The 288,358-nt window shown below is 33.3% G+C and overlaps 6 protein-coding genes and 2 long non-coding RNA genes across 11 annotated transcripts; 5 read left to right on the top strand and 3 right to left on the bottom strand.

The window, feature by feature from the left end:
• Positions 1–2,694: 2,694 nt before the first annotated feature.
• Positions 2,695–3,402, bottom strand: LOC113004687. The gene has a single exon (XM_026138816.1). It carries the CDS (start codon positions 3,400–3,402, stop codon positions 2,695–2,697), a length of 708 nt encoding a protein of 235 aa, XP_025994601.1.
• Positions 3,403–22,975: 19,573 nt separating this feature from the next.
• Positions 22,976–25,969, top strand: LOC120358843. Its single transcript, XR_005575717.1, has 4 exons — positions 22,976–23,114; positions 24,004–24,208; positions 25,416–25,600; positions 25,810–25,969. It is a non-coding gene; the product is annotated as an uncharacterized LOC120358843 (long non-coding RNA).
• Positions 25,970–46,236: 20,267 nt separating this feature from the next.
• LOC105198909 lies at positions 46,237–48,893 on the top strand. The gene has a single exon (XM_039454563.1). It carries the CDS (start codon positions 47,273–47,275, stop codon positions 48,323–48,325), a length of 1,053 nt encoding a protein of 350 aa, XP_039310497.1. The 5' UTR covers positions 46,237–47,272; the 3' UTR covers positions 48,326–48,893.
• Positions 48,894–59,453: 10,560 nt separating this feature from the next.
• LOC120358838 lies at positions 59,454–66,288 on the top strand. Of its 3 annotated transcripts, XM_039454404.1 has the most exons (9): positions 59,454–59,735; positions 60,082–60,221; positions 63,548–63,751; positions 63,871–64,044; positions 64,169–64,264; positions 64,473–64,661; positions 64,746–64,996; positions 65,080–65,239; positions 65,349–66,288. In XM_039454404.1, the coding sequence occupies exons 3-9, from the start codon at positions 63,550–63,552 to the stop codon at positions 65,489–65,491; spliced, it is 1,215 nt and encodes a 404-aa protein (XP_039310338.1). In that variant the 5' UTR covers positions 59,454–59,735; positions 60,082–60,221; positions 63,548–63,549; the 3' UTR covers positions 65,492–66,288. The 3 variants fall into 3 exon arrangements, with proteins under 3 accessions (XP_039310338.1, XP_039310337.1, XP_039310336.1); XM_039454402.1 differs by lacking the exons at positions 59,454–59,735; positions 60,082–60,221 and having other exon boundaries at positions 63,372–63,751; XM_039454403.1 differs by lacking the exons at positions 59,454–59,735; positions 60,082–60,221; positions 64,169–64,264 and having other exon boundaries at positions 63,368–63,751.
• A 6,505-nt stretch (positions 66,289–72,793) lies between these two features.
• Positions 72,794–76,056, top strand: LOC120358891. Its single transcript, XR_005575773.1, has 6 exons — positions 72,794–73,492; positions 73,595–73,708; positions 73,825–73,925; positions 75,438–75,588; positions 75,716–75,795; positions 75,881–76,056. It is a non-coding gene; the product is annotated as an uncharacterized LOC120358891 (long non-coding RNA).
• A 94,050-nt stretch (positions 76,057–170,106) lies between these two features.
• On the top strand, positions 170,107–285,993 carry LOC105204331. Of its 2 annotated transcripts, XM_026138813.2 has the most exons (6): positions 170,107–170,397; positions 232,943–233,243; positions 251,573–251,617; positions 275,150–275,448; positions 282,338–282,547; positions 285,122–285,993. In XM_026138813.2, the coding sequence occupies exons 2-6, from the start codon at positions 232,946–232,948 to the stop codon at positions 285,158–285,160; spliced, it is 891 nt and encodes a 296-aa protein (XP_025994598.1). In that variant the 5' UTR covers positions 170,107–170,397; positions 232,943–232,945; the 3' UTR covers positions 285,161–285,993. The 2 variants fall into 2 exon arrangements, with proteins under 2 accessions (XP_025994598.1, XP_039310013.1); XM_039454079.1 differs by lacking the exon at positions 251,573–251,617.
• Positions 214,487–216,483, bottom strand: LOC105203938. The gene is made up of 2 exons (XM_039454435.1): positions 215,596–216,483; positions 214,487–215,488 (listed from the first exon to the last, which is right to left on the bottom strand). The coding sequence occupies exons 1-2, from the start codon at positions 216,481–216,483 to the stop codon at positions 214,487–214,489; spliced, it is 1,890 nt and encodes a 629-aa protein (XP_039310369.1).
• Positions 217,280–218,756, bottom strand: LOC120358783. Its single transcript, XM_039454078.1, has 2 exons — positions 218,285–218,756; positions 217,280–218,171 (listed from the first exon to the last, which is right to left on the bottom strand). The coding sequence occupies exons 1-2, from the start codon at positions 218,529–218,531 to the stop codon at positions 217,315–217,317; spliced, it is 1,104 nt and encodes a 367-aa protein (XP_039310012.1). The 5' UTR covers positions 218,532–218,756; the 3' UTR covers positions 217,280–217,314.
• Positions 285,994–288,358: the final 2,365 nt, after the last annotated feature.

The following is a 288,358-nucleotide window of genomic DNA, read 5'->3' as shown; positions in this document are numbered from 1 at the left end:
TAGAGGGAGGTACAAAAGCAGGAGAAATCATCATTGCCATCCTTTTCATGATTACCAAAGACAATAAGTCTTTTCAAACAGTAAACAATGAAGGATTCAGGAATCTAATGAAAATTACTGTGCCTTTTTATTCTGTACCTGGACGAAAATCGATCACAAAAAAATGAAAGAAAAATATGAATACCTAGCAGTATGTGAGAAACAGAAATTTGAAAACATTGATTACTTTTCGGGAACAACGGATATTTGGACTGACATACTCAACACCAACAGTTATTTAGGAATGACTGTTCATTATGAATTTGACGGAGAATTGAAGTCCACCACGATTGGTGTTACAGAATTGACGGAGCGGCACACCTCTGAAGTTATAGGAAAATGGATGAGAATAATTTTACAGAATTGGCATATTGATGGTCAAAAAATAGTTGTTGTCGTAACTGATAACGGAACAAATATTAAAAAAGTAATTAGAGATATTTTTGGAGATGCCAGACATATTGCGTGTTTTGCTCATTCTATAAACTTAGTCGCTGAAGATACAATGGATTTTCCAGACGCAATCTCATTATGTGCAAAAATTAAAAAAATTGTCACTTATTTCAAACAATCTACTATTGCTGCTGATGCACTGCGGAAGCTCATTCAACTTAAGTTAATACAAAGCATTGCCACAAGATGGAATTCAACCTTTGCGATATTACAACGATTTATTCTACCTTCGAAAGAGATCGGATCGGTTTTGTTAACTATCCCGGATTCACCTGAAATTGACTGCGTCTGAACTGCAATTGGTGAACGAAATTATAGAAGTATTGCAACCACTTGAAAAAGTGGCAAAGGAACTTTGTGGTGAACGATACGTCACGGCTAGCAAAATCATTCCACTAATCAATTGTTTGAAGAATAAAAACCAAATACTTCGTGAAAACTTGAAAACGCAAAAGGCACTTTCTTTAGTTGATCGTCTCCAAAAGTTTATTTTAATCAGGTTTGGACAAATAGAAAACAATTTTATTATGACAGTTTCGATGATATTGGATCCTAGTAATTACATTTTAACCAGCCTATAGCATGTTTATGTGCAATCAACCGTATTGCTAAATGGATGAAAGAATTGGATCAGACGAATGTGTCTAATAATGTAGTTCCTGAAACGAACAAAGAAGTATCCGATAAAACTGATGATCTATGGTCTTTCCACGATGATCTTGTTAATGTTAGGACTACAAATATTTCTCAACAGCACGAAGACGAGATGCCAACTGACTTGAAGCATTACTTAAATCAACCAATGATAGATCGTATAGAAAATCTAATTTGTTATTGGTTGAAGCTCACTTCAGTATACCCAACTCTCAACATTATTGCCAGAAAATATTTGGCAATTGTTGGAATGTCAGTGCCTTCAGAAAGACTATTTTCAAGAGCTGGCAATATTTTAACAGACTCCAGGAATCGACTTTCGCCCAATCATCTACAAGAATAGTTATTTCTGAATTCACTATCTATTAAAGATTGATAATTATAAAAACATGTAATTTTCTATTATAAACATATAAAAGAAACATATGTAAAAACGATGTGAAAGCAATCTATATCTTTTAATAAATATTTTTTATTTCTTTAAAAACTTAATGCTTAATTACATAATTACCTGCTTTATTTATTGGTTAAAGTTTTAAAAATTAAAATCTTAAAACTAATAATAGTTAATTTAAAATAGATAAAACGTTAATAATTAATTAAATATCAATGCATGTTTTAATTATATACAGGGTGATTCAGAATAACCCGTTGTCTTTCAAGGGACGTATTCCTGATCGAATTCTAAGACGATTTTTCCTTTGACCAAAATTTGTCGGACGCTTAGATTTTGAAATATCAGCCGATTAAGTTAGCGTATCACGGGTCGAATACAGATGGTTCGCAGGGGCGGCGCACTCACCGTTACGCGCGGGTGTGTCGTGAGGTGCCTGCTGCGCTCAGCTGATACAACACACAAGTCTTTCTTCCCTCACACACACACACACACACACACACACACACACACACACACACACACACACACACACACACACACACACACACACACACACAAACTCTCTCTCTCTTTCTCTCTCTCTCTCTTTCTCTCTCTCTGTCACATCACAATGCTTTAACTGAAAAATGTAATTAATTTTCTTCTTAATTTTAATGATTTTAATAAGAGAAGTGCCAGGAAATTCTTTGTACAGTCGAAGAATCGAACAAAGAATTGCACAAAATCTACAAAAGTATTTACACCTCAAGTTTTTAGAAACAGTAGTACTTTTTTTGTCACAGAAAGAGAGGGGGGGGAAGAAAGAGAGGGAGAGAGAGAGAGAGAATCAGTATTTATTACGCGCTCTGGGATAAGATCCCCTCAAGCGCAACATCAAAATACATTTTTAAAGATAATCATTATTAATGTTGGAAGTCGCAGAAAAGAAACTGTGATTACTTACAGTAACGCATGTTAAATATGTACATCAAAATTACACTTAAGGTAAAAAAATAATAAAAATAGAATATAAAAATAAAATAAAAATAAAAAATAAAAACAATGATAATAGTAGTAATGATAATAATAGTAATAGTAATAATAGCTGCACAGAGACCAGAGAACGCCACAAGGCCGAGTCAAGAAAAAGAAAGAAAGTGAGAAACGACAAATCAGCGGTTCGCACTGAGCAGAAAATCATAGAGTCCGCTTTTAAAAACATCTAAGGATTTGGCATTTCTAATGTTCAATGGAAAACCGTTCCATAGCTCAATAGAGGCACACCTGAAAGACCTCCTGAATAACTCGGTTCTACATTGTGGCAATGATAACGTATCGCTCGGAGCCCGGGTGTCGCGAGACGTGACGTCGCTACGGTGAACATAACCTTTATGGATTACAGCCGGTTTTTTCGTACGTAGTATACAGAAGGCAAGGCTGCCCACCAAGTAATTACGTCTGGAAAATGCCTTAAGCCATCCGAGTCTCTCAAAGTAGGGAGTAATGTGTTCGTCCCTCCTTGCCTGATAGATGAACCTCACACAGGCGTTCAAGGCTCTTTGCAACCTAAGATTTTGCTCACGCGTGATATCTGTAAGGGCAGCAGAACAGTAATCGAGAATAGGAAAAATCAGCGTCTTTACCAACCTCTCCCTAAGGGAGATAGGCAAAAGACTTTTGCACAGCTTCAATTGGTGTAGCGAAGCGAAAATTTTAGACGTAGTCTTCGTAATCTGATTCTCCCACGATAAGTTGTTTGTGATAGTAAAACCAAGGTAGCCGACCGAGTCCACAAAAGGTATGTTAGTGTTGTTGACTACTATGCTGGGAAGCTCATTTAAAGCCAGGCTGTTCACGTACCTCGCCGTACCCATTACCATTGCGGTAGTTTTGGAAGGATTCAGTAATAGACAATTACTAGTGGCCCAGGCAGTAATGCTCTTGATATCCTCGTTTACTAACAGTATGGTGTCATACAGATTTCGAGCCTCAGTGTGTATGTAGATGAGCAGATCGTCCGCATAAAAACTGTAGTTACAGGCCTTTAAGATTCCCGATGAAGTCCAGGAGATATAGAACAAACAGCAAGGGGCCAAGAACAGAGCCCTGTGGCACCCCAGATGCGATGTCCCTGACGGTAGATTTGCCAAGCGTGATTGGATCTCTCACCGCCTGCTTCCTGAGAAAGAGGTAAGCACAGATCCAGCGCAAGAAGGAACACGAGAAACCCAGCCTCCTCAGCTTCTCAACTAATATGTGATGGCAGACATAATCGAACGCTTTCGTAAAATCAAAGAAAACGCATACGGTGACATTACGCGAGTCCGCCGCTTGACGCACATCATCGAGAAATCTGATCAAGGCAGTCTGGGTGGATGGGCCCTTCAGGTACGCAGACTGATTTGGATCCAAGGTGTCATGCTCCTCCAGATAGACCCTGATTTGGTCTGCCACAACACGTTCCAAGGCTTTGGAAACAGCACACAAAATGGAAATCGGTCTATAATCCTTCATTTCGGAAGGGGACCTGACTTTAGGTATCGGGCAGATGACAGCCGTGCGCCACAGATCAGGATACACTCCAGCTTCAAGGCAGTAATTAAAGATGTGAGTTACCGCTGGTAAAATGCACGGTAGTGCTATCTGCAGCAGTCTCGGTGCCAGCCCATCCTCTCCAACCGCCTCAGACTTAAATGATGTTAAGGCCTTGAGAACCTGGTGGGGCTCTATGTTGTGCCAGTAAAACTTGGAGTCATCGTACGATTCTTCTCCGAGGTAGACAGCATCGCATTCTCGCTGCTCCGACGCCATAGCGTGGCTGGTGTAGAAATTATTAAGGTCCTCCATGGAAAAGAGCAGTCTTCTCTCCATCGCCCTTGACTTGATCAACCCTAGATGTTTGAGCCTCTTCTACATGGCGCCGGACCCCTCCAACGCGCTGAAGGTCGCCTGATAGTAGTTTTCTTTCGCTGTGCGTATCATATTCTGAACCTCGTTTCTCAGTCCCTTGAAGGTGACGTAATCCACCTCTGAACGACTCCCCCTCCATCTCCTCCGACTTTTGTTTCTCTCCGCCATCCTCCCCCTAATCTCCTTCGTGATCCAGGGAGACGGTAGATGCTTCGGGACAATTTCCTTTAAGGGGGCGTGTTTGTTAAAGCACCCCAGAACATAACTATTAAATATGCTGACCTTCATGTTTACATCATCCTCGCGATACAAGGCTTCCCAGTCGTACATGCTGAGCTCATCAAGGAAAGAGTCTTCATTGAAGGAGCGAAAATCTCGCGCTATTATGGTCTTCTTGCAAAAGCGATCCACCTTGATTCCGTACTTGATTTCAATCAGTTGATGCGTCGAGAAGAAGGTGACATCGTGCTGACCCTGCATGATAAGTTTGTCACCGTCGTCAACCACGCATAGGTCGAGCCACGTAGAAGAGGAACGAATGTGATGTGTTGGCTCAAAAGGCACCAGGAACAAGTTAGATGCTTCAACAAAAGACCAAATCTGATCCGAATCGTAAGACCGTGAACATAGATCAGCGTTAAAGTCACCGAAGATGATCGAATGCTTGTATAAGGTAGATAAATCTGTAAAGATGTTCAAGAAATCGGTCAGATACCCACAGTGTGGAGGCCTGTAGACCACGCCAAGGAGGATCTTGGACGCTCCATCCGGAATTACCTCCGCCAGTATGTACTCAGGTCTATGACAGTAGTCATTACCCGAGTGCTGCAGCAGTTTGACGCGCAGATGCTCACGCACATAGAGAGCCACACCCCCACCCTGCTTCCCGAGACGGTCACATCTGAGCAGATAGAAGCCATTCAGTGAGATCATATGATCCGAGATTGCAGGTTTAAGCCAAGTTTCTGAGAGACAAATGATATGATGTCTAGAATTTACAAAGTAAGCTCTAAATTCATCAATATGCGCGAGCAGCCATTGACAATTTACGTGACACACTCGAATGTACTCCGTCTCTTCACAGTCCATAGTCAATGATCTTGATACGGTCGGAGACCCTTTTCCGCAGGATAGGGCAGTTCTTGCAATCCAACGCTGAGTGAGATCGTTCCTCGTGAGGAAGCCATCTCTTACAGTTGCCACACACTGGATTTGTCGCCCTCGAGGCACAATCTCTGGATTCGTGTCCGTCCGCACAATGGCCACAAAGAGGTGGAAACTTGCAATGCTTAGCGAAATGACTGAAAGCCAAGCATCTAAAACACTGCAGAACCTTCACATAATCAGCGATCTTGCAAACAGAGTAATTTACAAAAATGAGCTCATCCTTGAGCAGCTGACCACGGATTCCGGGTGACACTTCTATGATGCAGCTCGTGGATCTGCGATTATCCTTGGGTGGGAAAATATAGATTACCCTAATGTCCGGCGATTCAAAGTTCTTCAAGTTTAAAGAAACGATCTCCTTCTTGAGATCTTCACTCTTCATACCGCAGGGGATACCGTGTACTATTAACCTGGGATTTATTTTAGCTTCCTGCTCTAGCCTGAGACCAGCTCTGTCCAGCACCTGCGACTCCCTCAGTTTAGTCAGATCCACAGAATGGGCCTCGATACGAATACCGTTCTTCCTAACTGATGATATTTTACATACCTTTAGGTCGTACTCGGAAGGCTTAAGAGTTTTTTCCAGGGCGTTTCTAGTTTCGCGGGAGATCGCAAAGCCCGACTCATGGGAGGGAGTAACAATAAAATTTGTCGTCTTAGGAATGTCCAGTACCGGACCACGGGACACATGGATCACCGGTTTCGCGGAACAAGCGGACGCGTAGGTTTTCGCGCTTATATTTGTAGACGTGCTCGGAACGCAGGTAGCTCCATCCACCGAGTCAACCAGATCGATTCGCGTCCGCAAGGAGTCGAAAGCGTCAGTAACTGTCTTATTTATATGGCTTTTAAGATCCTCCGATAGCGGAGGAGCGGACGCTTTGTGTTCTAAAGCATTTAAATAGGCCGATGACAGCTCGAAAAAAGCGTCCCTGCAGACGCGAAAAGCGGACTCGATCTGCCTCCGTCTCTCTAAAGATTCCTTGCTACTTGTTAGTAGAATCTTAGCCACCTCGTCACTGTGTCTGTTTACAGTTTAACGCAGAGCGAGGATTTGAGACGCGCTTACGTTCGTCGAATTCGGGGCGAGAGACACATTCGTGAGAGATATCCTTTTCCTTAGTCCCTTATTTTTGTTTTCATCGCGCGCCGCATCACTATTCTCGTCGGCTCCGGCGAGATCACGCTCCGACATTGTGCACCAGTAGAAAACGCGGCAGCCAATCACAGTCCTCCGCGTTGTCCGTCGACTCGTCTACTATGCCGTCGCAAGTGGAGATTTTCCCGGAAGATCACAGCGAGAAAAATAAAAAATCCTGGACAAGAGTCGCACAAACTCCGCAAGCAGAAAAAACAGAGCAAGCCAATGGCTTTAAAGAAACTCAGAGCTGCAACAAAGACGCCCCGCGGGGCAGAAAACAGCAGAAAGAGTCCAAAAATTGCACGAACGAAATGACACACGACTGTAAGTACTCACGTAGCGCCGCAGAGAGAATGAATGAATGAATGAATAAGCATTTATTCTGTCCTAGGGCAAGCCCTCTAAGGACGCACAGAAGTACAGAAAAACGTAGAGAGTAACAATAATATCACTTACAAACTAAGAACAAACGAAATTGCAGGAGAATACTAAGCTGCAAAGAAGAAGTAGATATAACTGAGATAACTAAACTATATAATAATTCTGTAATAACAAAACAAAACAAATGAAACAACATATCGGTGATAGTAATGTTTGTAGTGAGTGAAGTTGAAGAGCGCTATGTGCCTGGCGGGGGGGGGAGAGATTATAGCACGACCGCGGTTCAATAAATAGCCGAAGAGCGAGCGCTTAAAGGCGCTAGTTGAGGCAGTCTCCCTGACGGCAGGAGGGAGATTGTTCCAAAGAGAGCATGCGGTCGAATGAAAGGAACGTTGATAGGTGGAGGAGAGAGAGAGAGAGAGAGAGAGAGAGAGAGAGAGCGCGTGCTTGCATAAACAAGTTTGGACATGCATTTACTTACGTATTATTCGGTACAGCGATCAATTAGTTGTCTCCACGATGAGACAGACCGAAGTTTCCTTGATCCTCTCGTAAATTATCACTTTAGTATCGTAATGCACAATTCATAATACACATTCACTTGATCGATAAAACTTGAGTGACTAATTAACGAACACTTCGAGTAACGATCACTGCAAATAAGTATTAGTCATTTGGCGTGCGAAAATATGTAGCTCGAAAAAACTCTTGTTTACGCGCGACGAATAGACAACACGTGTTTACTCGACAACAGGAAAGAGTCGACTGATTTTATGGGTTACGTTATGATTGAATATGAATGCGTGATTGGTCGAACAGAAGTTAGAACGCGGTAATTTAAAAGTAAAGTAGTGATTAATATTGTTTTTAATAATAAAATTTATTGAAAAATATTTTTCTATTTATTTTATTAAAATTATTTTTTTATATCAAGAGATTCTACACTGAGAAAAAAAGTTATTGAATTTTAATAAATATTTGTTTGAATACTTGCAATGACATAATTTATTAAATGTAATTAAATATTTCTTTAATACAAGAATCATTAATGTAATTTAACTATCATTTTTTTACTGAATAAATATTTATTTAGATTTAATAAATTGTGTCATTGCAAGTATTCAAATAAATTTTTTTCTCAGTGTAATAATTTGTTAAAACCAAAAGATAGTTCCTCGAAATAAATTATTTGGTTGCCCAGAAAAGGGCAGATTAATTCTCTTCGAAGAGTTTTCTTCATAACAAGTGCTCAAAGTGACCACCGTCCATCGTGACGCAGGCTCTCATGCGTCTTAACAGATTTTCTTGCATCCTTTCCAAAACATCTTCTTCAATATTCCAAATTGCATGAAGGAGTTTGTTGCTTAACTCTTCTACGTTTTCAGGAAGCTTCCTGTAAATGATTTCTTTGCAATGTCCCCATATAAAGAAATCTAATGGATTAAGATCCGGAGATCTAGCGGGCCAGCGTATTGGTTCATAACGACCCATCCATCTGTCAGGAAATTGTTCGTTTAAAAAATTTGTGACCACTCGGGCATTATGTGGTCCGGCATCATCTTCTTGGAATATTATTTTGTTTCTGTCTGCTAATGGCACATCTTCCAAAAAATCGGGAAGATTTTCCGATAAAAATTCGACGTACGGTACGCCATTTAAGATGTTTGGAAGAATTACTGGACCCAATATCGTGATGCCGAAGATTCCGGCCCAAACATTAAATTTCCATCTAACTTGAAAATTCCTGAGTCGAGTAACGTGAGGATTTTCGTCATTCCATGTGTGCATGTTGTAACAATTGAAAATTCCATCTCGAGTGAACAGCGACTCATCGCTGAATATCACTCGAGAAGGAAATTCCGGATCATCCTCTACTCTCCTCAGGAAATTTTCGCAAAATGCTCTTCTTCGAGGATAGTCTTCCTCTCGCAAATCTTGCACGCTAGTATAGTGATAAGCGTGAAGTTTTTCTTTTAATATTCGCTGAACTGTGGAGTAAGACAATCCGTGTTCGCGAGCAATAACCCGAATACTAGTTTCAGATTGCTGTTCAATATTACGAAGAACTGTCTCCACATTTCGCAAATTTCTTGCATTGCGATTTCTGCCACAATCTTTCTTCTGTGGTAACACGCTAGCGGTTTCGTGAAACCGTTGAGCTGTTGCAAGTATAACGCTGCCCGAGGGATGTCTTGGCCTATCCGGATCTCCCCCCACCGCATCTCGCGCGACGTTTCAATTCGCCGCGGAGGCACTGGGGGGGAGGCGCAGGCGCTGACCCCCCGCGAAGATTGTATAAATAGGAAAAATCACGATCGATGCATCACTCAATAACCCTTCGATTATTAGGAGCGTTAAGAAGATCGCTAAGAAGACGATATGGCAGGATACACCGTCGCAGAATACTACGACATGATGATGGTCCTTGGAGAATGTCAGGGGCTACCTTACGTGGCTTCAAGAAGATATGAAGAATTATATCCGGATAGGACAAGACATCCCTTGGGCAGCGTTATACTTGCAACAGCTCAACGGTTTCACGAAACCGCTAGCGTGTTACCACAGAAGAAAGATTGTGCAGAAATCGCAATGCAAGAAATTTGCGAAATGTGGAGACAGTTCTTCGTGATGTTGAACAGCAATCTGAAACTAGTATTCGGGTTATTGCTCGCGAACACGGATTGTCTTACTCCACAGTTCAGCGAATATTAAAAGAAAAACTTCACGCTTATCACTATACTAGCGTGCAAGATTTGCGAGAGGAAGACTATCCTCGAAGAAGAGCATTTTGCGAAAATTTCCTGAGGAGAGTAGAGGATGATCCGAAAGTTCCTTCTCGAGTGATATTCAGCGATGAGTCGCTGTTCACTCGAGATGGAATTTTCAATTGTTACAACATGCACGCATGGAATGACGAAAATCCTCACGTTACTCGACTCAGGAATTTTCAAGTTAGATGGAAATTTAATGTTTGGGCCGGAATCTTCGGCATCACGATATTGGGTCCAGTAATTCTTCCAAACATCTTAAATGGCGTACCGTACGTCGAATTTTTATCGGAAAATCTTCCCGATTTTTTGGAAGATGTGCCATTAGCAGACAGAAACAAAATAATATTCCAAGAAGATGGTGCCGGACCACATAATGCCCGAGTGGTCACAAATTTTTTAAACGAACAATTTCCTGACAGATGGATGGGTCGTTATGAACCAATACGCTGGCCCGCTAGATCTCCGGATCTTAATCCATTAGATTTCTTTATATGGGGACATTGCAAAGAAATCATTTACAGGAAGCTTCCTGAAAACGTAGAAGAGTTAAGCAACAAACTCCTTCAAGCAATTTGGAATATCGAAGAAGATGTTTTGGAAAGGATGCAAGAAAATCTGTTAAGACGCATGAGAGCCTGCGTCACGATGGACGGTGGTCACTTTGAGCACTTGTTATGAAGAAAACTCTTCGAAGAGAATTAATCTGCCCTTTTCTGGGCAACCAAATAATTTATTTCGAGGAACTATCTTTTGGTTTTAACAAATTATTACACTGAGAAAAAAATTTATTTGAATACTTGCAATGACACAATTTATTAAATCTAAATAAATATTTATTCAGTAAAAAAATGATAGTTAAATTACATTAATGATTCTTGTATTAAAGAAATATTTAATTACATTTAATAAATTATGTCATTGGAAGTATTCAAACAAATATTTATTAAAATTCAATAACTTTTTTTCTCAGTGTAGAATCTCTTGATATAAAAAAATAATTTTAATAAAATAAATAGAAAAATATTTTTCAATAAATTTTATTATTAAAAACAATATTAATCACTACTTTACTTTTAAATTACCGTGTTCTGACTTCTGTTCGACCAATCACGCATCCATATTCGATCATAACGTAACCCATAAAATCAGTCGACTCTTTCCTGTTGTCGAGTAAACACGTGTTGTCTGTTCGTCGCGCGTAAACACGAGTTTTTTCGAGCTACATATTTTCGCACGCCAAATGACTAATACTTATTTGCAGTGATCGTTACTCGAAGTGTTCGTTAATTAGTTACTCAAGTTTTATCGATCATGTGAATGTGTATTATGAATTGTGCATTACGATACTAAAGTGATAATTTACGAGAGGATCAAGGAAACTTCGGTCTGTCTCATCGTGGAGACAACTAATTGATCGCTGTACAGAATAATACGTAAGTAAATGCATGTCCAAACTTGTTTATGCAAGCACGCGCTCTCTCTCTCTCTCTCTCTCTCTCTCTTTCTCCCTCTCTTTCTCCCCCCCCCCTCTTTCTGTGACAAAAAAATATTACTGTTTCTAAAAACTTGAGATGTAAATACTTTTGTAGATTTTGTGTAATTCTTTGTTCGATTCTTCGACTGTACAAAGAATTTCCTAGCACTTCTCTTATTAAAATCATTAAAATTAAGAAGAAAATTAATTTCATTTTTCAGTTAAAGTATTGTGATGTGACAGAGAGAGAGAAAGAGAGAGAGAGAGAGAGAGAAAGAGAGAGAGAGAGAGAGAGAAAGAGAGAAAGAGAGAGTGTGTGTGTGTGTGTGTGTGTGTGTTTGAGAGAGAGAGAGAGAGAGGGAAGAAAGACTTGTGAATTGTATCAGCTGAGCACAGCAGGCACCTCACGACACACCGCGCGTAACGGTGAGTGCGCCGCCCCTGCGTACCATCTGTATTCGATCCGTGATACGCTAACTTAATCGGCTGATATTTCAAAATCTAAGCGTCCAATAAATTTTTGGCAAAGGAAAAATCGTCTTAGAATTCGATCAGGAATACGTCCCTTGAAAGACAACGGGTTATTCTGAATCACCCTGTATTTAAATTTTTACGATTTTCTAGATCAATTCTAACAAGATCGATTGATTCCAATTTTTTGGATCTTTGATTCCAATTTTTTTTGCAGAATCGATTTAAGAATCGATTTTTATAAGAGAATCGAACATCCCTACTATCTGGACACACTTCAGAAGGAGTAAAACCCGTAATTTCATAGTTTGAAGATCTATAAGCTAACAAACCCAAAAAAATCCAACGATCCCAATCTTTCTGGTTTTCCGAAACAAATTTTGCTAAGAAATTTAAAAGCGTTTGATGTTGATGCTCCACTTGCCCGTTAGATTGAGGATGAAGCGGAGTAGTTCGAGTTTTTTTTAATTCCTAACAAATGAGATAATTCTTAGAATAACCGAGATTCAAAATTTCTACCTTGATCAGTATGAATTTCTAAAAGAACACCAAATCTAGAAACCACCTGATTCACAAAAATTTCTGCTACTGTATTAGCTTTAATATTTTCAGTCGGAAAAGCTTCCACCGATTTAGAGAAACAATCAGTAACAACCAATAAATATTTGTTATCAGAAGAAGAGGTTGGAAGGGGACCTAGAATATCCATTTCTAAAGGAACGCCAACATTAAAGATTTGCAAAGGAGATTTTCCTTTTCCAAAAGAATCTTCCTTAGCAAAACAAACCTTACAAGTTTTACACCAATGCTCAACATTCTGCTTACAGGTAGCCCAATAAAATCGTTTGTGGATTTTCGCTAAGGTTTTATGTATTCCAAAATAACCACCAACAAGAGAATCATGAGCTTCTTCTAACACTTGTCGAATAAACTTTTTCGGAACAACAGTTTGAAGAATTTCCATTTGTTACGTCCTGCGAAGTAACAATTCTTTTCTTTCGAAATCGATGCAGCCAAGCAACCGAAAATTTCGAAAAGATGATCTATCTTAACCGCGCAGATATGCTAAAGTCGATTCAATACGGCTGGTCCACCCTTGACACGTGCCGATTTTGGCGGATGATTGACCCCATCGACACGAAACACTTGTCGCGCAATTAATAGGTAGCGCGCGGGCAATAATAAGAGACAGTACACCTGCGGATTAAAACCCCATAGAAATCATAGGCAGAATCAAGTATAAAAGGAAGGAGCTCCGGAGCCCGCGAGCACTTACTTACAGTCATTTACAGTCATTTACGAGCACTTGCCGCATCTTTTTTCATTCTGCTCAATCGCTCATTTTTCATTCACGATTCACTAAAGTTCGATCCGTCGCACATTCCGTGGCATTATATGTCCGAGTTTGTGACGTTCGGATTCGTATTTATCGTACTTAAATTCGACGCGGCATTGCGAGAATTAATCAACAAGTTCTTTTCAACCTCCGAACACTCTGAGTGCCAACCGTCGACCAGCCGTCCGCCGTTGTAAGCTGAATCCACTCCGCCAAATCAACCGTTCGCACCTTCACTAATTTCACCCAACAGTAAGTCTTAGCCGTCCATTATTTTTTTTTCTATTTACTCTTCATAAGACTACCTTCTCTCTCTAGTAAGATATTTATTATACTTTTCAAAACACTCATATATCCAATATTATTTCACCACGCTCCTTTCCTCCGTTTATTACTCTCTTTATTTCCCGCAGGATACAATCGAACTCTCTCTCTCTTTCGATTGGGTCCGCGACTCTCTTTATTTCCCGCAGGATACAATCGAGTTCTTTCGATTGAGTCCGCGACTCTCTTTATTTCCCGCAGGATACAATCGAGCTCTTTCGATTGAGTCCGCGACTCTTTTTATTTCCCGCAGGATACAATCGAGCTCTTTCGATTGAGTCCGCGACTCTCTTTATTTCCCGCAGGATACAATCGAGCTCTTTCGATTGAGTCCGCGACTCTCTTTATTTCCCGCAGGATACAATCGAGCTCTTTCGATTGAGTCCGCGACTCTTTTTATTTCCCGCAGGATACAATCGAGCTCTTTCGATTGAGTCCGCGACTCTCTTTATTTCCCGCAGGATACAATCGAATTCTCTCTCTCTTTCGATTGGGTCTGCGACTCTCTTTATTTCCCGCAGGATACAATCGAGCTCTTTCGATTGAGTCCGCGACTCTTTTTATTTCCCGCAGGATACAATCGAGCTCTTTCGATTGAGTCCGCGACTCTCTTTATTTCCCGCAGGATACAATCGAACTCTCTCTCTCTTTCGATTGGTTCCGCGACTCTCTTTATTTCCTGCAGGATACAATCGAGTTCTTTCGATTGAGTCCGCGACTCTCTTTATTTCCTGCAGGATACAATCGAGCTCTTTCGATTTAGTCCGCGACTCTCTTTATTTCCCGCAGGATACAATCGAGCTCTTTCGATTGAGTCCGCGACTCTCTTTATTTCCCGTAGGATACAATCGAGCTCTTTCGATTGGGTCCGCGACTCTCCTTATTCCCTGCTGGACACAATCGAACTCTCGTTCGATTGAATTCGCAACTTTCTTTGCTTCCAGTGGAAACGAAGAATTCCGTTCCTTTTATTAATTCAAACTTTTTCCTTTCTCCTTTCAAGAAGTTACAATATAAATTTTATTTCCCTTTATTAGAAAGAGAGAACGTAGCCTTAATTCTCAAATTCATTTTAGTGCGTAAGCGAGTCCCTGAACATAAATCTCGAAGAGCCATTAAGAACTGTCGGAATCGTCGAAATAAGAAGCTCCAGAAGCTTGGCGCATCGTTATCGCTCTACGAAAAATTACACAATCAGCTAGGAAAAAATCCTGTTTTGCCTAACGCTTAAATTAATTTAAGAACTTCCGGCGAACCGACCGATTCATCTCCACCAGTCTCAAATCCGTCCCCCGAATCATTGTCTCTTTCCCCCTGTCGTTATCCCTCCCCCTCTTACTCCCCTGGATCTCCTGTAGAAACAGATTCTAAACAATCACCAGGGTCACCTTCTTCTACCTTCGATCCCTTTGCAGAGCCCTTAGCATCTCCTCGGGATTCAACCTTTTCTCCTACCGACTTTCCTCCTACATCTTCCCCCGATTTTTTTCATCGTAATCTCGATTCACCTGTTCGAAGACCCCCGGAAGATCCATACTCCCCCGCGTTAGAGTTTCCTCAAGAAAACCCGCATTCCTACTCATTATTTACTCCTGAACAAATAGAGAATATAGTAAACGAAAATTTCGAAACGAATCGAAGAGTAGTCAATGAATTGGAAGAAATCTTCGACTCGCTTCAAACTCTACCTGGATAGCTAAGAATCCCCTGATCGCAATATACACCCACACACGCACATTTATATCTCGTTAAGCACAAATGTAACCAATTAGAATTTAAGTTATAATTACATTTTTTATTAAGATCATAAGATTTTTCTTCTTTTTATTATACATGTTCTCTACTAACAAAAATGTTATTTGCAAATTAATAATTATTATTTTAGTCATCACCTATCATTGTAATCGGTTATTTCTTTTATTATGTTAAAATAAATTGTAATTCTTAATTTCAATCATTTTTCTTTATTTCAATCACCTCTAATTCCCGCTCCGATAAAATTGCACTTAGTCCGATCCCGCGTAAAAGCGATTCAATTCGTTTACGCAAAATAAGGACTACACGAATGCAAGAGTCTGAATGAGAGTCATAGGTCGTCATTCTCGACACCTGACCTACATTCTGACTCACGCATTCGACTCGTCGCACTCGCCCGGAGACATGTGTGCGAGAGATTAGGCCTGTTCCGTCCTTCCTACCTCGCTCGAATTATTTCCCTAAGTCTCTACCTGCCAACCGACCCGAGAGACTTATTTCGAGAATTCTGGACGTAACACATTCGCAAATCCGGAAAAACCCATTTTCTAAATAACACTACATCCTTGATGATTAAAGAGCCAAATAAACTTTTGGAGAGGAATCATCAGAAGCTATTTCCTGACGAGAAGGACGAACCTTTCTTTACCACGATAAATGTTGATAATAGAACTATCCTCCAACTGAGCCTTTTTCCCATTTTCGAACTTTCCTTCTTCAAAAACGATTCTCCTTAGAGAACTATTTTTTACCTCCTTCTCCTTAGATTCTACTTTTTCACAATATTTACAAGGAAACTCAACACAAGGAGATAACTCAACACGTCTAGGTAATGCATCAGCATTACCATGAAATTTTCCTGCTCGATGAACAATTTCAAACTCATATTGTTGTAAATGTTTTAATCAACGTGCCAATTGTCCGTCAAGCTCTTTAAAAGACATTAACCATCGTAAAGAAATATAATTTGTCCTAATTATAAATTTCCGTCCATAAAGGTAACGATGAAAATTTTTTAAGGAATCAACAATACCTAAAAGTTTGCGACGAGTAACACAATAATTTCTTTCCGACTTATTCAATACCCGGCTATAAAAAGCGATTACCCTTTCCTTATCCTCTTGTTTTTGAGATAAAACTGCACCAATGCCACGATTAGAAGCATCAGTATCAAGAATAAATTCCTCTGTTTCAAAAGGAAAAGATAAAATTGGAGGAGACATTAAAAACTTTATAAGTTTTTCAAAAACTGACTGACATTGTTCATTTCAAATAAATTCATTCTGATTTTCAGTTAAAACAAACAAAGGCTTTGCAGTAAGAGAAAAATCCCTAACAAACTTCCTGTAATAAAAACAAAAGCCAAGGAAACTCCGTAACTGCTTCTTGTTACGAGAAATAGGCCATTGTCAAATTGAATCAACCTTCTCAGGATCAGTAGAGATTCCGTTCTCTGAAATAAAATGACCTAAGTACTTAAACTTTTTTCCAAAGAAAGAATACTTTTTCGGATTCCATTTCAAATTTGCTTCCCGAAGACGAAGATAAACTTCTCTAAGATTAACTAACGAACCTTCAAAAGTCTTGCCGAAAACAATCACGTCATCAAGATAAACTAAACAAATCTTGTTGATAATAGACGAAGAACCTTTTCCATCAATCGTTCAAAAGTTGCGGGAGCAATGCATAATCCAAAAGGCATAACAGCAAATTGCCACAACCTTTTTCAAACCGAAAAAACTGTCTTTTCTTTGTCTTGAGATCGTAATTTCACTTGCCAATAACCATTATGTAAGTCTAAAGTCCATAACCAAGAGTTCCCGGGTAAACGATCATCAATTCTAGACATAGGGAAAAAATTTTTTTTAGTAATGGCGTTTAATTTTCTGTAATCAACACAAAACCTGAGAGTTCCGTCTTTTTTTTAATTAAAACAGCAAGAGAAACCCAAGAACTATGAGATTCTTTGATAACTCCTTCACATTTCATATTCTCTAAAATTTTTTCCACCTCGTCACGCAAGTGGAATGGAATTTGTCTAGGAGTTTATTTAGTAGAATTATTCTTTTCTAAGTTAATGGAATGCACAATTTCCTGCAATGACCTTTTCTGCAAATACATCTTGAAATTTGCTCAAAAATTTTGCGAAATGTCTTTTTGGAGAAAAATCTAGCTCAGAAAAATTTCTCTCATAACAATCTAAAAAAAAAAATGGAAATTTAGGATCAGTAATTCGGGCACAAGAAAAATTTTCAAATTCTTGATTCACTTGGTTTTCAAATTCTGACTGACTCTTCCCAAAAGCAGAATCAAAAATTTCCCCATAACTTATTTTAATTAAGAAATCTGCTCTTAAAATGCAATCATCCCCGATTTCTGTTACAAACATTGAAAACTCCAAAGAATGTTTTCCAAAAATAACATTTACTCTAAGCTTGCAATCAACAGAAACCTCGTCTCCAATAGGATACTTCAAATTATAATTTCTAACGAAGATCCGCTGCTTGTTTTTTCTAACAAAACTTTTATTAACAATGTAACGCTGGTACTTTCTCGGTGTCGGTTACGGGAATTCGGTTCAGGATCGGTTGCTCGGATGTGCTCGCCGGATGTCCGGGTTCGTGTCAAAATGATAACGCCGTGGTTTGTTGGTGAAAACGATATAGTGTAAATATATTTTGAGACGTTGGTCTAATACAAAAATAATCATACAGTTCCGATATCGTTATCGGATAATACTGCACTCCTCGAATAGCATTACGGCACTCAATTGCGCGGTCGTCGGCCCGCGTGAAATCAAGAGAACGATCACAATGTATTCGAATAGTATTACGGCACTCCATTGCGCGGTCGTTGGCCCGCGTGAAATCAAGAGAACGGTCACAATGTATTCGCGCGGTACTTAATATCTAAACATTTAGAAGAAACGGTCTCGACGGCCAGGTAAACGACTGACGAGTACTTAATATCTAAACGGAACGGACTTTAGAAATTCCGGAAACGGACGGACAGTGACTAGGCGCTTTGCGCTCGGAGGTAGCAATCGGGGTTGCTCGGTTCGACAACATATATATATATATATATATATATATATATATATATACATAACTCGCGGCGGAACGTGCTATATCAGAACGGACTCGCGGTTATCGAAATGTATGGACTCGGATGAGTCGTGCGATATACGGACGGATTCGGCTTACGCTTTACGCGTATGGTATCCGTATTTAGAGTGGTCGCGCGGCGGTCCACTCTAATGCCGTGCTCGGGGCGTGATCGGCCCGTCCATTTGACCGGTTACGGTCTCGGATGCGACGGCTCGCGGCGCGGTGGACAGTTTTCGCGCTGCGCGAGGGTCGTCGCCGGTGTCGGCCTGGGCGGCCTCATCTCGCGGGGAAAACTCCCCGCGAGGTACGGTAGGCGGACACAGGAACGGTGTCAGCGCGGACAGTCCCCAAGAATCCCCGGGGACACTCGGAACGGTCTGGTCGGAATAGCCGGACGACGAAAATGCCCGTCATCCGGCTGAACGGAACGGACAGCCGTGCGGTGAGAATTCCCGCCGCACGGTGTAACGGATGCGGATTGGACCTGACCGGACGTACGAGAATACCCGTCGTCCGGCTGAACGGTCTGATTGACCGCGCGACGAGAATGCCCGTCGCGCGTCGGAGCGGATCGGAGCGGCCGAGCATACCCGGCCTCGGGGACGACGGTTATACCCGTCGCGGGAAGGCAGCAACGCTGCCCGAACGAGTATGCCTGTTCCCGAGGAGGTGCTCGAGAATCCCCGAGCTAGGAGGCGCCGAGTATGCCCAGCGCTGGAGATGATCCGGGGAGATCGGTTGTTCGGAGGGATCTCTCTTACGTTGCCCACTGCCGGCTTATATATCGTTCCGCGCGGCTGGACGCACCAATCAGCGCGCGCGGACGGGCCGGCTAGAGTGGGAGCGCTTTCGGAACGCGGCGCGTAGCGCGTCGGTCGCGCGCGGTAGCACGCGGTGGTCTTACGTAAGCCGATCGTACGCGCGTGGGTCTTACGTAAGATGCACGTGCTCGGCTGCGGTGCGTCCGACGGTTGGTCGGTCTGGAGTGGCGGCACGGTGGAGGGGCGTATTGTTACAACAATAGATACATCGGAACCTGTATCAATCTTAAAAATACAGGGTTGATCATTAACAAAGCCACTGAAACAAAAATTATTGCTCTGCGCATGATTTAACTTAAAAGAAAACTTTTTCTTTATTTTAATATTTAATTCTTTTGTCGAACTTTGCGAAATTACCCTGCAGAGTTCGGCCATTCCGAGTTTCCCTCCTTCCTAGTTAACGTAAGGGAAGGGCGTTTCGAACGGAAATGTCTCTTAGAACCGCACTGCCAACACTCAATTTCTTTCCGAAAGAATTTTTTCTTTTCCCTAAAATTCCTATTTCTGTTGTTCTCAACAACAAAATCCTTCCTCATGGTCCCTTTCTGAACAAATTTTGATTTCCCTGAAAATTTAGAGAAACTATTTTCTTTAATAACTTTTATAGCCATTGCCCTTTCTACTGCCGAACGTAAAGAAGTTAAGCCCTCTAAAGTAAAGTTGGAATTTTAAAGTTCGCTTTACAAATCCATCCAAAAGCGCAACAACAAATTGAGAACACGCGATTTTGTCTCGAACTTCTGTGGAGCACTCTGGATAAACTAGACGAGCCAATCGTTCAAGGTCCGCCCCTAGAATGGGAATATCTTCCACAAAACCTTGTTTTCTATTTGTAAATTGAGTATAAAACGATTGAGCTAAATGGCTTTCACCAAAACGCAATTCTAATCGCGATTCTAATTCGGAAAATTTCACATTTTCTAAATCAGAAATCTCATCTAAAATTGAACGCGCTTTTTCTCTAAGACAAAGCTAAAACCGCTACTTTAACTGAATCGGTCCAATTATTTACAAGAGCCAGCAAACCGAACCGTGTGAGAAGTTCGCGCAACGGAGAGGACCCGTCATAAATATCCGGCTTTAATTTAAATCCAATATTATTAACAAAAGCCGGGTCGGAATTTAAATCAGTAAACGACTGGCCTTGTGTTAGTTAAAGTCGCTGAATAAGCTCATCTTTCCGCTGTTGAAATCGAACACGTTCCTCCTTCATAGCACGGAGCTCCTCTAACGCTGCACGGAGCAACTCCGCGGTGCCTGTGGTTTCAGTATTTTCCGTCGTCCGCATGACGACATCTCCCGAAGACCGTGCGTTTGGTCGCTTGACGGCATCTTCCGTTCGCTTGACGGCATCACCCGAAGATTGCGTGCATGGACGCTCATCGTCTGAGAGGGATTGTTCAGTCATCGCTGAGGAGCGCGTGCACATATCCTTCCGTGGGCTCTGTGGAATATGTGTAAAAGCAATGGCTCGAAGCTCGTTCGCACGCTGACGAAAAGATAGTTCGTTTCGCTCGTTCTATCCCTGACGAGCCCCCAAAATGTTACATCCCGTAGGGTCAGTCTGCTCTAGCACACTTGCGCTCTCAGTTTACACTCGTACACACGAGAAATAAATAGGCAAGCTTTTAGAAAAACGAAAGGTCTTTTAATTAACGTGACACTTTTTTAAAAGTCCAGGAAAACAACAACATGAATATTGTCACCATTAACAGATGACAACCATCCAAACTCCGCAATATCGGACATAACAATTTTACAATTTTAAAATTTCTCAAACTTTCTATAATGGAGTAATCCAATTTTAATTTTGAATATTATGAAATTTAAATTTAATTCATTAAATGTTTGTTTGAAAAATAAAATTAATAGAACTTACGTTAAATTTTTGCAACTCAGGCTTGGGTTTTCTTGCGGATTTATATTATTTTCATAACGTTAAAGGCACAAAATGACTATATAATTGCTATGTATATTTTGTAGTATTTCCTTAAAAAATTTTATAATTTTATAATTCTAAAACTTGTAAAATAAGTTACAAACTGAGACATTTGTCCCATATGTGATACTAAAGTAAAATAATTTCTAAATATTTACATTTTTATTGAGAAACGTTAACCATTTCAAGACTCATTTTAAGAGATTGCAATATTATTATATATTTAAGGGAAAACTAAAAAAATGATGTAGTACGTAATAATTAAATTATTGTGTGTCATTTCTCGCCTTTGTCATATGCTTAAATAATATTTCACTACGAGAGAACCCAACTTAACAGAATTAGTTTTTTATTTATGTAATTTTGAACGGATCTATTACGCTTATAAGGCATTAATTTTAATTTAATGTATTTAAAAATTAATATAAATTTATCTTACAAATTTGCTATTACATTTCTGTAAGACGTGCCTTTTTTTACTTGTAAATCATATGTGACAGCTTGATACAAAATTATGCTTCTATTTTACCAGGAATATAAAGAAAAGAATTTTGGAGAAAATTATAATTTTGCGGAAAATCAATTTGAAGATCAGGAAGATCAATTTGATGTTCAAGAAAACCATTTTGAAGTTCAGGAAGATGAATTTGAAGTTCTAGAAGATCAATTTGAAGTTATGGAAGACAACTCACAAATTTCTCCACATTTACACTCACCTAAATCATTTTCTTGTCAACAATCATCAAGCATCAATGAGGAACAAAATTTTTGGGAGGAAAAACAAATTCAAAAATATACTCTATGTCCGTGTACAAAAGTAACCCCGGAAGATGTTATGCTTATGTGTTTGACTATAGGATTAAGGCATAATTTAACATGGCAAGCGCAAATTGATATATTGAAAATGATAAATGCCATGTATGGAGAGGACAGAATTCCAAGTAATAAATACATGTATTTGAATTATATAGATCGATTAAAAAATTACTTAGAATATCATATTTTTGTCCTGAATGTGAAAGATATTATGGAAATACGAATAATTTATCGGAATCTGTCGATTGCAACTGTGGGCATACTATCAATGTTTCCTCCTTAAATTATTTTTTATCCATAGATTTAGTATCTCAATTTAGAATCCTTTTTAAAAATACAGTTATAATTGATTCTCTTATGACTTATAGATTTAATCGTTCAAAAATTAATGATACCGTTTTAGAAGACATACATAGTGGAGCTGAATATAAAAAATACTTTGATAATGGTAATGTTTTTTCATATAAATATAATTTTTTGTATCTAGAGGCGCGGTCGCGACTCGCGCCTATGCAGAGCTTAAAGCCAATAAGTTAAAAAAAAAATGTTATGAAAGTCGCAGACCGACCCTCTTTTACGCGAGTCAGCGAGTTCCAAGCATGCGAGATTATTAGATCTCAGTAACGGCTGAACCGATCAAGTTCTGAGTAGTCTCAAACGATAGCTTGGCCCCGACTTGTAAAATAAAAGTGTTTTTATTTTTTCTCTCCGTGCCCTATGAGCGGAGATATAGCAACGCAAAGTCTAAATCTCGACATTTTCATTTAAGAAACGTCATCGTCGTCATCGTCGACCTCAGGAATTTTCCCTTTCACATTTTCGACACAGAGTGGCGCTGGCATACATTAATCAGTCGTATGCGACTTGCGATTGCGATTGCGATGTATGTATTAAGGCCACAACACAGGCTTTTGCATAGCTGCATAACCGTATACATAAAGAAATTGATTGGTCCATTTCCTTATGCATGTGCCAACGGACCAATCAACTTTCTTATGCATATGGTTATGCAGCTATGCAAAAACCTGTGTTGCGGCCTTTACAATAATATCATCATGGCCGCCGTGACAGATTTTCTAACCTGTATCTAGAGCCGCGGTCGCAACTATATATGAGAAGCGAGTTCTCGGTTTTTGTGTAAAAAAAAACGTCGAACAAGATGTCCATCGAAGGTCGAAGGTAAGTTATAATTAATCAATTAGATAAATTGTCAATTATATGTGTTATAACACTTGGTGCTGCATATCAAATTTTCCAAGTGTTAACACATATATGTATGATTGACATTGACATATGATTGACATCGACAAAGTGCACATGTATATGATAGCGACAGAGCTGATTTTAGATTAACGAATTTAATAACACGCATTCGGTCTAATTAGCTTTGTTTGGTTACCATATTCATGTGCATGCTTTGTCAATCATATGTATGTTATAACACTTGAAAAATTTGATGCGCAGCATTCGTAAGAGCATAATACATACGTATGCATTGCTTGAAAAGAATGATAAATGTTTCTTGCTAGCCAGTGGATCGAATAGATACATGATATCTCATTTTCAAAATTAATAAAATACACGTAGATTCATTGATTGATACAACTAATATACGATTATTAAACTGCATGAAATTGCATGAACATTTTAGTATTATTTATTAAATTACCTTGAATTAAAAATTAAATATATTTTTTCTTTTACAATTTTCTTTCTTTCTCGTTATTATCCATATCCATATATTCTGTATTTTACTAATGATGTTATTAGGTGGAAAACAAGGTTACATGGCAGCTTTTCACTAGTCTGGAAACTATGTTTGCTGTAGCGCAGAAGGATTGTTGGGTTTACGTTGGGTTTACGCATTGCTTGAAAAGATTGCTTGAAAGGAATGATGAATGTTTCTTGCTTGCTAATGGATCGAAGGATGGTCACATGGCTTAGTTGGATATATTTATAGGCAAGCTAATTGCTCATTATAACTTTAACTAATTTGGGAAGAATATCTGTGAGTTTTAAAAAATTATGTTTATTTCCGATTATGCTTATTTGTTTATGCTATTTTCAGATATTCAAATTAACAATTGTTAATTTATGGTGATGACGCAGAATCCTCATTATGACATGCACTATTCAATGACACTGAAGCTAGCAGTATACCACTACACAACAGTGATACAAAGTGACATTTTAGGTTTAACAAAGAAAACATCATATAAGATGTTCACAGAATTACAGGCTGCATTCGGAATTAAATTCCTGAAAATAAGTTTGTATGTCGACTTCTAAAAGGGCTCATTTATTTATAATTTGCACACAAGTCAAGATATAAATAAATAATTGTTACATTGAACGGCTTTTTGTCGTATGTCTTGGAAATAAATTTGTTTATAAGTCGGCTTCTGAGAGGGCTTATTTGTTAAAAATTCACTGGTAACTCTCTAACGTCATCCCGAAGGTGTGTGCAAATTTTTAAAAAATAAGCCCTCTTAGAAGTCGAGATATAAATAAATAATTGTTACATTGAACGGCTTTTTGTCGTATGTCTTGGAAATAAATTTGTTTATAAGTCGGCTTCTGAGAGGGCTCATTTGTTAAAAATTCACTGGTAACTCTCTAACGTCATCCCGAAGGTGTATGCGAATTTTAAAAAATGAGCCCTCTTAGAAGTCGAGATATAAGTAAATAATTGTTACATTGAACGGCTTTTTGTCGTATGTCTTGGAAATAAATTTGTTTTTAAGTCGGCTTCTGAGAGGGCTCACTTGTTAAAAATTCACTGGTAACTCTCTAATGTCATCCCGAAGGTGTGTGCAAATTATAAAAAAATGAGCCCTCTCAGAAGCCGACTTATAAACAATTTATTTCCAAGACATACGACAAAAAGCCGTTCAATGTAACAATTATTTATTTATATCTCGACTTCTAAGAGGGCTCATTTTTTTAAAATTTGCACACCCCTTCGGGATGACGTTAGAGAGTTACCAGTGAATTTTTAACAAATGAGCCCTCTCAGAAGCCGACTTATAAACAAATTTATTTCCAAGACATACGACAAAAAGCAGTTCAATTTAACAATTATTTATTTACATCTCGACTTCTAAGAGGGCTAATTTTTTTAAAATTTGCACACACCTTCGAGATGACATTAGAGAGTTACCAGTGAATTTTTAACAAATAAGCTCTCTCAGAAGCCGACTTATAAACAAATTTATTTCCAAGACATACGACAAAAAGCCGTTCAATGTAACAATTATTTATTTATATCTCGACTTCTAAGAGGGCTCATTTTTTTAAAATTTGCATACACCTTCAAGATGACATTAGAAAGTTACCAGTAAATTTTTAACAAGTAAGCCCTCTCAGAAGCCGACTTATAAACATATAATATTACATTATATAATATTATGTTATTAGCTATAAATAATAATTTTATTTGAAGACACATTTCTATGGTGAATGAATTTTCGTTATTTCTAGTGTTAGGAAGTGCAGAAGCAAACTATGATATATACGAGGTTAATTAATCCATTCCCGACTAAGAGTTAGAAATGAGAGACGAAAGTGAAGGCACTTTTGCAGAAAATACAACCAGAATTCATTACTCTTGACTCAACTGAGATACTCGAAGTTGATGTACCTACGTATACAAGGAGAAAGTGGAAGTAAAGATTAAAATTAAAATATATTTTCTAACTTGTAATGAAATTTATTATGTTTGTTAATTGCTTATTATTATTAATATTGTAATATTAGAAATCAGAATTTCTATATAACTTTTGTATATTTAATTTAATAAATACGTGCTGTTATAAAATATATATTTGCATAAACTATCAATATTATTCAAGTGTTGTATAATAATTGTTTTTAGAGACATCGAGAGGTATTATTTACTGTGGATGGAGCTGAGGATTTGATGTTACAAGGATTCTTTTCATTTTACACTGATATGATATTATATATTTATTTTTTATTTAAAATTTACGTATAAAAATGTGAAAATTTTATAATTATTCAATAAAAAAAATTTTTCAATAAAAAGAATTATTTAATAAAAAAAATTTTATAATTATTCAATAAAAAAAATTTTAAACGAAACACATATTATATTAAAAGTATCCGCGTCCTCTTCCTCGTCCTCGCCCTCTCCCATAATAATGCCTACTATAATTGTCACTCATTTGGAAAAGAAATTGGAAAAAATTTCTTCCCTTTGCCCTTCTATTTCTGCCTCCTTTAGTTCCTCTTGGCCTAGCTGTAAATAAAAATTCTATATTAGATAAAAAAAATTTATATTAAATAAAGTCTACATTAGAATTAGAAATAAATACCACGAGGAGCGGCGACGTCGTCACAAGGAGCGGCGACGTCGTCACAAGGAGCGGCGACGTCGTCACAAGGAGCGGCGACGTCGCCACAAGGAGCGGCGGCGTCACCATAAGAAGCGGCGGCGTCACCATAAGAAGTGGCGGCGACGACGGTACGAGGATGAGCGGCGGCGGGACGAGGAGCGGCTGCGACGACGGTACGAGGATGAGCGGCGGCGGGACGAGGAGCGTCGGCAGGACGAGGAGCGGTACCAGAAGTGGCTGCGGCGGCGACACCAGAAGCGGCTGCAGCGGCAGCACCAGAAGCGGCTGCGACGGCGGCACCAGTGGCGTTGACGTTGACGTTGACGTCGGCGGCGGCGTCGGCATCAGCGTTAACGTTAACGTCGGCGACGGCAGCGTCGCCGTAACCATATGAGAACGTCGATAGAGCTTTGCTCTTTCTAAACTGGCTTGGATTCATGGCTTCCATGTCAATCTGAAAATGAGAAAATTTATGATGAAGAATGTCTAGCACCGAAAAGTGAAAATGTGCAGCTTGAGGGATAATCAAGATTAATTATTAATATACTTACATCCTCAAGCTCTTTATAACCAGAATTCATGTTGGATTAAAAGTAATCACTGTACTCGTATATAGTATAAGTAATCACAGGCGAATACGTTCGACAATGACCAAGAAGTTTCGATATCAATATCAAAATGCTTAATATTCTCTTTCAATCTTCTCTCATAGCGATTGGTTGGATTGGTTGAATTTAAAAGTAAGAACCAATAACATTCAACTGCAAATTGCCTCGTGTATCAAGAGGCGCTCGCGTCTGGCGCCTAGTGCGAATAAAGTTTTACACCGTGGGGGGTCGCTGATTTATATCATCGATTGAATCGATTCATATTGTTGATCGTATCGATGTGGTGCATGACAGTTTTTACTAACCTGAATAATCATCAACATCAAAAAGCGTGGTCGCGTTTTGCGCCAAGTGAAAACGAAGCCATCGTCGTATCTCACTTTGCGAGGCAGAGCGACACTTTTTCTATTTTTTGTAAAAACGCATCGAATTGATCAACAAGTGGAAGCGAAGCCATCGTCGTATCTCACTTCGCGAGGCAGAGCGACACTTTTTCTATTTCGTGTAGAAACACGTCGATCGAATTAATCAATATCGAATTCGAAGAACCAATATCGAAGATCAAAGGTGAGTTAACAATCTACATTTAACAATATATATTGTTTGTTTTACTTCTCGTATAATCAAAATACCGTATCGTATATTACATATACTTTTATGAGTGCTGCACATCAAATTTTTCAAGTTTGTTGACAAAGTGCACATGAATATACTAATGAAACAAAGTTAATTAGACCGAATACGCGTTATTTAATCTCTTTACCTTCCTACAATACGTATCCATTTTTCTGAGGGAAAATGTACTTCGCTTTCTCAGATCTGCCTCCAAGTCATTAATGCAATGTACATTTCGAATAAATTGATACTTGAAACAAGTATCAAAAATAATACGTAATGATATGATATTAAACCAGAGAGAACACGCAGCATTGAGGTCTCTAAGATTGGACTTGTAAAACTGAACGTATTACAGGCATTAAAATAATTTTTATATCTTCGTGCAATCATTTGATACTTGTTTCAAATGTCAATTTATTCAAAATATATATTGCATTAATTTAAAATATACATTCCATTAATGACTTGGAGGTAGATCTGAATAAAGCACATTTCTTCTGAGAAAAGTGAAAATATGCAAGAAAATATGTAGGAAAGTAGGAAGACAAAAACATATTTAATAACGCGCATATGGTCTAATTAGCTTTGTTTCGTTATCATATTTATGTGCACTTTGTCAATCATATGTTTGTTATAACACTTGAAAAATTTGATGCGCAGCATTCGTAAGAGCGTAATACATGATTCTCATTTTCAGCATTCAGAATACATTTTATTATTTTTATTATTATTCCATTTACTATTAATGAAATTGTACTTTGATTGTCAACATTAAATTCTATATCAATTTCTTTAACTAGCAATTCTTCCAATTAAGTTTTTAAATACAACTCCTTACAACATTCTGCAGCTGCTACGTATTCCGCTTCTGTGCTTGAGAGTAACTATTATTGGTTGTCTTCGAGAACACCAACTTATTGCTTCTCCATAAAATATTACTTTTTTCCATTATCGCATCTTATTTTATAATCCAATGAGCTTCAACACGTTGCACATATTCTTTTAATATTATCTTTTACTTTAGGTTTCCATTCTAGAAGATATGTCATTGTATTTCCGTTTCAAGTCATCGGTTCTATTGGACATCAAATCTATATAAATTATTTGTAAAAGTCTTTCTGCTCTCGATCTTGATTCTTTGAAACTAATTCTTGCCTGTTTAGTTTTTACTTTTTAAACATACTTCACATCAAGTTTTTAATTTATTCAAGTCATTTGATTTTAAATTTATTTCTTCTGAAAATGACAAAATTTCCTTAATAATTCCATCGCTTGCATATTTAAGCTTCCTATGCCACTGACTAGCTTGATTTTCTAATTCTTCTGTTAAAAATGACTCATGATTATATTCGGATTTCAATTTTATAATGACAATTTTATTATTAGCTTTTTATTAATAGTTACTTCATTATTTGAAAATATAACTTCTTCACCATTTTCTGTTATTGAATTAACTAAAAGTAAGTTGGAACTGACCTTAGGTACAAAACTTCTTTTAATTTACATTTTTCAAATTCAATACTTCCTATTCCACATACTTCCATAGTCTCTTTAGATTTTGCCACATTGATTACCGTTTCATTTTTCTCTAATGTTTCAAAATAATTTTTTTTATTTGTCATATGTGATGAACTTCCTGAATCTACAATTCATGTATCATTTTCATACATTTCACTAGTTAATAATGCAATCTTATTTGCAAATTCATTCTTATTTTCCTTCTTATTTCTAAAATATCAATCTTTATCTTCATGATTATTTTTCTTGCAAATATTACATCTCTATTTCTGTAGAATTCTTCTTTGCAAAATTTTGCCATATATCCGATTTTATTACATTTAAAACAACGTATTTGATTTTTATCTTTTGGTATAAATTTTGACTTACAAAATTTTGCTATATGTTCTTGTTTATTACATAATTTATTATATTTTTTCTGTGTTACCTTATATGCAACTGCTTTTTCCTCTTCTTTAGGACGAAACCTTATTTTTTTTCCTAGTCTTGCAGTTAAATTTTTAAGAGACTTTTCCTCAGATTCTGTAGACTCCCAAGCACGTACAAAATACAACTATTCCTTTGGAAGAGTTGCTAGAATTTTTGAAATTAACATTTATCAATTTTATCCAATGCATTTAACCTGAAAGCAAGATTACAAAAATCCCTGAAAAAGTTATTAATCGTTTTACATTATAATTAGAAAACACATAAAAAGTTATTTAAAAAAAATTATTAAACATTGAAAAAATAAGTATAATCGAACGACAAAGGTTTTGTCGTTCGATTATACTTATTTGCAGATTATTTGCAAATTTGCAGTTTGCTTGTACATTGTATGATATTTAAATGTAAACTTTCTTTTACAGGTACTTGAAGGTGGAGAAAAAAATATTATATATTACGGCTGCTTATTAGCGCTGAACGGCTGCTTATTAGCGCTGTATATATATCGGCTGCTCATAAGCGCTGAACGGCTGCTCATTAGCGCTGTATATATCGGCTGCTCATTAGCGCTGTACATATATCGGCTGCTTACTAGCGCTGACAAATATTAGCTGCTATTAGCGCTTGAATTTTGATATATCGGCTACTATTAGCGCTGAAATTTGATATTTTGGCTGTCATTAGCGCTAAATTTTGATATATTTATTATAGCCATTTATAATATTTATATTTAAAAAATTAAATAATCAATTTAAATAAATAACATGTCTTTAAACGGAAAATTAACTTTGAAGTCTCAAGAGAGAAACATAATAGTTCATGGAGAATGGTTAACTGATAAACATATAAATCATTTCCAACAACTTTTAGCAAGTTGTTCGAATTATAGACCTATCGAAATGTGGCAAATACAATTACCAGATACAATAAAATCTGTGCCAAAAGACAAAAATCATATACAAATATTGTACAGTTCATCAGATATTTTACAACAATTAGATGGACATTGGGTATGTAGTTATTATGACGGAAAAAATATATTTATTTATGATTCCTTAAATAATAAAACATTGCATAAACTACATAAGCTAGTCTTGGAAAGATTATTTCCAACGTATAACTTTAAAAATAATCCTGTACAATTTCCTACTGTGCAACATCAACCAAACAACAATGATTGTGGTGTTTTTGCTATAGCTTTTGCAATGTCATTACTATTTAACATTAAACCCGAAGAAGTACGTTACGAACATACGTTAATGCGTCCACATTTGTTAAAGGTTCTTGAAACAAATGTAATTGAGCATTTCCCTCAAGATCCACAATATGGCGTTTCCCAAAAACTTTCCATAGCAGTATTAAAAGAAAAAGAGGCTGATACCTTTATTAAACGTGAGATTTGTTTATTTGAGAATTCCTCTATGAATCAATTTAATAATACTGAAAATAATTCGTCTAAGAAACAATTTAGTAATATTGAAAATGATTGCGCAGAAAAATGTCATCTAGAGGTTGTAGATAATAATAATTATCGCGATGAAAAACGATACACACAGGATATAAAAAATAATACTATTTTTAATAAAATGTCGGTAAAGACAAGAAATATTAGTTTGGCACTTGCTGAAAGAAACATAATTGAACAAGGTGAGTGGCTTAATGACACACATATGGATCAATTCCATCAACTTGTAGCAAGTTGCTCGAATTATAGACCAGTCGGTACATGGCTAATACAAGCACCAGATAGAATATCAGCTATATCAAAAGATACAAAACATATACAAATATTACACAGTTCAGATGGACATTGGGTATGTAGCTTTTATGATAGAAAAAATATTTTTATTTATGATTCTTTAAATAATGGAACATTGCATCAGCAACATAAGCAATTCTTGGAAAGATTATTTCCAACATATAACTTTGAAAAAAATCCTGTCAAATTTCCTACTGTTCAACGTCAACCAAACGGCAATGATTGTGATGTCTTTGCTATTGCTTTTGCAACTTCATTATTATTTAACATTAATCCTGAAAAAGTTAATTATAAACATAGTTTAATGCGTTCGCATTTAATACGAATACTTGAAACAAATATAATTGAGCATTTTCCTCAAGATCCACAATATGGTGCTTCTCAAAAAGTATTTCCCTTAGCAGTAATAAGAGCAAGAGAAGCTGATGCCCTTGTTAAACGTATGATTTATTTGTCTAAGAAGAATTTCTCTAAGAAAGAATTTAATGATATTGAAAGTAATTGCGCACAAAAACGTCGTCTAGAGGAAAAGGATTTAGATGATTATCGTGCTGAAAAACGGTTTCGATACGTACAGAATGTAGAAAATTTATCTAATAAAGAACTTGATATCAAAAATAATAGCATGAACAAACGTTTAAAGGAACAGGAATTGGATAATTGTTACGCTAAAAAGCGTATTTGGTACGCACAAGATATAGAAAATAATCGAGCTAAGAAGCGACACCAGTACAGACAAGACTTAGCACACAATAAAGCTAAGCAGCGACAGCGATATGAAAATAATAAAGAAAATAGGTGTGTTAAGAAACGACAGCGATATGAAAATAACAAAGAAAATGAATGTGCTAAGAAACGACAGCGATATGAAAATAACAAAGAAAATAATTGTGCTAAGCAACGATGTCGATATGAAGACAACAAAGAAAAAAGTCGCCTTAATAAGCGACTTCGTTATTCTAAACATTCTCAGCATGAACGAGATAGACGAATAAAATATTCTAATCGCAAGTGGTTGTATAATAAACGTTATTACGAGAAAAAGAAGTCAAAATCCATTTTGACCAAAAAAATATTGGTCCAATATTATTAGAAAATATAACAAGTTTTGGTCAAAAAATTATATACAAATGCGTAAACCTGTGATACTAGCAGATATCGTAAAAAAATTAGATATTAAAAATCATATTGAAAAACAGTTGGAAGCTGAAAAAATTGTAACTTAGTGTATGCATATTAGACATAGATACATTCGCGATATGCGTAAAATATTAGCTATACTTACGAAGAAGGCAAAAGTGCATTTGACTCTCGTCGCTAAAGACTGTTCAACAACTGACGATAAATTAAGTGCATTATGTGGTATTTCGAGATATACAGCTACGTCTGAAAATTATTTTTCTGTATACGCTAAATTGTATATGCGACTTGATTCATCGGAAACTTCATCGGAACAAAAGATAATGAACGTGAAGGGACAAGCTACAAATAAACTTACTCCAACGGTAACTTTACCGGAACCCTTGATAATGAACGTGAAGGGTCAAGTTACAAATGTATTACCTTTAAGTCAAGCACAAGCAAAAAGAACATCGGCAGAACATGCATGGTCGTGTAGTACTTTTTGTCAAATTGATTCATGTATAATTGACCGATATCAAAAATTTCTTGAAGAAATGGAACATTGTACTCTAAAGAAAATACCACAATTCTTAAATAAGATTCATCAAAAGTGTACTGTAAACGTTTCGACTGAAAAGTTGGGTCATACACACGCTTGTTACATGAATGCAACTCTTTGCAAAGCAATGTCTCTTCCTATTCAGTTATTGTCACCTCTTTTTCCAAAAGTAAGAAATATTAGACGTTTAATTTATCAAATGACAGGATTCTATAGAAAGGTGATAAATCTTGAGAACGCTTTAACTTCTGCCGATGTAGATGCATTAAATGCAATTATAACTTTGGCGAGAGAACAAGTAAATGTGTACAAACATCATCAGTCTTCAATACATTTGAGTGATGACGATATTAAGTCTAAATATAACGAAGCATTTAAAGCGTTAACTAAACGTCTAATAGATACACCTCGACATATTTTTACTTCATGTGAGAGGCTTTGTTACAAAAGAAGTGTTTCTCAAATTAGCAAGGTTAAAGCACAATTAAATATTCCAGTTTGGAGAGATTTAATGGCGTATTTAAGAAATCAGAATATTGACGCAAAATACATATGTAATTACTGCGAACGAAAATTTCGTGCCTGCGTATTGTATTTTAAATAATCTATATGTGCAAGATGTTCCTAAAGTTATATCCTCTCTTAACACATTTGAAAAAATGCTTGTACAGAGAGCTAAAGCATTTCAAACTGTTGTTAAAATGGGAACTGTTAGGAATAAAAATTTGCCTCTACGACAAATGGTACAGAAAGTAAAAGGTAGAACGTTCCATTTACCATTACCTTTACAAAAAACAATGGACAAAATATGTTTGGAGACTGATCCGATAAATAAAAATTCGGAAATATATATTTTAATCAGAGGTATTCCGACAAAATCCAAAGTTATTTGGGAAGAAATGGTAAATGTTAAAAAAGTATTCGATGCTTTAACGTGGTTAAAACGTTACAATCCTCTGTACAAACATATTATATTGCCAGATACTCACGAAGGATTATGTTCAGAAAAAAATATGGAATTTTTTGAAATAAAAGAGACGGAAGATGGTAATGAATCTCTTTTGGATGGCGATAATATTTTGAATTCAAAAATTGAAACACAAGGAGCAGAAAATAATGTGGAAGCTACTGTTGTAAATAATCAGGATAAAGCAATGTTAACTCAGATTGCTGATAACAATGATGGTTATTACGAGCAGTATACTATTCACCCTTTGCACGAAAAGAAATCACGTGAAAGTGCTGCTGCGTTGTATCAAATGTTAAAAATTGAAGATTCACCCTTGGACAATCGTGAAAAATCTTTAGATCTGTTGTGTTTCCCAGATTTATATCCTTTTGGTGTTAATGGACAATGTGAAACTAGACGGATTAAACTTCATGATCACGAATTTATTAAATGTCGTTTGACATCTAAACACTCTCAATACAGATTAAATCAACAGTACTTATTTTATTTATTAAATAACGCAAATAATCGTCAATTAAGTCGTGGTATTTACCATAAACTCAATGTAACTAATTTGCGAGATCAGTATACGGCTTTACAATATTTAAAAGCAATCCACAAAGAATTATTAGAATCTAATTTGAGCACGATATTCGCCATTCTGAGAAATACGGACCAGTACTGGCGTAGACCAAGAAGTGATTTGAATTGTATGTCGCAACATTACGGACCAGCAACATGGTTTGTAACATTGAGTCCTAGTGAATGGGAGTGGAATGATTTAGGTAAATATATTCGTGCAGTAAATGGATGGTGTAATGATTCGTCTTGTATCAGTAGTCTCGTTGCCAGAGATCCTGTATCAACATCGAGATTTCTCGATAATGCATTTCGGGCGATGCTTGATTTTATTTGTTCCAAAGATCATCCAATCGGAGAAGTAACACATTACTTTTGGCGGCGAGAATATCAAGGCAGAGGCATCCAACACTTTCATCTGTTAATTTGGATAAAAGATGCTCCAATCATTGGTGAATCATCTATCGAAGATGTTGCCAAATTTATTTTACAACATATAAGTTGTAAAATGCCAGATAAAAATATTTCTCCAACATTGCATAAACGAGTTAATACATATCAGTTACACCAACATAACGATTACTGTCTTCGTTCTAAGAAAACGGGGCGTAAAGTTATTCGTGTATGTCGTTTTGGTTTTCCTCGTCTTGTTACGGAAACGTTAATCATCAAAGACGTTGTAAGTTTGATAGCAGGTAGAAAACAATTAAAGCATAGAAGTAGGTTTTATGATCTTCCTCGAACAGATAATGAAGTTAATGTAAATGATTATAATCCTGTTCTTCTTCCTGCGTGGGAAGGAAATATGGATATACAATTTGTTGGTGAAAAATCATCGTTGCTTACTTGGTACGTTACTAAGTATATAAATAAAGCAGGAAAATGTGAATTATCTGAAAATGTTCTTGAGAGTGTAGATCAGAAAAAGAAATCAGTAGGAAGTTGCCTCTGGAACGTTGCTTTACGATTCTTAAATCATAGGGAATGTGGAGCTCTTGAAGCTGCTGATACATTGCTAGGCATTCCTTTATGTGGGACTGATCCAAAAACGACTATTAGATGGCTAGATGTTAATCAAATACGATACAGAAAAGTCAAAAGCTGTAAAGAAGTTGAAGCTCTTGATGGAGAATCAAAAGACATATTTTGTCCATCTATATTAGACAATCATTATCCGCATAGACCGACAGAATTAGAATTTACGTCTTTATATGAATTTGCACAATGGTATGATATTACGAAAATCGAACCACGAGGTAAAAATATTATTATTATTAGGATGGATAATGGTTATTACCTTAAACGACGACAGCGTGCGTATCTTATTAATCATTATAGATATGATGTTAATACTAAGCCGGAAAGTTATTTCTTTGCGTTACTTCTTATGTTTCAACCATGGCGGAAAATAGAAGAGCTTAAACATGGTTGTGATACTTATGCGGAATCATTCCATACTGTAAAATTACATCTCGTTCAGGCATTGCAGTATCACGAAAGAATGGATGAATTGCAAAAAGCATTCGAAACTGCGAAGCAATTAGTTCAAGAACAATTGAACGAAAACCAGCATGTGTCTCAGGATGATCCTGATAACCCGATAGGTGTTCAAAATGTTCAAGCTGGTGAGGCAATGCAAGATTTTAAAGATCTTGGTAATAAAGGTCTCGAAGAGGTCGATATGTCTCAAATGATTTCAAAACTGAATGTGGACCAAAAAAGAGTATTTGATAGAGTCACTAATACTGTATCAAATGAAAAATCTACTAAGTTACTACGATTATACGTTAGTGGAGAAGGAAGTACTGGCAAAAGTTTCTTAATCAAAACGATTAAATGTTGGATAAAACAAAATCTCAACAAGGATACTGCTATAGCGGCACCTACTGGTATAGCAGCGTTTAATGTAGATGGTTTGACAGTACATAGATTGCTTCAATTACCCGTTGAACACGGTCATACTCCTAAGTATAAACAATTAGCTGATCACGTATTGAAAGTTTTACGAGCAGATCTCTAAAGATGTCGTCCTTTTTATAATTGACGAAGTATCAATGATATCTAATTTGACTTTGTTGTATATACATCTACGATTATCTGAAATATTCGATACTACTGATTGTGATGATGGGTGGTTTGGTCAAAAGCATATTCTTTTATTTGGAGATCTGCTTCAATTACCTCCTGTGCACGAAGATCCTGCCTTTGTCACTTTATCGAAGGAAAAATTTCAAAAGTTTCTTGGTTCCTTAAACGCTATTAATTTATGGACTACTTTATTCGAATATGATGAATTAACGATCAATATGCGTCAACAAGGAGATGTATCTTATCGTGAATTACTTTCGAGAATTCAAATTGGTTTATTGACAATATCTGATTGTAACATGCTTAAAAAAAGAAAATTATTTTTTAAAGGTGAATTTTTCGATGCAAGATTAAACGAAATATGTGATTATATTGACAGTTTGCCTTCTGATACCGTTTGTTTATTACCTCGTTGTGATATGTGTGACGTTCTTAACACTGCAATGTTAAGTCGTATTGCTTCAAAAGAAATATTATTAATTGCTGAAGATGAGATTGACTGTATTTCATATATAAAGAAAAGAGTTAAGAAGGTATTGTTGGATAAAGAAGATAATAATAGTAGAACAGCTGGCCTTTCAAAACAAATTTCAATTAAAATTGGAGCATAAGTAATGATAAGACGTAATATCGATGCCAGTTTGGGCTTTGTAAATGGCACAATTGCTAAAGTTATTTCATTTTTACAGGATACATCAACTGATTATATTGAAAAAGTCAAACTTCTTTTACCGTCTGGTTCAGAATATTTTATTGAAAGAGTGAATGTCAAGTTTCAAGTCATGGATAAAGCATTTGTTATTAGAAAACAATTTCCATTATCTTTGAGTTATGGTATCACCATTCATAAAAGTCAAGGTTTAAGTTTACAAAATGCCATTATGGACATAGGTAACTCAGTATTTGATTGCGGTCAGAGTTACGTTGCTTTATCCCGAGTAACGTCTTTAGATGGATTACATTTGATTAATTATGATCCTTCGTCTGTATTAACCAGTGAAGAAGCGATTATCGAATATAATCGTTTAAAGAAGTTACATAAACCAGAAGCACAAATTATTAATGTATCAAAAGAAGAAAGTTATCGTAAAAAAGTTAAAGATGTATCATGGATATTAAGGAAAACAATTATTTCTGTTCAACAATCAGCTCCAGAAGAAGCTCACGATCACCAGAGTTTTGGTAATTGGATTATACATGGTTTCCAAAATACTGACAAAATTTCGTGCTATGCAAATGCTCCATTGCAATGTATATTTCATTTAAATGTTATTAGAAAACAATTGTTTAATTCTGATAATTTAGATGTTTTAAGTATATTAGCGCATCGATATGAAAACGGAATGGACAATTTAAATACCTGTACAATACGAAGAGATTTAGGAGAGTATTTTTTGACTGATACTAAACGAGATGCGTTTGATTTTCTTAACGCTCTTTGTACAAAATATGATATTATAAAAAATTTGGTAGAGCATCAAGTTACTTCTACTAGTCGATGTCAAATATGTAGTTACATAAATGTTAATACTTATAATCAGATGATCCTTTCAATTCCTATTAGCAATGTGAAAAAAAAAGTATTAATCTTAACAATTTACTAAATATTTCATTTTTACGTTTGATTGATTCTGACAAATCGTGTAAACGTTGTGGAGAAAATATGTCAATTAAGAATGAAATAACATGGACCAAACAGATACTTATTATCCGATTAATTATATTTTCACTACAAAACGGTGTATTAGAGAAGGTACCACAAAAATTTAATTTAACTGCTGTTCCGACAAGTAAAATATTAATATCTGGTCAGGAGTATAAAGTTATGAATGCCGTATTTCATCACGGTTCATGTATCCAAAACGGTCACTTTGTAAGTATGTGTAGAGAAGGATCATCTGGTAAATGGTTTGAAAGTGATGATATGCAAGTTACAAAAAAGCAATGGCCTAGGGGTGCTAAAGATATTTATATATTATTTTTAGAAAAAGTTGGTAGTAAATAAATTTTCAAGAGGTTATTAAATACAAAAATGCATATTGCTTAACACTACAAAACGCGTGATATCAGTTCAAAATTACCGTTTCAAAAAAAAGTTAAGAAAAGGCACCAAGTGTGTGTGCGCGCGCCTAAAAATCTTTATTTCTTTCAGCAAAACTCAAGTGGTACTATCTTTGTGTTAATTGAAAAACTTACTATGCCAGCCTATGTCGTAATATCTTGAACTTTAATATACCTTTGTGAACTACAATATTACATTTTATTTCATTTTTTTTCTCACAATTTTGCTAAGTTGAAATCATGTCCTTTATCACAAAAAAATACAAATTGCTTGACACTACAAAACGCGTGATATCAGTATAAAATTACCTTTTCAAAAAAAGGTAAAAAAAAGCGCCTATGTGTGTTGCGCGCAAGTTATCTTTATTTTTCTACAAAATCCAAGTGGTACTATCTTTGTATTTTAAAAGAAAAATTTTTCTATGCTAACCCATGTGGTAATTACCTGTAATTTTAATTTTTCTATGCTAACCCATGTGGTAATTACCCATGTGGTAATTACCTGTAATTTTAATTTTTCTATGCTAACCCATGTGGTAATTACCCATGTGGTAATTACCTTTCATTTTAATTTTTCTATGCTAACCCATGTGGTAATTATCAGTACAAAATTACCTTTTTAAAAAAGGTAAAAAAAGGCGCCTATGTGTGTGTGCGCGCCTAAAAATCTTTATTTTTTTTAACTCAAATGATATGTTTAATATTTTCTACAAAATCTCTTATTCCAACCTAAGTGGTATTTACTTAAAATAAATATCTTATAATTGTGTAATCTAATAAAAATGATTTGAGTTTGTTCAAAAAAATGTATGAAATCTTTAAAGTGCGCCTATTATAAAGTGAGTATACTTTTTCTACATAATCCAAGTAGTAGTATTTGTATTCTACAAAATCTCTTATTTCAACCTAAGTGATATTTACTTAAAATAAATATTTTGAAATTATGTAATCTAATAAAAATGGTATGCGTTTGTTCAAAAAAATGTATGAAATCTTTAAAGTGCGCCTATTATAAAGAGAATATACTTTTTCTACAAAATTCAAGTAGTAGTATTTGTATTTTCATTGAAAAATTTTCCTATTTTAAAAATTCAAGTGATAGCATCTTTAATTCTCATTGAAAAATTTTATTCCAACCCAAGTGGTATTTCCTTCAATAAATAATATCTTATTTAATTCAACCTAAATGCATTTTTCCAAAATATCTTTTAAATAATCAAAGTATACTATCTTTCTATTTCCATTTAAAAATCTTTCACTTTTAACTCAAGTGGTTGTATTTAATTTTAATAAGTTTCAATGGAATATATAACATTTAATTTAAAAGCTTAAAGAGGAAACGGTACAAAATGAGAAAATTTTACTGAAATAAAAAATTTTTAATGTACAAAAACATGGCGCTGCTAGATAGGGCAAACAATGAGAAGAATTGAATAATTTCTATACAAAACCTAATTGCTACTATCTCTGTATTGTCATTGAAAAATTTTCCAATCCAAGTGATATTTAATTAAAAAAAAATATATTAAAATTTTGTAATCTAGTTCTACCTAAATAATTTATATTTTAACACACATGAGAAAATTTTATTGAAATAAAAAATTTTTAATAATCTTAACTTTTTTAATAAAATCCAAGTGCTGGTATCTTAAATTTAACTTATAATGTTACTTAAACGTTAAAGAAACTAAACTTATTTCGCAAATTGCTTTTATATAACGCATATGTTATAAGTGTTACATTTATTGCATTCTTGCTTATGTCTTTTCTACTTTTCCTATCTAGCAGCGCCATGTACATTAAAAATTTTTTATTTCAGTAAAATTTTCTCATTTTGTACCGTTTCCTCTTTAAGCTTTTAAATTAAATGTTATATATTCCATTGAAACTTATTAAAATTAAATACAACCACTTGGGTTAAAAGTGAAAGATTTTTAAATGGAAATACAAAGATAGTATACTTTGATTATTTAAAAGATATTTTGGAAAAATGCATTTAGGTTGAATTAAATAAGATATTATTTATTGAAGGAAATACCACTTGGGTTGGAATAAAATTTTTCAATGAGAATTAAAGATACTATCACTTGAATTTTTAAAATAGGAAAATTGTTCAATGAAAATACAAATACTACTACTTGAATTTTGTAGAAAAAGTATATTCTCTTTATAATAGGCGCACTTTAAAGATTTCATACATTTTTTTTGAACAAACGCATACCATTTTTATTAGATTACATAATTTCAAAATATTTATTTTAAGTAAATATCACTTAGGTTGAAATAAGAGATTTTGTAGAATACAAATACTACTACTTGGATTTTGTAGAAAAAGTATATTCACTTTATAATAGGCGCACTTTAAAGATTTCATACATTTTTTTGAACAAACTCAAATCATTTTTATTAGATTACACAATTACAAGATATTTATTTTAAGTAAATACCACTTAGGTTGGAATAAGAGATTTTGTAGAAAATATTAAACATATCATTTGAGTTAAAAAAAATAAAGATTTTTAGGCGCTTCATTTAACACTGATGGTGTTCCTATGAGTAAATCTTGTGGCAAAACAATATGGCCCATTTATATTACTATTAATTAGGGATGCCGTCAAGATTCGAGACTTCGAGAATCTCGTCTCGTCTTGTCTCGAATTTGAGACGAGATCAAGACAAGACTTTTATATTAAGTTTCAAGACGAGACAAGATTTTGGATTCGTGATTCTCGAAAATTTCGAGTCTCGAAAAATTGTAGATATTGTTTTATTCTTTTGTAAAATATTTTTAAATTGATAGAAATTATGAAAATGATAGAAGGTAATAAAATTTTAATTTCAAAAAATCGAACACTGATAAAAATATATTTAAATATTTTCACAAAATAATTTTTTTAATTTAAAAATCATTTTAGAAAAATTTATAAGTTAGAATGCAATTACTCTAACAAATCAAGATGAAGATTTGAACGGGTTTAAAATTTTCAAATTTTAAATAATAAATGTAATTGTCTTCCTGATACACAGAGATCACGTTAAACTTAATACTTGAAATAATATTATTATAAGTTAAGTAATACACGAATCATATTATTATTTAAACACTTTATTACACCAATTACAAATAGAAAAATGCATATACTAACACTCATATCATATCATATAGTCATTTATTCACCAAATAAGTTTTTAGATATTAAACACGTCGCCCATGAATTTAAACATAGTAAAGATCTTGCCGATTCCTCGCATAATCTATTTCTACGTTTTGTTATAATTAGTCCTGCTGTAGAAAATAATCTTTCCGATGGAACCGACGTTGCGCAAATACACAAAAAGTCTCTTGCTATTTTCGATAAACAAGGGAAGAGATGCGTGTGCTTAGACCACCATTCTAAAATATCCTCATCTTTATTTGCTCTCTTAGAATTTAAATATTCATCAATTTCTTTATGCCAATCGTTATTACTAGAATTATTTTCATATAATGAATTTATATCAATAGTACGTGGATCGGAGTTAAAAGTGACATTGTTCAAATCGGACAATTTATCTTTATTAGAAGATGATTCGAAGTAATTTTCCTTATAAATTTTTTTGAATTTTTCTAACGATTGACAAAGCAACTCTTTCCCCCGATTAGTCAAGTTAAATGTTTCTAACTTATGTCTAGGATCTAACAGCAATATAACACAATAAATCCAATTGGTTTTGTTATAATATTTAATTAATTTATCCCTTGCTGCTTGAAATGCCAAAAGCAAATTTTCATCAGTTTGACATCTGTCTTCTTTGTCGTTTAATAATTGTGTTGTATTTTCTACTTTATCTAGTATTATCTAGTATATTAAATGCTACTACAACTAACGGCAATGTAGCATACTTATCTCCTCCCAAAAGAGTGGAAACTAAATTGAAATTTTTTAAAAATAAGTTAATCTGTTTTGATAAATACCATTCATCGTCGATTAACAGAAAACATCAGATGTTCAAAACATCACTAGTGCTACAAAGTGCATTCAGAGCTGGACGTAATGACAATCCGCATTCGATCATATCAAAAGTTGAATTCTAACGCGTTGCTACATCAATTATTGGCGCTAAATACTTCGTGTTTGTCACAACTACTCTTTAATTTGTTACGAAGTTGTTCAGATCTTTTGAGTTTTATAAAAATGCTTCTTAATTTAAGAATGGGTGTTTTATCGAATTCATAATCTTCCTCATTGTCTTTAGATATTTTATCTTCAGAAGTCTCTTCGATACCTAAATTTTTTAGAAAATCCTGCACAGCCAAATTTATAATATACGCAATACAACGAAAGTCTTGATTTTCACGATCAAAGTTCAATGAATTGTTATCCGTGAGTTTTTCGAATTCTGCAATAAATGTTGTATTTGACGCCGCGTTATCTAACGTTATTCCGGAGATTTTGTGCAAAATGTTTTTATCTTTTAAAGATGTAAAAAAGATTTCCGCGATATCTTTTCCTGTGTGACGACCATTTGAAGCGACGAAATCTAAAGCAACGGAAATCAATTTCCAGTCGTCGTTAATAAAATGTGCAGTTATTCCTCAATAAAATTTTCCTGCAATAGATGTCCAACCATTCAATGTAAACGATATTTTTGATTTGTTTTGCTTCAAGATGTCAATTACAGACTTTTGTATTTCCGTAAAGATTTGCACAACCTTTGCTCGCATCGCGGTACGTTTTGGCATACTAATTTTTGGATTTAAGAAACTAAAAAATTCTTGCGTTTCTTCATCATCGAAGAAATTGAAAGGAAGGTATTTCATTGCCATCCATTTGACAATCTTGCGATCCAAATTTTCATTTGTGACACTTGGCGTTGTCTAGATAAATAAAAATTAAATATTTAATGTTACTAACAAATTTTTCAATTTTGAATTAAAAAATTGGTCTATTTATAAAAATAAAATAACAAATAACCAGATTTCATATTTATATAAAGCAGTTCCATTAATCATTTTTTTTATTTAAATGATAATTAAATTAATTATTAAAAATAGTTCTAAGATTGTACGTATATTATTATATGTTAATAAGGTAAATATCTATTTTTTGGGGAACTGTTATTATAAAAAAATAATACGTAAATTAAAAAATTAAAAATGTAATGTAACAGGCAAAATAAACACAGATAGAAATTCATAGATAGAAAAAATAAAGAAGGATGTTACAAAAAAGGCCTGTTTTTGTATTTTATAAAAATGATATATTAAAAACGAAACTATCAGGCGTAAAGGAAAGTTTTTGTTCGCTTGCACGATGGCCCGTTATGGCGAGGGAAGCTGTCTCAAACACGTTCATGCAAGCACCGTTGCGTCTAATATTTTTGCTAATAAATATAGCATTTTAATAAAATATTCTATATATTTAATATCAAAACATGATGTATTACATTGAGTACTATTAATACGTATAGCATATCGATTCGGCTGGCGAATAATTGAGATGCCACGCGTTTTCCCGATTTAAACGTAATTTTTTGGATATTCCCATCATGTGACGTAATTTTAACTAGCACTATAAGATTTCTTGCCTCAAAAACTATAAGAAATGATGTTCATTTTACTTTTCCCAAGAACAGCAAAAACAGGCCTTTTCGTAACATCTTTCTATCATTAGAAGACTGTACATAATTTATAGTTAGAACTACTATCGCGAAATATAGGGCAATTAATAATGGAATAAGGGAAAATGCTTAAACATATCATGAATATATGTTTGTTTCGAAGATACGCATAAAGATTTGGAAATGTCGCAAGGAAATATTGTTGAAATAAATTTTTACATGATTCCTTTGCAGATGTCTTTTAAGGCCAGTTGTATTTGAGTTCGTCATTTTGATTGTAGCTTTGCACAATTTACACACTCCAACTTTTGTATTGTTCACTATTTTAATATTAAAATTGTTTTCAATTTTTAATGTTGTATTAGTTATTTCGGTGTCACTTTCATCTTCACTGATATTTTCATCGATTATTTTTCTTTTAGTAGCCATTTTCAAACCTTTTTTTAATCTTAACTTTATTAAATATTGATAGCTGACGTTTATGCGTCTGAGGCAGTTTGACACCGTACAAAATGCTAAATCGAGAACACGATCACTACCGCCTGACTATCGTCTCCGACTTGGAGACTCGATGCTAGAAAACAAACGATCGCAAGCGTCACTAAAGATTTGACTGCGCGACTGCGATCGTATTTTTTAATTTTTGATCATCTCCAGCAACAGATGAAAAGTGCTAGTACTGCAGGGTACTTCACCATGGCTCTCAAAAAAGTCACATATCTGCATAATTTTTAAAACATAATCGTATATATTTTTTAATTAAAATTAAATCGTAATCAAATAAATAATTGTAGTAATATTTATGTACATGATTAACGAAAACAATATTGCCAAATTTACTATTAACGTATTACATGTTGAGATTTTCGAGATTTTCTAGACAAGACGAGACAAGACGAGATCTTTGGGTTCGAGATCAAGACGAGACTATACATTTCGAGATTTTTTTCGAGACAAGACGAGATTTCAGAAAATCTCGTCTTGTCTCGTCTTGCGGCATCACTACTATTAATGAATTGCCACCAAAAGAAAGGAGTAAACATGTGTACTTGCCGGATTGTATGTTGGAAAGATCCAAATCAAAATATTTTCTTACAACCTTTTGTACAACAAGCTAACAAGTTGCTCCCTTGAGTTGGCTTTCAATGAAATCACAATGGAAAAAATGTAATAAGTAAAGCAATTCCTTTATGTACTGTTGTAGATTCTGTTACTCGATTTCAGATGTTAAATATGTCTGGTATTAATGCTTACTATGCATGTACATTTTGTTATCAAAAGGCAAATCATACTGTAAAAGAAATTTCCTCCATGTATACCGCAAACACCTAAACGAACAACAGAATCTACTAAAAAGGATATTGAAAAAAACGTATGCAAAACGAAATGAATGTAATGTAAAAAAGAAATATGTAAAAGGCGTGAAAGGACCAACACCATTGTTACAACTGCATTTCTTTGATTTGATTGCTGGCTTTGTGCCAAACTATATGCATTGCATTCTTCTGGGTGTTATTCGATTGCATAAAGAATTGCTTTTCGACAGCAGTCATAAAAAATTCTAGAAAGTAGGAGACAAAGACGAAAAAGCTATGGGGACGGCGCGTGCCACTTTTAGCCGCTAGGGGCGCTAGCGAAATTGGAGACACACCGAGCTGTCACCGATATTAACGAGAAAAGCTGTGTGAATATTTCGTTTATTAAACATGCCGGGAATGTGTGTGGCATACGGTTGCAGAAATAGGGGAGGGCATCGGTTCCCGAGCGACAAGGCAATGAAAAAGCGGTGGATCACCGCTATAAAACGCGACAATTTTTGTCCAAATACAGATTCGCGACTGTGCACAAACCACTTTAGACCTGAAGATTATATTACTACCGGCTTAGAAAGTGGTGAGTTTACAATAAAATTAATAGATATATAATGAAACATATGTTTTTGTTTATTATATTTTAGTGTGATTAGCTTCTTTATTATACAGAGTTGGCGGACAGTGTTACATAACCTGTGCTACATAACCTGTCATATACAATATTATATTTTTTCCGCAGGTGTTACACTGGTGAAAAAAATTTTGAAGAAAGATGCTGTGCCATCCATATTTTCATGGAAAAAAAATTGGACACTTCGCTTCAAGATGTTCGTTCCAGACGACAGAAGCAAAGAGAGCTGAAACTGAATCAGAACAGGCTGATGGTTAGGAGCCCCATTTCCGATTTATGTCTAGTTGCTGATATTGAAGAAAGTGACAAACTTGTGGAACCAGTTCTCCCTCTATCTAATGAAAACAGTAATCATTACATAATTGACATCCCTATCGGTTGTGAAATTGAAGTGAGAAGTACCTCAAACTTATGTTCAGTGGGAAAAACTTAATTTTCGTCACTGTGTTTTCGTTTATTTATTTGTTTGAAAGTTGCCACTTACATTGCGTCTCTTCTACTATATTATCGCGTTACACTATCACGTTAACGACAGTTGCGCGGTCCGAGTATTCTCGCTGAGCGAGAGGGCTACGACGTCATGCGACGATCGCCCTTTGTTATCGGCTCGGGAGCGTATTTCGCCCCGAGTTCGTATTAGAGGTACGACCTTTCGCTTGGTTATCTCGAATAGGCGAGCTCGCGGAAGCACGGCAGGGAGAGCGAAACTTGGTTGCTACCGCGACGTGGTCGGTTTAAAAAAGGTAACGGAGAGCCTTCCAGACCCTTATTTATTAATTCAGGAATCGCCAGGCTATCACCCCACTTGGTTCCGATTTCCGAGATCCTCGCCCGATTGGGCGATTCGGATGCTCGGCTTCCAAGTGCAGCGAATGAAAACGATCGGCCGACGAACGATTGCCGACGGTCCAAGGACTAGTGACGCCGATATTGTCACAGGACAATTATTTACAACCGCCCTGCAATTGTAATACCGGCGCCGCATCGTCTAGACGATGTTTATGGCTGGGTGATAACCGCGTGCGACCCGGAAAGATTCGAACCCGTCCAAGCTTTGCTTCTTTGTTTATTTGTGTCCCTTTTTTGCTGCTTTGTTATGCCGCGTCATCCGACCGTCGCCTATTCGATGTGATGCACGCATTGCATCCGCATGTGTGTGCACGATGTGCATTTCTCGTCGTTACACTTATGTAACGCAAGTGTCAATCAAAGCATCGAAGAAAGAGCATCCTGTCCTAAAGCAAAAGCTAAACTTTCTGAAAATAAAACTTTTACTAAAGCTGCCACTCAAACCTTCTTGAATAATATTTTTACTATAGATACATTTGATAACAAGCCAGACGGTATACTGTACTATACTGGTCTTGAATCTTTAGAGAAATTCAAATTAGTTTTATATAGTTTAGGGCCAGCAGCTTATGAGCTAAAATATCGCTATAATACGGTATCAAATATTAGTGTTGAGGATCAATTATTTATAACTCTCATTAAGTTGAGGAGAGCCATACCTGATTTAGGTTTAGCTTTCATGTTTAATGTCAGCAAAAAGACGATTCAGAATATTGTTATTACATGGATATACTTTATGTATTGTCAGTGGTCTGAAATAGACATATGGCCTAGCAAGGATCTCATAATGTATTATATGCCTTCAGGATTTAAACAGATATCTCCCTCAACTAGGGTTATAGTAGATGGAACAGAATTTCCTATCGTTGCTCCTACAAATCCTACATTTAAGCAAGCAACCTTTAGCACATACAAGAACAAAACCACATTGAAAGTATTAGTTGGTGCAACACCTAGTGGACTTATTTCCTATATTTCGCCAGCTTATGCGGGATCAGTGAGTGATAGAGCGATAGTTAAAAGAAGTGATCTTATTAAGAAGTGTGATCCTGGTGACTCTGTAATGGCTGATCGTGGATTTACCGTCCAAGATTTGTTAGCGCCAAGACAAGTATCAATAAATATTCCAGCTTTTCTAAAGGGCAGGACTCAGTTAACAGGTATGACTCTTCTTAAAGATCGCAAACTTGCCAGCAAAAGAGTCCACATAGAGAGACTCATAGGCTTAACAAAGACATACAAAATTTTGAAAACTGAACTTCCTGTTTGCTATGTAACTTTAGGAAGTGAAATTTTCTATGTGTGCTGTATTCTTTGTAATTTTCGAGAAAACATTGTAAGTGCAGATGCATAAGGTTTAAAGAAGGATATCCATTTGAAAAAGAATTTTGGGTATGTTGCACAGGAATTTTCTGTATAAACTAAATAAAATACAAAATAAATGCAATGCAAACTGTTTTTTTTACTTGTAGCATAGTTACACATGAACATACAATCCAATACTGAAAAGGCCTGTATTAAAATCACTTGTTGCTATACATTTTACAATAAAACAATATAGCTACATCACAGTACATTCTATGAAACTGTATAAAATACAAAACATTTGAGACATAACAAAAGACAACGTAGAATAAAATATAAAATAATACTTTCACAGATTTAATAATAAATAATTATATATAGCATCTCTCTCTGTAGATACAGTATTAAAAACAAAACTAAAATTGCAATTTTCTTCTTTACATATCTGTCGTATCATATTCATTTTTGATTGACTTTATGTAAAAAAGTTATAATTTTAAAAGTAACTAGCATAATCTGTAAAACATGGCTTGATGCCGGTAGATTATAACTTAAAAATAAAATATTGTTTTTAAACATTTTTGTCTCCGCAAAATATATAAGATATTTAGTTGCTTAAGTCAAAACCTGAGTATATACTCTGAGTAATGTCTGTAATAATACTTATCTAAAAGAGCTGGAAGAAAATACTTCTTATAAAACAGATCAAGTTTAAATAACATTTCACTAATAAAAATAGGATTTTGTTCAATTAATATTATCTTTAAATCACAATAGGTATAAACTACCAGGTAACAAACTTTTTTTTCCGCAACTGATAACTGACCTTGAATTTGATACATATATTGATGGTCAGATTTCAAACATAGAGAAAAAAACTCAAACCTTTTTCATCAAAGTACAAATATGGCACAGTAAATGGATTTATCACACTGTTACGTGAGGAGTATGGGCATTTTACTTCAATTAGATCATTTTGTCCCAACAATCTATCTGGTGAAACAGCTAAATATGGGCGTTTCTTTGACACAATTAACCCTGACTCTTCTACCTTAAATTTAATTCCAGTATATTCAATATATTTACTGATGGCAACCTCTTCATTAATGATACCATGATCCATTGCCGCACTGTGTATTTTCTTTGGATTCAGCAGTCTTAAAGCAAGTGATCTCGCAGCCTCTTCCGTTTTAACCATACAGCAATCTTTAAAGTGTCTAGCTGTCATACGAACTTTCCTACGAATAAACCATAGCGGATTATTAGACTGACCACGAGTTTCTATCTCTATTTTTACCACATCTTCATCTGCCACATCAAGAAGGAGCATGGATTGAAGCAGTTTATTTTTAGGATTCACTCATGAATATGTATGATCCAATTCCACGCCATAGGGATTTGCGGGAACAAGAAGGTGCTTGAAAGGCATGCTCGAATTGAATGATGCACACAAATTAAGAAGTCTTTCTTTGCTATATCTCCCCCTGTATTTCGGAGGTCTGGGATCAAACTGAATAGGATTGAAAGAATGGTTCCTTTGCAGGGAAGCAGCTTTCAATGGAGTGCCTTGGTACTTCTTCTTTGGTTTATGGAAAGTTTGTAACTGTTGAGTACATGCCTGTCTCAATATTATATTACCTTCATGTACCATTTGTTCAATTCCAAGAAGCAGCACAATAACGTGTTTGCAGTGAGCTGAGCCTCCTTCTCCTGCAGCACATTCGCAATGACTGGCTTCTATTACAGCTTCATTTGTAATCTTGACATACACGTTGTAGGTCACTTTCTTGTACATCTGGGCATGTACCAGTCCTTTAAAGAAGAAAATGTCATCCCTCTTGCAGCATCTGACATATTCTAAAAACTTATCCTTGTACATAGCCTCACCTATATCATCTTTTTTCTCAAACCTAAGAATAAAAAAATATGGGTAATTAACAACTGTAGAAATACTTTTATTTCATACAACTGCAGAATGCAAGTTACCTGCTTGTATAAAGATTAATATGAAGCTTGGTAATCTTTGGTAAAATTGAATTAGCATTTATATCCTTAAATTGTTCGTCCGGAGGAAGAAACTGGGAAAGGACTGGATCTAAATTGACTTCGACATTAAAATTGTTATTGTTTACATATGCTGTCAACCTGGAGGGTAGAAATAAAAATTAATGACAGTTTGCACAGTAACATTATTCTAACCTCAAACCTTTATGCCTTACAAACAGTTTATTAAGGTTCTTAGTTGAAGACTGTAAATATATATCTTTATATCGAGATAATGTTTCTTTTTGACCATCTTTCATTAAAATAATAATAACTTGACAAACGAAACGTTATACTTACCTTTCTATAAGTTCAGTTTTTTTTCCTCTCAAAGGTGCTCCCCTCTTCCTCAATTCTTCCTTCAATTCTGCAATTTTCATTTTAGAAAAATCCATTCTTAATTTTTGTATCAATTTGCACAATCACTATTCTCCAAACCTCTCAACTCATTAAGCGTAAACGTTATGACATGTCCCCAATTTCGGTGCTGCCCTCTGCGCTGAGCTTGTCATGTCGCCGTCCCTATAAAACACATTATTTCTGCCATTGATGAACGTTTTACTAATGTATGTGCTTTGACATCTATTACTAGATCCGTACGGTCTCTTTCACAAATTAGCATTTGAAAAGCGTTTGAATGGAGATCTTGGTTAATTTTTTATTATGTGCCATGTTTGAAAGGTTTTTCTAGAAAACAAATATTTGAAGCATTTTGCAATGTTATCAAAAGCGACAAATATTCTTTTACAAAAATCTATAGTAAGAGAGGATGTCGTTCAGCGCACAAGTCATTTTTAAATTACATTTTTTTATTTAACAAATACTTTGGTGTAACATCAATGGTGTTGAATGTGCATCTTCTAATTCACATTGCTCAAAGTGTTTTAAATTGGGGTCCTCTTTGGACCCATAATGCTTTTGTGTACGAAGAAAAAAACCGTTACTTGCTGCAGTTGTTGCACAGTCCAAATCAAATTGTAAAGCAAATAGTACGCAAGTTTGTGATATATAGTCATTTACCTATTTTGTACAATGAATATCAACCAAGTCAGTAATCCCGTTTTGTGAAAATGTTTTATAGAAAAAGTTGCAGCATTATATTAGACGCGAAGGAGTAATTCTTTTAGGTAAAAAAAATATATGTACATTTTCACCAGAGGAATATGTTTGCGTAAACAAATACAATCTTGATTTAGAACATTGTTTGTCGTTTAAAAGAATATACAATGATATAAGATACCGCAGATTACGTAGCTAATAAGAAACATAATGATTCATTCATCTTAACATATAATGAAATGATTGTCGTCATAAAAAAGATTATAAACGTTTCTCATACAAAAGTACTACTTCTAGTACAAGAGGTTGTGATGCAAAAAGAACTTTTATTATCAGACCAAGATTTTAAATATACTTATGTTCAACGATTCCTGGGTTATTGAAAATATTTCTTTATTCAACCTTTTGAAATAGAAACTCAGTGTGTATTTATAGATCTTGTAAGCGATAAATATTTGCGCAAAATGCCATTTGGTTGTTACGGTGATTAGCGCAACTGTAATTAATGAAAATAAGTAATAAACTGTAATTAATGAAAATAAGTAAACAAATACAAATTTCGTTGATTTTTAAATCATTTGTAGCAGTAATAATCCTCTGTAGTATTACTTAACAGTTATAAATGTAAAATAGTGCAGTTATACACATAGATATAAGATAGCATAAAATATTTGAGCTGATTAGGCCCATGTAACGTATTATATTTTTATAAACTCTATTTATGGAAATATTGAAATAAAGTAAAAATAAAATATTTATTTTAATCACTAACAAAAATAAAATTTTTTATACTAAACATTTGTAAATAAACAAAAAGAAAGTTTTTCAACTCTGACATTATATAGAGCTAGTCAGGAGTTAAGATGAGATAAAAATAAAAATAATAAAAAACGTTTTCACAACATTTGGCATTCTACATAAAAAATATAGATATAATAAGTAAATGCTCCTCTTGGAGCTTTAATTCCTTCAGCAATTCGATCAGATTCATGAGCAACAGCTATTTGACGGGACGATCGTTTGTTGTTATTTGTATTAAGATAGATCTTGTACACCGTGGTAACGTTATTTAAAAAATCTGAGAAAAATTTTCACCAGTGAAAATATACATTTCTCTAACTTCTTTCTTTTGTTAAAATTACTTACAATATTTATATACAATATTTTATATCTATGTTTTTCAAATGCTTTCTAGATAAGCATAAACAAGAGTTGCTGAAGAATTTTTTTATACTTGTAAAAGTATTACAAATTAATTTATGAAGATTCCAGACCAAAAACACGTATTAACTAAAGGATGTAACGGTACGACTTTTCTCGCGGTCGCGGATTAGCTCGCCGGTGCCAGGGTCGAGAAAAGAAGGAACTCCGATTTGAAAAGAAATTAACAAAATATTTATTTTAAATCAATATTTCCTCACACTCCGTGATACAAAAAAAAAATAAATATTTATTAAGAAGAGAGGAAGTTAACACCTTCGGAACTCGTGTTCCCCGGAACGTTTGTTCACACGCGGAAAGAACTTAAAACTAATTATAACGTACACGCATAGAGAACACGTAGAAAACTAAAACTAAATTATAGCGCTCTCCGTGTCGATTGAAATCTTAAATCTAAATACGAAACGCGGATCTTACAAACTAACGCTCGGAAAATATTACAAGAAACGCGGACTTAATACTAACGCAACTTATTAACTAACGCTCGCCTGAGGAAGGAGTCAAGATACGCTCGCTTTGCTAGGAGGGCGCTTGTTCGGACGGAACGCTCGGGACGGAGGATATCCAAGGAAAATCCGGCGAGGAAGTTGTAACTCCGAGTAAACGCGTCGTCGCCGACCAAGTGAAATTATTCTAAATTTGCTCTGAAAATAAAACGAAAATTAAGAATCGAAATTACAGGACAGGTAACAGGTAAAGAAACGGGTAATCGAGTACGCCCGGTATCAGGAAGCCGAGAGCACCCGGCGCAGGAATGCGGTACGGAATAACCGAGTACGCCCGGTATCAGGGGAGCCGTAAACAGCCTGTGTCAGGAAGCCGAGAACGCCCGGCACAGGAGTGCGGATAACTGAGAACGCCCGGTGTCAGGAAGGCGGATAACCAAGAACACCCGGTGTCAAGGGCTTTCAGGAAATCGAGTACACCCGGTATAAGGAAGCCGAGAACACCCAGCCAAGGAGCTCCGAGTACTCTCGGAGTGTCGGTACCGGTGATTTGGAACCGACTGGTTGCTCCTTCCTGGTGTGGCTCCGTATTTATACCCTCCAGCCGCCACGCAGTCGGAACCACGTGTTTACCCCACTTTTCGGCGTGCATTTACGCGCACGTGCCCGCGCGATGCTATGCGTAACGTCACGCGACCGGGCGCAAGAACGAGCGAGATGGAGAACGGAACCGACGTCACGTGGCCGCGCGTGCGAGTGAGCGAGACGGAGAGTACTGACGTCACGTGATCGGGTGTGCGAGTAAAAGAGACGGAACGATATGTTATAATCCGGCGTGCGAGCGAAAAAGAGATATAATTTACCTGCGTAACGATGCTATCGTTACAAGGATTATATAAATTTATTATATATTATCTCTGACGATACGCCTTGTAATATGCGTATTGTTTAGGATTAAGAAAAAACAAATAGTTTATACTTACTTTACAGTGTGCACAACTTATATGGAATTAGCAGAGTACCAAGTTGTACGAAATCTTGGCCTCTGGTATTTCTCAGTCACGAGCACAGTTGACAGAGCGATTTCCTTGAACTGGGACGAATCATGAACGAAGTAGCTGATCACGCACCCATTTGCAGTTTCGACCAGGCAAGTGACAGCGATGAAAATTAATCGTTATCTTAAACAGGGCACATATTACGGAATTTTTCGGAATGAATTCTGATCAGAATTATTTCGATTTTCCCTAGGAAACACAATAAAAATTTAGGGATTAATTGAATAATATTGATCGGAAATTATTCCAATCAATTTCATAATACGTACCTAGGTTTGCTGTATTCGAGCTTAGCGATACTTCTCTGATTGGAAACCGAAATAAAAGATGATGTCTATTACACCACACTACGCTGACCACCGTCAAGAATCTGTAGCATCGCGACCGATTACGCAAGTCGATTAACACAAACACATGAATACGCGGATCAATTCACATTGTTATTTTACTCAGAGTGTGCTTGTATATTTCAAAATAACATTACCAATTTTTTTAACGTGTACTTTACGTGTAATAAAGAATAAAAAAATGGTAATTATTGTAAATTGAATAATACAAAACACAAAACAGAAAAAATAATAATAAAGTTTTAAAACGTTGTTAATATGGTATATCTTTAGGATATCAAGATATATACTAAAACCTTCAATTTAATTAACATTAATTTAATCTGAACGTAATTTTTAACTAGTTTATTTTTTGTTCACGAAACTTTTGACATAACTGAATTAATTTTATAAATAAATAACTTTTTAACTTAATGTAGTTAAAAAATTATATTAACTTACCCTGCATTTTATACATGTTTACGCATAATGTATATTATTATTACTTTATGCATAAAAGTACAATCCTGATTTTAATATTTCAAAATGCATTTTGCGCAACAAATTATTGTAAAATACATTCTGCGCTCCGTGCAGCAAATTATTGTAAAATGCATTCTGCGCAACGCGCAACAAATTATTTTAAAATGCATTCTTTGCTTTGCGCAGTAAATTATTGTAAAATGCATTTTGCGCCCCGCGGAGCAAATTATTGTAAAATGCATTCAGCGCTCCGCGCAGCAAATTATTGTAAAATGCATTCTGCACTCCGCGCAGTAAATTGTTGGAAAATGCATTCTGCGCTACGTGCGGTGAAATATTATGAAACGTTTTGCTCATTGCGCAATAATATATATATATATATATATATATATATATTAATTAATAGATTTGTGTTTGTAAAATTAACATCTTTACATTATATTTGTTACATTTTACTTATTATGACAAATTATGATCTAAAGCTGAAAATATTTTATTTTTGTGTTTTTTTTGGATTTTATCGTGTATTCACTATTCTATTTTATTTGTTTAAAATATTTTTCATTTTTTTCTTGGAAATATTACTTTTTATTTTTTCTGCACGATTGTTGTATCTAGTGCAAGAATATGTTTTTACAGTAATCAAATATTTCAAAGCTTGCATTTGATGATTATAACACTCGTGACTAGTATCCAAACCATCTAGCGTGATTTTATTTATTGCTTGAACACATGCAGCTACAATATTTTCAACAACGTGATTGGATGCCTAATGATTTTGCTACGTATAATTAAATGTTTTTAACTATGTTTTTGTTATATTTGTCAAGATAGTAGTTGGCCTTACTAATTTTTTTACTGTTGGAGCATCTTCATCATTATCTGAATATTCAATATACTTTTTATTTGCTGTCGCATCATCCATGGAAGTATTCATCATATCGTTTCAACAATTCTCAAATTTTGTTTTTGCCAAACTTTGTCGTGCAAAACCAGCAAAATATGCAATAGCATTTTCATCATAACCGCTCAGTAGAGTTATATTTTCTATATTTTCAATATTTTCAAAATCTGCATATTCTTCCAAAAGTTGCGCATCTTCCAAATATAAATCATCTTCAAAATCAGCATATTCTAATGTAGAAGTACTTGTATTCATGACTTTTTCTACCTCTTTCATGAATTGACTTGGTTGAGTAATAAGTGCCTCACTTTCTGAGCATTCGACATTACCTTTGTCGCTTGTTTGTATATATCCTGTTGAAAGTGTATGTCTCATGGATAATCGTACCATTCTTGCTGTTGGATTTGGATAATGCTTTCCACGTTATCTAAGTTTAGAAAATAAGTGCTCCAATAAATCCTCGTTGCACAATCCTGTTGCAAGTTCAAATCCTTGAAATTGATTTATAAGTTTTTCATAAGTTGTAAGAATAGTTCGTACAGTTAAAACAAGGCCTCTAAAACATGGCATTTGAGTTATATTATTTGCTGATTTGGACCATCTTGAGCACCATTCAATAAAATCTGTTAACAGAACAATTAAATCGGGATTCTTGGAGGACAATGGTCGTTTTCCGCCAAATCTAATTTTAATACTATAACTATTACATGCATCAATAATATTATTCATGCGTTCTGCAAAATCGGCAGTTGCTTCCCATGTTTCAGTGTGTAACATTTTTTCATTATCAGCTGTTTTTACGACATATCCAACAGTATGATTTAATAGCTGAAAAGCTAAACTAACCTTCATTGCCTCGAAATTATTTGGACGAATGTGCGCTTCTGTGATGTGAGATAACAAACTTGAGCCACCTGTTGTGGCATTGTCGATAGACCATGTCATTTCAATATTTGAATATGATGCAATTATTTTTTCATCACAATACAGATTTGTATGTCTCCTTAAGAAACTTGTCAATCTTTTTATCAAATGTTGAAAATCAAATGAGGCATAATATGTTTTACCATTATGTATAAAATATGGTTTGTTTGTATTTATATCCAGTTGAGCGTAAGCACTTTGACTGCTAGTACCTTGGTGACACTTTAGAAGTTGCACGTCAGCTTCTGCTTTGTTTAGTCTACCTAAACATTCTTTTACTAATATCACTATTTCCTCTGTTTTCATACATTTTCCTGGTAGAAAGTATACTAAAGGCTGACGCCATGGATGATGCGCATTCAAACTGTCTAAACAGAATACAAAAACACATTTACTTCTCTCTGATTTTTTTCCTAAAGATCCAAGATCAACAAGAGCTTCTATTTGATCTAATTTCTGCGAATATTCTTCATAACTTTTTATAGACATTTTGTCCCATTTTAAAGCACACACTCTTTCTTCTAATGGAAGCTGAGAAAGCTTGTCTTTTAATTTTTGAAATATGAAGTCACAAAATTCTGGTATTATATCATGTTCTTCCAGCCACCTTCGAATTGTTCGCTTTCCCGGTAAATTACAACCTGTTTTTCTTAAACGACAGAATGCAGAAGGCGAATAGTAATATAGTTGCCTTGTAAGATTTTTTTTCTCTTGCCTGTATGATGTACGTGGCAAATGTAACTGCAAAATCACGGTTTTTGCAATGGGATGTAGATCTTGTTCATTTATTAATTTTTTTACAAATTTTTTATTTTGCTTTGGTGTTTTTGGTATTCTATATGTTCGAGCTGTACGTAATTGATATTTTAAAAATTTTATATGATTTTGTAATCGACTTATCTTTCTTTGTAAAGACTTAATAATGTTTGCATTTTTTTACATTTTTATGATCGTTATTTTGTTCTTGTTTGTTGTTTTATTTCTTATTTTCTTTATTTTCTGAATTTTTGTTCTGCATACATGATTTAAGATATGTCCATTTGTTATTATCGTCTTCCTCTGAGCTATTACAATCATTCAGCTATAATTTATATGTTTTTAATGGAGGCTCTTGTAATTGCTCTTGTATGGAAATATTCTCGGAAATGGATGTAAGTGCAGATGTAATGTTTGTTTTATTATTTTTAGATTGTGACTTCTTCGTAATATTTTCAGCTCGATACGGCTCTGTTTTATTTAAATTTTTTCTTTTTCTATTGTATGTTTTAAAATTGTTTTGAGCGACATTGAATTCAAGTGGGACTGGCATTGAACTTTGAGAAACATTCTGTACATAATTATGCACAATAGCCGTTGAAGTTTCTTTATGAATATCTGGCTCAAGGTGTAGCCATTCGCTAATATCTTCGTCTGAGTTGTCAAAATTCAGTTTTGATGTATAAGTTTTTAGTAGAGGCTCTTATAATTTGAATGGAAATGTTCTCGGAAATGCAAATGCAACGACTATTTCATCATTTTCAAATTTTGATTGCCTCCTAATATTATCAGCTTCATACGCCTCTGTTTCATTTTTTGTTCTTTTCTGTTACCTTTTTTGGAATTGTTTTGTACATTTAAATCAAATGGAACTGGCACTGCATCCTTTTTTAATCGCTTTATTTTACTGTTCGGATTAAATGAGTCTGCAATAAAATGTTCTTTGCACAATCCGGAACGTCGAAGAGAAAGACGAGACTATTTTTTCAGATTTGTATTTCTTACAATAAAGTAATAAAATGGAAACATTGAGAATTACAGTTAGACAATTGTATATGAAACTTGGCCCCACCTCAAAATAGATTTATCATACGTTAATCTTTAGCCCTGTATGAAAGAACAATTTTCTACAAGTTTTAACCTACTATCCTTACTATTGCGATAGTGACAAATAAAAACATAATTATTCAATTATATTTTTTCCTATTTTTCTGATTTATAAAAAAATTATGAAAAAATATCAGTTATGTATGTTTCAGATATTAAGATACATATTAGAAATTTTTAAAGATTTTTAAGATGCAATTTCAAATATTAAAAAATTTAAGAAGTTTAAAATTGTTAATTTTTAAGTGAAATTATTAAGTGACTAACTTCATATTTTTTTTTTTGTATCTTTCCAACTTTATTTACCTAAAATTTTTTCAGATTTTTTAAGAATAGGCGTTAATGTTAAAATATTGAAAATATGATTTTTTCAAGTTTTTACGCAGAAAGTTAATGTGATTATTTAATCCACGTAGTTTCTAATATATTTTATATTATTGTATTTATTGTTTACAATAATGAAATTTTGTGTATCTACTAATTTGAGTTTTTTTTATGTAAAGAAAAAGTAATACAATTATATACAAATTTAGAAAAAAACAATGAAAACTAATTTTACTATCTTATTGTGTTGAAATTGTATTTGTCTTGTTTTAGAAAAAATAATAAATATACAAATAATATTATATATAATCTTTATTAACTTTTTATACATTATAGCAATAATATTAAGATAATGTAAAATAACTAATATAAATTAAATAATAATATGTTTAATCTTTATCATCATTAATCACAAGATTTACATTTTCGACACAAAATGTTCTATTTAATATTTCTGCAAGTCTTATAACTTTTGAGAGTTATTGATTATGAAAGATGACTGTGGCTTTATTCTGATATGCATTTTGCTAGTACTGAAAATCTATAATTTACGTTTATATTTTATAGACTTTTAGTACAGGCATTGTATTTCGGAACACGGGCTGAATTTACTCCTTCATAGTCGCGCATGCGCAAGAAAAACCGGCCCTTGATCATCACTGGTCTCATAGAAAAGTTCTATGACTGGTCTCGCCAGTATCGTCTCATCGAGAAATCGGCAACCGCCTTTGTGCTTGTGACTTAATCGTGTTCTAAATTTCGTTCTACGTTTTTTTGATAGCAATTTTCCATTTATTGTTATAAAACAGTAAGTACATTTTATTAAAATTGTGTGTAAAAAATATATACATAAATATGACGGCGTTGATTAACCTATTATGTTGGGCACTTTGCATAATAGGTTAAAGGTTAAGTTCCAAGACGTTCTTTCCGAGGAAAATTTTACTCGAAATACATGTAACGTATACTCTATATCGTATATCGAGTTAAATTTTTCCTCGTAGAAGATGTTTTGGAATGTAGCCTAAGTCTATGTTATTGCCTTAGAACATATATACTTAATTGTTCTAAGGTTAAATTGCTTCAATTCACTGTCGTCCCAACTGCTGCCTCCACTTGTCGCTTTTAAAATATTGTTTATCGATTTTTTTCAGGCGAACATTTCAGCATTTTACAATCTAGGCTGCTCGTGAATTCCGGATCTCTCTACGTGCAACTTCTTCGGATCTTAATTGAAGAGAATTACATGGATTGAAATAGATTTTCATGGCTAAGAAGATCAACACTTGACGCAGTTAAGTATAATACAAATATAATTCAAAAATAATTAAAAATAATAAAATACTTAAATAATTAAAATTAATTAAATAATTAAAAATAATTAAATAATTAAAAATGCCTAAAGTAAATACAAATAAGAAATATTATAAACGTGCAAAAAAGATAACTGATGCATCTATTAATATCGTAGAAGCAATTCAAGATTTACCTTCATTCACTTATATTAGTCCACCTTCAGTTTCGAGTACTAGTGATGCATCATGTAGTGAAAGAGATAAACTTGTAAACACAATTGATTTAAATACAAAATTTGATAATAAGTTATCAGTAACAGGAGACATTCATACTGATACTTACGAATTAATAAATAATGAAGTATTTGATAATGAAAATAATAATGTAGATGATATTAATAGTTGTTGCATTAATGATGATAATCGCAATTTTTTAAATAATGTTTCTAAGGATGATAATGAAATTACATCACAATTGCAAGGATGGGCTATTAGAAATAGAATAACTCATGTTGCGTTAAACGAATTGATGGTATATATAAAGCCTAAATATCCTGAACTTCCTCGAGATGCTCGTACTTTATTAGGCACATTGAGAAAAATAAATACAGATAATGTCGAACCGGGCTACTATTATCATTTTGGAATAAATTATTGCGTGGAAAAACTTGCATCTCAGTATTCTCAAAATTTACAGATAATTGAAATTATTATAAATATCGACGGTTTACCTTTGTCTAAAAGTTCAGGGAGTCAAGTCTATCCTATTTTATGCAGTTTAGTTAATAATTACAGCAATGTAGGCATTATTGGAATTTATCACGGATATGAAAAACCTGCAGATGCTAATAAATTTTTATACTCTTTTGTAAAAGAAGCTCAAGATTTAATTACTCATGGTATAAGAATTAATGGAATAATCTATCCGTTTAAAATTAAAGCTTTTATTTGTGATGTACCAGCTCAATCTTTTATAAAATATACAAAAGGTCATTCCGGTTATTATTCATGTACAAAATGTGAAGCTAAAGGAGAATATCATTTTAATAGAGTGTGCTTTCCGTACTTAGAAATTTCTAATATAAGAACAGATGAAAAATTCAGATCAAAATCGCAGCCAGATCATCATACGGGTACATCAATATTAGAATTGCTTCCAAATACAGATATGGTATATGATTTCCCATCAGATCCAATGCACTTACTATTCTTGGGTGAAGTAAAAAAATTAGTCGTTTCTTCATGGTGTCATAAAAAACCTGCTAAATTATCATCGCAACAACTATTAATAATATCTACTCTATTAGAAAAGCAAAAATATAATATACCATGTGATTTTAATAGAAAATCAAGATCGTTATCAGAAAGTAAAAGGTGGAAAGCCACGGAATTTAGAACATTTTTATTATATACGGGACCGGTTGTATTAAAATCTGTATTAAATCGTGATAAATATTTAAATTTTGTAACTTTACATGCAGCTGCCACCATTTTATCCAATCCAAAGCACATTGAACTATATTTAGAATATGCAAAATTATTATTACGATACTACATTGAAACATTTATTAGTCTGTACGGTAAAGAAAATGCATCGCATAATACACATCATTTATTACATCTTGTGAAAAAATTCGGAACATTGCAACAATTCAGTGCTTTCCCATTTGAGAATTATATGCAATCTATATTAAAAATGGTTCGCAAAAGTGATAAGCCTTTAGAGCAAATTGTTTGTCGGATAAGTGGACAAAATAATTATATTAATCTAATTTAAACACAAAACAATGTAATAAACCTCAACTTTTAAATCCGCATTCTAATGGTCCGCTTATAAATTGTCGTAATTGTAATCAATTTAGTAAAGTTGTGTTTGACAAATTTTTATTAACAACTAAAGAACCTGATAATTGTTGTTGTTTGTTGGATGGAAGTATTATAATTATCTCAAATTTTGCTTCTAATGACGAGAATAATATTATAATTGGAAATAAGTATAAGACACTTAAAGATTTTTATATCAATCCATGCAAATCTTCAAAACTCGATATTTATAAAGTCTGTGATCTTGGCAATTTACAGATTTGGAATTTGGACCAAGTCGCCCATAAATGTATTAGATTAAAATATAAAAATAAATACGTTATTTTTCCTTTATTACATGCACAATTATAGAAAACAAAGCATTTATTGCTAATAATTACAAATTTATATCGAGAATATCATATGAAATTTGTTCAGTTTATTTCACAATCTTCACAAAAATTATTATTAAAGTAAGACAAGAAAAAGAATTTTTGTTTTATTAGTATTAATAACATTTTTTAATTTTACTTTGTTTTAATATTTTTAATATAATCTATGTTTATCGTCATCCAGTCTATATTTTTATTAATTTAATCAAAATTGTGTGATTACCTATTTAGATCTTCTTTCATTCACTGTATTAGAAGGAAATGTAATTCATGTTACTAGGTCGATTTGCTACAGTATTTGTTTCATATAAATTACTTAAGTAATATTACAATATCTCTATTACAGACTAATATATATACATTATATTTACACATAATATAGGCAGCTACATTTAGCAATCATTTACTTTGCCTTATAGACTAATAATTCTTTGTTTTTTTTGCTACACATCATATCTATAATGACTAACATGGTATATTATAAATATATTCTAAAAGTGCATTTATTTTAAGTTTAAATGTTTTTTTATGACTGTATTTGTACTTAACTTTTTTTACTTTTTTTATACATATTTTATATACATAATTTATATTTATATACATATTTTGATTATATACATTATATATATATATATATATATATATATATATATATATTTATTATATACATTATATACATTATATACATTATATACATATTTTGATAAATTTATAGTTTAAAAGTAATTAACGAATACATATTGTATGATAATTACATGTAAAATTGTACGTAAAATATTCAAGTCATTTGAAAAAAATGCTATTTCAAATAATACAGACGATTATTTTGGTTAATTGTTTGCACAATTTGTTCTAACTTTTAATATTGATTTTTTGTTAAGGATATTACTTAGTGATTTATATAACATAATTTCATGACTTGGAGAACATAATTTTATAAATAATAAGTGATTAAACATAAAAAATAATCTTTAATAATATTTACAATATGTGCTAACTTTAATACATTAATATAATGACTAAAATGAGAAAAGATGCTAATCCTAATATTAAAAATGTTCGTCACGTGTTCGTTACGTGTACAATTAGTCACTGTCTAAAAGAAAATTGTGCTCTTGTTTTTTTTCCAGAAATGGCCAAACCGACGTGGACAATTATTAAATTTACAGCAGATAACACTGTTGAAGCAGTACCATCAACTTGGATAGAACATAGCAAATGTTATTGGCCTCCATTTAAATATGAACAAATTATCGCTGCAATTAGAAAAAACGTGGAACGAAATACATGTTGGCCATCTTATGATATCATTACGTTTCGGAACAGCACATATGGTCAGTAACATTTTACTTAAAAAAAATTATTTAAATTAATATTATTTTTCTAGGAGTGAATTTATATACGTATACTATTGCTATTATTCGCTGGAATATAAGCATTTACATAATTTTAGATGACTATAATGTGGCAAGACAAAAAACAAAAAAGGCTGAATGTACATCCGATTTAAACTCAGAAGTTGAGGATACAAAAAGAAAATGGACAAGAAATCCGTTGTTTGTGAGTGACACCTGCAGTGATAGCGATCAGGAAAACAACGCTCCGACAAAACAGAAACACGTTAAAGGTTTGTTTTATAAATAAAAATTACTCTCTACAATTATTATATAAATATTAAAGTTTATTGTATAATGTTAAAATGTATTTTACAAAGAATATATACAAATTTATATTTTAAATTATTTCTTCAGAGAACAAAGTGGTGAAAAAAAAAATTAGGACTGCAGACTCTAGTGAAGAGTCTGACGAGTCTGAAAGCACTCTTTCAAAACCTCCGCAAATAACAGGTACATTAATAAAATAAAATAATTATTAATCAAGTAAAACAATAAAATAATTCAATTTCTATTTATTAAAATAAATATATACAAAATTTTGATTTTTATTGAAATAAAATATTGAGCAACTGTATACTTTAATTGTAATAAGTAATGTAAAAGATAGAACCACATATTTTTGTAACGTAAAGTTGTAGATATAATATTGTTTTTTTAGAATCTATTAATATTAAGAAGAGTTTAAACGTAAGCACGAATGGAGTAACCGGACAAAATTTAATTACCAAAGTTAGCGAACAAACACCAAGTACATCAACGTGTAATTTACTAAATAGCAATTATGATGTATGCGACACACAGATAAATTTGAATAATGTTTTCCCCGCAACCACTCCAGATGATGGCTGTATGTATTATTTTTAAGAATTAAAAATTATCATTGTTAGATAGAAAGATGAATATTTTAAGAATTAATATTCTTTTTTTACAGGTAATGCAAACTATTTCAAAGAAATTATTCGCCAGCAAGGCTACTTTCGAACTCAGTTGTGGCAGATAGTAGACGATTTGAGAGAAATGAAAAATGTCATAACCGGTTTAAATCTGCGGCAAGATCAGGATAACAACCAACAGCAGGATATAAGATCTATTTATTCTTCTTTTGATCTACCGTTAAAAACTGTAGAAAATATTGAGACCGTGGAGCAATTTTTAAGAACTGAAGAGAACTTTAAACGCTCGGTAAAATACATATATATGTTCTGTATAAATTTTGCAAAATTAGAATTAAATATTGTATTGTAATGTACGAGTTTTTGTTACAGACTACCGAAACATGTAAAATAGGAGGCACCTCTCCTTACAATTTTATCAAACGAAGTTTGTGCCGATTGATTACTAATGAACTTGCACAACAATATAGTTGGTTAGGTACTAAACTCAAAAAAAAATTTTGTAATCTTCGAATTACGAAAATGTTATTAGGTAAATGTATTTATAAAAATATATTACATTTTAATATGATATTTTTATAGTAATAAATATATGTATATTTGTATCAATTTATACATGTATAAAATTTCTTTTGTTACAGCTGCAGGTGCTGAATATTCTAATTCGACGTACAGTGAAATAGAACTAGAGAAGGCCATACAGAAATGGTTAAAAAGGGCTAAAGAACGATATGACGCTGAAAGAAAAAAACTTGAAGCACATGAAAATCGCCGATTGTTGTAGACATTGTAACATTTCTTACAATTTCTAGAACCATAGAAAATCTGCTGGAGTTAATACAAGGGGAATCAAAATTCTTTCAGAAGTGATAGCGGATAACGTACAATTGCAGTGAAACTACTTTCACTTTATAGATATTAATATAAATATAAGTGATTTCTAAACACCACTTATAGTTTCAATCCAAAGTTATCCAAAGTTATAAGTCCACTTATAGTTTCATTCAATTACGAAATAACGTAAGAAGACTGATTTGCTCTTATTTTTGTTACTTATATAACTTATACATACATACATATATTTATACATGCGCGCGTGTGTAAGGTAAGGTTGCCGAAATTGCACCACTTTTGAAATAACTAAATTATAATAAATATATATTTTTAAGTTCTATTTGTTAAGTTTTATTAAGTTGAATTTTTAGGCGATGTGGTGTGATTCAGGAGCCGGTGCGGCAACCTTCCCCTATATGTATGTATTTATAAATTTCTACAACTAGTTATGCTACGATGCATAGAAAAATATTAAACTCGTTAAGAAAGTGCAAAGATTTTATTCTGATATTTTATAAATAGTAAAGATAAAAAGATTAAAAGGTTGTGAACGTTGTTTATTTTGTAAAAGATCGCACTGCGCATATCTTAATGTTACGTTCGTTTTTATTTTTTATTTCGCATATGTATAATCAAATAACGAAATATAATTTCTGCAGTTAAACCATGTGCAAACTCAATTGAGTGAAAGACTGTCCATTATTACATTAAAAATTTGTGTGTACAGTTATATGTACATGCATATGTATATGCATATATATATATATAATATATAATGTTTTATAAATGTTTAATAAATGTTTTAAAAATGTTTTATAATAAATATATGAATTAATCTTGTATTTCAGACTTATTATTACTTCTAAACTTTTCCTTTATATATAGTTTTAACATTTATTTCAGCAATAATTACGAATAGTAGGGTACTGAAAATTATGTCCAGTTTAGGTCCTTTTTAGGTCAATTTAGGTCCATTTTAGATCCTTTTTTGGATGTCCAGTGGACATCCGAGGCAGTAGAAAACGGACGTCCATAAGACGGCCATAGGACGTCCGTCGAACTTTATTCGGTTACCTAAAGGACGTCCCAATGTCCGAAGTCAGACGTCCATTGGACGTCCAATGGACGTCCACGTGCTATCTGGGATGTAACAGACATGAGTACTAGACTTGGCTTACTTGACAAAAGGATATAGGTAAAGAATCATGCACTTAACGTTCATAGTCATTTGGCTGCACGCTAATGACGCACTTCCCGATTAATGCCGAGATCGAATGTCCTATGGACGTTTAAAAATGGACCATTAATGGACGTCCAAAATTGGACATACGATGGACGCCCATTTCATGTCCATGGACGTGCGGACGTAAAATGGACCGGAAACGGACGTCCATAGGACGTCCTGTGCTATCTGGGAATAAATTACTGCAGAGACATGTCAACAATATCCGATAGTACGATTGCCATTATCGCGACATATTTATAGTAGGACTTATAAATGTTATATTGATTACATTTGAAATTGTATAAGATATTTTATAGAGAAACGTTATTATTGCGAATGTGCAAATGGTAATCGTACTACTCGGATGTTGTTCATACGTTTCTGCAGTAATTCATTATTTCTCATGGTCAAAATCTCTCAAAAATTATAAGACCTGCAGAAATATTAAGTAGAATATTTTGTGTTGAACATGTAAATCTTGTGATTAATAATGATGGCGATGAAGATTAAACATATTATTATTTAATTCATATTAGTTAGTTTAAATTATCCTAATATTTTTGCTATAATGTATAAAAAGTTAATAAAGATAATGTATAAAATTAATGGTATATTATTTTTAAACATTTTTATATAATTTTTATATTCTTTATATTTTTAATATTTTTAGTCTTTTCTTCTTATGAACGTAATGTTTTTATAAAATGTATTAATTTTTTAAGAAATACAACAGCCTGTTATTCGACATAATTTTGATAGATTGCAACCTTCATCAATGTGCAAATTACAATATTTTTCTATCTGGTCATATTTGTGAAAATTATTTCGAATAACGTACAACTGTTGTTTCGTAAATAATTAATACATTTTTATTATTACGCGATCATAAGAAAAACAAGATCTAAGAATACTACAAATAAATAAATATCAAAAACGTGTGAATAAATAAAAGATAAAAAAGATTTAAGAAATATTACAAAATAGAAACATTTTCAAATATAAAACAAAAAATAAAATATATTAATTAAAACAGGTTAGATTTGTTTATGTATGCTGTATAACTGTGATGTAATTAGAGATTCTTTTTAGTTTTTGTGTAACATAAGGTTCTAATTCAGATCAATCTCCGGCTGTTTCTAAATAAAATTTTCTTGTAAGATGGAACTGTGTTTCTTATTCTTGTAATATTCTATACGTCGAGTTTCAAAGAATTGTGTAAATTTATTCCTATTGTCAGAAATTAATATTTTAAATATATGTGAAATCGTGTATTTGCGTAAAATACAAAAGGTTCTTTTTAATCGAAGAGATCAATTTGAGCTAAAATTAATAACAGACTTTTTTGTATTTTTATATGACAAACAACTAAGAAATGTAAGAAAAATCGACGTCAGACATTACTCGGGGTTTACTTCTTAGAATATAGTTTTACGCAAATTATTTATTAATAAAAATTGAAAGTCTATATATTTACACTATTTTTTATACAAATAATTGTAACCAAGTCAAAATTTTTTATGCTAATAAAAATTAAAACGACAAGCGACAACATACCGCAATACTTCGACGTTTGCACAGAGCGTAATGACGCCAACTTTCCACCTGATCGTATCATATTTTCTATCGATCGTGCGTCTAGCGAAAAGAATGCATAATCACAGCTTACATAATTAGTAAACTATTCTTTAGGTTTAGTGATATTATTCAAACTACTTATTTATTAATACTATTTAATGATCGTACACAACTGTGCAATATTTGTAACAATAGAACACTTAGCCCGCGTAAAGTATTTTATTATTTATACATTTATCTTTATTTTCATATGAACAGAATTAGATAACTTTTTCTTTGTTTATTACGTAAGGAATAAAATTAATATTTCTTTTATTAACTTTTCATATATAAACAATAACAATACGGAAAGGAATGTTGAGACCCGATATTTATAATTGATTTTTGAAAATTGTCAAGGATTTTTATATGTAACACTGTCTTAGGAGTTTTATATTTAAGACTGTCTTAAAATGTGATGAATTAATCATAACACGACCGTATTAGCATCTTAAAAAGACATTATTCATAAATACGAGCTAAATACTAGAAATATGTGAGTGAGGAACGCGCGCGCCGTTCCTGAGCGCCATATAACTAAAAACGCTTATTTGTTAACTTTAATCAGCTGTCGCGCAAAAATTATGTCTTTCGCAATTTTACTAAAGGAAAAAGTTGTTTCTTTTAACATAAAGTATCATGTACTCCGAAGGTGCGAATTTTGGAGCACTCTCTATATACCCTAGTAGCAATTTGCTCAAGTTCTTGTAAAAATTCTGTAACGTACATTCTTACAAGAAACAGCACGTATCTATTGCAAAAATTGCAGCATTCTGTTTATAGATTGCAGTTAGGAGTAGAATAATCTGCTTTAATGAAGTTAGATTTCTGCAATAAATATCTACAAACAATTCATTTGCATGTTAGGCTATTTCGTGCGAAGCAAATTAGTCAACTCTTAGAAATTTTAAAAATTTTGCACATTTTGTAATTTTATGCCAAAGAATTTTTTTAATTGGAAAATCGAGATATAAACAATTAAAAATTTGCCTACTATTTTGGGTAAAAATTTATAACTTTATTGCTGATAGCGGTAGCTTAATTCTTTTTAATTTTCACGGAAAATTTTCTACTTTAAGAAAAAAATATAAATATTGCAAAGTCTTTTTTTAGTGTTTATTTAACAATAAACATTTTAACAATTTTGTAAACAATTGGGGAGAGAATTAAAAAATCTGGCAAAATTGTTTTTATATACTTTAAATTTTTCTACAATTTTTCAGGATTTTTCTGATCGGTTCCTGATTGTTTGAAAAAATTGTTAAAAAATGTATTATAAAATAAACACTGAAAAAAACTTTTGCAATATTGATTTTGCAATATTTTTCTTGTAAACTATAACATTTTCCGTGAAAAATAAAAAAAAAAGAATTGAGCTAACATTATTTGCAATAAAATTATAAATTTTTAAACAAAATAATAGTCAAATTTTTAATTGTTTATATTTCAATTAATTTTGTAATTAAAAAAAATCTTTTGGTACAAAATTACAAAATGAGAGATGATTAATTGGCTTCACGCAGAATAGCTAATGTACATTACACGAATCTTGCTGACAGACTGTCAACAGGACTATATTGAGAATAATCTTTTAACACATTTAATTTAACTTTGCTACATATAACCATACACACATTCTGCTCTGCAGAAAGTGTTACTAGGGTATATTTATATATGTATGTATACAGGGTGTCTCAAAAAGGTTGGGACCTAAATATCTCGGGAAATATAAGTTTTACAGAAAAATGTTTTTAGACAAAAGTTGCATGGTTTCGAGGGGGACATAAGGATGGTGTCATTAACCGTGAATAGTTGCTTGAAGGTCACTCGAAGGACACCTTTAATTTTTTTAATGGAACTGTTAACTTTTTATTACACATTCTTGTAGCTTATCTCGAGACCTTTCTAAGTTACTTTCCGAGTTGTAAGGCTTGAAAGCTACGGTGTACTGTAACTTTCAAGCGTCACAACTTCGAAAGTACTTAACAAAAATAAACTTTTTTGTAGTGTTTTGGAAAAGTCTCAAAATAAACTACAAGAATGTGTAATAAAAAGTTGGCAATCCCATTAAAAAATTAAAGGTGTTTTTCACATGATCTTCAAGCAACTATTCAAGGTCAAATTAATAACACCATCTTATGTCCCCCTCGAAACCATGCAACTTTTGTCTGAAACATATTTCTGTAAAACTTATATTTCCCGAGATATTTAGGTGTCCCGACCTTTTTAGGACATCCTGTATACATAAACTTACCACTATTACGTATCGATATATTATGCCTAGCATCTGTCAATAGTGGAAATCTATATATATGTTTGTCATGAGGCACACGTCCATTTACACAATCTTTATACATGCACCTTTTATAAAAGTTTTTAGACATGCATGTATTGTTCAAATCATTGTTATTTGCTATTGTTTAACTTAGTTTTCTCAAATTGCTAATTATACTATAAATCTAATATTCACTGTGCAAAATTTATGATTAATAGATATAAATAAATACAAATATTGATAATACGGATCTTGCAAATTTACTATATCTACGTGAACATGAGATATGCTAAGATGCATATATTTGCAATTGCAACTGATTTGTTTTGAACGTCTTCAAAACAAAGTTTCTTTCGCAGCCGCGAGTCTTGCCGGTCGCTACTTTCCCCCACTCCCCACTTTCAATTGTCATTTTTAACACGTGTATTGCCACACTTGGTTATTCTAACTCGCCACTCAAGCAGCGTCGAACAGAAATTGACAGCGGTGCTTAAAAATGTAAGTAAAAACATGCTTTGTCTTTTTATAACATCTTGAACAAATGCATATTAAAAAGCGTATTTGTTTGAGATATGTAAATACTTGCATGCGTTCCGCTGAATTACGGATTCGGATCGATTTTTTCCCAAACAAAACACCGAATATAACGTCAAAATGATATGAAAGTGAATCGTAATTGTTTGAAAAGTGATTTTCAATGATTATTTTGCAGTCACTTTGACATTATTTTGACGTCGTAATGACTCTCTGTTAGTTCGATTATCTGAATTTATCTTAACGCAAATAATCCAAATGTTTAAATGTATGCATCAAATACATAAAGCATATATTGTCCTTGTAGTTTATTAGACGTTAAACAAGGATAAATAATACTCTATGAATTTGAGGCGTACATTCGAACTTGTGGAATATTCGCATTAAGGTAGGTCCAGATTATCAAGCTAAGAGATTGATCCTGTAACCTCTTTATGGTGTCGTTATGATTTATGATATTGTTGCGCAGGTTTTCAAAAAATGTCAAATTCAAATTAATCAACATTATTGTTTAAAATTATAATACAGGTCTGAACATAAGAAAGAAGAGAGAAAGAAAAAGAAGGAGATGGAGAGGATGGACGTCGACAAAGACGTAGAAGAAAGTTTAAACAAAGCCGCATTGTTGGCCGATGATGAGAAAGAGTAGAAGGAGGAGGAGGAGGAGGAGAAGGAGAAGGAGGAGGAAAAGGAACAAAAAGAAGAGAAGAACAAAGAGAAGAGATAAAAATTTGAAAGAAAGGAACAAAGTGTAAGATTTTATTAATTTTTTAAATGCATGTTGTATTTTATTTAACTACTTTTTTACGATTTATATATAATATTATTATTAATTTTTTTTTTAGATTTGGAAAAAAAAGAGGAAAATTTGTTCGAGGCGAAAGAGGCGGAAGACGTGAAAGAGGTGGTTGGAGAGGAAGGAACAGAGACTGGAAACGCAAATAGAAATGGTGTAGAGAAGGGCAAGAGTGGAGAAATTTCCGTCACGGGCTGTCGAAAACATTCAATTTTTAATTTTAATATTATATCCACTTTATTTTTGATTAAGTAATACAATTTTAATAAATAATACAATCAAATAAAATATACATAATTATTTACTTCTTAATACATTTCCTTAAATAGAAAAACATTTTCTTATATATAACTAGTCCCGTTGTGGATGCAACACGCCGACACACGATTTATCGGTAACAAAATAGATGTGCTACATCTTAATTAGCACAGACACGCATAACGTCAGATGATTTATCGACGGGAAAATGGGTGTTAGCAAAGACGACAACCCACATCCACATTCACGAGGCACAGCGAGTCGTAAATGGATGTGACTTGTAGTTCATATTCCGGCCTAAATGGATGTGCGTCACTAATGTACGGGAGTTTCAAAGCGTTACAGGAAAAAGCCCGCCGTGATACCTCTTAGGTTCCTCTCTGACTATGTTAATTACCCTTTGTATCAGAGAGAAACCTGAGAGAGGCCATGCCGTCGATTCTCGTGTGACGCTTTCTCTAGGTCGTACAGTGGCGCCAATAGATCCACATTTTTAGTCGGCGGAACTATATGGCTGGATCCACCTTTTTTCCCCGCTCGATTGGTATATGTCCGTAATAGATCCACCTTTTCTTTACCGATCGATTGGTGCATGTCCGTGCTAGATCTGTGCTATGGGCAGAAGTGAGAGATACGTTAGTAAGGCAAAGACGGACAATCAAACTCTGTCCGCCCTCTGTTTAGACCATCAGTTAGAGAGAGAAAGCATCGCGGTGGGGTAAGCCGACTTTTACCTCAAAAACTAGGCGAAAATTGTTGGTAGCAGCGAAATCCCCTATGGCTACCTAATTTCATTTCTGCAGATTGGTAACATTGCGTAAGTAGTAATCTGTCAGATTGCGAGAAACCTTTTTAACATATGCATGCGCGTATGTGAGGCATTACCAATAAAATTTGCTTTATTTTCTCTTGTAAATTGCAATAAAGCAATAATGAGTGTATTATTGATAATAGATCATTTGACATGTTTGTATTTTTCTAATCTAAATCTGTTGTTTATATTTTTCTCTTTCGAAATAGAAAAATATAAATAGAATAGAACTATACTCGTTATTGCTTGATTGCAATTTGCAAGGGAAGGTAATGCAAATTTTATTAGTAGTGCCTCAAAATACTACTGCGCGCGCACAAGTAGTGCTTAGTAGTATTTTTCTACAAGGGTGCTTTTTAGTTTTGCAACGTGCCTAGATGTTCTTTGCAGAGTCAATGTCATCATCATCGTATCCCTGAAGAATGAAATATCAGACAAGTAACAAATGTTCTTTGGAAAAATAGAAAATAACTTACAATTAGATATGCACACTGTAATTGAAGATGTTGATTCTTTCATACGATTAATTTTTTGTTCCAGCTTTAGAATTAGAGATGGAATTCTTTCAGAAACATCAAGGATCGATTCAAAGGAGACGATTTATTTGACAGGACGTTAAAAATAAATATTAATATACAAATTATTAACTGCAGTGTAAGTCATGCAATCATCATTATTAATTTCTTCATTTTTTTTCAATAAGTTTGGCTAATTCATATAAAATTGATAATAAATCTAAATCTTTATTGTTTTCTTCTATGTCATTCTAGATTTTAATAAATTTATCTGCAATATTATCTCTTTTCTTCAATCTCGCCCAGAATTTGGAGTGCTTCAAAAAACTGTGGATGTTTTTTTGATGTTCACTAAGGTAAACTGTAAACAATATTAAATTTTAAACAAAGTATAAATATTGTAAAAGAACGTACCTATTTTTGCATTGAAAAATTCATATATATTTAAAAATTCAACAATTGTCGAATGTTTCTTTAGATTTTCTTTCAATTCCCGATTATGTCTTTCAGAAGTATTATTTGTTCTGTTAATCTCTTTAAAAACGAATGGGGCTTAAACCAATTAAGCTATGTAGCTTCATAATAATTAAAAAATGCTTTTAAATTATAACAATCACCAAAAATAATGTTCGCAATTATTTGATAATCTTCTATTTCTTTTTTTAATTCTACTAGAAGTACAGGCTTCTCGTGCCCATCGTGTTCTCTATTTAAAATGTACACCCAAGGACTTTGATTCTGTCCATGGGGAAATGTTCCAAACTGAAAAGTTACCACTTTCTACATACTCGCAGTTCATGATTAATGAAACAACTAAAGTTTATTAGTCGTTACGTTAATCATGAACTGTAGGCCTATTCTCTAACTTCATAACGACAATTCGGTATCGTTACAGCGTCGTTGCGCACATATTATACATTGTAAAAAAGCTGCGCAATGACACCTAACGATATTCCTAGCTGTCGTTAAGAGTTACAGAATATGCCTACTGTAAGTATGTAGAAAGAAGTGACTTCTCAGTTTGGAAAATTTTCCCATGGACAGAATCAGTCTTTGGGTGTATGTGCCATTTTTGTATGTCAGACGAGCTTTGCACTGCACATCTTTTCGATAACTACATTCGTAATATCTATAAGAAAATCTTTCATAATTAAATGCATCAAATCCAATGTGCTCTTGCACTGATTATGTAAACAAAAAAAATATTTTTTTAAATCTGCCTGCTCATATCGTATCTCCATAGGATCTATGATAATGGAAATTATATCTTTCGTATTGCAATTTTGGCTGCTAAATTCTTGCAGTGTTGTATTTCAATTGTTTTTTAGTTACAATGGCGTAGGTGGCATGCAATTGTTTTCCAGTAGTCGTGTCACGCTGTATCGGTTGTATATTTTTCGATATGCCAAAGAAGAGGAAATACAACACTGCAAGAATTCAGCAGCTAATTGCAGAACGAAGGATATAATTTATACATCCTATTGAGATACGATGTCAACAGATAGATTAAAAAAAAAGTATTTTTATTGTTTATATAATCAATGCAAGAGCACATTGGATTGTATTTGATGCATTTAATTATGAAGGATTTTCTTATAGATATTACGAATGTAGTTATCGAAAAGATGTGCAGTGCAAAGCTTGTCTGACAAACAAAAATGGCACATACATTTTAAATAAAAAACACAATGGGCACGAGAAGCTTGTACTAATAAAATTAAAAAAAGAAATAGAAGCTTCTCAACCATTTGGAACAAGTAGAATGATAAAAAAAAGAATAATATCAAAGTAAGAAGTGATAAAATAGAGAATTTAGAAATTACTTTTACGAAGACGATAATGCGTAATTTGTACATTTTTTCACGTAGGCACGATCATCTGCTGGATCGTACAACGACTGACAATGTAGAAAAATGTATAGAACGTCACAAAAAGAAAAATCTTGGGCCCAACAATTTGAACGAGCTGCATTTATGATTACAGAAAAATAACTGGAAACAGTTATTAAAAATGGATGCAGTAGGTTCCTTTAATATTGAATCTGGCCTAAAAAATAACAAGGCAGAAACTCTTATTTTTATAGACGTTACTACAGCAAATACAATTAAATCATTAAACGTCAATAAAGATTTAACAATTTTCGTAGATGGTACTTTTGATACACTACCAAAGCCAAAAAATAAAAATTGTCAATTATGGACAATTTTAATTAGACATGATAATAGAGTAAGCATAACAATTAATTAATTACTTCTTTTAAATGCAAAATGCACTCTGTTTTCTATGTAAATACATTTCTTTCAAATTTCAGACATTTTTAATTGTGTATGCAGTAATGGAAGGACGGACTACTGAAAATTATATTAATGTACTAAGAAAAGTGGTAAATAATATAAGTATAAAACCAAAAATAGCAATTTGTGATTTTGAAAAAGCAGAAAAAAGGCACTGCAAACACTGTTTCCGCAGGCAAGAATTATTGGATGTTTCTTCCATTATAGTCAAGTAAATTAAATACATGATAAATATGAAATACACGTAAATTTCTCTCATGTTGGTTTCTTGTTACAGGCGTTAATGAAAAATGCTGACAAACGTGGCATACTCAAAAATAAAGAATTGGGTTTGGGTGTAACCAAATTATTAATATCTTTGGCTCTTTTACCTAAAATTTTAATTAAAGAAGGTTATCAAATAATTGCGAACGTTATTTTTGGCGACTGTTATAATTTAAAAGCACTTTTTAATTATTATGAAGCTATATGGCTTAATGGGTTTAAACCCGATTCGTTTTGTGGTTTTAAAGAGATGAACAGAACAAATAATACTTCTGAAAGACATAATCGGGAATTGAAGGAAAATCTAAAGAAACATTCGACGATTGTTGAATTTTTACATATATATGAATTTTTCATTGCAAAACTAGGTACGTTCTTTTACAATATTTATACTTTGTTTAAAATTCAATATTGTTTACAGTTTACCTTAGTGAACATAAAAAAAACAGCAGTTTTTTGAAGTACTCCAAATTCTGGGCGAGATTAAAGAAAAGATATGATATTACAAATGAATTAACTAAAATCTGGAATGACATAGAAAAAAACAATGAAGATTTAGATTTATTATCAATTTTATATGAATTATCCAAACTTATTGGAAAAAAATGAAGAAAGTAATAATGATGATTGCATGACTTACTTATACTGCAGTTAATAATTTGTATATTAATATTTATTTTCAACGTCCTGTCAAATGAATCGTCTCCGTTGAATTGATCCTTGATTTTTTTGAAAGAATTCCATCTCTAATTCTGAAGCTGGAACAAAAAAATTAATCGTATGAAAGAATCAACATCTTCAATTACAGTGTGCACATTTAAATTATTTTCTATTTTTCCAAAGAATATTACCTACTTATCTGATATTTCATTTTTCAGGGTGACGATGATGATAACATTGACTCTGCAAAGAACATCTAGGCACATTGCAAAACTAAAAACCACTCTTGTGAAAAATACTACTGAGCACAACTTGTGTGCGCGCAGTAGTATTTTGAGGCACTACTAATAAAATTTGCATTATCTTCTCTTGCAAATGGCTATAAAGCAATAGCGAATATAGTTCTATTTATATTTTCCTAATTTGAAAGAGAAAAATATAAACAACAGTTTTAGGTTAGGAAGCTACAAACATGTCAAATGATCTATTATCAATAATACACTCATTATTGCTTTATTGCAATTTACAAGAGAAAATAATGCAAATTTTATTGATAATGTCTCACATACACGCACGCATATGTTAAAAATGTTTCTCGCAATCTGACAGACTACTACTTACGCAATGTTACCAATCTGCAGAAATGAAATTAGGTAGCCGTAGGGGATTTTGTTGCTACCAACAATTCTGGCCTAGTTTTTGAGAAAAATGTCGGCTTACCCGCAGTGGCAAACACGGAACGAGCGGCGATGTTATCTCTACGGATACCCTCCTTTCCACTCTCCTCTTGCCCATCTCGTTTTTCGCGCTACACCAGATAAGAACCTGAGAGCGGCCATGCCGGCTTTTTTCTTATAACGCTAAAATTCCTGGCGCACTAACGACGCACATCCATTCTGGTCGAAATATGAACTAAAACTTCATCCATTTTGTGATTCTGTCGATAAAAATGGTTTAAGTCTGTGCTAAAATCATGTAGTGCGGGTGCCCCCACCATATGATTTTAGCACACACTTGAATCATTTTTATCGACAGAGTCGCAAAATGGATGTAATTTTAGTTCATATTCCGATCAGAATGAATGTGCGTCGTTAGTGCGCCGGGAATTTTAGCGTTACAAGAAAAAGGCCGGCGTAGCCGCTTTCAGGTTCCTCTCTGGCTACACTCTGGCCATAAAATGCTGAAAGAGGATTTTGAACAATTTTTGAGCAGGGACGTAAAGAGGCCAGAAAGCGCCCACTTTTTACAAATGTTTCATATTTTTTTATAATAGTGTATACGCGCATGTCTGATTTAAAAATGACAATACGCGCGTGTTTAATATTCTATAAAAAATAATATTAATGTAATAAAGATTAATATGGATACCTGATGAGAGTATTATTTTCTCTCTGATATGGTACATCTTTCATATATATGCTGTATTATAACTCCGCGATAATTTTTTTCCATATTAATACATATTATGATTGTTATATATATATATATACACATACATATATAAATTTATATTTATATATATCTATATATATAATGTTATTTAATAATTGGAATAGCAAACAAATTTTTTCAGTAATATATTTCTATCATATATATACTCATGTAAAGCATAATAAGTTGAACAAAAATTTTATTGTTCAATTTTATTGTAAAACAAAAAGCTAATGCATTAAAATCAAAAGTATTTCTCTCTTTCTCTCTCTCTCTCTCCTCTCTCTGTTGAAATTATAGGAGTACAATATCTTTACTGTAGGAGATACGAATATAGGATTGGATAGGTCAGGTTTTACAACATAATGCAAGTGTTTGGGTTGAGAAATATAATTATTACTGGTGATGTTGTGACTACCAATTAAGTGTGACTGTAAAATTAATTTAACTTTTTCTTGCAAAACCGGACATTAGTTTTATTTAAAATTTATGGACAAACTTTTTATTTGCTATGTTTTTATTGTTACAAACAAAAGTTTATTTATATTATACGGATGATTGTAACATAAAAATTTTTATATTGTCTCTAATATTTGAAAATGAAATTCTCATTTAAGGAAAAAGGCTGTTGCTAAAAGAATTATTTATATTAAAAAAAAAATATTATTTAGAACGTAGTATGCATTTTCAACAAATGTTTCAAAGAATGCAAAATAAAAATTAAGTTTTACTAAAGTGTTTAATTTTTATACTTCATTTGTTGCTGTTAATAAACATGACGTAAAGATCGCAATGTTGTAGTAATCGCAATAATACTTTTGTTAATCAATATAAATAATTAGTTAATAAATATAAATTATTATAAATAATTTTATTAACAATGGCCTTTCTCATTAAACAAATTTTATTTTTTGTAAAATATAGAAATAATATAGAAATTTTTAGATTAAAATTGTCCATATAATATAAATAAGTTTTTGTTTATAACAATAAAAATATAGCAAATAAAATATTTGTCCACAAATTTTAAATGAGACTAATGCCCGGTTTCGCAAATAAAAAAGTAGTAAATTAATTTTATGCTTAATTACTAGTCGCGACATTATTAATAATAATTATTTGCCAAGCCAGTCACTTGTATTTGTTGTTATAAAACCTGGCTTATATCCAATTCTATACATTCGTATGTTTCATAGTTAAAGATCCTGTACTTCTATAATTTCAGCAGAGAAAGAAAGAGAGAGAGAGAGAAAATAAGAAACTTTTGATTTTAATGCATTAGCTTTTTGTTTTACAATAAAATGTGTACATTGTAGAAATTGTTATAAATAAAACAATTATTGTAATAAAATTAATTTTTTTTTTTTTTTCATAGATGGAGAAAATCTTCCAAAGACTTCTCTTGGCCCGTACCAAGAGAGAGCATTGGATTCAACTGAGACTGAAAAACAGTTAGATCTATTAGAAATCTGTCTTATCCTTATCTTGGTTGCCTATCAACTAAAAACCTTACATCTTATCTGCACACCTGAAAGAAGACACTTCAACGACCTAAAAGCATAACTTTGAATTATAAAATAAAAATATGTATACATTATAACAATAAAAAAAATATATTTTTAAAATAATATTACTGAATGATATATTTAATTAAATTTTATATTTATGATATATTTCTGAATGATACATTTAATCAAGTGTAATCTTTTAACGCGTATCTGAGAATTGAAAATTCTTTAATAGATTGATATATGAATGTATATGTGTGCGCATTTTCATTAGCATTGTAACGACCTGACTTTTTCCGCGCACGGGGCGGCGTGAGTTCGGCGGACTAGGACGCGGATTGAGGTCGCCAAGAAAACTAGACAGTCTGTTGGGTGGGAAGAAATCAGCGAATTTATTTCGCGTAACGTGTTGTACAATATAATAGCGTGGCGTTTTAGCCACGACGCGCGGACGGACGGATGGCGGTGACGCTCGGACGGACGTAACACAACTTAGAAATTACGCGCGGACGGACGAACGGTATTTACACGCGAGATTCGTAACGGTCGGCTTTTAACGCGGTATTGTACACGGTGTCTATTTACAAGTTTCGTGGGATTTCCGAGCCGAGATTCTCGGAACTCGGAATCCTTGGTGACGCGCGGGTACCGTGGCCTTGCCGAAGGCCGCGGCCGTAGACGACGCGCGCGCGGTACAGCTGTACTCGGTCCCGATCGCGGCGCGCTGCGGTTAATACCGCGATGTTCGGCAGTGGTGATCGACTCACGTCAAGAGCTCTTGGTAGAAGCGCGGAACTCCACACCACAGTCGATACCGAGACGGGACGGCGGATCGGGAAGTGCCGTCTACCAGGATTCCTAGTGGAGCCCAAGATGGACTTGAGCCCGTGAACCGGCGGTCTAGGAAGGCGGATGGCTCGTGTCAAGATCGCTTGACTGAAGCTAAGGCGCTTAACTCCGTGTGAGTACTCGGGATAGGCTTTCTTCTGCGGACGGGAGGTCGGACGGAGAAGAAGAGAGCCTCGACTCTAGGAGCGGCGGTGCTTATATACCCGAATCTCAAGGGCAGGGACGGTGCGGGGGTACGGAACGGTACGGAAATCGGTGGGGGTCTCCCCGCCGCTCGAGATCGGTCCAGCGGCCGCCACTTCGGTCGAGCGCGTGCGCGCGGGGATCTGTCACGGAGATCTCACGTGCGGATGCGTCAACGCGCGCTACGCCGCTATTTATGTGTCTTATTGGCGCTACGCGCCGTGTTTTCGCTGTCCGGCGGTTGTTCGGCCGGACAGCCCGGAACAGTGGACGGTCCGAGGAGGGAGCGGAAAGGCGGTTTGTTACAGCATAATAAAAAGATCACAATCACAGCTGAAATAATTACATAAATCTTGAACTAGCAGATCTTATCTCGAGGAAATGTGATATATAATTTCCTATAAATAACTGAAAAAATCAGTTATATTTTTTTTATGTCTCTTCTTTTTTTGTATATTTTGAGACATCATATATTATTTTGAGTAAAGTGATCAAAATCACTTGTATTATATACATATTATACGGTATTCGTTGTTCCTCGTCCTATATAACTGTTGAATACCACATACACATATACTTTTATTTAAATTATACTTTCATAACCGCATAAATTTTTTTGTCCAAAAAATTGTTAGATAAAATGCAATTACAACAAAAATTGAGGTAAAATATTAAATAAAATTTTTTTTTAATTTGTGCTATATATGGCACATGATGCGGTAAAGGAATAATATTTTATTATCATTATATGCATCTCGTATTATATTATTGTTAGTAAAAAAATATACATGATTTTACAATTTCTTATGATCTTATTAGAACCCTTTATTTATTTTTTTCGTGATAAGATAACTGCTAGTTAATGATTTATGTAATTATTTTAACTGTGATTGCGATCTTCTAAGAAATAGAACAATTCATGCATTTTTTCCTCATTGTAAAGTAAAACATAATTTGTAAATATTTTTCGTAATGAATGTAATATCATGATATCATGCATAAGTATAGTAAATATTTTTTATACATTTAATGACGATTGCAAGATGCATAAAATTATGAAGAAAATATCAAATAAAAAATTTGAATATTTTTTTTCTATATGTTTACTACGTTGTACGTTATTTTATTTATTTTTCTTATTCTTTAAATTGTTTATGTTTTATATTCTGCTTTTTTTATTACAATGTACTTTATTATTATTTTTTTAGTTTCAGTTTTTGTTTTATATAATTTTTATTGTCTTTTATCTTTTTCTTTATTAATATTAATTAATGTTTTACTGGTTTAAAAATTTACTTTTAACTTTTTTGTGACAAGGTTTATTACTTGTTTTTGCAGCACGATTATTATATCTCGTACGAGAATATAATTTTATAGTAATCGTGTATTTTAAAGCTTGTATCCGATGATTATAACATTTTTGATTTTTATCTAGCCACTCTGGATGTATTTTATTTGTTGCGTATATACATTCAATCACAATCTTTTCAAGAATCTGTGTAGATTCCCAGTAATGTTGCCAGGTACGATTAAATGCCATTAACGGTATTTTCATTATATTCGTAAACACAGTTGTCGGACGTACTAATTTCGTCACTGTTGGAGCATCTTCATCTTCATTTGGATATTCTCGATATTTTATATATTTCTCATTTGCTGTTGATACATTCATTGGAGGTTTCATCATATCATCGCGACAATGCTCACAATTGCTTTTTGCAATACTTCGTCGCGCTATAAATCCAGCAAAAAATGCGATAGCATTTTTGTCATAACTGCTTTCAAGTGGATTTATACTTTCGTTTACTTCGATATTACATTCTTTAAGAAGAATATTCACATCTTCAGTAGGCAATTTGCTTTCGGGTTCATCATATTCTACATCAATATTGCTCGTATTTACCGCATTAATATTCATTGAATTTTTAATTCTTTTCACGAGTTGACTTAGTTGATTTATAAGAGTTTCAGTTTCTGGACATTGAACATTGCCTTTATCACTGGCCTGAATGTATCCCGTGGAAAGTATATGGTATGTCTGATAGATAATCGGATCATTCTTGCCATTAGGATTAAATCCTCCACGTTGTCTTCATTTTAAAAATAAATGTTCTACTGAGTCTTGATTACATAAGCCTGTCGCAAGCTCAAATCCTATTTAATTGAAAGATTTTCATAAAGTGCAAGAATAGCTTTTATAGTTAGGACTAAGCTTTTAAAGCAAGGCATTTGACTTATATGTTCTGCTGACTTTGACCATTTTGAACACCATTGTACAAAATCTATTAGTAGATGTTTAATATCTGGATTTTTAGTGGATAATGGTCGTTTGCCGCCAAATGAAACATTAAAACTATTAGAAATGCACTCATCAACAACTTTATTTAAGCGCTCTGCAAAATTTGTTGTTTTTTGCCACGTTATTGTATTTAATTCTTTTTCCTGGCCGGCTGTTTTTATCGCGGCAGAAAAAGTATTGCTGAATGGTTGAAATGATTTTTTTACATTTAAAAATTATTCGGACAAATGTGTGCTTCTGTTATATGTGATAATAAGTTAGAACCTCCTTTTGTGGCATTATCGATAGACCAAGTCATTCCAAAATCCTCATACGACGCAATAACTTTGCCATCGCAATACAAATTTGTGTGTGTTCTGAGGAAACTTCCTAATCTTTTTATTAGATGCGGAAAGTCAAACGATGCGTTATATTTTTTTTTCATTATAAAGAAAAAATGGATTTTCTGAGTTAATATCAAGTTGAGTATAAGCACTTTGATTACACGTGCCTTGATCACATGTAACAAGTTGTACGTCAGCACGTTTCGCTCAATTTGTCTAGACATTCTTTTAATAACATGCGACGTACTTTTCCTGCACTCGCCAGGCACAGGAGAGTACGCCCAATAAAAAGAGAAAGGGCGGCGGTAAACGAAAATTTCTCAAACCTAATTAGTAATTGGGCGCCAGGCGCGATCTCTCTCACCACTTCACGAAAAGCGGTAAACACGTGATACGGCAAGACGAATATCGCTGCTCGCGGCTTGCTCCGCAAATGGCAGAGGGGCGTAGTTCTCAAGTGTAGCGGAAAAGGGGAGGGAAACGCAATCACAACGCCTTGGGTAATTTTAACAATAACAGGTAATATTTTTTTAGAATAATCAGAGACACGGTGAATGAGTACAGGGAAATTTACAAACGTTACGCAGTTACAAGCGATAGTAGATACTCTTAGAATAATTTGGAGGATAGAAAATCAACGGGAAAGACGGATTAATGCGAATTAACGGAGACGCACTCTCGCTACTCGGAAACGTCCCAAAGAAAATCGAGAGATCACCAAATCGCAGAACTCATCAGGACGGGACGAATTGCAAAATACGCGGCACGATAATTACTACGACATAACAACACGCGGCACGATAATGATCATTACGTGAGCTCGCACGGCACGTATAATACTCTCCTATAATACTAAACGTATAATACTAAATCCGCACAGGCGTTACGTCCCCGACGGCAGTACTCACTCGCGACTAATAATCCCGATAATTACCCCGCGGAACTCCGATCGCCGGTGGTTTTCGCGGCAACTTCACGGCGCTGCGAATCTCGCGGAGACCGAACGGTATCGCGTCTCGCCGAGATCAAACCGCGCGAATTCCACGCACCGAGCGATCCCGCTATTACAAAAACTCTCCACGACGGGTTCGGTCGGAGTACAATCCTGCTCCGAAATCACACCGGTGCGGTACGATACGGTACGATAATCCTTAATACTACAGCTCGATACGAGACGACAATTCACAATTACGCGACACAAAACAATACGCGATTTTACTTAAAACTAGACGATACGCGCGACTGTCGGTGTCCGCATCCCGAGAGGGACTTAACGATTCCTGAGCTGCGGTCGATCTCTCTCGAAGTGTCGTCACTCCGACTCAGTTAATTACTCGCGGGATGCTCCGCTTTCATAAGTGCAGTATACGGTATGATTACGGGAAATGCACGGAGATCGACTCTCACTCAAGGACTTAACTTACGATTACCGGAGCGGCGGCTTACAATAGGAAAATCGGTAGGCGGTAGTCCTCGGCTCCTGGGCTGTACCTCTCGTCGCTGTGGCACACACGATAGTGATGAGCCGATCCGCGCTTTCCGGCTCGTCGGGCTCCGCCGAATTTTCTTGTAACGTCACAACGTCCCTCTTCGCCGATTTTCGCCGATGATTGGTCCGCGTTCCCCCGCGCATTCTTCTCGCTCCTGGCGGTATTCTTTCTTGAGCGGTCGGTAGTGCGTCCTTCTCCCTTGCTCCGGTACTCGCGATTTTGCCCTCTCGCTTTCCCTCGTTGCTCCGCACCGTTGTCACGTGATGCGGGGATTGCCGCTCGTCTCCTCCGCGGTAGGCGGGGCGGATGGGAGCTCCGGAATCTTTCTCGAAGTCGACGCTCCAAGTTCCCATTCCGTTCCCTTCTGCGGTCGTCGGGCTGGCCAGGCCTTCAACGGCGCTTCCTCGGGATAGCGGCTCAGTGGCCTGCAGTCCGCTGGCTTTGTTTGGAGGCTCCTTCAGTGAGATTCTCTACAATAAAGGAACGGCGTTAACACATGAGGCGTTCGAGAAGATAAGCGGTAGTAATAATTAGGCGGAACCGCGACTTAGCTTTTCGGCGCGGGGTCGGCGGCGGTGGGACTTTCTTCGTTCCTTCGGCTTCCTCGTCGGCGCCTCCGTTTGGATCCTCTTTGAGCACACACAACTAACAGTGCCGTCCGCTCTGGTCTTGCTGGTTCCGCTACGTCCTAGCGCTCTTAATAAAGTCCATTTTACGTTGCACAAACAAAATACACGGATAATTAGAATTACAGAGTAAGACGCGGCAATAAAATGGGGCATTCGCGTCCCCTTCTCCCTCTCGGGGGGGAGAGAGAGGCGCAGCCCATGGTACTCTCCACGGCCTTATCGCTCTCCGGGACGGCGCTGCGGAGCGTTACGTCACAAACATTATTATTTCCTCTGCTTTCATGCATTTTTTTGGGAGTAAATATGCTAAAGGCTGTCGCTAAGTATTTCGCGCATTTAAGCTATCTAGACAAAAAACAAATACGCACTTGGATCTTTCTAATGTTCTTTCCAAAGATTCAAGATCGACAAGGCCTTCTATTTCATCCAATTTCAACGAATACTCTTCGTAAGGTTTTATGGCCATTTTATTCCATTTTAAAGCACACACTCTTTCCTCCATTGGAAAATGAGATCTTTTCTTTCAATTTTTGAAATATAGAATCACAAAATCCTGGTCGTACATTATATTCTTCCAGTCATCTTTTAATAGTTCGCTATCTAGGAAAATTACAGCCTGCTTTTCTTAGGCGACAGAAAACAGCAGCTGAATAATAGTATAATTGCTTTGCCGAATTTTTTCAGTATATTTTGCTTTTGGTGTATGCAGTTGCAAATGTATCATGGCTTTTGCAACAGGATAAAAATTTTGTTCATCTATCAAGGTTCTTAACAACTTTTTTTTGTTTTTTATTTTTTAATATTTTACGTATTCGTACAGTACAACGTGAATGAATGTGTGTGCGTGCGTGCGTACGCGCGCACGGGCGGGCGGGCAGAAGGGCGTGCGTGCATATATATATATATATATATATAAGTAGATGTGATATATATATATATATATATATAAGTAGATGTTATAGGCCGATTCCGGACCACTCTGTGTTAGTGCGTATACGTGTACGTATACGTGTATATGTGTGTGAGTGAGGAACGTTACAAGGGTCAGGTATATTCGCCGTCTTTCTCCCTCTCTCTTTCCCTCTCTCTCTTTCCAATGACGGTTTTTCCCGAATCATTGTTATTTGCTAAACTAATTTTTAATAAAATTGATATGAATTTTTATTATGTTTATATTAGGTTGATATTAACCGAATATAAATTTAATATAAATTTTATATCAATTTTATTAAAATTAGTTTAACAATTATTTGGGAATAAAACGTATCCCTCTCTTTCTCCCTCTCTCTCTTTCCCATATAGTTTAGGTTTTTCTTGTATTAAAATATTTATTTAACAAACATTTAGAAAAATGTATCTCTCTCTCTCTCTCTATTGTTGATCTCTCTTTTACATATTGTGTAAATTTTTGTATTAAAAATTCGTTTCAGCATTTTAGGAAGAAAAAACGTTTTTTCCTCTTTCATTGTCAAGAAATACGAGGTGTGTTCAAAAAGTAACGGGAATTTTTAAATTTCGCGGGTTTGGAGAGTCCGACAGTCAAATTTTTTTTTTGTTTATATTGGTATACATGCCCCTGAAGTATGCTGAAATGTTGAGCTGTATTCATTGTTTACTTTGTCTGTGGCAGCCGCTAAGGTTACACGTATTTTTATGAGCTCGGCGATTTTCGTTTCTGAAAAAAAATGGATCAAAGAATTTGTATCAAATTTTGCGTAAAAAATAACATAAAGTGTAACAAAGTGTGTGAAATGTTAACAAAGGCCTATGGTGAGTCTGTTATGAGTAAAACAAGAGTTTACGAGTGGTATAATCGTTTTCAAGATGGCCGTTTTCAAGAAGACGTTGAAGATGATGAACGCCAAAGACGCCCCAGCACATCAAGAATCGATGAAAACGTCGAAAAAGTAAAAGAAATGGTTATGAACAATCGCCGAATCACAATCAGAGAAGTCGCTGATGATGTTGGCATATCAATTGGCTCATGCCATGACATTTTTTCGAATGTTTTGGGTATGAAACGCGTGGCAGCAAAATTTGTTCCAAAGTTGTTGAATTTTGAACAAAAACAGCGGCGAATGGAAGTTGCTCAGGAGTCATTAAATGAAGTCAACGACGATGCACATTTACTGAAACATGTTATAACAGGTGACGAAACATGGGTTTACGGATATGACGTCGAAACTAAGGCTCAATCGTCCCAGTGGAGACATTCTGGCTCGCCAAGACCGAAAAAGGCTCGACAAGTGCGGTCGAACGTGAAGGTTATGCTCACTGTTCTTCGATTTTAATGGCATAGTGCATCATGAATTCTTGCCACGAGGTCAAACGATCAATAAGGAGTACTACCTACAAGTTCAACGCCGTTTACGTGAAGCGATCCAAAAAAAATGCCCGAATTTATGGAAAAACAATTCATGGCTTTTGCACCACGATAATGCACCTGCTCACACTTCATTGCTTGTTCGTGAATTTTTGGCCAAAAACAATACTATAATGATGCCCCAGCCTCCATATTCGCCAGACATGGCTCCGTGTGACTTTTTCCTATTTCCAAAAATAAAGAGAACCTTAAAGGGCCGTCGTTTTACAAGCATAGATGACATTAAAAGCGCATCGCTGAAAGAGCTAAAGGCTATCCCAAAGATCGAGTTTGAGAAGTGTTTCGGGGATTGGAAAAAGCGTTGGCATAAGTGCATAATATCTAATGGTGACTATTTTGAAGGCGACAACATTAATGTAGACGAATAAATAAATATTTTTTTCAAAAAACGAAAATTCCCGGTATTTTTTGAACACACCTCGTATTTTATGACTCATCATTTAAAACCCGTATATTTGTCGCCGACTTTGTAGACGACGAATCTTTACCTGGGGTAATGTTTTCGCACCCTCCCGTTGCGGCTATTGTTTGCTCGCTTGCATTTTTTTTTAATATATACACTAAACAGGAAAAGTGGACAGGGCAAATCATTTTTAGATTTAATATATGTTTCAATTAATGGCACCCACGTTGCAGACAAATCTTTACGGGTCCGTACGGGGTAATGTTTTTACGCGTACCCCCAGCTGCGGATAATTTACTATGAATACTACCAATAGTACAATTTTTACTACGAATAATACTATTTCCATACGCTATACATGCATATTCTCTCGCTCACTTTTAGCCGCACGCGATGCGGCTATTGTTTGCTTGCTCGCATTTTTTATATATATATTAAACAGGAAAAGCGGACAAGGGAAATCATTTTTAGATTTACCATAAAATATGTATTAAAATTTAACATTTTTATTTTTTTAAATTACAAATTCTACGAAATATATTTAATTTTTTTATTTTGTAAAATGATCCCCTGAGTTAGCTCCATCACTCCTAGTCGTTTTTCAAGAATTTAGAGAGATGTCCCTCGTCTCCATCGTTTTTCTATTTATTCTGTAACATAAAAATAGGAAAAAATTTCATATCAGAACGTGATATACATATAAAAATTGCAATTGAAAAATAATATTACTTACTGGTGATGTTACTTTTCCACCTCGAGTTTCGGGAACATTCCTCTCGCTTCTTTCGCGTTGCCTAAGGATCCCCATCGCAAGTCGAACAATCTGCATTATCGTCTCTCTATTGAGGAGGGGGAGGATATCTTCCAGAATATTAATTATGGAAGATCTAAGCACATTTTGCCTAATTGCTCTTAGTTCATCTTCACCCAGGTCAGAATCACTTCTCTCATCGCGCACTTCAGGTTCGCTTTCCACGTCAGGAATTGCATGCTCACTCATTTTTGTGATTTTTGGCTTTTATATTTGTAAACTCAAACTGCTTCGAGAGCTATAAGAATAAGACTAACTGGTGACAGAACGGTTGTGTCCAAGCTCGAAAATATAGCGAAAAAATTGTGTGCGATTTTGACATAAAAACGGAAATTTATGGCAAGACAAATAATCAGGTATTCATCTCCGAAAGAAATGAGACTGTTGACCGCTGCTAATGGGTAGAACGTGTTAAAAAAAAAATGGGTCAAATATATTTGATATTTGCGTACGCTTTCGCTTCCGCCTCGTAACGTTTGTACTTTATTTATTATGGGAAGGTGGATAATGGAAATGATATTAGACATTATTTTAAAAAACTTTTTGCGTTTATTAAACGTGTAATTTATTTTGTAATTAAAAAAAATATTTTATTAAAAAAATATTTAATTTAAAAAAAATTCCCCCCTTAATCCCACTGCTCCTTCTTCTCCTCCTCATATGGCTGCTCCCCAAACAAGATGTTTAAATCCCAGTAATCGCCGATATCTATGCGATCCCAATTTTGTTCATTTAGCTTGCGGTCGATGCGACGGTGATGGCGTAAATACTGAACATTTACGTTATCAGTATATCCAATTGATTAGATATTGTCGAAATTCTAAAAAACAGAAAAAAATTATTTTAACATTAAAAAATGGTATATCTACATATACAATAATTGTAAATCAAAAATAAAGATATTACTAACGTCTGTTTCCTCCTCGTAGATGTCAAAATACCCCAGCGAATACGCAGAGTATGTGGGAGTATCCTCCCGGTCTGTGGCGTTCCGTTGAAATTCATAGATGCTGCTGGCGCGATCCAGTTCTGTCCAACTGGTGATTCTACCATCGATATGTCGCTTGCAGTAATACCGCGACTTTGTTTGCAATTTTTTGCGGTGCATATCGCACCACACACCTTTATCTGTTAGGCATGTAGCCATGCCTAACTCACGTTTTAGCACCATTAGTGTAAATGACGAGCACATATTGAAGAGATCGTTGGAGAGATGTTGCGATCGCTCTGCAGACTGTTTTAAAACTGATCGAAGGTGTGCTCGAGCTCGAAAATGTAAAAGAATAACTGTACTTGACTTTCTCCCACAAAAATATAGAATTTTCACGACTGGACAAAAAATTCATCTTCGGAGACCCCTTGCTGCAAAGGGTTATGCGTGAAAAATGTAAATGAAAAGGCAGAGATTCTCGCGTTTTTTTGTCGTTGCCCAACAGACAAAACGTAATTTAGATATACGTTTATCTTTTTAAACTACAGGGAAGGGAAAAAGAAATAAAATCTTTAACATTTATTTTACTTTTTTATTTTTCAAAATCTTGCAATTCTTTTTGGCGTTGTGACCACCAATTATACATTTTGTATACATTTTGTAATGCACAATTCTTGTTATTACGATGTTTTTTACATTGCGTAGTATTAGTAGCATCTAATTTATTCAAAGATTCCATGTCTTCGTAATCAGCATCCATTGTCTCGATGATTACATTATCTTCAGCATCAGCATCGAGCAAATCCTTCAATCATTCTATTTTTTCAAATCTTTTGACGTATACGAGATCTTTGCAGCCGTCGCCACCGCTGTCACCATTGTCATCGTTGTCGTCGTCGTCGTTGTCGTCGTTGTCGTCGTCGTCGTTGTCGTCGTCGTCGTTGTCATCGTTCTTTATCGTGCCATATACAGCTTGTGTAATCAACTGTTTCGCTGACTTGTACGGAACTGTCCCATCTTCCCATCTTAAGCCATGGTGACACGCAGTCAGCCAGCAACAGCAGGATCTTTCGGATTTCATCAGCCAATTCCATGGTCTTTGATTCTTAAACATGTAGTGATAAAGAACTCTTCCTTCTCTAAGAGCGGCAAACTCTTTGAGTTTGACGATGAAACCGCTTAATCCTCCAAGGGAAAAACCTTGCAGGTCCACGAACATTGGCACAATCATGTCAAAACGAAGACTGCTTCTCATCGCAAAACGTTTCAATCTTTATATGCCTCCGTATTTTACATGATTTTGCGCACAACGTTGGTCAATGAACAGTATTCGATTAAACGATCATGCAAGATCAAACAAAAGGCAGTGGTGTTTGCTGGTACGTTCTCCATAGTGTCGAATTCCAATCTCACATCCACGGTTGCGCTCTTGATCGATTCGTTTTGCCGACAACAATCGATAATTATGAAAAGGCCATTTTGTCGAAACATCGTAACAGTTTGATTAGGCTCGAGATAATCGTATCTGTAATAAGTTTTACAGAAACGTGCGTACGCGTCATAGAGAATAGCCGATTTGTTTCTATCAAAATCCAGATTCATATTTTCATAGGGGTAACATTCAGAGTTCAGATAGAGTTTAACGTTGTTTAACTTGTAATAGTCAAATCGACTAGCATTCTCGGACATGTTATTTTTCCGACCAGTCTGCAAAGCGGAGATGACATATCGCGGTTTCTCGAGCTGAGTAGCGGTCTTGATGGCCTACGAATGCTTTGTTGTGAGCTGCAATAGTAGAAACTCATACAGATGCCATGAGCGAAAAGCCATGCTCAGGTATTTCCCACTTTCTAGTGCACGTAGCATCGACAATTTATTTTTCTCACTCAACGACACATGCGGCATTCGACACTGTACTTTGAGCAATTCGATTTCCGGCTGCCGCGCTGGATCGCCAATTAGACAATTGTTGTCATTGCGTGATCGTATTAAAATCAACTCGTGACGAGCGTTAATCACAACACGTCTATAATCTTCGCAAAATCCTAATAGCATGTTGAGCGGTACACAAAAATTAAAATATCCATTTGGAGGATTTCATGGATCCCAGCCGGCATTTCTCGCAATTACGCTTCTGTCGGATGACATAGTAACATAGTTCTTGAGCGTGCTGGTTATTCCAACGTTTCTGTTGCGATCAATCTCTACGCCATTGAGCTCATATCGAATCTCATCGAACATGAACGCGATGCAATTATTTCCTAACACCACATTGGATCTCTCAGCGGATTCTTTTATTTTAAGTTTTCCCTCAATGTAAAGAAAACTTTTGTACGGCAACGTGAATAAATCCTGCTGCTGTATAGGTATCCTTATTTCATCGCTATATCCAAACGCAGTGTTGGCGTATGGATTGTACAAGTGAGTCTCAATCTTGACGATACTTGACGAATCTCGTCGAAGATTGGCTCATCTCCGATATTGAGAATGTCATTCATTTTACACGTTTCGTACTGCAAATCCCAAAGATTGTAAAAATGCAATGTTCGACGCGTTGAGCTTTCTCTTCTTATGAATGCAATCGGATGATTAAAATTTGCTACCAAATATTAACTTTGTAAATACTGTGTTATCTGTGACTGTGCCGTTCAAAACAAGCATCTCATACGCTGCACGTATACACACGTTTTATTGCCGTAGCCGTCGTATGTGTAATCTGACGGTGATTTCTTCTTCTCGAAAGTCTAGCAGTCGTCCGTATTGGTCGACAATGCGTATCGTCAAGTCCGAAATGCTCTGCACGGTGATTGGCAGATAAATGATCTGTAACGGCGTTTCCGACAATTTATAACCGGGTGGTACCTTAGGCGAAAATTCATGTATCGTATGAACACGCTTGTCGTTGCTATACGCGCTCGAGGTCACATTGCATTCTATACGAATAACGTTTACGTTGAGAATATTAATCGGTACGTCCGACTTGTGCCATTTTTGCGGTTGTAATATACGATTTGAAGAAAATCCCAGCAGCGATCCAATGTTGTTAGGTTTGCTAAAATTTATTCTATAGACGCATTTTATCTCGCTCTTCATCGTATTGTTCGCGCGAAGTACTATCGGGAAGTCTTCATTCTCATCGTTACTATCGATGTCATGTTTTTTAGCATTATCATCATGAATCGCATATTGCAAACGTTTTCGTGGAATTGTGCGTCTCAAAAACTTATTTATGGCTTGCAGTTTATACGATTCCTCGGGAATCGTAATTTCCACATTGTTTTCATCAAAATAAAATTTATTATATAAGCAGTCACATTCGCTATCGTGTTGTAAGTTTCAAAGTTCATTAGACCGAGCTCGTAATCATCGTCACTCAAATCTATGGCTAGAAAGTAGGTTGTAGCGAGAACGCTGCTCTTCCCGGTTAGCGTCAGTATCAACGACATGATTGAAAAACTGTCCGATGAATACTGAGTTAAATATCGCACTACCAGGCTTTAAATTCGCGCGCATAGACCGTTTGGAGAAACTGTAGACACAGTTGCCCATAATTGCTTTGATGGTAACGTTGATAAGGTATGTGATTGTACTGTATTTTTGTCATACTGTCTCCAAAATATCTTACAAGTTCTTTAGGTGGTCGAAGATTACCAAAGCTATCGAAATATACCACGTGATTGTCTCTCTTTGCGTACGCTACCCAATGAGTGCCAGGGCCCACCACATCGTCCAGATTTATGATACCGCTCTCGTTTTGACGTATACCGCTTATCGGCAATGCGTTACGCATAAAAACACCTCTGAAATGCGGAATGCGCATACGTTCCGCCAGTTGTTCCAATTGTACGTTTGTTGTTACACATGATGGTATTTTTAACGCTTCTTCGACATTTTTTTTTTTTTCTTTGTTGATACACCCTGTCCACGTTTGTACGGCTAAGATACAATCCCTGTCCTTGTTTGTAAGGAGCCAAATACAACCCACGACCCTGTTCCATCGCGCGATTGTGACGCCGTAGCTCATCGAGCTGACGTTGCACAGCTTTTTTATCGTTTACCGCTGTCGCTACGGTGGCCGCTCCACCGATGAGGGATCCGAGCATGCCCAACATCGGTAGAATTGATAATATACCACCGCGTTTTGCCACTTGAAGTATTCGTTTTTTTATCGTCGTCTTCTTCTTTCTCGTCTTTGTTTTCAAATCCATACCCATTTTTGTTTTGGTCCTCGTAGCTGCCCAAACGGCAGCAGCAGCTCTTTCTCCAAGAGTCGAGTCTCTCGCGTATTGCGTTTCCGCGCAGACACTGCGAGTATATTATCAGCCGCGTGTCTATCGGCGAGATCTATGCTTTGCAAATAAGCTGTCGTGCTCGCGACACGCTGCATCCAATAGATTTATACCTCGATCGCTCCTGGCCAATCGTTTCTTTAAATGCGTGCCTGGGCCGCAAAACTTATATCCGGGGATGTGCAATTCAAAAGGAAATGCATTTATCGCACTGTTTAACACGCCGCAGCGCCTACGTTGAAATTCACTACAATTCTTTCTCAGCGGTGCCGGTCCATCAACATGCGTTTGATGATGCTGCAAATTATAGTGTTCTAGACACCGACGATATTGTTGAACCTCTCAATCAGCTTTTATATGGTGTGTCCCACACGTGGTCGATGCAATTGTTAAATTTTTGCAACAAGACAATTTTCGTTATGTACTGTAACTGCTCGTTGGTTAAACTGTATATATCACACTCATCCGACACAAGAAGAAACATTTTGTGTACTGAACTATTTTGCTCTACGCGCCTCTATAAATAAGGGGCAATTTCGGTACCATTTTTTATTTTTGTCGTTGTAGAGGGGTGAAAATGCGGTTCGTGCAACAGTCGCAGGCGATTAAAGTGATAAATTTTGACGACAAAATACAATTAATGTCTGAAAAAAAGATGCGCAAGCATGGAAACATGCTGCCGATTTCTATACGCAGTATTATCTGCGGTCCGTCAAATTGTGGCAAGACAAACTTGCTGATAAGTTTGCAGGAAAGTCCACACGGTGTGCGCTTTGAAAATGTGTACGTGTACTCGAAATCGCTGTAACAGCGGAAATATCAATACTTGGAGAATTTATTGACGCCAATAAATGAAATTGGCTATTTTACAACAATAGCGACGAATGAGGCGCTTCCAAATTCTATTTTTATTTTTGATGACGTGGCATACGACAAGCAAGATACGATAAAAGAGTACTTTGCAATGGGTCGTCACGCGGACGTTGACTGCTTCTATCTCTGTCAGACGTATGCTAGAATACCGAAACATCTCAACGCGAATCTGCTAATCTTATTTAAACAGGATGGTACCAACCTCAAACATGTATATAACGATCATGTAACACCGACATGTCGTACGAGAAATTTTGTGAATTGTGTCGTACTTGTTGGCAACAAAAGTATGGATTCCTAGTAATAGACAAGGACAATGCGCTTACTAATGGGCGATACAGAAGAGGATTTAACGAATTTGCGGTACCGTAACGTGGTTAATCGCTATTGATACGTCAACGTGAACGTTAACATGGCTGAAAACAAAGATATACGCAAACGTGAGAAGATTGCGAAGGCGATTAAAAAAACGATCGAGTCGATCCGCAAGAAACATCGCGCTTTGAAGACTGGCAAGATTGAGGAAGATATAGCGATCAAAAGTCATTTTAAACCAATCATTGAGTCAGTGCAAAAGATCGTTGACAACTCTAGTTGGCACGCGATAAAAGACGAACCGCTTGATGATGACGATGATGTTGACATTGAAACGCCATTTACCCAGAAGGATGCGATACAGCGTAATATGAAGAGAAAATAAAAAGACATTTTAGTGGATCACGCGTTAAGTCAATCATCCAAATTGATGCGGCATACGTTAAACGACGCGATGGATTCGCCGACAATACCGCGACGATCGGAGCTGTAAACTCAACGAACAAGGCTCCCGAGAACATTTTCGAAACCACCGACGATTCATTTGGAACGTCCGTTCAACAACAGATGCAAACGTTGGAAGATAGAAAAGCGTTGGCGCAGCATTTGGGTTCGCTGGGTCAAAAGTACATCGAAGATTTCCTCAGCGGGGACGGAAAAGAAAAAATTATAGGCACTGTGTATGCCGTTCGTCTCAACAGGGATGGAATGATGCCTGGTAATAAAAAGTTCGACGTCGACAGTAGTGATAACATATTTATCGATGGCGTGCGATATGCGGGTACACCCAATTTTTACGAATTGATTTTTAAGAGACTCTCCATTGATTTTATCTATACAGAAGATGATTTGCAAAAGTACAAAAGCATATTGTTGGCTACTAACATACATAGACGCAATTACGACACACAGAGTCGACTACGTAGCAACAGAGGATACAAGTACAGATATGTGATCGCACCATTGATGTTGATCGAATCTACACCAAAGAGAAAGAATAAATCCAGAAAGGGATTACCCAGTGCTATGATATTAAACGATAACGCAATTGATTACGTTCATTGGGACGATCCTAACGAATTAGTAGATCGCCTACAAATGCTCGATGCTTCGCGTCAGGCCGGTAATAATGCACATGACAACGAGATACTGTTTATCATCAAAGAACTTCGCGAGGCTGGTCTCATTATAAATTAACTCACGTATCGTCGACACGAACCAGTCGAGCGATATTATTCACATTAGAAAAATGTCAATCAACAAATTTAAACAATTCGAACGGAGAAGCGATGATTCGTCTAAACGTTGGAACAGTATAATAAGAAATTACGTGCGCGATAACGCTTTGTGTCGCGTTGCTACGGACTTTGACGCGAGATTGCACAAGATTCGTCGTCTAGCGCTGCCCGAGACTGATACCGACGCCGCCAACAAACTATTCGTGGAGCAGCACATTAAAACCTTGACGAATCATCAGAAAGAGTCAGACGAGAGACAGATTTTATGTGAGAAGGACGTGCAAGCATTGTGGACTGCGGTAAACGAACTTCAACGTATAAAGCTGAGTCAGAAACAACAACAGCAACGAAAGAGGATAAACGCCAATAAACGTCGAAAATACAGTTACGAACGTCTAGCAAATAATTTCGAACGGTTCCTAAATAAAAATCAAACGGTTGAAGAATGGTTGTCTGATAACTATCGATCGGCTCAGGATTGCTATCAAAAAACTCAAGAACGGGTGAAGGATGGTTATCGAGCGGCCGTAGATCGGACGAAAAATAGTTACGAAAAAGTATCTCATTGGCAGAAACCAGAAGAAAAAGAAAGGTTATTGAAGGATGACAGAAAAAAATAATAAATAATAAAAACTACAAAGAACGACAATACAAACTACAAAGAACGATAATACAAACGATAGCGTTTGACAACGTTAACGATAAAAAAACGTACAAGAACATTAAATATAACGTAAATTAAACGTTAACAACATGAACAAAAAGTTAAAGAACGTTAAATATAACGTAAACAAAACGCTAAAACATGAACAAAACGCCAAAGAACGTACATGAATGTTAAATATAACGTGAACGAAACGTCAAAGAACGACAGTTGGGTGTGAAATATGATGTCATCAGATGGGCGTAAAAAACAACAAAATGTTAGTGCCGAGAGGCGACGACTGGTGGAGGAACTGCATGCCTCTGCAAAAAGAAATTTTCCGCGAAGACGTGTTATAATTCGGGGATACGATATATGTAGCAAATTGATGTGGTCGAGATGCGTCCGTACTCGAGCTCTAACAGAGGCTATCACTATATACTCACCGTCATCGATGCGTTGAGCAAGTTTGCATGGGTCATACCGCTTAAAGCCAAGGGTGGAAGAGAGACGGCTGAAGCTATCGCCAGGATAAATTGAGAGAACGGAAGATGTCCGAAAACCTTACAGACGGATATGGGCAAGGAGTTTTACAACGCTGATGTGTAGAAACTCTTGAAGAAACATGACATCAACCATTATTCCACGTATTCAGTGTTGAAAGCATGCATTGTTGAACGGTTTAACCGGACTTTGAAGAACGACATGTGGAAACAATTTACGCTCAATGGAAACTATAAATGGATCGACTTGTTACCACGTCTCGTGTCAAACTATAATGCGCGAAAGCATCAAACAATCGGTATGCGGTCCATCGATGTTACTCCCGCTGTTGCTGAAAAGTTGTTGGACACGGTGTATAGCCACGTTAAGATTGCGGGTCCTGCAAAATTCAAAGTAGGCTATTCGGTACGCGTTAGCAAGTACAAGACAGTCTTTGAGAAAGGATATACGCCCAATTGGACAACCGAGGTGTATAAAATTGCCAAAGTACAAATAACTAATCCTGTGACTTATCTACTAGAAGATTACAAGGGAAAATCTGTTGCCGAAAGATTCTACGAGTATGAGTTGCATCGTGCCACTCATCCTAACGTGTATCTCGTTGAAAAAGTGTTGCGCAACAGGGAGGATAAGGTTTATGTCAAACGGCTTGGATTTGACAATTCACACAATTCATGGATACACAAGGATAGAGTGTTGTAAAATAAATTATACGCCACATTATTATTATACCCATGTTTATTACAATATAAAAAACATATTATGTATTGACATTTTGAAATATAAAAAGTATAAAAAAAATACAAAAATGTGTTGTTAATTTATGAAATACATGTATTACAATGGTATTTTATAATGCCCCCATGGGAGTGTGTCGGTAGAATTAGGCACAATGTATCTCTTATCATCGTAAGGACTTAGAGCGACTTTTGTCTCGGATACAGTATATACTTTGTGCAATTTCGATCTTATACACGATTGGCGACGAATCATTTCAATCTTGTTAAATAGACATTGCGTATAATCATCGAACGTTATTGTTCGCGCTACGACGTTGCTTTTGACACCTTTGACTTTTTTCGTGTCTTTTTTACCGTCGACGCGCAACGCGTACATTTTTGCTCTAAATCCGGCGAATTCAGTCATAATCGCACCGTTATTCTCGTTCTTCATTAACCCTGGTACTTTTTTATTTGCGAGAGGTATACCATATGCATTTTTAGATGGGTAATCGCTTGTATTAAATTTATTGATATTGCGTTTCATTATGCTGTATATATCATCGCATTCTACGTAATATACAGGGTGTTTCAGACCACCCGTACACCCCTTTTCTCTTCGCAGGATTAGGACCAATCAAAAATATGTTCAGACGAAAGTTGTAGGGTTTCAAAAGATCTATTCAATGATCTTATCAGTTTGACCTTGGATGGCATCGCCAAGGTCAGATCGAAATCACATTAAGTTTTTTAAATGAAACACCCTATATTTGATTCCAGAATCTAATAGCTGGTGTCAAGACCTTTCCAAAACACTACAAGAAAGTTTATTTTCGTTGACTACTTTCCGAGTTGTGCGGCTTGAAAGTTACACTACCGCCAACACCATGTAAATAACAATATAAAATCACGCGTTACGCAGAAAGCCGTGCAGCCGACACAAAGAAAGTAAACACGCGAGCCGGGCCAACAAAAACAGATCATGAAAAATCGTGAAAGTTAGCTGTCGCGACCGTAGATAGTCACATACATATGTATGTCATAATATTATGTAATTACATTATTTCTTTAACGGTAGCACACGAGCAATAACGAGCGCGGCTTTCTGCGTAACGATGTCTAACTCGTGATTTTATACATATTGTTATTTGCATAGGATGTAGTAGAGATGTATTCACCACAACGCTATTGTAACTCAACTCAACACGAGTGACAATAACTCTCTCAAACTTGTCACCTACGTCTTCAATAACCGTCATATCAGTATCAATCGCGCAACAAAAATCCGACCCTCTTTATTAGTCTAAGTTTATTTAGCCATGTCCTATTCCAATGAAGAAGCATATGATATGCTGCTAATTTTAGGTGAGTGTCGAGGTACATTCATTGCAGCGGAAAGATTGTGGCGGGAACGTTATCCTGATCGGACTCCTCACTCGCGAAATGTTTTTTCACGTTTGGCTAAACGAATCAAAATTAAAGGTGTCGTTCAGCCTCAACATAACAAAGGTACACAAATTCGTCGTCCGATTATGGATGAAAGAACAGTGGAAATTCTTGCATCGACAGAATTGAACCCTTATGATTCTTTAAGACGAGAACAAGATTCTGGTGTTAGTAAAATCAGTGTTTGGCGCATTCTAAAAAATAACAAATTTCACCCTTACAGAATGTCTGTTCATCAAGCGTTGAATTATAACGATATTAGACAGAGACTTGTATTTTGCAACTTTATAAGACAGCAACCACTTGATTTCCACTTGAAAATTTTATTTTCTGACGAATGTACACTTAAAAGTGATGGATCTGTTAATACTTGGAACTCTCGTTATTGGGCACAAAATAATCCTCACTGGTTGAGAGAAGTAGATCATCAAACCATTTGGAAAGTCAATGTTTGGTGTGGAAGTATTGGAAGTCAAATCATAGGTCCTGTTTTCTTTGACGAAAATCTAAACGGTGATAGATATTCCGCCTTGATAATGACAGATCTTCCTGTCTTACTAGAAAATATTCCTCTGCAATTGCGCCTGAACATGTGGTTCCAACAAGATGCATGTCCGTCTCATACATCGAGAGTTGCTCGTGCGGCATTAAATACTATGTTCCCCGACAAGTGGATAGGCAAATACGGTCCAATCAATTATCCACCCCGATCACCAGATCTCACCGTCCTTGATTATTATTTCTGGGGAAGGATAAAAAACTTGGTCTATCATGAACGTCCGACTACGAGGGATAATATGATTCGTAGAATAAGTGAAGCAATTCGATCCTTACGTGCCGAGGAAATTCTTCGAGCAACCAATGATTTTCAAAATAGAGTTGATGCTTGCATCGCAGAGAATGGTGCTCACTTTGAACATTTAGTCGCTTAACAAAACATACACTCATTCATTCCCGAACGTGAGAGGCAAGGGGACTCACGTGAATCAAGCACCCCAAACGTGAGAGGCAAGGGGACTCACGTGAATCAAGCACCCCAAACGTGAGAGGCAAGGGGACTCACGTGAATCAAGCACCCCAATGGGATGAAATTCTTGTCACGTCCACGTCGTTCATTCTGGATAATGCTAAGCACGGGAAAATGCATACAGTCAATCTGGACATGATTGATCATCAAACATAATCAATCCAGTTAATAAACAAAAGCAGAGTACATAAAACTTTGACTCCCCTTTTCCTCCCCCATACACATACGCATGCACGTATGCACACACCCACACACAAGATTAAATCCGACTAAGTAACCACCACATGGTACATCTTGAGTAATGCTGATGCTGGCGGTAGTGTAACTTTCAAGCCGCACAACTCGGAAAGTAGTCAACGAAAATAAACATTCTTATAGTGTTTTGGAAAGGTCTTGACACCAGCTATTAGATTCTGGAATCAAAAATAGGGTGTTCCATTTAAAAAACTTAATGTGATTTCGATCTGACCTTGGCGACGCCATCCAAGGTCAAACTGATAAGATCATTGAATAGATCTTTTGAAACCCTACAACTTTCGTCTGAACATATTTTTGATTGGTCCTAATCCTGCAAAGAGAAAAGAGGTGTACGGGTGGTCTGAAACACCCTGTATAAGACTATCTGTGTCGATGTACATAACCTTACATTTCTTACGATACAGTGGTAACATGTACTCGTGACGAAATTCATACAAGCAGACTTTTGATACGTCAAGTATACACATACTCATATCGGCTTGTTGAACTTTATCTCGAGTTTACTCATTTCGAAGGCAACCAAGTTTTCTGCAAAGACACTGCGGCTGTGAAAATTTAGTTTTGAAATCATTGCTTCCGCACCAAATCTACCATCCCATTTTGTCAATAATTTTACATCGACGTGATTGCGTACGTTCTCCATGGTTTTGCCGAATACTGCGTTATTCATTAGTTTATATAAATTTTTTTCAAAATTATTTTTTGCATGAGTTCTAAATTTAGTGTTTAATTCTATATAATCGCGAAGCCATGGAGACTGCGCAAATTGTAGCGCGCGGTGAATTTTTGTTAGGCGAAGACCGTGACGAGTACATTGCTGCAAGTTTCGATAATGAATTTCATATCGCTTTTTATCATATAGTGTTGCGAGAAGCTTGTCTTGTCGCTTGCCGGGTGGTTTATTGCGTGTAGGGCAGAACGGTAAATCGGCGTGCGCATCGTGGAGATTTTGTGGATATTCCAAGTCGACCTCTAGAATATAACCCGTGGGCGAATCTGATGAGATCGCGTTCACGTCAAAATTCTCAACACTGTTAGAAATTTTTGTAGGAATTTTCAGGTACGTGTGACTAAAGCTTTATGCAGTTACCGTTTACCAGTTACCAAATTTACTATACAAAATTGAAAATTTTATAAATAACAACTGCCTAAAGCTTCAGTCACACGTACCTGAAATTTTTGTTACACTTTAGTAATTTTCAGTAACAATGACTAAATTCAACTTCAGACATACATTACTAAATTTTTTAGTTTAGGTATTTTCAGTATCTGTAACTGAAAATTTCAATGGGTAAAAAAATTTATATCGGTCTATTAATTTTAATATATATGTAGTTTATAATGATATATCTTATATTCTATATTACACGGGCTGAAAAGTTCCGGGATTTTTCAGTAGGTGGCGCCACTAGAAAATGAACATGATTTATTTTGAGAAGTTCATCTGTCTAGTTTATGTGTGAAGTTTCATGACATTTCGTTTATTCGTTTACAAGCTACAGTTGTTTAAGTGTCGCTACCTTCGCCTTCGTAAAAAAAATGAAAAAACAGGAATATCGCATATTGATCAAACATTGTTTTTTGATGGGAAAAACTCCTGAACAATCAGTGAAATGGTTGAAGAAATGTTATTCCGCATCTGCTCCTTCGAGAACAACAGTTTATCGATGGTTTAGTGAATTTAAAATGGATCGTACAAGCACCGAAGACGCACCTCTGGAAGACCAAAAGAGGCTACGAATCCGGAAATCGTAAAGGAAGTGCATCGAATCGTTTTGAATGATCGTAAAGTAAAGTTGCGCGAGTTAGCTGAGGCCGTTGGCATCTCAAAAGAACGGGTGGGATACATTTTGCATGATGTTTTGAATATGAAAAAGCGCGATGGGTGCCGCATTTGCTGACCGTCGACCAAAACCAGCAACGCGTTGATGATTCAACGGCCAGTTTGTCGTTGCTGCAGCGTAATCGAGCGGATTTTTTTCGACGTTTTGTGACGATGGATGAAACGTGGATCCATTTCATTCTATTATCATACGCCTGTGTCCAAGGCAGTCTGCAGAGAGGCTGAAGAGCCACGAAAGCCGACCAAAGCGGCCAAAAGACCAACGCTCGGCCGGGAAGGTTTTAGCCTCTGTTTTTCTGGGATGCCCATGGCATAATTTTCATCGATTACCTGCAGAAAGAAAGAACAGTATTTTACTTTGAATATGTATATCTAATGTATGTATACTTTTGTATGAATTCCAAGGTTTTTGTTAGTTCTTGCGGATAGGCATAGCCAGAAATGTAATAATATAAAAATGTTATTAATATTGCTTGAAGAATGTTTGAAACGTTTATAATAATTTTTTGTTCAATTACAACATCGTACTTGACATTTGGGTCGTACAGCGATAATCCTATAAATGAGGTAATACGTATTCACATTAATAAGAAACATAGAAGTTAAAAGAATTAAACACTTTTGCTATATAAAAAATTGTTTTTCTCTTTTTCAGTTTTGCAATTCTTAGTACATACATTACTTAAAATTAATCTGAAAACAGAATAAAATAAAACCGTCAAAATGTTTTTGGATTTTTAATTTTTTGAGAAAACACATTTACTTTAAAACTCTTATAATAGAGAAATTGAAATAGTCCATATTATAAATAATAATTTTAAAATGGTCAGCGATACTGATACGTTATATTGGTAACAACATAACCGTAATTTCTTAGCAAGTAATAAATTGATGCTGACCTGCTGCCATTTACTCGATGTTTGAATTAAAATTCACATGAGTGCAACTCAAAGGGCATAATGTTGTCTCACGATTTCTTGTCTCAAGTTTATAGAAAAAACAAAAATGTCAAAGGAGATGCGGCAAATACGAAATAAGTTGCTGCACAATTGTTGGCAAAAAATAACAGCAATCTTATTGCATTTGGTTAGCTGGGAATTATATGTAGTATTCAGCTTCAACTAATAAAATAAAATATTTTGTCGAAGTACACCTTTTAGGTTAGAATCTTCTACGGTGACTAAAAGTTAATTATAAAAAAGACCTATTATACATTTGGTATTAGTTTATATTAATTCAATATTAGATAAAAGTTCAGATCAAATTTACTGGACATATAATTACCCAGGTAACAAAATGCTCTCACGTGTTGAGTCCATGCGCGAGAAATTACTGATCGAGTGCTTTTATTCTAGCTATTAAAGGTTACATAAAATATTGTGTTCTTTCTTTGGACGCAGTAAAATTCTGAATAATGACACTTGTTTCTGCACACTGCTGCACACTGTATCATTCACTGCCACTTCTGGCCAAGTTACTTCTCTGCTGTGAGATTGCAAAGATTGCAAAGAAATATGTCTTCCTGCCAATCACTGAGTTGTACGCGAGAAAAAAGCTGCGCAGAGTACACTGCGCAACTGCATCCAGTCACGATATCTTAAACTTCTATTACTATTTAGTAATTTTAAGAAACCATTTGTAACTCTGAGATGGAGTATCGGAATTTTAAGAGAAATTTAGTAAATTTGCATTAAATGTTACTAAATTTTATTTTTAGCATCCCAATTTTGGAAAATTAAGTTACTTTAGTAACTTAAATTTGATGGAATTTTACGAACATTTCTAACAGTGATCGTCTTCAACCCATCGAAATTCGCCGTAAAGCAGCGATTAGCACATCGCGAAGCCGTACAAATTGTTTACATCAAAGTACATTAAATATGACGATGATTTCAATGGATCGTCTAGAAAAGTGAGAGTATTTTATACGTATAAAACAAGTAAGTAAGAATAAGGTCCCAATGATTACATGGAGTCCGTGGAAGCCTGTTGCAATAAAGAAAGTTGATCCATAGATTAAGTCTGCTACGGTAAAAGGAGATTCAATGTATTCGATTAATTGAAGTAAGGTAAAGTAAATTCCTAGAAGAATAGTTAAAAGTAAACTTTTGTTTCTTTCAGAAAATACGACTGCATGTACTTATTATTGGCCTGCGCGTATCTGCCAGAACATCGGCTAAGACCGCCACGTATTCCACGTTCGATAAACATTACCATATCAATGTCGGTGAGCAATTCAAATTTGATACGCGTATATTTTAACATTGCATCCCACGTGTAACCGGGCATTGTGTAATAATGCGCTGGATCGAGTCCGTAACTAGTAATGCAACTATCGCGAAAGTTCTCTAAAATATCTGCCAAGACAATAACAAGACATCAGTCTTCAAATATAAATCACTATATTCGCCCAGGGTTTCGATAGAGAACCGCTGCCACACGTTGACAGCGTGAGCATAGTCTTTCTCAGACACGGTATCGCCGGTTAAAGAACTGAAAAATAAATCGCACGGTGGCAAACGTGGCTCATCCAATTTTTTAAAACTGTCGAAGTACTCGTACAGGAAGACACTTTTTCGCGTCAGTAAATCAAAATTTTTGGTAGATAAATTACAATATTCGCGTTGCGTTATACGTAGTTTATCCTTGCTGAGAAACGATGCCAATTTATCGAGATTAGTACTTAGAAATTTAAAAGAATCAATAAATCTTAATTTTATGAATGTGTTTTCTTATCCTTGGTGCTTTTAACATGTTTAGTAAATGAAATATATTTTTCTTTTGTTATAGGCAATAAATTGATATTGCCTTTAAATGCATTAGATGTTTTCTCAATTATAAAATAGGCATCATAACCAGTTAAATTGTGAAAAACTATGGGGATGTAACGCGTATCTTTATAATTTAAATTGAATGAGCTGGACCTCGGTAACGACCGGTAAGGTGGCAATGATCGCGTACCTGCTTTTCATCCGGCGTGAACGGTTTGTCGCATATGTGGCAACACGTTGCGCTATTATGTTTTGCCCAGTCGTCTTGCGTGAGTTTCATCGATGTATTAGTTAATAAAATACTATGTACATTGCGCGCTAAGTCTTGAAGTTGCTCGACGAACCACGCGATGCAATCTTTATCGCGACTAAATCGATAATACGACAACGTGTTGTCGTATGAGCAGTGTACACTAGGTTCCACCGATGCCTTAACACATGAACTTGTACGCGTGTCAAGGCATATCGATATAGTAAATTCGGCGTGTTCCGACTTAAAATTTTTTTACATTTCATGCCTGTCATCTGACGATTATACTCAATTAAATTATTAACAACAATTTACTTCTTTTTGGTTTTAGTTAAATTTTTCTTACATTAAAGTATATAATCAATTTTTAAGTCGAAATTAAATGTACTTGGTTTACTTTAAGAAAATTAATAAATATTGATAATAATATAAATGTTATATTAAATTTTAAAATATATATATATATATATATATATATTTTATATGATTTTTTAATGCAATTTAAATGTTATTTAATTTACCTAATACTCTGTAGATGCTTGAATTTTTCAATCGATAGATTTTTCTATAAATTCAAAATAAAAACATTAAACTATTTTTCAATTTTTATGGTTCCATGACATAAGGTTTTCAATTCATAAATATGAAATTAGACTTGGACCTTAATAATATTACTCTTAGACATTAATAAAAATATTTTTTACATTTATTTTTGATGCAAATTTCGATTATAAAGAATGAAAATAACATTTAAACATTTTTTTCTCCCTGATTTCGTTGATGGACCACCTTAACAAAATTACATGTGAAACTCTGTTCCTACAAAAAATATTTTTTCAGATTTTTGTCAAAAAGTAGTCCACAATGAAATAAATTAAAATAATAACATTTTTTGTTAATTTTTATCGCAAAATGAGCGGGTAAATTATTTCTGTCAGCTCTTTAACGTTTTATTTGTCTACAAAATTTATAGAAATATTTTGCTGATCACAAGTTGAAAGTTAGTGTTAGCTAAATTTTTTTTCAATTTTTATAATTCCATAACATTTATATTATTGTCAATATTTATTAATTTTCTTAAAGTAAACTAATTACATTTAATTTCGACTTAAAAATTAATTATATACTTTAATGTAAGAAAAATTTAACTAAAACCAAAAAGAGGTAAATTGTTGTTAATAATTTAATTGAGTATAATCGTCAGATGACAGGCATGAAATGTAAAAAAATCTTGAGTCGGAACACGCCGAATTTACTATATCGATATGCCTTGACACGCGTAGAAGTTCATGTGTTAAGGCATCGGTGGAACCTAGTGTACATAATATCCTACGCTAAATACCTGATGATGTTGATAGTAATATGACGTGACTTTCTTCTCGGGTTCCGTCTTTTGTAGCACACATTCAAGATCGGCGTAAACGATAAAGGGTGCTCCTTGCTGCATGGGTTGTCAAATTTGAGCCATTTGTCTTTCTCGCTCGGCAGTCGGATGGCACAGTCGTTTATTTTTCTGCAATCCACTATGTGTGATTGCAATTTTTTGTTGGAATTAAAATAGTTCAGACATCTGTAAAATAAAGAAAATAATTTAAATATGTTTTAAATTTTTTGCATACTTTTTTATTAATCATATACTTACCGATCGCAAAAATATTTTTTATTACCATGTTTGTTGAGTTGTGAGCTAACGAGGCGGGACAGATTCTTGATCCATACGAAGTGGCCCACGTCATTATCTTTTTGTACGTACAACAAATTTACGTGCTTGTCCATCTTCTTAACAGTAAGTCTATAATTGGAAGAATCAAAATATCATATGGTTTCCTCTCGATGCAATATATGTTGATCGATACGTTGTTTAAGCATTCAAATTTTTTAATTTGCTTCAGCGTCATTGGAAACTCAATGCCTTCGAGATTTAACACTGTTTTATAATGCGGATACGAAGATATTCGATCCACACAATGTTTGGCTGGATACAGAGCGGCAACCACTAACCATGCAAAACACGTATTGTCCATAGATTTCAAATTGACCACTGCTGTCTTCAATATATTTTTGCGTGGTAACTCAATTTCACATCCTGCGTGCATGGGATTAAGTTTATAATTGTTCACAGTTAGATTCTGGATTCGCATGAGAGCCCATCCGCTTTCGCGTTCCTGGAACTTATCAAGCATCGCCAACGTGACATCGATGACGCGCTGCTCGTACCACTCACGCACATTCGATGTTTAGTAAAGTTCATTGTTTTTTGTTGCGATATTTTTATTATCGCGTTCACCATGAGTGTTCACAAACTCACCGTTGAACACAGTACTCACTTTTACATTATCATGTTTCTGGATAGTGTCTCGCACATGCTCAATAACCATATTACTGGCGTCCTCCAAGAATTGTCGCGGCTCGATATAGTCCATATTAATCATCGCGCCGGTCAAAATGCGGCTCTTGAACGCGGCGTTAATCTCACGCCATTCGAGCGCTTTCTTATCACCGGCACTAGTGCTCGCGTATCCACCACCACCACGTGTATAAAACGTTTCTCTAACTGAGTCTTTGCACCAGAGAGTCGCGTGATTCTCGCAACTAGAAATTGTTTATGCCCAATAGCGAGTCCAGGACGCTTGGCACTACAGCGTTCTTTGAGGCACTCGTCACATCGTTGCAGCCACACAAAAAACTCCACCAAAGTCGCAATCTGCGAGCATTGCTTGAGCAGTTCACGTTCCACTTGCTCAATGTTTTCCATTTTTCAGTTTTTTATTGGGTGGGCATACACATTGGGCACATGTTGCACGGAATGTTTATAAACGTTGGTTTTTGGCAGCATTCGTAATACTTGCTAGAGAGCTCAATATAAGGCCCAGTTTGATGGAGTCGAATGACTTGCGCTAATCCAAGTCCGGGATCACCTTCCATCATGCATAAAGTACATGTTACTTGAGTGTAATCTTCATGGGGAGTAAGCATATAATAAACTGATATCTTGCAAACTTTCGTAGTCATATGCAGAACATTGAGTTGCATAGCAGATGGCACATCTCTATCCATGCAATCCTCAAGGTGCTCACTATGATCACTGTTTTATCCGTTATCAGGTCGGAGAACGTCTCGTCTTCTTCTTCTTCGTCCAAAATGTCTTCAAAATTCACTTCTTTGATCGTTTCGTTATCATTGTCTACGTGATTTTCGGGATCTATGTTCCCGATATTCTCGAAAAATACGTCTTCGTCGATATTTGCATGATTTTCCATTTCTTTTATTTAAAATTTGCGATTAAAATAGCACATTCTGTTACACGCAAAAATGTTACATACAGTTGTACTCTTAAAAGTTTTTATTTTTGACACGAACGATGCGTTCGCTACAAGAGGCGATTTAAGACTAACTATTGTAGACCAAAAGTGATCTTCTCTTTAACATTATAGATGATTTTTTTTTAAATGACACTCAGTTTGCAAGAACGTTTGTGTGAAATATATTGATTAGTTGTGGTTTTTTTACAAAAAAAGAAACTCGTAATGACCGATGCAGCGGTCTTTTATCTGGGTCAAATACGAAACTGTTGTTCGAAAAGATCAAACGGAAAGGTTTTCCGGTGTATTTATGAAGGTCTTAGATGAGATATTGCTTGTAAGGAGAACTAACAAAGTATTATACGAGTTCAAAATTACCCGTATAAGTGCCGCAACATGTTTAAGCGGCAACGATTAAATTCCTGCGAAAAGAAGGGATGTTTTACCCCTCTTAAAATTCCATAAAACCTTATTTCTGAAAACGTTAAAATTTGCGATCAGTCGTACATTAGTTGCTCGTATGAACGGATCCAGCATCGGAGTATCAGTCACTGAAATAACGAAAAAGAATATAAAAGATGGCAAATTACTACGTTCTGATCCAGGCCGAAACGTGTGAAAAAAAATCGTAAGTATCTATACATACTTTTAAATAAATATTTTTATATTTTTTCTTATTTTCTACAACTCACTTGTAACTCTGGTACTTTTCTGGGCGGTTACGGGATTGCGTTCATGATCAGTTGCTCGGATGTGCTCGCCGGATGTGCGGGTTTGTGTAAATAATCACACCGAGGTTTGGTTGTGATAACGTAACAATTGATTTATTAGATGTAGTGGAAATACACAAGTAATAATAAGGCACCGGAGTGCCCGGTCAAACAATAATCGGCCCCGCGGACAAAATATAATTCGCGGCGTAACTTAATATTTAAACCAAAAAAGAAACGGACTGGTATTATGCGCTATGCGCTCGGAGGTAATAATCAAAGTCGCTTGGTTGAACCATAATAATTGGACCCGTGCAAAATAAAAGAACGGACAAAATATAATTCGCAACGTAACTTAATATTTAAACAATAGAACGAGTTCGTATAACTAACGAAAACGGACGGACGTTCATGTTTTAATTTATATATACGATGGATTCGGATTACCGCAATGCTGCGGTCGGACGCGTATAAGTTTGACGCAAAAGAGAAAGAAAGTTGTAGAACAAATAACGTGAGACTTAAAAAATAATCACAGTCAAGTTGCGTGGTAACGCATTACGCAGTCGATATGAGGCCTCAATGGTTGCATTTCATTAAATGTGCAACCAATTTACTTTTAAACTCTGTCAATGATGCCGACCCACGAATGTCAGTAGGAATATTGTTCCAGAACAAAATTGCTGTGCAACAGAACAACTGTATAGAAGTCTGTACGACATATTGGTAGAGCTAAAACATCACCGCGAGTTCTGCGTGTGGAGATTTCACTTTTGAGTTTAAAATTGAAAATTTCTACCTTTGCATCAATGTCGTTTTAGATACAAGGAATTCCAGTTCAAGATTTCAAGCTCGTGAGGGAATACATCCTCGTTGAAAGAGTTAAAGTCTCTGACTCTCTTGGTTCCGCCAGAATGCCGAATAATTTTAACATTATAATTAATCTAGATGAGGTCGTGTGCTGAGAGAAAAAAAGCATCCTTCTGTTGGAAAGAAACAAGCTTCTCCTCGTCGTCGATGATACACAAGTCCAACGAGGTGGAGGACGTCTTGGTGTGATAGGTGGGACCGTATGGCACCCGATATAAACCACAAATGTAATAAATGACTTGATCTGCTCAGAGTCAAAGGAGTTGGAACCCAGATCCGCATTGAATTCCTCGAACATTATAGTGTGCTTGTAGGAAGCTGAGAGATTGAGGAAAACCTTGAAAACCTGGGGAAAAAACCGCAATGAGGGGGTCTGTAGACCATCGCAATCAGAAGTTTAAAAGACTTGGTGAAAACCTCAACCATGAGATACTCAGGTCGGCCGCAATACTGTTCTTCCGACTGATACAGAACTCGAGTTTGAAGGAGGTTTGATGCATATATGCAACGCCTCCCCCCCTGCCTATCCTGTCTCTCCTCAAGAGGCAGTATCCCTGTAGTAAAACAATCCGATCCAAAATACATGATTTAAGCCAAGTCTCAAAGAGACATATGACGTGATCCGATTTCTCGAAAAACAGGCAGAATTCATCGAGGTGCGCCATGAGCGACTGACTATTCGCATGGCACATTCGCAGATCTTCTACACTAGTCATTACTATAAATTCAGGTCTGACAGTTCATACTTTATATTTTTGACGCGGTCGGAGACTCTCCTCCGCAAGATAAGGCAGTTCCTACTATCAAGTGCAAAGTGAGATCGCTCCTCATTGGTGAGCCATCGCTTACAGTTGCCGCAAACCGGACCCCCCCCCCTCATAGCACAATCCCTGGATTCATACTCCTCCGCACAATAACCGCAAAAAGGCCAAAACTTGCAGTGTTTGGCAAAGTTACCAAAAGCCATGCATCTGTAGCACTGCAGTACTTTTACCATACGTAATCTGCGATTCTACAAACTGAATAATTTACAAATATAAGCTCGTCCTTAAGCAATTGGGCAGGCGATACCTCAATGATACAACTGGTAAACCTACGGTGTTCCCTCGGCGGAAAAATATAAATCACTCTGATGTCCGGAGATTCTAAATTTTTCAGATTTAGTGAGTTGATCTCCTCTTCAATTTCTTCACTCTTTAGACCACAGGGAACTCCTGCACTATAAGCCTGGGGTTGATCTTCAATTCCTGCTCCAACCTGAGGCCGACTCTATCCAGGACATTCGACTTTTTTAATTTGGCCAAATCCACTGACTAAGCCTCGATTCGTATGCCGTTCTTTTTTACCGATGAGATTCGGCGTATTTTCAAATCGTACTCGGAGGGCCTGAGAGTCCTCTCCAGAGCATCTCTTGTTTCACGAGAAGTAACGAAGCCGACCGATTCATCCTTGGGTGTCACAATTAAATTAGTAGTTTTAGGAATGTCCAAAACTGGACCGCGAGATACGCGAATCACCCGCCGGATGCATAAGTTTTCGCATTGATGGGGTCTTACACACGGCGAGACTGAATATTGTGATGTCACCAAATTGTCGATAATAAGCTGCAATTTAGAATCTTTAACAATATTCACCAAATATTCTGCTTATTGTGTAAAACTTTTGATATTATACCTATGTGCCATCATTTTGTTGACATATTGCTATCATAGTGACATATACAAATGCAAGCTCATGACGAGCCTACAGTCTGCTGTCAACATGATATGTTATTATTAATAAACGTTTGCTCTTAACATTTCATTAACTGATGTTGTGTTTTTGCTCTCCTGTTGCTGACTCAGTTTTACGTTAAATTCTGTAGCCAGGAAATTGCCTGCAAATTCACAACAATACGTGCAATGCATTAATTTGCCCGATGTGCTGAATCTAGCTTGGTTATCTGGGTTATTACCTTTACGTTAATGTATTCTGTTTTAATAAATCTGTCTAAGTTCCGATCTTATTTTTTCAATCGGTCTTAACACTGTATTATCGGTGCAGAAATCCCGATCGATTAAGATTACTTTTTTTTAAACCGGTTTTAATCGCACATTATTATAATTCCGTGTTCTACCTAGGTATTAGATATGTCTATTAGGCTTATTTATTAGACATCTTGTAGACACGTCTATTAGACCTGTATATTAGAAGTCTAAAAGATAACACTTTTACGTCTATTTAAATCTATAGACTTACTTACCTTAGACAATAAAATAGACATCTAATAGACGTTTATCCAATCTCGCGTTTCTGCTTGGATGAATATTAGGTACCCTAAGGTTCCGTTCATTATTATTATGACTTGAATCTTTCAGTTCTGCAAAAAGATCTGTTCATAGTGAACGGAACGTTCTTGAACGACACTTTAATGTCTGTCGTATTTTTAATTTTTCAAGTTGAGTCTCTTAGGGGTTTTAAATTTTGGCGTTCTCTTTGGTTTCAGAAACTTGTATCGATAAATTTATAAGTACATTTTAAATTCGTACATCATTCAAAATATTTCTATGAATCACCGCTTTATCCTTTTCTCAAAGAGAATCAAAATCAATCTCTGCAGCACATTCGCAACATGTTATTCCCTTGACGTTATACAACTTACAAGGAAACAGTCACAGGGAAACACTTACAGGGTGTCCGACGTCGATTTGATTCTCCTTGAAATATGTTGTTAAACATGAAATTTTAAGAGACCTGTATTTTTTATATTTGCGGAATTCATGTTTAGAGAGTAAAACACTGTTTGAAAAAAAGAAACAATATTTTTCTTTCAAGGCAAATATCATCGAACGTAGAAGAGACAGAAAAAAAATTTTTTAACCAAAGTTGTAAGGGTTAAAGAGTACTTTAAAGTAGAGAAAAAATTTTTTTTGTTTTGTTTAACAAAATACCTCCACCACCTAAAATTTTTAATACTGGCGCGTTTATTAGAAAAAAAGAGAAAGGCCTGGCAGAGCCATCTAGCCGATAACGTACTTCTGAACTGGTTACATTGGTAACATCGGTAATTATAGAGAATACATATTTATAAAATCAAATTCTAATATAAAGGAGCAGCCGAAAGAGTCTAAGCGCATGTGATATCTTCAAACATATCCGTCAATTATAGTTTGGGAGTACAAAACAGCAGTAATATAATATTACATTATAAAATATACCTTAAAAATGGGAATATAATACATTGACAAGAAATTCGAAGTAGGAGAAATCATGAGAAATAAACTTAGAGACGCTGGATTTCGAGCTTATGTGATTACAGCCAACTAATCATAAGCAGTATAAAACGTTTATACAAAGTAACATTATACAGTATTATACAAATACCGTCATTACATTAGCATGCCGCTGTACAAAGATGTAATTACAAATATCACTCTTGATCAATTAAGAGATCAGTTCAGGTTCCTTTACTGGAGAGGATACGCTAAATTCTAATGTAATCAATAAACATGAATTATATTTAGAATAAAATTAAAAATGAACAGTGCAATGATTATAAACATATTGTTAGTTAGAACGGTCTTAATACATAAAATTTCCTTGAGACAGCTAGGAAAAAGAAATTACATTTGCAAATCTGAAAAAATATGAATAAACTTAGTCAAAGCGGGGAATAAAAGTAGTATATAAAATAAAGAGGTTTCTAATAATAATAAAGGAAAATCATACAGTTATTAGATAGTTAAGTCGAGGTCGGAGTCCAAGGATCATAGATATTACAGGGGAAAGAAGTTGGTTAAGCGGACGTGAACGACATCACGCTATATCCTGATCGGAATGGCATCAATAAAAGCAGCTAACGCAGAAATGATGTCCGAAACCATAGTATGTAAAAATTGTTCCACGCAAAATGGACTCACTAAGCATGTAGAGTAAGGAAAAGTTTTTTCCTTTGGTCATTAAGCAATTCACATTGCCAAAAAATGATTCGGACACTGAATGTTTCCACATTCGCACAGCGGTGAATCAACGACGCTATGTGTGAAAAGACATTCCGCCAATATAGTATGAACCGATCGTAATCTATTGATTGATACAACATTTAAATTTAAAATTGTTAAACCATTGTTTGCGATTTCTCACTGAAAAACGCTCAAAGAAATACGAGCTCTTTGGCCCTTTAACCCTCGGTTCTCGGATCAATCAAATAGGCTGCGATATAGTTTGTTCCTCCAAGACATACTTATTATAATTTGGAGGGGGGGAAGAAGAAGATTGGAATCGCTTCCCGTCGAAACAGCCTTCTTCGTCGGACGATCCGCTTGCTCATTACCTGCAATGTTCGAATGGGCCGGGACCCAAATTAGAGAGATGTCCTTACCTACATGTTTTAATTCTTCCAGGTTAGCAATTTCCTAAATTTGTTTAAATTTTGAAAATTTTTGATTTTTTTTAATCTTTCTTGAATTTCTTACTTTATTTCCTAGTGTAAAAGATTCTTCGAGAAAAATCAACTAAAATAATCGAAAGGTTTCGCCCTTTAAAATGAGCCCTGGCAAATCATTTTATAATTTCTTTGTTTGTTTACGAAGTTCAAATATCAACTTCAGCAAAGATTAAGTGAGCGTTCAACAGCAAAATTAAAGGAGCACCAACAGTTACTCTTCAAAAAAGAGTGTAGCATGATAAATCATCAAAAATGATAAATTAAATGTTTCAAAACATTTTACAGCTAATATTTCTATATACACTTTTAAAATTAATTTTGAAAACATATACTGATTTTTTATTTGCGTGCAATTTTTATTTCGCATTGTGGAGCTTTGCAAAGTTTGTCTATTTGATTAAAAATAATACGGGAGGAATTTTTATTGTAAACATTTGCAGTTTCATCTCTGTGAAATTTGTTACCCATTGCTCTAATCTTTTGCCAGATTATTTTAAGGTTCGAGAATCTAGTTAATGAGCCACAAAAGTCGAGGAAATAGCTGCGTTTCCTTTTTTTGAAATGAGATTTGGCTATGGCATCTACTTGCTTATATTTCAAGAAATTTTCTCTTAAGGAAAAGAGTTTAAATTTTAGAAAGGCCGCCTTTCTCAGTTTGCAAAATCTCTCACATTCCTCATCCCACCACGGAGATGCCGTAATCCCTAGGTCTGAACGAGGTGAACGAGAAGCGAGTGGCCTTTTAGATGGGGTGCAACATCGGATGGAATTTTCTATGATACCCATGAAAGAACTGTACTTAGTTTGAATGTCGAGAGAGTTATCGCTCACAATTTCCTAGCAAGCTTTACCCAGGAAATCTAATCCAGCCCTGACTCCAGACCAATCTGTCTTCTTGGAGTGAATTTGCTAAGAGGAATAAAACTGCTTATTGAACTTTCCTTATTGAAGGAAAGTTCAGGCAAATTAATTATAATTGGTAAGTGATCACTAGCCCACGACTCATTGAGAGCTTCCCAGAAAAAGCGAACATGGAACTATTTGAAATAGATAAATCTATCGCAGAAACCTGAGAATGTGGCGTGTCCAAACGAGTTAAAGAACTATTGTTTAAGATGTGTAAATCTAGATTCATACACACGAAATTGTTGGACAACAATTTCTGACCTTCAGGGCACGTATGTGGACTGCCCCACGCTATATTGTGGGCATTAAAATCGACGCCAATGAAAAACTCACCACTAAATTGCGAAAAGAATCTCTCCCAATTAGCTGAAGAGATGCTTATTTGTGGAGGTTTATATACCGATAGAATAAGCATTTCCTTGGAATTTAAATGAGTTAGGATGCCACAGGTTTTAATTGATCTCCGGACGTTTATTCGATTTCGCTGATACGATTTTTTGAGACGTCATCTTAAGACTGGCGCCATATCTCAACAATTAGTGGCGACATCTGTTGCGCAGTAGCATCCTTAGAAAGGTCAATCATTTGTCTGTTTAACGGGCCAAAGTTTATGACAATTGAATAATAAATAACAAAGTTATGACAGTTTTTCCTGATCAAATCTTTAATCAATGTTAAAATTGTATCATGGAATAAAGAGCGGTTACTAAATTTAACGCAAGACTTGTTGAAAAGTTACTGGCGACTATTATCTTAAAGTTTTGAAGAGTTGATGATCAGAATCCGTCGTATCCGTCCCGATTATTAAGATCGAGAAAGTTGGACAATAACGCGTCATCTCACAAGTCACTCATTGTTTGTCAATTTTTGGCCAAAAATCAAATCTGTGTGTTCAATCATCCGCCATATTCACCTGATTTAGCCTCGTGCGACTTCGTTTTATTCCCAAAATTGAAATTGAAGTTAAAAAGATGCTCAAAGACATTTTGATCATCCAAACAGCTTCAACACAGAAAGAAGCAATATCACAAAATAAGCTGAATCATGCGTTTGAATCTCTTTTGAATTGCTGTCACAAGTGTATTGAAGCAAAAAGAGATTATTTTAAAACAACATGAGATTTTGTTAAATTTTGTTTCTATTGTGTTTTATTAGTTCAGTCTTAAAAATTAATTATTGTATCGTGTACATGGTTGGATTGAAAAAAAATTTTAATTTGGCTACAAAAAAATTTTTTTAATTTGAAAAAACTTTTGTTAAACAAATTTTTTTCTGTTTTTTTTTACTTACAACGATATTTGCTTCAAAAAAGAAATACCGTTTTTTTTCAAAGGGTGTTTTAACCCCTAAACGGGAGATTTTGTTGATATAAAAAAATACGGATTTCTTAGATTTTTCAAAAGACTTAGTTACTCGACTTAATACATATTCTATATCAGGAATTATGAAATCCCATTTTGTAATAAAGTTATAAATACTTCTTTGAATTAGCATCTAAAGGTATTCACTCATTATAGGGTTTCTTACTTAAAAAACACGATATATTTTGAAGCATACATCGATTGCCTTTAAAATACTACTTGTTTTATATAAGATATCGTATACTTGAATGTACGCTTCTTTAACTTTGTCAAGATATCCTAAAATAACTATATATGATTGTAACGTAATACTTAACATCTCAGCAAATTTTCTTGCTTCTTGTTTGATTAAAATCATATCTCCAGGAATCTAAAAATCATAGTGTAATATATAATGAAAATAAAACAATTTAAGATAAAACTTTAATTTTTATAAAAATTTAATTAATTTTGAATTTTACTAACGCTTGCATATTTTATCAGGCTTTCTTTGGCGTTGAGAGTTTGTAACATTTGCTTTTATACAATATTTTTTCAAATCTTTTGGCGGAATTATATGTGGAAATAACATAAGACCTATAGCCACTATTGTATCTAAAAAAATAATATATTTTTAAATGTATTTATACTAGGGTGTGAGAGCGGTAGTATTAACGGCCCGAGCGGACGGTAGTATAAACTCTGTGTTCACGGCGGTCGTTTGGAGGAAGACATCGAGTGATGAAACCAAAAAAGCGGCAGGAGTCGCGCTGACGCCGATACCGCGCCGGAAAGCTAAGTCTTGGTTCCGCCTATTTTTCCCACTTATATTCCCGAAACGCTTCATGCATTAACGTAGCCAATCGGAGAAGCTTCCACACAAGCCAGCGGACTGCAGGAAGCTTATACCGGACCCCAAAAGTCATCAAAGGCCTGGCCAGCCCGATGATCGCAGGAGGAAACGGCACCTTAAATCGGAGCGTCAACAGTTGAACGATTTTGGGGTACCCCATCTTGCCCGGCCAGCCCGCTGATAGACGGGCAACGCTCGCAGCAACAACATGACAACGGAGCAGCAAGGGAAAGCGAGAGAATAAAATCGTGAGTAGCGGAATATTAGAAAAGTACGTACTACCGACTATTCAATGGGGACGTACTACCGCTTGGAGCAAAAACGACGCGCGATGGAGCAAAGAGCCTATCACTGGCAAAAATTGGCGAAAGAAGGAATCGTGACATTACGTGGAAATACGGCGAAGCCCGGCGAGCCAAAAAATGCGGATCGGTTCGTCACTGTCGTGCGTACCGTCACTCAGAGAAGTTCTACCCAGGAAATCCAGCCGAAGACTATCGTCTGTCAATTTCTTGTAAGCCGCCGCTCCGGTAATCGTACGTTTAAGAAGCCAGGTAAAGGTCGATCTCCGTCGTCTCTGTTAATTAGTACCGTATACCGCAATTGAGAATAAGTCCTTTCGCGATCAAAAATGAAGACGAAATAGCGACATTCTAGAGAGATCGACCGCAGCCCGGATTTCGTTGTAAGTCCCTCTCGGGAATACACGCGCACCGACAGTCACATGTACCGTCTTAGTGTTAAGTAAAGTTTGAACATTGTACCGTTCCTGAATTTGTGAGAATTTTTGTATCGTTCCGAATTATATTTTTGTGAAAGCTATCATACCGCATCGGCGGGTGTTTATGAGTTTTGTCGTGATCGTATCGGACTCTCGGTGGGAATTTTCGGATCAATTGCGTAAAGTAGCTCGATGCGTAGGATTTGCGCGGTTTGGTCTCGCAGAGATAAAAAAATGCGATAAAAAGAATGAGACAAAGTAACTTATTTGACTAGTTTAAATTATCGGTTAATTATTAATGCATTTAACAATTAAAAAGAGTAATAGTTTTAACGCAATAACAAAAGATAAGAGAAAATTAAATAAGTATTTAGATTAATTATAACAATATAAATACGAGAGCAAATAATAAGGAAAAAATCGTAAAACTTACATTAATTTTTATATAAACTCGAATCTTTAGTGAGAACTTAATGAAGTTTAATATTAATATTTTCAGTAGAGTAAGAAATATAGAGCGAGATTAAATCTTTGTAAGATCTTTAAGATCCTCAGACGAACAACTCTCAGTAGACAATAAAAGAGAGAGATAAAGAGAGAAAGAGTAAAACGAGCCAAGGTATTTGTCAGAATTTCGTGAATCTTCAGACGAATGCTAACCTTAAGTAAAAAGGTCCGAAGGTACATCTACGTAGTAGACTCTTATAACTCGAACTCCAAGATTCGGTTTCCTTGGCAGCTACCAGATAGCTTGAATATCAGTAGAACTCGTTGTCTAGAGTTCGGCCTCTTTGATACCAATCGTTTGAATAATAATTCCTCTTTGAGTATTAATCTTCGTTCATGAACAGATTAATAGATCCACAATTGCTCAGAATACGTCCGCTGTGAGATGCAAAATCCAAGAAAGCGTAAACAAGAAAACAAAAGGAGCGCGCAACCGTGTCGCTAGAAGAACCCCGCTGGCTGGTCGAGGCGAACGAAGTACTTCCTCAGTGCTTTCACACTGTCGAGGGTGTCCCGTGCGCAATAAAACGCGCAAAATTTATTTAAACATTTCCGCCTACTTTCGTTAATAACGGTTAACGAACAAATTAAGTGCTAGAAGTAAAAAGGGGGTTTAACAATAGGTTGTTTTAAAGAGGTTTGAGTTTTAACAGTGACAACTCTCATTTTTCCATCCTTGCCTGGATGAGAAGTGATTATTCGACTTAAAGGCTATTTAAAGGGCAGATATCGTTCATCTACAATTAGGACAAGAGCGCCTTCAAGTAACGGAGGAGTTTCTTTATTTCACTTATAAATTGAAAATTATTGTTGCAGAAATTTTTTAGACCAGTGAGACCAAAAACTTCCGAGCATCTCACGAGTTAGTTGCCACCGAGATAAATGGGAGATTTGGTTGTTTCTAGTGACGGCTCAGGTATGGTCAATGGTTGTCCAACTAGAAAATGTGCAGGTGTTAGTGCTTCTAAATGGTCTGGATCATCCATAAGAGGTCAGAGAGGTCGAAAGTAGGTTTGTGAATTTTTTCTTTCCAATTTTTTAGAAAACGTGAGCCTGCATAATCAATGCTAGAATTTAAAAATGGACGAGATGGAATTACTCTTTCAGGAGGGAGTTGTCCCATGATTTGTTGGGCTCGCTTTTGTTTATATCGTGCACAACAAGGACATCTTAATACGAATGATCGGACTAGTGCTTGTCCTTCAACAATCCAATACGTATTTGGAATGTAAAATAGACTACTTTGAGTACCTCCATGCATGGTACGTTGATGAGCTTTTGCAATTATTAAGGATGTTAGAGGAGAACACCGAGGAAGTATTATTGGATGTTTGGCATTTTCAAGTAAAAGAAAAGACTGCAGACGATCCCCAACACAAAGAAAGCCATTAGAATTTGTAAACGGAATGACACGAGATGATTTGAACTTGACAAAGTATAACCTTGCAAAAAAACTTTTTGTTCCTGCTAAAATGATGTATTTTGAATGTTCTTTATCCAGTAAATTCTTGTGCTTTCCAAATCTTGAGTGGAGAGAGGAGTACTTGAAGTTATTATAGAGGATTTTTGAAGACGAGTTTAGGACTTTTGTAGGGTCACTAATTTCTGTTATGTTAGTTTTGACTCCAATTAGGTTTTTTGTGAGAAAAGAATTTGGTTTCTTGAAGCTCCGGTTACTCCGGGTCAACTGTGCAGGGATCCAAGGAGGTGGCCACGTTTCCTCGTTCGTTGCTTCTTCCTTCTGAGGGCCCGATTCTCCTGGTTGTTGTGTGTCCCTCGTTGGTACCATTCTGCTGGAGTCTGGCAACTCTGAGTGGTGTAGCGAACGGCGGTCTGCGTGGCCCTGTCAAGTTTCGGATCGTAGGTGAGAACCGCTGGAGGCGAAACTGGTGAGGCAGCCAGTAGTGACAAGGGCCACCTGGGAAATTTAGGCACCAGGAAGGCGAGATCGGTCGTGTGTGCCTAGGGTCGTCGTCTTTTAAGAATAACGAGGGAGGCCGGTTTCGTCTTGCTGAAGGCAACTGGAGCGGAATCAGTTTCCACTTAGGGTTTTCTGTGGAGCCGAGCTCGACACAGTCGTTCTTGTCTTTAGCCTTGTCGACGGAGCTGGACTCAACGTCGGTTCCTTCTCGCAGATCTATCGCGAGAATGCGTGGGAGAGTATGTATATTCCGAGAGCTGAGCTTTATCGGTACGCTCACAGAGCAGAGCTCGATGTGAGGCTTCAGGTGCCTGCCCCGAGAGCTGGGCTCGATCGAGGTGTTGATTACTTTGGGACTCTTACTTGGCCGTCGACACTGGGTTGGAGGTCGTGCCGGGCGACAAGGTCTTTGCCGATATGCGTCTTCAGAGGTCAACGGTATGTTGTCTTGTAGACAGACTTGCCGTGGATAGGCGAGCAAAGGCTAGTTTCTCGAGGCTCGCGGATCCCCTTATATCCTGATTCTGTCCGCGCTTGACTCCCGAATTAGGACGCCGCGTAGCGGTAGCACCGCGGAACTAGGCGGGTGCGCGCGCGCGCGTCCGGTGACGGTTGGGCGGTCTCGTCGACGGACCTTGAGCTTGAACGCCGCATAGCGGTGGCGCCGTAAAACTATTTAAGCGCGTGGGAGTATTATAGTGGCGTTTTGGGCGGACGCCACAACGAGAAATAAATTTGATACATAACGCACATAGTGATGCGTAATAATCGAGTCAGGCTGGAATACTTGTGGATTAACAACTATTCTGTTAAGCTCGTATGCAATTTAACAATTAATTGAAAAGGCCAGTGAGACGAGCAAAAAGGTGTAGATGTTCGTATAGCTAATAATACATATTTATTCGTATATAAAGGACACAAACGTTTCAACTCTACGGAGTCTTCTTCAGTGTGTGTATATTCTTACATTACAGACGCAGAGCGCAAACAAATCTTCGTAACAACCTTTTAAATACAATAGTCCGGGATTTAAAGCCCATGGTCCGAAATTTCTATTCTTGCTTCGTCGATTTCCAGTCCGCGAAACAAATCGTGTCAACAATTCGCGTCTACGTATCACTTCTTGTACGACTCGTGCAAATTAATTAATCTCCGACCAATGATAGGTTCGTCGTTAGAGTCGTTGTAAGGCATGTGTCCCTTGTCACGCCGATCAATACAGATCGACCGTTATTCGTTAACATTGTAAGCAATCAGCGTTTGAACATGTCTTACAACGACTCTAACGACGAACCTATCATTGGTCGGAGATTAATTAATTTGCACGAGTCGTACAAGAAGCGATACGTAGACCGAATTGTTGACACGATCTGTTTCGCGGACTGGAAATCGACAAAGCAAGAATAGAAATTTCGGACCATGGGCTTTAAATCCCGGACTATTGTATTTAAAAGGCTATTATGAAGATTTGTTTGCGTTCTGCGTCTGTAATGTAAGAATACACACACACTGAAGAAGACTCCGTAGAGTCGAAACGTTTGTGTCCTTTATATACAAATAAATATGTATTATTAGCTATACGAACATCTACACCTTTTTGCTTGTCTCACTGGCCTTTTCAATTAATTACTTGTGGATTAAGTTTCATGGTTCGTGGGAGTTGGTAATTGTGACGAGAACTTGATTAGTTCGCTCTTTGAGATTATTCCTTATTAGGTACGGTTAACGGTGCTTGAGGCCATGTCGTAGAATCTTGAATAAGCCAATTCGGTCCTGACCACCAAATAGTATGTTTGATAAGTTGATTTGGTGACAAACCTCTCGTAGCACAATCGGTTGGATTGTCTAGTCCGGGGATAAACTTCCAAATTGCTTGTGGCAAAGTTTCATGAATTTGACAAACGCGATTGTGTACAAAATCTTTCCATCGTGATGGGTGATTGTTAATTCATGTGTAAACAACAGCTGAATTGGTCCAAAGATAAACAGGGTTGTGGTTCGTTTTTATAATTTGTAATACACGAGAAGTAAACTTTGTTAATAGAACTGCTCCTGAGAGTTTAAGACGTGAAATAGTCATTTTTTTTAATCTAGCAACTTTTGTTTTAGCACAAATTAAATTTGTAGTAATTTTTTCCTTTTGGTTAAATGAACGGATGTAAACAACAACGCAAATAGCTTTTTGGAATCCCCATCGCAGAATCCGTGAATTTCGAAAGAACATTTGGAATTATAATGAATTCATCGTGGAAATTTTAGTTTTGGTATTTCTTGAAAAGCTGAAATAAATTTAGTCTACTTTATTGAAATTTGTTGAGGCAACGGATTATCCCATCCAAGCTTAATGGTCCATAGCTCTTGAATAAAGATCTTTGCTGTAATAATGACAGAAGCAAGCAATCCGAGTGGATCAAAGATTTTAGCAATTGTTGATAAAATACTTCGTTTTGTTAAAACTGTTGGATTTGAGGGCAAGATGGATAAATAGAAAGTGTCGTTTGATGGATTTCAATTTAGTCTTATACGTGAAATATTGTTGATTTATTGAACTGTACGAGCATTGAACTTGCTTGCTTTTCAGGGGGGATGAAACTGAGAATTTCTGGGTGGTTACTGATCCACTTTTGAAGAGGAAAACCCTCTGCAGTACATAATGAATTCACTTGAGTTACCATTTCTTGAGCTTGCTGGATTGAATCAGTGACACCAAAAATATCATCTACATATCTTCCTTGACTTAGAGCGGGAATAGCAAGAGGAAATTTAACGTCTTCGTCTTCTATGAGCTGTTTGATAATGCGTAATGCTAAGAACGGGGCACAAGCTAGCCCGTATGTGATTATGGTGAGTTGATAAATGGCAATTTCTTTATTTTGTTTAAACCATAAAATTTGTTGAAATTTCCAATCCTCTTGATGTTTTAATTTGTCGATACATTTTCTCTATATCTCAAATGAAAACGTATCGGAATTGTCTAAACCATATTAATACATTGAGTGCATTTGTTTGTAATTTGGCTCCGGTGTGATGAAGATCGTTTAAAGACAAACCAGTGGTAGTGCGGCTTGAGCCATTGAAAACTACTCTCAATTTAGTTGTTAAACTATTTTCTCGTATAACTCCATGATGTGGAAAGAAGTAGCAGAGTTCGAATACTTGTTGAGAAGCTGGGATAAGTTTTATATGATTTAGATTTTCATATTTGGTCAAAAATTTGGAGTAAGCTTTTGCTAGATTAGGATCGTTTGACAATTTTTTTTTAAAGATGAGTTATGATTTTAAAAGCTCTTGTTCCTAATTTTGTTGCAGGTCGTTTAAAAGGAAGTCTGACTATGTATTTTCGTGTATGATTACGTGAATGAGTCTGTTTGTAATGCTGCTTGCATGCTTGATCTTTGATTGACAAGAGTGATGATTTAAACGGTAACACTTCCTCAAGTCTCCAGAAATTTTGAAGAAGATCGTGGAGATCCTGATCTACTAAAATGTGGTATCCGTCAGCAATTGTTGTTGATGAATTAGAGGGAATAGGGCCTGAAATAATCCAGCCAAGTTTAGTACGTTGAGCAATTGGTAAAGATTTATCTCTTTTGACAATACCATCTTCAATTAATTCGAAGTAAGCATCGGCTCTTAATATCATATCAATTGATCCAGAAATTGTTTAATTGTAATCAGCAAGAGTAAGTCCTTTCAGATGAGGCCAATTTTGTTGCTGAATATTGACAGAAAGAAGAGAAGGGATTATTTTTGGCAAAATGTGCGCTAAGATGGAAATTTCTGAATGAGGATTGAAATGAGCCTTCATTTTTTAATAAATTGAGCCTTTAGTTTTGTTTGGTTTTATGCCATCCACTCCGATTAAAGAAATTGAGAAGGGTTTTTTTGGAAGATGTAGTAATTGTGCGAGACGTTCTGAGATTAGAAAGATCTCGGAGCCCTGGTCAATTAATACTCGAGCTTTGACAGGTTCTCCATTCTTTGACATAACCAAGACTTGAGCAGTTGCTAAAAGAACAATTGAGTTGAATGATTTATTTTTTAAAGTTGAATGAAGTACATTGTTCTCGGTAGATTTTACTTCAGTAGCGGGAGGAAATCACCGTGCGGTGAACGGTTGCGGTCGCAAGATCGACAGTTCGCGGCGCGGCGGACGGTTCCGCGCTGCGCGAGGGGTGTCGGACGGTGGCGGCCTGAGTGACCTCATCCCGCGGGAGTGAACACCCTGCGAGGTACGGTGAGCCGGACACGAGAACGGTGTCGGCGGGATTTGTCCTCGAGAATATCCGGGGACGTGCGGGACGGACGGTTGCGATTGGCCGAGCTTGCCCGGCCGCGGGAACGACGAGAATACTCATCGCGGTAGGAGGAATGGATCGGCCGAGCATACCCGACCGCAGGAACGACGAGAATACCCGTCGTACGGAGGCGGGAACTAGGACTTGTTCTCGAGGAGGTGCTCGAGAATGCCCGAGCGAGAAAGCATCGAGTATGCCCGGCGCTGGAGAGGATCCGGTGAGATCCGTAGTTCGGTGAGATCTCTTCCGGTTGCCTACTGCCGGCTTATATATCGGTCCACGCGGCTGGACGCACCAATCAGTGCGCGCGGCCGGGCCGGCCGGAGTGGGAACGCTTACTGAATGCGGCGCGTGGCGCGCTGGTTGCGCGTAATAGCACGTGGTCGTGGTGAGGTTTGCCAAGCGCACGCACATGCTCGGCTTATGCACGTCGGTCAGCTGTTTGGACTGGTGTGGCAGTACGGTGGAGGGGCGTAATGTTACAAAACTTTTGGCCTGCTTTTCGGGATTTTGGCATACTCTGGAACGATGCGATATTAGAGGTGCTTCGTCACAAAATTACACAAAAATTGATTATCTTAAACAAATAAATTTTTCAATATTTTTTATACTTTAATAAATGCTATATATTTATGTTAAAATATATGCTACACATGTTAAATATATAAATTCATATTGAATTGATTATAAAATTATAAATTAATAAAACCAGTAATAAGAGTATTGTTTATACTCTCGACAGCAAAATTAGGTAAAGGATCACCTACTTATTCTAACACCCAAAAATAAGCAAAATTAAAGAGAGTGTAACTTTGTTGAAAATAATCATAAAAAAATGCTCAGAAAGCATGTTAAAGTCTGAAATCTGTAGTTTCGAGATTGATAATTCATTAAACGATTTGCAGATTGTTTACAAAGTTACGCGGATTCAAATGGGGATGTATCAAATCTTAAAATATGTTACAAATTTGCAAATCTCAACGGCATAAAATAAAAATTACACGTAAATGTGGTTTACAGCATTCGAAAGCGTGAATCTTTACCTTTAATTTGTGTAATTGTTGAGTGTTGTACAATTTTTATTCACTGAGTTATTCAACATGAAGCAAAAATAGCCCTTAAAACGATTTTCCTGAGCTCATTTTAAAGGGCGCGATACTTTTCAATTATTTAAATTGATTTTTCTTGAAGATTCTTTTACATTAGGAAATGAAAGAAGAAATTTAAGAAAAATTTTTAAAAATAAAAGCTTTCTATAATGCAATAAATAAAACATCAAAAATATCGTGGATTATTTTTTACTTAATAAATCTTTTTAAAGGGTTTTTTTAATTTTCAAATTTATGTTAATTTGAATGGCAAAAAATTTGCTACTTCCTAAATTTGTTTAAATTTGGAAAAGTTTTTATTTAAAAAATTTTTTTTAAATTTTTTACTTTACTTCCAAGTGTAAAAAAATCTTTGAAAAGATCAATTTAAATAATTGAAGGGTTTTGTCTTTTAAAATGAACCGAGGAAGATTGTTTTACAATTTTTTTTTACGAAGTTTAAATATTGACTTCAACAAAGATTAAATGAGCGTTCAAGAGCAAAAGTAAAAGATCACCTACAATTACTCTCCAAAAGGGAATGTAAATGATGAATCAACAAAAATGATAAATCAAGTGTTTCAAAATCCATTTTACAGCTTAATGTTTCTACATATTTTTAATATCGACTTTAAAAACATATACTGATTTTTTACAGAGTTATACGCGCGGATAAAAATAAAGATGCGGCAAAATTTGTTAAGAATTTTGCAAATTTATTTGAAGTGAATTAAAAATTACACACAAACGTAATTTACAGCTTTCGAAATCGTAAATCTTTACATAAGAGAAAGTATCCAAATTCTAGATTCTGAACGATTCTTAGGCAGGCGTTTAGTGTCCAAAATGCTTCACATCCAGATTCAGAAGAATAGTATGAATCTACAATCGGATACTGAATGCTTGCATTATGCGTATCTTTCATTGCAAGGAAAATTGTAAATTGAGATTACGAATACATGTTCCACTTTTGCTCAGTGTTTTACTCATGTATTTTAATTAACGGTAGAGATCACTTTTGTTTGTTTTCATTCTCACTTGAATATGGAGGATGTATATTTTCTATTTTGACTTGCTTTGTGTTTGTAATAATAACTGTGTCGGATCTTCATGTCTAACGCTCAGTCACTTGTAAGCAGCGCTGTGAGAAACGTCTGATCAAAGCGATTGCGGAAATATATATGGATTAATATTGTGTCGAGTTCTTCTTATCCATGGCTTTGCCGGTTTTTGTCGATGTCTGGTGAGTCACTGATTTAAACCATTTTTTTCTTTTTAATGGAAAGTTGCACTTCGGGTCTGGCAAATCGTTAGTGCTCAGTCATATATCGGATCGACGATGGCCGGATAATTAATCGTTATTATTACTAGAAATACTATTATACGTATTATTTGATATTTGTCATGTTGATGATGATTCCAAAGAAAGTCGAAACGTTCGAGCATTATCGGAATAAATAAAGAAAAATATTTGTTTATTACTGACTAATTCACTTGCACAAAAATACTCGTCCGATACTCTCATTGGCTTTTTGCTTATTCTTATTGTGTTAATATTTATTTGTGTGTGTGAAGTTGTCTTATTATTTTGTGGAAACTAACAAAAAATTGAGAATTCTATCTTCATTTATAATATTTCTATAATTCATAACAGATAAAATAAATAGTTCTGGCCTTTAAAGCAAAAAAACGCATAGAACAATGTGAGGCGCCAGGTTCACGCAAAGTCTCAATTTGTCCTACGTCATTTTCTGACACAATTCTTGTAGGATTTTAAAAAATTTATAATTCTAGATGAGTTCCAGAAAATGATCTGGCGTTTAACAAAGTTTATTTAATTTTACAATGATAATAAAGAAGCCTTTTTCGGTCGCAGCTAGATCTTAGTGCCTATATTTATTCGTGTGATTTTATATACTTCTTTAAATTTAACCAGAATGTGCGCCAAATTTTTTCCGGTCGTAACACAGCATGTCGAATAAAAATCAGTAATATCACGATTCTTATTAAATTAATTAATTAAATATAATAATTGATGCTGATTTGCATCTATATATCCATTCCCCCCTGAAAAAATTCATTGCGAAAAATAACACCACACCCAAGGTTTGAACCTGCCACCTCCGGAATCGATTCGAGCATGTATTTAAATATATTAACATATTAGTAACCCAAAGTCTAAATATAGGTTAATTTTTTTATAGGTTAACGTTATATTATAGGTTAATGTTATAATATTTATTTTAGTTGAACGCATTATTATTTTTCCAGAAAACTTCTTTTTATGACAAAAATATTGCACAATTTCATCATTTTTTACTAAATTTTTATCACAAATAATATCATAATTGTCTACTATGCGATAAAAACTATCATCTTCGCATTTTATAAAAATAATCTTTACTAGCTATGTCTGTATTTTTGATAATACATTTATATTGCGAATACACGAACTTAATGGGCAAATAATTTGGCAAATTATTACAATTTTACACAAGCAATACGAGCATCTCGATTTAATAAAATAACATTTCATGCAATGGTCTCACTGTTATCCCACGAAACATTTTCCTATTGCAGAAGAGGCTTTCCGCTTAGCGTGCTTGGTTCTCAACGGACAAAAAGAGCGAGAGAAACAAATAAAGCGTTTTGCGAATGTGCTATTGTGCTGAAACCCTCCTCTCTTCTCCGCGCTAGCGGAAGAGTTTAAGACCGCGACGTTTGACATTGTTGAAAGGTGTCGAGTCAAAATATATCAAATGGCCTTAAACTTTCCAGTACGATAAAAAGTTATTCTGCATACATCATTTGATCACGCTGGAATTAAATTAACTGTGACGCATTGAATTGATTCGATGTAAATGAAGTATTAGCAAGCTAATTGCAAGCACTTTTTGTCCAACGCTCTCATGAATATATAATTTGTCCTTGTTCTTGCGTTAAGCTAAATTTATACGCGTTAAGCTATTTAATAACTAAATCTTTTTATTGGGTTTTTCATCAGAATGGCACACAATCAGTGTTGTTCGTTATAAGTATTTCGAACCTGGAGACATTCTCATTTCGTACATATATAAGCTACAAAACGTCAGTAAGAGAAAACAAGTTTACCTCGAGTAAGAAATCCACGAGTCAGAAGTAAGTGAATTTTAACTTTTCTTTCGATTTTCTCCTAAAATCTGTCTTATCAAAGTTTTTTTTTGGTGCGTACTTTTATTCTACAAATGGATTTTGTGATCTGTCAAACCAATTCGAAGATTAAATTATTCTGTAATTTATCGGTATTTAAGATAACGTTACAAACGAGCAAGAATGTGGTCGGTACGATTCCCCATGCAAAGGAGAAGATGATCGTCTTCTTGACAAAGCGTCGAAATTACAGTTGATGAGTTGTGTTTGACAGATGTATTTACTCGTTCGAGTAGAATTCAAGTTATTAAAGTTCGTATTTTAAAGAATTCTGTGTTTTCTTCTTTTTTGTGCGCATGCGTCGCGAGTCGAAGTGCGTGTGTCGAAAATAACAATAGTATATTTTCTACCTTACTCTGGTAAGGATGAAGAATGTTCTCTGCTTACTATAGATAGAACTGTGCATCGACATTGGACATTAAAAGAACAGTTTTCTCTATATTAAAAATATAATTAAGATCTTAAGTTTAAAAATAAATGAATATTGAAGTATGACCAATTTATAATAAAAATGTTATAGATTATTTTATTATTCCGTTTAAATTTACATGAAATTTGATTAAAATTATTTTATTGGTTTGAAATTTCTGGATTGTTACATAAGTTGAAGAGTCATATCTTTTATTACAAAATACAACTATTGCTTAATATGATTCTCCACATGAAGAACGTCGTCTCAGAAGATCCTTGTAACTGAAGCAAAAAAACAAAATCCGACGAGTACTTAATTCTAAATAACAAAACCCTGTAAGAAAAAATGTTAAAATCAATAATTCTTTTTTCCTATATTTTAAACAAAATTCTAAGATAAAATTTTCCTGCAAAAGACTGAAATCTAACAACTTTCTGCTCTACCTTGGGCTCTTGTCTCAGGTCCGTCCTCTGCGATTCAGAAAAAAAAAAAATCGAAGTTCACTCTCAGCTCTTGACAAAAGAACAATTTTTAGAACTCATCTCCCAAGGGAAGGATTTCTAGGGAAGTTTGACGACTTCCTGCTCTACTCCGGGCTCCTACCACGAGTTACCAAGCGTCGCCAGCATCACTCCCAAACCAACACCTTTCTAGGAGAATAAGAAATCTTAGACTCTTCCGCTCCATTCCCAGCTTTTGCCACGGGTAATCGAGCATCGTCCTCTGCGATTCAGACCAAAATAACGACCTACCAAAATGACGCTCTACCCTGGGCTCCTGCCACAGGTTACCAAGCGTCGTCTTGAGAAATATCAAACAAAAATGACAATTTTCTGCTCTCATCCGGGCTTCTGCTTCGGGAAACTGAACACTGTTCGTTGCGAATCCATTCCCTTGTGAAAATCCAAGAAATTCTAAAAAAAGAACCGAAACTCATTTTCAGTTTCCGAAGAAAGAACGATTCTTTGAACCCGTTTTTCAAAGCGTGGATTTCTAGAGAAGCACGACGATTTCCTGCTCTACCCCGGGGTTCTGCCACGGGTTACCGAGCGTCGCTCGTGTCATTCCCAATCCAATGCCTTCCAGGAAGAAAAAGGAATGAGAGAATGTCTCCCTCCCGCCTGAGACGAAATTTCAATTTCGAAAAGGAGAAATCCTAAACCTAATCCTAAAACCATAACTCTCTCCCACATCTTCTATTTTAAATTATAAAACCTAAACTGAAACATAGTCTACTTCTTCATTTTCCCCTTTCTGAGAAAAACTTTTTTCTTGAATAGTTTTAACCGCTTTTGTCCTCTTAATTGCAGAATGCAAGGAAGTAATTCCCTCAAGTTGAAGAGTGCGTTATAGTAGACAAACTCTCAAAAACCCGTCAGAGACTGCAACAATAAATTGAGCACAAGTAATCTTGTCGAGCACTTTGTGAGGACACTCGGGATAGACTAAACGTGAAAGTTTTAAATCGGTTCCTAACGAAATTAAATCTTTTCCAAATTCTTGTTTACGATTCGTAAACTGCGCATAAAAAGTTTGAGTCATATAACCTTCTCCAAAACGTAACTCGAGCTTAGATTTAATTTTTCCAAAACTTAAATCTCCTAATTCCGTTATTCCGTCTAGAACTAAACGCGCTTTTCCTCGTAAGTTCGAAGTTAACGCGACCGTCTTCTTATAATCTTCCCAATTATTTGCCCGCGCAATTCATTCGAATTGCGTTAAATATTCGTGCAGCGAAACACTCTCGTCGAAAATATCTGGTTTTAATTTCAAATTGACGCTTACGTTTTTGGAATCTCGAGGAATCTCCGCGATAGAAGGACAAAAAGATAAAGGTAACGACTGGCCTGAAAAATGTTGTAACCGCTCCTCTAGACGCTGAAATTTCTTGTCGCGCTTCTGGAGCCTGCATTTCCTCGTCACGTTGCTGCTGTTTTTGTCTCTCAGCACAAAGCTGACATAATTCTATGGTGACTACCCGAAGAGAATTTGCCTCAGTGGAGAGTCAAGGTTTAGCAGGCGTACGAACACGCATTCTCTTTTGAAGAGAACGTCTTTCCGCTTTCGTAGGAGTCGCTGCCGTTAAATCTTTTGAGATATCTATGATTTTTCGTGGAAATCGGACGAGCCCTCAAAATGTTGTACTCGACGAAACAAGTACACAGTTCTCTCGTGCAAAGACAGTCGTTTTTACGACGCGAAAGGAAAGAACACTCTTTTATAAAAAGGAACACTAACTTTAATCTAATATCTTTATACAAATATAATAAATCGTGGCGGAATTATTCTAAATATCTCGTGACAGCTCCGCGTCCCAGAACAGAACAGAACAAAAACCGGCCGCGCTTCTTCTGTCTAATCGATGTTTCTTCAGCCAGCTTCTCAAATTCAGCCGAAGAACGGGCATAACATGGGACGCGGAGTTGTCACAAGATATTTAAAATAATTCCGCCACGATTTATTTGTATAAAGTTATTAGATTAAAGTTAATGTTCCTTTTTATAAAAGAGTGTTCTTTCTTTCCGCGTCGTGAAAACGAGTGTCTTTGCGCGAGAAAACTGTGTACTTGTTTCATCGAGTACAACAATATTACAAAATTCATGATAGAAAAAATACCTTTAGAAAAAAATGTAAAAAAGTATGTGCGTGCGTCTATACTTCTCACCCTTTTTTTGTAAAACCAGAGTGGGAGTATCTTTAAATACAAACCCAAGTGATATGTATTTCCATCGAAAGAATTTTCTTTCCAATTCAAATGGTATGTATAAATTCTTAAAAAAATTATGATGTCAAACACAAACACGCACGCACGCACGCACACGCGCGCACACACACACACACACGCGCGCGCGCGCGCGCGCACATGCACGCACGCACGCGCTCACACACACTAGGCAACAAAATTATCGCAACACTCATTTATACCAAAATTTTGCACAACTTTAAATAATCATATTTTCGTTAAAAATTATCGTCTTTCAAATTTTTTTTATTTTAAAGCTTAAAGTCTCTACTTTAAGGTACATTTGGTTAATTTTGAATTTTTGCTTTCCTTTTTCCGATGTTTCTTTAAAAATAAGGATGTTTTGTTTCCAAACATTTGCGTAGTTTGACGCACTCAACGGGGTAGGATGAATTTTTTTGTCACAATATGTCACAATAGTCATCGTAAAATTTGGAGTTTTCCCTGCAAATTAAAAAAAATCAGATTTGTACAATTTTTTTTCGAGGAATTAGAATCCATCAAAGTTATGTATGCATTTTTGTTAGTCACCGCCAGCATTACCCGGATTTTGATTTGTCTCTCATTGATGATGAAGCGATCTTCTCTAGCTGACGTTGTTCGTCTTCAACCTTGTCCTATTCTTTGACAAAATCCGCCTGTTTCTTGATAACGAGTCCAAACTTGAGAGATAGAGGATCGATAAACACCTATTCTCTTTGTAACATAACTTTGACTTAATCCTTCCAAAAGAGCAATGATTTGCCCACACTGAATTTTGTTTAAACTAGGCATTGTTATTTTATCGTTTGCTTCTTGAGTGATACAGTAAAGAATAAGTTTACGACTATATAGAATTTTGGTTATAGAAGTTTAGATATAGAAGTTTACAGTCTTTGCATTATTCAGAGAAACGCTGTGAAATGTAGCAATGTACTCGTACATTGATTCCCATAAAAAAACTGTAAACACCAAAATTCTATATAAACGTAAACTCATTCTTTACTGTATCACTCAAGAAGCAAACGATAAAGTCGTAACAATGCCTAGTTTGAACAAAATTCAATGTGGGAAAATCATTGCTCTTTTGAAAAGATTGAATCAAAGTTATGTTGCAAGGAGAATAGGCGTTCATCGATCCTCTATCTCTCGAGTTTGGACTCGTTATCAAGAAACAAGAGGATTTCGTCAAAGAAGACAAAGTCGAAGACGAATAACGTCAGGTAGAGAAGATCATTTCTTCATCAATGAGACAAATCAAAATCCGGGTAATGCTGGCGGCAACTAACAAAAATACATACATAATTTTGATACATGCTAACTCTTTGAAAAAGAATCGTACAAACTGATTTTGTTTTAATTTGCAGGAAAAACTCCAAATTTTACGATGGCTGTCGTGACATTTACGAAAAAAATTTATCCTTCCCCGTTGAGTGCGTCAAACTATGCAAATGTTTGGAAACAAAACACGTCTTTACTTTTAAAAAAACAGCGGAAAAAGGAAACCAGAAATTAAAAATTAACCAAATGTACCTTAAAGTAGAGACTTCAAGCTTTAAAATGAAAAAAAAATTGTAAAAGACAATAATTTTTAATAAAGTTATGATTATTTGAAGTTGTGCAAAATTTTTGTATAAATGAGTGTTGCGATAATTTTGTTGCCTAGTGTATTTTGAGCATTTTTCTATTATTTACCTGTTTTTAGATATACACATTTCGAGTTACGGAAAATTAAATAATAGCATGGGATTTTGTTAATATGATTTTTAAGCGAAATTTTAATACATATCGAAATATTTCCTCGACAAATCGATTGTTATTCTAAAGGACAATGTTCAGAAACATTAAAAGTATTATTTTAGGCTTGTTGTTTAATGTTAAACACGGATAAAATGACTATTCTAGTGATATCTGTAACGTTTTTAAACCCAGAAAAATTCTAAACGATGAAAAATTCTACGATGGAAAATTTTAAATGTATAATTTGATAACAAAATATTGTGTGTTTTTTTTAATCTAAAGTAATTTTTGAAAATTATTTTTGGGCTATCCATAATATTACCACTTCTTTCTTCCACCGATTATGCAACGCATTACATTTTTATAAATCATGTTCTATAAGTAATAAATATTTCATTACTTTAAATCTAGAATTCGTTAAACCATATTTTAATGAATATAATCGTTGAAGTTTTAATCTAAAATACTGGTTATAAACAAAGTTATTCAATAAAGTGAAAATGGATTCCATATTACTCTTCTCTCCTCTACACCTGGTGTCGGTTAACAGAGATATTTCTTCTTCCTATACAATTTTAAAAGTAGACTCTCAAAATTGGATGTTAAAACTTAAATTGGACTGTAAACACTCGAATTTTGAGTGTTTTTTTTTCGTATGGGTACATGTTCGATTATACATCACAAATAAAAAGAAATAACCTATATTATTTTGTATTAATAAAATAAATTTTGTATGGAAAAGATTTTATATGTAATATTAAGATACAAAATACGTGTCTCAAATTTTATCACAGATTTAAAAAAATCAACCATCTTCGTTTCGAACATATTACGACCAGAAAAATTCTTACCTTTTTAAAATTAAAAATATCCGTGCATATCTATATACACTTCTGGATCCCACCTCGAAAATTATAGCGCCCGAAAATTACGGCCAGCCCTGGTTCTCACAGAAAATGTTGTTTCCCCTTCTTCGTTTCCGACCTACGCCACTTCCACTCACTTTCTCGTGCACGCGCGCATACACACACGTCACGAATAGAAGCATTCATATATACATCATCCACCACTCCAACAGCTTCACCCCTGGTAGCTTACCCCTACCTCACCACCCCCACAGGCTGCTGCGGTCCGCTGAATGGCCGAAAGTGGGGGAGCAGCTTTTTAGCTGCCCACGCAATCAATAGCAAGGCCTGCCGCTTCTACTGAATGGACTTGGCGCACCCGCCGTACCCCTCGTATCCCTAACCCCCTCCTCTATATTGATTACTATGTCGAGGGTGAGTCGGCGCGAGGACATGCGGGGTGCCGCTCTATCGATCGGGCCAGCTGTATTACTGTTCATTCATAAATTTTCGGTTTTCACTCGTGATGTTACCGTTGGGTAGCTTTACGTTGCCAAGAAAGCTCGACGTATTAGTGGTGTAGCTATACAGATTGTTCTCATAAACATTCATTAATATTAATCAAAATGTATGTTTAATTAATATCTGTGCGAACCAGTAAATATCTGTTAACAATAAATAAAGTTTATCTGATGATTTATTTAATTACTCTTTTTTGTAAATTCAATTAGGAGACGACAGTTAATTTTAGAGTTAATTTTAAATAATTTTGATCCTGCTCTTTTAAAGCCTGTCTTGAATAAAAACAGCAAAAAACAAGTTGCGTTAATTTTAATTAATGTTTATGAAAACAGAATAAACTAATCATAATAAATAAATGTTATGCTACTATTAGTGTAATAAATTGAGAGTGTTATTTTACCGATTTCCTGCCTTAACCAATTTTATCTCTAAACAGAAACAGAATTGATTTAATTTTAATAAATTTTAACTAGCATTCACATAAGAATCTGTATATATCACAAGCTCAGTATGCATATACTATAAATGATAGAATGGCTTATTACAATGATGCAAGATCCGATGTTCCGTCGTGGCATTTATAGAGCAACCAGTCACGTCGTCATTGGTATAGTAACGGGCGAATGAATCAGAAAGTGGTTCGTGCATTACAAACTGGATTACAAACTCATACTCGGACTCAATTCAGTCGATCTATTAATTCTCCTGATCTCCCGCAATTCCAATTAACGCGTCTCTTCTCCCGCGAGAATGAGAATTTTTACTTTTAATTCAATTTATCGTACAATTCCATTCACAAAATGTTGCTATACATCATAAGCCTTCAGAGAAAAGCTTTTCTCTGATACCTACAACGCATCGATAATATCTTTTTCTCGTGAATCCGGGGTACGATCATTTATTCCAAATCGGGAAATTACGCGATGTAGAAATCAGAAATACATATATAATCTAGTCTACATTTATACCGCTTATAAAAAATTTAGAACATTTGCATTTTATTAAAAATATATACAAGAAAAAAAGATAAGATGTTGAGTCAATATATTAAATTGCTAAACTGTCATATAATATACTCGTTATATAATAGTTATATTGTTGAGTGAGAAATTACAACTAACATTTATATAACTGTAACTTGTGTTTACTGAATTTGATGTTTCTTTCCTGAAAAATATCAACCTGTTAAATGTAACAATACATAAATGTATGAAACATGTTAATTACAAGAATTTAAATACAACACCGTTATTGCTTTGATTGCGCATCTTAAGCCTTTTTTCCTTTATTAATGATAAATATATGTATTATTCGTACTTATGTATTATTCGTAAATACTTCATTTGAATGCATATAAAGTGTATAAAACAAAGTAATAAATTAAATATCTAGCTTTACAGATCCAAGATGCATTACAATGATTAAAGTGTCTGATATCCTTTTTTTATGCGTACGTAAATTCATTATTCCTTTCTAAAGTTTGTCTCATGTATACGACGATAAAATTACTACCTCGATCCTTGCAACAAATTGCAAGCTTTTGAGGTGTGGCTCATGAAAGCAAATTTCTCGAGATATTCCATTTGCATGAAATTGTTTTTGCCGATATGTTAAACCTGCGTTCAAAATTATTAACATGATCTACCAAGTCGGATTTCAGTGTCTTATAGGTCGCATAGCGCGTGGATTTAGAAAAGAACTGTAAAAGGTATGTAGCGAAATAAAGAGAGAAATTTACGCTATCATAATAAAAAGCATAAAAGTGTACTGTCGCAAAAAAAGACTCTCGGATTGAGAAAATCCAATCTGTCAAAAGAGAAAATCAAGGCACAAAGAGTTAATAAACGTTAATATTAATCCATTCATTCGTGTAAACAGAAATTGTGTTCACTTTAAATATAACGTCTCATAGAAATCGTATTATTAAAACTTTGTGCTACAATGACTTCGCTTTTATACTGAAACGAAGCAATTAATTGCAAAAGTTCCGCATAGTGTTACATTTACAAAAATCAATAAAATTTTTATAACTTTATTTTATTGTTTCTATCTATATAATTTCTAATAATACATCTATATGATATCGTTTAATTATTTTTTTTATTTTACTTTGATAAATTTTATAGTCTTACTTTATATAGAAAAACATTTGTGGAATAATTTTATAGGAAATGATATAGAAGATTTTAAAGTAATAATGATATTGTAGATAAAGTATTATTAGATTTCCTAATATGATAGTATAATAGCTGTCGTAGCACGCAAACTAGAGCATACGTTCGTTCCCAACAAACTAGAATTTAATTATACGACGTACTACAATCACTTAAAAAGAACAATTACGAGATTCCCTGGAAAATTATACCCATATTTCTTCTTGACTCATGCGCACGGAGTATCGTGGGCGTAAAATTAATAAATCCCATTTATTAAGACAATTCAAGACATTTTAGGATATTTTTAATTCACTTTGCACCGTGATGACATAGATTTCCCACAGACAAAGGCTACTATTATGAATAATTATTCTGACCAATTAGCGCAAGCAGATAGCCAACGTTCAGATTACATAGTTCAATAAAGAAAAGTAACACTAGAATGGGATCATTTTTTGAAGTTTTCTGGATGTTGAAAATAAATCTGATTTCCATACAGTTGTTCACAATTTAAAAAAATCATCAAGTCACAATTTAGAAAAATTTGCAGTTAAAATTGCAAAAAAAAGTTTTTGCTTACTTTGTCATATAACAACTATATAATGATATAAGATGAAAGGTTTTATTGCAATTAAACTTGTTGTTAGAATTTTAAATTCTCAAAAAGAATTTAGTGCTGCTGTGATTAATAAGATATTTATACTTAAATATGAAGTTTATTGAGGAAAAGCTGCAAATTCAGATTATTGATAATTTACTAAATAGTTTTCAACAAATTTTCTTCAAACTTAAAGATTTTTTAGATTGCTGAATACGAGTTCGATATAAAAAAAAATGTCGAAATTTTTGCAAAAATTTATAAATGTATAAGTGTTTTATGATATTAAATACGAGTTTAATGTTAAAAATAACAAATCCAAATTGTTGGAATTAATATAGTCAATGAAAATTAAATCATGTTTGAATTTTATCAAAAAATTATAAGAGAGAGAGAGAGAGGAAGGATTTTTTTATTTATATATCCCATGTTAATCATAAATACTTTATTAACCCACAGAAAATTCTTTTTGATTGTAAAAAGTCTTAATAATAAAAAAAAATATAATAAATTTATGCCTTTTTTACCAACGCTCAATAGTCTGATGATGAATATAAGTCTCCTATTTGTCTCATATGATTTATTGTCTATCAAAAAACAGGAATTTATATATTTTGTGTTGCACTTGCACTGAACTGCTATTTTAAAATCTAAACCACATGTACTAAATTCGCCAAAACGTACTTGTTCTTTGCATTCTTTACAAATAACGAACTGAGATATCAGTAAAAACCGACAAGAAACCGATGATATAATAACCATGTCTCGGACCAAATACGTGCTTCGCAAGGCACCCTTTTGAGTGTTTCGAAGAGCGGTTTTTTGATCATAAGTGTGCTTTCCGATGAATGTATTTGGTCCGAGTATTTTTTATCCGTTAGCTGATAGTTGGTATTGCCTCTTTGCGAAAGGGCAAATGGTACATATCGATTTTAGATTAGCAAGAATTTTTTGAGTATTTTAAAACTCAGTTTTTCGATGATAAGGGTGCTTTCCGACGCACGTATTTGGTCCGAGTATTTTTTATCAGTTAGCTGATACTTAGTAATCCCTCTTTGCGGAAGGGCAAACGGTACAAATCGATTTTAGAGTAGGGAGAATTTTTTGAGTGTTTCAATGGGCGTGCATAAGGGTTCTTTCCGACGTTCGTATTCGTACGATGTGTTTTGTTTTCGAGTTTATAGCACTTAAAAGTCATTGTGTGACAAAGCAAAATCGTGAAAAATAATTAAAAAAAAATTGCTTCAGTAACGTTCCAAACTTCAACCAGCTTGTTACAAGTTTTACACCTGTGCTCGGGTCAATTAAGACCGACTCATAACTTCAAAAGTTTTACGAATTTTGAAATGAAATTTTCTGGAGCTATTCTTGAGGTATTAAACTAAAATATTCCGTTAAAAAAAATCGACTTTTTTCCCGAAAATCTGAATTTCTTCCTTAATTCATGGAATGTCTTTTATTAGAAAATTGAACATTTCTAGAAGCTTTTTATAAGAATATAGATATTCTGAGAATATTCTTGTATGCTTAAAAGTACACTGTCTCAAATATTCTAGTAATATTCTTCAAGATTATTTCCATCAATATAAAATAGAATATTATTTGCATGATATTTTATGCATGACGCGATTCAAACATTATTTTTCAAATATCAAGAAACACGGTAGTATTATATATGTATCGCACCAAGTAAACGCGCAACAGGAGACCGTACGTGTCTCTTTACGCGATTGTACTATATAAAACTCTTGAATAGCTAAAAATTCAAATTTGGAGAATATTCTATAGGACATACATACATAATATTTAGTGTACTGATAAGTAATGTCGTTTTTTTCAAATTCTAAACATATTGCCATCTGTTGACAATAATTTAACTTAATTTAACATAACTTATATTCCAGTTAAATATATTTATATTAAGTATATTGATGTTCTAGTTAACTATATATTGGTATTAACCCTTAAACACACCGATCTTGTAAAATACGGAAACACAGTTTTGGGTGTAGGGGGTAGGAGACTTTTTCAATTTTGAGAAGCTATAACTTCGATTACAATCAATATTTTACTACAATTTTTTTTTAATGAAAGTTCAGAATTTTAGAAATGTGACTGCATAATCGATATTGCCAAAAAATAATTTATTGTGAAGTTATAAAGGACAAAACATTAAGCAAAAATGAGAAATTGATAAAAAATCCACTTTTCCTTCAAAAAATCATATCTTTGCAACAAAAGCTTTTAAGGACTTTCAAATACAGCGTTTTAAAGCTAAAGAGTCACACTTTCAAAATAAAATTTGGCAAAGTCATTCCTTTTAAAAAGTATAATTATGTAACATGGAGAATATGAGGTATTTTTGGGCATCTAAAAATTTACTTTAAAAAAAATCGTATCTTTGCAACAAAAAATTTTTAAAAACTTTACAATACAGCGTTTTAAAGCTAAAGATTCATACTTTAAAAAAAATTATATTATTGTCATTTCTATTAAAAAATGTACTTATGTAACAAGGCAATTATGAGGTATTTTTGATTAAATCGTGTCTAAAATTGAAAATTGATGTATTTTATGATATATTTCCAAAAAGCTCCCTTTTCTAGAGCATTCTATAGTATTCCAACTTTAGACAGAGTATATGCGAGTAACATCCGCGTACCAACCTGTTTGGACGTATTTTGGACAGCTTTTTTATGTAAAATACTCACAAAAAAGTTTCGCTTATACACAATGTCCCACAGACCCCAACAAAACTTTGCTTCCATGCCATTTGAATTCTAGTTGTCCAATAAAGTTAATCAATCATATCAATCGGAAGAGGAGATTTCAAACTTTTTTTACCCCCTGGTCCGAATCTCCTATCTCATTCCGTCTTTACACAGCAAGCGTTCGAAACATCATATGGGGTCTCTGACCCACTTACGTGTTTAAGGATGATATAAGATACCCTCTATATATTTATATGTTAATTATGCAATTTATACGTGAATTATGTTATTGTATAATTGGGCCTTAGGCTCAGTTTCAGCATACTACAATACATAAGGAACATGTGAACTTTTTTTCAGAACAGTGCTTTCATTTTTTCACGGAATCATAAATTTAAATCTCTTTAACATAACAAAAATAAATTGTGCATCTAAAAAATCTATTAGTTGATCTATTTCAAAGAAAAAGACACGAGTTTTATTTTGTGATCCGATGTAATGGTTCCACTACAGTGTTTAGTCGAGACAGATGGCATACCAAAAGTATTATACTATAAGTTTAAATCGCTTTTGTAAATGTTGTGGAAGTTATTAACAAGTAATGTTTCAATAGCGGTCTGTAAGTGACATTACAGTTTAAAGGTTAATCAAGTTGAAAAATTTAGCCAATTTAACAACTATTTTTCTCACAAATACATGGTTTAGTAACACTCCGATATTGTAAAGCGTTACACTCCGATTTCGATAAGCTTTGAATACATATGTTGTAATCTATGATAAGATAAGAGACACATATTTTTTTATACGTGCTCATACGAACATTAAAGAGGTGAAACACGCTCTTAAAAAAATTGGTCTTTTTATTTCTGAGCTAATACTATCAAAACGATAAAAAATATTAAAAAAGTATATAAATAAAAGTTTTATGATTTTCTATGTATTTTATAATAGATCGCTCAAGGAAATGGACAGAAGTGTCCACGCCCTATTTTGATGAACTTTTAATACGTTGTAGTAGAGATTTAAATAAGGGACATGTATTTTTTTATACGCGTCCGTTTTTACTTTTAGAAAGTAAAAGACTCCTTTGAAGAAAATCGATTTTTTTCTTTCGAAGCATAAATCAGCGAAACTATAAAAAATAGAAAATATATTCTGAATGAAAGTTGAATGGCTTAAAGAGTACTTTATGATAGTGATAAAGAAATTTTTTAATTTTTTAATTTAAAAAACTTTTTTGAAATTTAAAAAAATTAGAAATTTTTTTATTACTGTTATAAAGTACTCTTCAAGCAATCTCTTTAATTTACAAAATCATTTTTTTCTATCTCTTATAGTTTCGACGATATTTGCTTCAAAAGAAAAATACCGATTTTCTTCAAAGGGGTGTTTCACCCCTTTATAGTGAAAATAAGGGACACGTATTTTTTTACACAGGAACGTATTAGAGTCCTAGAAATCAGAGAGGCGACATAGAAAGGTATGATGTAATTAGCAGTCTAAATCACATGACAAGGAGCCATTTTTCTCCTTGCTGTAGATGTAACCGCGCGATATATGAACAGTTAGCCTTCTTTCTTTTAACAGAAAATAATCAATTAATCGATTCAGTATATTGCAATATATTTCTTACAATATATCGATTTTCATATATCGCTTGTTCTAGTACCCATCAGGAAAAAAATGGCGGTATCGACCTAGCCAAACCACGCCGTGACGCCTCTCTGATTTCTAGGACTCTAGAACGTATAAAAAAAATACATGTCACTTATTTTGATTTGTACTACAACGTATTAAAGACTCATTAAAATTGGACGTAGATACTTCCATTCGTTTTCTTGTCAGGTTTTTCGAAAATGTCATTGTTTCGAAATTCCCCCCTCCATTTCTAAATTTTTGAAAAATTTCAAATTTATCTTATAATTCCAACAAACACCAAGTTACATGTAATACAAATGTCAGTTGTATTTTCCCCACTCAATAATGGAACTATTATATAACACTCTTCTTTTTTACCTTTTTATTTTATTTGTCGTAACTTTTATTGCTTTTTTTGATCTTTTTAATTGTCGGTCAAAAAAAATCGTAGAAATTTTATAAAAATTATTTTGTAGGCAAAATGTTGTAGTTTAGAAAATTTTACTTGAATTGTTCGAAAAAATTTTGTTTTTCGAGCTGCAAAGTGTCAAAGATATGAAATTTTAAGGAACAAAACAAGGTGTGCTTTTTTACTGCAGAAGACAAAGAAGTTAAAAAAACTTTGAAAATCTGTTGACAAAGCGTTAAAGTTGCAACTTCAAGCTTTAAAATGCTTTTTTTAATTTTAATCTACAATGACTTTTCGCCGAGTTACAGCCATTTGAAAATAACCAAATTTTTGGTGTCTAGAAAGTGTTCCCTACATTTTTTTCTTTTTTTTTTAGTAGTATATTATGGGTTAACATTGTTGTATAATATGAAGTTTAATTCATGATGTAATATGCAGTGATAGATTGTTACTGGTTATGTTCAACTTGATAAAGAATAAGTTTAGGCGAAACGTTTTTATGTAATATTAATTAACATTTACTTTATTATTGAAATTACACCATTTCGAATTGCTTGTATATTCGGCCGTCCTCTCTTCGTTATTTTTGCTTTGCAAGAAATAACGTACGGTATTAATATATTTGTTAAGATAAGTAGCTTTTCAATGAAACATTTTGTGATAAAATCGTTGAAACTTTGGTGATACTAATGATTAAATGTTTCTAGAATATTATCAATTTTATCAGACAGTGCAGCAAAAACAATTTCTACATAGCGAAACGTAGGAAAACAGCCTTAAATTAATGCTGCTTAAACAGTTCTCCTTGCATGACGACATTTACAACAATGACAGATGAGATCCTGATCTTGTGGCAAATGTTTGTTTATAAATTATGTTATTAAAAATAAAATAAATTAGTGATAATATAAATTTGAATAATGTAATGAATTCTTTTTCTTTACTTTTGTGTTGCTTTATATGTAAGACCATTTATTGCTGATGCTGTCATTTGTTAAGTTCAAAGGGATAAAAAGTTGTTGATAAAAAATGACGTTACATGGAGCAATATTAAAATGCCTGTCTTAATGTTTTTCCAAAGAGTGAGTTATATAAATCGAAGCTGTTGACATAATTATTAACATCTGGAAGGCTGATAGAAATGAGTTTATTGTTTCCGTTTTTTTATGGTCTTATTATGTAAAAACTTATGGAATTGTGGAATAGCTATGTTGCATACTTGGATTTAATGTTTTATGTTATATCATTTGTTTCCTTCAATGTCTTTAATAAATATGTGAATGACTTTTTTTGTTATTATGTATGCATAAAGTTATGTTATTATGTAGGAAGACAGAAATTGCTACCTAGATGTAATCAATTAGAGCCATTTAATGGAATTTTGAATGTGGATAAATTGACAAACCGTTTTTTTTTTGTTGGTGTGCTTAAAAGGATTATTGATTTTTTTAAATAAAATCTGCTGGATACATGCTTATATTAGTCTAACACGAGAGGATCCATATGTGCTCATAAATAAATAAATATGATATATTAAGGATGTCATTTTAATTTTCATTATTTACCGTTAGCCTTTATTTGATTACGTTTATAAATAAAGCGAGTTTGGATATTTACTATTCCGATCTGATATTAATTTCATTGGATGCTGCTGACACATACACAATATCCATAAAAATTAAGAATTATTAAAAGCATCATACATTTTTATAAGAGGATTTTTGTCTTATTTTTAGATCAGACATATGTCATAAAAATTTCGGTCACAAGTTATGTGACATCCTACATGTATGTATACAAGATGTCACATTATAATTTTCTCAGGCCTTTTTTCAAAAACTACTCTTTTTTAAGAAAAATCTTTCATACAAAAGTTATGAGGTATCAAGGGGGAGAGGTAATACTGATATTTGTTTGATCTTACAATGACCTTGAGAAGCGTTATCAAGGCCAACACACAAATCTTTAAATAAAACTCTCTATTTGTCATAGTCTTCTTTGTAACTGACTTTGAGACGTTTCTTGAGAGATCACTGGTTACAAACCTTTTTTTCCATAAGAACTTTCCCAGTTATGGGGCTTAAAAGTAACACTATTGCAAGCACTAGCATTACTCAAAGTGTACCGCGTGGAGATTACACGGTTTGATCTATAGAAAGAATATTCTATAAAAAATAGAGAATTCCATTTAAAATTTTTGTGTTGATCTTGATAACGCTTCTCAAGGTCATTACAACGTTAAACAAATATCATCATTTGTCCGCCTTGATATTTTACAACTTTTGTATAAAACATTTTTTATGCAAATATGTATTTCACAAAAAAAGTCCTGACAAAATTAAAATGCGATACCCTGTATGGTGTATGCTTGCGTGTGTATGTTTATATTTGGTTATTTTGTTATTATATTAGTTACATATATAATTATGAAACTTTCTTAAAATGCAGCCAACGTCCCTCGCTAATAGACTTGGGAGAGATTATACATTAAAGAAGTATAATTTTCGCTTTAGGCTTCTCCTCCAAAGTGAGGAAATAGTTTCAGGACACATAGTATCATATGCTCATAGTATCATAGTTTTAGTCTAAAGTAGCATACCCACATCAAGTATGCCTAACATTACTAACGTTCAACGTGTGTGTTCAAAGGTTATTGTGCATTCTTGGAAATGCATGCGGCGGTCATTGAGGTAAACTACGTGCATCTTTTTATCATTAGAAAGACTAAGGGCGATTGTTTGCAATACAAGCACGAATAGCTTATCGTGCTCGTTGAACTTCCTTCTTTAACATTTTCTTATATAAATTAGAAATTGAAACGCGATGATAGCTAATGGGGTTACTAAATTTTTGGCAAACTTCTCTGTAAGTTTAATTTGTTTTACTAGTATCATTTAAAAATAAAACATTTAGAAAAAATTCCAAGTAAATGAGCAATAATATTATAAAATAGATAATCATATAGTACAAAATAGGAAGATTCAACAAAAATCGCAAGAGAATAAATTAAGTCAGGAGAATAAATTAAACATTTATTATACATAAATGATGAAATAATTAAGTAATTAAAATTAATTACAAATAAAACACATTAAGCATCCATACCCGCTTCAAATATTTGCTAAATATATAAAAATTTAAAAAAGAAAAAAAAAAATATACTAAGTATATAAAAAAATATCAAATATTATCGAGTCGCTTTAATTACATTACCATCAACATATTTATATAGTATCAATAATATCTGAAAAGTATACAAAAATACAGAAGAAATAGATAAGATATAAAGCGTGCATTATAGGCCTTATATATATATATATATATATATATATATATATATATATATATATATCGTATTTATAATATAAATCACAATTATGAAATTGTGATTTATATTATAAATACGATGTGACTACGCTCCAGTCGCCAGCAGCGCGTTCCCTAGTGGGATTTGTGATGGGGGTCTAAACTAAGCAACGCACCAAGCGGCAACCGCGTCCGAGCTCTGGCGTAGTGATGATCACGCGTGGCGTTAAAGCTGTTTTTGAATTTTTGTCACGGCAGGAAAATGAAGCATTTGCTGGAGCAGTAATACGTGATTAAATTTTGCTTTTGCCTCGGCAAAACCGCTTCCGATTGCCTTGGTTAATGTGGCTTACAAAGATGATGTCCTGACAAAATTTAATCACGTATCGCTGCTCCAGTAAATGCTTCATTTTTCTAGCATAACAAAAATTCAAAGACAGTTTTTGCACCACGTGTGATCCTCCCCACGTCAGCTCACTAGAAATTTTGTGTTAATTTAACATAATCTGGATGTGTTAAATGATAACATTAATACTGCGTTAATATTTCAACAAAAAAGATATGCAACCTTGATTATAATTTGAAATTAATTATGTGTACAGTTAACATAATTTTTATGATAAATTAACATTTAAAAATTATTCTTTGTACGTTTTGTAAATGTAATTACTAAAATTATTTATTGGTATAAAATACAAAAATTACACTATTTATTTGGGAGGGTCCCAGCTGTCTACAAATCGATAGTCTACAGTGTCGACAGCCAATGTACGTTTATCCCTAATTTTTTCGTACGCACATGTACGTTAGCACACATGACATTATTGCGCACAAGTCACATAGCACACAAAAATTTTTGCCTACAGTTCGATAACCTATAAACTCTATTGATCACGAAAATATTAAATTAAGAGACGAATGTACGTTGGTATACAAACACGCACACATGCACGCACGCACGCACGCATGCACACGGGGGACGGGGTGCAAAAGGGTGGGCATACAGGTTGTTTGAACCGCTTTGCTTTTCTTCTTTGCTGACTCAGGAAGTGGACTAATTGGTTTCTCGGGAACAATTTGGTAAGACTTCCTTTAATTCTCAGGTCACCGAAGATATAGCTAACAAGGAATTCTCCTCCTTTTGCCGGGTATCTTTGAATCTCTGGTATGTCGATAGGAATTAATTTCCACTTCGCCATTTGCTGGACTTGAGGATATCGATGTGTTAGAAAACTCATCCTTATATAACCTTCTTGGCATTTTTCTATTCCGGAGAATTCTCGCCATTTGTTTCTTAATTTGTAATCAATTTCCTCCTTTTGTTTAAATCTTTAGAATTATAATTTCTTTTTCTCTCCACTGAAGTTGTCTTTTTGAATGTTTTTATTTTTAATGTTTTTATTTTCAATATTTTATTTTTAATTTTTCTTTGTGTGATTACACACAATGCCACATCCTTATTTATTATTATTTACATAAATGGAACATTTGTAACCAATTTTTGCAGTATATTTTGCTTACACATCAGTTTGTCACATTTCAAACACTTATACGATGTTTTTTGATCAATGATAGACAGACATAATGAGCATCTTTTTAGTTACGCAATTTTATTTTCTGCTAACTAACCGCAAAGATCTTGAACTTCGAGAATGTCTATGTAATTTAAGAAACTTTCAATGTACACACAATACCGTTTTTGTACACACAATACCGTTCGCAACATTGAAGAAGTGAGACGATGCATCAGTGATGGCTTGATGAGAGCAATAGTTAAACCTGGTACGTAATTATTGCGACATTTTTACGGATTATCTTTTAGTAAATTATAAATTATAAACAAATTGACGCTAGCCTAATCTAACATTCCATAAAAATATCGCATAGGTCATGAAGCGTTTTTCTTGCGGTGGTGAATTCTTGACATTTTTTATTAAACCGCAAAAACAAACCGGTCTCTGGTCAGAGTATAAAGATAAAGTCAAAAATTATACCAAATGCTATTAATCAATTTATTTTCACTTGTTAAAGATAAATATAATTGTTTTTATTGACGATACGTATTGACGATATGTTTCTGACACACTGGGTGTAGTGCACCCAGTGTAACTTGAAAAAACACGACTATATAACATTTTCAGTCAATTCTCGGAAACTGCTGTCATGGAGAATTAGTCTTGGAGATATTGATAAAAATATTCCCCGACTTCTGTGTTCCAACCCTTATAGTTTATGAATGTCAAACATTTCTGTAAATAGCCTTGGTGTAGGAGATCCAGTGTGTGAGCTGAGGGTTAAGATTTCCCAATCCTGGCGCAAAGTATAACATTGTACATAAAACAAAATGTGTACTAATATGTACCCAGTTTCTAACAAAGTTAAGATTACATTAATTTAGTCAAAATTATTTTAAACTGTTATTTTAAATTATTTATTTATTTTTATTTATTTTTGGTAATATTTTGAGATATGACACATGTATCATCCTTAAATCATCTTCAAAGATAACACTTCTGATAGATCAATTCTTAGATGTCAAGCTTGACTTCACCGATTTTATATAACGTGGCCATAATGAAAAAAAATTGTATCGGTATTATATAATAAAAATATCATTAAGATGTATACATGTATAATGACCTTCGTTTCCGAAATATTTAAATCACAAAACTGACAACTCAAAAATTCCCAATAAAGCTTGATAGCGTCTCAACGATGACATTGTCGTAGTCTCATATGACATTACCCAATTTATTTGATAATTTATTTTTATGTGACATCACAAAAGCTATTGCGTCACTTGAAATAAATTTGATAGTATTTCTACTTTCTTCTATTTATGAAACTGTCTAAAGTAATGCGTACGTTTAATGCTGCTTTCTTATTTGCACTATACGAAATTTTACATCGAAATAACTGTGTTTCTAATTTGATAAATGTTTGCAGAATGGGAAACTTTGTACAGAATGCGGTATTACCCAAAACTACCACAGCTTTGAGATTTTTTTGCTCAATAAAACATTACATCAATTATGTGCTTTTAATTTACAACTAAAAATTCTACATTACATCATTAATATTTTTGCTTCAGCGAAAACAAAGTACAAGATATTGAAGCCGATGTTCCCGGAAATTACAAAGAGATATTTTAACATAATATCAGATTTCACATTATGTAGATCCAGTTAACCGAAACTTCGTTATGGAATATCTCGTGATATATTTTGGAATATAAGAAAATTAAACATTGATAGTGATCATCATCACATAATTTATTATTATAATGAGATATATCTATACTTATTGTTTTCTAAATCAGACTTACTTTTTATTAAATGTATGTCTATTTTACGTTTCCTTTTATCATTCTTTTGTAAAGTAATATTTGTTATTAATTGCCTATACAAAATTTTATAAGATATATAAATTGATTTAATTTACAAATCGGATATGTTATTTAATAATCACAAATATTTATTTTATTCATTAAATCCCGTTACATTTGATGCAGCCGAGGGATGCATCGCTCAGGATGTAGGACATATATATACATTATATGTATAATAAGAACATATGAGCAATGACCGACATATAAATTTGGATTTTGCACTGCGCATCATTGAATTTAAAATACGGATTTACGATGTACTCGGTTGACTTACTCGTTATTTGATGCAAATAAAGCTTATCGAGGCGCGATAATTAGTAAATTAATAATTTATTAGAATAATTTATCGCCTCGTTGTAATCAATTTGCTTCACTTAATTTTATAATTGCCTTAGCTTAAAAGAAAGTGAAAAGAATTAAATCAGAAAATACGAAGATGAATCAGTAAATATTATAATTCGCAAGATGTTTTTACGAAAATTAAATAAATAACTACAACAAATATTTTTAAAGATTTAAATAAATAACTAAAAATCAAAATAAAAAATTTGACAAGTGATAAAAAAAAGCATTAAATTATAAAGTATGCAGAAACGAATTATTGTTACAAAGCAGATTATTATAAAGCAAATATTAAACTTTTATTGCTATTATAAGTAACTCTCATATGCGATTAAAAAACAGAAGAAATTTTTCCATAAATGATCTACACGTATTTCAAAAATAGCTTTTATAAATAAAAAAGAATTAACTTGATTATCAAAAAATTATAACTGAGTGTTTGGAAGAAATCTATTTGTGCACATACTTTAGAAAAACTTTAAATCTGAATCATGTACGTATTTCAAAATTTTATTAATTTCTACATACTTTTATAAACTTTTAATTAAAAACCCTTACACACAAATTCCGCTAACAAAGGAAGATTCTCAACTCAGAAATTCATAAAATTATGAAATTTTTATAATACATAGAAGTTATTTTAATGTATAACGAACAAATTTTTTGCTGCTTTGAATTCACTCCGAAGAAGTAAAATCAATCCCTAAAAATTGTGTGTATGCGTATGTAGAGGAGAAGGGAAATATTTTTGTTCTTTTCATTATTATTTATTAATATAAAAGAATTCAATTCTTTTAATAAGATTCATTGACTAAGAAATTATAACAGTTATTTAATAATAAAACAAAAACAAAATAAGAGTTGATTTTATCTCTTCAGGATAAATTCGGGTAATAAAAAAATAGTTTATTACATTAAATATCATGTATTGCTAAAGATTCCTAATTTTTACAATTTTTTGAATTTTCAAGTTAGAAAAACTTTTTTTGTAAATAAATTGTATTTTCCTTGTTCATCAAAGAATAAAATTAATAGTTGTAAAATAAAGTATAGCGCATAAAAACGAAATGCACTTTATATATTTGTGAAAAATTCGCGCAACACAATTATTGAATGAACTATTCTTACCTCTCATTGTTTCTACTCTTCTCTACTCTTCTAAATTCTATCTGTCAATTTTTTATTCTCCCTCTCTCTCCTCTCTCCCGTTCCCTCCCCACTCGTTCCCCTCTTTTTTTCCATCTCCTTCTCTCTCACTTACCCTTCCCCTACATACAATCTTAATATCCTACATATACACATCCTAAAAGTTGACATTTAGATAAAACGTTAGATATAAAAAAATCCATACATAAAAACAAAGAAAAAGAAATGTACATATTAAATAAGAACTACTGTCACATAGCTGTATGACATAGATCAGAAAACTATTTTTTAAATTACGTAAAGAGAAATTCCAGTAATTTCACGTGTTACGTTTGCTTGAATCGCTGGTAGAGCTTCAAAAAACTGTCCTTTTAAAGAGATTTATTTTAAAAAATGAAAAAAAATTCGCCGGGGCTGAATCGAAATACGGGGGATTGGGGGAGGAGGCGGAATATAGTAAATTACTAGAATCTGATGTTTGGCCAAAATTGTGAAATAATCGCAGCGGTATGAACGGTACATTATCGTAAAGAAGCGATCAATTTTCAGAAGTGTTCAATTTTTTTCTGATGTGTACTATTCGCTTTATTTCATACGTTTTGTACTTTTTGTACATTTTCCGTCGCACTTTTCCCATACAGAAAACAAAATTTTATACATGCGCTCATTGTTTCATCATAAAATTCGAACCGCACTTAAAAACACGTAAAATAAAAAACGTTCTTACTTCTCAAGTATTCATCCGATTCAAACAAAACTTGTGCGAATTGTACACAAAACTTTGATAAGTAATTCCACTGGCGGCCGGTGCACGACGTCACTTGACTGTCAAGAAAAAACAAAATTAATTTTGCTTTTAAAAAATACTGTATATTAAAAAAAAATAAAATGAAATAAGAAATCTTTTTATTAAAAACATAAATGAAGGTAGTGCCAAAGAGAGGCAGTCTCAATGACCTTGACCTTGATATATGTTGTCAAGGTTATGACAAGAAGTGACCTCCAGAAGATTTCAGCCGTTACTCGTTATTCGCTAAAAAGTTATTAACAAGTAAATTTGACAGTGTAAATGTGTATTTCTTAGCATTGTAACCCAAATTTCAGTTTTAAGTCACACATTATTTCATGTGAAAACTGAAAACTCATCTGGAGCAATGCAATTATGGACCTATCCAGGAGCGAAACGAGGAGTAGACGACGCTTCGTGTGAAAAATTGTAAATCTATGTGGAACAGTGTAGTTATAGACCTCGTTTCATATAAATGAATATTTCTTAGCAAAGCGAGGCTCATCTGGAGGGAAGTTGTATGGGAGCACCATAATATGTTGCAAAATAATGTGGACATAGAAAATTTTTGCCTTCCTTACGACAAAGCGAGATTGAGAAATTGATCTTATTTCACTTTGCTAAGAAATGCACATTTATATTATGTCAACTTTCTTTGTTAATAACATTTTAATGAAAGCAACTGATAAAATCTCTTGAAAGTCACTCAGAGTCATAACCTTTACATTAAAGTCAAGATCGTTAGGGCTACCTCCCTTCATCGGCATATTTACCAAAGAGATTTTGATATTATGGCAAATGTATACCATAACTTATGTACAAATGTACTATACACAAATATTTTATACAATGCAATTAACAGAGAAATTATTTTCCATATTTTTCATGTTAACGTTATTAGTTAATGGTAAAATATTTGCATTTAAGTATTGCTTTATGCTCTTTTATTCACAGAGATTAATTTATCAATTATAAAGTTATCGTTTATTCCGACACGATAAATTTGTACTATAAATTAATATTGAGATTTTGCATATTGATGCGTCGTAATTATGCAACTTCATCAAACTTAAATCTGCATCTGCATTTCTCTGCAAAGCAATTATTGAAGATCGAAGAGCTCTTAAACAAATCTTTCACCAACAGAATCTTTTTTTATTAAATATTTTATTTTTTAATAAATTAACTAAATAATTAACCTTATTAAAATATTTTATACAGAAGTCACTTTCAGTACTGAGGCACTGTTTAAAAAAAATTATCACGTGCGTTATCATAACAAAAAATTTGGTAAAAAAGAATTATCTAAAATACATAAAAAAATTTTTACAAATTTTATTTTATAGTAATAACAATAAAGTAACTCAAGTTCTGCGTAACTTCTGTACATAGATGCACATTAACGATAAATCTTTCAACGTATTGCGTAATTTTATAAGCGTACTCAAAATTTTAAAAATTATTTCAGATACAATAACAGATAATCGTCTGAACAACATGGTCTTTATATCTATTCACAAAAACATTACTGTAACGTTTGAAAATATTTAAAATTTTAAAAAGTCATCGCATAATTATTTAACCCGGCGAGAGTATGACGGGGTATGACATACCCCACCTGTTGTTTTCATTGGTATATTTTTTTATTTTTGCGACATTTTAGCAATTTCGAGTAGCTGGAGCTAAGGTAGTGTGGGAGAGGATAGTGGTGTGATCGCAGTGTTGCGTTAGCCGGCGCTCATGATACACGCGTGTAAACGTCTATGAGGTTTCTTGCAAAAATTTTACTAATTTCGATTACAGTTCCTCTGATGTTTCTCAATGATATAATAAGATTTTATATGTTTGTTCAAAATCTCATGTTGTTTATGTTTTTAGAGTTTTTTTATTTTAAGTAAAAGTTTATTAATCTTAGTCGGTTTTTGTAACTAAAAACCAGCGCCATTGCTATCTCAAGTAATTGTATTAAAATACAATTAATATTATTTGCTTTTTATTGAAATTGCTGTTTCTTATATTATCCCCTTTTATAATATATTGCAGTTATTTGACGTGATTTTGGTGTAAATAAAATTTTACAGACACTATTGTGTTAGGATATGTCACACCCTGCCACATACTCAAAGTAATCTTTTTGCACCACATTCCCGCCGGGTTAATATTGTAAATTTTATTAAATAATCTTTTTTGTCTTATTCCTGTTCTCCTTTTGTTTTCATTTAACTTTAATTTAATATCACATGTTTAATAATATTAACAATGTTTTTCATATAAAAAAGACCTTTCTTTGTTCTGTTTTGAATTTTTTTCCTTTAATTTCTTTTCTTAGAAAAATAATTATTAGTATTTTATACAGAATAATAATAACAATAATCAATAGTAGCAATATTAACTTTCCTATACCCGCGTCAAATAGAGTAACACATAAGTCCGCGCACGGTCTGTGGGACTGAAAGTGGAAAGACCATGTTTATAGATATATGATGAATTAATAAAATTACTTATGTATAATATTATAGCTGTGTATGTGTTAAAACAATTAAACAAAGTTTTATAGAATCAATTTACTTTTATTTCTGACTAACAGTCTTTTATTACAGCCTTTGGCAAAAGTTGGAAAATCTTATATACTATAAAGACTTGAACAAAACTCTATTTCCTACTGAACGAAACTAAAAAAAAAACTCTAAAATCTCAAATAACTCTAAAATCTCAGATAACAATATCCTAAGTAAAAAAATATAAACTAAATCACCTATGCAGTCTCACCATAGCAGTCGGAGCATATCATAATGGCATGTTCCATATAAAAATATTTTTTACAAGAAATGCAGTTGTAACGTGTCTTGCAGTTTTTTTGTAAGCTACAATAATAAATAACAACGACCGACTTTGTTATTATTTGTTGTCACTGCAGACTCAGGACCATCTAATTTGCATATTTCAGCAAGTCTTTTCCGTTTAAAACAAAAAACACTTAATGTGAGTTGTAGGTCTGACAGACAAATGCGCGGGTATAAGAAGGTTAAAGAACACATTTTATTTATAATATTTGTCTTTCTTGAAAAATATGAAAAAGTTATGATTTACAAAATCTAATATTTTTCTCATTCAAAATCAGAAATACAGAGCCATTCTAAGCCCTAAAATATTCAAAAAAGTAAGTTATTAACGCAAAAAATTACTTATGTAACAAAAAAATAGATAAAATTCTCTTTGAAAAAATCCCTTTGAAAAAATATACGCCTATGCATGTACAATTTAAGTGACAGTAAAATGTAAAATTTTTTACTTTATTATCTGGAGCGATATTTGCAATAGAAGAACAGATGATATTGTATTCCGTGTATTTAATATGGCCACTGGTATTATTTCCGTTATTAGATAACGAATTAGTAATTAGTAGAGTAATCCAAATTATATTGTAAAAATCTCGTTTTAAGCTTAAATTTAAAATATATTCTATAAAGCTGAAAAAATTTTCTAAAAAAATATATGTTCTTAAAAGATTATGTTTTATTACAGAAATTATTAAACATTACCTAAATTATTTATAAAATTGGAGTAGAAACTTAATGAAATCTGTTTACATATTTGTTTTTTTATTTAATTAGCCTTATAGTATTTAAAAAATTAAAATATTATATAAATAAAACAAACACGTACATATTTAATGCATGTATATGAATATTAAGCAAGAAAAAATTACTCTAATAAAAATATGTACAACCTGGTCAATAGAGAAACAAATAATGATTCAAAGACGGTATAATGAACAATAAAGCGAGGAACGCTTAGCGCTTAATTACGCATTAGTTTTAAACAATAATTATATTTTAATTTTTTTATTTTATACAGAAAAAAAATACATCTAAATCACGCTACATGTTTGAATCTTGCTTAATATTTCTCAGTTGTAGATACAAAAATTAAATAATGTAAAATTTCAATAATAAGAACATACTTGATTCGGTGATTTAAAGTGATAAAAAACAATATTAAAGTCAAATTTTTTCAAGGATTCTGTGTGTTAATAAGCACAGACGTGTCAATGATATATTCAGTCAACATATTGATAATAGATTTTTCCAATAAAAGAAATAATTTGATCATAAAAATGAAATTGACAAATCTTTCCAAACTGAATTTTAATTCAAGTAAAAAATCCAAAGACGTTATATTACCTAATCTTGTTCAATGTAGAGCTGTGTTATGACTGAAAAAAACAATTCAGCGCACATTTCATTAAATTTGACGAAGGTAGGATAAAATCACACAAATAAAAACAAGCACGAGGATCTAGCTGCGACCATAGAAGGCTTTCAAGTTGTGTTGTTTCATTAACGGTCAAACATCTCTCTACTTTGAAATCACGCTGCCTCGTAAAACGTTTCTAACTCGTAGTCGATTATTGCGAGAAATATCATCACAGCCTTCGTGGTCGAGTTGGCTAAGATACCCGAACCGGAGATTCGGAAGGTCCCAGGTTTGAACTCTGGTTGTGATATTTTTGCGATAAAATCTTTACAGTTTTTTCAGGGAGGGGGGGAGGGGGATATTATTAATTTCAAATTTAATAATATGTGATAATACCTAATCTTGTTCAATGTAGAGCGTTCAATATAGTGTTATGACTGAAAAAAAAAAAACAATTAAGCGCACAGTTCATTAAATTTGACGAAGGTAGGATAAAATCACACAAATAAAAACAAGCACGAGGATCTAGCTGCGACCGTAGAAGGCTTTCAAGTTGTGTTGTTCCATTAACGGTCAAATATTTCTCTACTTTGTACATATTATGCTATGCGAGTGAAATATACAAAAATATTCACTAGGTGAAATGTGCTAAAATATGCACCTATGTGTAAAATACGCAAAAATATAATATCATATAGGACTCCAAAAGGCATGAGTTCTTATAAAACAAATTTGAATGTAGTTCTTTATTGATGAAACAAAAAAAAAATATGCTCTTAGTACATTTTGGCTGGCCTAGTAATTAGTTACGAAATCATTTGTTTAGCAACCATTATGTGGTGGCGCCAATATACCAATACATAATCGACGTTTCTTACATGGCATTTTTACTTTGGAACATTTCAAAACTTTTTCAAGATACATTTTAATATTTAATTATGCATTAATTTATACAATATTTACATTTTACTTTTTTTATTTGAAACAGAAAAATACGTCTAAACCACGATACATGTTTCAATCTCGCTTGGTTTCTTTCAGTCCTAGATATTCTTTATTCTTTTTAAACTTGAGCGTGTTATTAACGAATGTAAGTACACTCGAGTGTTTTTTGTTAGTTAACTTTTTATTGTACACATTTTGCATTGTACACATTATACAAAATTAAACAATAACATAGAGTTTTGCTAATGTGAATTCTTATGCGTACTAATGTCTCACCAGCCCTATTACCTTTTTCAAATTTTTTGAAGTGTCAAGTCGTTATTCAATAAATTGATTGTAATTTTACTGCTAATCTATAGTTTACATTACATCAGTACTGACATACAATAACATCACTATCGAGCCAGTAGTGCTACTAGTTGTGCTAGTAGTGCTGCTAGAAGTGTTCAACTGAGTGGTAGGGCCATGCGAATTAATGCACTGCACTGTACATTTGTATATATTTTACAATATTTTCTCTTTATTTTGAATAAATATATAATTTTATAAAAAAACACTGTCTTTTTTTTATTAAAACCAATTAATTCTTATGCTGGGCTATATTACCATTCCTCTTCAACCCATTATATATTATTCGCTACATTTTTATAAAAAGTATTCAATATAATATTATAAATATGTCATAAGTCTAGAATCCATTGAAAACTAGTTTGCTAAATATAATCGTTCAGTTTTCAATTTAAAATATTGATTATTAACAAAATTATTGCATGAAATCTAAGTCACTATAATACTACCTCCTCTTTTATTGTATACCTTTCTAAAAAGATTGCTACGAAATTTAAAGGTCAACAGCCAAATGATTAATCTTAATTTCCCATTAATTGTCGCCTATATTTAATTCGATCATCCGGGATCTGTAACTTCTCTGATCCGATTCATCAGACTATTTCGAGGAGACTTCTAGGGTGGCACAATGTGCGTCACTGCGGTGTGACATCCATTGTTGACACGACACACATACATTGTCCGGCTATAATGGCGAAGCATAAAGCCCTATTTTATGAGAGATTCGTATTTCGATGCGAGCCCCGTGAGGGAAATTGTCGATGTGAGAAACTTTTCTGATTCATTTGCCGCTCGATCGTAATTACTCGTGCGATCGACATTGCGCGATGCTCTTTCCTTCCGCGATAAAGAATGGCTAAAACTTTGTAACCTAATGGATCAAATAAATCGATGCCTATTTTTTTCACTAGATAAAAAAGCTGTATTTTACTATATAAAATATCATAATTCAGATTTGCACATATAGGACTTGTATTTTGTAGCATCTACCGAAAGACGTTTACGACAATACATTAGATCAAATAGATAATTTTTTTCGTATCAAATTATATTACTTGCAATAATTAACAATCTAATTAATAATCGGTAAAAGTGCACATTAGGACTCCAGCTTTTGACAATCTTGACCTTGATATATATTATCAAAGGGAGGATTCTAAACAACTTTTCCTTATAAATTAATCGGCGCTCTCGTACAGTTTTTGAGATATACTTGGTGAAAGAAAAAAACAGTTTTTCTTAATTATTTCAGAAAATATTTATTTTACAAAAAAATGTGTAAAACAAAAAATGAAGCTCGCAATAAGCTTTATAAAAAAGGTCATATACATATTTTAAGTAACTTCAATACTTTAGTCGTTATAGTAGAAAAACTGTTTTGTGTGGAAAGTCGAAAACCTATATGGTACAGAGAACGCGTGGGCGGGGTAGGGGCTCTGCCCCTCCCCCCGCACCCCTTTTTCGTATTTTTCCTAACCCAACCTAACCCTATTTTACTTAAAATTTGGCCATGATTTCAAATCTAATATCCCAACGTGATCAATTGGATATCCTTGTTCAAATTATAACTAAAATAGGGTTGGGTTGGATTAGGAAAAATACGGGGAGAGGGTGCAGGGAAAGAGGCGGAGGCCCTTCCTCATCACGCGTTCTCTGTATGGACTCACATGTGGGGTTTCTCAATTTATTAATTTCTCAGTATTTTCCTATTTATAGATTTCAATTAAAAAAAAAAACTGATTTTAAAAGTTTTTCTACTACTATATAACGACTAAAGTATTGAAGTTAAGTAAAATATGTATATGACATTTTTTGTAGAAATTATCACAAGCTTCATTTTTTGTTTAACCTTTTTTCTTGTAAAATGAATATTTTCTGAAATAATTAAGAAAAACTGTTTTTTCTTTAAACAAGTATATCTCGAAAACTGTACGAGAGCCGATTAATTTATAAGGAAAAGTTGTTCAGTATCCTTGCCTCTATAACATATGTCAAGGTCAAGTTCGTCAAAGGCTGTTCCCCTAATGCGCACTTTTACCTAATAATCTTATAAATAATTTAAAAAATTGTTTAATAGTAAACATAATTTTAGTTTTTTTGCAATAAAGAGACAGAAAAATTTATAACTATACATTTTATAACTGCACAGTTATTTTGCACTTACATGAAATCTAAAGAGATATAATCGCAAATATTACTTTGTAATTTTGTTACAATATTGTGCAAATTATTTTCAAATTACATTTGTTTTAAAATAGCATGTTATTTTACCTTATTTTTAATAATTTTGCTCGATTGTATCAATATATGGAACAACTTTAGCACTAATCGCTATTCTATACTAAAAAAAAAAAATTTATTACAGACTTTTATCGTATTAAATTAATATACATTAGAGATGTCTATTATCGCAATAAATAAAATCATAAATATTTTTTAAAAATTGTTTTTTGCACGATAAATGTAACCTTTATCTGATTGTGAGATAATTACTGATATAATCTTGCGATTTACATCGTTTTCTTGCTGACAGCATACATTTTCGACTCATTATTATTGTTAAATCCAGCATTGTTACATATATCACGTTTCATTCTTTGCAATAACTACCGTCGTAATTTGTTCGTGTTATATTAAATACGTGGACATTATATTCTCTGAAGATTACAATTGTGCTTTTTAAACGTGAAACTAGTTGATATCAGAAAGACAAAAATATTCGTGAAATTTTTCTCGTGATTTAAGAAAAATATACCGAATGTTTTTACTTGTGTAAGATTTGATATAATTGATAATGATTTATATTATTATTACGTATATTATTAATTACACAGGACTATAAAATTGTGAATCGTAAATTTTTTAACTATTTTTAATGTATTTGCCTGCTAAGTGCAAATCCAAAAGATACCACGTCACAATTGTTAGAAGAAATGGCAAGGGTTTTATGATGTTATAACATTGGCAGCAAATTTTTTTTAAAATTTTGTCACATATTACGAACGTTTAGCTTTAAAATTTATTTTGTTTTATTTTGGTACCATTTTTTGTTTTAGAGATAATAGCAATTTGAGAACAGCTCTTGGTATCAAAAAATATAATAATTATGACTTTAATACCATTTTTCTTAAAATTGTAAAATGATAGATTGTCAAATTTAGAATTCGTATCGCAAGCAAAAATACATTAAAAATTAATAACATTGTTAAAAAAGTTTTGAGTATATTCCAAACAAGACCAAGCTATTGTTATTGCATCAGGTAGATGTCTTCGACCACATAACGTCCATCTGACTTTCTCCTCTTCGGTCCTTAGCCCTCGCAAGAGTACAGTGGCGTCGTACGACTCCTTCGATGGTCCTTCTCTAATCCTCTTGATTCCTGGCTATGTGTAAAGACTCCCGCAATCCACAACCAGGCTTACTTGGTCAACCTATTCGGCGAGCAACAGACGACATGGGCGACGTCCTTCTACCTTCTCCTCAATTATTAATTTCTCCATAGCGTCAGTTTTTCTTGCTATATGTCCAAACAATTTTAACATTCGTTTCTTTATTTTAGTAGACAATCTTCTCTTGATGTTCAGTTCTTCGTCCGATGTGCAGTGCAGGGAATACGTGGCATTTTCCTATAGCATCACATCTCGAACACGTTTACCTTACGTTGGTCGGTTTTCTTTATTGTCCATGTCTCCGAGGCGTATGTTGCGATAAGGAATATTAGTGCGTTGACCAATCTTATCTTGATGGACTTGGAGATGTTGCTGTCTCTCCAGATCTTTGCTAACTTTGCCATTGTTGTTCTTGCTATCGCCGTCCGTCGACGTAGTTCCGGCTCACATTGTCCCTGATTGGTTATGATGGAACCTAAATAATCAAATCCATGGTGTAAAAATGCAAGGTGAAACGCTGCGCATAATGGCAGCTTAACGCATCGAAAACCAATCAAAGTTTGTCTCAAAATTAGCGCAAAATTCAAACAGTATTGGACACAATACTGAAAATGTATAGTAAAAATACAGATAAATTTATTAATATGTAAAGTTTTTATAAAAAATTTGATAACTAATAAACATTTGTAAATATAAAATAATAAAGAATTAATTAACAAGTTAATTAACACGTAGTATAACTAGAATACGGTATGATCCATATTTTCAGTTAATTTTTATTGAAATGTATTTTTAAGTATATACCACCCTAAAGCATATAACAACTACAATCATTTATATGTTTAAAAACACATTTATTGATAAAAGTGAGCTGAAAATATTCCTAGATAGCACAGAGAATTCAAAAAGAATTAAAAAAAGTTCATATCAGGTATATGTAAAAAAAAACATATGACATATGCATCAATGTAACTAATTTAACTCTACAGTTTGGGGCAAACATCTGATTGGTCAAAGTCCCCCACCATAACTTTAGACGACTGCGCATCCACGGGAACGTTTCACCTTGTATTTTTACACCATAGTCAAATCTATTCATCACCTCATACCCGACAACGCTTTTGATACGCGATATGTTAATTAATGAGAGTATTTTCGAAAAAAGTAGGACGGCTTGCGCCAACACGTGAGTGCAGGTTTTCTGTGCCTGTTTATACAGAGATATTTATTAAACGCAACTGATTTGAATTATAGAAAAATATGAATACAAAAGGAGGCTTTACAAAATACCTACAGTTTCAAGTCGGTTTCAATACAATACAACCTTACAGTACGCTCTCTCGTTACAAAGGTATCACACGCAAACAGACGGTAAGCACCACGACGGTTGCCGACAAAAGAGATCGAGTATTCAGCAGTCGTGCCCGCGACGTATTTTCATGTTTCTCTAAACACACTCGAATTATACCGCGTTTAATCGCACACAATTAAGGTTTGTTTGCGTCGCATGCTCCAAGAGCACTTGGATCATTTGGAACACTTTTATCACCAATCACAGCATTAGAACTAATGCTGTGATTGGTGATAAAAGTAATCCAAGTGATCCAAGTGCTCTTGGAGCATGCGACGCGAACAAACCTCTAGAGTTTGCTCTTTAACACGGTAGATTGTCGTTGAGTCAGTCGACGATCATCAGGTGGTCTTAGAAGTGTTAATCTCCAGGCCGTATGCAATTTTTTACATTAAATAAATTTTTGGCGTTCTAAAAAATAAATATCTTTATTATTTATTAAATATACATTTATTGATTTCTAAATAGTTTAAAAGTAAGTACATAAAATTATAGAAAATGTATTTTAATGTATTGTCTACACATAATTACATGCATTCTAATTGCTTTTCGCATACTAAAGCGCGCAAACACATTTCCAGGACTCTCCTCGAGGTTCTTGCTTATTAATTATATATACAATAATAATATTTATTTATTACAACCCTGTATCTATCCTTTTATATTGTTCAAATAATAAAACTTTATTCATTAGTGTAAAATTATGATTTGACAATTTATCAAAAATATCGGTACTTTAAATAATTAAACTTTTTAGAACGATTTATATGAAACTATTCTTTTTTGTTAGTCCAAAGGGTAACTAAAAAACCCCATTAGTTCTATGCTTTAAATTAAAATTTCAACATTTAAGATTTTTTATTCAAAGTAAGTACCTACTCATTTTTTGCAAATTTTTGTAACACAATTCTTTTTTAATTATAATTACTTGAGAATAAAATATTTTTGATTTGAGTCTTGTTTATCGTTTTTATCAAACTCAAAAATATTTATTCCATACATTTTGAGCTAAAAAATATGCTTCCTATTCAGAGATATAGCATAGTTAAAGTTACAATATCCCACAAACCTATAGATAGAGAGGAAGATAATTAAAAATATGTATAGGGAGTTAAGGTTAATAACACGTAACGGTAATTGTGCACAATAGGGGACCCAGCTTTTTTTTATAAATTAATTGGCGCTTTTGTCTAGTTTTCGAGATATACTTAGAGAAAAAAAAATTTTTTTTAAATTATTTTAGAAAATATTTATTTTAGAAAAAAATGTGTCAAATAAAAAACGAAGCTTATAAAAAAACTTTATAAATAAGGTTCTATACATATTTTACCTAACTCCAATACTTTAAGAGTTATAATCACAAAACCATTTTAAAAGAACTGACAAATTCAAATTTTTACATGTCGTATAGAGAACGCGTGAGCGGGGCCCTTCCCCGTATTTTTTCTAACCTAACTCACCTCGTCTCAGTCGGTCTACTAATGACGTAGTGGGTGCGGGAGAAGGTGGGCTATAATTTCAAATCTAATATCGCAACATGATTAATTAGATATCCTTGGCCAAATTACAACTAAAATAGTATTAGGTTAGGTTAAGTTAGAAAAAATACGGGGAGGGGATGTATCTACGTTTCACGCAAAACTACTCAAAATAAAAGAAAAATTATTTTAAAACAGTTTTTTTTCTATAACAAATACAGTATTGAAGTTAGGTAAAATAAGTATATAACCTTTTTTATAGAGCTTATTAGGAGCTACATTTTTTGTTTGACACATATTTTTGTAAAATGAATATTTTCTGAAATAATTAAGAAAAACTGTTTTTTCTTTCTCTAAGTATATCTCGAAAACTAGAGGAGAACGCCAATTAGTTTATGAGGAAAAGTTGTTCAGTATTCTTGCCTCTATAACATATGTCAAGGTCAACATGATTGGAACTGAGTCCCCTATTGTGCACAATTACCCACGTAGGTGATAAATAGATAAAAATCTCATCAGGAAACTAACTCGTGTATCGCTGAGAAATTGAAGCCTATCTGGATTTTTTTTTCGAAAACAAGATATATAATAATTGCAGTCACACGTAGCCTAGTTGCAGTCAACACAATTTAAAGAAACTAAGTTTTAGCTCGCCTGCGCAACAAGTATTTGAGAGTCAAAATCGTTATAGCTCGTTCATTGTGGCTTCTCGCCCCCGATTATCTTGGTGACTTTTACCCTTTAATCCTAGAACTACAACCGTGAATGAAATTCTCAGCTTCCGTGAAGATGCATCCTGTACTACAATTGCGCAATCAATAACAAATTCTTGACTCTCTTTTAATACTTGATTTACTGCATAATTAATTATTGAGTACTTTGTATTTTCTTTAATTGTTTGCATATTACCTGCGCAATTTGTTTCTAAAGGAAAATAAATCTAACACACCCCGTTTACGTAATCACAAGATTAAATAACTGTCGCGTCAATCGCGCCTTTCATTACTCTTCGTCTGTCCTTTCAGTCGTGGTAAGATTAGGGTAGAAATCCTTTTCTAAAGCGACGACTAAAATGGAGAAAGTTCCCAAGCTTTACACGTCGCTGTCTGCTTCATTGGCTTTTTTTGTTTTAAAGTTTGCAAGCTCGGAACTCACTTCCTGCAGCACTCAGCCGTTGGAAAGTTTATTAATGTAATTAAGGAACCGCAAGGATGAAACGAACATAAGTGCAAGTCTGATCTAACTCCGTGTTTCAATAGAATTTAAATTATCTTGTAAATTGTACTAAAACAATTTCATGATAAGAGTGAATATATCTCTGTATTTTTGTTTTAACTTATTTGCTAGTTTTTTGAGAAACTTTTACTTTAACGATCTGTGTACTTGAAATTTTTGAAATAAATTTTATGTAATTTTATCATTTACATTGTGGGTATATGCATGCATATCACATAATTTGATATTTAAATAACAATTGTAAAGTAGAATAAAGTTAGTATATACGCCGTAGTATTTCAGCCAAAAGCTAGATAATATCAATTTTTATTGGTCAATTATTTAATACGTATTTAATATATTATTTATTACGTAAATAATATATTTTTAACAAGTAATTATAAAATAAAAAATATTTGTAAAGTCTTTGCGTTTCATATTCTTTAGACTTATTTATTTCTTCTATGTTTTTTTGGAGAAAAGTCTCGTTTTCCATCAAAATTGAATTTTTGAAAAATTAATTGATCTTTGCTCGCAAGAATAATTGTATGATATTTTAATGTATTCAGAATAGTTTTTGCTAATATGAATCTTGGTTCCAAAAGCTTAATTTGTCATGATTTGTCTTAGAACTAAATAAAATTGTTGTCTCTTTCATATTATTTTTAGCCCACGTGTACAATGCCTCAGCATTGAGGATTACATTACCTTGCAAACTAGCTTTTCCTGTTAATTATTTTAAATTTCTACCAATACCATCACAGGGACCTTTCCCATGTGCTGTAGCAAAGAAAACAATTTAAATAATAAAAAAAAGATAATTGATAATGGTATTTTGAAAAATTTAACGTTTTTAAAAAATTTGATCATGCCATTATGAAGAGCTTTTGAAACCATAAAACTTTTGCTGGAAACATTTTTTTATATTTTTTATTGTTTCGGTGATATTTGCTTGAAAACGTAAACACCGATTTTATTGAAGGCAATGCTGCACCCCTAAAACCGAATATCAGCAGCTAAAAAAAATTTTTTCGTGATTAAGTCCATCTACTCTAAACTTATACAGTGTTTCAGATTTTTTTGAATTCTACACTTGCCGAACTTCCTTTGTGAGCCACAGCTAGTATAGAATAGAAGATAGAAGATAGACAGATGGATAAATAAATAAGATAAGGTAAATATATGTGTGTCTGTGTGTGAGTGTGTGTGTGTGTGTGTAGATAAATAGATAGATATAAAATAAATAGATGGATAGGTAGATAAGATACGGATAGTTAAAAACACGCGCGTATTCAAATGCAACGTTGTGTCAAAATTTCAAAGCATTTAAGAAATTTCCAAGATTTAAGATTTTGTACAAACCACTATTTACATTTATATATATATATATATATATATATATATATATATATATATATATATAGAGAGAGAGAGAGAGAGAGAGAGAAATATATTATACGTATATGAGAGATACATATAGAGGAAAAGAGGAGGTTGTGGAATACCGTTTTGTCTTTTGACAATAACTTAGTAAATATAAACGCGATACAATTCTCACCAACACCAGTTTATTAGCCATAGAGTTCTACCAATCTTCCTATAGGTAGAAGTTCATCAGGTGTATAAAAAATAAACGTAATTTACAATTTATTGAAGAGAAAAAAGGATGCGTTTGGAATAACAGGAGAGTGGTGGAATACTAACATAACTAATGTTATGAAAGGCACTTTTATTTAAAAAGAACATAAATTAATGATCTTTCTTAGATTTTACGCACAAACAAGTGCCACAAAACAAGTTTTCAAAAACATGTTATAAAATATACTTTATTAGAGAAACATTTTTTAAATAATTTTTTTAGCTTAAAAATTATTTTTAATAAAATCGAAAACTTTTTAAAATAATTTCTTTGCTTCTAATAAACATTATATTGTACAACATCTACAATGAGATTATTGTAATGTTGCAAGAGAAATGCACATGGCAAATCATATTCCACAACCACAGCTCATATATATAACATGATTTTATTTGTCGAATTTATACACATATTACATATATTAAATTCAATAATATTATTTTAAATTTACATTTAAGACCTTCAAGTTAGATCAAAATGAAAAAAATTAATATGTAACATACTTCTCAAAATTACATAGAAAGTATAAACCTATAAAAATTTCTCCTACCAGCAAAAATAAGATTCAGCTTTTATAAAAACACAACAAATACTAATGATTAGTTACCATCCTACAATGTCTAAATAGACTGTAACGAAGTAATTTTAACAATTGCTCTTAGAATTTAACGTAAATTATACGAAATATCATAATATTTCACCACCCCAAATATATTCCACAAGCATCGTGACGTCTTTCCTCTATCTATATGTATATAGTTTAAATTTTAAATGATTGATTTTATCTTATGAGAGAATTTACCAATTGTGTGGCTAAACGATTTAGGCTTAATTGCAACAACGTTATTTTAGCTTCAAGCAAGATTTAAATATGTGTGTTTTCATTGATTTAAAAAGAGAGATGTTTAAGTTTCGCTTATAAAATCAAAATATCGTTGTTATAATCAATTATCTCTCTCCAAGATAAAAATATGGTTCAACCATTAAAATTCACCCTATGTATGTGTGTGTGTGTGTGTGTGTGTTTGTTGTGTGTTTGTTTGTTTGTTTGTGTGTGTGTGTGTGTGTGTGTGTGTGTGTGTGTGTGTGTGTGTGTGTGTGTGTGTGTGTGTGTGTGTGTACACGTATATATCTCAATATATATCTTAATTATATATAAAATCAATGCTGTTAATGGTGAACAAATGGAATGCGTTCTACGAAACCTAATCTAAATGAAAAAAATATAACGAGAAAGATAATCCGCCGAACATTAGTTCTTTTCTGGCATTTTTTAACAGCGCAATTTACTTAAACCAATAAGAATCTATTACTTTCCGTACAGCAGCTCTAAGAGCTCATTGGTCTCAGCGACAATTTCTTTCGCAATTTCCTCTCTAGTCGGCCAGGATATGTGGGCGAAAAAATATTAAGTTCACCACTCTATGTAGCGTGATGGCTAGCCTTTGACATTTCATATGATGTAGTGCTTACCCAGACCTCGAAGAACTCGCGTAATGGGCGTCGCGTTTATTTCCGGAGCGTTTACGTCGAGCACTGAAATATTTTGTTCGTAGATCCGCTGATTTTCCAAGGAGCATTGGATAAAATATTTCGCAGAAAATCATCTCTTATTGTATATTTTCTAAAGTTAAATAGAAGAACGGAAACGAACAAAGCGAGAATTCTGTCAAGATGATAATAGAAAAGGTTTTCGAATATTTTGTTCGATCTCCTTTCTTCCTTTTTATTCCGTGTCTGCTTCTCAAACGTTTCATTAACTATTAATATCGAAGAAATCATTCTCGTTCATAATAAAACACCTTCTTGATCTATTTATGTCTAACCAAGATATTAGATCAATTAAATTTGTTCTTTCCTATTACCTGAATTAAACATTCTCTATTTCCAGAAAATTTAAAACAAAAAGGACTATCACACATACCATTTTGAAGAGTCAAGTAATTTATTCACTTGTACATATACATATAATTCGTCTAGTTGTCATATTAGCTAATACTACACGTGGTATTCCTAATTTCTCCGTCTAATTATCTTATTATTTAATGCTGCACGTGATATTCCACTATCTCTCAGAAATAATGAGCGGGTTTGGTAGGCAATCAATTATTCAGCGTTTTGTTGCCGGAAAATTCGAGGGCTCTCTAACCGACAACTACGTCACTGACAAGAGGGGTGCAGTTTCCCGGACGTACATTCGTCCATAGGATGGTTTCCAGGGGAAAATTCAGCAGCAGGGAGGTGCAAGAGAAGGGGATGATAGACCGAGAGAAATTCTGCGCGAAGGAGTCCCAGAATCTTCCAAAAAAGAAATGAAAGAAACATGATAAGCGTAACAGAGAACGAATGAAAGAATGAAATAGAGACGAGGTGGTCGAGGGTGATATAGGAAAATGAATAAGAGGAGAGGAGAGAAGATAGTGGGAGTGGTGGAGGAGGAGAAGGAGGAGGAAGAGGAGGAGAAGGAGGAGGAGGAGGTGGTGGAGAAGGAGGAGGAGGAGGAGGAGGAGAAGGAGGGAGAAAGAGAAAATAGGCCGAATGGGAGCATGAACGGAACGAGAGAGAGAGCGAAATCCCCGAGCATCCCCTTTTCGCGAAGGAACAGGGACCTCGACGGCGTAATGGCAGGACCGACTACGGGGGTGGCGGCCGGAGAGAGAAGGTATTGCGGGGGTGGGTTTCGTACGGCCAAGGCAGTGGAGCCGCGGACAGTCGCCTCGACGCTACCATCTCTCTCAGTTGCTCCACGGTTTCCGAACTCGGCGGACAGGCAGGCAGGTTAGTGAATCTGATTCTCGTTCATTCACCAGCCAGCGCGTCGTCTCCGTCGCGTCCGTCCCTTTCGATCTTCATTTCCGCGCACTCTCTCTTTCTCTCTTCGATTTACATACCACGTTACACGTGTCGTTCTACCGGCGATTGTAACATTTTCCCAGATTTTCAAGGATAGTAGAAAACACATGAGACAGCGCGTTACAGGATTAGTTCAGAAAACGGTTTCACGAATGAATCGTGAGGACAGACCCGGAGGGCGAGGCACTCGCAAGGTCTCCAAATGTCATAACTGACGTGCGTTTCACGTCGCTCTCCTCCGATTGATGAAAATTAGGCGTTCGCGCTCTCGGTGACGCACAACCTGTTATACCGCTGTACTAGAAGAGACGATGCCTATGGAGCAGAGTATTAGAATTCTAAACCGACGAGGAGGATTGTAATTGTGTTTAATGAAATTACCGGAATTAGAATGGAGGCATAGTCTGTGAGATTCAAAATGTTATAAACGATTATGACTTTAGAAGAGTTTATTGATTAGACGGACAGTGTTTTTTTTTCTTTTTTTAAGAAAATTGAAACTTTCTTACGTATTAAATTTATTGATATAAATTCTTATAATTATCTTGCGATTACAGTTCTTTTATTCAGAGAATAATCTTAAAAAATTTTTAAATATATGCTTTAAGCGATTATTGTAATTATTTACTCAAAAATGTGTTATATAACAAAAAAATAGATAAATGTATACATATAAAAAGAGAGAGATTCTACGAGGAGTGTAAATGTGAATTAAATCTGGAGAGAGCCTTCATCCTATAAAATTTACAAATAAAAATTTGGGAGGACCAAAAGATTTGATCGCAAATACATCATACATACTGACGAGCCGTCCCAGATTTGTTAAGATTCATGATTCACTTTCTCATTCAAATAATACCAAGAGCATAACCTTGAACAAGAATAGAACATTTTATGATTAACACCGCGGGAGTTACTACATTCATATATGAATGGTCATGAAACCCTTATTGTCCCATTTGGGTCGATCGAAAGTAGGTCAGTTACAAAATTGGAAGCCGTCGATCGGCGAAAAGTGTTGGTGTAATTTTTAACATATGGCATCCCACGCACGGACGATGAAATTTCGGTGGATTATCTCTTGTTTGCTCGTACCATATCGCCACTTTCACACCGAAAAATATATATCCCTCAAATCTGTTCGTGGTCAGTTCACGTTTATTTCCGACTCGCGGAGAAAGGAATTGCGAAAACGTGGATTGCTCCGTTCGATTAGGCTCCATCACGCGCGACACATCGATAGATTTTGCATCCTAATTACGCGCTTCCGCTGTCAACCATTAATCACGGTTTAACTTTGCTAAACTACACTGATACGGCGCCGACGTAATGAATAAACATGAGGTAAATACGATAATACCCTCGTGCGGCACGTTAGTCTAATTAGATTGACAATATTTGCAAAATCGGCCGCGTACGAATGTCGTATTTTGTGTAACTCTACTCTCGCAAGCTGCCTGATGCATTTCGATTAATCGGATAAAATTTTACAAATATTAATAGCTAGCAAGAGATAATTCAAGCAAACGCAATCGTGATTTAACAGAAATTTATTTAGCAAAACTTAATATAATAATACGTTATGTTATTTTTACAGTCGCTTTATGTTTTAATTACGATCTTTTTATGTTTTATAATTAATAAGCTCTGTATTATTTTAATACACTTTAATACACTTTAATGCTTATGACAGCATATGAGAAAAGAAATTATTAAACTAATTATAGAATATTATATTTAAAAAAATGTAAAGTGTTAAACGTCGAACAATGAGAAAAATAAAATTTCGTGTAAAATGAAATGCGAATTGTTTTAATGACAGAATAACAAATATTTTGTAATCTATATTGTGCAATCCTGCACATTTGCAGACAACGAATAATCCAGATTGGTTTGTACCTGTCGGATTCAAATCTCACTTGTTGCAACCCCTTCATTTTGATGCGCTGGCATGAAAAGGGCTTTTTAGAAAGATCGTGTCATTTTTCGTCCTCTTTCCGCCCAACAAATCGGCTTAGCGTATTTCCCTCTCTCTTCCCTCCACCCTCCACCCCATCAAGGGTCGAATGATTTATGAACTTCGCCAGAAACACAATTCCTACGGAATCATAATCACATAACACATTATAGGAGAACATTGTTGCAATGATTTGTGCAACAGAGACCCGTTAATTTTTAAATAACTGGACTATTAGCAAGAATTTTTATTAACACCCCGCCAATAACAAGAACCATCTAATTGTTAGAATAATTTCTATTTGAACTAGTATTTGTAAAATTGATCTAATTTCTTAAATATAATGAATCAGTATTAAAAAGTCTTTAGTCACTCATGCGGTGAAAATATCCGAGCAAAAAATAGATTGTTTAATCTATAATCAGTAGAATGGTGTATTTCGTGCAGTGGGGTATTTTATGCAACTCTAATACTTCTAGACAGTGTAGTAGATAAAAGACTGTCGTTCTAGTACGTTATCTGTCGTTCAAATATGCATTAGACTACAAAGTCTCAAACCGATCGGACGTTCCACGCGTACTTTATAGAAAAAAGTTTATTTTGTGACACTCCAGATTTAATCTTCTGCAAAATATATCACTATTTTCGGTGTCTCGTTGATATTTTTCATAACTTGTGCGTAGTCATTTGGATATCTGCTATCAAGAAATATCATGCATTGCCACGATATATTAGTGTTTTTGCTATAAAGCGCGATTTCTGACAGATGGACATTAGAAATGCGACATAACGAAGCATTATGTAGTAGGGTATGCAATTGTACGTCAATATTACAAAGAGTGACCCCAAAGTCAAAGCTTTTTTAACCTATTTTTCGTACCTCGATTTATGCATCGCATTTAGTTTTAAATGATACCTTATGATGAGACATTAATCCCAGAAAAATTTTAAGTTGAGTCTAGAACGGGTTTCGAAGTTAGGAGGGGGTAAAAGTGACGATATCACGTATATGCCTAACTTTTCAAGTCGCTTGCAGTATCTTTCTTTCAATACTATGTTACAATATTTTGTGTTATTTTAAGTGTCTTATAATATGATATACATATCAAATAAATATAAAAATGTGAATTTATTCGGTGATTAATTGGCGCGGTGGGGGAAGAGAATTAGCCGAGCAGAGTGCATTTCCTACGTATTTAATTTTCCTTAATATTTTCTAGTTATCGCGTAGTTTCAGTATTCGTCACTAGGTGTCGTAGAAGTTTTTTGAGTTGTGGCGACCGGCGTCCCTCTTCAATGGCTGGAAGTCTCTTGCCTTCATTGGTTGGAACTCTTTTGCCTGCATTGGCTGGAACTCTCTTTCCTTAAATGGCTGGATCATTCTTGTGTTCAGGACATGACAGATCGTCATAAAGTCATATTACATAAAAATATACAGTTGTGAGTTTCTTCAAATGTGTGTAGTTAATTTTCTCATTTCTTCATTTAATGTAGCCTGCACCCGCGAAAAAACGAAAGAAGCATAGTACTACCAATAAAATGATATCATTTATTGCTTAACATTTGATGCAATTAAATTGATTAATAATAGTTTTTTATTTTAAATGATTAAAATAAAGAAATTTTTTTAAACATCAAAACTACATGTCATAACTAACAAGGAAAATTGAATAGGTATAGGGAAATGCGCTCTAACCGAGTAGTTCTCTTCCTCCACCGCACTAATTAATCATCGAATAAATTCATATTTTTATATTGATTTGATATTTATATCATATTATAAGACACTTAAAATAACACGAAATATTGTAACATAGAATTGAATGAAAAATACTGTAAGTGACTTGAAAAATTAAACATATACGTGACATTGCCACTTTTACCCCCTCCTAACTCCGAAACCCGTTCTAGACTCAACTTAAAATTTTTCTGGGATTAATGTCTTATTATAAGGTATCATTTAAAACAAAATTCGATACGAAAATCGAGGTACAAAAAATGGGCTAAGTTTACGGTCACTCTTTGAAAAATGAGCGAAAATAAGCCAATTTGAGAAGAAAGATACAATTTATTTATTTTGTATTTAAAAAAATAAAACAATTTAATGCTTCAATGGTTTTAAATGCTTTGATGGCTTTTGTAAGCATATTTACACAGCATTTTATATGAAATGTGGGAATATAATCGTAACTTGTTCTACATTTTAATCTGTAACTTTAGTTATATGCAAGCTACACATACACATTTCATGATCATCAATCGGTTTTGTATAACCTTTCTCCATTTCTGAAATAATGGCAAACAAAGAAAACACATTGCACAAAACACACCAGCTTACTTTAACATCTGCTAACAATTTGCATTCTCAATATGTAATAAAAATTTGTTTAATGTTACATAATTAATTTATTAGAAATTTTTTATTCTATTAAAGTAGAAGTTTTATTATGCAATAATGATAACCTATACATGTATTGATAAATTATATAATGTAAATACTAAAACATCTATAAAGACTATAAATAAACAAATGAATAATAAATTTTATTTTACGAGAGAAAAAGTTGTGACTAATCGAATTTTCTATATATCAATGACATATTGATTGATTGATTTAAAATTAACGTACAAATAAAAACATAAAACAAAAGCACAACGAAAACGATAATAACTTTTTGTTGCAAACTCGAAATAATTAATCAATTACAATAATATAAAATTAAAAACAATTAGTCATTTCAAAGAAAATAATTTTAACAATAATTTTTAAATAAAAAAGAATTTTAATTTAATCTGCAGTGTATACACTGAGAAAAAAAAGCTGTTGATTTGACTAAAGTTTTCACCTGGATTACATTTTTTCTGTTCAAATGTTTATGCATTTGACTTAAATACATAAAATATTTAAATTTCCGTGCAGGCATTTGTATATTCAATTACATATATATATATATATATATATATATATATATACATATATATATATATATTTAACTTAAATATATAAATATTTAAATTGAAGAAATTTAATCAAATTGAAAACATTTAATCAAGTTAACAACTTTCTCAGTGTTCGTATCTCGCAGTAGTAATAATTAAATGTTCCACAAAATCTAATTGTTTAAAATAAAAAATGACTTAATTATATAATTTATCTAAAATCTGTTGCATTAAAATAATTTAACAAACAAGAGATAACACATTTTGTTAAATCTAATAAAATAATCAACATTTACCATATTTTGTTTTTTTCTATTTATCTGTCTTTACAAATCCATTACGCATTGGCTTTTACAAATCTATTACACATATACATATTACACGTATTATATTTGTTGCAAATATTAATTTAGTATGATGTTATCGTATTGATTTCGTATTTCTGAAAGCACGAATAAAATCTGATATGCAAAAATAAAAAACGCGAGGAACAAAATCGAGAGATGTGCGATTATATTGGCACACGGGGGCGCGTGAAAATTTACGATCGCATCATATGTCGTTCGCGACTTTTACTGTTATCTCTTTTATATTGATGCGTTGTTTAGCACATTTATCATCCAGAACCGTCACATTGTCTTGTAGAAAACTTTTTATTGCGTACAATAGTATACTGATACGTTAGAAAAATAACTCTAAGATAAAATCAAGTATCATAAACTGTTTAATCCCTCTGTTTTATACGCAGATAAAAATCTTTTCAAATTTCGAACTTATTTAGTTGAGATTTTTTTTCCCATACTTATCGTCATTTGCAAACGAAAGAAAAAGCAAAAGCTCGTGATGTTTCTTTACAATTTACAAATTACTAAATAACATAGAGCACCCTCATAAAAATAAATGTTATTTTTGAGATACAAAAATATTAAAATTATGAAAATGTTTTAATTTTAAATAGCATTTTTATAGACTTAAAATTAAACAAGTTATAAAAATATAATATTTGAACATCTCAAAGTTAAACAGTTTTATTATGAGTATAATTGCGATTATGTTACAATAAATTAAAAATTTTTGAACATGTTTGTTTTTAATAATTTTTTTGGAAGCATTGTAAAAATATAAAAAAACTTTTGTTATTTTTTTTATAAATAAATATATGACACTCTTAAATGTCTTAGAAGTAGATAACAGTATAGTAAAGAAATTAAGACGAAACTTTCCAAACTGCTTATTGTTCATCAAATTAATTCAGTTAGTATTCATAAATGAAAAGTATAATTTTATTTAAATGTTTTAATAATATGATATTCCATTGAGGATATTACAATTAAATAAATATTGTAATTTATTACAAAGATTTAATGTATATTTAACATATAAATGCTGTAATGTATTATCGATTAAATATTTTATTTTTCTAACAAGACAGTTTATTATGCTGTTTATTTTACTAAAAGAAAAAAAGAGATAACTTTACCGTTTCCTTACTAAAATAATCGCCCACAAGAAATGATCATAAATCTTTGTGAACAAAATGTCAAAGTTGAATACGCAGGTGTTACTATTAAGTACGTATTTATTTTTTTACTTAGAATAATAAAGGAATAATACTAATATAATGAAAAACCGTAATTGATCTACAAATGTTAATAATTACGGATTTTTTATTTAACTGCTCTTTTAATTAGTAATCTTTGAATAAGATTAAATGAATATTTAACTAAAAGAATGCGGATGAAAATACAGAATTCTCTCCATAACTCTCCGATAAACGGTAGCTTATTAATTAATGATAGCGTCAAAACGTATTTATCTTGCCTTCATCTCGATATTTCTGTCAAAGGTTTGCAAATTCTAAATTCCTTTAAACAGAAAAGACTTAATAAACAGAAATTTTTTTAATTTTTTTTCTTTACTTGTGAATATTTTTATTTCGAACAATTTAATCAACATTTAAATTAAACGTTGTATGGTCAAATATCGATAAAGTAAAGAAAAAGTTTCAAAATGATAAAATTGAAAATTATCAATTGTTTACTACTTATATAAAAATCAATTTCAATTCTTTCCAATTAAATTTTTAAATCAATTATTGTTCCGGAACTAGGGGGCAATGAAAAAAATTAAATAATATCGGACAAATAAGAAATTTCTTTTTCTTTTAAGGTTGCGTGTTTACGGGCAACCTTTTTATCTGATAAATTTCTAATTAAAAGATGATCTACTCACCCAAATTAAGCGAACATTGGATGATCAAAGGTTACATGTCACATTTACAACGACAAGTGTTATTGTAACAATAAAAAAGACAAAATAAATTGTTGTGTCTTTAACGCTAAAGAGAAAAATACGATGAGTTGCGCATGGCTTACGAAGTACTACTTAACTTTAGGCTCGCGTTTCACAGTCTGAAAATAACTATTTTTGAATTGTCACTAGGAATAATTTGTCTTGTACAACTTCGACACATGTACTATAGGGAAAGAGAACTCTAAGCCTAACAAATTACCAGTTGAATGGCAAATGTCTCTTATTACTGTAGTCTAGCAAACTAGTGATAATTCTGATTAATCTTCTATAGTTACAAATGGATAAATGTACAAGAAATAAATGCACGAGATTCGCGTGACAATAATTTGAGTCCCATACATTTCTTTTTACGCGTCATAAAATTTTGTTATCGTATTTTAGTTGATTGAATAATGAATTGAAGTGATTAAGTTAATTCAATAATAAATTGAATTAACTAAATTACGAAATACACACACACACACACACACACACACACACACAATGTCTGTCCAATTCATCTTTATCTGCGTATTAAAAATTAATCTATAATAATTTTTACCGTCATATTATCAAGGTTTGAATTACTATGTTAATACATAATATAATTTCATCAATAAATATAAGAATTTATGAAAAGCATAATTAAAATGCGAGCTTTTCGTTTTAATTTTCTAATGCATGTATCCTGTTTTAAACACTTGCGAATTATTACAATAAATAACTCATTTAGATTGTTTCTCTGCGTTTCATTAAATATAGTATTACTTATAATTGTCAGTAATAAGAGTAATAAATAATTCTAAATTAAGTTGACAAACTGACAAATGTTTATTGAAACTTCTTCACAACGTTTCGACTTAAGGTCAGATCCTCTTTAAGTCTATTAAATAATACTTCATCGAATCGTTAAATTAAGAAACATAACCGCCATGAGTTCTTTCCAGAAAACTCATCTATTGTAATGTTTCCATTGTCAAAAATATACATAAATTAATAAAACCTAGTACAGGTATTGAAATATAATCAAGTAAGGTGCTTGTCAAAATCACATGTACGAGGTGTAGTAGAAAAGTAATGAGACTGATTTATTTTTGCAACAATTTTTTTTATTTTTATACATTAATGTTATCTCTCTCAAAAAAGTTCCCTTAGGCAGCTATACATTGGCGGAGGCACTGCTGGAAAGTCTCAACTGGAATCACCTTCAGCTCGTCGACTACACTCCTTTGATAGTACCAAGATGACGACTTTTTAAGTGATTTTTGATCTTGGGGAATAAAAAAAAATCACACAGACTGAGATCCGGCAAATAAGAGGGTTGGGGAACCACAGAAATCCCTTTTTTCCCTTTCTTCGAATTTCCTCTTTTTGACGAAAAAATGGATTTCTGGTTCTCAGCCCCCCTATTCGCCGGATCTTGGTTCGTGTGCCTTTTTTTGTTCCTTAAGATTAAAAACCACTTAAAAGGCCGTCATCTTGGTACTATCGATAACATCCAAAGAAGCGTAACCGAGGAGCTGAAGGTGATTCCAGTTGAGGCCTTCCAGCAGTGCTACGAAGACTGGAAACAACGCCTTCGCCGATGTATAGCTGTCCAAGGGAATTACTTTGAGGGGGATAACTTTGATATATAAAAATAAAATAAAATTGTTGCAAAAAAAATCAGTCTCATTACTTTTCAGCCGCACCTCGTATCTTAATAGAACAAAAGTTTACAACTGAATTGAAGACAATTTGAAACGTGAAGAAGTTTCAATAAATGTTCACCAGTTTGTCGACTTAATTTGAAATTATCTATTAAGTACATATATAGAGATAGTAGATGCATTTTTCCAACCTTATACGGCAATATTAATGACAGTGTATCTAAAATATTTATTTCTTGTTGTTCTTCGTTGTCTGTCATACGCTTGTCAGCATGTAAGCGATCTTTTCTGCATATATCCTTGGATATACGGGACCTACAGTTTTAACGCTGGTTCTAAATGGCTTATTAGAAGAGACTTCCATGAACAGAGTTACTAAACTGATTTTAAAATAGTCTTTTTATTATAACGATTAAAGCATTGCAGTTAGGTAAAATATGTATAGGACCTTATTTGTAGAATTTTCCATAAGTTTTATTTTTTTGTTTGGCAACTTTTTTTATAAAATAAATATTTTCTAAAATAATTAAGAAAAATGTTGTATACGTTGGCTGAAAATAACGCTCAGGTAACATTATCGGTTATTGTGATAAATATTACCAAATGTCTCGGTGATCAAACTGGTTAAAATAGCCTTCCCGGATAGATGGAATCCAAATTCAAACTTTGATCGAGATAATATTATTCGCAATAATTTCTTTAATTTTTCAAGATAAGGGAGTATAGCAGAAATGCTTATAAGCATACAAAAACTAGTAAAATTAATTAACAATTTTAATTTTTTTCTACATTTCTTGATTCTTCCTAAAATATCTGTGTTTCAAGTCCGGCAAAGCATGCGGCGCGCAATTTGGGGGAATCTTATAAATGATTATTAATTTACCTAAAAAATTATTGAGCTCAAAAATCTGCTTTAGATCGTGTATGGCCTCCTCGTTATTTAAAAGTTAGTTAAAAGTGTTTTTTTCTTTCGAGAAGCAAGGAGGACGAAAGGAGCATTTGCGCCAAAAATCCATTTGGACATCTTATTTATATAAAATAAGTATTTAGAATGAAAATCAGCCAATTCGAAGGTATTTCGTTCTCGAAATTTTATCCTTTTATCTTCTCTAACGGCTTCTGTTAATTCCGATAAACTTACAACAGCGATTTTGGACAGTAATTGCTACGGTTTGTTGACCAAAGGCGAGTGAATCGTCTGAAATAAAAAATCGATACGAAATAGATAAAACTACCGCAATATTCTCGCCTTTATGTGTCTATCTTCTGTCAAGATAGAAGCCAATTCTCGTTTATATAAAATAAAAGGCAATAAACAATGTCTGTAAGGAATGTAAAGGTTCTACTGTGAAATGTGTAACGTGAAGCTCTAAAAGAGGTGTTTTCATTATCGATTGACTTTAGGGTAACTCCAGTATTTACGTCGCATGGAAAGTTTGCTGCAAAAGTCAGAAGAAATAGAAGGCATGAGGTTAATTTACACACAATTTCTCAGTTATATGCCTTCATGTATCAATAATATTGTGTTGTAATTTCAATTTCTTTTATTGTTAAAATTAACGAAACCATAGTGAATTAAATCGATTTGTTGACGTAATAAGTAACACAATCATATATTGTAACCTATGTAAAATAATTATTGTGAAGAATATAACAGGCTTAACGATTGTTTTGTAACATATATTTACAGAGATGTTACATATGTGTAAAAATAATAAAGATTGGAAACCAGTAAAATAAAAGTGTTTAACTGCTGTATTCTTTGTGTAGTTTGATGTTTTATACATATCATATATTTAAGATACATGGCACTTTTAGTCGGATTAAATATTGCAGTACTAACGTTCTATAATTAAAAGGCAGCATTTACACCTACGCAGAGCCCACAAAGTTCACGTATCTACACTATACTGCTAGCTGCATATATTAACTTATTCAATATTGCATTATTATTACTTTGGAATTTACTTCCAAATGACCCACTTTATCGATCGGGCTGAAATTTTACACATAAATTTTATTCAATATGAGGAATAAAGTACGTGCAGTTCTAACTTCGGGAAATAAAGAATAAAATTGTTTAATACGTTAGTAAGTATATAAGACAACATTTGTTGACTAAAATAAACTCTATATTATATACAGAATATACAATATATATACGATTTTATTTAATAAATGCGAATATCTTGAAAAAGAGAAGCTTTTTCAAAAAATGGTTTAGTCCAAAGTTTTATGGCTTTGAGGGAGACATAAGAGGTGTCATTGGTTTGATGTAGGATAATCGTTTCAAGCTCACATGAAGATTACCTTCAATTCCTTAAATGGAAACTTCAATTTTTTATTATATGTTTTTGTAGCTTACCACAAGAGCTTTTTAAAACATTAAAGAAAAGGAGGGGATTGTGGAATACCATTTCATTTTTTGACAATAACCCAGTAAATATTAACGCAACAATTCTAACCAACACCAGTTCATTAGTCATAGAATTCTACCAATCACTTTATAGAATAGAAGTTCATCGAGCATATGAAAGAAACGTAATTTATAATTTACTGAAGAGAGAAAAAGAGATGCGTTTATGGAATAGCAGGGGAATACTAACAAATAATATGACATGAAAGGCACATTTATTTACAAAAAAAAACATGATATAATAATCTATGATTTGAGCACTTCTCAACTTTTTCAAAATACATTTTAGCACTTAATTACATGTATACTCCGCGATGAAGTAACAGGACACCCTTAGATTTTTCATGTTTCTAACGCAAACTAATAGTATGTAAAACGATTTTGTGTATAGGCGTATAAACAGTTTTCCCTTCATTAATAATATGTGAAGAAATTGTCACGCTGTTTACACTGTTTTTCGGAATTATGTTTGTTTATGTGAAAAACGGGTGCGAAAAAATGATAAGACAATGTGAAAGAAATAAAACTTTATTTAATCTCAGTAATGTGTACACTTTCCTTTTTTTCTATAACTTCTAACATTCTCTTAGGTAATGATTATTTATGATATTTTTAAATATTTACGCGAAATCTCATTCCAAGCTTCTTCAATTGCGGTTTTTAGCTCTTCAACCGAATTGTATACAGTTTCTGACGTTACGAACTAGTTGTCCCCATACGTTTTTAATAATATTTAGGTCTGGGGGCCTTGCCGGCCAAGGTAAAAAATTATTTTGTTCAAAATAATTTTTTACCACTTTGGCAGTATGCACTATCTTGTTAAAAGCTACATTATCTCGTTAAAAGATGAATTTATCTCCACAAATTAATTTACTGTTTCCTCATCAATTAATTTTATATAGTCATTACTTTTTAATTTAGCATCAATAAAATGAACATTTGTTTTCCCTCTGTATCCAATTCTTTCTCAAATCATGACCCCGCCTCCTCTCATTTGGCGTTTCATTTGAAACATTGGTTCTTTTTTTCTGAGGTCATGAAAATAATACAATCAATCATCTGGTCTATCAAGTGTGAATCTTTTCTCTGTAAATAATACTTTTCTCCATTTTTCTTCCTCCATCTAATGTGCTCCCCGGCGAATGCTATTCGATCTTCGATGTGTTTTTTCATTAGTGGCAGTTTTTTTGAAGTTCTTTGCGTTTAATGTAATCTGCTCGTTGTAAAATACGTTGTACATTCCTCACATTAGTTTCTACTCCTGCCTGTTGTATTATTTGACGTGATGTCATAGTAGAATTTAATGCACTTTGTAATATCTTCCGTACATCACGATCATTCACAGCGCGAGGTTAACTTTTGCTTGTCTTTTTGCCATAGTTTTTGGGAACCTTTAGAAAATTTTTAATCACATTTGGATTTCTTTTTATCACTCTTGAAATTTTAAAAAGATTTGCTCTTTTTTTTAAGTTTAAGATTACATTTTTTTCAGTTTCATTTAAATAAGTACAACTCATTTTTAAACATATAATAAGCCAAAACTGATGTCAAGTTTTTTAACACACTACTTACTAGTAATAATGATTTTAATATAATCTCGAGCTTAATCTTTCAAGATACTTCAATACTGACATCTATGTCTACTGTCCTATCATTTTGTCGCACCCATTTTTCACATAAACAAACATAATTCCTGGAAAACAGTGCAAACAGCCACCATTTCTTCATATCTTACTAAAAAAAAATTCTTTATACGCCTATATGTATACAAAATCGTTTTACACACTATTAGTTTGAGAAACAAGAAAAATCTCAAGGTATCCTATCATTTTATCACAAGATACTATACGTTGTTAAACAAAACCAATTTTTTAAACTTATTTTTGGGGTGACTATAGTACCACCCTACCATATTTTCTCTTCCATTTATTATGCAGTGTCGTCATTTTTATAAATCACATTCTAAGTAATAAATATTTTATAACATTGAGTTCAGAGTCTATCAAATAATACTTTGGCGAATATAATCGTTAAAGTTTTAATATAAAATATTGATTATTAACAAAGTTGTTGAATAAAATATAAATGGACGCCGAATTACTATGGGTGCCTCTTCTCTTTTTTAACAAAAATTATGATTGTTTTTATTTACAATTTTACCGTCATTATTGTGAATTTAAATGTTAATAAGAAAGAGTAAATGCGTTTTTGTTAATCAATATAATGTAAACTATAAAAATTTTCCAATTTCTAATTCAATTTTCAATAAATTTGTCGTTGTGTAAAAATTAATTTGAATGTTTATAAAAATCGCGCTTGTTTTTGAACTCGCGATTCAAAAGTTATGATGCTTTACTAGTACAACTATGATGGTTTTAATTTACAACAGTTATAAAATACCTGTTTATTTAATACGCAACCCAATTTTGAATAACTTTATTAATTTTGTATTAGAAGATAAGAAACCATACACTTATAATAATTTACTTTATTAATGAGCATATTTCAAGCTGTTTGCAGAATTTTTTTAACTCGGCGTCATTGACTGAGTCGTAATGACCCAAGACGTTATTAAACTTCTATATCTTGTTACATACTTGCTGCAACTAACTGCTTTACAGCAGAAGTTGAGTCCTCTCTTCACCCGCTGCGTGCCACCGCTTATTTTTAGTTACTTACTGACTGTGCAAGAAGATAGATGTGCATTAACCTTGGCTTGGGTAATTATGACTCACATCATTATTGGTATAAACATTTAGTGCTAATAATTTGCGTAAAAATAAAAGACAGATTCCACAAAAATTCAACAAAATTTGTGGGAAAAATATTTATACATCTATTTTTACATTCCAAAAAGATATTATATTTATTTTCTACATTCCAAAGAAAAACAAAGTGGTTTACTTTATGTCGAGCTTACATCACAATAATAAACTTGATGAGTTAAAAGGAAGAAGAAAAGTCGAAAATAAATGTTTTATAATGTCACGAAGGGTGGAGTCGATGTTGCAGACGAACTTTGCACGACATATAATGTTAACCGAAGTTTTTAATCATGGCTTTTGTCAATTTTCTATGCCGTACTAATGTGACCGGTAATAACACGCATATAATAAAAAAAGTGCCGCTATTTTGTCAAAAATTTAGAACTTGGACTTATAAAAGAGCATTTGCAAACACAAGACACATCGCAATTACCACGAAAAATACTAAAAAGACTGCGATTGAAAACTTTGTGGCAAAATCTTTGGAGGGGTCTCCTAGAAATAAAATAAGTGTTTGAAAAAATAAATCTTAATCGTTCTTCTATTAATGCAATACTAACAAGAAATCTTGTGTTAGTATTACACTGATAAAAAAAAGATTATACAAATAAAAAACATGACGAATTGTCCGCGTAATTGTATTATCGATCTTCTTTAAGGTCGGTATTTATAATTGATTTTTATATTTAAGACCCTCTTAAGTACTGTTTTAAGATGTCATCAATCACAAAACTGTATTACCATTATAAGGCAAAACATGAGATCGTTGTAAAATAAGAATCATAAATATCAGCTTAAGTGTTACCAACTACAAAACGAATAAATGCTCTATTACCACATTTTCATCGTAGTTATCGATATCTAAATTATATTAATTAAACTCAAACGATTACTAATAGTAATTTGCCCAGTTAACTAGTAAAGGTCAGTCAACAAGCACATAAATAAGTTAGAATAAATCCATAATAAAGTATATTAATTTCAATATCTCATTACATTAAAAGATATAAAAAAACACGAATGTTTCTAACTAACTTGTCAGCATGAATTACAATTTATATACCGTCAAATAATAAAATGCGAAGCAAATTATGTACAAAATTTAATAAATAGACAAAAAGCCGGAATATAAAAAAAAGGAAAGCGAATAAGCAGTACAATAAAGGTTAACGCAAATCCAATGGCTGCATAGTAATATCTTCATTGGAACATGTAAATCTTTGGCGTCACAAGAGAAGTTCAATATTAAATCAAGAAACTTTGTTTTTGGAAAGAAACTAAGCTTCTTTATTGGTTCTACTCATCCTCCTTATTTTTAAATGTAGGTTATCAAAAAATCAATTGCTGTCAATGTATAATAATATGTAATAATAATAATCAACAATTTAAAATAAAAGAGTTCATGGAACGTATAGATATAATTTAGTATTCCCAAAACGACATTCAAAAAAAGACTGATTTACATTAATTAATTTTAATTATTTAATTATTTAAATTATATTTAATTAATTATTATAATCTTATTTGCATTTTTTCACATAAATATTCATTTCTATTGTAAAGAAAACAATTATTAACATTAAATAATAATTTTACTGTTTAAATTCTATTATTTATTTTTACAAGAAAGCAATAATTTTTCTTTCTTTTTTTCCTTTCTTAAAAAAAAAGAAACGTCTTATGTGTCTCCTCTTTATATTTTTAGCTACACAGAGAGACAAGTTTTTTATATTCAGTATTCCTATTTATTTGGTTTATATTTGTTGTACAGAAATAATTATAAAATAACAGGTATTATTTAAGATAAAACATTATTTTGTTGAGTACAAATAATTTAATTATCTTACGTTAAACTATATTGTTTGGCAAAAAAGCATAATTGTTTGAATCAATATTTTTCGATGAAACAATACATTCTTTGATTATACTTCTATTAATTTAACTAATATTACTCGAACTTTCGCATTTTATTTGTGCGTTTCAGCTACTTCAACCGTAAGTAACATGCAGCCAGACAGTCACACGCGGCATACTCATGCTGAGATTTAAAGAAGTGAGAAACGCTCAGGTCTTCAGTTCCCTTTTCTAATGTTAAATTGTATTTAGTGCAAAATTTGATCATTCCAAAAATTTCAATTATCTATTCCTGCCCAGTGACATAACTTTATATATGTATATATATATATATATATATATATATATATATATATATATATATCAATACCTTTTCTAAATAACAGACTACTACAACAGCATTTCCCTTCAAATGCATATAAAGTTATTTTATTAAATATATTAAAGTGTTAAAGTTATTCAATCATTAATTTGCATTGATGAAAATGGACATTAATGAAACTATTAATTGTATTAATACCATTTGAAAGTTTCATTGAAAGAAGAAACTTTTTAAGTAAAACAGTATATTATTTCATTGAAATAATGTATTTATTTAGTTAAATCAATAAATTTTTTTAAATGTCAACAGTTACAGTTTTTAATACAAACAGTGATTTCGTTGAATTATTCCAATGCATAAATTTCTTTAGATTTTACAAAATTTATTAAATCTAAAGAAACTTTTCTCTCTATGTGGAGAAACTTTTTATTTCCTTAAAGCGATAAGAGCACAATATAAAGAAATACGAGAGGAGAAAGCAAAGGTCATTTTCACGATTTCGATATTTTTAAACATAACTTTTGTTTTTGATTTTACAGTTTTATTCGTTAAAGATTATTGATAAAATTCTTAAGGGAAGAGAAGAGTGATTTACTAAAACTCTAAATTTTTTCACAAAAATGTTTTCTTGGAAAATAAATAGCGTAGTTAAACAGAAATATTTTTGCTGTAAAACTTTAGTATAAAACATGTTTTGATATTTTGTGTGGTAAATGAGATACATTGAAAAAAGGCAAAAGTCTCTTTACTTTTGAGGAGTGGTTTCACCCCTTCAAACCGTTTTTTAACAGCTACAAATTTTTAAATTTATGTATTTACCTCCTTTATATTTATGCCAAGTTTCATTAAAACCTAAATTATTTACTTTGCGAGGTTCCCTTGATAGTTGCAAAGTTGATTTTTGCAACGAACTTTTTATATCAATAATGTTTTTTCATGCTCCGACTTCCAATTATTATTTTTTGACTATTATTATTGGTCTGAGCATGGGCAGGAATAAGTTTTAATTATTTATATAGTTGTTTTTTTTTAATACAATATGAATGATTTGAGAAATAGTCATACATGTCTCTTTAGTAACTTTCCCCATGGAATCGATTGGCGCAATCAGATTTTCTTTCAGTCAATTCCTAATAATTTGTTTATAACAATAAGTTGCAAAATTAATTTTTTGAAAAATACTTCTTATGTCTCAATAATGTTTTTTTTTTGCTCTTACTTTCAATTGCTATTTTTTAGCTATTACTGGTCTGGCCCTGATCTTTAATAAATTAATCATATATTTAAGAACATTTTTTAACCGTACACCATATACATTGCGCATTATTTTGAGATTTTGTAAAATTTATTGTCACTAGATTTGGATAGAAATATTCAGAATAAATATTTCTACCCAATCAAAACTATTAATGCGCGATTAGCGCGCGCGTGCGAGAGAGTGAGAGAGAGAGAGAGAGAGGGGGAGGGAGGGAGAGTGTGTGTGTGTGTGTGTGTGTGTGTGTGTGTGTGTGTGTGTTTGTGTGTATCCCGCGCGCGCGTGCGTGCGTGGGTGTGCGTGCGTGCGTGCGTGCGTGTGTGTGTGTGGGGGGGGGCGTTCGTGCGTGCGTGCGTGCGTGCGTGTGTGTGTGTGTGTGTGGGCGCGCGCGCGTGTGTGTGTAGGTGTGTGTGTGTGTTTATAGAAAACGTGGGCGCGCGCGCGCTCACGTTTTCTATAAAAGCAAAATTCCTTGTACATCTTTAAAAAAGATTTTGCTTGTCAAATCAACGAAAACAACACGTCGCAAGCAGATTTAGAAAATTTTTTGCATAAGATAAACATTTTAAAAATGTCCAAATGTAAATATACTTTCTATGTTAAATAACGTACGTTTTTAAAACATTCTTGTGTGTTGTCTGTTTTAATAAAAAATAGATGAGAGCAGAAGCCAAAATTTTTGTTCAAAATGTATGGTAAGAGAATTGTGCCAGAAAGTATGTTTGGAAGGTAATACAAACGCTTCTACTGATTTAAATTTTAACAATCGATCAAGATGAGATCACCCCAAATCGACGATGAAAACCTATAGGACCTGCTTGATAAGAACTCAACTGCGACAACACAATTTATTTTATAACTTATCTTGCAAATTACTTCTACAAGTTTTAATTTATCAAAAAACCTTACGAACTCCTTATGCACACGCCTGTTATAATATTAATTGTAAGTACGTACCTAAGTATTATCAGTTTTGACATAGTCATTATTAAAAACATGACTTTATTTAAACGATAAATGAGTTCTCGTAGTGGCATCGAGGTGTTTGACACTGCTAGTAAATATATTCCAAAGGAATAGTATCTATATCGGAGAACAGTATATGCATATTCAAGCTTTTCATCTGCATCATTACACATATCGAATTATTCGACAATTTCCTAGTCGGCTGTGTTATCAGCGTGCAACACTATTGAAGATTCATAAGAAAGATTCACCAACGATTTGCCCGCGATACAAATGTAAAAATGTACAAATGTAAAGTCGTGACAAAGTGACAAACGTAAATTCGCGAGAAAGTTCGATTATCTTGATTACCTTAGAAACGCAAACGTTCGTGGATAATCGAGTCTTCGAGCAATAGAATACAAGCATTTCCGCAATTTTCAATCTTGTTTATTTCACAGAAATGGAATTCTCATACATAGACAAGTGAATGAAGTCGATATTCCTGTTCCACGAACTGGAGATTCGTAGTACGATTCCTTGCTCAATATATCATTTCACATTTCCTTCTATTATGCAAATAAATGATCTCTATAGAGAACTTCTTTTGTTTGGCTCTCGCGTTGTCAGTTTCTTCAAATACAACATAGTTTTATTAAAACATAATATATTAATTGAATAGTATTACAAAAAAAAATAACAAAATGTTTCATAACATGTGAAAATAAAAAAATTTTTAAATTAGTTTAGGATATAAAAATAATATCAAAATTTTTATACTATAGGCCAACTTGGCTTAGTTATCGAGATATAGATAATTTTATTAATATTGTAACAATATTAAATGTTGATAACTTTTATTAGTAAAAATTTTATTTTATAATTTTATTAAATAAATATTATGCTTCTAATACTACTTGTTCAAAATTTCATTCAATTTAGGTAATTCATTTGTTAGCGTTCTATAGTACAAAGAACTGTTACATGTAAGTTTGCAAGCAAAAGATAAACATTTATAACATTACACTAACAAATAATATAATTAGGAGAATAATATTCACTAAATAAAATTAGAAAATAATTAAATTTTTATGAACGAATTAAATGTTATGCCTTTCTGCTTATTAATATTAATAAAATTGTTTACAATATACATATATCTCAATAACTGAGCCGAAATGATCTAGAGTATATATGAATTTTTTATGTTACATTTTATGTCCTTTTATTTCTGATGTTTACATATACGTTGGACACTCTATATATGTCAAAATTATTAATACGTGTTCTGAATATACTGGGTGTCCCAAAATTTCCAGATCCTTAAAATATCTTAAAAGCTAATCATTTCTGAAAATATGTTTTAGACAAAAGTTGTAGAGTTTAACAAAGTCTATTTATTGATAATATCAATTTGACATTGGGTCGTCAAGATCAAGACTAACTCGATTTTTTTTTTTTTTTTTTATAACGTATCTTAATTCTGATTCTAAAATCTAATAGCTGATACCAAAAGTTTTTCAAAACATTAGTAAGGTTTATTTTCATTAAGTACTTTCCGAGTTATAAGGGTTATAGGGAAAGTTATAGGTCCCCTATCATTAGCATATGATCGGCAAAGATCTTACGTGGAGGAAAAGAAAGCAATATAGCACCATTTTTATTTTATTGATTAACTTTGTTCATAATCAATATTTTATATTGAAATTTGAACGATTATATTCATCAAAACGGTGTTTAACAGATTTTACACTTAACTTAATGAAATTTTTATTACTTAGCATGTAATTTATAAAAATATAATGCACTGCATTACCAGAAGAAAAAAAATAGTGGTAATACGGCTATCCCGAACATAAGTTTTAAAAATTGATATGCAATAAAAAATACTGTATTTTGTTACAAAATTATATATTTTTAATTTTCCATTGTTTAGAATTTTCCTGAATTAAAATTTTCTTGCGTTTAGAGACTTTCATGATATTATTAGAAATATTATTTTATCCTTTTTAACATTAAACAACAAACGTATAATAAAATGATAACTCTAACGTTTCTGAATACCGTCCTAGAGTAACAATCGATTTATCGAAGAAATATTTCGATATAAAAATTTTGCTTAAAAAATCTTATTAATAAAATCTCTTGTTATTGTTTAACTTTGTATAACTCAAAGTACATATGTACAACCAAATAAAAAGTTAAACAACAAAAGAACACTCGATTGTATATACTTATTTGTGTAATAATACGCTTAAGTTTAAAAACAATGTAAAAGTATGTGTAGCTAATTGTAAGTGCTAAAGTGTACCTTGAAAAAGTTTAGAAGTGTCCAAAAGTAAAAATGCTTTATAACAATTGTCAGCTATTGTGTATTGGCATATTAACGCCACTAAAAAAAAAACAACGCGCTACTAAATAAATAATTTCATAAGTAATTGTGAGAATTCATCACCTAATAACGGAGATAATAGCCATTATGTCCACAAGAGTCATAATATCCTCTTCTCCTCTACAAGTGATTAGTAAAATAAGGGAGAAATCTCCACATCCCACCCTGATTGGTAGGATAAGAACCACAGTCACTACTGCTTAATTCTTCACTAAGTAGTAGTGCTATTGGATACATAAATTGGATACCCAAAGTAATCTGAAAACTACATAAGCTAGAGATCTCTTCTGTCAAACTTACTCAACCGATTCATGCACGTCTTTCTAAGACTTGCGAATGAAGTTAAATTAAAACAGTAATGCTTATTGAGCGAGAGCGTACATTTTTTGATGATTTGAGGGTGGGACGATCGTAAAGGATCTTATGCACAAGTGACAAAACTCTTTAACCAAATTTTTAAAATGAAGAAAATAATACGTTTATATTGATTATCATTTGTACGTTATATTGTGATTGTTACAATACATAGGTCGCTTTAACAATACAGTACAGTGCATAGGTTGCTTTAACAGTAGAAAAACTGGATTTGACGTCCCCCCCTCGCTTCTAAAAGAACCGTAAGAGCCAATTTGATTACAAATACATTTTTTCATAAATAATAAATAGAAAGAAACTGAATGTATAGATGACGTTTTAATATTAATGATATCAGTAATTTGTTTAAATTTAGTCGAAAGTTTAGTCGAAAGTTTAGTCGAAAATACGTAACCATGTAATACTGCGCCTTCGACAAAATATAAAGGAGTGTAGGTACATATGTATATGTACAGGGTGTTGCAGATACATTTAGGACACACAACTGATTAGGCGTAATAAAATTTGTCATGTAAAATAGTCATTAAAATTATTAACTCTCTAAAAAAACTTAATAAAGAAAAAGAAAAATTAGCCACATACAATAAAAATCACCAAATTATTATAGAAGGTATTTTTCTTATTATTCCCTTATTAAAAGTTAACAAAAGTCTCCCCCTTCGTCTATAAAATAAATTTACCATATAAAATGATTCTGAAGAACATAATCCATGAGAAATCATCATAATATATCTACCTAAAATATTTAATTTATACATAGTTATTAAAACACATAATATTATATTCATATGAACTACAGACGAATAAGCTACTAATCTTTTTATATTTACTTGAATTAAACATAAAATTCCTAGAATTATTCCTTCAACAATTCTCAAACTAAAAATTAAATAAATAAATTTCATTAATGACAACTGCCCCTGGCAGTCTGCCGTATGCAACCAGTTGTGCGTTCTAAATGTATCTGCAACACCCTGTACACTCCTTTATGTTTAATGATAGTTTTTATCAATTTTGGCATCCTTGTAATTTTTTTTTTGTTTTTTTAAGTACAACTTAGCACAACTGTCGAAATTTGTTAATTGTAAAAGTGAAGGGCTAATTTCTTTTCTCTCAACAAAAAAGAATTGCTCTATTGAAATGTGTCAGTGTACATACGTACGTCCGTACACACAAGAAGATGAAATCTGATCGGGTAACCTTAACACCTTGGGTAATGCTAATAGTAGCAATCCTGTAACTTTCAATTCTTATATATATATATATATATCTCTCTCAGAAAGTATTTATACTAAAAATAAACTTTATTATAGTGTTTTGAAAAGCTTTTGATATCAACTATTATTAGATTCTAAAGACAGAAATAGGGTTTTTTTTTAATTGATATGACCTTGTCAACGCCATCCAAGAGGTCAAACTGATATCATTATATATCATTAATAAATAGATCTTTTTAAATTTTGCAACTTTTATCTGAAATATTTTTTCAAAAATGTATAATTTTCAAGGTTAGGGGTCCAGAACTTTCGATATAACCTTTATATTGTGCGTGTTTTATGAAGAAAGACGTTATATGTAGTGCTACTATTTACGTAGTTTAAAAGACACTTTTGCTGAAGGAAAATAAGTTTTTATTTCGACTTGCTTGTAAATTATATTTATAGAGTGAAAATGTGCTGGTCATAAAAGATGACGTTGTCATGAATGTAAATGCAATCCGTTGGAAAAGCTCTCCGGATTTTTCATGGTAAACAGCGTGCAAACCATTTTAAATGCATTTTGCACTTCGCTCAATCCGACATATACAAATATTCAGAAAAGCCAGAGATTCGTGTAATTGAAATATAAACTGTTGCAAATCCACCCACGCAATATTCTCAGTTTTACTTGCTGGCGACAACTGCTGGATGCGTGATATTTGTTAACCATCAAACTAGGTCGCAAAAAAAAACTTTAATTAATTGCTGTAAGTTTGCTCTATAGGAACACCTAAACAAGAAAGATCCATATATGTACATACCTCAATCGTAGAGGTTTGAAATAATGTTTTTACTTTAATATTTATTTTTTTATGTTCTTACAATTAATTTATTGTATGGTTCTACAAGACGTATTTTTAAGAATTCATTTATTTAAAAAATAAAAATAAAACAAGTTATTTAAAAAAATCAAAACACATTAAATTATTTCTTATTATAAAAGCACATTTTAATAAAAATTGCCATTTTTTTGTATAATAAGTAATATTTTTAATGCAAAATAAGAAATTTAATAAAAATGTGTAACTTATACAATAGAAATGTATTATTTGTGTATTAAAATGAATTATTTATTTATATACATTATATACTTATATACTTACAGTCTTAACTATTAAAAAAATCTTGCTTTTATTTTTATTTCAGAAAATTATTCTCATTATTATAAAGTAAATATCTCTTGAAACCATTAAAACTTTATTTAATAGATTTTTTATCCCTTACAATTTCGACGATATTTGCTTTAAAAAGAAAAAAACACTAATTTTTTAGAAGTGGTGAGTGAAATGTCATCTACATACCTAAAGTAAACTGGTATTTTATAGAACAGTCGTTCAATCAATGCAATTTTTTTAAACTCCAATAATATCATCCACAATAATCGCAGAAAGTAAAGATCCTATGGGAGTATCAAAAATCTGTCTATATTATAGCGTTTATTGTTATAATTATAATTTAATGCCTCTTTGGAATTCATCAAGAAGAATGAAAGTGTTTCAATCAGATCACATCTTTTATATATGCTCTCTATTACTAAGTTTGTTGCAACATTATTAAAAAGCAGAATCTAAAGCAGATATCTAAAGATGTGATCCAATGGTACAAGAAAATCATTCAATTCATTGATCAAATGATAACTATTCTTTATGAAACTCGGCGGTTGAGGAATGCTATTAATGATGATATGGTGGATGAAACAAGGAGGTAAGTATAATGGGCTGTTGATACGTGAAATTATTATTCTTGGAGGATTGTTCTGTTTATGGATCTTGAGTAATCCACTAGGTTCCTTATATCATCTTATAAAAAAGAATTGTTAATTCAACGTAGCAGCAAGTATGAATTAATATTTTTATTATCATATTACTAGTCAATACAATATTAACCTTTAAATACACCGATCCTATAAAATACGTAAATACATTTACGGGTTTAGAAAACTTTTTCAACTTTGAGAAGCTATAACTTTGATTCGAATCAATATCTTTCAACAATATATTTTTTTTAAATAAAAGTTTAGAATCTCAGAAATGTGACTACTGCACAATCGGCATTGCCAAAAACTGATTTATTGTGAAGTTATTTATAAGAGGAAAACCATTAAGCAAAAATAAAAAATTGTTAGAAAATCTACTTTTCCATTTTAAAAAATCATGTCTTCGCAACAAAAAATTTTTAAGGACTTTAAAATGCGGAGATTTAAAGCTAAAGAGTCATATTTAAATAAAAATTATGGCATTATAACTTTTTTTAAAAAGTATAGTTATATAATAAGGAGAAATGAGCTATTTTTAGATATCTAAAATCCACTTTTCTTTTTTAAATCTTACCAAAAAAATTTTAACAACTTTACAATACAGCGTTTTAAAACTAAAGAGTTATATTTTAAAATAAATTATGTCATTGTCATTCCTATTAAAAAGTATAATTATATAACAAGGCGAATATGAGGTATTTTTTATTAAATCAAGGTGTCTAAAATTGAAAATTTATGTATTTCATGATTTATTTCGGATCTTGCGGAGAAATCTCTTTTTCCACAGCATTATACATACAGTATTTTAACTTTAGGCAAAGTATATGCAAGTAACATATTCGAACATGTCCGGTTGCCCAGTTTTTTTTTATATAAGATTACTCACAAAAAAGTTACACTTATACACAATGATGACCGCACAGACTTCAACAAAACTTTGGTACCGTGCCGTTCGTATTCTAGTTAATCAATAAAGTTGATCGACAATATCAATTAAAAGAGGAGATTTCAAACTTATTTACTCTTTGGTTGGCTCGAACCTCTTATCTTATTCCGTCTTACAGCAAGCGTTCGAAATTTCATAGGGATGGGGGGGGGGCTCCCTGATCCCCTATTTAAAGGTTAAGATACTAGAGAAATAATTAAGTAATTTAAATTACTTAATTCTAACAGGTTGATAAAAATTAACAAATATGAAACAATTAAATAAAAGAAAAACATTGGTTAACTGGCTCAAATAATTTTTGCAAATTGGCTTCTACAAGACACTTGCTGCTTAACTATAGATGTTGAATAATGATAGACAGAAAAAATCTTAAGTATACGAAGATATTACGGATTCGGTATAGAGCATGTTAAAATTCTACGTCATTATTTACAGTTACATTATTTACATCGACACTGATGAAGGCTCAATTAACCTTCTAATCGTATTCATACCATAACGTTGACCGTATTCAGGGTCAAAATGGACCCGATGTAAAATTTATTAAAACACTTACGTATTGTCATATTCTTTTATTTATTAAGTAATTATAATTGTTACTTGTTATAAAATTATTGAGAATTAATTAATAAACGTCAATGCTTGACATTATTTAATAATGATCTATAGATGAAACGAATGTTAAGTATTTATAATGTTTTATAGTGCCAAATGTTATAAACATTTGCCACATTTTATAATTAAGTGCATTTGGCACACATAACGATTACATATTTGTACTTTTGTAGTCAGTCTTTCACATAAATAACAACGCCTTTGTTTTTTTATTCCTATCGTTGTTGATCCTGTCATTAATGATTGCGACTTTGCTTCATTCTGTATACGTAGTACCATATCTTTCACTTCTTTCGCTCTTAGTATATAATTTCTCCGTTCTATAAAGGTTTCATTACTATTTCTCCAAGATTTTCAATAAACAATCATCTCTTATGCTTGACATTTTGTTTTCAACTAGGATCAATTTCCGTAAACAAACAGTATGGACTGTACGCTGATACATCTAGCATATTCAAAAACACAATTAGTGGCCATCTCTTTAACTTTCTCTTACATATATAATTAACAATATCTAACGCATCAACTGCACCTTTCGTATAATTATAATCCAAAATAATTTGCGGTTTTTTATCATCGCGATTGCTAATCTGTTTATCATTATGAAACGTGCTATGCAATACAACATATTTATTTTGTTTTGATAGGACATAAGGCTTTTTTATAAGATCTAAGCTCCATTCCATCTTCTTCTCTTTTGACAATATGATTCGTGATGTTGCTTTCGTCTTCATTGTTAAATGATGACGATATGTTTTTAGATAATACATCTTCTTCAGAGACTCTTCAGAGTGTTCTTCGGTAATTGAATAATTTGAAAAAAAATCAAATTTTTCATCAAATTTCTTTTGAACGTTGTTTACTAAGATATTTTCTCTAAACATAAATATATGTCACAATAATATTATCGAAATAATTGTGATATGAATTCACTTCAGTTACATGAGAAATTTTATTTTTAATGTATGCAAAGACCTATAATAATTTCGTAGAATATTCTGTTATTCTGTTTACACTCTGTGTAAACACTAGCATGAACAAACTACATAAGAACCAGCTATGTTCACAAGCCCCTAAAAGTTACTGTTTAATTAATTAATTCAATAAGAGCTTGAATATTAAATTATTGTTATTTAATTTTAATATTATTGAATTTAATATATGTCGTAATGTGTGTATAATTCGTGCCTCGGCGAACTGGCTAAGGCACTTTCTGGATAGCTGGAGAATCCAGGTTCAAACTCTGGTCGAGATAATATTTTTCGCAATAATTTCTATTCCAGTTTTTTAGGATTAGGGGGGATAGTAGAGATGCGAACAAGCGTCAGAAAATAATTAAATTGATTAGCAATTTAATTTTGTAATCAAAAATAACCAATAATGCTGTGTAGAATTTGCGCGCTCAGGCCCGTAGTTGTACAGCATGCTTATTGGTTTATCATTTAATATTGATTTCACAGTTAATATAGATTTTTATTCCATAACTAATTCCTAAGAGCACTATTAGCCTTATAAAAATATTTCACCGTTTTTACCCCGTTTTTAACCCTCCAAAACGGTTAATTTGAGTAATGAAAACGTTCAATTCGCTCGATGAATATGACCCGTTTTTAGCACTCATTTTTCCGCAAACAAGAACTTTTCCGGAAAAATGAGTGCTTAAAGCGGATTGCATACGAATATATCCGAGTAGTAATAACGTATAGTTTGAGTATTTTTGAGTAATAAAAACGTCCTGTATATAAAAACGTCCTGTGTGTAAATTTGAGGTGTAAAAATGTATATTCAGCTACGAGTACAAACTACTCATTTAACACTCACAAGCACTCACGCCTGTAGTAGTTTTCAAAGTTGGGCCAAAAATTGTACCCTACGCCCGTTTATTTTTTAATTTTTTTAAAAAATATATATATATTTTTTTAACGGCTCTTATTATTCTTATACCTTAATCTGTATTCACTGTTTCGCATTCGAAGATTTTTAATTCACTAAATACAAATACGCATTATTTTACAACTTTGAAAACGCATCGGCGGGATTCGAACCTAAGATCTTCGAAGCGGTAACCTAATACGCTAACACTGAGCTAATCGTACCCTTGGAATATCGTTAATAAAAAGTTATATTTGAAGGATTTGAAGTGAAGCTAATTTGAATATGAAACTTGCGTGTTGAGAACCGCGCGAACACTCACTAGCTCTTTGATTATTTAGCAACATGCAACATGCTTTTTATGTCAATGTTTTTTTACGTTTTGATCCTCTTTCTAATTGTTTTTTTTTAGTTATCTTTGCTGGTCTAGTCGTGGGCTTTAATAAGTTAAAACAAAAAGTAGTTCTTTCTCTGTAAAAAAAATAATTTTTTTTAAATTTACGTAATTATTTAATTAGATTTTGCTTATTTTTGAAAGAAATTTTTATTTAAACATACTTTTTAAATGTAATTATCTTGAAATAAAAGTAAAATCCAAACTGGGTCCTATACGGGTTGTAACTGGGCAGCCTAAGTTATACTATCCTAACTATACCCTAAAAAAGTTTGAATTTAGCAAATCTTTATTTTGGATGCCTTAGTAATATTCATATGGGGACAGTATTAAATATGAATTAATTTCTGGATAAATTTCCACACGGAACATTGCACATTTTGAAATAGCATGATTCATTAAAAATTATAATTAATTTATAATTAATATATAATTATTAGAATTTTTACTGAACCAAGCTATTTTAAATTATGCAATGTGAATTCTATATATGTACACACATGGTTATTATTTGTAAAAGATATACACGTACAATCTTTTATGTGTGTGTGATTGCGTGTGTGTACAATTGTATATACTTGTTACATCAAATGTTATTAAATAATTCGTCCCCAAAATGCAAATCAAACCTTTCTATTTCCGCCAAAATTCGTAAAATATTCTTATTTTTCGCCGCGCGTAACCAATTAAAAAAATCCTCTTTAATAGCAGTACCCTACACATGTTCAAGTGGGATATACTCTAATTTTCCCTAAAAACACAAGTGGTACTATTTCTGTATTTTAACAGAGAAATTTTTATATGCTAACTCATGTGGTACTCTCTTTAATTACTATACAAAACCTAAGTGATTCTATTTCTGCATTTTCATTGAAAAATCTTCCTATTTCTAACCCAAGTAGTATTTACTTAAAAATAAATATTTTAAATTTAATCCAACCTAAATGTATTCTTCCCCAAAAATGTATGAAATCTTTAAATTGCGCTATTTATAAAGAGAATATGTTGCTCTTTGAAATAACTGCTGTATTTACTTAAAAATAAATATCTTACATTTAATCGAACCTAAATGTATTCTTTCCAAAAAATGTATGAAATCTTTAAATTGCGCCATTTATAAAGAGATTATGTTGCTCTTTGAAATAACTGCTGTATTTACTTAAAAATAAAAATCTTCAATTTAATCCAACCTAAATGTATTCTTTCCAAAAAATGTATGAAATCTTTAAATTGCGCCATTTATAAAGAGAATATGTTGCTCTTTGAAATAATTGCTGTACTACTTTTAACAAATAAAATGCAAGTGATAGTATCTTTATTTTTTAAATAAAATCCAAATGGTATCTTTAATTCCTTTCTAAATAAAATTCAAGTGATACTATCTGTGTATTTCTATTAAAAAATTTTTCTGTTTTAACCTAAGTAGATGTACTTAATTTTAAAAAGTTTTAAAGAAATATATAACATTTAATCTTAAAGAATTAAGGAAAAAACAGAAATGAGAAAGTTTTATTAAAATATAAAATTTTTAAACTACAAAAAATTGCCGCTGCTAGATAAGAAAAGCAATAAAAAGAATTGACATAAGAAAGAATGCGATAAATGTAACACTTGTAAGATATGCGTTACAAAATAAAGTAATTACGCGAAGTAAGTTAAAGATTAAATTTCTTTAACACTTGTTTTTTTTACAAGTAACATTGTACATCATTATAATTTTTACAATAAAAACACTTTTATTATGCAATTTTCCCCAAGCTATCGATTGAGACTACTCAGAACTTGATCGATTCAGCCGTTACTGAGATCTGAATAATCTCGTTAGATTGAATTCGCTGACTCGCGTAAAAGAGGCTGGTCTCTCTCGCTGATAAAGAAAAAAATACCGCGAGACGCGACCGCGCCTCTTGATAACATATCATAAGAATAAATAGTATCATATATTATTAGTAATACTTGAATATTGCGTCGTGCCACTTATTCATGAATTAGTGGAGAATAAGTATTAATATAATTAATATAAATATCATTAAAGTTAAGAAAAATCAGCGAATATTTTATTCTCCTTTTGTGAGCAAAAAAACATATAAATAACGTATTGTCACTCATCAACTGGAAAATGAGTATTGAAAATGGATAATCCACTTGGTTTTTTCTCTTGTGAATAAAAGAGTAACGTATTAACGTATTGTCACTCATCAGCTGAAAAATGAATATTGAAAAGGGACAATCCACTCAAAAATACTCGTAAGCATACTCGTGTATACTCGTCATCTTCCTTCGCAATAGACTACGAGTGCAAGAAACGGGCATAAAAATGATAAAACTGGTTAAAAACGACCTAAAAACGACCTAAAAGCGGTCCATATGAGGTATGAAAACGGTGAATTTTTTTAAGAGTAATTACTGTCAGATTTATTAAATTTAATAGTTTTACAATAGTGAAACAAACATTTTTAACATGAAAAGTAATTATGAAAAATAAATGATCTTTCGTAGATGTACTTACAAATAAGTGCCACAAAACAAGGTTTTACATACATTTTATAAATTATATTTTATTAAAAATTTTTTTTATTAATATCTTTTTGCTTAAAAATATTTTCAATAAAACTTAAAATTTTTGAAAATAATTTCTTTGCTTCTAATAAACATTATATGTATAACGTCTATAATTGTAAGTTGCAAGAGAAATACACATAATGGACGACTATATTCCACAACCCACATACTTATAAGATGACTTTATTTGCCAAATTCATACACACATTGAACTCAATAATATTATTGAATAATATTATTTGACATTCATATTCAAAGCCTTCAAATTTGATTAAAGTTAAAAAATTAATATGTAAGATACTTCTCAAAATTACGTAGAGAGTATACACTAATAAAAATTTCTGCTATCTGCAAAACTGAAATTCACTTTTTATCAAAACGCAGCAGACACTAATGATTAGTAATTATCCTGCAATGTTTAAATAGATTGTAACGGAATAATTTTAACGGTTGCTTTTAAAATTTAACGTGAATTATACGATATATTTGAACACCCCAAATATATTCCACGACCGCCGTCGTTACTTATTTCAAAAAATCGATATATATTTTTTTTATAGTTAGAAAGTTGAACAATATTATAGTATGTTGTAAGAAACCATAAAATAATGTATACTTAAGGGGGCAGGACCTTTTGGAGGGTCAAAAAATCGATTTTTTTAACTTGCATTTTATGAAAGTACATAGAGGAACGCGGGGCATAATGACGTCAAGGGGTATAATGGGACATAGTTGATAACTTTTCACAGAGATGCTACTATGTAATAAAATGTTATGCAATAATTACTATTAGATGTATCTTACCATATGCTATTTTCAGTTTTTATATTATTTTTAACTTAAAGTTGTTAGAAATTGTTCAATATCATTGTTGTGCTCTTCGCAACTGAGTTCGAATTTCTGAGTACATTTGCGTAAGGTAAGCAATAATAAAATTCTATTTTTTATTACCGTAAGTACATTTATGTTATTAAATGATCTTTTCTTGTCACCTTCATAAAATATTTATGCAAATATATTTATTATTTGTGATGTTTTATATTATGAAAGTAAATTTATACACTTTGAGGCATAATGGGCCTCAAAGTGCCATAACGCACTAGAACACGGGGCAAAATGGTGAATAGATGCGCCGTAATACTATGCGCCGTGCAGTGGCCGCTGTGACAGAAGGCAATTATAAAGGTTGGTAATTATTCAGAAGAGCTACCTCAACACCGATTTTAATAAGATTAGGCTCAATTTTTGCATAAAACGAAAGAGTCTGGCAGAAATAAGCGTTGGTCTACCTTGCGAAGCGAAATATTGATCATTAAAATTGACGATTATTTCTAGGTTAGAAAACCTGTCATATTAACGAGTTAATAAATTTATTAAAATCGGTGCTTGGGAGCTCTTCTGAATTACCGTTAAAAATAACGTTGAAGTGGTATGTAATGTGATTTCTGCTATATTAACTGATAATATGTAATGTTGTAATATTATTATTTCTGTAAATGGTTCGCAACTATGTACGGAAAAATAAGAGGCAAATATGGGATAAACGATCACTGGATGAGCCTGTATCTGCTGTTAAAGGAAAAATGAGCTATCGTAAAGCGTCTATTGCATTTAAAGTGCCCAAAACGACTTTAGAACGCTATACTAAGAAAATGAAGGACAGTTATGACACAACAGTAAAAGTTGCGAAAATAGGCGCTTTTAAAAAAGTTTTCACAAAAGAACAAGAAAATGAGCTCTGTGAACACGTGATAAACATGGAACAAAGACTTTTTGGCTTATCTTCTACAGAAATGAGGTCTCTGGCTTTTCAACTAGCCGAAAAGAATGACTTGAGTCATTCTTTCAACAAAGAAACTCAATTGACTAGTGTAGATTGGCTAAAGGGATTTTTGCAGAGACATCCAAAAATTTCTTTGAGAAAACCTGAAACAACATCTGCTGCTAGGGACATGGGTTTCAATAAAGTTTCAATTTAAAAATATTTTGAACTATTAATCAATATTGTTGAGACAACAAATATAACGGCAGATAAAGTATTTAATGTTGATGAGACTGATATAACAGTCAATCCAAAGCAGCAGTCTCGAATATCGGCTCAGAAAGATCGTCGACAGATAAATAGACAAGCATAGTAAAGTTAATAACACTTAATATTTAATTTAATTAATATAATTTAAATAACGTTTAATATAATTACAATGCTTAATATAATTTTAAATAACGCTTTATAAAAACAGTTATCTTTTTAATTACTTTTCCACAATAAAACTTGTCTTACAGTCGACATTAAATTGTTTGGTGTAACATCAAATTAATCTATTTATTTTTAATATGTGTTAAACTTATTTACATATATTATTAAAATTAGATTGAAACTGTAACATCTGCTGAAAGAGGGGAAACAGTCACAGCGGTAGTTTACATATCTGCTGCAGGAAATCATATGCTTCCTATGTTGATATTTCCAAGGAAACGAATGCAACAGGAGTTTCAAACTGGTTTACCCCCAGGATCATGGGGTGAAATTCATCCTTCTGGCTGAATAACTAAAGATCTTTTCTTTTCTTAGTTCAAGAAATTTATAAATTCTGCAAAACCTTCGAAGACATCTCCTGTGCTGCTCCTCTTTGACAGATATGTTAGCCATGTTAAAAACCTTGATTTAATTGATGTAGCTAGAGAAAACGGTGTCATATTATTATGTTTTCCACCACATTGTTCTCATCGTCTTCAGCCTTTAGACAAATTTTTTTTAAACCACTTAGTGAATATTACGAAGATGCAATAAAAAAATGGCTGCGAAACAATCCTGGACGAGTAGTTACGCTTTTTCAAATAGCAACTTTATTTGCTGAAGCATTTATTCAATCTGCAAGCATGTTAACGGCAATAAATGGATTTAAAAAAAGTGGTGCTTGACCAGTTAATATAAATATATTTACTGAAGCTGATTTTTTACCAGCGGATCCTACTGACATAGCTCTTTCAAAAAATGAGTAAAATGAAAATTGTATCCAATATGTAACAGAAAAAAATAAAATATCAACCACAATGTGCAAAAACATAATTCAACCAGAACTGACAGATCAACCAGGAACATCTACAGATAAACTGATAAATCAATCAGAAATATTTATAGATAAACCGATAGATAAACCAAGAACATCTACAGATTGCAATGCTTTTACGTTTATTAGCAAATATTCTTCAGCCAAAAGTTACTTAAGGTAAAAAACGTGTCAGTCGAGGAAACAATAGAGGAAAATCCGCTATTTTAACATCGTCGCCATACAAAGTGCAACTGAAAGCTACTGAAATAAAAAATAAGAAGAATTTTCCTACAACACAATTAAACCTCTTTGGCTTTTTTAAATATTTTTCTAATATTTTAAAATTTACAGAAAATATGCCAAAGAAAAAAATGCGGAAGAAACTAATGAAAAAAAATTATGTAAGATGGAAAATAAATCCAGCAATATTCGTACATCTTTTGGACAAAGTAAATCCAGCAATGCATCTTTTGACGATGTTGGATGCCTTTATTGTAAGGAGTTATACTCAATGTCAATTGAAAGATGGATTAACTGTTTCGTATGTTTAAAATGGGCTCACAACTCATGTGCAGAAGTTGAAAATGACGAAATTCATATTTGTCCGTTTTGTTCTTAAAATGTTTTATTTTTTCTGTTCATTAAATTCTTTTTCATTCATTTTCTGTGCAATGTATAAATATATACGTTATGTTTTGCGTTAAATTTTATTTTAAATATAATCACAGATGTTATACAATTTTATTTGTAATAACAGTAACATATTGTATTATGAAAAGGTATTATTAATAAAAAATTATTATTAATTGGAAGTCCAATAATATATTCCTATTTATATTAGGTGTTCTAAGTTACTTTTAAGAAATTTGGAACATTATTTTTGAAAAATAAGTAAGTTTTATGAGGTGCCCCATTATACCCCGCATCACGGAACATAATGGGATTTTGCACGTTTTTAATAAAACAATAATTTTGTTCTTTTAATCTATTCTTTTGCAGCAAAACTTATTTCTTTTTAAATAAACATTCCAAAGAATATTTTAGTAAAAAATCAATGTGATTTATTTACTTTTAATATGTTTAAAACTAGTTTAAAATAACTATGCCTGTTATGCCCCGGGTTCCTCTACTTTTAAGAAACAACCCTTAAATTTTTATTAAAAAATATGAAAAATTACGGAAGTTATAACATTTTATTCAAAGCAGTAAAAATGTTTACATGTAGCATTTCTTTTGGATTTCATTTTATTATTTTTGATTATAATAAGTGTACACTTTACTTCAAAGTGTTTGATTAGCAATGCTTCTACCAAGAAATTACAGAAGACTAATTTGTAGAATAATTTTTCCATTTTCCTAAATAACTTAAGAGGGCAGAACCCTTTGGAGAGTCAAAAAAATGTCTATTTTTATGAATTTTTTTGACGGAAACTGTATAAACGTTTGATTTAAAATTTTGCACACATATTTATTTATATTTGTTTATTAATTAGAATTTTTTACAAAAATAAAAATAACAAAAATTGTAATAATTATAACATTTTCGCGCGACGTGTCCGAGCACGCATCGTCTCAGTAACCATAAAATCTTGACACTCAGTTATCCGAAACAAGAAATCCAAAAAGAGGTGAGATGATGCGCGCTCGGACACGTTGCGCAAAAAATGTTATAATTATTACAATTTTTGTTATTTTTACTTATAAAAAATCCCAATTAACAAGCAAATATAGATAAATATGTGTGCAAAATTTCAAATCACTCGTTCACACAGTTTCCGTTAAAAAAATTCATAAAAATAGATTTTTTTTACCTTTCAAAGGGTCCTGCCCCCTTAATAAAACTTGCAGCGGTTTTTTCTGAAGTCGGCTTGTTTAACCACTTCGTTACAAGCTTTTTTATACTAAATAATCGTGTTTATACCGATTTTAATTCTCCAGTTCTTTTTTATCTACTTCCTATGACATATCTTTAAGCATATATTCAAGGCATAAAGCAGGTTTTTAACTGATTTTAAAAGTGTGCTTTATTTAGCGCTAGGCCTTATTCGACTCATGTCCCTTATATTATTAAAGATCTCAAGTTAATATTTATAAAATAAATTGTGAAAGCAGCTATTCAGATAGTTCAATCACAATATAATTTAATCATGATCATATTAATTTTACTTATATATAATTGTGATAAAAATGTGAATGCAATTACATTTAAAACACGTGCACGGAATGTATTCAGCAGTCATGAAAGCACGTGTGACTCTGTTAAAGAGCTCCAAATCCTGATCAAACCCAATAATGAACATATATGCAGCATATATGCAGCGCCTCTCATATGCTTCACTGTGTATGAAAACATCAATAATAGATAAGTAAATTTTGCATATTATGAATGTAAATGCAGGAACAATGCAATATCTCTATATAAAAGGGCAATAACATTGAGCAACCTACTGATATAATCCTTTTGTATTTCAATAGCACGTGCGTAATAATCACGCGACGCACGGACATGAAAAAGATATGTGCTATCGTGAAAAAAGCCATTAATCTCCGAAATCTTATAAAACGATTACTTTGTGAAATGTGTGAAATAAAACATTTTATTATAATGACACGTTATTTGGCTAATGATTTTTTTCAGTTAAATGTGAAATAAAATTGACTTTTTATACTATCTTAACTGTCAATACAAACAATTTTCTTTAAAGTTTATTGGACATTATTTAATCTGTATACGTATATGTGTATATATAGGGTGTTCATTTGAAAACTTTCCAGCTAATTATCTCGAAAATTATATATGAAAGATACAAAAAAAAAGTTAAAACACTTTTTCCACGTGATTTTGAGGGGAAAAGAAAACGGTACTCTCAATTTTTTATTTAGAGGACGTTTTCAACGTAATTTGAAGGTCAAATTTGTTTGTTTTTTAAGTAGAAATGTATATTTCTTATTACAGGATCTTATTCTACGTAAAAAAACAAGTAACTTTTGTGGAAAACATTTTTTTGTTCGATCACTATTTTAGGAGATATATAAGAAGTAGCAAAGCATAGTTACTGCATAAAATTTCGTCATTTATTATAACAAATGTTCAAAATATTCTCCGTTATTTTCAAATGTTCAAAATGTTTGTTCAAAATTTCAAAATCGCCTTTATTATTGTTTAGCAAACAACGAAGAACATTTTGAGCATTTGTTATAATAAATGACGAAATTTTATGCAGTAACTATGCCTTGCTATTTTCTTATATATCTCCTAAAGTAGTGATTGAACAAAAAAATGTTTCCTGCAAAATTTACTTGTTTCTTTACGTAGAATAAGATCCTGTAATAAAAAATATACATTTCTATTTGAAAAAAAAAATTTGGCCTTCAAATTATGTTTGAAAACGCCCTCCAAATAAAAAATTGAGAGTGCCATTCTCGTTCCCCTTCGAAAGCATGGTAAAGATGTTTTAACTTTTTTTTCTATTTTTCATATTTTTCAAGATAATCAGCTGGAAAGTTTTTAAATGAACACCTTGTATAAATAAGTATAAAAGTCAATTTTATTTTACATTCAACTCAAAATTTAATGATTAGCCTAGTAACAGAATGTTGTGTTGTACTCGTTTCTGGCGGCGCCGGCCGAGTTTGAAAACTGCTGACCGCAGAAAAATCGATTTATAGATTTTTCGAATAGGAGAAGCACGTTCCGACTTGACGTTCTGTTTTTCAGAACGCGGAGCTGTCTGTTTGACGTTTCGTTCGTTACGCTTGCGATTTTGTTGTATCTAAATTTTGTTATTAAAAATTAGTGTTTCTTCTAAAAAGTGTTGTGTCATTTCATGTTGCAAATTCGAGTTTCCCTGCGCGAGCGTTTTGCATTTCCGTAATCACGGGAAAGAACTTCCGTAGATTAAAGCATTAAAAGGAATAATTGGAAACGACCGCCCTATAAATTGCAGCAGCCGTTCCTCCAGATGTTACAGCCTCTCGTCGCGCTCCGGTAGCTGCGCTTGCATCTCATTCTCTTATTACCGCTACTTCTGCCTTTCCGCACGTAGTTGTCAGAGCTCTACAGTAACTGCTCGGAAAGAATCCGCTTCGAGAGAAAGTCAAGAAGGTCTGTTGGCCGTTCAAATTCACACCTTCTTTCGTAGAGGACGTCCTGCTAGGAGGAGTCACCGCTGTTAAATTATCGGAGGGATCCATCTTCGATTTTGGACGAGTCCCTAAATATGTTGCACTCGTTGGAAAAAACACGAGAAACGCTCGCGCGAAACTCGAAAGGAAACTCGAACTAGCGACACAAAATAACACAACACTTTTTACAAGGGACATGTCACGGGTGTCCGACACCGATTTGATTCTCCTTGAAATATGTTGTTATGCATGAAAGAGACCCGAATTTATTTATATGTGCGGAATCTCATGTTTAGGAGGTACAAACACCTTTTTGAAAAACACGGAATTTCGCTTTCGGGACGGATATCGTCAAAAGTATAAGAGATAGAAAAAAAATTTGTTAACAAAAGTTGTATTCAAAAAGTATTTTAAAGTTGTAAAAAAAATTCATTTTTTTTTATTTAACAAAATACTCCCATCATCCAAAGTTATCAAATTTTTTTAATTTTTTCCGCCAAATTAAAGGTTATTTTTTTCCAAATTCAACCATGTATAATAAAATTTAAAAAATTTTTTTAATTTTTGGATGGTAAGGGTATTTTGTTAAACAAAAAAATTTTGTTAATTTTTTCTTTACAACTTCAAAGTACTCTGAACCGTACAATTTTTGTTTAAAAAATTTTCTCTCTCTTATACTTTCGACGATATTCGCTCCGAAAGAGAAATACCATTTTTTTTCAAAAGAGTGTTTCAGCCCGTAAACATAAGATTCAGCACACGAAAAAAATACGGGTCTCTTAGATTTTCGTAATATTACAAGAAAAATCAAATCGACGTCGGAGAATAGTGATACGTCCCTTGTTAGAAAAAACACCAACTTTAATAATCGAACTTAGATACAACAAAATCGCAAACATAACGAACGAACATCGAACAGCTCCGCGTCCCGAAAAACAGAACGTCGAGCCGGAATACGTTTCTCCTCTCCAAAAAATTGATAAATAGATTTTTCTGCGGCCAGCTGTTCTTAAACTCGGCCGGCGTCGCCAGAAACGGGCACAATATATACAGAATATCTTATAACTATCGAGCAATATTTTAACAGCGTATTCTGTAGGTAAAGTAGAATAAAAAATCTTAATACAAAAATGTCAAAGTTACAATAGTTTTTGATTTATAATTGATCAAAAATAAGTAGTAATGTCGCATAAAATTCATGTGCTCAGATCCACAGTTATATAGCATGCTCATCAATTTATCATTTGTCACTGATTTCACATAATATTGATTTTTATTATATAGATGATTCCTAAGAACGTTACTAATTATTACTGTTAAAATTATTAAATTTCATAGTTTCACAATTGCGAAACAAAAATTTTTATTTTTTTGACATAAAAAGTAATTATGAAAAATAATTTATTATTATTTTTGTATTTTTCACGACTTATGAAGCGTGAAATTATATGATTACAATAAATGAAAGAAATAAAATTAACTTGTCCATTTCTAAAACAATTTCAACTTTTATTACAAATATAGAGGAGAAGAAAGTATTATGGCTACTATTGACAATATGGTCACCCCTGTTATTTCCGTTATTAGGAGGCGTATTCTAACAATTGCTTATGGAGTTTTTTGTTTAGTAACACGCCATTTTGTAGAGATGCTAATATGCCAATACATAATGACTGACAAATGTTATAAGACATTTTTTACTTTTGAGCACTTCTAAACTTTTTCAAGTTACACTTTTAACCTTTAATTACATACATTTTCTCATTAAGCTTGAGTATAGTATAATGATAGTATAGTATAACCACACGAAGGTACATACACTCAAATATTTTTTGTTATTTAACTTTTTATTTGGCCGTATATATTTCGAGTTATACAAAGTTGAAACAATAACATGGAGTTTTGTTATATGATTTTTTAAGCAAAATTTTTATATCGAGATATTTCTTCATTAAATCGATTGTCATTCTAAAGAGCTATGTTTAGAAACATTAAAGACATTATTTTATGCTTGTTGTTTAATGTTAAATAGGGATAAAATGATATTTTTAATAAAATTTCTAATGGTACTTCTAAAACTTCTGAACGCAGGAAAATTCTAAATCAGAAAAATTCTAAACAATGGAAAATTAAAAATATATAATTTTGTAACAAAGTACAAAGGTATTTCTTTTAAATTAAACGAATTTTTTAAAAATATTTTTATGGATATAGCCCCATATTAATACCACTTTTTTTTTCCATCGATTATGCAGTGCATTAGATTTTCATAAATCACGTCCTAAATAATAAATATTTCATTACTTTGAGTCTAGAATCTGTCAAACAACAGTCTGACAAATGTAATCGTTAAAGTTTCAATAGAAAATATTAATTATAAACAAAGTTATTCAATAAAATGAAAATGGGTGCCATATTACCCTCTTCTGCTGTACTGAATTATATAATTTTATCTTCCACGCGAAATTCTTTATCAAATAATTCCATTTCTATTGATATGAAATAATATTTCATATCATTACACCATATTACGAGATTTATATTCTAGATAGGCACATTGTGCGAATATTATTGTATTATAACAGCACGAATTAATGAAAATTTTCAATAATTGTGCTAAGATAATACGTTATAATGCAGCAGTTTTGTCGAAATAAAGTGTTTAAATAACATTTGTCAAAAATCAAATAAATCTTAAAGAATTTTGGGTATTCATCAACATATTTTTCATTAAGTATTGCCGAATTATATGGAATACGTGTATTTCTTCTCCAAAATTGTCTACCTCGTAAATTGTTGACATCTCGTGAATTTGAATAATTTGTTATAATTATTTTTAACATTCTGTAATATTTTTATGTGAATATGACATGTACAATGCATATATAATGTACTTATTTATGTTTAAATTCGATTAATCAATGAAGTATATCTCAACATTACCATAGTTACTTCAATATAATAACAAGTTTACAAAAGCGCAACAGCATCCATTGGCACTATGCCGTCACTAAGCGCACGAATATTAGACTATCTGATTCGCCTACTGTAAATACTTTTCATTTAAAAAGTATTATAGTCTCGACATTTTTGTATCAGGATTTTTGTCTTATTTTTAAGTAAGGAATACGTTATTAAAATTCCGGTCGCGAGTTGTAGGACACCCTGTATATGTCGTATTACACTTGGTATGTTATATTACTTGGGAAAATAAATTGAATTTAATTGTCAATGTAGTAAGAAGCGCAATTATATATTATAACCAAGGTTGAATATGTTAATGTATTTTTTTAACTAAATTAAATTAATGGCTTGTAAAATTTAATTAACATCAAACAAATTTAATGTTTTATTTGCGTATTAAAAAATAAATGTTGTTTATTTATGTGAGAATTTTTTATTTTATAATTTTTTTTATATGTAGATAAGTTTTTAATTTAGTAAAGAGATTAATAAATAAACATGTATACGTTTCAAACTTAACTAGTTAAAGTTAAAAATTATATCGTTTAAAATTAAGTTACATTAAAAATTATTAACTTTTTAACTTTAGTATTTAACTTTTAACTTTCAAACTAATTACTATCCAATAGAGTGTGCTAAAAAATTTTTAAAATTATTAAATCAAAACATCATTCGTTACTTTAAATAAAAACAAGGAAAACGCAAAAACATTTTTCAAATTGGTTAGTACTTGATCCTCGTTCACAATTTTAAAAGTTCAAATTTTTTCATCAATTTTTATAAAAATATTTGTTTTCACTGGTTTACGCTTGTTATCAACAAAATATACCGTTCAAATACAATGCTTAAGAAAAGAATAATGTTAAAAAAAACCGCTTCATGTCCATTAATAGAAATGTAAAAAACAATGAATCTTACAAATTTCAATCTGCTGAATACAACGGTGCTATCAGTTTTCATAAAAAAAATTGGGAAATATTGTCATTTTTCAGGTTACAGTTCTATTTCTCTCTCTCTCTCTCTCTCTCTCTCTCCGTGATGTATGACTTCTAATAGAAGTGAGTTATTCATGTAAAACTTAATATACAAAGATTCCTAATATTATTGAACATAATCTAATAAATTAAATGAATTTAAAATGAAGAATCATGTATACAACATGTTAAGGTATGTGGATAAGGATAGATGGGCAGAGCTGTCGCTTGAGATGCTCGCGTCTATTCTTTCCACATTTGAGACATTTATTATTTCCATAACGGCATTATATATGACCGTACGAAATAATCTTATTTACAAACATCAATTTTTAATTAGTAACACAGGGTGGCGTTTTTAGACTTCTTTTCTGTTGCTGAAATAAAATCTATCATTTCTTTTGTGTTTTTGCGCGCTGATCACGAATCCGACAAACAAATTGTTCCATCGCATAAAGTTTCTGTGATTAAAACGTTTGAAAAACAATGTTTTTTGACATATTCGTGATTTTTTGCTAGGAAAATAAATTTTTTTCTATAGAAAAAAATTTAGTATAATTTAAAAATTTTCTATAGAAAAAAATTTAGTATCAAATCAACAATCTTTGTTTCATATAAGGGAGACCGGGGCAAATCGTTAGACGGAGTAATTCGATAATTGGAAATATCTTTTTATGGGAACATATTAAAAATTTACTTTAAACACTGTAAACACGTTCTAATGTAACGATGTTGCTTACAAAGTTTTGTTGGCAACGGTGTCATATTAAAGTAGTAGTGAAAAATGTGTTTTGCGACAGTCAAAGTAATTTTTGATAGTCATAAATTTCTTTGAAATTTAAATAAGATAATAAGGTTTTCTTGAAAACTTTAAATGTATTGTATCCAGTTGAATGTATTTCAAACATTTCATGTTTACTTTTTGCTGTGTGATGTCTATTTTTGTCGATCATACGCAATAATGCGCACAGTTGATGTTGAAGCTATTCGTAATACCGAACACCGGGGCAATTCGTTAATACTGATTACAGTGCCTAACCTAAGTTGGGTAACCCTAAACTCCTTGGCTGTGTTACGAACGTCTACGCAGAGTTAAGCATTGAGGTAAAGTTCTTCATTGATTTAGTTCAAACTTGATAATATTGTGTATTTTAGTACATAAAACATAAATATGAATATAAAATCGTCGCTCTTAAGCAGGTAAAAAGTTATAAAGCGTTAAAAATTGACACTTGTGAGGTTAGGAAATCTGTCACACTGATGATATAAAAAGACATGCGAACATGTATGTTTGCATTTGTTTTTTGTATATCTATATCCTTTTTTAAATAAAAGAAAGTCTTAACAACAGCTTTTTTTACAGTCTTTCAACTTGAAACACAAATTTTGGGATATTCCTGGACTAGTTACGAATTATCCCGAGTTTGGAGCTATTTGTAATTTTTGGCATTGGTCGACATTTTTATATGTACATCAAAACAATACACTTCCATGTTCTATCTATACCAGCATTGTGAAGGAGAAGGTTTAACTTTTCAAACCGTCCCTTTTTTTATGAATATAGGACTCAGGAGACACAAAAGAAGAAAAGGTCTAACGAATAGCCACGGTCTCTCCTATAAGCAAGAATATAAAATCTTCTTAGAAGAATGTATAATCTTAAGCAAACATAATTTGCTTGCATCAAGAAAATTTTTCTTTTCATGTAAGCAAATCGTGTTTGTTTAAGATTATAAAATTTCGGAGAAAATTGTACAATTAAACGAACTTACAGTGAAGTTCGATTGTAATTATGCGGTCTCGTCCGGATGGATAATGGTAGTAGCGTTCCGCTGCGTTGCTTCCCAACAGGAATTTAAAGCACACTAAAAATTGAAATTGGGCGCCGCACCTCTCGTGCGGCCGAGTGCACCTCTGCGCACCTCGCGCGATCGAGTGCACCTCTGCGCTGCTCGCGCGCGCCTCCTCATTAGTTCAAAGCCGACAAATCTGAAAAATGGAGTGTGGGAGGGAGGGAGTATCCATCCGGACGAGACCGCATAATTACAATCGAACTTCACTGTAAGTTCGTTTAATTGTACAATTATGCTATGTCTCGTCCGGATGGATAATGGTAGATGTTTAAAGGACAGATTTGTACGGAAAAGTTTAAATAAGATTGATCTTATTTATCTCTTATAAAATCTTTAATATGATGTGCATATATCGCTGCGCAGAATAAAAAATACATGTGTGTGTGCAAAGATAACGTAATACAGAAATGTAATTTGCTAGCAATAAAAAATAAAATGTTCTTTGACAAGATAAAAAGATGGTCAACAAAATGCCCTTGTTATTTATTCAGAATTGCGTCCTGGAATGACGAATCTTTAATTATTGTCCGGTTGTAAAAACGGGCGAAAACTTCTGACGATTTGGTCCAACCGGCTGTGCGACGGATTTCTTCTAGACTAATGCCCTTGCTTGCTGCTAGAGACGTCGCTGCATGGCGAGTAGAGTGAGCAGAAAAGATGCTTGTGTCTACTCCTGCCGCGTCTAGCTCTGACTTAACCCATCTTCCCAAAGTCTGGGAAGAAACTGGGTTGTAAGGGGTTCGAAATGAAATAAAGAAAGAGTCGCAGTTCTGGGGACGGAGGTTGGTTGTAACGTTCAAATAAAATTTAACTAAAGAAAAAATGCAAAGTTCTGGTTTGTCCAGAAAGGGTTTAAAAAATAGTAATGGCTGAGACCTTCCGATTCCGGAAGTTTTAAGTCTGGCCGGAATTTTAATAATTAGTGAATCTGTTAAGGTAATGTTTGAAAGTTGTATGGCCGCAAGGGTTTGCATCCTTTGAGCCGTTGTAAGGGCAAATAATGTCGCTAGTTTTTTCGACAATATTTCGAGCGATAGACTCTCATATGGATGTAGACTGGCTAGGTGATCTAACACTGGAGATGGATCCCAGACAAAATCGTAACGTGGACGTTGTGGTTTCAGAACCGCGACGCCCTTACAGAACCTCTTTACCAGAGGGTGCGAACCGACCTCATTAAGAGAGATAAGGGATATGGCTGAACGATATGTGTTAAGGGTGGAATAGGAGCCTATTTCAGATAAGGTGGAAGATAAAAATTCCAGAAATAAGGGAACCGGCGTTGTGAAGCAGCCGATTTGCTTCTGCCTACAAAAATGCCACCACTCTCTAATCGGTTTGGTGTATTGTGCCACTGTGGCCTCGGATATTGATGCGAGAGTAGTTTCTAACGCTGCCGGCGGCGTTCCTTTGAGCCGGAAAGCTTGCCGGATAATCTTGCGGCCGCCAGGGAAATTCTCTTCCAGGCTGGATGGATCTTCCTGAAAGGGGATGACAACATGTCCATATTAGGTGCAAAGATAATAGGTTGACCTATGACTAATTGATTGAAAAGAGGGAACCACGGTTGGGCTGGCCACCAGGGTACCACAACCACTCCTTCCGCCCTATCGGTAATAATCTTCCGTAAGGCCTTTAGAATTAAGAGAAAAGGAGGGAAGGCGTAAAAATAAAATTGATTCCAACTCATTGAAAATGCGTCAACTGCTTGTGCTAATGGATCTGGATGCCAGGATATAAAATCACGGCATTTATTGTTGATTGATGAAGCGAACAAATCTATCTCGAAAGGGCCTAGAGCTGCCTCAATCTCGTCGAAATATTGCTCTCCGAGGGACCACTCAGTTTCCTCTGACACTATGCGTGATTCTGCATCCGCCTCGAAATTTTGAGCAGAAGGAATATACGAAGCGTAAATAAATATATTTCTTCGGGAGCACCAACACCAAATCTCACGAGCTAGATCAGACAAGGTAGGAAATTTGACAGAACCCATACGGTTAACATATGAAATAGCGGTGGAATTATCCACTCTCAAAAGGATCTCGGAACCTTCCATATGAGAAGCGAAGCATCTCAATGCATGAAATACTGCTAGAAGTTCAAGGTAATTGATGTGATATTGTTTCTCACTAGGCGACCAAAAGCCGTGAGTTCGTGTTCCGTTACATACTGCACCCCATCCCGTTAGAGAGGCATCGGTAAAAATTTCCATGCTAAATTGTCCTGACCTGATATAATTTCTTTGGAGCTTATCTGTAAAGATCTCGATCCACCAAAGGAGATCCGTCTTCAGAAAATTTGGGAGAAATATTTCTGCTTCAAAATCGCCGCTTGAGGCTTCTAGGGCTAAGAATTTTTCTCTTTCCAATCGTTTGGTGTGTAATAGCCCATACTGAACGGCCGGGCACACCGCTACTAGCGAGCCTATAAAACTCGCCAGGAATCGGATCCTGCAGTGGGTCCTCTTCAGCATGTCTTGAGATTTTCGACGAAGATTATCTCTCCTGTCAGGAGGAATTGAAACTGAAAAGTCCCCTGTATCAAAAATAAAACCTAAAAACCGACAGGATTTTGCCGGGGTGAGCACGCTCTTTTTAAAATTAATAATGAAACCTAAGGATACTAAGAGTTCCATTGTCACCCTAACATTCTCTGTACATTGGCTGTATGTGGGTGCGATGAGAAGAAAGTCATCTAAATATACTATGGAAAAAAAAACCTCTTTCTCTCAGGGAAGATATGACCGGTTTTAATATCTTCGTGAAGATAAAAGGAGCCGATGCTAGTCCAAACGGTAGTACTTTAAATTGAAAGAGCTGATTTTGGAAACGGAATCTTAAGAATTTTCTATCCTCCGAATGGATAGGTACAAGAAGGTACGCATCCTCTAAGTCAATGGATGCCAGGAAATCGTTTGGCGAAATGAGGCGTATGACTGATTTCCAGTCTTCAAGCTTAAAGTGTGGGGCGATGATGAATTCATTAAGGGTCTTGAGGTTAAGGATGAATCTCCATCCCCCCGATGATTTTTTGATAACAAAGAAGGGAGACAGGAATTGATCCTTATGTTCTGAAACTTTTTCGATCGCTTCCTTCTTAAGGAGATTAGAAATCTCCTGGGAGCAGATCTGCTCCTCCCCTCTTGATAGACGGTACTGAGGTTCGCAAACCTGAGAAGGCGGATGTTGTTTAAAGGGTAACCTGTAGCCCCCAACTGCTTCTAAAATTTTTGAGTCCGACGAAATCTTTCTCCACTGGGGAAGGAAGGAAGCTAGTCTGCCGGCTCTATTTACCTCTACCTCCCCTAGCGTCTTCTCGAGTGAGACCTGGATCGGTATGCTGACCGGCGACTGCTGTTCGTTGCCCCTGTCCTTCTCGCCGGTCTCGAGTTTCTTACAGGGGCACGGTTGTTTCCCGATCTCGATGCTGACATCTGCAACGGTTGTTTAACTGGTTGCTGAATTCTTCTCGAAATAGCTAACGGAGTCTTAATAATCTCCTTTGATGATTTTTCCATGGCAGCCACTTTTTTCATTTGTTCTCCAAAGTCTGATCCAAACAGGAGATCATCTACTGGAATTGCCTCGGCTGTATTTTTGGCGTTCAGATTTAAAGCCGGTATGATCTGTGCTCTTCTGGTTAAAGATAACCGATAAAACAGATCCGCTAGGATCTTGGCACCCTCATTTACTTTTGCAACTGCCAAACAAGCTTCGGGGCTTAGAGATTCTTCTGTGCCTGGGCGAAGAAAATCGGAGATGGCTTCCCCGAGGGCGCACAGCGCTATGCCAATCTGGTCGTGATTCTTAGCGTTGTACTCATCTCTTTTAATCAGAGAGCTGTTCTTCAAGGCCACCTTGCATTCCTGGTTAAGAGTAGGGGCTTTGAGAAAGGCTAACGTCTCCGCAGGGGAATATTTTCGTAAGAGTGGTTCGCGCTGATCCGGCGAGAGACCATTGCGCGTTAGATCGCGCCACCTCTGTGTCACAATCTCGTTCCAAGGTGGAGCTTGTTCGCCCTCCAAGTCTGAGCCGAATAGCTGCTTGGTAAGAGGAGCTACTTCCTCCTCTGTGGTCGGGAATAGAAGAGAGGAATTCTCGTCTAGAGTAACCTCTGTATGAGATCTAGGGGATGCGCCCTCCTTGATGACGCTACTTACCCCTGTAAGAAGACAAAATTCGATGAACTCGAGAGAAACAGAGGTGAGAAAAAAGAGGTTGTGTCGTCCTGCCGCCAGTATTATGCAAATACCGGTCCAGCATTATCGTACACACCTGAGGTTATCGGGTCCGCCGTTTCAACCTGTTCGTCAAGGGAAACGGGCGAGACAGATCCTGCGGATTCTGTCTCGTTTCGAGACCGCTGATTGTCCTGAGATATCGGGGAGAGAGAATGGGCGGGCGTCCTAACCTCTCTCTGCTTCAAGACATCAATTAAGCAGTCAATCCTACTTTCCAGCCCTGCGAGACGATCAGATGATGGTGATCTCTTCCTCTTCTTTGCTTTACTAGATTTTCCCATCTTCGAAGATTGCAGAACGATGACAAAAGCGAATTGCAATACTCGACCTGTTAAGGATATACGCAACAGGAAAACAATGAGGAGGCGCGCGCGAGCAGCGCAGAGGTGCACTCGATCGCGCGAGGTGCGCAGAGGTGCACTCGGCCGCACGAGAGGTGCGGCGCCCAATTTCAATTTTTAGTGTGCTTTAAATTCCTGTTGGGAAGCAACGCAGCGGAACGCTACTACCATTATCCATCCGGACGAGACATAGCATAATTTATATTTTTGCTTACATAGAGTGTTCTCAAACTAGGGAATTTACCGCTTTGAGAACATAGAAGAGATGAAAAAGGACAAAAAAATCTTATACCATTTTGCAATATTCATTATTATCGAGTTATAAAATAAAACGTCTGAACCAATGGTGAAGCTGCGCCATTGCGCCTAGCTCGTAAGCAAAGGCGCGCGGCGGGAAAAGTGACGCGTCGTTGTCTGAATTAGCACAACGCGATGCCACAGTGGTCTAGATCTCAAAAAAGGTGGCCAAAAGTGCAAAAAATGAAAGTCATAATTATGAGTTTAGTATCACAAAATCTTGTAGAGGAGTCACTGCTGCTAGGTATTCAAAAGGAAAGTAACGATTTTTTTATACCTGCAGTACTACATTAGTTCAAAGTGATCGTTCTCACAACACATCAGTCACGCTGAGCGCGTCCAAAATATTCGACATTCTTCAAGTCCGTATGGAGTGTCTTTTCTGAATTCTGTTTGCTGGAGATTAACGAAGATATGTAGAATATTTATATTTATATTTAATATTACATTATGTCTGTATTTTAGAATCGCATATTTATAAAGTGGTCTTCACTCCAGTTCACGAAGTTTTAATACATGGAGCTCAAATAGTTTAATCAGTCGTATTACCAATCGATCAATTATCCGAAGATACCCAGAAAGCCAAAAATAAGGACATAAAAAAATATCGTGAAAGATTTTTCAAAAAAGATTCACGCGAAAATACAATGGCAGATGTATTTCACTGGTTCCTGGTATCTTTGGATTCGCTAATTTTGAGTATGAGACAAATGGTCCCTAAAAAAAGGGACAGTTGTCATTGGAGGCCTGAGAGCTTCACTTTCCCTGATAAGTCTGTAGAAACTTGCAATAATGATATGATTCCGATTTTGATTTTAAAGATGATAATGGTTCCGATAGTAATTGCGACTGATTTCTTTAAAATCTAATTTCTTTAAAATCTTTTTAAATTTTTTTATCTTTAATCAAATTTATAAATCTTTTTTTTTCAATATTTTTAACCGTTTTAATCTTTTTTTCAATCTTGATAATTGTTTTTTTAATTATATTTTATTATATTTCTCTGCGAAAATTTTTGAAATAAAAGTAAACCATACATACACTGTTCTTAATTTCGCAATTATAATCCTATAATCGTATTTAGCAATCATGAATACCCTTATACACAAATTTATAAAATTTATATAAAATTCCGAACAATTTTTAATGAAGTGTTTGGCCGTATTAGATCCGCCATTTTAAATTTTGAAATTTTCATATTAAGTTCGTTATCAGAATTTCGTTACCGGAATTCGTTATCGGAGCGATCTTGGAAACACTTATGTATTTTTTTTTTTTTTTTTTTTTTTAATCTAAAACCTTTTTCTATTTTTGACCAACTTTTTTGAGATCTAGACCATTGTGGCGACGGTCTGAATTTGCCGCACCACGTGTACAGTGCGTTGCATTGATGCCTGGGGTACCGATTTTAAGGACCTCGTTTCTTTCTTAGTTATTTTTGCGTTCATGACCAAATGCTGCTGTCAACTATCACTGCAGCATTCAATCATGAACATAAAAATAATCAAGAAAGAAACGTGGTCCCCAAAGTACCCCAGGCATCAATGCAACGCACTGTACATACACTGCAAAACTTAAACATGTTATTTATCAAATGTCTAAGAAAAAGTTTTAAACGAAAATAACACATTTGATTTTTGCAGTGTATATATACGCGGTGCGGTAAATTTAGACTATCGCGCCTGGTCGCGCTGTACCAATTCAAACAACGACGCGTCACCTTTTCCGCCGTGCGCCTACGAGCTAGGCGCAATGGCGCGGCGTCAACGCACATTGGCTCTGATGTTTTATTTTATAACTCAATAATTATAGCAAATATCGCAAAAAAGTATAAAACTTTTTTGTCTCTTTTTATCTTCTCTATGTTTTGGAAGCAATAAGTTCCCTAGTTCGCGAGCACCCTGTATATGAAACAATAATTGTTGTTTTAATATTAATTTTTTTTCTGTGCATTTGCTTACGCCATCTTAAAGTGTCAACTTTTACCTTTAAAATAGATTTTTTTAACGCCATACGTTTTCCTTTTACTGACTCAATCTCTATATGTGTAGTCACGCCACGACCAACATTTCACTGGCTGACATGGTTCCCGTCGATTGAATAAAAATTACCATTTTCCATGTACTTTTGCGCGCTGAACACTAATGTGATAAGCAAATTGCTTTACCATGTCAGATTTTTTAGAAAAGTGAGGTTAAACTGGTGAGGTAAAAATGATCATTTTAGACCTCACTTTTAACCTCACTTTTCTCAAAAATCTGACGTGATAGAGCAATTTGTTTACCAGGTTCGTGTTTAGTACGCAAAAATACATAGGACATGACATTTTATTCACACAACAATGTTAAGTAATAAACAATCAGTCCGCCCTGCCTTGTTATAATTGCTGGGTAGCGTGAGTGTCACTGGACAACTCAGCAGTGCACTCTCTTATCTTTGCTAGTTTTAGTTAATTGTGGCGCTTCCCTTTTTTTCTTCATCCTTTCGTGAACCTCAGCGTGTGCGAGCAGATAGTTATCTTAATAACCTATCACTTATCAGGTTATGGGCCCAGTGCTTCATTAAGGAAGAGGTAAGCATTAAGCGATACTATCAATTCGACGGTACCAATTATAGCAATTGAAAGTACCGGGTGCGAATAGTGCTCGAGGAAAAAGTTCTACTCGATTACATCGAGAAAAATCTTGCTACAAACATGGCCGATGCTTCGGAACTAGAGAAGAGGACCCATGAGAAAAATGAACGGAAATGCAAACTAATACTGGTTCAATATATCGCGGATAGTCACTTAGAATATATCAAGGACAAGACAACAGCAAAAGAAATTTTTGATGTTCTTTGGGCACTCTTCGAGCGAAAGAGTGTTGCCAGTCAGTCTACGGAAGAAATTAATTACGCTGAAATATGTGGAAAGTGAAAATATCGCAGATCATTGCAAAAGTTGCAACACATTTTCTTCGATGATTTTTGGAATATAAACTTGCTCATCAATTGGCGAACGTAATTGGTTGGATCCACAGGTAAGAACCAATTATATTCGCCGTTTGATGAGCAAGTCTACATTCCAAAAACCATTGAAGAAAATATTTTGCAACCTTTTAGCTCACGACTGTACAGCAAACAGAATAGTATGAAAACGGAAGCTGGAAAATCTAATGAGAGTGTGGCAATAAACACAGAAAAATACAAGTTCAAATGCTATAAGTGCGGGAAGCTTGAACATAAGCAGTTGGAATGCAAGCATAGCGATCGGAGCTCGTAGCAAAATAATAACAATAACAATGGCGGGAAAAGCAGCGGGAAGAAACAAGCAGCAAATATGGCAATCGGCAAGGAAGACAAAATTGCGTTCAGCGCCTCTACATCAACTCGCACGTCGATAACTCCCCGCCGCCATAATGAAGAGTAGTGAGTATGGAAATAATACTGTGAGTATGGAAATAATAGAGCGGACGCCACATTATTCGGCAGATCAAACAGTAAGTTAAAGTGTGTAAAATGTTATTTAGACTCTGGCGCTACCGATCATATAACGAATAATAAAAGCATTTTTGAGTGTGTTAAAAGATTAAGTATTCCAGTAAACGTCGCGATCGCGAAAACTAATGTAACCTTAAACGGTCAATGCATCGGGAATATTGAAGGTTATATTTGATCAAAAGGAAAGCTAGTGTCATGCAGCATAGATACTGTACTATTTGTAGAAGACTTAAAATGTAATTTGCTTTTGGTTCAACGACTCGAGGATGTCGGCTTTGAAATAACTTTTAAAGGAGGCATGGCAGTAATCGTACGGAATGGTGTAAACATTGCAACGGCTGTGCGTACGGGCAAGCTATATAAACTCGAGGTACACGTAAAAAGGGACGCATTCGCGGGTGTTACGGAAAAACAAAGTGACGTGGAAATATGGTGTTGTCGTATGGGATATTTAAATAATTCGGACATGGAAAAACTTATACGTAGTGAGATGGTCGTCGGTTTGCCAAAACTGAATAGGAGTTCTAGTAATCTTTGTGAACCCTGTATTTTAGGAAAACAAACCAGGAAGCCATTTCCTAAAGTGAATGAGTGTCAATCTACACGACCATTGGAGCTCATTCACAGTGACGTATGTAGGCCAATAGATCCGGTAGCGTGGAATGGTAGCAAATATTTTGTATCATTCATAGATGATTACTCACATTTCTCGGTGCTTTACGTAATTAAGCAGAAAACTGAGGTGTTCGAATAATTTAAGGAATACGTGGCATTAAGTACGGCTATATTTAATACCTAAATTTTTGTTCTTAGAGCAGACAACGGCGGCAAATATACTTCGGAACGATTCAAGGCTTTTTGTGCAAAGAAAGGAATTTAATTGAATTGCACTGTTCCGTACTTGCCCGAACAAAATGGTGTTGCGGAACGTTTCAATCGCACAGTCATTGAACGAGCAAGGACGTTAATATTTTCTGCAGTCCTCAAGAAGTTTTTTTGGAACGAAGCTGTTCAAACGGCAAATTATTTGATAAACCGAAGTCTAACAAGTGCATTGAAAGGGGACCTGATTATAAAAACTCCTGCGGAACTCTGGTACGGTAAAAAGCCTAATGTGAAAAATATTCGCATTTTTGGTAGTGTTGTATACTGCCATGTACCAAAGAAAAAACGTAAAAAGCTTGATATAAAAGCAACTAAAGTAGTCTTGATGGGCTATGCGTCTACTGGTTATTGTCTCTGGAATGCTGAAAAGCGACGGATCTTCATTGGGCGTGCCATCACTTTTAATGAATGTATGTTTTGTAAAAATACAAACCTTTATTGACACATATGAACAGGATGCGGAACTGAGAGAGGGCAATCCCTTGAAGGAAGAAACAAAAGATTCGCTTGAGGAAAAAACCGAGGAGAATGGAAGCGATCACTCGGAAGAGAAAGAAGAGGATTCGTCTGCAAACTTGAAAACTCAAGAGGAAACAACGGAACAAGTCAAACTCAGACGATGTGAACGAGAAAGAAGACCACCATCCCGATATGGTGAAAGTTATACACATTATCTGGAAACAGACGAAATCTGTGCACTAAATGCAGAACAGTATGGTCAAGGAATTCCAATGAATTTGGCGGAAGCAAAGAAATGATCGGATTGGCCAAAATGGAAGGAGATAATCCTAGATGAATTAAAATCTTTAGAAAGAAATTCAATTTGGACGTTAGCTAAACTTCCTAAAAGATGAAAGCCTGTGCAAAACAAATAGGTGTTTCGTACCAAGCTAGATGCAGAAGGCAACATTGAAAGATACAAGACGCATCTTGTAGCAAAAGGTTTCTCGCAAACAAAAGGATTTGACTACAATGAGACACATGCGCCAGTTGCAAAATTAATTACATTTCGTATATTGTTAGCTCTTGCAAATCAGGAAAGGCTACACATCCATCAAATGGACGTAAAAATAGTATTTTTAAATAGGAAGCTGGACGAAGATATTTATATGTTGAAGGATTCAAGGTTGAAAATGGTATCTGCAAACTAAATAAAGCTCTATACGGTTTGAAACAGTCACCAAGAATGTGGAATGAACGTTTCCATCATTTTATTATGGAACTTGGTATGAAGCGATGTCAGGCTGATCATTGCTTACGAGGTGTGTTCAAAAAGTATCGCGAATTTTGAATTTTCGCGGGTTACGTATATTCGAATTTCGATCTTTTTGTGGCGTTATGTTGGTACTCATGTCTCTCACTTATGCCGACAAGCTCGGCCATTTTGAATGTTCACTTAATTGTTGACAGCTGCTTTGCTTGCACGTGTTTTGGATCGTCTTCGATTTTTACCTATTCAAAAAAATGGATCAAAGAACCTGTATCAAATTTTGTGTGAAAAACGAAATTAAGTGCGCGGATGCATTCCGAATGTTGACTGTGGCATACGGAGAAGCTACCTTGGACCGAAGCAACGTTTATCGGTGGTACAAAATGTTCTCAGAAGGCCGAGAAGATGTGAACGACGAAGAGCGTGCCGGACGCCCGAGCACTTCAACAACAGACGAAAAAATTAATGAAGTGGAGAAAATGGTATTGGCCAATCGTCGAATCACCGTTAGAGAAGTTGCTGAGGACCTAAACATATCGATTGGCTCGTGCCATTCGATTTTTATCAATGATTTGGGCATGAGACGGGTCGCCGCGAAATTCGTACCAAAATTGCTCAATTGCGACCAAAAACAGCATCGCATGAACATTGCTAATGAGATGTTGGACTCTGTCCGCGACGACCCAAATTTGCTCCAGAGGGTCATAACTGATGACGAATCGTGGGTTTATGGTTATGACGTGGAAACCAAAGCTCAATCATCTCAATGGAAGCTGCCGCACGAACCAAGACCGAAAAAAGCGCGCCAAGTTCGGTCGAATGTGAAAGTTTTGCTGACAGTTTTCTTCAATTGCAGGGGCGTGGTGCATCATGAGTTCTTGCCACAGGGTAGAACGGTCAATAAGGAATATTACCTGCAAGTTATGCGCAATTTGCACGAAGCAATCCGCCAGAAACGCCCGGATTTGTGGAAGAACAAAAATTGGCTTTTGCACCACGATAACGCCCCTGCTCACACATCGTTGCTTGTGCGCGACTTTTTGGCCAAAAACAACACACTAATGATGCCGCAGCCACCGTATTCCCCAGATCTGGCCCCCTGTGACTTTTTCTTGTTCCCTAAACTGAAGAGGCCCATGAAAGGACGACGTTACGCTACGCTTGACGAGATAAAGACGGCATCGAAGGAGGAGCTGAACAAGATAAAAAAAAAATGATTTTTTGAAGTGCTTCGAAGATTGGAAAAACCGTTGGCACAAGTGTATAATATCTCATGGGGATTACTTTGAAGGGGACAAAATAGATATTCATGAATAAATAAATAATTTTTGAAAAAACACAAAATTCGCGATACTTTTTGAACACACCTCGTATATGTAAAAATAAGGAAATCTGAAAAATTATTTCTTTTGCTGTACGTAGATGACGTAATAATTATCAGCAATGATCTGGAACAAATTCATATAATAAAGACAAAGTTTTTACAAGAATTTGAAATGATTGACCTTGAGAGCTGAAACAATTTCTTGGAACGTGGGTACAACAAGATATCGAAAAGAAGAAAATGAAAATATATTAACAGCAATATCTGGAAAGAATGTTGGTAAAATTTGAAATGTCAAGTTGCAAGCCGTTTCCCACTCCTATGGAAGTAAAGCTAAAATTCGAACCTGGAGAAAGTAATATGTCAAGGAAGCCGTATAAGGAATTGATAGGGTGTCTGATGTACATGACTCTAACAACAAGACCAGATCTGTGTACAGCAACAAACTATCTCAGCAAGTTTCAGAACAGTTTTACAGACGAACACTTTTTATATGCCAAACGTGTGTTACGTTAGTTGTATACGTAGAACAACCAATTTTGGGCTGAATTACTCATCGAAGGAGGATTTAATTGGATATGCAGATGTTGACTGGGCAGGTGATTCAACCGATCGTTAATCTACAAGCGGTTTCATATTCAAGCTGCATGGGTGCATCGTAGCATGACTTTTTCGAAAACAGTCAACTGTTAGCCTCTTGTCTAGCGAAACTGAACATGTGACATTGAATCATGCAGTTTGTGAAGCAATGTGGCTGCGAAATCTACTTGCGGAGCTTGATTACAAGCAAAAAGAAGCTACTGTCATTTACGAGGACAACCAAGCTTGTATGAAGATCTCGGAAGAACTAAGGGAACACAAGCGGATGAAGCATATCGATATGAAGTACAACTATATTCGTGAAGTCATCGCAAATGGCTTTATCCAAGTGAAATATTTGCCTTTGTCAAATCAACTGGCGGACATTATGACTAAGTCATTGCCAGTTGCATTATTTGAGAGACTGAGAAGTCTGTTGGGGGTCACAGATTTAAAGGGGGTGTTAAATAATAAGCAATTTGTCCGCCCTACCTTGTTATAGTCGCTAGGTGGCGCACGTATCACTGGACAACTTAGCAGCGCGCTCTCTTATCTTTGTTAGTTTTAGTTAACTGTGGCGCTTCCCTTTTTTTCTTCATCTTTTCGTGAACCTCAGCGTGTGTGAGCAGATAGTTATTTTAATAACCTATCACTTATCAAACAAAACCACAGTCCAGTGTAATTATTAAATTATAATTAATGACAGTAAAAAATGGCCAAATGACATTCACCATTTTATATCTTTTATTTCCAATTTATCTTATTTATTAGACTTTTGTTGAACAATATTAAGAATCTTCACCTACCAATTAAAAGTTTGCATTGGAAGTAGCTCAAACAGCATCGTTTAACAATCATTATCTGAAACTTTGAGAATATCAATAACATACCAAAATGAACAAAGTTTCATGTGTTTATAATTTATTAAAGAAAAATCGAGCAAATCAAATATATTGTGAAGTTGGATGTTTCAATAGTGAACAAAAAATCCTGAATTACACCCAGCAAACAAAAATGAATTAAAATGGATAAAAATGAATTTATTTTAACATTTATTTTTACAAATTTGCGCTTTACAGATTTTTGAAACCATTTAAATCTAAAAATAATATGAATTCAACATGATGAATAACTCGTTTTTTATTTCAATTCAATTGAATTAAAAAATAATATAATGGGGACATAAGTCCACTCGAATTTAGAATAATGATTAACACATTTCTTATTTCAATCCGTTTGAGTCCATTTGAAGCTAATATTACTTGGAGATTCTAAAGTGCGATCTTGGATAAATTAAAATAAATTGCAATTTTCAGTTTATATAAATTTATTTTTCGTTTTCTGAGAATTTTATTAATTTCCTGATTATTCATAGAAAAAAGAACAAAGAAAAAAGTGAATTATAGCAATACGTTGTCAAACATAAATATACAAATTTTTTTCCATAAATGTCAGAAGAAATTTAATTTAAAATTATCTATTTTTAACCACACAATGATAATAAGAAAGCCTTCTTCGGTCGTAGCTAGATCTTAGTGCCAATATTTATTTGTCTGATTCTATATACTTCTTCGAATTCAACCAGAATGTGCGCTGAATTGTTTTTCCGGTCGTAACACAGCATGTCGAATAAGAATTAGTAATATCACGATTTTCTTTACAGTTAATAAATTTCTTTACAGTTTTTTTTTTTGGGGGGGGGGATGGGTATATAGATGCAAATTAGCATCAATTATTATATTAAATTAATTAATTTAATAAAAATCGTGATATTACTAATTCTTATTCGACATGCTGTGTTACAATCGGAAAAACAATTCGGCGCACATTCTGGTTGAATTCGAAGAAGTATTTAAGATCATACGAATAAATATAGGTACTAAGATCTAGCTACGACTGAAGAAGGCTTTCTTATTATCATTGTTTTGTTACATTATCGGTCCAAAACCATATCTCTACTATCTATTTTTAATTCAACATATAAACGTTTTCTTCAAAAAATGTAATTGAAATTACCTTTTCATAAAAAATTTAGACGATTAGAAAATTTAGCTTAACTTGAATGTAGAACACAACATTTTGTAAAATATTACAAATTAATAATTGTATGACTCAAATACATTGTTGAATTTGTGCAGCTATATGGGGTGTCTAACAATTAATGATAAAACTTTTGCATATAGGTAGAATGGACCAAACTGAACCGAAAAGTCTTATATCACTTTGTGATGTTCGCAATAGTTAACAAGATATAAATTAAGAAAAATATCCGCCCACCGCCAAATCCAAGTGCGCGATCGAGATTGTCAAGCGCGAAGGGCGGGAAGTTGAGTAGCGTCAACGACTACACAAGAACGGCGCGTAATGCTGAGCCTCCACTCTGAGTCGTGAATGTTTTCTGTCATTCTTATCAAAACAAAATCTTTTAACTGCATAGAAAAATGTACTTTTGTGCGTATGTGCGCAATGTTATTTAATATTAAAAATAATATACAGGGTGCGAGAAAAGTTCCGGGACGGCAAAATGTCTCGAAAACTAAGCATTTTAGGAAAAAGTGTTTCAGACAAAAGTTGTAGGGTTTAAAAAAATCTATTTACTCATCTTATCAGTTTGACCTTGGATGGCGTCGCCAAGGTCAGATCAAAATTACATTAACTTTTTTAAATGGAACACCTAACTTTTTATTGCATATTCTTGTAGCTTATCTCGAGACCTTTCCAAAACATTACAAGAAAGTTTATTTTCGTTGAGTATTTTCCGAGTTGTGAGGCTTGAAAGCTACAGTGTACTGTAGTGTGGGTCCAGCCACTCTTGCCTTAACTGGCCGGACACACGCCACACTTGCCTTAACTGGCCGGACACACGCCACACTTGCCTTAACTGGCCGGACACACGCCACACTTGCCTTAACTGGCCGGACCCACACGCCACTCTTGCCTTAACTGGCTGGACCCACACTACAGTACACTGTAGCTTTCAAGCCTCACAACTCGGAAAGTACTCAACGAAAATAAACTTTCTTGTAATGTTTTGGAAAGGTCTCGAGATAAGCTACAAGAATATGCAATAAAAAGTTAGGTGTTCCATTTAAAAAAGTTAATGTAATTTCGATCTGACCTTGGCGACGCCATCCAAGGTCAAACTGATAAGATCAGTAAATAGATCTTTTTAAACCCTACAACTTTTGTCTGAAACACTTTTTCCTAAAATGCTTAGTTTTCGAGATATTTCGCCGTCCCGGAACTTTTCTCGCACCCTGTATATACTTTCAGCCTTTTAATGTTAAGTAATATTCTAATAATATAATATAATATTAAAGTATTTAAATTAAGATTAATTTAAAAAAATCATAATTATTTAGGGTAAACTTGGATAAGATTGCTGTAGTTTTTCAAAATGCAAAAAACGCACTTTTATTTTAGTCATTTTTTAATAATGTTTAACATATCATTTTACTGAATCTTAAAGTTAATAATACTATTGAATTTAAAGAGAAAACATTTATTAGAAATCAAATATTAACAAAATATTATAACATATGCATTGGCCATCTTATCAAAATTTTAAGGAAAAGATGGCCATAGTATTATGGGATAGTTAGCTATACACGTTTCATGTTAAAAATGAATGTAACATTTTCTAAAGTAATAAATAAAACTTATAATTTTACATATTTAATCTAAACACATATACAGGGTGTTCCAGAGCGATGTATACATATTATCACGATGAGGTAGAAGAGATCGAGATAAATCAAAAAGTCTGATATCATTTTGCGATATTTGTAATAACTTTCGAGTAATAAAATATTAAAGTCGGTCAAATAAGAGCGCGCGAAGAGACAAGCGGTCGCTTGCCTGAACCGTAAGACCGCCCATCGTGGCTTGACTGTAGACGACGCCGGTAAGTGGCGCGCGGCGAGGGAAAGGATAGCTTGGCACCGCACCGCGCCCTCATGCTCCCGCACCACGCCGAGGTACGCGTCAACATTATACACTCGCGGTCACGATTATTAAGTATTTTGTTCTTTGTAATATTATAGCATTTTTTATAGCAAAAAACCAAAAGTTAAATAATGTAACTTCGCAAATATAGTATTATATATATATACACACACAAACACACACACACACACACACACACACACGCGCGCGCGCGCACACACATATATCTAAAGTACAAGAACACAGTAAATATTATCTCCTTAAACAACAGTTCTAATTAATACTACTTGAATCTCGCCATTATGTGAAATTTTAAGTAATAAATTTAAACTATTACCATTTCTTTACACTTTTTATATTAAACACGGAAAGACACTCGAATAAATAGTATCATACTGATTATAATTTATTTTAGTTCTAGTCACAGTTTTCATTAGAAATATTTACGTGATAATATAACATATTGTTACTGTAAATATAAGTAATGTCATTAAATGTAATTTAATACATTATTATAAGAAAAAAATATAAAATCTAACATTAAAAAATATGTTGCTGCTGTAAGTGTGCTTAAATTGATGATCGTAGAGCGCAATATTCTATTAGAACTGTGATAAATAATCAGCAGCACACTTTCTTTGAATATCGTGCCGTATTTAAAAATATAAAAAAAGTAACAGTTTATACTTATTTTTGAAATTACACATAATGGTGGGACTCAAATACGATTAATTTGTACTATTGTTAAAACTTGTAACACTTATTGTATTCTTGTGCTTTAAAATGAGAGGTGTCAGCATGCTATATTCGCAAAGTTACATTATTTAATTTTTGGTTTTTCGCTATAAAAAATGCTATAAATATTATAAAGAACATAATACTTAATAATCGTGATCGCGAATGTATAGCGTTGACGCGTACCACGGCGTGGTGCGGGGGCATGAGGGAGCGGTGCGGTGCCAAGATATCCTTCCCCTTGCTGCGCGCCACTTACCGTCGCAGCATCGTCTACAGTTGGGCAGCGGTGGGCGGTCCTACGGCCCAGGCGAGCGACCGCTTGTCTTCGCACACTCTTATTCGGCCGACTTTAATATTATATTACTCGAAAGTTATTGCAAATATTGCAAAATGGTATTAGACTTTTTGATTTATCTTGATCTCTTCTACCTCATCATGATAATTTGTATACATCGCTCTGGGACATCTTGTATATTCGGTATTTTCTTTAACAAGTTTTTTTTAATTACCTTTTGCATTACATAATTCTCTTGAGAAAAGTAGTCACCATGAAAATTTATAAAGCATTTTTCTACAATTTTACTAATAATATGAATTAATTCATCACAGGGATACGTTAGGTACCCTTTAGAGACGTATTAATATGTATCAGGTACCAGAGAAAAAGACACAACGAACATATAGCAGGGTGTGATAAAGATGTAATCAAAACAGTTGTAGCAACCCGATATCATCAAATATTTAATTTTTTGTAGTTGGCAGGCCTGGAGATTTCGCGTAGAACTTGCTTGCGGAGAACTCGACGCAAAAAAGGAGCGTGGTTTCTGATTTTTGTACACACCATTCTACTTCCACCATGCTCCGGATTGAAAAATAGAGACCATTATATGTATTTCATGTGCTAGTAAAATGAGATCCTTGTTTTCTTATCCTAAGACATAATAAATACAAAGCATTAAAAATACATTCAATAAATATTCTATTATAGAATTTTTATATTACATTATATTCATCAAACTGCGTATATTTTTTGTCATAATTATACCAGTTTTGTCTTCATAAATATCACGTCATACATCTGTGACTTAGGCCCGTCATTATGACGTCATTTTTGACGTGAATTTAGCGATATTAATGATTTAAAATAAACGTCATATTGACGATACCTTGCTACCTGGGTAGGTGGAAAAAAAGTTTGAAGTTTCCTCTATCGACTCTGCTACGATTGACAAACTTGACTCATTGCTTAACTAAAATAAAATGACACGAAAGCAAAGATTCTTCAGCAAAATCTTTCAGACCCATTTATGTGTTTAAGGGTTAAAATTGGAATTTTAACACAATAATAACCGTATAAAGGGGTTATAAAACGTGCATTAAAAAAAAATTTTTTTTAGAAAACAAATAACATAGTTAAATAGAGATATTTTTAAAACTTTAGTAGAAAATATTTTTTTATATTTTGTTTAATTTACGAGATATTTAAAAAAGTCAAAAGTCTCTTTATTTTGAAGGGAGTTGAAAACTTCTTTGAATCGTTTTTTAATTGCAACTGAAAATTTCTGAAATCATGTATTTATATTTCTCACTACATTTATACCAAGTTTCATTAAAATCTGAATTTCTCAATTCACGAGATTTCCTTGTCAGTAACTATTTGCAAAATATGTAGAGGACTTTTCTACTAGTCTGCTGTACTTAACCATAAGAGTTATACCTATTATGATACACCCTATAGATGTAACACACGTGTTGTACGTAACAGTTACACGGTTGAATATGGAATTATAACATTGATGTTACGCCACTAGTAGTTTGTGTTTAATACACTTACTATCACTGCCGCGACAATACTATCATTTGCGATTAATTTTCATTTCTTTTTTATTTCAGAAAATGCGCTCCGCAGCCGTGTGCATCGTTTTCGTGCTGACGTACACGAGTGGATCGTTTGTTGCAGCTTTGCGATACATCGATCCACAAACGGGAAATAACGGTGACATCGGCGACAAACGATTGGACTTGACCGAGCCGTCGTGCGACGAACTACGCGCCATGTGGAGATACACGAAGAGGCAAAGCAGAGCCGCTAAAACCACTAACAGATATTCGATGTATCCATACAATCCCAATATATGGCCGCGTACCGCAGTGTTTCCCGATCGCATTAAATTATCTAGAGGATACATGCGAGGTAAGACTCTTACGCTTCCCAAAAGACAAAACTGCAACTAATCTTGACGAAATTTTTCTGAAAATTCACTTTTACCTTTGCTGTCCAAATATTAGTATTCATACAGAAAAGTAAATACTGTAAATTACTTGAATTAAATACATATTACTTGTTTTAAGTATTTCACAAGTAAATATATCCTTCTATCATAAGTTTATGATAAGGATCAAATTTAGTCAAGATAACGTTTTAAACTTTACTCTGTAAATCAGAAATTTAGCGAGATTTTATTAATTTCAGTGCTATATTTATAACTATCAATCAGTTGAAAAAAAATTTTTTTTTAAATAATTTGTTATTGTTATTGATTATCGAATCGAAAAAATAATTAGTGAATCTGAAAAATAACTTGTTATTGTTACTTAATTTTAATATAATTCGTTACTTCTTTAACATTAAAAATAGGTTAAAAACATAAAAAAAGTTATTTTTTAAATATTTTTGTTAAAATTAATGAAATAATACAATTTTGTATCTTAAATTCACAAACTACAAAAAATTTAAAAAGAAAAATTTATAAATAATTAGAATACAAAATTTTAAAAATTGGGTAATTAAGTATGTACTATGGAAACCAGCTTCAGTCACTTTGATCTTGACATATGTTGTCAAGGTCGTGACTTTGAGTGACCTTTAAGAAGTTTCAGTCGTCGCTTATTATTCGTTAAAAAGTTATCATCACAAAGTTAGAAAAATTAAGCTTATTATTTGAACATGAACTTTACCTCTAGCAATAAACAGCATTATTTGTATATTTATATTGCGAACGTGGAGAATTACCGTCTTCTCCACTGTAAAACAAAATTCGAAAAATATAACGTAATGCTCACCAAATTTTTATCGTGTTTCAATTGAACTGGTTGTCATGTAGAAAGTTATAAATCCATTCAAACAGTAGAATAATACAACTATGAACATTGTTTCTCCCCGTAAGCAAGGGGAATGGAACAAATCTCGTTTTGCTTTGCAAAGTACTGTGAACATAGAGGGTTTCTCTGTTTATCCTACGGGAGGGCAAAATCCTCCAGATGAATTTTACTTTGCTAAGAAATTCACATTTGTCAATTTTATTTTTTAATAACATTTTAACGAATAACGAGAGTCAGATTCAAGATCAAGTCTTACACGCCTACACTAGTTCAAAAACTAATTTAAAATGATTTTAATTTTTTTCTTTTTTTTTCGTCTTTTTCTATTCATAAATTAGTTCGTGCTCTTTTGTGTAAAAACAATCATTAAAAGGTCCAATAAGAGCGAGAGCAGATAAGATATAAATAAAATTCTATAATTAGATATTTACATAAATGAAAAACGCTGGACGTTTCGGGCTAACTTATCAACATAAAATTATTTACATAATTAAAATGTTCGCGGTGCAAATGGGAACGCACTAGTTGGAACATTGATGTGATGTCGTCCGTATAATGTCATCTCTAATAGTTGGATGAAAACGAGAGCTTCGTAAAGACGGTTACATGTATCGTTATCCTAATCAACATAGATTTAGTAAAAAAGAACTTAAAGAAAAAACGCGATCCGATCAGAGAAGAAAAAAGTAAGAACTTACATGAGATATGTGTGTATATAATAAGATGTCTTATCCATGGTCAAAGTTTTTTAAATTCACGGATCACATGATAAACGAACCGTCTCCGAGGAGAGATATAGCAGAAATGAGTTTAAGTATAATTTTATGTTGATAAGGGGCAAGTTAGCCCGAAACGTCCAGCGTTTTTCATTTATGTAAATATCTAATTATAGAATTTTATTGACATCTTATCTATTCTCGCTCTTATTGGACCTTTTAATGATTAATGATTGTTTTTCTATTTAATTATTTATTTTTATGTTTATTTTTATATTCATTTAAATAAAAATAACATTTTTTTTATTTTAAACCTATTTAATTTTAAAATTAAAATTGATTTTTATTAAGTCACAAGATGGACATCTGTAAATCGTAATTTGAACTTATTCTCTTCAGTTTAGTTTTGAGAATGTTGTTTTACACACTAACAATAAGACAAGCGCATTATATGCAATTTTATGAATAAAATTCCTAATTCTAAATATTTACTATTGCACGCATATTTAACTCATAATGATTTACATTAAAAGATATTAAGAATTTGAGTATATTTGTCTTTTGAAATAAAATCTACCTAGAATTGAATTATTTTAATATGTAAAGTAGATTTATTACTATCATTAAGGTCATTACATCCGTCTACGGTTCGGATGTAAACTATAATCCTCCATTTGATAATCCCGGTAACTATGCAAAAAAGATTACTTCTCATCGGTTTGATTGGCCTTAATATATGTTATAGAGGTAAGGGTACTGATCAACTTTTTCTTATGAAATAATCGGAGATTTCGTATAGTTTTATATACCTACATAAAACTTATTTTCAAAATGTTATTATTTTCGTTATATAAAAGCTTGTACATGACGGATAATGAATAAAACTGTTCAGAGAAACCCGTTCTGATAATCTAGACCCTGAATGATTTTAGGAAGATTTTGACCATGGCTTATTATCCGTTAAAAAGTTATAATCACAGAAAGATTGTAAAAATTATAGAGATAATTTTTACAATCTTTACAAAATATAGGATCAATAAAAACATGAATTCACTGCTTTACAAACACAAATTGCCTGATTTAAAAGCATGCTCCGTGACCACACACGCGTACTAAAAATGCGCAAATCAAAACACGCGTGGAAACGCATTATTTATGATATCAATAATAAATAAAGATATCTTTTAAATCGTCGCTTCGCGTGGAAAGTAAATGCTTGGCTCTGTTCTTCCCCCGCCCAAGCATTTACTTTCCACGCAAAGTGCGACAGTTTAATAGATATATTCATATATCACTGAAATTTCAAAAATAAGTTTTATTCAGGGTGATGAAGTTTGCCCGTAGTTCCGTGGGTTGATAGAGCAAGTAAAATTGAGCAGAAAGGTCCTGTACTATTTTTCAATATTCTCAATAGTTACCGAGATAAAAATTAATAAAATCGACAAATAAGCACGTACTTTTCCTACCCACCGCACGCAGGGACCACCTGTCGGCTACCAAACCATAGGCAGCCGCGGCAATGGCCGTCTTACTCTTTTCACCGCGCCGCCTGCCGCGGCTACGGTTTGGCAATCGACAGGTGGTCCCCGCGGGGAAGATACCGATAGCGCACAGTACTATTGCACACAGCCAATCACAGCGGCTGGTGCCTAGTGATATTCTTCTGTTCAAGCGCTATGAGTGGTTGTGAGTGGCTTGTGTGCAATAGTACTGTGCGCTATCGGTACCTTCCCGTCTCCGCGTGCAGTGGGCAGGGAGTGTACGTGCTCATTTGCCGATTTTACTAATTTTTATCTTAGTAACTATTATGAATATTAAAAAATGATACAGAACTTTTCTGCTCAGTTTTTCTTGATCTATCAACCCACAAGTCCACGGACAAACTTCATCTAACACCCTGTATAGGTATATTTCTAAAACTATACGAGACCACTGATTATTTTATAAGAAAAAGTTGATCAGTACTCTTATCTCTAAATCTCTATATCAAGATTAATCGGTGAGGTGTAATGTTTTCTTCATATTTACCGGTAATTTCTGTTGTATATCAAAACTATGCTTAATTAGGCCCATTAAGTCTGAGGAAATCTTTCATTTTAAATCCTTATAATTCGAGTCTTAATAAATATTTTTAAATCGCAATTAGAATTAAAAAAAAAGACTGGCTTTTTCTAAAAATATAATTGGTACTATGGTGAATTATATATAAAAGAATAAATAATGTAAAAGTTGCAAATGGAGGTAAAGAATAAGTGATCTCTGACTACTTCCAGACAAATATATTTGATATATTTAACTATAATAACTGATTTAGTTTATAATCTATATGAATAGAATAAATAAAAGTAATTATGATTTAAGATTTAAATAATGTATATTAAAACTCTTTTGAAATCATCACGGCCATATTGAAATCGTGACGTCATAAGCAAGAGCTGACACATTGACATCTTGAATTTATAAATAAAAAAAATAATGAGATAAAATTAGATAAAATAATGAAATCGCTTTTAAATACTTGTAAAAATGAGACTGAACTATTTTTTCTCTTCTCTAAAAGTTAGTAAATAGTCGTAAAAGGCACGTAAAGTGAAGCCTATTTAGGAAAACCCACGGACAACTGTTGGAAAGAATGAAAAATATGATATTACGTATGAAATTTAAAAATAATTTTACTTGCAGTCTATTTTTATTTTATTTGTTAAATACAAGATAAGTCACGTTTTCACAATGAAATACAAAATATCGAAATGATTTACAAAACAAAATTTCAAATTTTATCGTTACTTTTTAGATCTAACTCTTAAATCTAATTCCTTCCGCGATACGTCACCGCTCACCGGAATTATCGGCCGACTAGCTAGGAGTCCTACAAATTAAAAATTCAAGAAAGTGGTATTGTTATTAAAATGAAAAAAAGAGGAATCAAATTTATAAAAAGTTTTTTTTTGCTCCTTTGTGCATTTCAATAGTATAAAATTTTTAGATTTAATTAATGCTACTATTTTCATAATAATTAAAAGAAATAAATTCAAGAAAAACATTTCAAGAAATATTTCTTTTATTTCATTTTAATGCCTCCAACATTTTAAAATTGTGATTTGTATTTTCTTTAATTCCTTGAAATGGGAGATAATAAAATATTTGGACATGTATTTTTTATTCTTTTGCTATTAACATTTTTCGATTTTAATATAACGTAAAAGTAGAAAGAAATCAAAAAAGTTACCTCTTGGATAATTAGCTTGAATTTTATACTGTATGACTTTGATTCAACTTTTTCTGTATATTCTTTGCCATCGTTAATTAAATTTTTGAAAAGAGGTGTCTAGCTCTTTTATTTTTGATACCAATTATCATTTTTTTATTTTCACATGAGCAAAATTGAACAAATTAACAAAAGAATAAAAAATATGTGTCGAAACATTTTATTATTTCCGTTACTCCCATTAGAAAAAAGTAATGAAAAATTAAAGAAAATACACTTTACTGGGTGAGTGCATAAGTTCAGGCCCGATATATTATTAAAACTCAAGCAGTTCTGGTACATATGGATACCTTATTCGTAAACCGACCCAAGGCCATGCAAAGGGAGGATACTACATGCACCGTACTAGGGACCTCAGTATTAAGCAGAGATCTTGATCGGACCGAAACCAAAACCGATAACCGGATCATAACCGTTATTTTGGTGAGATCAAAACCGAAATTGAAACCGAAATTTTGTGCAAGCTAATTGAACGTAATCGTAACTTGACCGAAAATATTTTTCCGGTTTTTTGGGTCAGATTTTCGGTCAGATTTTTGAAAATGTTATTAAAAATTATACTAAAGATCAGGTAAAAAAGGAGAAAAAGCGCGTGCTGTGTAGACTTCACTCTCTACTAGATATGAATAAGAGAAAAAGATACACGTCATCTATATTTCATCTCCCTTTTTAATATTTTTAACGTTTCATAGATATGCAGTTTATTTTAAAAATTAATTTTTCTTGAAGTAAAACAAAACAAAAAGATTTTGAAAAACTTGAAACCTCCAATAATTTTTAAATATTTTTATATTAAAGTGTGTTATTTACAATAAACAGGAATTTTTTATAATATGATATTTATATTTGTATTATTTTTATACATCATCATTTTTATACATTATTAAATTTTACAATAGGTAATTATACATTTGTAACCGTAACCGGAACTGTAAAAGACCGAAATCAAAACCAAAACTAAAAATTGGATATAATCTCTGACCGTAATCGTAACCAGACCGAAATTTCGGACAGGGTTCCTAGTGTTAAGAAATCCCAAAGTTTACTTAATATATCAATTTTTTATTGTTTTCAAATTAATTTTTATCTAATTTAATTTGCACATGCAAATAATATTCAAACAAACAATTATCAAGAAGTATGTTGTCGTGCTGATAGAAACAATATTCCAAAACTATTTGCTGATTTATAACATCTATATTATGTTAGTCAAATGTTTATTTTCGGTACGTAAATAGGCCCATATACCTACGCAGCATGGAGACGGGGCTGCTCCGAATCGTCTACAGTTGCTCGATAAGCGCACAGAGTCGATTCATGTAATTAGCTCAAAACACTATAATACAGTTCGAATTTCGTTCTACAACTACGTGCATCATATTTTTATAAATATAAACTAATAATTTAAACAAAAAAATCGATTTTTTTAAACCTCAGGGGTGATGTTATCCCTTAATATAAAATTTATGAACAGATAGGGCTTCATCTTTACTTTTTTTATTTTAGAGCTTCAAAAATTCTTTGCATGGCCTTGAAACGACCTAAGTGTTGCCTTAAAAAAAAAAGTGTTTACTGAGCTGTTAAAGACTGGAATTCTTTCTATTCAAATTGTTTTACAATGACTAAAACCTTGATAACCTAACCGTGCGATATCAGAAGAATATGGTATGATATCCCATTTTAATTCGATATCCCAGTTTAGTTTGCTCTAGGTTTGTTTTGCAGTGTTTGATTTCGCGTTGTGATAATAAAAAAGACTCCTTTACGATGGGCCAGAGTTGGATGCATCTTCTAAATTGCTATTTTTAAATTGTCTAATTGTTCATAATATTTATTGAAATTAATCATTTGACCAATGAGGAGCAACTCCAGAATTAAATTATTCCTTTTCCACAAAATCCCAAACATCAACTTCTCAAAATGCAAATTAGACTTATTGTTAGTGCTTGGTTATGCATAATTATTTACTAATTTCCAACTGCGTTTGAGTTGAACATTATTATATTCTATCTTTCATCGCCAGACACAAGTCACTTTAAAAACGACTCTTTATTTAGTCGGCCAAGCAAAAAAACGGCTGCAGAAACTCGGTTTAATTTATTCGCTTCACATTTGCTTATATCGAGTTTTAAAGAGTACTCAATCTTTTTACAATGCCCAAATGCGGTCGATCTGTCAACGTAAGTCTTTCAGCAATCTCTTCTGTTGAAATTCACGAATTATTTTGCAAAAAACATTAAACATAATGTTATCTATGACAAAAAGGTTAATCAGAACGTAACTGGCGATCAAGAAAATTACCAAGTTTAAATATCCAAACCATTTCTTAACAGTTTGAATTACATTACAGTTTGTATAATCCTAATGGATGTCCAGAATATTTTTTATAGCAGTTTCAACGGTTGTACTTTTCCAAAATCCATAAAACGCAACATGCAAGTGAGGCCCGATTACGCACATAAACAATTGGACATGACCCGACAAAACAAATTTCTTTGTTTGTCTAATCGCTATTGTATCTAATTGATTTTTTGTGCAATCTGGTCAGTATGCAATAGAGTTTGTGTATAATCTGCATCTCCAATTGAAACGATATGTATCCAAACGTTATTGTATCCAATTGATTCCGTGTCCGATTAGGAAATACTACTTTCGCGTCCGATTATCATCAATATTTGCAATCGGGGTAACATTCTTAATCACAAATGTAATTTTTCTTCGTCCATTTTCAAAAATTTTCAGAATATAAATTCAATCAACAAGTCTTTTGCTCAAGTGACATTGAAGCACTTGTAACGGTACGACTTTTCTCGCGGTCGCGGATTAGCTCACCGATGCTAGGGTCGAGAAAAGAAGAAACTCCGATTTGAAAAGAAATTAACAAAATATTTATTTTAAATCAATATCTCCTCATACTCCGTGATACAAAAAAAAAATAAAAATTTATTAGGAAGAGAGGAAGTTAACACCTTCGGAACTCGTGTTCCTCGGAACGTTTGTTCACACGCGGAAAGAACTTAAAACTAATTATAACGTACACGCATAGAGAACACGTAGAAAACTTAAACTAAATTATAACGCTCGCGGTGTTGATTGAAATCTGAAGTCTAAATATAAAACGCGGATCTTACAAACTAACGCTCGGAAAATATTACAAGAAACGCGGACTTAATGCAACTTAATAACTAACTCTCGCCTGAGGAAGGGGTCAAGATACGCTCGCTTTGCTAGGAGGGCGCTTGTTCGGACGGAACGCTCGAGACGGAGGATATCCAAGGAAAATCCGGCGAAGAAGTTGTAACTCCGAGTAAACGCGTCGTCGCCGACCAAGTGAAATTATTCTAAATTTGCTCTGCAAATAAAACGAAAATTAAGAATCGAAATTACAGGACAGGTAAAAGGTAACAGGTAAAGAAACGGGTAACCGAGTACGCCCGGTATCAGGAAGCCGAGAGCACCCGGCGCAGGAGTACGGTACGGAATAACCAAGTACGCCCGGTATCAGGGGGGGGGGGGCGTAAACGGCCTGTGTCAGGAAGCCGAGAACGCCCGGCACTGGAGTGCCGATAACCGAGAACGCCCGGTGTCAGGAAGGCGGATAACCGAGAACACCCGGTGTCAGGAGCTTTCAGGAAACCGAGTACACCCGGTATAAGGAAGCCGAGAACACCCAGCCAAGGAACTCCGAGTACTCCCGGAGTGTCGGTATCGGTGATTTGGAACCGACTGGTTGCTCCTTCCTGGTGTGGCTCCGTATTTATACCCTCTGGCCGCCCACGTAGACGGAACCACGTGTTTACCCCACTTTTTGGCGTGCACCTACGCGCACGTGCCCGCGCGATGCTACGCATGACGTCACGCGACCGGGTGCAAGAGCGAGCGAGATGGAGAACGGAACCGACGTCACGTGGCCGCGTGTGCGAGTGAGCGAGACGGAGAGTACTGACGTCACGTGATCGGGTGTGCGAGTAAAAGAGACGGAACGATATGTTATAATCCGGCGTGCGAGCGAGAAAGAGATATAATTTACCTGCGTAACGATGCTATCGTTACACACTTTCTCACAAGCAGAAAGGTTTTTTATTTTAATGTTTCGGAATATAGCCCGCTGACTGAGCGATTGGCAAAATTTGTCAATATAAATGTCTTAAAAAAATTTCTTTTTCCTTTACAATAAATTCTCTAATTTTATATTACAATTAGTAATTATACCATGCTTATAATTCGTTATGTATACATAGTTTACAAGATAGTTTAGAAACTGAGACATTTTATCATTTGCATTAAAATTTATCATAAAGTATAAAAGATATGAAAAAATGTTTTATTCAAAAGTTGTAGGATTTGAAGGAGGACATAAGAAGGTATCATTGGTTTGATCTTGGATAGCACCGTTAGACTTATGTTAAAGTCACATCAATTTTTTTTAAATGGAACATCCTATTTCTGATTCCAGAATCTAATAACTGGTGTCACGAGCTTTTTGAAACAGTATAAGTTACTTTTTATTAAGTACTTTCCGAGTTATAAGGCTTATAAGTTACATTATACAGTAACTTTCAAGAAATTACATTATACTGTAACTTTCAAGCCTTATAACTCGGAAAGTACTTAATGAAAAGTAACTTATACTATTTTGAAAAACTTTTGACACCAGTTATTATATTCTGAAATCAGAAATAGGATGTTCCATTTTAAAGAATCGATGTGACCTTGACCTGAGCTTAATGGCGCCATCTAAGGTCAAACCAAATGTACTTTTTTATCCCACTTTATACCTTCAAACCCTACAATTTTTGAATGAAACACTTTTCCATATCTTTTATACTTTACAAGATATTTTATGCGATTTATTATGTTAAAATAGAACACCATATGTGTATCCAATATTTCTTAAGGAGGTATTCTCGTGTGACGGTCTGTTTTCAAGGCGATTTTTAAGAATTAATTTTAAGTAAATGATTAGACCTACAGATTTAATGTTCTTTGCTTACATTTATTTATCTTTAAAGAAGCATTTTAATTTTTTCAAAGCGTGTTATTAAAAATTATAGCAAATACTAATTATTGAAGAAAGTATAATTTTACAGTTTTTTTCCATCGGGCGTCACGATTGCTACCGTTCTGGTCATCTAAAATACATAAGTTTGTTTTTATTTTGTTCCTAATGAATGTGGTTATCGCGTAGACTAAAAGAAATTAATTTGAAAAAAAATGACAAACTGGCGCCACTTAAAGTGTAATAGTCTGATTTTTATTGTAAAATTCTAACATTTTGCAGTCCGAAAAAATAGTAATTTTAAAGATATCAAAAAGATCCTAGTTTACGTGATAACCACATATGTGCACTATGTTTATGTAAAATTTTAAGTCGATCGACCTAGTAGTTTTTGAGATAACATGGCGCTTGATTTGGAAAATGTAGTTTTGAAAAAAACGCGTTTAAAATTTTGCAGGTACTTTTGAGGTGGATAATGAATATTTTCAGTAACTTACCCTTAGTCAGCCATATCACGGCCGTACAGGAGACATCCCTCAATTTAAAAAAAAAATCGTACTGATCTGTTTTTTCTTGTCTCTTGACAATTATCGTCTCCTTTGCCTCATGTGACACTTGCTGCTTTAAACGTTTGATGCGCTCATTATCTCTGGTATCGGCGAGAATTTTGTCATTTTGGTCGATTTTTAATCCCATTATACTTATTATTTACAAAATTAAATGAAAACCTTCATTAAAAATGCAAACAACCAAAAAAGTTGCAATTTGCACTGTTTTCTTCTCGCAGTGTAAATGTTTCGGTGCAATTGTCCAAAAAAATGAATTTAAACTTTTATTATTGTTTTGCTTATATGAAAACACTAAAAAGACACATAAACTAATAACTCTAATAACACTACTCGACACGCAACGATGCATCCGCCGTATGGGAATCTCGGTCGGCGCGCCATATGGAGGTTGTCTTTTAAACCTTTAGAACTTCGTCAATTTAGTGAATTTCGTCTTAATATTTTAGGAACACATTTTTAAGATTAGAAACTATTATATATTAAGAAGCTATAAAAATATGAAAAAAATTTTTCAATTTTTTTGACCTATCACACGAGAATACTCACTTAAGAGGATGCTAAAGTAACAAAAAAACTTCTTCGACGTCGGTCCTACAGATCACTGCAGATTATTTTTTGAGCAAGACCAGGCTATTGCTCTTTGTCCATCGCATAGATCTGTCTTTGTTTTTTGATTATTTTGCCATCTGCGAAAAGTCCTATCAACTACTGTTGAGAACCATATTGCTCTGTTTATGACAGTTTAGCTTCGCTGAACGAAATACGCATGTGGTAAAAGCACATTAGGATATCTTTTTTGTTAAGTGTTTAATCGTAATTTCACGCGGTCAGTGTTATTCGTGCATGTTTTCTGAAGTGCGCTCTACTATCATTTTGTACGTATGAGCTACACAACTTCTCTTTTAAAGTAAAGTTAACCTCAAGTGATGGCTATACAAGTGAATTTTTAATGATTTATAAACTTTTGTTCGATTTTCTTGTAAAATTGACTTCAGCGCACTTTCTTTTTACGCGTATTTTAATTCTAAAAAAAAATTTTGTAATTCTGTAACGCCAATTCGAAGATATTTAGTGCACTGTAAATGTCGATAATTCATGGTACTTTAGGATCCTCTTAAAGCTCGAATACAATTCAGGCATGTTAATAAAACACGATACCATATCTATATTGAGTATATTGTAGTAGAACGTAATATTTGCCACATTGAACAGCTCTAATGATGAACCATCAAACGAATAAAATGACATCATTACAAGGTCAGAACTTCTTTTGGCCGGAGTTTGAGGATCTTAATTGTCAGTACTCTAAAACTTTCTAACTTGACTGTACGACTAAAAGAGAGCTTTTTGAATATGCCCAGATAATAATTCGTTCACGTTGTGCTCACGATGTGATAATCACGCTATGCGTGCAAAAGTGCATCACAGTGCCCTCACAATGTGATGGACACGTGTACGTGTAAAAGGTCGCATGATGCAATCACGTGTGATGGGAACATTTCACGACGTGAGGGTAACGTGATAATTCCGCCATGCGCACAAGAACGTATCACGCTGTCCTCACGATGTGATGAGGGCACGCTGTGGTCAATCGCAACGATCAAACAAGACCCTCCCGTATATTATATTAAATTAACAAATTTACAAAGTACTACATATATGAACTTCCAATCATTGCAAATTTTTTCAAGTACTTTTTATGCTTTTAATACTTTTAATGCTAATTTATTAAAAATATTGTAAACAATAATATTATTAATCTTTAATTGTAAATCATGAAAAAAAGGAATAAAAGCATCGATATACAGGGTGTCCCAAAAAGGTCGGGACACCTAAATATCTCGGGAAATATAAGTTTTACAGAAAAATGTTTCAGACAAAAGTTGTATGGTTTCGAGGGGGACATAAGACGGTGTCATTAATTTGACCTTGAATAGTTGCTTGAAGGTCACGTAAAGGACACTTTCAATTTTTTAAATGGGACTGCCAATTTTTTATTACATATTCTTATAGCTTGTCTCGAGACCTTTCCAAAACATTACAAGAAAGTTTATTTTCGTTGAGTACTTTCCGAGTAATGAGGCTTGAAATCTACGATGTACTATAACTTTCAAGCGTCACAACTCGGAAAGTACTTAAAAAAATAAACTTTCTTGTAGTGTTTTGGGAAAGTCTTGAAATAAACTACAAGAATACGCAATAAAAAAATACAATATTAGAGTATGGTTGTTCCCTAATTAAAGGGTATTGGTACTTCTTTAACAATCTATATTTTGTATTACATATTCTTGTAGCTTATTTTAAGACTTTTACAAAACATTACAAGAAAGTTTATTTTTGTTAAGTACTTTCCGAGTTGTAACGTTTGAAAGTTACAGTACACCGTAGCTTTCAAGCCTCACAACTCGGAAAGTATTCAACAAAAATAAACTTTCTTGTAGTGTTTTGGAAAGGTCTCAAGATAAGCTACAAGAATATGTAATAAAAAGTTTGCATTCCCTTTTAAAAAATTGAAGATATACTTTATGTGACGCTCAAGCAACTATTCAAGATCAAATTAATAACACCATCTTATGTCCTCTTTGAAACTATGCAATTTTCGTCTGAAACATTTTTCTGTAAAACTTATATTTCCTGAGATATTTAAGTGTCCCAATCTTTTTGGACATCCTGTATAATATAATACATTAAAAGTACTCCAATCAGCACACAATATTTTTTTAATGTTTTTTTAATATTTATTTAATATTAATTTTTTATTGTATAATTTATTCTAACAAAAATATTTATAACCCATTTATTGATTTATATTGTTAATAATATTAATAATGTTGTTAATAAATATTTAAGAATATAAATAAATAAAATAACATTAAATATTTATTTAATATTAATTAAATATTTAAAATAATCATTTAGTGAAAATATTTATTTAATATTTATTTAACGTTTATTTCACGTTTATTTAATATTTATTTCACATCAATTTTTCATTTAAAAAAACACTTTTTAAAAACATTAATTTAACATTTATTCAATTTTAATTTAATATTTATTTAACATTAATTTTTTTATTTGAAAAAATATTTTTTAAAAACATTTATTTAACATTTATGAAACATTAATTTAATATTTATTGAATATTAATTTAATAGTAATTTAATATATTTAATTTTTTTTTTTAATAAACGTTTATTTAATATTGTTTAAGTATTTATTTTTTATGACTTATTTAATTGAAAAAATGACTATAATAAGCATTTTTTAAATGTTTATTTAATATTTATTTAATGTTTATTTAATATTAATTATTTTATGTATATGTTTCATCTGTATAAAATTATGTTTATTTATTATTTATTTAACATTTAAGCTATTTATTTTTTAATTATTATTGATTTTAAAGTTTGCGCACATTTAAAAAATGTTTCAATAACATCTATAAAAATCAATAAAAAATTAACTTAATTATATACGAGTATATATTTATATGAATAATATACTTTAGTTATATATGTATATATTTCGTCTTTTCGATAACATATATTGACTTGATCTATCAGTGATGTACATGTATTAGCACAAAGTGTTTACAGATCATCAAGAGGAATCAGTTCGCAGCGATCACAGAGATCAATCAACGTTCACCGGGGTCGCAATTTGAATGGGTAACCACGTAAAAATTTCGGAAAAAAAATTTTTAAGAAAAAACCTTAATATTAAAAAAAAATTTGTTTAATGTAAAAGGGCCATGAATCCATTCATTTTAGTTTTTGAAAAATTTTTTTTGCAAAAATTTTTAAAATGTTTTTAAAAACATTTTTAAACATTGTGTGCTGATTGGGACGTGAAAAAAATGGGCAATGATTAGAATTTTTGAGTGCCATATGCATGCATGCGAGCAATATGAGTTTCATTTGGAGAACGAATTTGAGGATCATATAACTCGCACGCATGAGTACCGCACATGTGCGACGAATATGATTCTCATATGATGACGCATCTGTCGGATACCGTGAGCTCATACCGTGCGGATAATCCGCACGGCATGCGCACTCCGTGAACTATGCGCGCATTTTGTTATCTGGTGCCTTCTTACTTAATACTCTTTTTTGCTGTCAGTGTATGTTTCAGTATACTTCAGTATACTTCAGATATTATTTGAGTTCAATGGGTATGTGTCATTTTCCTGTGATATACGATATACTCGTACAAGACATTAATACAATACATATGGAGAAGAAGAGGGTATTATGGTTACTGTCGAGACAATATGGCTATCACTATTATTTCCGTTATTAGGTGACGTATTCTAACAATTGCTTATGGACTTATTCGTTTAGTAGCCGGCCGTTTTTTAGTGATGCTAATAGGCCAACATATAATGACTGACAATTGTTATAGTGCATTTTTACTTTTGAGCACTTCTAAACTTTTTCAAGGTACACTTTTAACCTTTAATTACATACATTTCCTCTTTATTCTTAAGCTTGAGTGTATTATCACACAAAGATACATACACTCAAGTATTTTTTTGTAATTTAACTTTTTATTCGACCGTATACATTTTGAGTTATACAAAGTTAAAACAATAACATGAAATTTTGTTAATATGGTTTTTTAAGCGAAATTTTTATATCGAAATGTTTCTTCGATAAATCGATTGTCATTTTAAAAAGCGGTGTTTAGAAACATTAGAGACATCTTTTACCATATGTTTGTTGTTTAATATTAAACAGGGATAAAATGATATTTTTAATAAAATTTTTAATGGTATTTCTAAAATTTCTAAACGCAGGAAAATTCTAAACAGTAAATAATTAAAAATATATAATTTTGTAACAAGGTATTATGTTTCTTTTAAACTACACTAATTTTTTTAAAATTAATTTTATGGATAGCCATATTACAACCACTTTTTTTCTTCCACCAATTATGCAGTGCATTCGATTTTTATAAATCACATCCTAAATAATAAATATTTCATTACTTTGAGTCTAGAATGTGTCAAATAACCCTCTGACGAATGTAATTGTTAAAGTTTCAATAAAAGTATTAATTATAAACAAAGCTATTCAATAAAATAAAAATGGGTGCCACATTACCCTCTTCTTTAATACGGTTTTTTAAACAAAATTTTTATATCAAAATATTTCTTTGACAAATCAATCGTCATTCTAGAGAGCAATGTCTAGAAACATTAAAGACATCTTATGTTTGTTGTTTCATGTTAAACAGGGATAAAATGATATTTTTAATAATTTTAAAATTTCTAATGGTATTTCTACAGCTTCTGAACGCAAGAAAATTGTAAATCAGGAAAATTTTAAACAATGAAAAATTAAAAATATATAATTTTGTAACAAGGTACTGTATTTCTTTTAAATTAAACTAATTTTTTAAAATTATTTTTATAAATAGCCATATTACAATCACTTTTTTTTCTGCTATTATGCAGTGCATTAGATTTTTATGAATCACGTACTAAATAATAAATATTTCATTATTTTAAGCCTAGAACCTGTCAAACAATTTGACGAATGTAATGGTTCAAGTTTCAATAGAAAATATTGATTATATAATTATTCAATAAACTGAAAATGGGTGCCATATTACCCTCTTTTCCTTTAACAATTGGGCTACCTTATTTAAAGTCACTAGATTTATAAGGTATCGCAATCTATAAGACCTCAATGGCCGCATTCGGCGGACGGAACCGTCCCGTTTGATCACGTTGTGATTAACCACAGTCATTTACAACGACCGATGACTAGAGTTTTTCCATTGTTTAAGCACTGCGAGTAGCTGGTGATCAATCGCCACGTGGTCAAAAGATTTCCACCCCAGCTGACTCAACAGTTGAGTGAGCGCTCGCTGTTACCGGTAAAAAATTGTTTGTGTTTAATTATATATCAAATATGTCCATATTATATAATTTTACATTTACGGACATATTTATTATATAATTAAATATAACTATGTATAATTATAAACGAAAATTTTTACTGGATGTACTCTTTATATCATCTAATCGGTCCTTTAGATCCAAAAGAATACACCAATAATAGCAAGCGTTCACTTAACTATTGAGTCTGCTAAATGCACCCAATGTATAAGAATTTGGAATTAAAATAACGTCAAAAAGTATACATAGTACACACTTTCATATCTACATATTAAGTGCAATTTATCTAATCTGAGATCTGTTGTTTAATCTGAGAAATGGGTGAGAGCCTTTTAACGGAACCGTCCTGTTTAACCATGTTGCGATTGACCATCAGCCACTCACAGTTCTTGAACAGTGGAGAAACTCTAGGCACCAGCGGCTGTGAATGACTGTCGTCAATCGCAACGTGATCAAACAGGACACTCTTCTGAGAAACACCCATTTATACGTTTTAAACAATCCGCATGTGAAGTTAAAATAGCGAATAATTGCCATACTTTATAAATCTAGTCATTTTAATCTTACTGTGGGAATGTTATAGTTGTTAAGGTAGCAGCTTATATTATGCCGGGTTCCCACTATCTTACGGCAATGGATGGTAATAACACACACGGATTAAAATAGATTAAGATTACGTGTTTATTCTAGTTGAGCCGCCACATGACTATACAAGACCACCGACAAAAATGAACGGGTTACAATACTAACTATTGAGATCGGATTAAGACGTCAATGGGCAAGTTCTTATGCGTCGATGGTAGCGCTATTACTTGTTACGTTATTGCTGGATTTTGTCCAGCGTCTTACTATTGGTGGAAATGATCTCTACGTTACTATTCTTCTAATGACATCTTTTGGAATCGGGCACGAACTTTTGCACTCCTTCACATAATATAAAATTTTAAAGTTTCCAAGTCATCGACATGAATAAAAATAATTTTTATTAAGACCCAAGTTATAAAAATGTAAAACAGTAAAATGCACAAGGATCTTCTGAGCCTTAATAAATTAATACAGCCTTAAATATAATAAAAAATATTAATCCAATCCTGAAAATTAAATACACTGAAATTACGTCAAATAAGTTGAAAAAGTAACAATAAAGTAACTGTTAAATTCGTTATTGTTATTGAAAAAATACGTTACCATTATAATTACATTAAAAAAAAACGTCGTTACTCCTTTACCAAGAAATAATTGCAACGATAACGACGTTCCTTTTTAACCCTATCAATTATAAATGTATTGAAGAATAAAATATATATTTTACCAAATTGCATAATAAAATATCGTTTGAGGGTTTAACAATTTAATCTGTTTATATATTCATTTTAAATACATATTCTTTTACGTCGATTTGTATAAAACGGTTTTACAATATACACCAGTATACACTAATGCATCCAATCGAATGCTATTAGTGATATATGTACTATCTTTCAATAATAATACACTGACTCTGATCAGTAAGAGTACTGTCCTTTTTTATTGGAAGTACTGAAAAACAATAATTGTTACTAATGACTGAGTTATAAGTATAGCACTGCAAATAAGTGAGTAATACACTTATTTGCCGATTTAGAAAATAATAGTTTAGTATTTCAATAAAGAACATAACAAAATTTCAATTTGCTTATTATTCTAATTTTTCTTGAAAATTTTATAATAATATTCAAAAGTACATAAATTCTTTTTTTAAATACAAAATAATGAATTTTTCTGAAATTTGTAATAAATATATTTTAAGACAAATATCAAGAAAATATTTTTTGTTAAAGTTAAAAGAAGAAAAGTAAATTAAGTAATCGCTTTTTTTAGCAAAAAATTTATATTTTTCTATGTGGAGAAGGATAAAATGATTTTCTTTAAACGTAAAATGAAAAATTTCTAAAAATTTAAGAAAACTGATGGCTTTTGCACAGATGTTGTTGCACCTACACGACTGAAATTACGAGAAGAGTTGGAAGGTAAGCAAATCTGCATAATTTTTCAATTTATATATTACTTAAATGTAAAATTATAAGTACACAATTTCGATGATAAATGTTACTCCTTATCAGATTACTTCGTAAAGATATTAGATGTTTGTCAGGAAACTCAATGAATATATAAATTTATTTCGCCACGCCATCGATAGTAATAAGATGTGAATTCTTTTACGAATCGATGTATCTTCATCGATATAAAAAAGCGTCATGTGTCAAGATAAAATGTGGACGTAAAGGAAGGAAACGTGTACGTTTTATCGATTTTATGTATCGAGTAGTGTATTCGCAGTCCACCAGTCGCAGCGTAAACCTGCCCAGGCAAACTGGAATATCATCTCGCAAATACGCGACACACATATAGGTCAAGCGCATCACTTTACCTCATGTACATACTCCGGCACTTAGACTAACGAGGATACACGATTCAGGCTAATTATCGGGAGAATGTTGGTTACCTACCACTTTGAAATACGACAGCATTGCAGACTCATTTCAGGCGCTTTAATCGCATTTAAATATGATTGCCTATGCAAAACGAACACGAAATTAACACACATGACGCTCAAATTAGTTAATGTTTCTTCTTTATAATTCTTGATTAAATGAAAATCATCAAAGTTCTTCTGTATCTGTGAAAATTTAAAGCGTTTTCCTCTTTTTCTTTCTTCCGCGGTCCTCCCTCTTTTTAATTTGTTTCTTATATTTAGACAAATATCACTAATATCAACATGGATCTATTAAAGTGACATCCTATGTCGAAAATTAAACATTGAACTTTGTTAATATTGTCATAAATATGATTTGCATAAATAATTAAAAAAGTACAAACCTATAATATAATTCAAATATTCATGACTTATTCATATTATATAATACATATCAAATAAAAATAAATTCTTTAAATGCGTAAATACTCTATAACTTTTTTTGCAAATTGTATATATATTTTAAAGAATAGTAAGTATGTTATTGATAAGAAAAGAAAGAAGGGAGTGGCAGAATTTCGATTTCTTAAAATAATTCAAATACGCGACATAATTCTTATGATTACCAATTTGTCAACTAGAGTTCTGTTAATCATTCTATTATGAAAAGTTCATCGGGTATATAGGATTAACATAATTTACAATTTACTAAAAGAGGAAAAAAGAATGCGTTTGTGAGATAGGAGAAGGTTGTGACATGCTAATAATTATTATCATAAAAGACGCTTTTAATTTAAAAGAAACCGTAAATTAATGACCTTTCGTACATCTTACATTAAAGTGCCATTAAAACAAGGAACATTTTATTAAATATACTTTAATTTTAAAAAATATTTTTTAAATTATTTTTTTTACTTATGAGGGAAGGTTATGTAATCGACCAAAGAAGCTGATTTTCATTTCTTGCGACACAAGACTTTTAATAAACTGTCCATAACTTTTCTTACATATTTCTTATAATTCAAAAATGTAGAAAAAAATTTTTATACTAATTAGTTGAAATATTGTGGCGTAATGACGCTCGCTCTCCAAGTCCTGGTTTTCGAGGGGGTCAAATGGGGTGCAATGCAGTATTTTTTATCTCATCTTGAAATAAAAAATCGAATAAATCTGTCTTTTTGATAAAGTTGCACACCGGAAGTACCTAATTCTAATAGTAAAAAATACTAAAATAAAAATTTACGCAGTTTTGAAAAAAATGTCGAATTTTCACATAAAATTTTCATTCTTATTATGTGAAAAAAATAGTTTGGATAGTTTTCCTCTTTTTCTTTTTTCCGCGGTTCTCCCTCTTTTTAATTTGTTTCTTATATTTAGACAAATATCATTATTCTTATAAGTTTTATAGATACTTCCGGTAGAGAATTTAGTGAAAAATATTAATCGAATATTTTTAAGTTATATTGCACGCCGTTTTAAAAAACGTAGTTTCGAGAAAAACGCATTCAAAGTTTGAAACGCGCGGGATTATCTATTGGATGCGCACGTATAAACTTGTCTGTAGGATCGTTAATATGTTGATCTCCAATATGAAGACTTGAAATTTGAATTCTTGAAATGTTTTAGTATATATATATATATATATATATATATATATATATATATATATATAAAAGAACAATCGATTTTTACATGACCTTCCCCCTTAAGAGGGGAAGGCTGTGTAATTGGCCTAAAAAAAAACTGATTTTCATAAATTTTTTGCGACACTAGACTTTTAATAAATTGTCCATAACTTTTCTCACATATTTTTTATAATTCGTAGATGTAGAAAATAATTTTTTAAACCAAATTAGTTCAAATATGGCGGCGTAATGACTCTCGCCTCCAAGTCCGGTTTTTGAGGGAATCAAAACGGCGTACAATATAACTCAAAAAATATTTGATCAATATAGCTGAGACGATGCATGTTTATTTGTCATTAAATTCTCCACCGGAAGTACCTATAAACTTTGCAAGAATAACTATTCAAAATATTTTTTTTACGTGATAAAAATGAAAATTTTTATGCAAAATTTTTTTTTCAAAACTGCGTAGAATATTTATTTTAGTACTTTTTACTATCGAATTTAGGTTCCGGTGTGCAATTTTATAAAAAAGGCAGATTTGTTTGATTTTTTATTTCATGATAAAGTAAAAAAATATTGCATTGTACGCTATTTGACCCCCTCGAAAACTAGAACTTGGAAAGCAAGCGTCATTACGCCGCCATATTTGAACTAATTTGGTTTAAAAATATTTTTTCTACATCATCGAATTATAAGAAATATGTGAGAAAAGTTATGGACAGTTCATTAAAAGTCTTGTACTACAAAAAAATTTATGAAAATCAGCTCTTTCCGGCTGATTACATAGCCTTTCCCTCATAAAAAACTTTTTAACATAATTTCTTTGCTGCATTACCTAAGCATTACGTTAGTAAGCGTAACGTTCACTATGATGTTGTAAAGTCGCAAGAGTGGTTATAACCTAATATCAGTTGCAATAGTCAATAAGGCAATGACTCACCCTACAATCGGTCAATAAAAGGTTTCAACACTCAGGGTACAACACTTTTTTTCGATAACCTTCGAAATATATTTCTTCGTTTTATCCTGTATAATTCACGTTCTTATTATTTTGACAGTTGTCTTAATTGCTCCACTATATGTATCTAGAGATGGTGGTTCGCATTATCAAAATTTTTCTATTTTTCGAAAAAAAAAAGAAAGTTTAGCAATCTGTTGTAACCTTTTTTTGACCGACTGTACATAATATTATAACTTTATATACCGAAAATAATTCGAAACATAACAATGCTTTTGAAAGCCTTGCGTGGTTGGTTATCAGTGCGCTATTTCAATATAAACGTTTGAACTTATACAAGGATTAATAAAAGCCATTCAGCATTTATATGGTAGATAATATGTACACATTATACTGATTGTGAGTAAAAAAACTTTAATGAATGTAAGTTGGAAGCTCAACTGTTTCTGAGATGTAAACATTTTCATATATTAATATCATAAATGACCTACTGGATTCTACGTGTCGCATGCAATGTCTATCTCACAACAGTATATCTGCCATTTCTTTATTAGAGTAATACGCTTGACATTTTTAGCACGAGACTTTATAATTGTATAATCACCAAATAATGTATAGATCCGCGATCACCAGTTGATGAGAACTGACTGATTGCCGGTAAAACCTTCTCTAATAAATGTAATATGTATAGAAATTAAATAAGAACATATAAAGCGCGTTATAAACACTGAGGTAAACATCGCATGCGATACATAAAAGCCAATAAATTATTCATGATGTTAATATGATACAAAAATGTTTATATTTTAGAAACGGTTGAGTTTTCAACCTATGTTCATTAAAGTTTTTTACTTATTGTCAGTATGGTGTGTACTCTCTACCATATAAGTGTTGAATGGTTTTTTTAATATCCTATGTATTTCTTAAAGGATCAAAGGGTTTTTTCCAACCGCTGGTACTGAGGCGGAGCAGGATAAAGCTCAAGTCGAAGGTGTATTTGAAATACAAAACTATTGTAAGCCCTGTTTTAGCACCAAAAGATAAAAATATCCAAAATATTCAAAATACCTTAGATACTCGAAATACTTAAAATACCTAAGATACAAGTACATCAAATACAATATTTAAGATCTCACAATACTTAAATATCTTAAGATACTTTAAGATTATTGAAATATTATGTCTAAAACTGCTTAAAGAATCTTAAGATTTTTTTCAAATTAAAAATAGTAATTAAAATAGAAAATGTAAAACAATAATTATATTATATTTTTAATCAATGTAACATTGTAACACATAAACAGTTAGCTTTTTAAATAGTTAATAATAAAGTTGAAATGATTTATAACTTATAATTAATTTTAAACACTATTTTAATAATTTTTATTTAATATTGTCGTAGTACTAATAATCTTTGGAATATCTTTGGCTTTTTAGAGTAAGGGGAAGGGGAGGGGCAGAGTAGTGTGAAAAATGATATTCAACTTATAAATGACTTATGAAAGTGTGATATTAATCGACTAATAGCTAACTTTTGTGTAACTTTTAGTTTTATGTTTACTGGATTAGGTGGAAAGAACTAAAAATATCTACTTTTGTAAATTTGCTGCTATTCTGATTTTGTTTTTCTTGCTTCTCTTTCTCAATATTCGAAATAAAACACACTACCAAAAGTATCTTGTGTATTTTAAATTTTATACTAAGGATACAAAATACAAACAAAATGTATTTAAAATACAAAATACACTGTATTGTATTTGAAGTATAAGACATATTTGGAATACATGTATGGTATCTGGAATAATAACAAAGTCTGGCTAAGGTTAACAGTCGGGTATGATCAAAAGTCTCATTTAATATTTCAAATTTTAGATTTTATTCTTAATCTTGATTATAAAGGCAACTGTTCGCATGACATATCAAACGTGATTGCTCGAAGATTGACAAGGTACTCAGCCGAAGCTTGCTAGTTTCACATATTTATTTCTTCTCTTAGTGTGAGAATCAATTAAAGGCAATATTTTTAGAAATGATCGTATAAACTGTAAAGTAATGTTTGGATCATTGTATAGATACATCAGCACACAATTATACTCACGTACGAGTATGTACGTGACGAAAGATGACCTTAATAATATAACAAGAGTTTGCATCAAAATCAATAGTTATTTACATGTTTATACAGGCAAGCGTTTGATTAAAGCGTTTGATTAAATCTACTCATCAATTAACAATTTTATCAATTAATAATGGATTTGATTAATAATTGGTTAATAACATTAGTTAATAATTGAGTAATAATATACTAATTGAATAATAATTGCACAGTATTTAAGATAGAGATACTGCGAATTAAATTAAATTAAATGGACGGTCATTTCACAAAACAACAAACATTTTACAAAAAGTTTAAGTATTACATGACATATTTTGGCTCAATTTTAAGCCACCTTCAGATCGCTTACTTAAAAAAATATATATTTAATGTGATTGAGATATCTTAATCCTGATCCACTGCACGCCGTTAATTCGGGGTTGATACAATATCACGAATTTATATACCGAATTTATAGAAACATTATATTCAATTACATTATTTGAAAACCATATTTAAAACCTTCAAGCTAGACTAAAGTTAAACAATTAATATCTAACTCATACTCATTAAGAAGATATTAAAAAAGATACTAATTATATCAACATTATCATACAAATACTAATGTTGTGCCCCTTCGTGTTGATTTTATAGAATCACGAAATTCCCCAACAAACGAAAATAAATTCAAATAAATTAAAAATTGCAATTTATTTTAATTTATCTGAATTCACGCTTTAAAGTTTTGAAATATTTTTGGATTCAAATAGACTCAAATAAATTGAAATACGAAATGCGTTATTCATCATTTTGAATTCAAATGGATTTATGTTTCATTATATTACTTTTTGATTCAGATGAATTCAAATACCTAAATGAGCTATTCATTATGTTGAATTCGGATGTATCCATATTACCCAAGCAGAACAAGTCAAATTGACATCAAAGTGATTCAATTATGTCAAAACGACATCAAAATGAATCGAATAATTGATCAAAAAGTGACTTTTAATGATCATTTTGACATCATTTTGAAGTTGTAATGACTCGCTGTTCTGCTTGGGTATATTACATATTCGAAAAATCTGAAGCGTGAATTCAAAAATATCGTAATCAATTCATTTCTGTTTATTTCAATTCATTTTCTTTGCTGAGTCCTTTACAGAACTTAAATATGCATAAGCAAATAGAAAGTATGTACGAAAGTATGATACATTTTATAAGAAACTCAAAAGAAACAAAAAGTTAAAAATTCCCTCATATTGTCACATAAGGTAAATTTTATCTTAATTTGTATTACACGTCTCATACAGCTCGTATAAGACGTGCTCACATTTCAAAAAATACTAACACACAATACTGAACGCATGAAATTACGATTGGAATATCAAACAAAAAAATATTTCAGCTTTTTACATATATGTATATATATTTAGCATAGTGAAGATGAATTATGGTAAACAGAACAGAAGTTGTACCAATAAATTACAGATCTTGGGTTAAATGACGTTGAAATCGAAGAAAAAGACGGATGAAAAACCGAAACACAAATTTTTGCATAACACGCATAAGCAAATTAAGCAATCAAAGTCTTTCATTTCTATTTCTGAGAAAGAATTTTGATTGATTGATTTTTTTATGTGTTATATGTTAAACGTTATGCAAGAGTCTGTGTTCCTGAAGTATTTATGAGCGCACTGAATAAAAAGCCCTAGCCTGCTCGCCTGGTCTTAGCGCTGTTTTCTTTACTTTTTGATTCCGCACACGATCACCGATCGACTCTTTGGTGAAAAAAACAATCTATATTTGAGACATTTGAGACATCGTCAAAATTCGGCTTTTGATTTACAAGAAAACCTCGCAAAGTAAGAAATTCAAATTTTAATGAAACTCAGCGTAAATATAGAGCAAATAAATATATGAATTTAAAAATTTTAAGTTGCAGCTAAAAAACACAGGGGTGAAATCACCCCTCAATAGTAAAGACACTTTTGCCTTTTTTCAATATATAATATCTCCTAAACTAAACAAAATATCAAAAAATATTTCATGCCAAAGTTTTACAGCAAAAGTATTTCTGTGTAACTACGCTATTTATATATATATATATATATATATATATATATATAAATTTTCTAAAAAAAAATTTTTTTTTCAAAAATTTACCTATTATACATCTATTTACAAATTATTTGTTACATTAAAATTCCAATTGGCTTAAATATAGAGAGGATAAATAAATATATTTAAAAATTTTCAATTAGATTAAAAAACAGTTTAAATAATAACTAGTTATAAACACATAGATACACATAAAATAAAACTACCTTAACTTTATTTTATTATACTTTTATATTATAATATTACATATACATATATATGGTAAAAGTTTAATTAAAAAAAAAATTTTTTTTTAAATAGTGTAGTTAAAGATATTTTTAATGTGAAATTTTGTGACATTTTGTTTAGTTTACGAGATATATTGAAACAAGCAAAAGTCTCTTTACCTTTGAAGGATGGTTTTACCTCTTCAAACTGTTTTATAGACGCAACCAAAAATTTCTAAATTCATGTATTTACTCCCTCTACATTTATGCCAAGTTTCATTAAAATTTGGAATTTTAATGCAATAAATAATCTGTAAATAGAGTATAAAGCGTAAATTAAAAAATAATTTTTCTTCGGAAAATGAATAGCGTAGTTTAATACAGATATTTTTGCAGTAAATTTGGTATAAAACATTTTTTGATATTTTGTTTAGTTTACGAGATATATTAAAAGCCTGTTTATCTTTCAGGGGTGGTTTCGCCCTTTCAAACCGTGTTTTAGCCACAACTAAAAGTTTCTAAATTCATGTATTTACCTCCTTTACATTTATGCCAAGTTTCATTAAAATTTGAATTTCTCACTTTGCGAAGTTCCCTTGTTAATCACGCAGTAAGAGTTAAAAGGTAGGATTGAAAATATAACGAAAGAATATTGGAAAGAAAAAGAAGGTATGATAGGAAGGACAGCTATGAAAGGAAAGAAAAAATTATTACAACGGAATACGGGAGAAATGAAATATAAAAGTTTTTGTGCCGACTATACCTCGAATGTCCGTTTTGACTTTCATAACCCAAAACGATAAAAAATACAAAAATTCGAAAATATTTAACAAATTTATTTTCAATATTTCACTTAGAATTATTTATCTAAATAACTGTAGAAACAAAGTGTGGAAAAAAAGAAATTTTCTTCACTTAAAAAAATTATTTTTAGCTGCACAAAACACATTCCTCGCTGCAAAAATTATAACATTGACAGTAAAAATTACAACATTGACACCCAATAAAACTTCGTTGAAAACATAGGTACATAAAGTCACGTTCTCAATACTAATGATTTCATATGATTTACTTTTCGTTACTTGGCCTTACAACAATTTTCGATTCTTTTTCGACCCAAATGCTTTTTAAAAATTCTCGTGGTATAAGAGTATTATTAACAAAAGGTTCATGCTTTGCGATTTTTTTTAATATTTACAATATTAGACACATTTTAGTGGATAGAGTAATTATTACAATATGCAAGAATGTAACAATACTCTAATACCACGGCATTTCCTCAAAAATGTTGAGATTGAATAAACCCGAACACAGAAGTTTAAGGTTGAGTGCCAACTTCGCCCGAATGCCGATTTAACTCCGGTCTCCTCTATATAATTATATTTCTGTTATACCATGGTATATTATGTAAAAAAAGTTATTTATATACAGAGTGATTTAAAGGTCAGGTCAACCGACTAGGAAATGAAAGAGAATGTTGAGTGTAACAAATAATGTAAATAAACTTTTTTGATATTTGTTATAATTTAGTAAATATTGCACTTTATGCGTACAGAAAGCATAAAACTCCTTCAATAATATTTTTCCTTTGTGTGATGTATTACATAGTAGAATTTGTATGACCTTTAATAGCGTTTTCACTGATAACGACATAGCAAGTATAAACAGAGTACGAATGCGGCAAACAATTAGATCACAATATTACGCACTCAACGTAAACAATCTAAAAAACGTATTCTAAGCAAAAACTTCATTAAAAAATATCTTTTTTGTACTCTCTATGATTTAGTAAATCCATGCCTCGCTTGAAAGACGAGAGTATTCAACTAGCAATAAAAAAGATAAGTTATAACAAGCAAATGAAGAAAAGAATTGAACATGTTTAGCAACAAGGAATATCGCGATATGCATTATCTGTATGGACTTTGTGATGGCAATGCCGCTGCAGCTGAGAGAGAACATCAGATCCGATTTCCGCGGCAAAGACATCCTAAATGGCGAATGTTTGAAGCTTTACATCGACGAATAAAAGAGACAGGTGTAGTTCAACCACAACATCATGTTGATTGTCCAAGGGTGTATAATCGAGAAGAAAAAATTCTCGATATTGTAGTTGAAACCCACCCTATCTGTTAGTACTCGACGTATTGCATATCGTGTAAATATTCCGCAGGCGAGTGTTTGGAGAATACTGAATAGATAAGGTCTACATCCATTTCATTTACACCCTGTACAAAAATTATTACCGTGAGACTATCAATATCGTTGCGAGTTCTGTCAATGGCTGTTACACAAGAATGTCAATGACAGATTTTCTGAACCATGTATTGTGGACTGACGAAGTGGAATTCACACGAGATGGTGTTATGAATTTACATAATCAACATGTTTGGTCTAATGTGAATCCTCATTTAACACGATGCGCCACATTCCAATATTGATTTTGTGTAAATGTTTGGACAGGTATTATTGATAATAATTTAATTGGCCCCTACATAATGGAAGACAGAATTACCGGTGCCAATTATCTAAACTTCCTTGATACAACACTACCTAGACTACTGGAAATTGTGCCCCGAAATATTCGCCAACAAATGTGGTATCAATTAAATGTTGCTCCACCGCATTTCACCCGCCCGACACCAATAGTTACACCAGCAATTTCCAACCCGATAGATTGGAAGGGGAGATTCCTATCATGGCCAGCATGGTACCCTAATTTGACGCCACTAGATTATTTTCTTTGGGGCTGCATGAAGAAAATGATTTACAGTTACATGATTGAAGGTAGAGACGATCTTGTGTAAAGAATTAATGCAGCTGCAGCAGACATACGACAGCGCAGATTGTGTAATAATTTAAACAAAATTCAAATGCGCGCTGAATTATGCTTGCGTAATAAAGGGCAGCGTTTTAAACACCTGCTTTAATGTAATGTATTTTTTATTTTGTAGTTAAATGTCATGCAATGCCATACAATGTATTGTTTATTTTGCAATTAAAATGTAACATATATTTTCTATCCATACATATAAAGTGCAATATTTACTAAATTATAGCGAATATCAAAAAAGTTTATTTACATTATTTGTTCCAACCAATATCCTCTTTCATTTCCTAGTCGGTTGACCTGACCTGACCTTTTGAATCACTCTATATACGAGGGTTGCGTTACTTATATATCCGGACACACTGGTGTTGCTAGGCACCATCTGACATATCCATCGCAAAGTTTGACATTTTTGACGGTATACATACTTAAAGCATTTTGTCATACGGACGATATTTGTGTTGTTTACAGTGACTTGAAAATTTTATCCCAGTATCCGGAATAATAAACAAAAACAAATATTTATCATTGAAAGTGGTTTTATTGTTTTTTTCAAATATTCTCTGCAGTGATCGATACACTTTTGCATAAATTTGAACCATTTTTTATAGCACTTTTGCACCAATCGACACGAGCCTTTTTTTAAGCAATTGTCAAATGCAGAATCCAACGCGAATAAATTTTTTTCACGGCTAAATGTTCGTGTAAAATCTTGTGTATGCTTGTCATACTAATGACCAAGAATGCCTCAATCTCACGATATGTCATATGATGATCTTACATTATCAGTTCGCGAACAGCATTGATGTTTTCTGGTACAACAATCGATTTTGGACGACCTTTAAATTCGTCCATGAGCAAACGGCCACGATTGAATTTACTAAACCAGTGATATACGAGGTGTGTTCAAAAAGTATCGCGAATTTTGTTTTTTCAAAAATTATTTATTTATTCATGAATATCTATTTTGTCCCCTTCAAAGTAATCCCCATGAGATATTATACACTTGTGCCAACGGTTTTTCCAATCTTCGAAGCACTTCAAAAAATCATTTTTTTTTATCTTGTTCAGCTCCTCCTTCGATGCCGTCTTTATCTCGTCAAGCGTAGCGTAACGTCGTCCTTTCATGGGCCTCTTCAGTTTAGGGAACAAGAAAAAGTCACAGGGGGCCAGATCTGGGGAATACGGTGGCTGCGGCATCATTAGTGTGTTGTTTTTGGCCAAAAAGTCGCGCACAAGCAACGATGTGTGAGCAGGGGCGTTATCGTGGTGCAAAAGCCAATTTTTGTTCTTCCACAAATCCGGGCGTTTCTGGCGGATTGCTTCGCGCAAATTGCGCATAACTTGCAGGTAATATTCCTTATTGACCGTTCTACCCTGTGGCAAGAACTCATGATGCACCACGCCCCTGCAATCGAAGAAAACTGTCAGCAAAACTTTCACATTCGACCGAACTTGGCGCGCTTTTTTCGGTCTTGGTTCGTGCGGCAGCTTCCATTGAGATGATTGAGCTTTGGTTTCCACGTCATAACCATAAACCCACGATTCGTCACCAGTTATGACCCTCTGGAGCAAATTTGGGTCGTCGCGGACAGAGTCCAACATCTCATTAGCAATGTTCATGCGATGCTGTTTTTGGTCGCAATTGAGCAATTTTGGTACGAATTTCGCGGCGACCCGTCTCATGCCCAAATCATTGATAAAAATCGAATGGCACGAGCCAATCGATATGTTTAGGTCCTCAGCAACTTCTCTAACGGTGATTCGACGATTGGCCAATACCATTTTCTCCACTTCATTAATTTTTTCGTCTGTTGTTGAAGTGCTCGGGCGTCCGGCACGCTCTTCGTCGTTCACATCTTCTCGGCCTTCTGAGAACATTTTGTACCACCGATAAACGTTGCTTCGGTCCAAGGTAGCTTCTCCGTATGCCACAGTCAACATTCGGAATGCATCCGCGCACTGAATTTCGTTTTTCACACAAAATTTGATACAGGTTCTTTGATCCATTTTTTTGAATAGGTAAAAATCGAAGACGATCCAAAACACGTGCAAGCAAAGCAGCTGTCAACAATTAAGTGAACATTCAAAATGGCCGAGCTTGTCGGCATAAGTGAGAGACATGAGTACCAACATAACGCCACAAAAAGATCGAAATTCGAATATACGTAACCCGCGAAAATTCAAAATTCGCGATACTTTTTGAACACACCTCGTACAATGGTTTTAGATGGTACTTTATCGCCAAAAATTGAAGTGAGTTGATCGATGCACTGTTGATGAGATAATCCACGTCGAAAGTCGTAGTAAATCATCGCATGAAAATTTTCACAAATTAATTCCATTTTTTGACTGAAATGAAATTTTCAAATCGCAGTAAATAACACAAATAGCGTTCGTATGACAAAATGTTTTAAGTATGTATACCGTCAAAAATGTCAAACTTTGCAATGGATATGTCAGATGGTGCCTAGCAACACCAGTTCCAGATACATAAGTAGCAACCTACGTATGTAACTTGCCCTACATTTGTTCCATGCAGGCGATTAATTGCTCTAAAAACGTTCGCACTAAAACAGCGCGATCGCTCTGCGTTTCGGCGCGCACGCGCACTTATACCCAGAGTCCTAATGCTGACACGTTCTGGGCGCGTGCTCAGGAAAACGCGGCAAAATTGAAAAGAGCGCGGGGATGCTGGTCTATAAAGACCCGAAATCTGACCAAATATATTCGACGCTCCAAGAAGCGAGTATAAAAGACCGTAATCTCACGAAGAGATTGCGCTTTTCTTCCAATAAATCGCAGAATCCGCCGACTTATCACTCCGGACCCCCAACGGTTACAGAGATAGAGTGTTCTAGTCGTTTCTGCCGGGGTCTCTTGGATTCCATTCATCCTCCGTCGAAATCCTTGAACTGGCACATAACGAGATAGAATGTTCTCTTATCTCGAGTGCTCTTAATTCATTGGCTCGCATTCCGACTCGAAATTAACTCTTACTAGCCATCGTAGAGTCACTCATGTCTGAGGAAAATTTCCCACGTTGCGTACACCGATGTAGTCAGTGCTACATGTCCTTATACCTCGCCTAAGAAAACTTCGTTGATAGGAAAATATGGTGCCGCAGTGACGCATCTTAACCCTTAAACGTGCCGATCCCGTAAAATATGTAAACACATTTTCAGGTTTGGGAAAATTTTTCAAATTTTATAAATTATAACTTTGGTTCCAATCAATATTTTTCAACAATTTTTTTTCAAACAAAAAATTAGAATTTCAGAAATGTGACTGCACAATTAGCATAGCCAAAAAATGGATTTATTGTTAAATTATAAAAGAAAAACCATTAAGCAAAAATGTCAAATTGTTCAAAAATCCACTTTTCCTTAAAAAATCATATCTTTACAACAAAAAAACTTTTAAATACTTTAAAATACGTTGTTTTAAATCTAAAATGTACTTTCAGAAAAAATTGTCATTTCTTTTAAAAAGTATAATTATGTAACAAGGAAAATATGAGGTATTTTTGGATGTCTAAAAATTCACTTTAAAAAAAATCACATTTTTCCAAAAAAAGAACTTTTAAGGACTTTACAATACGGCATTTTAAAGCTAAAGAACCATACTTAAAAAAAATATGTCATTGTTCCTATTAAAAAGTCTAATTATGTAACAAAGCGTATATGAGGTATTTTTGATTAATTCAAGATGTCTAAAATTAAAAATTGATGTGTTTTATGATGTACGAGGTGTGATCAAAAAGTAAGGTGACTTTTTAAATTTCGCGCGCTCTGTACACTCTAATTTCAAAATTTTTTTTTTTTGTGTTGGTACACTCGTCACGATCATATGTTCACAGTTTTGACTATATAGCATGTGTTGTTTTTATGTGAGAGGCATAAAGGTTAAACTCGTGTTTGCGTGCTCGGCGATTTTTTGCTGTTGAAAAGAATGGAGCAGAGAGTTTATATTAATTTTTGTGTAAAAAATGGTATTAAGTGTTCAAAAACTCTTGAAATGTTGACAGTGGCGTACGGTGAGTCAACTTTGAGCAAAAAAAATGTTTATAAATGGTATAAGTTATTCCAAAAGGGCCGAGAAAATATTAACGATGAACCTCGCTCTGGACGCCCCAGCACGTCAAAAACCGACGAAAATGTTCAGGAAGTGAAAGAAATTGTGTTGAAAAATCATCGAATCACGATTAGAGAAATAGCTGATGATCTTAACATATCGTTTGGCTCATGCCAATCAATTTTAACGAATGTTTTGGGTATGACACGTGTCAGCGAAATTCGTTCCAAAACTGCTTAATTTTGATCAGAAGCAGCGTCGCATGAACATCGCCCAAGACATGTTGAACGACGTCAATGATGATCCTGATCTGCTCAAAAAGGTTATAACTGGTGACGAAACATGGGTATATGGTTATGACGTCAAAACCAAAGCCCAATCATCCCAGTGGAAGAGCCCAGGAGAGCCAAGACCGAAAAAGGCACGCCAAATTCGTTCGAATGTAAAGGTTTTGCTCACAGTTTTCTTTGATTACCATGGCGTTGTGCATCAAGAATTCCTACCACAAGGTCGTACGGTAAACAAGGAGTATTACCTTGAGGTTATGCGGCGTTTGCGTGAATCAATAAGAAAAAAACGTCCGGAAGTGTGGAAAGAAAATTTATGGATTCTGCACCATGATAATGCACCTGCGCACACGTCGTTACTACTGAATACTTTTTTGGCCAAAAAAAATACTATCATCATGCCTCAGCCACCGTATTCACCAGACTTGGCCCCCTGCGACTTTTTCCTCTTCCCAAAATTGAAAAGGCCTATGAAAGGACGAAGATTTGCGACGATTGAGGAGATTAATGCTGCATCGCTGGAGGAGCTCAAGGCAATACCCAAAAGTGCATTTCAGAAATGTTTTGACGACTGGAAAAAGCGCTGGCACAAATGCATTGTATCAGAGGGAGATTATTTTAAAGGGGATAACATAATTTTGGATGAATAAATGAATATTTTTTTATAAAAATGAAAAGTCACCTTACTTTTTGATCACACCTCGTATGTAGAACCCTGTGCAAAAGCCTCCTTTTCCACAACACTATATGGTATTCTAACATTAGACAGAGTACATGCGAGTAACATATGCGAACGGATCTGCTTGAACGTATTTCTTTATTTATTTATTTTTTTAATTTAAGATTACCCACAAAAAAGTTATACTATATTACACATACACTGGTAGTCTTACAAATCTTAATAAAACTTTGTTTTCGTGCCGTTCATATTCTAGTTGACCAATAAAGTTGATCAACCATATCAATTGAAAAAGGAGATTTTAAACTCTTTTTATTCCCAAGTCCGAACCTCCTATCTCATTCCATCTTCACACAAGCGTTAGAAACTTTATATGGAGTTTCTCTGATCCACTTGTGTGTTTAAGGACTAACAGCTCTTATTTCAATAGTTAGATCGGTGTGAAAAATTTACAGTGCACAACTGATCTCTAAGAATAATGACAAATAAGAATAATTAAAAATAACTCGAATTGAGTAGAGTTTGACACTGCGATTTTAATAGTGAAGACGACTTCAATTTTTCTGTAAAGTTTCAAGTGTAAGGATAATGAGAGTCAGAATGTTGCAAACAAGAAACGAAAAAAGACAAACTTACTTTCTTGGCTTAATATAATTTACTAGTAAGAGCAGATCTGATTAATAATTTCATGTGGGTTTATATTGAGCACAATCTGTAACACTAACACTTTGTTTTGACTACGCTTTAATGATTTTCGTTCTTTTTTTAAAAAAAATATCTCTCAAAGATTTAAATTTCCTTACTACTTCTTCTCCTGAATAAAAAAACGCAGTATAAAAAAATTTTCTTCCGTATACCGACGTGTGCCAAATTATTGTACAGGAGTATACAAGAATGTTATGCAAATTTAAATTATTACAATAAATATTTATTATAAATTAAATTTTCTAACCAGAATAAGAAAAATAAATAGATTTCCTCAGTTTTGCCAAAGACAAATTTCTTGTTCTTGGTTTTTATATATTTTAGAACTTTTAGAATATAAACAAAGATTGTTTTTACTTTATAAATTATTTCTCGCGTTGCTGCAGGATCCCAATTATATACCGTTTCATAAATACAACATCCCCGCTGCTTCAAGATCGTTTCGCTCGCTCGTGCTTTCCGAATCACACGTTCGGATCGTATAGGTAATGGAGCTCTGGCGGTATCGCATGTGCGCGCACTCATTTGTGCGACAGTGCGTCCTGTAGATTCGAACTGAGGCTTTTCTTTATCTCAAATAAAAAAATCTTAAAAAAATGAAAGATTTGACTTTTTTAAAGGTTAGAAATACTTCTCTTAAGGAACAGAAGGTGTCTGTAAGATCTATGTAAGGAGAATTTCTTTAGTATGAGTATCACGTTGATCTTCAGACGAACTCTAACCTGCTATCGTGTTGTTATTATCCGAATCCTTGTCAAAAAAGTTAACGCTTCTGCCCCCATGTTTGCTCTCCGGCCTCGATGCTCCTAATATGTTACAACTATCTTTCCTCTTGGGCTTTTGCGCACTCGGTACTTTCTGAGTTCTCTTAGATTCAGGCTAGTTTTCGAGTTCTTTCTTTCTTGATTAAGTATACGCACCGACAAAGTATTGAAAGAATTCGATTTCAATTTTAAATTTTGGCGTTGGTTAGGGACAGCTAAACGGCTTTATTCGACTAGACTACAGGGCTATCGATTATCGACACTGCTCCAATTCTTGCTTCGACCGTTTCTATGCGTACGCAGCTGTGTTCGACACCTCCGTGATCCCAGCTGTCGAACTAACAGATATAACAATTTTGAAGGTGCCATTTGTTTGCTAGTCGTTTGCTAGTGTTTGCATGTTTTTTTTGTTTTGTTTGCATATTAATTAGTTTAAACAAAAAATCGAAATTAAAATTTAGACAAATTTAGACAAATAAAAAGCCGTTTTAGCTTTTATCTCATGATTTCCTAAATAATTCAGTGTCAAATCGTTTTCTAGTCGTTTGCTGGTTCCAAATATATAAGCATTATTCTAATTATATTGATATATAATATAATAATTTATTTATTAATAAATTGGATTTCTATAGTAACTTTAACCCTAATAACTTTCTAAGTAACTCGATGCGCATGCGCCAGTTTTATCCTTAGTAAAATCTATGACGAACACATTTGCACACGCTTAAGGTCCAAACTGGCCCCAACGAACTCTTGACTCTTGTGTTGTTTAAAGTTTAAAAAGATAGTACAATCACACCGGATTCTCATGCAGTTGTATGCTACCCACAGATTTTCACGTAATGCTCGATTTAAATCGATCATTTACTGTTAGTAGCAATTAATGTTAACAGTTTCACCAGGTTTTAACAGCTCAATAGATTACACCTTTCTGATCCCACCAAACACAGAGTATTGTTTTCTTTCCAAAGCGATTTGGTCTTGCAATAGATGTCGATGGTTCGTCTGGATTTACCCATGATTTACAACGCTTAGGATTCTCAAAATATATCCATTTTTCATCACCTGTCACGATTCGATGGAGAAATGACTTTCTTTTGTATCTGTTGAGCAGCATTTCACAAGTGGTTTTTCAATTTTTTACTGTCTTTCATTCAGTTCATACGGAATCTACGAGGTGTGTTCAAAAAGTATCGCGAATTTTGTGTTTTTTCAAAAATTATTTATTTATTCATGAATATCTATTTTGTCCCCTTCAAAGTAATCCCCATGAGATATTATACACTTGTGCCAACGGTTTTTCCAATCTTCGAAGCACTTCAAAAATCATTTTTTTTATCTTGTTCAGCTCCTCCTTCGATGCCGTCTTTATCTCGTCAAGCGTAGCGTAACGTCGTCCTTTCATGGGCCTCTTCAGTTTAGGGAACAAGAAAAAGTCACAGGGGGCCAGATCTGGGGAATACGGTGGCTGCGGCATCATTAGTGTGTTGTTTTTGGCCAAAAAGTCGCGCACAAGCAACGATGTGTGAGCAGGGGCGTTATCGTGGTGCAAAAGCCAATTTTTGTTCTTCCACAAATCCGGGCGTTTCTGGCGGATTGCTTCGCGCAAATTGCGCATAACTTGCAGGTAATATTCCTTATTGACCGTTCTACCCTGTGGCAAGAACTCATGATGCACCACGCCCCTGCAATCGAAGAAAACTGTCAGCAAATCACATTCGACCGAACTTGGCGCGCTTTTTTCGGTCTTGGTTCGTGCGGCAGCTTCCATTGAGATGATTGAGCTTTGGTTTCCACGTCATAACCATAAACCCACGATTCGTCACCAGTTATGACCCTCTGGAGCAAATTTGGGTCGTCGCGGACAGAGTCCAACATCTCATTAGCAATGTTCATGCGATGCTGTTTTTGGTCGCAATTGAGCAATTTTGGTACGAATTTCGCGGCGACCCGTCTCATACCCAAATCATTGATAAAAATCGAATGGCACGAGCCAATCGATATGTTTAGGTCCTCAGCAACTTCTCTAACGGTGATTCGACGATTGGCCAATACCATTTTCTCCACTTCATTAATTTTTTCGTCTGTTGTTGAAGTGCTCGGGCGTCCGGCACGCTCTTCGTCGTTCACATCTTCTCGGCCTTCTGAGAACATTTTGTACCACCGATAAACGTTGCTTCGGTCCAAAGTAGCTTCTCCGTATGCCACAGTCAACATTCGGAATGCATCCGCGCACTGAATTTCGTTTTTCACACAAAATTTGATACAGGTTCTTTGATCCATTTTTTTGAATAGGTAAAAATCGAAGACGATCCAAAACACGTGCAAGCAAAGCAGCTGTCAACAATTAAGTGAACATTCAAAATGGCCGAGCTTGTCGGCATAAGTGAGAGACATGAGTACCAACATAACGCCACAAAAAGATCGAATATACGTAACCCGCGAAAATTCAAAATTCGCTACTTTTTGAACACACCTCGTATTTTCCCACTTTTTGAATCTTTCCCATAGCTTTCAAACAAATGGAGACGGCTTTCTGCATCATATTCAATTGATCCGCAAGTTCTTGTTGAGTTTGAGTATCATCTCCATCCAATAAGGCTTGCAATTCGTTGTTTGTGAACTTTTTCGGTGGTTTCCTACGCTCTTTGTTTCTCACGTCAAAATCACCACTTTTGAATTTTTTGAACCACTCGTGTTTTACCAAGAGCATGCTCACCGTAAGTTTCGACAAGCATTCGATGCGATTCTGCAGCAGTTTTCTTCAAATGATAACAGAAAACCAATGCTGTCCGCAAATCGTAGTTTGTAGGCATAAAACTCGACATGTTTAAGGTTATAAAAAAATATACCGGTGTATGGAACTTGGATTGTTATGTGTTGAAAATCTTCGTCAGCTGTTAGAGGGAGATGATGGCGCTGCAAAAGCGGTCTTACTAGAGACCCTATAATAAGAGTTGCGCCATCAGGCGATTTTGGCAAAATCCAGTGAGCGAGAAGTATATATACTTTTAGCTCTTTCTTTTTTTAATCTAGGTTAAAGAAAGAAAAAGATAAGAGTATATATACTTCTTGCTCACTGGATTTTGCCAAGTTTGCCTGATGGCGCGACTCTTATTATAGGGTCTCTAGGTCTTACGATCCCTAAACTGATGGCTAGCACCATCTATAGGGAAATTCCGGTTTCATACTTCTACACCTGGTAGATCTGACGCATTGACATGCGTACGCACGCCGCGCCGAACGCGGGATCTCCGCGCTCGTCACCGGGACCTGGCGCCATCGGGCGGCAGCTTCGCTTGGCCGCTTACAGTACTATTAAAAACGGCCATGTGTAAATTTTTGTGACTGTCAAGTGAGCCTGGCGGGTTCGAAGGTAATTGAAGAGCGATGACGTTATCGAACTATAGATAAAAATTTGCGATTGTTAACATAAATATTTGAGTAATACATTATTAAAATCTTGATTTTTTATTATATAAATACTTTGTAAACAAATATGCATACTTATATTGCAGTAACATTATATATAGGATGTATGAAAATTACCGAACCCCTTGATTATTTTGTAAACTAAGCATTTTTGAAAAAAGTATTTCAGATAAAAGTTGTAGGGTTTTAAAAGATCTATTTATCGATCTTATCAGTTTGACCTTGAATGACGTCGCCAAGATTAGATCAAAATCACATTAACTTTTTTAAATGGAACACCTTATTTTTGATTCTAGAATCTAATACTTGGTGTTAAGAGCTTCCAAAACCCTACAAAAAATTTTATTTTTTTTGGGTACTTTCCGAGTTGTAAGGCTTGAAAGCTATAGTGTACTGTAACTTTCAAGCGTCATAACTCGAGCTGTAAGGCTTGAAAGCTATAGTGTACTGTAACTTTCAAGCGTCATAACTCGGAAAATACTTAACGAAACTATACTTATTTATTGTGTTTTGAAAAATTCTCGAAATCGACTACAAGAAAATGCAATAAAAAATATAGAATGTTAGAGAAGTACCGATATCCTTTAATTAGGGAACTACCGATACTCTAACATTATATCTTTTATTGCATTTTTTGTAGTCGATTTCGAAAACTTTTCAAAACACGATAAATAAGTATATTTTTGTTAAGTATTTTCTGAGTTGTGACGCTTGAAAGTTTCAGTACACTATAGATTTCAAGCCTTACAACTCGGAAAGTACTCAACAAAAATAAACTTTCTTTTAGGGTTTTGAAAAGCTCTTGACACCAGCTATGAGATTCTAAAATCAAAAATAGGGTGTTCTATTTAAAAAAGTTAATGTGATTTTGATATGACCTTGGCGACGTCATCCAAGGTCAAACTGATAAGATCAGTAAATAGATCTTTTAAAACTCTACAACTGTTATCCAAAACACTTTTTTCTAAAATGCTTAGTTTTCAAAATAATCAAGGGATCCGATACTTTTTATACACCCTGTATATTGCTTTAATTCTTTTTGATCAGTTATTATCTTTATGGTTAATCAAACTTAGATGATAACATTAAAATTGTAGTTTTTAATAAAAATCGAGAATTTTTGAGTTATAAATGTCAAGGTTGGGAAATAACATATTACTTGTAATGCCATTACTGTTTCCGTTACTTTTTTAAGGTAACGAGGGTTACTTTTTTATGTTTGTAACAGTAACGTCGTTACATTTTTACAGTAACGATAACGAATTCAACTGTTATTTTTATCATTACTTTAATTTTTTATTATCTATTCAATAGATTGCGCGCTGATCACGCATTTCAGTTTTGATTAGATACAATTATTCCGAATGAATATTTTTATCCAAATCAAATAGCAATAAATTTTACAAAATCAAAATAATGCGCAATGTACATACAATTAGAAAACGTTCTTAAATATATGATTAATCATTGAATTAGTTTAAATTATTTGATTATTGTATTGATCAATAATGTTTGATTAACACTAGAACTACAGCCGCGGTCAAAATGACCATTTCAGTTTTTCCTATTAACTTTATAATTAATCTATTGCTTGTAGAGTCTTGTAATTTTGTGATTGTGCATGTATTTCGCTTTTATAAAAGTTGAAAAAAAGAACTAATTAATTTATGTAACTAAATTCTTTTTCTACAGGGATATACCTATAACGACGGTGGCGGTCAAATTGACCGATACGAAAAATTGAGCGTTTGTCAGCCAATAGAAATTGAGTCGTTAGGGGGTGTAGTTACTCCTCTTCTTCCACGATTTCCCCTCATTTGGCACATGTATGCACTAGGCAGTGCTCGCAATGAAATGCACATTTCGAGCCGATTTCTGAGGCAACGCCTACTATCTCCTCACTACTGCTCAAGACTCGACGGCTGAGCCGCCGATCGCTGGAGGCTATAGCGCTCCACGTTTTATAGTTACATGAACAATTAAATAAAGGCAATTTATTTACTTAAATGTTTGCTTAATACTTGGGTATGTACTTGATAATTATTATTAAAATTATAATAATTTAAACGCTAATTTTTAATGAGCGGTCAAATTGACCTCTGCTGTGGTTTTAGGTGAGAGAAATTTTACCATAGTTCTAGTGTTAATCATCATTTATAATCAATCACAATCATTCAAATGTGATTACAAATCGCAATTGTAATAAGATTCAATGAAAGAATCTTGAGTGTACATGGAATGTTTCTAAAAACGTTGTTTGCTGTTTGGAATATTATAATCAACGATATATATCAACGTTATTTTATGTATATATACATATAGTCACATCATTGAATGGTGCAAGCGTCCATTTTTCTTTAAATGCAGTAATGCGCTTTTATTGTATCCTTGTTTCCAGAAAAGACTTCAAAAACATTAATATTGTATCAAAAACCATCATATTTCTATTATAACTATATTATGCAGCAAAGCTTGTTTACAATACATAGTATTTCGTTATCGGATGTCGCATACGTTGGATTGCCGGATTTAAACCAATAGCAGGCTTAAATAACAATTCAATCGATAGTGACATACAACGCTTTGTAGAATAGGCCTAATGCCAAAATTGAGAGAATAATATCTCGCATTCTCATTCTGACATCATTGGACTATGTAAATTAATTAGTTTAAAGATTTTTAGTATCGATTAGCTAATATCATATATAATAATATGCAATATTCATCTTCCATTAAAATTCGTTTTCCCTCATTTTTAAGATTTGAAACTATATTATTATTATTTTTTTTTTTTTTCTTAACTTCCAGTACAAATACATAGAAGTTCACGCAAGAAGTGTGTTCGCTTATGATTCAGAAACTAGTAAAAATGCGTTCTTTAATATAAATTTTCTAAACGTAATCAAAAGAAGGGTAACAGTCAATAATGAACGAAACAATACACATTACTTAAATTATCTTTATTTATAGATCAATCATATAGATCAAATTATTAATCGAGATCAAATCTCAAACGGTTTGAATACAGTTTTCTTTAGCAATGATTGTAGAAATTAAAATTACCGTATAACATGCACAAAAAACTTGCGAAATTGGCGTTATGATAGTTTAACGATGCTAGCCAATTGTTTAAAAAGAAATCTGATAAGTAACTGATAAATATTTCAACTAGACAAAAAGACTGATAGACACCAAATGTGCTTTCCGTTTAATGACACAAGTCGACACAAGTATTATTCTATCTTTTCTTGATATTCAATGAGTAACAAAAATAAAACAACGCTTATAAAGAATTAATGATTCGCAGGGAGACACGCCGGACGACCGCGTAGCCGAGCCGCTGGAGGTGCACCGATTTACGGAAGGATGGTGCACAAAGCTCCGGCAGGAAGTAGATGGAGAAATGCAATGCGAGGGCCTTCGCGTATGAGGGTTGTCGAGGACCTCTCACGGCATTTTGGGACTGTAAATACGGGACCGTATACACCCAATAATCGTCGTACTAGCTTTCGTGTCGGCGGTGGTATCTCATCACAAGTTCCCCAATCAGGCAGTTTCGAAGCACTCAAAAATATCATCCAGGCTGAGAGAGCACGCGAATTACAGGTCAGTCACAATTCTTTTAATATACACTGAATACCTAATTAATTGGTTTTTTTAAATTTTCTTTGGACATTTATCAATATAAAGTTTGGTTGCATTGTCAATTAATGCACTAATTTAATTTGTTGTAAAATACTTCTATATTAATTAATATTAATTACGAGAATATTTTTACTTTTAATACTACTTTTATACCTTTCTTCAAAATTCCTTTTGAAATAATATAAAAGCTATTTTAAAATTTCCCTTAAAAAAAGAACTGATAAAGCCCCGATCTCCCCTATATATTTCTATTCTCTTTAATATTTAAGTATTGATGCCTACATCATGATTATTATAAGTATTCACCAATCACTGGCTGTGATTATTCAGCAATCATCAACACTTAACTATCTCTTGTACATACGTATTGATCAATACCAGTCTCTAATACTTAATATTCACCATTATTAACTATCAATAATCAGTATTCAATACTTAACTATCTCTAATACTTAAGTATTGATCAATACTAATCTTTAATATTTGATATTTGTCAATACTAACTTGTTGCATAACACATTAAAACATGTCGTGCACGACACACGCATACGTGCGTAAAGAATTAAGCAAACGATATAATTATAATGAAGCGAGGTATACATTTGCATGCACCTATACGAGTGTATGTATGTGTTATGGAGAACGGACGATGGACGGGTGATACGGCACGACTTAAAACAAAAGAAAGGTCCCGAGTAATTCGAGGGATCTGGTCCCTGGGGTTCCCTGTTACCACGCGCACGTCTTTTCATTAAAAAAAATTGCAATTTGGTATCGATATCGCTTGTCCTAAGCCCGCGTCTCATCATTACGTTCTCGATCATAGCCCAGAGCAGATGCTTGATTACATGACCGTGAATTCGTAAATTACATCGCAAATTTAGTAATATACGCGAGCTGTCTTACCATCAAATTAAGATCGATTGAAAATCAAGAAGCAAGGTAGTCGCGGTTGCATCGTTCCATGGCGTCGTTTTACGACTCAGGGCGGTTGCCCTCAAACGCGGTCAAAAAGGAGTTATGACGACGTGCACGCGAATGACGATCGTATATTGACGGTGACCAAAAGTTCTCTATCGACAAAGTTACCGCGTCGAGTCCGCGACTCAAGGCAGTGGTTTCAAAGCGACGTCCTCACGGACTCAGGACTGCTGCCTTTAGGCGTTGTTGCGGTGAATACGCATATCCCTCTAGGCGTTATCGCGAGTATTCATCAATACTTAACCTTCAGCAATACTTAGATATTCATCAATACTGACATTCAATATTTAGTATTACAATTGAATACAAGGTATTAAGCTTTATACTTGCTTTCTGTAAAGATACATTTATTCTTTCATATTTGAATGTTCTTTAGAATATTTTCAAATATTGGGAAACTTTTTACATTTTTGCAAATCTGTATAAACATGTAAGAAATACTGACTAACATGATGTAAAAATTATCTAAAGCAAAAGATCTACAAATTCTTAAATTTATACAAGTGTATTACAATTTATACAAGTTGTCTCTTATAGTAGTCTCGTTGAACCTACATTTAATGTAAATTTCGAAAAATTAATGGTAAGTATGTACAAAAAAGAAGCAACATCTGACCTTTACCTTGACATATGTTATCAAGAAAATAAACTGAATGACTTGCAAAAGGTTAGCTCACTGTTCTTTAAAAAATTATTAACAACAAATGTTGGTAATTATTTGTTATTAGGGACCAAGTTCCATTCACTCAAAGAGTCTATTCGATGGAAAATAAATGCTTGGGCGGGGAAGGGCTCTACACACAGACACACGCAAACGCACACCTACACGCGCGTGCACGCGCGCGCGCGCGCGCGCACACACACACACACACACACACACCGAGACTTCGTCTCTTCCTCGCAGCCCTCCCCAAAATTTTTAACCCGCGTCAACTTCAAATTTTGCTCTATAATTACACGCATATAGTCTATTCTTATATTTAAGATCATTTTAAATAACACCTTAAAACATCATCAACCAAGCAGAGAGCCATATCAGTATCTTAAGACGTTACTTAAGACGATCTTGAAATAGGAATCGACTATGAATGCCGGCCTAGATCATACAATTAGCCAGGTATTTCAAACAAGATCATAGTGAAAAAAAAATACTTGGCATGCCCGAGTCATATTATTTAAATATACAGGGTGATTCAGAATAAACTTATGTCCTTGAAGAGACATATTTCTGAGGTTATTCTGAAACAACTTTTACTTTGGCAAAAATTTGTCCGAAGCGTAGTTTTTAAATAATAAAAGGAAATAGTTATCCAATAACCGGGCGCGTATAGCAGTGAGGCAGGGCCGGTGCAACTCACCGTTCGATACGGGCGATTGCGCGAGGTGATCGCAGTGATAAGCTGACAGCTAGAACACTACTTTTCCTCTCTTTCCCCTCTCTCTCTCTCTCTCTCTCTCTCTCTCTCTCTCTCTCACTTTCTCTTCCGCTCTGTGAAAGCCTCTATCCCATTCTCATTCTCATTCTTTTCTTATTTATTTATCAATTCATAAACTAACACTGAAATGCTAGAATTAAAAACAATATTTAATTATTTGACGTCTTGCTTTTAATAATTCTGTACGTGTAAAAAATATATCTTTTTAGTCAAAAATAGCATATTTAAAATGCGTGATTAAAAAATAAAAATGCAGAGTGAAAGAGAAAGAGAGAGAGAGAGAGACTAGTTCAATCAAATTTGAACGTGTATACTCACTTATCATCCTACACAGCAATCAGCCTTTATTTTTACCAAGACAAAATATCCATAATAAACTCAAGATTTTTCTCTTTTCTTCTTAAATCACATCATTTGTCACATACACTGCAATCATTCTTTTGATCGAAAAATACTAACGCATCACTTTATACAAATCACTATCGTCAATTACTATTAGTCATTATTAATCACGCGTGAGAATTACTAAAAAAATAAAACACGTGTATGTGACCGTGATCTCGAAGATTTCAAGGTCATTCCGGTTTTTGACGGCTGAAAGACTGAGTTTGATATGAGACAAAAGATAGTCGCTCGAGAAACTTGAACGCGCCGCGAGTGCAACGTTTGGCTCGTCCAGGAAGACCGTGAAATTTTCGAGTTCATGGTCACAAGCGCAATAGTATTTTTAATTTTTAATTATTGCCTTCTGACTTTTAAAACGTTGATTACACACTGATACCGCGAACAACAAAACGAATCGACTGCTCGCTCGTAAAGCAAAGAGGATATAACCTAACTTCTGTTGTAAACACGTGTCGTGTGTTCGTCGTGTAAACACGTGTTCCTTTTTTTGAGTAATTCTCACACGTGATTAGTAGTGACTAATAGTGATTGACGATAGTGATTTGTATAAAGTGATGCGTTAGTAATTTTTAATCAAAAAAATGATTACAGTGAATGTGACAAGTGATGTGATTTAAGAAGAAAAGAAGAAAATCTTAAGTTTAATATGGATATTCTGTCTTTGTGAACATAAAGTTGATTGCTGTGCATGATGATAAGTGAGTATACACGTTCAAATTTGATTGAACTTGTCTCTCTCTCTCTTTCTCTCTTTCTCTCTCTCTCTCTTTCACTCTGCATTTTGATTTTTTAATCAAGCATTTTAAATATGCTATTTTTGACTTAAAAAGAATATTTGTTTACTTCTACAAAATTATTAAAAGAAAGACGTCAAATAATTAAATATTGTTTCTAATTCTAGCATTATTTTAATGTGCATGAATTGATAAATAAACAAGAAAAAAATGATAATGAGAATAGGATAGAGGTTTTGAGAGAGCGGGAGAGAGAGAGAGAGAGAGGAAGGGGTGGAAGGGAGAAAAAGCAGTGTTTAAGATGTCAGCTGATCATTGCGATCGCCTCACGTAATCGTCCATAACGAACAGTGAATTGTACCGGCACTGTCTCACCGCTATACGCGCCCAGTTATTGGATAACTATTTCTTTTTATAATTTAAAAACTTATTAAAACTTAAGCTTTGGACAAATTTTTGCCAAATAAAAAGTTGTTTCAGAATAACCTCAGGAATATGTCTCTTCAAAGACATAAGATTATTCTGAATCACCCTGTATAAGACGTAATATAAAGAAACTCGGGCACGCCAAGTATTTTTTTTACTATGATCCCGTTTGAAATACCTGGCTAATTGTATGATCTAATCTTTTTTTGGAATAGTTTAAAAACGTGTTTTTAATATAAGATAGTTAGACTAACATATAATATTTTTTTTAAAAAGGGTTTTTTTAAGAATTTTGGAAGACTGTACGACACTTTTTCATACATGGCGTACATATTTCTTTAAAAAAAAAAAGATTTTTGTACAGATCTTACTACTTTTTGGTATTCTTTTAATTGAAAAATGTTTTTACTTTTAAGATTTTAAAAAAAAGGTTATTATTATTATAGATAGCAAAATTCGCAATTATTTTCTCAACAAAATGTACAAATCAATCATAATATTAAAGGATCTACCTTCTTTGCTAAACACAGCCAATATATTTTTTTCAATTATCCTTGAACTAGTATGGCAATTATGAAAATTAATTAATTATAACTGAAATATTAAACACAATAAAGAAATTATATTTCTTGTACATATTTCTATTTTATTGTACATTTTTTAAATTATATATTAATTATTCGAATTAAATTATAAGTATAAGTATGATATAAAATTACAACTGATGATATTTAGACTACTGATGCCAGCAATGCTGTCATTATACGTAGCCAAACGTGGCCATGTCAATGACTGAAACAGTGAAGGTTATAGAACGATCTGTTTCACCAGTCTTCCGTGCGCATGCGTCAATCACATATAAGCCAATCGTATAATAGGCTGTGTATGTTTTCAACGCATGCACACAAACGACCGGTGAGAGAAAATTGTCCCACAACCTCATCACACTGAAGAACCCAAGCGCGGTGTTGAGCACATGCGCGCTATCTCGCTCGTTTTAATGACGTTACATGCTTTATTTTAAGTTTTAATTGAATGATTCTAATATACGGCGTCATTAACCCGACTCAGGTTGAATTTTAAAACTTATTGTATTCAAAAGCGTTATTACCCCCCCCCTTTCTCTCCCTCCTTTCTTCTCCCTCTCTTTCTCCCCTCCTCTCACTCCCTTCCCTCCCTCTTTTCCTCCCTCTCTTTATCCCTTCCTCTCTCTCTCTTCCTCCCTCTCTCCCTTTCCCTCCCTCCCACTGTCCCTCGCTCTCTCCCTCCCTCCCTCTCACCCTTCCTCCCTCTCACCCTTCCTCCCTCTCACCATTCCTCCCTCTCTCCCTCCCTTCCTTTCTCCCTCCCTCCCTCTCTCTCTCCCTCTCTCCTTCCCTTTCTCCCTTTCTCTCTCCCTCCCTCCTTCCATCCATCCCTCCCATCCTACAAGATGTTCTCAATATACGCTTCGAGTCACTATAGGACGTCAATAGGAATTTGCATAGAAAATGTGTAATATATCATAATACGTATATCAAATGTTCTGAGAATATCAATAATCTACTATTATGATATTGTTGAAATATTCTCAGAATATTCCTATTCCGTTAGGGATATTTCACTAATATTTTTAACAACAAATTTTTTACTTTTTCCAGGTTAAGGAAAATTTTAAAAGATGGTATATTAGTGTCAGTAATATAAAATTGACTTGTCAATTTTATTTTGTGATAATATTCTGATTCAATCTAATTGTACACCGTACACACCAATCACAAACAAAATCAAAGCAACGCATATCTTTCGATTTACAGAATTTCCACGCTTGTAGTAAATATTTGGGATTCTTTTGTACATACAATATTTACTTACAAATTCTCTGCTTCAAAGACGTAAAATGCCTGCTTTAAAAACATAAAAATTATATACAAGAATAATTAGTATTTTTAAAAGAGACATTTTGTACCATATCTTCTACAATGCATAATCATCTCATTTTTTATTAATAAATATTTGTTGTTAGTAATTTTTTAATGAAGAATAAGCATTACTTAAAACCTTTTGCAAATTAGGATCATCTCTCTGATAACATATGTCAAAGTCAATTTTGTCAGAGGCTGTTCCTTTTTGGGAATGTTTACCGCATATTTTACTAAACTCTAATCTAAGTAAATTATTTTTTTATCGTTATTAATAAATTACAATATTTAATTTTTGAAAAATAAGAAAGCGTCTTTAGTAGACCTATGTGAGTAATGTCAACTTTTTCCCTTCTGTTGATGTATACATAGAGGAAAGTTGTCTACATATACTTATACTCTTGCACATGCACACACTCATACACATAATAAATGTGAAATTCTATAGTAAATTCTTTTTTACGAAAATATAAAAATTCAAGGTAAAATATTAATAATCAGTTGCCTAAATTGGTTAAAAATTAACATTAGTTATACTAAAACATTAAAGATGTAAGTATTCCTACGGTCCGCCACTTTTAGTCCTCCCCCCCCCCTTCCGCCTCATCTCTCTCTACCATCTCGATGCCAAGCAACAAGGTAGGTATATAGCAAGAAGGGAAAAGGCGAAAAGGAGAGAGGACTAAAGATAACGGATCGTAGGAATACTCATATTTTTAGTGCCTTAGTTTTACCTGATTTTTTTTTTAGTTATTGCTAGTATACGCAAGTTGTATTTTGTTAAATTTTTGTTTATGTTACCTGTTTCTCATTTATTGTTTATTTTTGTTACTAAATATTATTTATATTAAATAAAAATACAAAATATTGAAATACGATTTAAGTAATTGGTGTATGTGTATGCATTCAGTGACTATTTCCTATACATACTTTTACATATAAAAATTCTTTAAATAATATGTCTCAGGAGCAACATTTAGCCGAAGAGATGGAAACAAGAGCTTCCGCTTTTAGAGGTGGTAAAGACCTAATAAACGAAGAGCAACAATTTAATAGACAACAATCGCGAAAACAATTCTCCAGCCCATTGCCACTATTAGAAATATCACCAAAAGTCAATTATGATTACAATCAGCGGCGTTACAACAACCCGCCTAACATTGGTCAAGCTTGGTCGGTGAGTTTTTTCATTTTTATATAAAAATTAACGAAAAAAAAATATTTCTCAAATTCTATCATTTCTTTTTCTAACTTATCCTAAAATCGACAATCGGTATCAGTAATTCAGATTCATGTTTTATATTATAATCATTTCTTTTCAAACTCTCTTTCCCTTCTCTGATTTCTGACGCATTTACAATATTTTATAATTCGTAATGTTTGATTTATGTTTTCTTATAGTTATATCCAAAATTATTAGGCATCCTAATATTCTTTATGTCTTAACATTTGTATAAAAATAAAATCAAAAATTATACATACAAGTGTTTATTTACAATTTATCAATACTTAACATCCATTTCATCATTTCTAAAATACACTGCCCAGCAAAGAAAAAGCGGTACATTAAAAATTTAGGGAAAATTTACCAAACTTCAAACGCTTGTAAAACCGGAAATGTTTATGATACAAGGATGGTTTAAAAACAAAATTAAAGCTTGAAGCCTGTACTTTGAGAAACTTTTAATGTCGATTAAGTGGCATGATTAATTTGCTAATGGCCGATGAGATAACGAAACTTGCAAAATCCGAAAGTAAAACGTGAAGTTTGTAGAGTTGTGTGGAGTGAAATAGTTGACGTAACTCAATGAGGTAAAAAGCGCGTGAAAGGAGGGTATGGAGTCTTTAAATACTGTGGAATTGACGAACCACGAGGTCCTTATCCTTGTGGTATGCAAACACACACACACACACACACACGCGCGCGCGCGCGCGGATATGATTCCAAACCAACATGTCTTGGACAGAATTGTAGTGATTTTCATTGATAACGGCGGCATTGCAATTCATAATTCATTATTATCTCGTAAAAATCAATTTTTATACATTGGCATAACTTCCCCAAAAATTATTGTATCGAGTTTCGCAAAAGCTCATTTTGAAGGGAAAATTTCGAACTTTCATGCCCTTTTTACTTCACTGAGTTACGTCAACTGTTTCACTCAGCACAACTCTACAAACTTTACGTTTTACTTTTTGATTTTTCAAGTTTTTGTTATGTCATCGGCCATTAGCAAATTAATCATGCCACTTAATCGACATTAAAAGTTTCTCAAAGTGCAGACTTTAAGCTTTAATTTCGTTTTTGAATCATCCCTGTATCATAAATATTTCCGGTTTTACAAACGTTTGAAGTTTGGTAAATTTTTCCAAAATTTTTTGTGTGCCGCTTTTTTGCTGGGCAGTATTAAGATGCATATTAAGATGAATTTTCTACTAACTTTCAAGTGCGATAAAACGTAGATATTTTATTCCATATTTTGTTATTTAGCATGATTCTTTTTTTAAACTGCATTCTCGACTTAAGACTTTCTTTTTCAATAAGCTCCACAAATGTTCAATAAAATTAAAGTCAAAATTCATGAATCTAAGAATTAATTTGACTATTACATCACATCTTGTCTGCTTTAGACATGTGACACGAAACCATTATCCTATTGAAAGTACGTATTTATTTATTCTAAAATTGATTTTCAAAAATTTTCTCTACGGAAATCAATAAAATTTCTTCCAACATCATTGTGTAAAACGGAATAACGTTCGTTATATGTAGGATGCCTAATAATTTTGAACTATATATTTTTAAAGGGAAACCTCTAACACGAGAATACATATTATCTTGGATAATTAAATTTTGAAAAAAAAATTGATTATTTGTCTTTATGCATTTTCTTAACGTATTAAATTTTTTCTTAAATATATAAATTCAAATCGAATAAAAAGTACTAAAATTACAGAATTTTTATATATAATAATAAAATTCCTGCAGTGGCATGCTAATATACATAGTTTGTTCTGAATAACGTTTTAAAATAAAAGCATTTTTCAGTTTTTTCAATAACCTCCTATCGCAATAGCTATTGTTTATAATTTCTTTAGACGATTAATTATGGAAGAGAGAAATATGTTCCATTCCAATCATCAGAGAAAACTTTTGATAAATTCTCGCTTTAAATACGTTTTCTTCAAAATTTTCAATATCAATGGTCACAATATCTTAAAAATTATTAGATGATTGAACTAAATCTTTTACAGTATTTTCTTCATTATTTAATCTTATTCTCTATGTAGAATTTTTTAAATAAAAACGTCTTTTTTTATTAACAAAAGTAGTTCTAATTTGAAAAATCACATATTTAGCTTCAAGTAATCGCCGTTTTCTCAAAAATGCATAAATCAAAAACTATTGCATGTAGGACAAGATAGGTTTCCTCTTTAAGATTCTCAAAATTTTCATAACATTCTATGAAATGTTACAATGATCACTGCAAAGTATTAATTAACATAATTCGCTAGCTGCAGCAGCCATTACTTATAATAAATCTGCAAAATATATTTAGAGATATATAAGTACATTATATTTTAATTTAAAGAAAAAAACGTATTTAACTCATTACTTTCTTCTAAAAGACTGTCCAAAAAATAATTATTTTCATCCTTTTCAAAGTACTGTCTCCTCTTAAATTAAAAAATTGTATCATATTTTAAAGTTATTTTCTGAATATAACATCATATGTATTTTATTTCTCAGAGGAGCGGACCTCTCACGCGAGAATACACATTACCTTAGTATGCTGCGAATTATGGCGAGAAAACGGTACAAATCCGAAAACTGCCGCATGCATACTAGTGTTTATGACTATTCTGCACGACACAGTTAGCCAGTTGCAGCTGTCAACGAAGTTATGGCTGCAAGAGTAAGCAACGCTCATTTTGAAGATCGCATGCGTTTTGAAGACCTTATGACTTCTCTCAATTTTAGCGCAAACTTTCAAGTCTTTATGTCAACGATAAGTAAGTGCACATCTGAAATTTTAACCTAATATCGACCAATGACGAAAAACTCTCAACATCCAGCTACGAAAAAAAGTCCGTACCGAAAATTTTAATTTTAAATGAATTCTAGACAAGGAAATATATATCAAAAACAAATTGAACAGTACCTTTAAAATTTTTAAACGTACTTCTTTAATGTATCAAAATATCTCTCACATGCATATCTCTCGCAAATGGAATTAAATATAAATAATATTAAATACATTAAATATTAAATACGTAAATTAAATTTTATTTACATCAAGTTGGTCTCATCGACGATATGCATGCGTTTTTTTCAAACTACGCATACTTGTGCAGTTCAATACGTCGCAATGGCAATGAAACAAAAACTTTTATATGAAATAGCATAATTTCGATTTAAAATTTTGTTACATTTAAAATTGTAAACTCTCAAATATTAGAAGAAAAAACATAAATGTTACATTAGATTTCCCAAATTTACAAACAATATATAATTGTTTATTTGTCAAAGAAGTTCGAAAACAACAAATTTATAAATATTTAAACATTTTTTTTAATGTTATGAATTTTCAAATGTAAATCTAAAAACTCTCTCTCTCTCTCTCTCTCTTTCTTTCCCCTCCTTTCCCATCTTCCTCCTTCCTTCCCTTTTCCCTCTCCCTCTTTCCTTCTTTGCTTTCTGTCTCTTTTAAAATTCAACTTACGTATATCAAAGATGATAGAACTCAGTTTCTTAAAAATATCTCAATAGGTTTTATTTGACAGAAAAATGAACCATTCACTAAATTTGACTTTTTCAAAAAAAACTCTTACATTTTTTGTTAAACGAGACGCAGTTTGTTCGAAATATTAAATCAAATTTCAAAAGTATGCCATAACGGAAAATAACGGACATCAATCAAGTACCAGGTGTATGCATAAGTTTTTTCCGGTTTCACTAAGAAATGGTGCCAGCAAAGAGTACGCAGCGTATTAATTTGACACATACGTCATTTTGTTCGTCTGACATAGAACTACAAACACACACAAGTTGAGTCCGCCAAAAACTAGCGTCTTTGTTTTATTGTTCAGTGATCATGTCGAGTTTTGTGCCTGAAACACAACATTTGCGGCACGCATTGCTTTTTTTATTTAATCAAAAGAAGAATGCTGTTGAAAGTCATCGTTTGCTGGTAGAAACATATGGTGAACCCGCTCCATCGATTAGAACATGTGAGACATAGTTTCGACAATTTAAAAATGGTGATTTCAATGTGAAAAACAGTGAGCGCTCTGGTAGACCACAAAAATGCGAAAACGAGCAATTGCAGGAATTATTGGATGATAACCCAACTCAAACTCAACGGCAATTAGCAGAAGCATTACATGTATCACAAGAAACAATTAGCAGACGTTTACGAGCAATGGGAAAGATCAATAAACTTGGTAAATGGGTCCCACACAATTTGAATGAACGTCAAATGGAAAATCGCAAAGTCACTTGTGAAATGCTGCTTCAACGCCACAAAAGGAAATCATTTTTGTATCGAATTGCGACGGGTGACGAAAAATGAATTTGTTTTGAAAACCCGAAGCGGAAAAAATCGTGGTTTTCACCTGGCGAAACCGGTCCATCAACACCAAGGCCAAATCGCTTCGGCAAGAAGACCATGCTCTGTGTCTGGTGGGACCAGAGCGGTATTGTGTATTATGAACTCTTGAAGCCCGACGAAACCGTCAATACACAACGCTATCGCCAACAAATGATTAATTTAAACCACGCATTAATCGAAAGACGACCGGAATGGGCCAGAAGACATGGCAAAGTGATTTTGTTACACGACAATGCGCCGTCTCACACAGCAAAACCAGTGAAAGACACCTAAAAATTTCTTGGATGGGACATCCTTCCGCACCCGCCGTACTCCCCAGACCTGGCGCCATCTGACTATCACCTCTTCGCATCAATGGGGCACGCGCTCGCAGAGCAGCACTTCAGTAATTTCGAGGAAGTTGGAAAATGGCTCGACAAATGGTTTGCCGCAAAAGACAAGCAGTTTTTCTGGCATGGTATTCATAAATTACCTGAAAGATGGGCGAAATGTGTAGAAGCCGATGGCAAATATTTTGAATAAAAAAAAATTAATTTCTCTTGAAAAATACGTGTTTTTTTTTTATCAAAAAACCGGAAAAAACTTATGCATACACCTGGTATATTACAGAAAAAATTCAAAACGCAAATACGATTCAATGCGCAGTTGCATAGACTGAATTACATTTGCACGTGCAGAATTTTACCGGAAAATGTCACTTGGAAAATATCTGATGTTATTAAATGAAAACCATGTATGTAATTTTAATTAAAATTAGCTGTTACATTTGAATTTATTTATATAATTTCTGTTATATATTTGTTATTCAAATTTTATATATATATATATATATATATATATATATATATATATATACAGGATGTTTTAAAATTACACTGAATACGCTACGAGATTCCTTACATAAAAATAAGTAATAAAAGTTCTTAGAAGAAAATCGAGACATCAATAATTTTTAAATAGTAAGAGCTGTTGAAGTTGACTAATTACGGAGCGTAACCATCCCGCGCTCAAGCACGGCACACTCACTTACTCACTCTCTTACTTACTTATTATAAGTAATAATTCAACAAAATGTTTAAATATTATTATTTTTTGGTGGTTTAGTTAATACATAAAAGTTAAGACATAAAAGATATAAGATTTAAACTAGAAAAAATAAACTGGAAAATCACAATTTGTCAACGAGTATGAATCAAGGCACATTATAATTAATCTCTGAAATTATGTCTTAATTCACACTCGTTGATAAATTTATGCGTATTAAGAGGATGCTAAAGTAACAGAAAAACTTCCTCGACGTCGGTCCTACAGATCACTGCAGATTATTTTTCGAGCAAGATCAGGCTATTGCTCTTTGTCCATCGCATAGATCTGTC

Source organism: Solenopsis invicta, chromosome 10 (assembly GCF_016802725.1).
Source record: "Solenopsis invicta isolate M01_SB chromosome 10, UNIL_Sinv_3.0, whole genome shotgun sequence".
NCBI classification, from domain to species: domain Eukaryota; kingdom Metazoa; phylum Arthropoda; class Insecta; order Hymenoptera; family Formicidae; genus Solenopsis; species Solenopsis invicta.
This window is presented reverse-complemented; position numbering and strand designations above follow the sequence as displayed.

Excerpts from the sequence above, each read along its gene's own strand:
- LOC113004687 (XM_026138816.1), bottom strand. The coding sequence starts at position 3,402 with ATGGTAATGGGTACGGCGAGGTACGTGAACAGCCTGGCTTTAAATGAG.
- LOC105198909 (XM_039454563.1), top strand. The coding sequence starts at position 47,273 with ATGTGTGTGCACGATGTGCATTTCTCGTCGTTACACTTATGTAACGCA.
- LOC120358838 (XM_039454402.1), top strand. The coding sequence starts at position 63,433 with ATGACTAAAATGAGAAAAGATGCTAATCCTAATATTAAAAATGTTCGT. Across the intron at positions 63,752-63,870 it reads GTTTCGGAACAGCACATATG|ATGACTATAATGTGGCAAGA; the intron begins GTCAGTAACATT and ends ACATAATTTTAG. Across the intron at positions 65,240-65,348 it reads AATTACGAAAATGTTATTAG|CTGCAGGTGCTGAATATTCT; the intron begins GTAAATGTATTT and ends CTTTTGTTACAG.
- LOC105203938 (XM_039454435.1), bottom strand. The coding sequence starts at position 216,483 with ATGCTGAAGAGGACCCACTGCAGGATCCGATTCCTGGCGAGTTTTATA. Across the intron at positions 215,489-215,595 it reads GGGCGGAAGGAGTGGTTGTG|GAAGATCCATCCAGCCTGGA; the intron begins GTACCCTGGTGG and ends ATCCCCTTTCAG.
- LOC120358783 (XM_039454078.1), bottom strand. The coding sequence starts at position 218,531 with ATGGGAAAATCTAGTAAAGCAAAGAAGAGGAAGAGATCACCATCATCT. Across the intron at positions 218,172-218,284 it reads GGCGGACCCGATAACCTCAG|GGGTAAGTAGCGTCATCAAG; the intron begins GTGTGTACGATA and ends GTCTTCTTACAG.
- LOC105204331 (XM_026138813.2), top strand. The coding sequence starts at position 232,946 with ATGCGCTCCGCAGCCGTGTGCATCGTTTTCGTGCTGACGTACACGAGT. Across the intron at positions 233,244-251,572 it reads ATCTAGAGGATACATGCGAG|ATGTTGTTGCACCTACACGA; the intron begins GTAAGACTCTTA and ends GCTTTTGCACAG. Across the intron at positions 251,618-275,149 it reads ATTACGAGAAGAGTTGGAAG|GGAGACACGCCGGACGACCG; the intron begins GTAAGCAAATCT and ends AATGATTCGCAG.